The following is a 218288-nucleotide window of genomic DNA, read 5'->3' on the forward strand; positions in this document are numbered from 1 at the left end:
CCTGGGGTCGAATGCGGAGTGGGTGGGAGAGCGGGGACGTAGGGAGGGAAGACTGTGTAGCGCTGCGTAAAGCAACTGGTTATAGCGGGGAACAAGGGTGGGTCCTCTAGAGAGTTGGCGGGGTTCGGCGGGGGCTGTGGCCACTGCTGGGATGGCGTGGTCGTTTTGATCCCGTGCACTTCGCCGATATTGCTGAGGTACTCGGCCATTCTCTTAAGTGTGCTTCCCCAAGGCGAACGAAGCCAGGCATTAAAACTCAACATTAGTCCGTGACGCACACGTTGCCAAAGGGTCGGATTAGAAGGCGCTTTAATTCTGATCACGCTTTAGCTGATGTGCGGATGAACGCAGTTCTCGGTCGATTTACACAATAGCCAGAAGCGTTGTCTCCCTATTCAAAAAGGGAAAAGCAACGTGGCGCCCAGCCTTGAAGGGCTCCGGCTCTTACCTACCTCCCACCATGTGGCTCGCCAAGCCTCGGAGTTGGCCGAGCTCAGTAGCTGCCGTGAAGCACTGGCAACAACGTGCTCAATTAGGTCAACTGGTGGGAATTTATTCTGCAAAACTGTTTCTAGAACCTGCTTTATTAAATAGAATCTGAAATTGGGGCGTAAATGGGTAGGGGAAAGAGAGGGGATTATATGAAATCATCTCTGTGAAACTCTTGAATATTGTGAAGCGCTATAGCATTTAAAGAATGGTCATTCAACAAAAAATGGTAAAAATTAAATATCTGAAATTGAGTGGAAATTAAGGATTCAGAGTGATGATTACTCGTGATTTAGAGTCATGAATCTAATTTCAGTGATCAAGTAAAATGAAAAAGTTATCGAGTAGTAGTCAAACAGTTTGACCCCAGGTGGCAAAATTGTGGTAACAAAGTTGTGACTTTTACTTAGAAATATGGGAGAAAAAAACCCAACCTGACATAAAAATCAGCACTGTTACCAGACAAAGGATTTTTCCTTATCATCTTTGCTGCTACGCTACGTCGCTTCAGTCGTGTCCGACCCTGTGTGACCCCAGAGACGGCAGCCCACCAGGCTCCCCCGTCCCTGGGATTCTCCAGGCAAGAACACTGGAGTGGGTTGCCATTTCCTTCTCCAATGCATGAAAGTGAAAAGTGAAAGTGAAGTCGCTCAATCGTGTCCGACTCTTAGCGACCCCTCCGTCCATGGGATTTTCCAGGCAAGAGTACTGGAGTGGGTTGCCATTGCCTTCTCCCCTTATCATCCTTAGAGAAAGACTTATTCAACTACAAGTGAAATAAGACAATGTTGTAAGCATGAAAAACTTAATGAAGAAGATGTAGTTTGAGTGTGTACTCTAAATTCCCTGCTGGGTAGTTAGTACTTGTCTTACAAGAACATGAATTTGTTCACATTTCTATGTCAAATCTGTTGAAAGAAACTTTTGTGCAGAAGGTGATACATACAGCTACTCTTGCCATGTTTTTAAAAGCATCCAACTCAGACTGGGGATTGGGACAAAAGATAATGACTTGCTCATTTTATTATAATAATAATTCAAAGAATGTGGTGGTTATACTTGGAATAAAGATAAAAGAGGTATTTATGTGTTTTACAAGCTATTCAATTATTTGATGGTTGCTTATTGAAATGAAGACTTAGTCTACTAAACCACCTCAAACACTAATTGTGGTATAAACATAATTTGGCTTGTAATTGCTTATAATTAGTTGCTTTTCCATTACTATTATGCTTTTTCCCAATGTAATTTTAAGTGAATATAAAAGTGCCAAGAATCTTGGCAAGGTAAGGCCTTGTTAATTTGATACAGAATAATTTAAATGCTGTCTACCAACTGAACTGATCTTTTGTAAAATATCTTTCTTAAGCATCATTACTGTCATGAAGCTCAAAGTCTCTTGTACTAATTACCAAGTTAGTCAGTTAATCTAACTATTTCACTGAACTTAATATGTCCAAAACACATCTGTCATTCTTTTATCATCAGCCCTGTTTCTATCATTGAAGATCTTTCCCACTTCACCAGTCTAAAAACAAAAAATTCTTAACATTTTTTTGCTTTGCACATGAAGGATTGCCTAAAGAACTTAAAGTGAGTCCCATCCCCCAGACCTTCTTAAGGCACCTCAAATTGTGCTCCTTATCCCTCATTCTCTTTAGTAATCCTTCTATTGAAATCTTATTGAAATTTAAAAAAAATCCTTACTTGATCCCACTTCTGCCTTCAGCTAACACCCAATTTTTCTGCCCTCCTTCACAGCAAAACTCCCTAAAAGACATGTCTATACTTTCCGTCTCTAACCTCATCTTTTCTTCAAACCCTTGAAATGGATATTTCTCAAAGCCCACATCTTGTCAAAGCTAGTGGCTCAAATAATGGTGTCAGTCCTCATTTAACTCGTTCAGTAGCTTGTGATACAACTAACTATACCCTCCTTCTTGAAACAATTCTCTCGACTTTTGTGACACATCTCTTCTTTGGTTTTCCTTTGACACATGTAGATCCTATCCAACACTCCAACGCCCTTGGCTTCCTCTCTGCTACTTCTCCATGTGCACTTTCTTCCTGAGTGACCTGCATGGCTTTGTGACATCCATACACAGCTGCTGCTGCTGCTGCTGCTGCTGCTGCTGCTGCTGCGTCGCTTCAGTCGTGTCCGACTCTGTGCGACCCCATAGCCGGCAGCCCACCAGGCTCCACCGTCCCTGGGATTCTCCAGGCGAGAACACTGGAGTGGGTTGCCATTTCCTTCTCCAATGCATGAAAGTGAAAAGTGAAAGTGAAGTCGCTCAGTTGTGTCCGACTCTCAGCGACCTCATGGACTACAGCCTACCAGGCTCCTCCATCCATGGGATTTTCCAGGCAAGAGTACTGGAGTGGGGTGCCATTGCCTTCTCCATCCATATACTAATGACTTTCAAATCTGTATCTCCAGCCCAATCATCTCGTTTGAATTCCAGATCTTTGGGACACTTGCCTACCTGACGTTTCTGTTTGAATGTCTAATAAGTATCTTGAAGCTAATGTGGCTAAGAGAGCCATTCCTTTTCATGCAAAACTTGCCTGCTCTTCACAAAAAGAAAAATAAAATACCCAGCTGTCCTCCATTCAAGCTTTCTGGCTGACCTCTCTGCTCTGCTCTTGTTTGTGTATGGTCCATCCTTCTAGCAGCAACTATCTCATTAAATAGCAATTGCTCAAGCCCAAAGTTACCCTTGATCCCACTCTTTCCTGCTTTCCTACCAATCCAATCTATCATTAGCCTTGTTGATGATATTCCTAAAACATTTCAAGTGTTTCTTTTCTATCTTTACTACTACCTGAGTTGAGAACACTGAAATTCATTCCCCTGGACTACTGCAGTCGTTTTCTAAACAATCTCTCTGCTTACACTTTGGTCCTCTCAGATGATTTACCACTGAGCAGCAAGAGTGATTTTTTAAAGTCCAATTATGACACTTCTCTTATTTTAATATTATAAAATTCTCCAATGGTTTCCCATAACACTTAAAATAAAAATGCCCTACCTTAGCCTTGAAACTTCTATATGATCTGGTCCCAGACTAATTCTCCAAGCTCATCTCTACCATTCATTCTCTGTTCCCAGCCATACCAACTGTATGCCAATAAAAAAATTTTTTTTAATAAAAATATAAAATTTGCATTTTCTGAGGATAAATATTTATAGAAATTCAGTTATTTTGCTTATTGCTTATGGAAAGGTTTTAAGTAGTATGTATGGGAAGTATGTTCTTTTGAATATTTAATTTATAAATTCTTAAGAGAAAATTAGCCCTATTCTCCCCTCCCCCCAGGTCTAAGGGTTAATAATCAGAAAGCAGAATCAAGTTTATATCCCAGAGTTTGGAGGCTTCTAGTCAGTAGAAACGCAGTAGCTCAAGTGAAAGAACTCACCTACAGACATTTGAGGCTCATTTCAATTAAAAATAAACACAACTTGGTCTTCCTATGGTGAGATCCACAAGACCAGAAATCAATAGCTTACCATCTGTTTTGTGGTGCTTCACACTTAAATACTAATAGCCAACTATCAGTCATTTGAAGAAAGCCTTCAATGTTTGAAAAGAGACCAAAGTAAATATTAATAGGAAAAAAAGGAAAACAAAAAGGAAAATAATTATAGGAAGTAGAAACAAACTTCTAAGAAAAAAAGACCATAATTATACTCCATAGGGATGAGAGAAGATAGTTTATCCATAAAAACCAAACCAAACAAAAACGGAATACTAAATAAAGAAACATTCAAAGATGTTTGTTTGAAACAAAACAACAAAAATAAAAGAAAACAGTGTTTGGAAATTAAAAACAGGATAGCTGACAGTGTTTAAAAAAAAGAAAAAAAGGTGGGGGATAAATTTAATGTAGTCTCTGAGAAAGTAGGAAAAGCCAGAGTTGAAAGATAGGAGAAAAAAGATAGAACATTAGTTGACAAATACAAGAGTCCCCAAACTCAAATAATAAGAGTTCTAGAAAGAAAGAAGAGGGAGGAGGTGATTATCAAAGAAATAATAATAAAAATTTCAGAACAGAAGGACATTGATTGAAAGGACTCCCCTATTACCTCATACAATAAAAAAAAAAAAAAAAAATCCAGACCAAGATACATAATTGTGAAATTTCAGAATACTTTGGATAAAGATTTTAAAAGTTTCCAAGACCAAAAAAAGGGTCAAAATCAGAAGATAAAGAATCAGAGAGCACTGGACTTTTAAATAGTAACATTGGAAGCTTAAAGACAGGGGAGCAACATCTTTAAACTTTTCAGGAAAATGTATTTTTACCTGAGAACTCTATACCTAGTCTCAAGCAGTACCTAGACTGGCTTTTTTTCATTTTTCTTTTTTGTCAATTTATTCTTTTGTTGAGGTATAACTAACATATAACATTATATTAGTTTCGGGTGTACAATACAATGATTTTATACTTATATGCATTGTAAATAAGTCTAGTTATCATTCGCTACCATCAATAGTTACAAATAATTTCTTTTCTTTTATGATGAGGACTTTTAAGATTGACTCTTTAGCAACTTTCAAATATGTAATACAGTATTACTTTATTAATTATAGTTGCCATGCTGTACATAATTAGTGCCTTAGTTTCTTGATAGACACTGTGCTAAACTGAATGCAAAGCACTAGTAAAAGCAAATTGTTACTACAACTTATTATAACCTATTAAAAGTTAATTAACAAAAGCAAGTGATCCTTATAAACTATTAAAAATCTGAAGCCAAATGTGATTGTTCTGTTTTCATCACAGATAGAATGGTATTATAGTTAGGGTGTGTGTGCATTCTAAGTCTCTTCAGTCATGTCTGACTCTTTGTGACGCTATGGACTATATAGCCTGTCAGGCTCCTCTGTCTATGGAACTCTCCAGGCAAGAATACTGGAATGGGTTGCCATGCCCTCCTTCAGGGGATTTTTGCCACCCAGGGATTGAACTGGTATCTCTTATATAACTTTCCTGCATTGGCCAGTGGGTTCTTTTTACCACTAGCGCCACCTGGGCAATGGAACCAAAATATTAAAGAATTAAGTTCTGTTCATGGCTTTTTCTCTTGTACTCTTCTTGTTTGAGAAAGACAATTAAAGGAATAATTGGATCAATAAACTATCAGTATTGATATGTTGGGCTTCCCTGGTGGCTCAGTTGGTAGAGAATCCACCTGCAATGTAGGAGACCTGGGTTCAATCCCTGGGTTAGGAAGATCTCCTGGAAAAGGGTATGGCAACCCACCCAGTATTCTTGCCTGGAGAATCCCCATGGACAGAGGAGCCAGGCGGGCTACAGTCCATGGGGTCACAAAGAGTTAGACACAACTGAGCAATTAAGTACACGTTGATGTGTTCTCTCTCTTAGGATGTCTTTGTTTGGAGCTTTAGAACAAAAGCTATTCTGGCACCTGGAAACAGGTTTTAGTTGGTTACCCAAAGCTTCCTCTCATCCTGGACACTAGAAAATTCCTTGGGAAACAAGTAGCCTTAGTATACCCACCTCCCATTTTTAATAGACTAAGCTATAGTTGCCATATACCAGAATCCTACCTTGTTTTGGAATAAGGAGAACATGCTGATATGATTAGACTCTTCTGTCTTCCATAGCCTGAACTTCCAACTTGAAAGAAACAAAAAAACAACTGAGAAAGTCCAACTTCCAACATATCCTGTATCTGGGAACTTGAGATAGTAATTGTTTCATTCTTACCCACATGCCCTCCTGGGAGAGTCAGCCCCACCCACAGTCCATGGTAGGGGCAGCCCTATGGGCATTAGACCTTGTCTCCTAAGCCACAGCTGATTGGAACAGAGGAGAACACCAGGTTTTTTTGTGTGTGTGTGATCAGTTGAATCTAGAGACCTAGATACTGAGTTTCTCCATGGAGGGTGTAGAGCATAAAGTGAGGTGGAGTCGGGACAGGCAGTCATTTTTATGCCTTATGCATGCAAATAAAGAGAGAAAACTGGTCTTCAGAAATACCCCATAACCTAGATGTACCAAAGGAAGCAAAGATCATACAGCCTTAGAGAAAGAAAACAGTGGTCTGTCAGATATGACCATTTCTATATTTATGTTTGGGATCCATGAGATTTCCCTCTGGATTTCTAACTTAGTGCTTTTTACATGAATTAATTTAATATAGCTTCTTTTTGCTTATAACCAAAGAATCTTTGACTCGACAGTTGTTAAATATGCATTTTTGGAACCCCACTCTTTTTCATTTTCATACCTCTTGTAACCCATGTTAAGTTGGTTGTGGGCATGGAAATATCAGAGAGGAGAAGACATTTCCTTTGCAATGTCCCATAGAAGAGATGCCTGGATCCTTCTAGTCACAGGGATTCAGAGCTTTTCAGCAGTTCTGGTAGATGCTAGAAGAAACCATATGACCAGCCACCTGACTAATAACTTACATAATTGGATACCGTTTATCAATTTATAATTATGTCAAACTATAATTTGGGAGTAAATATTGTTATAAAGTTATTAAATGTGTTATGGTTTGTTATTATTTCAGTACTGTTTTGGAAAATAAATCTATTAAATCTTAGTTGCAGGTTCTTAACCATCAGTTTTTCTGTAGATTTAATACATACAGTTACAGGTTTTATTTTTTTTTTTTTAATGTTTTAAGTATTTATTTGACTGTGGTTGGTCTTAGTTGCCACATGTGGGAGCTAGGATCTAGTTCCCTGACAAGGGATTGAACCCAGGCCCCCACACTGGGAGCTCAGAATCTTAGACACTGAACCACCAGGGAAGTCCCCAGTTACAGTTATTTAAGTATACATGCACATTTTTAGAAGTTCTTCACTTACTTCCTTGGTCTCAGGATTCTTAAAATTCTGTTGAAAAATAAGGAATTTTGCAAAAAACAAATTGAATGTGATTAAACTATCAACCTTGTTAGATTTTATCTGCTAGAGAGAGCAGATTCTTAAACTATAGTAGGGGGATTTCCCTGGACTTCCCTAGTGGCTAAGATTCCACTCCCAATGCAGGGGGCCCAAGGTTCCATCCCTGGTCAGGGGACTAGATCCCACATATTGATACTAAGAGTTCACATGCTGCATTCTGTGTATAGTGAATGTAGTAGTGAATGTAGTAGTGAACCCATGCAGTTCAAAATCACGTTGTTCAGGGATCAACTGTATATACTTTGTGTGTATGTGCTCAGTCGCTCAGTTGTGTCCAACTCTTTGTGACCAGGTGCCTTGGTCCATAGAATTTTCCAGACAAGAATACTGGAGTGGGTTGCCATTTCCTCCTCCAGGGCATCTTTCCGACACAGGGATCAAACCTGTGGCTTCTGCGTCTCCTGCATTGGCAGGCGGATTCTTTACCACTGAGCCACCTGGGAAGCCCAAGTATATACTTTCCTCACTCAGAATTATGATTAATTAATAATTAACACTCAAGGAGTATTTACTTTATCGACTCAGATTTACACTTACGTCTAAGGAGTTATATAGAAAGGAGTCATTCCTTTCCCTTTTGCACTCATTTATTTTCCTTTTCGTGTACCTTAGTGACTTACATGAAAGTGAATTGTAACTCATTTAAATTCTAGTCTCCAGTGTGAAATAGTTTATTGCTTAATTCAACAAGGCTCTAACCGGGAGTGTGAGAAGGGGAGTGTCAGCATTTCCCAACAGCAAGGTCTTTAGCAATTAAGGCGTGGTACTAAAGAGCCCCATTCCAGTAAAACATGTTCCTGCTCTGCATCTTCTACTATGCAGTAAACAAATACGTTTATTCTAATCCTTAAATAAAGGGAAAAACTAGAAAAAAAAAAAAAAAAAAACCACTATCCAAAACCAAAAGTCATCTATAGCCTCAGAAATTTCCTGGACATAAACTATCAGTCACTGGATTTTCCTTCATCCCTGCCAAGTTCCACAGCCTCTGAGCAGGTTTCCCAACAGGAGATGAGAGAGGAGGGGCAGGCAAATGTTGCTAAGTAACACACAGGGTACAGTTGTGCAGTGGGCCTATCAGATGACACAATCTTGAGCTTTGTGCTGGTTCACAATCATTCCACGAAGTAATACAAGAGCTGCAGTATTATGTAGATACAGAGAGGCAAGATAGATCATTCTTAACCCCAATAGTTACTTCTGAAAGATCACGTAATTTAAGAAAGATATGGTTACTTACACCTATGAATTTTTTTTGTTAGTCTTATTTTTCCCTGGAACATTTTCAGGGGTAGGTATCATCTTTTCGTATTTGTGAATTAACAAATTAGTTCAATCACTTATTCATTCAACAACTATTCATCCAGTACCTATTAAAGCATTGTTACAACTTAAGTATTAAAATTGAGACTCACTGATATCATGAATTTTCTTTAGAAGTTGGTTATAAAAATGAAAAAGAAAAAAAAAGAGGGAAAAAGCATAAAGATCAAAATCAGCAATTCCTTAAAATATTTATTATTGTTGTATTTTATTTTTAAGCTTAGAATGTATGCTTTTATTTGATATGCTATGGGTTACAAAAACAGGTTTTTCCCAATTATTATGGAACTCCAAACATGAATAGCTACATAATACACATTGGAAAAGACATTGTTATAGAAGCATTTACCAGAATTCCCTTTTAAACAAGGCACTGTTTTGTAATCCAATTTATACACATTTTAAAAAGCATAGTATTGTCTAAAGTGACCTGTGCCTGTTATTTACTTATACATATTTATCCCCTATTCTATACCTAGGATAAGTTTACTTTTTTGGGGGGGGAACAAATTTATTATGCCTAAAATATATACACAATGCTAATATTTATTGAACATCTAATTTATACAAGCTGGAGTGATGTTAATTACGCATGCTTTGTCTCCTTTACGTTTTAAGAAGTAGATACTGTCATCATCTCCACTTTACAGATAGTAAAACTAAGGTTAAGTAAATTGTGTAAAGTCATAAAGCTTGAGTTACCAGAAGCAGACCTGGGCAGTCTGTCTCTAGAACCCTCCCTATTAATCACTATACTATACAAATCCCCATTAGCTTCATTGTATTTACTGATCAAAATTTCATATGGTACATTGAGATGTTTCTAAGACTTAAGAGTGTTGACTAAAAAAAAAAAAATTAAAAAAAAAAAGAGTGTTGACTAGAGAACTCTATCTTCCCTCCATTCTTTCCCTCTGGTAATCAGAAGTTCGTTTTGAGTCTATGAGTCTGTTTCTGTTTCGTACACAAGTTTATTTGTGTAATTTCAGATTCTGCATACAAGAAATGTCATACAGTAATTGTCCTTCTCTGACTTACTTCACTTAGCATAACACTGATTCACTGAGTCTTGACTGGGCCCAGGAATCTCATTGCTAACCATCTCTTAGGTAAGTCTTACTATTTGGGGTAGGAAATCTCTCTGCTATGTCTGTTTTCATACATTCTCTTTGTCTTTGGCATTCTGAAGTTTCATCATGATATGACTAAGTATGGATTTTGGCTAGGCACAAGTTCTTTTTATTCTACTTAAAACTGATTGAGATTCTTGGACATGTGGATTAATGTCTGTGGTAGGCAGAATAATGAACCCTCAAAGATGTCCATGTCATAATCTTCAAAACCTGTGACTCTTAGGTTACTTGACATAGAGAGATTAAGGTTGCAAATGAAAATAAGATTGCTAATCAGATGACTTTAGAGAGAGTATCTTGGATTATCCAGGTGGGCCCAATTTAATCACAAAGGTCCTTCATCATGGAAAAGGAAGGCAGAAAAGGAAGGGTCAGATATGAGAAAAACTTGACCTGCTGTTGCTACTTCTGAAGACGGAGGAAGAGGGCTGGGAACCAAGGAATACAGGCAGCCTCTAGCAGCCGCAGGGCTTCCCAGGTGGCTCAGTGATAAAGAATCCACCTGCCAATGCAGGATCCTCAGGAGATGTGGGTTTCATCCCTGGCTTGAGGGAATCCCCTGGAGAAGGGCATGGCAACCCACTCCAGTATTCCTGCCTGGAGAATCCCATGGACAGAGGAGCCTGACAGGCTACAGCCCATAATGTCACAAAGAGTTGGACACAGCTGACCAACTGAGCACGCACACACACAGAAGCTGCAAAAGTCAAGAAAACAGATGCCCTCCTGGAGACTCCAGAAAGGAACACAGACCTGCCAATATCTTGCTTTTAGCCCAGTGAGATGCGAACTGGACTTCTCACCTACAGAATTTTAAGATAATAAATTTGTGTAGTTTTAAGCCATTATGGTATGCTAATTTGTTATTAAATACATTGTGGTTCAGTTCAGTTCAGTTGCTCAGTCGTGTCCGACTCTTTGCGACCCCATGAACCACAGTTGCCAGGCCTCCCTGTCCATCACCAACTCCCGGAGTACACCCAAACCCATATCCATTGAGTCGGTGATGCCATCCAACCATCTCATCCTCTGTCGTCTCCTTCTCCTCCTGCCCTCAATCTTTCCCAGCATCAGGGTCTTTTCCAATGACTCAGCTCTTTGCATCAGGTGGCCAAAGTATTGGGGTTTCAGCTTCAACATCAGTCCTTCCAATGAACAGCCAGGACTGATCTCCTTTAGGATGGACTGGTAGGATCTCCTTGCAGTCCAAGGGACTCTCAAGAGTCTTCTCCAACACCACAGTTCAAAAGCATCAATTCTTTGGGGCTCAGCTTTCTTTATAGTCCAACTCTCACATCCATACATGACCACTGGAACAACCATAGCCTTGACTAGATGGACCTTTGTTGACAAAGTAATGTCTTTGCTTTTTAATATGCTGTCTAGGTTGGTCATAACTTTCCTTCCAAGGAATAAGCGTCTTTTAATTTCATGGCTGCAATCACCATCTAGAGTGATTTTGGAGCCCCCCAAAATAAAGTCAGCCACTGTTTCCCCATCTATTTCCCATGAAGTGATGGGACCGGATGCCATGATCTTCGTTTTCTGAATGTTGAGCTTTAAGCCAACTTATTCACTCTCCTCTTTTCACTTCCATTAGGAGGCTCTTTAGTTCTTCTTTACTTTCTGCCATAAGGGTGGTGTCATCTGCATATCTCAGGTTATTGATCTTCTTTCACCACTTCTGGAAAAATTTCAGCCATTATCACTTTTAATATTGCTTCTTCATTGTTTCTTTTCTTTTGGAACTCTAATTCAACGTATATCAACCTTTTAATTCATTTTTCGTGGCTCATAATTTTGCTTTTGGATCTGCTCTCTTTTATATTCTTTAGATCTATTTTCATGTACTAATTCTCTTTCCAGTTACATTTCTAATGATGTTTAACCTGATCATTAAAATTTTCATTCAACAATAACATATTTCCTTTTTAAAAGTCTTATTTGGTTCCTTTGCAAACTTCATTGGTCATTTTTTTAACATTTTCTTGTTTCTTATTCAAATTTTCAACCTTACTTTTTAAATTTCTTTAAAGATAATAAACACACTTATTTTATATTCTGTAACAATCTAATATCTGAAGCTTTTCTATAAGAAAGTATTAGTCACTCAGTTGTGTCCGACTTTGTGACCACATGGGCTGTAGCTTGTCAGACTCCTCTGTCCATGGAATTCTCCAGGCAAGAATACTGGACTGGGTAGCCTTTCCCTTCTCCAGAGGATCTTCCTAAACCAGGGACTGAACCCCTTGCATTGCAGGCAGATTCTTTACTATCTGAGCCACCAGGGGAGCCTTCCTTAAATTGCTTCTAATTCATGGTACCTTGTTTTCTAGTGTGTTTTATACATTGACTTAAAGCTCGTGGTTCCTGTGGGAACTGTTTGAGGCTGGAGTTGAAGGATGTTCTCCAGAGAGGGACATCCTTTTGCTTATACTAGCTGCCTGAGAGTAGTACCAACTTAGGACAACTCTAATATAAATTTTCAGCATACAGTGTTTGGGACCACTTAGACATTAAGATGGAGAAGGCAATGGCACCCCACTCCAGTACTCTTGCCTGGGAAATCCCATGGATGGAGGAGCCTGGTGGGCTACACAGTCCATAGGGTTGCTAAGAGTTGGACATGACAGAGCGACTTCACTTTCACTTTTCACTTTCATGCATTGGAGAAGGAAATGGCAACCCACTCCAGTGTTTTTGCCTGGAGAATCCCAGGGACGGGGGAGCCTGGTGGGCTGCTGTCTATGGGGTCACACAGAGTCGAACACAACTGAAGCGACTGAGCAGCAGCAGCAGCAGACATTAAGAACTGTTAAAGGGTTGAGATTTTACCCTGCTATAGTTAGCCTGCCATAATTGAACGACTTTTAGAAGACATGTGACCCTTGGTTCAGAGACTAAGGACAGGTTATTACTCAAAGCAATAACAGTAGCCAGAGTGTCAGCATTTGTGTTGGTTCCTCACATCCCAATCCCCACAGGGCACACAATGTGGGTTAGGTGACATCTATACATGCAGTAAGTTGCATTATAGAAAAGGAACACTGAACTTATAGGACATGGATATTTTATAATGGGCAGAAAACATGCCTGCCTTTTTTTCACAGAGGTAGACATGGCTATCTTCCAAGGTTGTAAGTAAATCTGTCTCCAGAGGGAGATATTATCATTATCCTCCAAAACTATAAAAACTGTTGAAAAGATAGTCTGGAACAAAGACAGTTCCAGAAACTTAAGACAGTCATGAAGAATTCTCTCTTAAGAGGAGGTAGTTTTAATTGGGCCATGAATCTCTGCTTGTGTTTGCAAATTATTAGTATAACTTTTCCTTCCCTTCTATCCAGAGCCAAGGTCAAGACTGGTAAGGTGTCCAAGTTTGTGTGTGTGTATATATATGTATGTATTTGTGAGAATCTCCTATTAGATACCCTACCTTGACGAGGATTTTGGATTTGTCTCCTGTCCCTACATCCTTCGTGACCATCAGAACTCTAGTTCAAGTTCATCAGAATTTAGAAGATACTCCCCCATAAAATCTCCCTTATGCGTTTACCTCTCCAAATCCCTGCTTTCACTTGGCATTTGGCCTTTCTTAACTCTTTGCTAGTTCAGTAATGTATTTGAACAGATGTTTCTTATGTTCTATCCAGTTTTGTGTGTGTGTGTGTGAGAGAGAGAGGGTTATTCTGTGTCTCTAATCTCCCATACTGCCAGGATGGCTAAAATGGAGGGAAGATAATAATGACTGAAGTTCAGAGTATCATGAGTCATCTGTATGAGTGCTGGATTCATCCAGAAAGCTGGCAGGCTTAGACAAGAATATACTTAACCAACATGATTAGGAAATTGGGTTTTTCAGTTAACTAGATTTTTCCACTAGTTATCTGAAGAACTGTCTGCTCTGAGAGTAATATCACCCACAAAGGCTGGTATACACAGGAAGCAAAGCTTCAGTTTTCTCTGAGTTGTATGTAGTCACTGCACGCAGGTGAGAAACAGGAGGGAAAGGGGCAGGGCACAACCTTTAAAAAATAACATTGCTGTTGAAGATAAGACATAAACTGGTTAGAACTGATTAGACCCAAGATGGTGGAAGATTTGACTTCCAGTAGACCTTGAGCTTCATTATATGCTCATTGCAATACAGAAGCATGCTCAATCACACACCCTCAGGTGTCAAGACAGTTCCGAGGCTGACCATAAAAGAACAAAAAGTGGACGGTGGTCCAATACCTGGAAATCTCTATCCCTTCTTCAAAATAGATGGAATAATCCTCCCATTCCTTAGCCTTTGAAATTACTCCGCCCATATAAAGTAACCACCCTGTATTTGGGGGCCTCACTTTCTGAGATGGCCCACGCTCTGTCTATGGAGTGTGTATCTCCTTAAATAAATCTGCTTTAACACTTAGTTCTCAGAGCAGAGCCCCCTTGCCTGCCCACTTATATCCCTCACAAGTGTCCTATATTAACACAACTACTTCTTGCCTATCACTTTGTTTCTCACTGAATTCCTTCTGCACTGAGACATAAAGAACCTAAGCTTCAGCAAGTCCAGACACCAGGTAAGTGATTTTAATTAAAAGACAGTGGGTTCCAGATGCAGACATAGAGAACAAACTTGTGGACCCAGTGGGAGAAGCAGAGGGTGGGACAAATGGAGAGAATAGCATTGAAACATAGACATTACCATATGGTAAAATAGATAGCTAGTGGGAAGCTGCTGTATAATACACGGAGCTCAACACAGTGGTCTATGACAACCTAGAGGGGTGGGATGGAGTGGAGAGTGGGAGGGAGGGCCACGAGGGAGGGGAGATATGTAGACTTATTGCTGATTCATGTTGTATGGCAGAAACCAACACAACATTGTAAACCAATTATCCTCCAATTAAAAAATAAATTAAAAGAATAAAAAAAAAAAAGACAGTGGGTTTGAGTCCCAGACTGTGGATTCAAGTTTCAGTCTGAGTTTTGGCTGGGTTTGAATCCCATCTGCGGCGCGATTGGGTTTGAGTCTCAGTGTGAAACTAGGTGTGTGGTTTCAGCTGTAGTCACTAATTATTTTGTTGGCAATTTTAGAGATGCTGCATGTATTCAATTTCATACTTTTGACATAGTAACTATTTAGTCACCTTTGACCTAGTAACTACTAGGTCACTGCAGGTGTTCAGACACTCTGAAAATTTGCTCCTCAGAGTGGCCCAGGATTAGCAGCATTGGCATCAAGACCACCTGCAGTGCAGATAGAAATGTAAATCTTAGTCCCCTGCCCAGCCCTACAAGAATCAAAATCTTCACTTTAGTCAGATCTTCAGATGGTTCATTTGTGCATTAATGTTTGAAAAGTACTGCCCTAGAAAAATACTTTAAAGGTATAGTTGCTTATGACTCTATCAGTAATAAAATTTGGAGGTGGTTATAATAGGATGGAGAAGGCATGGTTAAAACTGCAAGGAGATCAAACCAGTCCATTCTAAAGGAAACCAACCCGGAATATTCATTAGAAGGACTGATGTTGAAGCTGAAGCTCTAATACTTTGGCCACCTAATACGAAGAGCTGACTCACTAGAAAAGACCCTGATGCTGGGGAAGATTGAGGGCAGGAGGAGAAGGGGACACCAGAGGATGAGATGGTTGGATGGAATCACTGACTCAGGGGACATGAGTTTGAGCAAACTCCAGGAGATAGTGAAGAACGGAGGATCCTGGCATGCTGCAGTCCATGGGGTCGCAAAGAGTCAGACATGACTTAGTGACTGAACAACAAGAAAAGAATCAGAATCTAGGAATTCCCTGTGGTCCAGTGGTTAGGACTCTGAGCTTTCACTACTGAGGGTGCAAGCTGAATCCCTGGTTGGGGAAGAAAACCATGCTGTATAGCCAAAAAAAAAAAAAAAAACAAATCAGAATCTGAGGTCCACTTCTAAGTAACAGTGTAACAGTCAGTGAATCACTTAACATATCTAAATGTGGGATCAAAAAAAAAAAAAAGTGCCTATGACAGGGCCTTCCTGCTGGCTCAGTGGTAGAGTCCACCTGCCAATGTAGGAGATATTAGAAAACTTAATTTAGACAATCAGAGGAATACTTTATGTATCAGCTACAGGCAGGGATACTAAAACTTCAGTCAGAATTCTTCTAATTTCTATAGAAGGAAGAAATATTTTCTGGAAGAAAATATTCTTTTGTATCTACTAAGAGGGACCAACTCTTCATCAGGTTATATATATTATTAACTTTCTTTTCTCATGAGGTTCATTCTCAGTAAAATAAAGGTATATATATATATATTTAAAACCTCTGAACTTAAGCCAGTTGATGTCATGTTTTACTACAATTTTAAAATGAAAATATTAACAAATTAAAAAAAATAAAATTAAAACATTAGCATAGAATTCTTATGAATTTACTAACAGTTTGAAATAAAAGTTTGAAATAAAAATGCATGATCAAAAATGTTTGAGAGATACTCTATATAAAAAAATTATGGCAAATTACCCACAGTCTATATACTATTGTGAGTTTTGCTTGTTTGATGTTTACTCCACAGTATGAATGGACATCCCTTCCTATTAATATGTTTCCTTATTGGCTCAGACAGTAAAGAATCTGCCTGCAATGTGGCAGACCTAGGTTCGATCCCTGGGTTGGGAAGATCCCCTGGAGGAGGGCATGGCAACCCACTCCAGTATTCTTGCCTGGAGAATCCCATGGACAGAAGAGGTGCAGTCCATGGGTCACAAAGAGTCAGACACGACTGAGCGACTATGCACACGGCACAGTGGCTCAGATGGTAAAGAACCTGCCTGCAGTACAGGAGACTAGGTTTGATCCCTGGGTCAGGAAGATACCCTGGAGAAAGGAATGGCAACCCACTTCAGTTCTAGCCTGGAGAATTCCATGGACAGAGGAACCTGGTGATACAAACTAGATTTATACCATTTAAAAAAAATATTTCATTTTAATTTTTTTGGTCATGTCCCAAGACATGTGGGATCTTAGTTACCCAACAAGGAATCAAACCTGTGCCCCTGAACTGGAAGCACTGAGTTTGAACTGCCAGAGAAATCCCATAAACCATTCTTGTAAACAGCTATGACATAATCCACTGAAAGGATGTGCTATTATTTATTTAACCATATTTTAACTCTTTCTAATTTTTATCATAAAAACCATGGTCATGTACATCTTTGTACATATGACTTTGCACACCTGCCTGATTATTTTCTTTTTGTCCACTTAAGTTAGTGCTTTATTTTTTCATTCTCCATAGAATACTAACACTGTGATTTTCTAACACTGAATAGTCTGATATGTACCATTACAGCAAAACTTCCACATTCTGAAAGATTAGGATAAATAGATCATCAAGGATATAACTAGTGCATTTACTAAAACATATCATAATGATAAAAACAAATGATCACACAATAATCTTCACATTGACATAAAATTGATATTGTCCCTGTTGAATAAATTTTGCATTTCATCTTTATTATGTTCTAATACTCTTACTGATTTATCTTAGTTTCAACTAATAAAGAATTAATATTTCAAACTGTTAAGACTGATCAGTGTCATTGCCTACATATATTGATCACCTGCCAAAGACACTAGCTTGCCTGATTACTTCTTTTCAAAACTGAAGTAAAGTCGACTTACAATATTGTCTTAGTTTCAGGTGTACAACACAGTGATTTAGTCTTATATATACATATATTTTTTTCAGATTATTTTCCATTATAGGTTATTATAAGATACTAAATACAGTTCCCTGTGCTACACACAAAATCTTTGTTGCTTGATTACTTTTTTGAAAGTTCTCATAAGTAGAATTGTTAAGTCAAAAGAGAAATATATTTAAAATTTGAGGGGTTCTGGGGGTCCAGTGGTTAAGAATCTGCCTGCTAATGCAGGGGACACAGGTTTGACCCCTGGGCCCAGAGGATCCGCCCACATGCCACGGAGCAGCTAAGCCTGTGTGCCACAGCTACCGAGCCTGCACTCTAGAGCCCATGCTCCAAAACTACAGAAGCCACTGCAGTGGGAAGCCTGCACGTGCAACGAAGAGTAGCTCCTACTCGCCACAACTAAAGAAAGCCTGTGTGTAGAATGAAGACCCAGCACGGCCGAAAAATAAAAAAATAAATACATTTTAAAATGCATATTGCCAGAATGCTTCTGAGAAAGTAATTTTGTTGTTTAGTCACTAAGTCATGTCTGACTCTTTGCAAATGGACAACGTGGACTGCAGCACACCAGGTTCACCTGGCCTTCACTATCTCCCGGAGTTTGCTCAAGCTCACGTCCATTGAGCCTGTGATGCTATCTATCCACCTCATCCTCTGTCACCCCCTTCTCCTCCTGCCCTCAATCTTTCCCAACATCAGGGTCTTTTCCAATAAGCCAGCTCTTTGCATCAGGTAGCCAAATTGTTGGAGCTTCAGCATTAGTCCATCCAGTGAATATGCAGGGTTGATTTCCTTTAGGATTGACTGGTTTGATCTTCTTGCAGTCCAAGGGACTCTCAAGAATCTTCTCCAACACCACACTTCAAAAGCATCAATTCTTTGGTGCTCAGCATTCTTTGTGGTCCAATTCACATATCCATACATGACTACTGGAAAAACCATAGCTTTGACTATAAATGGATGTTTGTCGGCAAAGTGACATCTCTGCTTTTTAATACACTGTCTAGGTTTGACAAAGTTTTTCTTCCAAGGAGCAAATGCCTTTTAATTTCATGGTTTCAATCACTGTCCTCAGTGATTTTGGAGAAAAGTATAACATTGCTCAATTTCCCTTTCTTTAGTGAAAATCAAGCAGCAATATTTGCCAATCATGAGAGGTGAAAAGTGATTCAGGAATTATTTAAGGCTGTGCTCTCAAAAGAAAGGGGGTGAGGTAAAAAGGATGAGTAGGAAAAAAGTTGTCAACCTGATCCCAAGGGGAGCACTGGAATATGGCTTGCCCCACAAGGGGACTGATTTTTTGTACTACACTATCTGCTGGTCATTAGTGGTGAGCCGCCTCTGGGCATATACTGTCTTGGATTAAATAGTTCCTTTTGTCAAGGGTCATTCTTTAGACTCTAGGGAAAGGAGAGCTGTGAACTTTTAGCTGCCAACACTCACAGAAGCTCCAGAATGGGTATACCCTCCTGAAGGGAATATTGGTGGCTGTAGTTGAGTTGTATCCCTTCAAGTTCATGTCTACCAGAACCTCAGAATGTGACCTTATTTGATGAATAGCTCTTTGTAGGATGTAATTAGTTATAAGGTAGATGAGGCTCAGGATACACCACCTCAACATATGGCACTTAGCGTATTTTCACCTGAAGGAGTTTAAGAAAACCGCCGAAGTAGGAAGGTCATTGTGAACAATCCACCACTCCCAAAGCAGGCCAGAAAACTTTCTTGTGAAAGGTGCCTTCCCTATATCTAGAGGAAGGGAGCATTCTTATCTCTTGAAGACAAAGGAATGCTGAGAAGAATGTGAAAAAACAAGCCTTGCTAGTTTGTTCCCCATTTTACTATACTTACCCTATACACATCAAGTTATCATTCAGTCCAGTTCAGTCGCTCAGTCGTGTCCGACTCTTTGCGACCCCATGAATCGCAGCACGCCAGGCCTCCCTGTCCATCACAATTCCTGGAGTTCACTCAGACTCACGTCCATCGAGTCGGTGATGCCATCCAGCCATCTCATCCTCTGTCGTCCCCTTCTCCTCCTGCCCCCAATCCCTCCCAGCATCAGAGTCTTTTCCAATAAGTCAACACTTCGCATGAGGTGGCCAAAGTACTGGAGTTTCAGCTTTAGCATCAGTCCTTCCAATGAACACCCAGGATTGATCTCCTTTAGGATGGACTGGTTGGATCTCCTTGCAGTCCAAGGGACTCTCAAGAGTCTTCTCCAATACCACAGTTCAAAAGCATCAATTCTTTGGGGCTCAGCTTTCTTCACAGTCCAACTCTCGCATCCATACACGACTACATAGCCTTGACTAGATGGACTTTTGTTGGCAAAGTAATGTCTCTGCTTTTCAATATGCTATCTAGGTTGGTCATAACTTTCCTTCCAAGGAGTAAGCGTCTTTTAATTTCATGGCTGCAATTATCATCTGCAGTGATTTTGGAGCCCAAAAAAATAAAGTCTGACACTGTTTCCACTGTTTCCCCATCTATTTCCCATGAACTGATGGGACCAGATGCCATGATCTTAGTTTTCTGCATGTTGAGCTTTAAGCCAATTTGTTCACTCTCCTCTTTCACTTTCATCAAGAGACTTTTTAGTTCCTCTTCACTTTCTGCCATAAGGGTGGTATCATCTGCATATCTGAGGTTATTGATATTTCTCCCAGTAATCTTGATTCCAGCTTGTGCTTCTTCCAGCCCAGCGTTTCTCATGATGTACTCTGCATAGAAGTTAAATAAGCAGGGTGACAATATACAGCCTTGACGTACTCCTTTTCCTATTTGGAACCAGTCTGTTGTTCCATGTCCAGTTCGAACTGTTGCTTCCTGACCTGCATATAGGTTTCTCAAGAGGCAGGTCAAGTGGTCTGGTATTCCCATCTCTTTCAGAATTTTCCACAGTTTATTGTGATCCACACAGTCAAAGGCTTTGGCATAGTCAATAAAGCAGAAATTAAAAAAAAAAAAAAGCAGAAATAGATGCTTTTCTGGAACTCTCTTGCTTTTTCCATGATCCAGCGGATGTTGGCAATTTGATCTCTGGTTCCTCTGCCTTTTCTAAAACCAGCTTGAATATCAGGAAGTTCACGGTTCACATATTGCTGAAACCTGGCTTGGAGAATTTTGAGCATTACTTTACTAGCGTGTCATGAAATTAAAAGACGCTTACTCCTTGGAAGGAAAGTTATGACCAACCTAGATAGCATATTCAAAAGCAGAGACATTACTTTGCCAACAAAGGTTCGTCTAGTCAAGGCTATGGTTTTTCCTGTGGTCATGTATGGATGTGAGAGCTGGACTGTGAAGAAGGCTGAGCGCCGAAGAATTGATGCTTTTGAACTGTGGTGTTGGGAAGACTCTTGAGAGTCCCTTGGACTGCAAGGAGATCCAACCAGTCCATTCTGAAGGAGATCAGCCCTGGGATTTCTTTGGAAGGAATGATGCTAAAGTTGAAACTCCAGTACTTTGGCCACCTCATGCGAAGAGTTGACTCACTGGAAAAGACTCTGATGCTGGGAGGGATTGGGGGCAAGAGGAGAAGGGGACGACAGAGGATGAGATGGCTGGATGGCATCACTGACTCGATGGACGTGAGTCTGAGTGAACTCCGGGAGTTGGTGATGGACAGGGAGGCCTGGCGTGCTGCGATTCATGGGGTCGCAAAGAGTCGGACACGACTGAGCAACTGATCTGATCTGATCTTACTAGCGTGTGAGATGAGTGCAATTGTGCAGTAGTTTGAGCATTCTTTGGCATTGCCTTTCTTTGGGATTGGAATGAAAACTGACCTAACCCAACTCTAAGCCTATAATCATAAGGGATTCCTAAATCAAATTAGTTCTAGTGGTTTTCCTTACTTTCTTCAATTTAAGTCTGAATTTGGCAATAAGGAGTTCATGATCTGAGCCACAGTCAGCTCCTGGTCTTGTTTTTGCTGACTGTATAGAGCTTCTTCATGTTTGGCTGCAAAGAATATCAATCTGATTTCAGTGTTGACCATCTGGTGATGTCCATGTGTAGAGTCTTCTCTCGTGTTGTTGGAAAAGGGTGTTTGCTCTGACCCATGCGTTCTCTTGGCAAAACTCTATTAGCCTTTGCCCTGCTTCATTCCGTATTCCAATGCCAAATTTGCCTGTTACCCCAGGTGTTTCTTGACTTCCTACTTTTGCATTCCAGTCCCCTATAATGAAAAGGACATCTTTTTTGGGTGTTAGTTCTAAAAGGTCTTGTAGGTCTTCATAGAACTGTTCAACTTCAGCTTCTTGAGTGTTACTGGTTGGGGCATAGGCGTGGATCACCGTGATATTGAATAGTTTGCCTTGGAAACGAACAGAGATCATTCTGTCATTTTTGAGATTGCATCTAAGTACTGCATTTCAGACTCTTGTTGACCATGATGGCTACTCCATTTCTTCTAAGGGATTCCTGCCCACAGTAGTAGATATAATGGTCATCTGAGTTAAATTCACCCATTCCAGTCCATTTCAGTTCGCTGATTCCTAGAATGTCTACGTTCACTCTTGCCATCTCCTGTTTGACCACTTCCAATTTGCCTTGATTCATGGACCTGACATTCCAGGTTCCTATGAAGTATTGCTCTTTGCAGCATTGGACCTTGCTTCTATCACCAGTCACATCCACAACTGAGTATTGTTTTTGCTTTGGCTCCATCCCTTCATTCTTTCTGGTGTTATTTCTCCACTGATCTCTAGTAGCATATTGGGCACCTACTGACCTGGGGAGTTCCTCTTTCAGTATCCTGTCATTTTGCCTTTTCATACTGTTCATGGGGTTCTCAAGCCAAAAATAATGAAGTGGTTTGCCATTCCCTTCCCCAGTGGACCACATTCTGTCAGACCTCTCCACCATGACCCGCCCATCTTGGGTGGCCCCACATGGCATGGCTTAGTTTCATTGAGTTAGACAAGGCTGTGGTCTGTGTGATCAGATTGACTAGTTTTCTGTGATTATGGTTTCAGTGTGTCTGCCCTCTGATGCCCTCTCGCAACACCTACCATCTTACTTGGAAGTGCAGCCACTGCTTTTTTTGTCATGCCTCAAGGCATTCAGGATCTTAGTTCCTCTACCAGCGATTGACCCCATGCTCCCTGCAGTGGCAGCGAGGAGTCCTAACCACTGGACTGCCAGGGAAGTCCCAAAATATTTCTAAAAGACTATTCTGACAGATATAATAGAGGAAGCTGGAATCTTCATCTAAAAGGCTAGAGAGATGCAGGTGGTCTGCCATAAACCTCTGAGAAGTTCTGGGGCTGCTGGAATTGGCATACAAGGGAGTGCACCAACAGACTTAAGAACCGGGATGTTAGTTGGAGAATTGCATATAGGTCTGCTGACCCTCCCTTATTAGCGCCTTTCCTCCTACAGGCAAAATTGTCAAATCAAGGGCATCAGACATTTAGCCAAAAACAGAAGTGCTCTATTCTGAGAGGAGGGAAATGCTAAGCCTCCTAACATAAGTAGTAGCTCTGCAGAGGAAGATAAAGAGACAACTGATAAGAGGCATTAAGAGTCAGTCTGCAGGAGACTTCCCTGGTGGCTCAGTGGTAAAGAATCTATCTGCCAATGCAGAAGACACAGGTTCGATCCCTGGTCCTGGAAGATCCCACATGCCCTGGGGCAACTAAGCCTGTGCTCTACAACTACTGAAGTCTCTGCATCCTAAAGCCTGCACTCCACAGCAAGAGAAGCCGCAACAATGAGAACCCGGCACACTGCAACTAGAGAAAAGCCCACTCCACAACGTGCACCCAGCACAGCCAAAATTAAATAAAGTTAAAACAAAACAAAACAAAACAAAAAAGAATCAGTCTGCAAGGCAATGAGAGTCTAAAGTCAAAGGGTGGAAAAAACAGGGAAGTGACATGATAGCACTGGAGAAGAGGAAGGAAAATACCAGAGAGATTAAGAGAGAAAAATGAATGGAAAATACCCTCATAAAAGATCGTATCTTCAAGATTACAGAACAGGGACTTCCCTGCTAGTCCAGTGGCTAAGACTCTGCCATGCAAGGGGCCAGAGTTTGACCTCTGGTCAGGCAACAAGATCTCATGGGTCACAAACGTGAGTTCACATGCTTCAGCAAAGATGTGCTGCAACCCCGTGTGCCGCAGTTAAGACCCAGTGCAGCCAAAAAATAACCCAAGAAAGATTACAGATCACATGCTAGACATTTCTATGGAGAAAACAGGACACTTAAAAAAGGTTAGGTAAAACAGTCTTAAAACACATCTGAACCACTGAATGTTAGACAATAGGTAATACCTTCATGGTTCTGAGGAAAATTAATTTTTAACTTGGAATTGTATACCTAGACCAAAACTAAAAAATATCAAATGTAAGAATGTGGAAAGCAACCAGTCTAATCCTGGTTCATTGAGAAACTCATAGCCCATTTGGGAAGAAAGACACGTAAACGTGATACACATAAGATAAGCAAAGTGTAGAGAGGTCTCACAGGATGTCATCATTATGAATGCTGCTGCTGCTGCTAAGTCGCTTCAGTCATGTCCGACTCTGTGCAACCCCATAGACTCCCACCAGGCTCCTCTGTCCCTGGGATTCTCTAGGCAAGAATACTGAAGGGGGTTGCCATTTCCTTCTCCAATGAATGAAAGTGAAAAGTGAAAGTGAAGTCGTTCAGTCAGGTCTGACTCTTCATGACCCCATGGACTATAGCCTACCAGGCCCCTCCATCCATGGGATTCTCCAGGCAAGAGTACTGGAGTGGGTTGCCATGTCCTTCTCCACATTATGAATGAGGGGCACCCAAACTTGTCTCAAGGTAGGAGAAGACTTCTTGAAAGAGATGATCCTGAGCTGAGCCTTAAACCATGAGGAAACAACTCAGTGAATCTCTTCAACAAATTTCCCTGACTTAGATAAGACTGTGTTAAGAGAAATTTTATTCATATTCAAATTTGACTTTCACATAGCTTAGAATCTGGTCATGACTAAGCGCATAAGTATTAAAAAAAAGTCATGACTTTGCTTACTATTCCCATCACATATTCACAGAACCTGATACACAAGATCTGCAGCTCAGTTGTCCTCATGACTAATCCATTGTAAGTCGGGCATACCCACATTTTGACTTGAACAAACTGTTGAAACCATCACTTTTTTCTTTCATTGAAGTTCTCTACCTATGTCAAATGAACTAAATTTGTAATGTTTAGATAAAACTTTTCAAAGTCCTTACTGGCATGTGATTAGGCCTTACTAATTTCTGGGTGGTTATCATTTATTTTTTTGTTTGTTTGTTGGAAACTTAGGGCAGGCTCCTTTCTGGTGTAAGGGAATAATTAATACTATAGAGGGGCTAAGAAGTTTAAAGAATGACTGGCAAAGTCATATTTGTGGACTTTTTCTTTTTTTGTATGTTTTCCTGAAAACACAGTAAGCCAAAGAAACGAATAAGGTTCCAATGTAGTCTTTCATGTATTCCTTCCTACTTGGAATTCATTTTTAATTCTCTTTTTTTAAATTTTTAATTTTCTGAATAAAAAAGTCCCCTCAGCAATCAAAATGAATTAAGCATCCACGGTGAGACTGATTAACCTATTTTTTAATTTTTTTGTAGCATATTGTAGTTATCATATATTTGAGGACACCTGATATTTTTCTGTACATGAACTACCAAAACAAAGACAATGAAAAAGATTTTGTAATCTGTCTGCAGAAAATTCTAATCTTTAAGGATCAAATTTATTCACCATGATGTTTTAGTTATTAGAATAGAGAGATTCAGCTAAAAGATAAAGAGGGAGTGTTTTAGTAACATTCTTGTAGTTAGATTCCCCTTTATGAAAAGAAAAAATGTAAATTAAAAGCCCTAGTCTGGGGATGGGAGAAGGCAATGGCACCCCATTCCAGTACTCTTGCCTGGAAAATCCCATGGACGGAGGAGCCTGGTAGGCTGCAGTCCATGGGGTTGCTATGAGTCGGACACGACTGAAGCGACTTAGCAGCAGCAGCAGCAGCAGTCTGGGGATACCAAAAAGTCCCTCCCACGCCCACTGATTGCGATGTAGTCAAGGACCATTTTCTTCTCCTTTTCAGGATGGGGGTTTCCCTCATAGCTCAATCCGTAAAGAGTTTGCCTGCAATGCAGGAGACCCGGGTTCGATTCCTGTGTTGGGAAGATCCCCTGGAGAAGGAAATGGCAACCCACTCCAATATTCTTGCCTGGAGAATCCCATGAACAGCGAAGCCTGGCAGGCTACAGTCTATGGGGTTGCAAGAGTAGGACGGATGGAGAGACAGACAAAGACAGGGTCAAAACTCAGGCTGTGTCCTGGGTTAAATAGTGTCTCCTCCAAACTTCATGGCCACCTGGAAGCTGAGTGTGATCTTATTTTGGAAATAAGGTCTTTATAGATGTATCCAAGTTATGATGCAGTCATACTGTATTAAGGTTTGGGCCATAATCCAATGACTGATGTCCTTTTAAGAGGGGAATCTGGACACAGACACAAATGAATGAAGAGCGTGATAAGAAAGAGGCAGAGATTGGAGTTATCCTGCCACAAGCCAAGGATTGTCAAGGATTACTGCCAACCACCAGAAATGAAGACAAGAGGCATGGAGCAGATTTTCCCTCTGGGTCTCTGAAAGGTACCAACCTTATATACACCTTGATTTTAGACTTCTGGCCTCTAGAGTTACAAGAGAATAAATTCTTTTCTTTTTAAGCCACTCAGTTTACCGTAATTTGTTAGAAGAGTGCCAGGAAACTGACATAGGCATGAACCTCTTCCTCCACTGGATCAGCACCAGATGGGCATCCCTCTCTTGATCTGGCCTACATCCTCATTCCAGTAGGTAGAGAGGTCTGATTCCTAATCCCATTGCCTCCAATTCCTCTTCTTCAGCTTCCCTGGCACTAACTTTGTACTCAAGAGTCTAGAATCTGTTTCCCCACTAGCCTTTAAACTTGAAGCTTTATTCCCAGACTTTAAAATCAATGTTTAAGTAAACTAAATATGCCTTCCAGAAGAGTAACAGGTATTTACATAGCAGCTAATACTCTGAAACTTGACTGACTAGAGAACTGCTGCTGGTTGCGTGGAAACAGCAAAGGCAAGGAAAGCCTCTTACATATACTGAGAAAATGAACATCTCAGTGGCAGTGGCAACTATAAATTCTGTGTATTTCATAAGTCCTATGGCTCAGATGGCTTCCCTGGTGGCTCAGATGGTAAAGAATCCACCTGCAATGCAGGAGACCTGGATTTGAACCCTGGGCTGGGAAGATCCTCTGGAGAAGGAAATGGCAACCCACTCCAGTATTCCTGCCTGGAGAATCCCATGGACAGAGGAACCTGGTGGGCTACAGTCCATGGGGTTACAAAGAGTTGGACACGACTAACAACTTTCACTTTCATAAGCCCTGTGACTCTTCTATGCACTGAGAAGGGGGACCTAGTGACTGATATCAATCAAATATGAAGGAAACGAAAACAGACATGGTAACTTTAACATATAAAAGTAGAGTCAATGACAAAGAGGATGAATGTCTCAACGGGATAATTTAATCTTGATTTCGCTCAGTTGTGTCTGACTGTTTGTGACCCCATGGACTATACAGTCCATGGAATTCTCCAGGCCAGAATACTGGAGTGGGTAGCTGTTTCCTTCTCCAGGGGATCTTCCCAACCCAGGGATTGAATCCAGGTCTCCTGCATTGCAGGTAGATTCTTTACCAGCTGAGCTACCAGGAAAGCCCAATGTACACTAACAATACTTGGCAGTGCAGTCTATCCTCTATTGTCTTAGAGACCTGGGATTAAATTGTATCACTGACGGACCATACAAATTATCCTCCTGGAGCCTCAGTATTGTTATCTGTAAAATGGAGATAATGCATAACTTCCTCACAGAGTACTTGTTAAGGATTACATTAGCTAGCTTATATAAAATACCTGCTGCTGCTGCTGCTGCTAAGTTGCTTTAGTCGTGTCCAACTCTGTGCAACCCCATAGACGGCAGCCCACCAGGCTCCCCCGTCCCTGGGATTCTCCAGGCAAGAACACTGGAGTGGGTTGCCATTTCCTTCTCCAATGCATGAAAGTGAAAAGTGAAAGTGAAGTCGCTCAGTCGTGTCTGACTCTTAGCGACCCCAAGGACTTCAGCCTACCAGGCTGCTCTGTCCATGGGATTTTTCAGGCAAGAGTACTGGAGTGGGGTGCCATTGCCTTCTCCGATATAAAATACCTAGGATTCAGTAAACATTAGCTCTCATTCTCACTCTACTTACTTGCCAAAGATTGTCATTTTTTTCCTCAAGCCACCTGCCCTTACTCCCACTGATTCTTTTGTCCTCTGCACTTGATCGTGCTTCCCACATCATATAGAAATGAAAAGTACAGATCTTCCTCAGTTTACGATGGGATTATGTCCCATAAAAACCCATCGTTAAATTGAAAATAAAATGAATTTAATACACCTATCCCACTGAACATTAGAGCTCAGCCTGGCCTACCTTAAATGTGCTCAGAATATTCACATTAGGCTACAGTTGGGTGAAATCATTGAATGCAAACCCTATTTTAATAGTGTTGAATATCACCTGTAATTAATTGAATATTATACTGAAAGTGAAAAACAGGATGGCTGTAAGTGTATTGGTTTCACCTTTTTTTCCTCCACTAGCTCGTCTCCTTCAATATATGAGAAGTTCCTTCCTCTTATTAAAAACAAACTAACAACAAAACAAAACTCTGAACTTTTCTTGACTATGGTAGCTACAATCCTAGCTTTCTCTTACCTTTTTTAGCCAAGTTCCTAAATTTTTCATTTAAATTTTATTTACCTTTTGGAAAAACATTACATGAATCAAAATTCCAAAAGGTATGCAGTACAAATTCTCCCTCCTGTCTCTGATTCTCAAGCAGTTTTTCTCCCCTGATCGGTTTCTTGTGGTCCTTTTAGAGATAAGTCTTGCCTATATAAGCAAGTATATATATATATATATTTTTCTTTGTTTAAAAATGTTATCATATTAGGGACAATCTTCTAATTCTTGCTTTTTTTCCATTTAAAAATATATATTAGAGGTCTTTCCATTTAATTACCTAAACAACTGCCTCATGGTTTAGGTCTTCTGAAAAGCACATGATGCCAAGATACAATTAGACCTGTAAGAGACTTATTGGAGGAAATGCCTATGTGAGTGAGAAAGGAGGGAGCTGAAGGAGCTGTCAGGTCCCGATGATCTGCTCTTGTGAAGGAGAGCGGGAAGGAAGGAGGGTTGGGTAGGCAATGACTCAGACTGCAACACAGTTCTAAGAAAGTTTCAGATAGGCTTAAATCTGAGGAGTTTTTAAGCTAGAGTCACTTTCAGAGGAACCTGGCATCTTGCACGAATGGACCTGTCTCAGTATCCTGCTATGTTCAGTCATAGGCTAGGAGCAATTGTTGGGCACTGTGAGCTTACTGCAAATGCAGTGGTAGATTCAAAGCTTAGCAGGTGGGGCCTTCCTGCAAGGAAGAAATCAGAGAGGCACATTCATAGCTTTTACAATACTTTTAGGGCCTTATAATAATCCATTGGTGCATGTACTATAATTTATCCATTCTTCTTCTAATGAACATTTTTGTTGTTTCCCAGTCCTTTCCTTGGAGAAGGCAATGGCAACCCACTCCAGTACTCTTGCCTGGAAAATCCCATGGATGGAGGAGCCTGGTAGGCTACAGTCCAAAGGTCTCGAAGAGCCAGACACGACTGAGTGACTTCTTTCATTTTTCACTTTCATGCATTGGAGAAGGAAATGGCAACCCACTCCAGTGTTCTTGCCTGGAGAATCCCAGGGACAGGGGAGCCTGGTGGGCTGCCATCTATGCGGTTGCACAGAATTGGACACGACTGAAGCGACTTAGCAGCTTAGCAGCAGCAGTCCTTTCCTAGTAGAAACAATGCTCAATGAATAACCTTAAGGTATATCATCTTGCACACATAGGGAATTCCACAAATTGGGCTCTTGGGGAAATACACGTTGAGATGGAGATTAACATGAGATCAGTTAATTACAGAATGTTGATGAGATCAATACTTCTGGAAGGAAAAGGAAGAAAGCTGGATGGGGGAGACTGACAAATTGGTCTAGGATGCATGCTCAGTGACGGCCTGAGTCAACCCAACTTGGCTTAAGAGTCTTCAATGGCTTTCGACTGCCTATAGAATGAGGAAATCTAAAGTGTCCACTTACTATATATAACTCTTCATAATCTGAACTTTTGTTTATCTCTCCAGTCATTTCTTAACCAACCCCTTTTCCTGCCTTAATTAATCTGTAATGTTCAAGCTAGTTGCATTGAATATATTAGGTTCTCTCATGATACATGCACATGCCATTTTGCGAGAAAAAATTCTCTGTTCTTTACTTCTCCACTTGTTCTCCACATAAGATTCTTCAAATTTTGGCGAAAAAGCTACCTCCTTCATGACGCCTACCCTAACCCCTCCGGAAGTCCTCCTATTCTATTGCTCTTTGTAGCCACACAGTTTGTTTTTAATTTGCTTGCATGTTTATTACTTCAATACGTTTTAATCCCTAATGAAAAAGACCAGTTTTCAATCTGGTATCTCCAGCACTTATGCCGGGAAACAACAGAAACTCAGATACTTCATGATTTACATCAAGATCTGAGGAAGTTTCCCAGGAAACTTTGTAATAAATAAACGGTCCTCTTTCCTCCTCCCTCCAGGTTTCCAGGTTTCCTCCAAAACCTAGCAGGCAGGTCACTATTAACTTTCCTTGCCACTTCAGGTGGAATTGGCTATTTCCTCCTCTGCTGCTGCGGCTGCTAAGTCGCTTCAGTTGTGTCCGACCCTGTGTGACCCCATAGACGGCAGCACACCAGGCTCCCTCATCCCTGGGATTCTCTAGGCAAGAATACTGGAGTGGGTTGCCATTCCTTCTCCAATGCATGAAAGTGAAAAGTGAAAGTGAAGTCGCTCAGTACCAGGCCCCTCAGTCCATGGGATTTTCCAGGCAAGAGTACTGGAGTGGGGTGCCATTGCCTTCTCCTCTATGTAAGTCCTATTCTAGCACTAACCCAGGTTTAAGATTGTATCACAAGCATCTGATACATTTTATGCACGAGACTTTCTTGAACATTCTAGGAAAACGTCACTATTATGCAAAAATCACACAAAACCAAAAACCCCTCAACAGTCCAATCCAAATGATTGTTTTCAAACGCTTCATCCCGCAGATACTTTTATTGTCCTTAGACAGATGGCCAAAACCTTGGCTACATATGCTATGAAGAGACCATGATTAGAATGCTAAGAAAACGAAGACTTGCTGCTGGGGCGCGAAAGTTCTCTAGCTGATGACTAGGAGGAAACCGCTGAATGTTCAGCTTTTGAAATACGGTTTTTGCATAGCAAAGAAAAAAGATTAACCTATCAGGAAGAACCGAGCACATCCAATTACCAATCAAGAGCCGGAAAGAAGCCAAAGCCAGGGGATACCCACGTATCAACGAGAACGTCATTCTCTCTTCTTCGCCAATGAGCAGTCGGATGGGGCGGGGCAAGAGGCGGGCCAATGGCCATAAAAAACAAACAACAGTCTTCAGTACAACTACCCTAACCCCAGTCCTTGCCTAGCAAACCTCTGGAGCAAACTCCTGGGCAAGGCGCTTGTTAAATACTTTCCACTCTCCTTCTCGCCCGGGGACAGTTTTAATAGAATACTTTCCTTACATCAGAACAAGGGCCTTCTTTCCACCAGCTCCCACAGATTCGCAGAAACCACACTTCAACTTTGCGCTTTCTACCTTCTCAGGAACTGGCAGTCCAGCGCTACCTGAGGTGGGGGGCGACCTTAGTGCGCAGGCGTACATGCCTCCTGGAGGCGGGGCTATAGCGACCCATGTCAGCATGGGAGTTGTATTTCTTTCGGCCGCAAAACTCAATTATCTCGGAGGCAAAAGGAACTACATTTCCCGGGAGTCTCCGTGACTGCGGGGCGGGCGGGCTGATTCGTTAATGAGCTCGAGGAAGCCGCGGAGCGGCCCACCAGGTTCCAAAACAAGGAAATGAAGGGGGGAGGCGGGACTGGGGGTGCCTGCGGGAGCTGCCGCCGCCGCCGCCGCCGCCGCGGAGGAGGAGGAGGCGGAGGAGGTGGCTGCAGCGGCCGCCGAGAAGTCCCTTGCTGAAGGCAAATCGCAGGGCGGCGGGCGGCGCGCGCGCGCGCGCGCCCGAGAGGTGGCTGTTGGAGAAGTGGAGCGGCGGTCGCGGGGGGAGGAGGAGGAGGAGGAGGGACTGAGCGGCGGCGGCCCCCGCGTCCCGGTGCCTCTATGGGGAAAGCAGACAATGGATTATGATTTCAAGGCGAAGCTGGCGGCGGAGCGGGAGCGGGTGGAGGATTTGTTTGAGTACGAAGGGTGCAAAGTGGGACGCGGCACCTACGGGCACGTCTACAAGGCGAGGCGAAAAGATGGGTAAGAGCAGGGGCGGGGGGAGAAGGCTTGCTCGGGTCCTCGCCCAGCCCGCGACCTCGCGGGATGGGTGGGTCGAAGCCCAGTCGGGCCGTGCCCGGGCTGGGGGCGAGGCGGAGGTGGTCTCGGGGCTGCGTCCCGGGGCAGACTCTCAGGGACGCGGGTTCTGCCAGACCCCAGCGTCGCGCCCGTCGAACTCCCGCGGCGCAGCGTGGTTGGGGGGCGTAGGTCTGGTCCCGAAGGGCGCTCTTCGCGTGCCAGGAGCTGGCGGCGGGAGTCGAGTTGGGACCTCGGTTGGAGGTGGAGTTTGGGGCGGGGGGGATGTCTGGTCTCCAGGGGAGACGCGGAGGGCTGGGAGAGCTCCGCCGAGGAGTTGCCGCTCCGGCCCTGGGCTGCTGGTGACGGTCGTGGTGGAACTTCCAATCGGCTGAGCGCCTCCCGGGGGCGGCGGTTTGAAACCTCGCGGAGGAGTCTGTCGGGCCGCCCAGAGCGCCTGGGTCCTCGCCAGCCTCATCAGTGTGAGCCGTTGGGCACCTTGGCCCTGGGGGCTAGCCAGCCCGCTGGTCCCTCGGCGCGGTCCCTTCTGTCCCTGTCGTGTGCCTGGCGGCCACTTCTTCACGCCGCTTCGCCCGGCTGCGAGTTCTCTTTCTCCCATTCTCAATTTCCAGTTCCGCGCCTTCCCCTCGAATGTAGGACCTTCTGAGAGAGGAACCGCGTTTTACTGGCAGAACTTCCGAGTTGGTTCTTGTACCTCATTTCGCCGCACCTTGGGTATTCTTACGTACTCCACTGCATCCTCTGCCAGAAGACTGCGTGCTGAGGTTTATCGGGCACCTAGATTATCCAGAACGGAATTCGAGTGACACAGTGCTGGGCCTGAATCTTTGTTTTCGTGGCCTGAGATAATTTTAGGGACCCCTTAGTAAGCTCTTACTGATTGTTCTCTTAGGAGAAGAGCTGGACGTTGTATTGAAAAACGCCTGTCCTTAGTCCTGGAGGGCACGAGGCTCGTGCTCCATGACAGGTGGAACCAGTTCCCTGCCTGAGAAGCGTGGGTTAAGTCAGTCATCACCTGAGAGCCCATCCTGGCAGGAATTCCCCTTCCCCAGAGTTAGGGAGCCCAGGAACATCTGCCTATCCCGCTTAAACTTTAAAGACGGTCAAACTATGTGGAAGAGAGTTTTTAGGATCGTAGCGAAACATTTCTGAATGAACTGATTATCAACCATAACGACGATGGAAAGATCTGAAGTCCTACTTATCGTTCTGCGCACGCTTTTGTAATTGACATGGCTGATCGATGGACTCAAGGATCAAAGTAGTAGTAGTATGTGGGTGTGGGTGTGCGCGCTTGCTTACTTGCTGATTTCATACGGGGAAGGAGCAAGCACAGCTTTATAAACTTTTATCATGAAGGATGGTGAAAACTACAAGGTACTTTGCAAGCGTAAAGGATTGTTATTATTGCAAATAACTTTTTTCTCTTGTTATAGCTGAATGGGCCCCAGAGTATTTAGTTGTTTGTAAACTTTTCTCATAATTCCTTTAGTTAATTGCCAGGTGTCCTTGAATTAATATCTTGGAGTGCGAAATACTATAATTGTATTTTGTTTTTTGGAATATTTATGCTGCTTGTTATACTGGTGTTCCTGTGGGAGTCTTAGCAGATATATTTGGGGAAAGAACATCTAGCTTTTCTGTTTGGACGATAGTGTTACAAGACAAATCAGAGGTGGTGTTTTTCATATTCCTCATGCTAACTTCTAATATATTTGAACTGGAATTTTTAAAATGTATTTTAATTTTGTTGTTAAAAAAGATTAAAAAAATTTTTAAGCAGGCAACTTTTGAAAAAAGTTAAAATTCTGCTTCTGAATTGTATTTGAATAGCACAGGCTACAACACCGAATAGATTATTTAATTCCTGCTTCTATTCTTTTTGAATATTTTCCCCTCTAATAAAATTTTTGATTTGAATACACTTCCTTCTTGAGTGATATTTGATTAGAATTAATAAAGCCTCTTTGGTAGAGTAAGATCAGTTGGTGTGTCTTCAAAGTATTATACTTAAAACTGTTAGGATCTGAAAGCATTAGTTTAAATAAAAATTACATGTAAGAAAAATCAATATAAAGACTTTTTTCTTAGACAAAGAGTCTAGTTGAAATTTGAGGCTTTATAGTGAACACCCACATCTCTTGTGGCTTGGTAGCAAGATTAGTTCTGTGTTCACTGATACCAGCTGATTTGAAAGAACAGAAAGTTTTTAGTGATGACTCTAAACTGATACAGATTTGCATCCTAAAGCATTTTACACTCTGATCATGGTAAATTACAGTGTAGCTCTTTCCAGAACTTATTTTGGTTAACTCAGAAGTATAATGCTATTTTAGGGAGCAAGAGAGAAATCACATGAGTACCTTAAAGAGGAACTATTCTGGTGTATATAATGTAGCATATAGGCAAAAAATTGTTCAGGTCTCTAGAAGAAACACTAGAAGAAGTAACATTCATTAGAAAAGCTTCTGGTTATAGTTCAATAGTAGAGTTTACAAAACCATAGAATGTTATTTCCTTTGAAACATGACTTTAACTTAGGCCCTGTTAATTATGCTACATAAATTTTTAACAGAATGGAGATGCAAGATTTACAACTGGGTTTTTCACGTTTAATAAAAATGAGATTTGTTTCATCTTTTTGTTCTGAAGGAAGGGGATTTTTTTTGACTCTTCGACTCAACTTTTTTTTTTTTAATCAGTCATAAAAGTTATTCTTGAAGAGAAACTAGACTATTTCTAGACTTTATGAGCAAGAATTTGTAGTACAGTTTTTTTTTCAACATTAAGAAAAACTCATAACAGTATGGTTACAAATCTCAAGACCACATTTATCACATTTGAAACACTTCTTGTTTTCTTTGATAAAGGAATATTGTTAAAAATGTTCTTTTGTAAGAGATTCAGGCAAATACAGTTCCATACTAGCGTTATGTCTGAAAACTGTTATACCCAACAATAATACCATTCAACTTTGCAGACATTCATTTAGCTCTTTGAAACCACTCCAATAAAAGAATGCTCCTTTTTGGGGATATTTTGAAATACAGTAATTGAAAGTGAAATGGCTGACAGAGCCATCTTACAGAGTTTCAGTTTTGCCTAAGGGTTTCAGATGAGAAGTAGTTGGTAACTACATGTCTTAATGTCTGTCATGAAATCCTTCACAATAAATGTAATCAGTCCATGTAGATACATTTAGGTAAATGATAGGTACAATAGTGTCTGCCTATTTTTGATGGGTTTTTCACATTAGTTTGTAGTTAATATAGGGGATAGTATTTGCGTTTTTGGAGACCTCCCAAAGATTTAAGATACGTTATTAACGATCATAATATTTTAGAACTTTCAAAGGTTTTAGGTAATCTAGTCTAATTTCTTTTTACAAATGAGAAAACCAAAGTTTTAAGAGATTGTCATGCCCATAGTTTTGGCAAAGACAAGCCTATATTCTGGTTTCTTGAATCTGAGTTCCTGCATTTTCTAATATGTTTTCCCTCCTAATACCTTGGGAGAAAAAGTGAAGAAGACCATATTGCTTCCAGTTTTGACTATCTTTTTGTGTAAACTTTCCATGCAAAAGATAGTACATCTATATTGAAAAAATATGGACAAGGGAAAGTGTCCCATATGAGGGGCATTTTAAAAAAGTAGACGTTCAGGCCAGTAGATGCTGCCTCATGTAGTTGCTTCTCTTCATCTGGTTTCTCTTCATCTTCACTATCATCGGCTTTGACCATCATCTCTGATTTGCACGATAGCCGAACTGGTCTCTGCCATTAGTCTTTTCTCACTGTAGTCCTAGATCCAAGTTGCTGCCAGTGTTACTTTCCTACGAGATAAAATCAATCATGTCGTATCTCTTCTTGGAAAACTGTACATTCTCTGTGGCTCATCTGGTTCCATCAGATCTTAATTCCCTAGTTTGGCATGTAAAAACCGTTTGCATTTGGATCCTAAAGTCTTTAGTCTTTACAGCCTTTATGCCTGCCACCACCTCCCTCCTCTTTCAGTGTGTTCAAGCCATATGCTTCTGTAGCATTCAACTGCTCATATTTTTCTAGGATTTGCTAAGTCCTTTTCATGTCTCATTTTGTTTTTTCTATACTCAAGCCAAAATGGTGTTGCTCTGTGATTTCTCTCTTCTCTTTCCCCCTCACACAAACCTGGGAAACTCCTGCTCACAGTTCAATACCCAATTCAAATAGCTTTTCTTTAGAAGTCTTCCTTAGTCACCCAGTGTACTCATCTGTGTTTCTGCCCCTCTTGTTCTTGTATGTATAATATCACTGTGATATTAATCTGTTCTGTAAACTATTAGGTACAAATGGGTCATTGTCATCCTCCTGTCCCCACCTTGCATAGGGTAGAGCATGTAAGAACGCTCAAAAATTGCATTAAAATTTAAAAAATGCCCTAAATTGGAAAAAATATATATTTTTTTCTTTTCAGGTAAACATACTTAACCTATGTTTTCAGTATTTGTTTTGAAAGCCTGAAATATAGTGATATTACATGAGATAAGCAGTTCAATGTAAATATTTCTATAGCATTAACTAGGTCCAGTGTAATTTTTTTCTCAAAGAAATTATATACTGTTTTTCAAGATAGTCCAAACATTTCTTTTAATAGATTGATAAGTAATGTGGGTAATTTTTGAATTATTGAACATTTTTCCCCCTCTTAGGCCACCTCTTCTAAAATTGCTAACTGTAGGAATCTGTCTTCTGTGCTTTTACTATCGGTTTTATAGAGAAGCTTAGAAAATGTCAGCATTCAGACATTTTAGGAAATTTTTTGATATGGATTCATGTTAAAAAATTAAGTACCTTTAGCACTTAGCAAATAAGGTGACCACGAGCTTGTTTAATTGGTTCTTCATTTGTGTACTTCAGGCCTTCAAAACTTTGTTTTTGAGGCCCAGAGGGAATACTCTTTTCAATGAAATTTGATTGTCCAGAGCAGTGGTTGACAAACTTTTCCTCTAAAGAGGCAGAAACTAAATATTTAGGTTTTGTGGACCAGACCATCTATGTCAAAATTACTTGAATCTAACATTGTAGTGCCAAAGTATCCACAGACAATGTATAAATGAACACAAATTAAAATGTCTGTGTTCCAGTAGGAAAAAAACCAGGTAGTGGGCTGTATTTGGCCCACAGGCTATAATTTGGCACCCCTTAGTCTAGAACAGTGATGTCCAATAGGATTTTCTGCAGTGATGAAAATGCATCTGTGCTGTCCAGTAAGGCAGCCGCTAGCCACACGTGGCTCAAGAAAGGTGGTTAGTGTGACCAAGAGACTGGCCAGTAGCAATGATACTGGACTTAGCAGGAAAAAAACTTGAGTTTTTTTTTTTTTTTTTTGAGCAGGTGGCTTAGCAACAGTTCTTAAATCCATGAAGTGACCTTTCTATGAAAATGAGTGACAGTGTGAACAAATGAAATCAGAAGGTTTGGGTCTTTTCTTTCAAGATAGTAGAAGAAAATTTGAGGCTGAAATAATTTGATAAAGCAAACAAGTACTTGAACTGAAAAGCTTTCAATTTATGAGTGGAATCAAGGATAGTTGATTACTTTTAAAAAAAGTGTTTCATTAAAAAAAGTGTATGTATTTAGTAGTAAATGCACACGCATAAAAAAGATTATACAATCTGGTTGCCACCCTTTATATTTTACCAAATCGCTGTAATTTGTGTACGTTCGATGAGTTTGTTCCAAGCCAAAAAAAATAACGTTTGCACGATGTATTGAAAGTTTTCCTTTTCCCTTTCTCAAGGCAGCCATTCTTGGTTTTCCTTTTTAGAGAAATTTTCTTGGGAGTATGTGTGTTTAATAAGTTGTAGTGTGCTTTAAGTGGGATTTCCAGGTGGTTCAGTGGATATCAGTATGGATGAATTAAGAATTTTTAGTTTTGTATACTGTATTTTGAACTGGATATGCTGGATCAAAAATTAATATGTGATGTTAAATTATATTTGTTTTTTTCAGAATTCTCAAGTAGTGTAGTGAAAGTTGGACGTCAATATAGAAAGCTTGAAGGGAATATATTACAATTTGGAATTTTCTTGGTGGTAAATGTCTAAGAGTATTTGACTAATGTGTTTTTAAAGATCCACTTATTTCTTTACTTGTGATACTGTGAGTATATAGTTTTGTGCAGCGTTGGATTCCAAAATAAAGGTACACAGTCTTTGCTTTTTTCAAAGAGCATTATAACATTTTGAATTACCAACGTGAGTATTTCTTTAAAAACAGGTAGTTTTTAAGGTCTAGAACCATAAAGAGGTAGCTGAGAGAACTATTTAAAGATTTTTGTCCATTTATAAATAGCAGATAGTCCAACACTTCCTGTAATAGCCATTTTGAGCATGCATTGTGCAGGATAAAAGAGAGTCTCCAGAGAGAGGACAGGATGTAATTCAAGATACAAGTGTGGAGCAGTAGTTTTTTATTGAGGGTTTAGTTCTTATACAGAAGTGGGTAATGGATCAAAGAGAAATAAAAACCTGTAAAGTTCTCAAACAATTTATGTCTCTATAAAATATCTTTAATTTCTAATAGAATAAGTCTTTCTAAGGGAAAAATATACCCTCCTTTATAGAAGTTTGAAACTTATGTATTTTCAATTTAAAGAGATTATTTCAGTGAGACTTTGGTAACTGATCAGTTACTAATATGAATATGATTAGGATATGGATTTAATTACCATGTAGGCCAGCTAATTTTGTTGTGTTCTGTGACCATAGACCAAAGTCCTGTCATGGCAAACTATTTTACAGCTATTTATAGATATTTACATTTGAACAGAAAGGTAAGTCTGTGGCTGCTGGAAAAATGAGGTAAAACTTTCCTCATAGAGGGGTTAGTTGTATCTTTCTGTAGAAAAGTAATTTTTTGTTATGATTGTTAAATAAATTCACTTGGTAAAAAACCTAAGCAGTTTGAGGCACCAACTGTGTTGCTTTTTACAAAAGTTAGTTTCCTTTTTCCGCTTTCCCTTTTACAATTATATTTGCATATTAAGAGTCTTAGACACTGAGCGAGTCCTATTGTTTTGGATTATAGTGCAAATTAAAAAAATCTTTTTGACTTTCTTTTCTTCTGCATATATGTAATTTGAGCTTGTGTAACTTAGAAAACCAGAGTTCTATTAAGTTATTAATATTAAGTTCTATTAAGTAATTTCTCAGCAGTCTTTTCATATTTATAGTATGTTTTTATCAAAGTAGAAATATTTTTTTTGTGCTATTAAAATTTATCAAGTAATAATTGCAGACGAGTGAAAAACAACTCCCAACAATTTATTGCTATGTAAAATGAAGACTAAAAGCCTCCTTCTTACTGTCTACTCCCAGCCCCCTTGACTTCTCAGAGATAACCTGTATTAACTGTTTCTGTTTTAAGTTTTGCTGATGCTTCCCATTATAACTCTAAGAAACGTATGTATAATTCTGTCTTGATTTATCCATTTTAGGCAGTGTCTGTTGACTTTCCTAGAAAAGCTGGGCAATTTTGTGAGATTTCACTATCTCATCTTTTCTCTTTTTCCATCTCAAGCTTCAAATTTATTACCTTTGTTGTTTAAAGATTTTTGTGAGTTCTTTTATGACTTTGAAGTGTAAACTTAGATGTCTTTAATTTTTTAGTTTGTCAACTTACATGTTATCTGTGATCTTCCTGATATGAATGTTAAGGAAGGTAACAAAATTTTTTCCTGCTCTTTTCCTCAGAGTCCTGGATTTTTAAAGTATAATTTTTATAACTATAAGTTATGAAGTTTTTAAGTTTTATAATTTTTATAACTTCCTAGTTGATCCACTGCTTTTTGTCAATAGGTTGATTTTTTAAAAGTGAACTCTGGAAACCACTCAACAGCTTTAAAATATTATGATTATGGAATTTATTGCTGAATTAATTAGCATACTGAGACCCATAGGGAGGGAAATGTGGACTTGTGTACCAAATAAGTGCTGCTTGCAACAATCTTCCAAGTATCAATGCCCAGTGGATCTTCTTCTTTTGCCCTTTCTTCAAGTCTTTTGGGTTGTACTCAGCTAGCAGTTTTTCTTTATATCCTGTGGTTGGTTTTTCCTGGATTGTCTTTTGTTGTTGTTGGTTAGCTGAAGATATCTTTTTAATTAGCTTTTTCATATAGGATGTGCAGATTTTTGAGTTCTTGCATATCAGATAATGTTTTTTTGTCCTCATACTTTATTGATTGTTGGGCTGAATATAGAATTCTATATTAAGAAAATTTCTTTTTCTTAGAACCCCAAACTAAGCTTCATGGCTTTTGGCATTTCTTGTTGCTCATGGGAAGTTTCTATATTAGAAACTTGGTTTTCTCCTCTCTCAGCGGTTTTCACTTATCCATGAAGTCTAAAGTTTCACCAGAGTCTGTCTAGAATGTGTAGATCTTTTTTTTCCTTTCCATTTATCTAGCTTTGTTTCTTGTGTCTTTTACAGATTATTTTTTGAATAGATGATCTATGAACATAGTTGAACTTCAGAAGTTAAAAAGTGGTATACGGTGGCTTTAGTTTCATCTTGCTACCTTCACTCCTTCATTGCCATTTTCCAATCCTGCTAGTTTCTTAAGGATCTTTTAAGTGGGCCTTTCTTTTCTTAGGTTTAGGGCAATTTTTATTTCCTGTTATTTAGTTCTTCTCCTTCTGTTTCCACTTTTGTTCTGTTCTTCAGATATGTTTATTAAGAAATATTGACCTTTTATGCTCTATCTTCCCTGTCTCTTAAATTCATTCTCAAAATTTTCAACTCCTTCTCTCTATAAGACATTTGAGAAGATTTATTTTATTTAATCTTCTACATTACCAATTTGGTCCTCAGTTGGGGTTGCTATTCTTTTGTAAAAATTTTTATTTATTTATTTTTTGGCTGCACTGGGTCTTCATTGCTGCGTGGGCTTTCTCTAGTTGTGGTGAGTGGCGGCTACTTTCTAGGTGCACTGCTCGAGCTTCTCGTTGTGGTGGTTTCTGTTGTGGAGCTCAGGCTCCGTGTGCGAGGGCTCAGTAGGGATCTCTGAAAGGCGAAAGGGACCAGTAGAAAGGTCAGTTAGCAAAGACTGACACTTTTTTTGGCCTCGCCACATGGCTTGTGAAATCTTAGTTCCCTGACCAGGGATTAAACCTGGGTCCTCAACAGAGAAAGCATGGAGTCCTAACCACTGAACAGCCAAATAATTCCCAAGAGGACCACTTTGAAGTCATGTGGTAGTAATTTCTCAATAACATTCATCTCTGCATGTGTTCATCCACCAATCTGTTCTCTATCCAAGTTTCCATCTGTCCAGTCTTCATCTACCTATCTTTTAGCCATCTGTCCATTATCTCTTTTCACCTGTTTTCTACTTTTCTGGCTTTCCATTCATTTATCCATCCTTTACTGTTTATTGTTTGATTCCTTTCTATGAGCCAAGTATAATGCCATAGGTAATGAGGATACAAGAGTAAATGACATGTAATCTCTGCTACAAAGACTGAAACTGGATATATTCACAGTAATTTACTAATAGTTGATTGTTGGAATGAAATTTGGGTTGAGAGGAAGACATTTGAAAAGAGATGTGAGAGATGAGGGTTCAGTCCCTGGGTCGGGAAGATTCCCTGTTGGAGGGCATGGCAACCCACCCCAGTATTCTTGCCTGGAGAATCCCATGGACAGAGTAGCCTGGCAAGCTACAGTCAGTGGGGTCACAAGGAGTTGGACACGACTAAAGCAACTTAGCACACTGGGGAGAGAGCAAATTAGCCATGATGGCATGGTCAGGCTCTCTTGCCCCACTGCCTCTTGCTCTTGCCCCACGTTTTGTAAATGACTGTGTAACAGCTGAGATCCTTTACAGCACTGTGCATGCGTGTCTTGAGGTACTTGCTTGGTCACAGGCTACTTTGTGCTGTATACATACATGAGCTCCACCTAGAAAGCGGCGGCATTACTGCTGTGTCACAGCTGTGTCTGTTGGGTCAGCCACGAGAGGAGAGAATATAGCGTGTCTAGTGCTATGGCTGCTGTGTCAGCCAGGAGAGAGGTTGTGTCGTGTTAGGTTATGCTACGGTTGCTGCATCTGCCAGAAGAGAAAAACTTGTCTGCGGTTCCTACAGCTCGTCGAGTCTTCTTCCAGCCTCTTAGTTCGAGCCTTGCCTACCCTGGGTTCAGCAAACAGTGTGCACAGTGAGACACAGCAAGGCAGTTGGTGTCATGAACAGGATGAAGAGCGATACACATACATACTCTTAGATTATTTGAAAAATATCTATGTATGTTTATTTTACTATGTATATACTATCTATTCTAAAGAATAAAACATTTAAGAAATAGAGTGTATATAACTTTTATTATTGGAAAAAGGCAAGTATCTTTTAAAAACAAAGCAGGTTTTATTTTCTTATAAAAGTCAACATGTTAACAGAAACCCCGTATGTGTTCATTAAAGAACAGTTGAGGGGGGATACATTAGAAGTTTGGTATTAATATATACACGCTGCTGCTGCTGTCGCTTCAGTCATGTTCGACTCTGTGCAACCCCATAGATGGCAGCCCACCAGGCTCCCCCGTCCCTGGGATTCTCCAGGCAAGAACACTGGAGTGGGTCGCCATTTCCTTCTCCAGTGCATGAAAGTGAAAAGTGAAAGTGAAGTCGCTCAGTCGTGTCCGACTCTTTACGACCCCATGGACTGTAGCCTACCAGGCTCCTCCGTTCATGGGATTTTCCAGGCAAGAGTACTGGAGTGGGGTGCCATTGCCTTCTCCGAATATATACAGGCTACTATATATATAAAATAGATAACTGACAGATATCTACTGTATAGAACAGGGAATCATATTGAGAAACTGATAATAATCTATAATGGAAAGGAATCCAAAAAATAAAAAATATAAATCACTTTGCTGTTCACCTGAAACATTGTAAATTAACTATATTTTCATTTATTTGTTTATTTTTGGCTGCACTGGGTTTTTGACGCTGTGTGAGCTTTTCTCTAGTTGCAACACACTGGGACTGCTCTCGAGTTGTGGTGCATGGGCTTCTCTTGCTGCAGAACTCAGGCTCTAGATGCATGGGTTAGTAGTTGTGGCTCACAGGCTCTAGAGCACAGGCTTGGTAGTTACAGTATGGGCTTAGCTGCCCCATGGCATGTGGAATCTTCCCCAACCAGGTGTACAGGTAATGTAGATATACAGCCAAGTGATTCAGTAATACATATGTGCTTAGTCAGTCAGTCGTGTCCAACTCTTTGCAATACCATGGACTGTAGCCCGCCAGGCTCCTCTGTCCATGGGATTTTTCAGGCAAGAATACTGGAGTGGGTTGCCATGTCCTCCTCCTGGGGATCTTCCCTAGCCAGGGATTGAACCTGCATTTTCTGTGTCTCCTGCATTGCAGATGGATCCTTTACCCACTAGGCCATTAGCAGAGCCCCTCATTTATACATATATTCATTTTTAAGATTATTTTCTCATATAGATTATCACAGGATATTGGGTGAAGTTCCTTGTACTGTACAGTAGGTCCTTGTTGGTATTTGTCTTGTATATAGTAGTATGTTGGAGAGGGAAATGGCAACCCACTCACTCCAGTATTCTTGCCTGGAGAATCCCATGGACAGAAGTGCCTGGCGGGCTCCAGTCCATGGGGTTGCAAAGAGTCAGACATGACTGAAGCAACTTAGCATGCATGCATGCATAGTAGTGTGTATGTGTTCATCCCAAGCTCCTGATTTATCTGTCCCTCCCTATCACGTTTCCCCTTGGTAACCGTAGGTTTGTTTTCAATATCTATAAGTCTTCTTCTGTTTAGTAAATAAGTTCATTTACATTTTTTAAAAATTAGATTCTACATTTGAGTGGTATATATATTTGTCTTTCTCTGTCTGACTTCACTTAGTATGATAATTTCTAGGTCCATCCATGTTGCTTCAAGTGGCATTATTTCATTGTTTTTTATAGCTGAATAATATTACGTTGTATGTGTTACACCATATTTTCTTTATCCATTTGTCAGCCAGTGGAAACTTGGGTTGTTTCCATGACTTGGTTGTTGTAAAGAACACTGCAGTGAGCATGGCGGTACAGGATATTTCTTTGAGATAGTGATTTTGTTTCCTTTGGAGATATACCTAGAAGTGGGATTGTTGGATAATCTGGTAGTTCTGTTTTTAATTTTTAAAAAATTTATTCATTTTTGGCTGTGCTGGGTCTTTGTTGTCTAGTTCTGGCTAGCAGGGGTTACTCTCTAGTTGTGGTGCACGGGCTGCTCATTGTGGTGGCTTCTCTTGTTGCAGAGCACGGGCCCCAGGCCGTGTGGGCTTCAGTAGTTGTGGGTGCCAGGCTCTGGAGCACAGGCTTAATAGCTGTGGCCCATGGGCTTAGTTGCTCCAGGGCATGTAGGGCATCTTCCTGGATCAGGGATTGAACCCTTGTCTCCTGTATTGGCAGGCAGGTTCTTGACCACTGAGCCACCAGGGAAACCCTGTTTTTAATTTTTGGAGAAACCTTCATACTGAAATTGTTAGGTAGGTATCTCTTTGGACCTGGCGGTGCCATGAACAAATTACTAAAATACCTAGAGCACTATGAATGAAGTTGGGATCCTCTGGCTTAAGGTATGATTAATGTTTATACATATTATCCAGTTTCCTTCAAAGACTTGATTTTGGGTGGATATCTGTGTTAGTCTGTCATGTGGCTATTTAATGCTTTAGTTAGCGCTTTCTAATTATTGAACATTTAAGTTCTTTCCAGTATTTTGATAATATAAATAATAGTAATAGATGTTTCCATATATAAATCTTAGTCCATGTATCTGATTCTTTTTTTTTTTTTTAAATAGAGTCAAAAGGCGTAAGTTGTTTTAAGGCTCTTAATACATTTATCTCTTTTTTTAATAGGGAAAGAGAACAAATACGTTGAGATGTTCCAAGGACCCTCTGAAAATCTCAAAGTTAGTTGGAGGTCAAAAATGCTTCATTTAGAATTCAGTTTCAGGGAATTTGTCGAAATATCAAAGGTTTTAAACACTTGACTAAAAATGATTCAGATCATTATGAAAATTATCCATTTAACGCAAGTGACAATTAAGGATTTTCAAAGGCAAATATAGAAGACCGCATAGTTCTGAGCAAAACTTTAATATCAAGAAGAATTAGGTTTGCTAATTAATCAAAGACATGTGATAAAGATAGTATGAGACAGAGGAAATTATCTTGATAAAACACAAAATTGTTACTTTCTAGACAGATTACTTAGAAAGGAAAAACCTTCATAGTAGTTTATCAAGAGTGACCCTTAGTACAATAAAACTTTGCCTTTTTAGCAAATGAAAGAAGATTAAGTTTTCGTTTTATGTAAGTAGAGTATTGGTATTAAAACTTATTTTCAAAACTCTTAGAATTACAGTTCAGTTTTTAGCCAGTTTGATCACACAAGATTCCTGGTCTCCCTCCCTGTCTCCCTCCTCACTTCCCTCTCTCTCTCTTCAACTTCTCTGTCCATAGTTTGTCCCTTATTTTCCTCTTTCCCGTACTGAAATAGCCATCTTTACTTTAGGACATTACCTTCTTCCCTCTTAACAAAAATACATCTCCATTACTCACGTGTTTTCTTTTTGAAAACACACATCCTACTTGCCTTGCATACAGAGATATTTCTCTTATTTCTAGTCATTTTGAATTATTTATATTTTTAATTCTTAAAAATTAAGGTTTTTTAATTCTTAAAAATCTGATTTCTAGTTAAAATTAAGTAAATAGTTGTGAACTTTTACTGGCAAATTTGTGAATACATTTCATAATTTCTTAAGCATATTTCTCATATCAGTGTGGCACAAAATATGTTTAATAGAAGACCCAAATATTTTTAGTTCCTTTGTGAAAGGATGTGTTCAGCAATTAATGTTTTAGTATTTTATTTTCTTTGGGAATGATCTAGATAGTCAATAAATAGCCATCATTTAACTTATCTCAATATAACTTTAAGGTTTCAAGTAACCAAAAAAATTTTGAAAAGTATTTTTAAGTACACATACCATAAAAAAAAAGTATTTTTAAGTACACATACCATAAAGCACAATTATTGTTGGAAAGTTTACTTATAAAGCTTATCTTAGATCTGTTTTATGTCTCTTGTTCTTAACAATTATGTTTAGATTACTCATGAGACTTGCGTAAGACATTAATAGCTAACCATTATCTTAAGTTGATAGATTCTTGTTGATTCTGTAACAGAGATAGCATGAACTTGACTTTTGTTAAATCTTGGTAGAGTAGATTTTATATTTCATGTTGATAACTCTAAGATCTTGCCTATATGAATTAAACCAACAAACACACTGGCTTTAAAAAATTTATTTATTTATTTATTTTTGGCTGTGCAGGGTCTTTGCTGCTGCTCAGGCTTTTCTCTAGTTGTGGAGAGAGGAAGCTACTCTCTAGTTATACGGGCTTTTCATTGCGGTGACTTCTCTTGTTGTGGAACACAGGCTCTAGGGTGCGTGGGCTCCCGGCCTCTGGAGCACAGGCTCATTATTGCCGCGCAGGGGCTTAGTAGCTCCCAGGCATGTAGGGTCTTCCTGGATCAGGGAGCCAACCCGTGTCTCCTGCATTGGCAGGTGGGTTCTTTACTACTGAGCCAGGGAAGCCCTGGACTGGCTTTTATTTACTAAAGATTTATCCTGGATCACATGAACTTGTGAAAAAAAAATGAGTTTTTGTATTTCTGACAGTATACTTGTTTTATATAGCACTTGTTTGTTTTTAAGCCAGCTAAATCTTTTCACAGATAAATTTTAGCAATATCATCTGAAGATAAGAAAATACCCCACACATAGACATTCATAAACATTTAGACTGCAAACAGACCTTACAGTTTCTGTTCCAGCATTTTAGCTGTGAGATAGGTATGATAATGCAAAAATAGAAATTAGTAAAAGAACGGTTGGGTCCATGTTTTGTTTCTGGTAGATGGAATGAATTCAGGGTACCTACTCAGAAGCTTACACTTTTTACTAACATGGACACAGTTTTTCATTCGCCTGGTTTTCAGATAGCCTTTCATTCCTCTTTTTTTCTTTACTTTTGGTAAGAACTACCTCTTTGAAGTTTCGTTTCAAAGACAGGACCTTCAGTTTCTAGAGAAAACCAGGTAGAACATCTGTATCTCAAAAGCGCAGAGAAAGAATGAAAGTTCCTCCTAAATGGACTTTTGGTTCCTAAGGGGAATTTTAATAATAAACTACAAGCTTCCTGATGAAGGTGAAAGAAGAGAGTGAAAAAGCTGGCTTAAAGCTCAACATTCAAAAAACTAAGATGGCATCTGGTCCCTTCACTTTATGGCAAATGGATGGGGAAAGAATGGAAACAGTGACAGATTTTATTTTCTTGGGCTCCAAAATCACCGCGGATTGTGCCTGAAGCCTTGCAATTAAAAGATGCTTGCTCCTTGGAAAAAAAGCAATGACAAACCTAGACAGCATGTTAAAAAGCAGAGACATCACTTTGCTGATAAAGGTCTGTCTAGTCAAAGCAATGGTTTTTCCAGTAGTTGTGTATGGATATGAGAGTTGGACCATAAAGAAGGCTGAGCACTGAAGAATTAATGCTTTTGAACTGTGGTGTTGGGGAAGACTCTTGAGAATCTCTTGGACAGCAAGATCAAACCAGTCAATCCTAAAGGAAATCAACCTGAATATTCATTGGAAAGACAGATGTTGAAGTTGAAGCTCTTAATACTTTGGCCACCTTATGCGAAGAGCCGACTCATTTGAAAAACCTCTGATATTGGGAAAGATTGAAGGCAGGAGGAGAAGGGATGACAGAGAATGAGATGGTTGGATGGCATCACTGAGTCAATAGACATGAGTTTGAGCAAACTTCAGGAGATAGTGAAGGACAGGGAAGCCTGACATGTTGCAGTCCATGGGGTTGCAAAGAGTCAGACACTATTGAGTGATTGAACAGCAAAAGTCTTTTTAGATGAATAGGGGAGGTTTGGAGATTTGAAAAAAGATAGACTTTGAATTTCTTCTTGAGCTGCATTTTCTGTTCTTATAAAGACTCAATTTATAAGATGAGGACAGTTACTTTTTAATTCCTTGAAGAGTTAAAGAGAGAAAGAGAAGTTGCTCAGTCATGTCCGACTCTTTGCAACCCCATGGACTGTAGCCCACCAGGCTTCTCCAACCGTGGAATTTTCTAGGCAAAAGTACTGGAGTGGGTTTCCATTTCCTTCTCCAGGGGATCTTCCCGACCCAGGGATCAAACCCCGGTCTCCCGCATTGCGGGCAGATGCTTGAAGAGTTAAATTGCAACCAAAATGACTTCAAAGACCTGATCTATCCATCCGTGTGGCTTTTCAATTTGCTTCCTTTTGTCAGAGAGAAGATCTTCAACTGAGATAGCAATCAGAAGATTCCTGTGTTCTAGATCTAAGCCTGTTTGTCTTTGGAATATTTCCTACCTCTCTGGGTCCATAGTTGCGTTTCATATCAGCTTAGGGGAGAAGGCCTAAAGTAAAGTTTCTGTCAGGCTTTGAGTATCAGCTTACAGTTGGGCCAACTTCTGACCAGAGAGCTACTTAAAAAAAAAGTCCTTTCAAATGTCTTACCTGGTTTCAGTCGAGACAAACAGTAAATATTCCTGGCAGTGTTGGATAACCCCTTAGACTCGAGGCATCTCCAAAGATGGTGCAAAATACACTATCTTCTCAAGACCCTGAGTCACTCCCAAAGGTAGCCAGAAGAACGAACGAAAGACTTATACAATCCTCAGGACCCAGAAAGACATACAAGAAGGCAATAACTGTCTCTAGGAGAGGAAAGATTAATAACCAATGGGTCTGGATTTGGAAAGGAAAGGATGACATTAAATTTTACCTTTCTCAACTGGGCACTAGAAACATGTTCAGGAGAGGTGATTCTGGCAAGAATTCTCATCCTTTGCCAGCTTCTGACAATTTCCCCAGGATCACATCTGTAGGCTTCAGAGTGGATGTTAAAGTAAAGAGTGCATCTTTGATGTCTACCTGGATTTGGCAAGGTTTTTCATTAATTTTAGTTTCCCACTGGCTGTTTAAGGGAAATAACCAGAAAATCCCTCAGAGTCTTGTCAACCCTGAGAGAGGCCTAGCTGGGGGCCCTCCTTGAGGGTAAATATGGGGGTGTTTGTAAGGCCATTTATTGGGAGATTTTTGTTTATGGTCTTGTAGTCTCTTCATAGTGGAAAGATGATTCAGACAGAGGATGAATTAGTTGAATGAGTGCTCAAGTAAAGTAGGGTAGAGTGGGGTAGTAGGAGTCATGTCAGTCTTGGGGTGGTGGTTCAGTTGCTGAGTCGTGTCCCACTCTTTGTGACAGTCAGTCTTGTAGTCTTTTGTTTTAGGTGCCTCTTGTGTCTCTAATTTTTCATTAGCATTTTACAGAGAATCTTTTAATGAAGCTATTTAGAATCTTGAAGCTTTTTTGAGGCTTCTGCACGCATCCTGTTCTGTTTGCTTGCTTTGCAAGTTCTTGCTTCCAGGTGCACCTTTTAAATGGATGATCTTGTTTAGTTGGAATATCCTCCTCAATGGCCATTGTAATTCTAGGTTGTCTTTGTAAGATTTTGCCATTTTCCTAGATATCAACAGCTTCCAGGACCACAGTTCGTAGAATTAAAATAAGCAATTGTGTCAGAAGGTGGTGTCCTCAGTCCTTTGAACCTTGAGGATTCCATTTAGCTATGCTTTAGGTCTGTAGGAGCCAAATTAATACCTGACAGGAATGTGCTGCTGGGTTGGGGGTGTGTGATTGATGTTTTAAAGTGTATCTTGTTGCACAGTAATTTTCTTGAGATTGGTGGGTGAGCTGGTGTTAATCTAAGCTCTTCCATGACCAACTTATTCCAGCATGAGTCTCTTAGAGTTTGGTGGTGAGTACTGTGACAGCTTTTAAGTATCTGTCTTGTACTCATCAATGTTGTCACTTTGGCTTCTGAGGTTCCCAGTCACAGTGTATATGTTATTCCTTGACCTCATGTGCATAGTAACAGAAACTAACAGTAGCCAAGGAAATGGAACTGTGGACACCAGCAGTAACCAAAGAGATGGCATTGTGGACTTGTCAAGGGAAGGCCTTATGTGTTCCTAAGTGGAACCATTGGTAGTTGCTAATGTAGAATTTTGAAGTGAACTAGTAAATCCCAACAAATGGGCACTGTGCACTAACCAAGAGCTGGAAAGTCACATTCCAAGTGGAACTGTTTGGAAGCTCAAACTGACCCCCTCAGCTTGGACTCAAAGGATTCACAAGTACCAATGCCTTTGTTTCTCATCCCCAGAGTCGGTAAAAATCTCCTTTGGATCCCATCATTGCCACCAAAGTGTTTAAAAGCAAAATTCAACTGAATATATTTTAAAGATCTTACTGGATTTATTCAGTGATTCAAGAATTGAGCAGCATTCAGTCTTAACAGAAAGGTGTGCCAAGGGGCTATACAAAATGAAAGAGCTCTAAGTGGAAGGGACCAGGAACAAGGAAGTTATAGTAGACCAAAAGCGGATTGGTTATGGAAAGTGGAATGGTTATGGCAAGGTCACATTCCTTTAGGAGATGGCAGAGATCTTTAAGGCAGATTATCTAACTAGTGCTGATCGAGTGATTCTTGATTGGTTTAGCATTCCATTTCTGAAGGAGACCAAAACTGTAAGTCTCAGTTTATTACCATGGGACTTAGCAAAAATGACTCCATTTGGGGCCTGTTGTCTTGTTTTCTACAAAGCTTAGTAATCACCAAAGGGCTTAGTGATAAATATGGTTAATGAATCATCATTGTCTCTCACACTGTGTAAAGACTTTCCATAATTAACCAAATTTTGTAGATCTTCAAGTTCATATAAATATAAAAGTTTAAAATTAAGGTGGATAAAGATGTGTTTTTAAATAAAGTTATATTGCATCATGGGAGTCCTTATCTTTTTGTACAAATGATAGGAAAATGTAACAGAAATTTGGTGCTTTTAGCACCAAAGAATAGAAGTTAGACATGTTAAATTTTACGTGTGACCCTTGCTCCATGCCAGCTGACTAAGCTTTTCAGACTAGTTTATTGAGGTTGCAAATTCACTGCCTTTATCAGAAGGATATTTTCCAGTCACAAAGGCCCTTAAATAAAGTCCTTTGGGGCTCAAATGATTTTTTTAAAAAGTCTGTTCCTTCTTAAAGAACTATGTGAATTTTCCTTTCTCACTGAGGGATTTTTACTTCAGATTCTCAATAAAGATACATATAAATGAAAAGCACAACTATAGTATAAGGAAAACTTGAAATTGGAAACCCATATTTCAAATTTGGGCTAATACTCTCTAGCTATGGTATTTTGGTTAAATAATATATCTGAACCTCAGTTTCTTTACCTGTAAAATGTATATGATGATAAATTACTCTCATATGGTCTCTATGAGGAGTAATTAAATCATAATGTATAAAAGTCCTTAGCAAAGTGGTTTATTTTTTTCTCCAAAAATATAAGGGGGTTTCCGTGATAAATTTCCCTGCAGCTTAAATTAGCAATAAAAAGGGTAGGTATTGAGTAAAAATTACAATCACCTGGTGGTTTTGAAAATGAGGATTGACCTTATTAGGTTCAGTAGGAAGATAGAATTTTTTTCTCCACCTACAATTAGTTGTTGTAAGAAACTTTATTAGAAAGAAAAAATGCATTCCGTGATGGGCTATTTTACTTTAAGCCTTCAAACTAAAGAAAATAGATTAAAGAGGAGAGTCTTAAGTTTTTTAATTAAAAATTTCTTCTTATAAGTAAAACATGTTTAAGAAAAATTAAAAAAAAATAAGTACACACATATTTTTAGCTATGAGATAATGGATGTATTAACAACCTTATTGTGATAATCAGCAGTATGTATACATAAACTGTCACATTGTACACCTTAAATTTATATAATTTTCAAAGCTGGAAAAAATAACCAAAAAGGATTAAAATAGATGAACACTATGAATGGTGTAGGATATATTTTTATACATATTTTTGTGGGCAAATATATGCTTATATTTTCTCAAGAATGTGATCATGTTCTACATGACTTTTGGTATCTTGTGTTTTCTATTTAACATTGTATAATGGATATGGTCTCAATTCATTAAATACATTTTTTTCAGCTGTGGTTAAACTGTTTCCATGTACAAGCCTTCGATCAATTAAGTATCAATTATATGTAGTTATGCAGTTATTCTTGAGGATATGGGTTAAAAGTCTGCTTTCTGACTTTTCTGCAGAAAGTCACTGTTCTGTTTTTTATTTTTCTTTTTTATTCTATGTTTTTAATGACTAAGTTTCACTGTATACAGGTGCCATTATTTGTTTAACCAGTTTACTTTGTTGATTGATGCTTAGGTTGTAACTTTTTATTATTCCAAGTAGCACTGTGATCAATAGACACTTAGTTAAAACTTTTTCTGAGAAAGGGAACTTTCTCAAGGGAAAACTATAAAATGAAAAGATGAGCATACATAAATCAAGCTGTGCTTAACAATATTTGACTTTAAAGTGGAGGTCCTGATTAGGAAACTTCAAAGTTAACTGGTGTTTCCTAGTACTCCCCAGTATTCCTATATTGATCTGCATAAAGTTGGGGTTTTAAGAACTATACAATTTAATTAAAAATTTAAGTATCTCTTTTTAGATGTGCTTATAGGTAGCAATCAAAAACATAACATAAGCTTTTAGAACTTCATGGAATCTTATATCTTGATCAAATTACTTGCTTTAAAAGAACAGAAATTTTAAAATACTTCCCTTAAGATTCCATAGTATGTTTCAGTTTCTAATATATTAGTATCCTTGTCTAATTCCTACCTAAACACTCTTATCTGTAACAAGATGTCTAATATAAAGGTAATGAGAACTGTTTGCCTATGGGACATCCATGATGATTAATGAAGAGACTGATAAAGGCAAATTAATTATTGTCAGTTGTCAGGATGTACTTTTCTGTAAATTTCTAAGGTATTGATTGATAAGTTACTGTATTTTTCATCATTGAAATATTTATTTAGATCCATTGTAGTGCAGAGGTTTTTATTTTTTGACAGTTCACTGGTTTTAGTATATTCATAGAGTTGTGTTGTCGTTACCAGTATCTAATTTTAGAACATTTTATCATCCCCAAAAGAAGCCCTTTACTCATTAGCAGTAGTCTCTATTTCCCCATTCTTCTTGCTCCTGGAAGTGAAGTGAAGTCGCTCAGTCGTGTCCGACTCTTTGCGACCCCATGGACTGTAGCCTACCAGGCTTCTCCATCCATGGGATTTTCCAGGCAAGGGTACTGGAGTGGGTTGCCATGCTCCTGGAAAGCACTAATCTACTTTCTATCTCTAAGGATTTATCTAATCTGGACATTTCATACAAATGAAATCATACTATATGTATACTATCTACTATATAGTATGATTTCATATAAATAAATCATGCTATATTTATTTCTAACTTGTTTCACTTAGCAGAATGTATGAGTACCTCACTCTTGTAAGTGGCTGAAGAATATTCTATTGCATGGACATACCATATTTTGTTTATGCATTCATCACTTTGGTTGGTTCCACTTTTTGGCTATTGTGAATAATGCTGCTATGAACATTTATGTGGAAGTTTTTGTTAGACCATGTTTTAAGTTGTTGGCTATATACATGTGAGTGGAATTGCTAGGTTGTATGTTAGCTCTATATTTAACCCTTTTGAGGAACTCTTGATACCAACTGTTTTGCAAAGCAGCTGCACCAATTTACATTTCCAAATGCAATGTGTGAGGGTTCCAATTTCTTTGTTAGAATTTGTTTTTTTTTTTTTTTTTCTTATAGCCATCCTGCCTTGCCTGTGTGGTTAGTCATGTCTGACTCTTTGCAACCCTGTGGACTGTAGCCCACCAGGCACCTCTATCCATGGGGATTCTCCAGGCAAGAATACTGGAGCGGGTTGCCATTTCCTTTTCCAGGGTATCTTCCCAACCCAGGGATCGAACCCATGTCTCCTGTGTTTCCCGTGTTGCAGGTGGATTCTTTATCTGCTGAGCCATTGGGAAGCCCCTTTAACCATCCTAGTGGGTATAAAATGATATCACATTATAGTTTTGTTTGTGTTTCCCAAATAACTAATGATACTGAGCATCTTTTCATGTGTTTTTTGGGCCATTTGTGTATAGTCTTTGGAGAAATGTCTGTTCAAATCCTTTTCCCTTTTAAAAAATTGGGTTGTCTTTTTAGTCTTTGTAGTTGTTGAGTTGTAAGAGTTTTCTGGATACTAGACCCTTGTCTGATTTATGATTTGCAAATATTTTCTCTCGTTTTGTGGATTGGTTTTTCACTTTCTTGATGATGCCCTTTGAAGCATAGAAGGCTTTAGTTTTGACAATGTCCAATTTGTCCTTTTTGTTGTTGCTTATACTAGAAAACTGCTGCTTGATCTTAGATTGTGAAGATTTAATTCTTTGTTTTCTTCCAAGAGTTTTGTAGTGTTAGGTCTTTTTTTATCTGATAGTGTTTTTTCTTTTTTTAAAGAAATTTTTTTTAAAGTAAAAGGATATGTGACAAAGTTTCCAGCCTTTAAGGATTTATAATATATTTGGCTAAATTAAAAATATATGGTGAAAAAAGATAACTGGCAATATCATTCATTCATTTATTTGACACTTACTGGATAACCCTATGTAGGAATTAGGAGTGTAAGGATAAAAGACATAGATCCTTTTCTTATAATCTAGTGAGAGAATGAAAGAGATTACAGTACAGGGCTATAAATTCTGTTTTCCAGGTATACACAGGATGCTGAGAGGGTGACCAGGAAAGACAATGAATTGACCTAGGAGTGTACAGGTGATTTGGAAAGCTTTCAAGAACAAGGAAAGCTATGATAGCTGAGTTTTGAGGGATGAAGAGTGAGCCAGAGTAGTGATTTTTAGTAGAACGAGTGGTAAATATATAGTGTAGAGGTGAAAGGAATAATAAACTCAGAGATCTAGAGATTTTGGGCAAGATAAATTCTAATTGTGTATTAAAAAAATTTTTTTTTAATACCTAGGGCAGAACCAGGAAGGTTTAGGGTCTGAAAACTCTGTAGAAATGGGGGTAGTGATGTTTCCTTATGAGTTGTGAGAAATAAAGGAGATAATGCTTTTGTACTATAAATAATATATGTGTTAATCCAATTACCATTAATTTTCTAGCATGAGTTTTTGATGATTGTTGGCTCTTTAGTATCTTTATTTCTAGGATGTCATGAAGTCCTTAACAAGTTGTTCCAAACTCCTTAATTAAATACACAGTGCATGTTATAAAGAAATGGTTGTGCATGATTTAAATGAGGAAATAGTAATTATGGAGATGTGAAAAGCAAGTATTTAAAATTGACTATGGTTTTTAAAAATAGTAATATAAGTTACGCAGTTAGGAAAAGTAATTAGGTAATAAGGAAATAAGGAGAAAGTAAGAAATATTCAAAACCCCACCACTTTAATATTAAGAAATTAGAGATGATTGCTTAATATTTTGGTTCATTTCCCTCCTGACATCTTTTCATCCATTTGTGGTCTGTACACAGACACACACACTCACTTAAAAATTTACAGAAGTGTGATCATCCTATATATGTGGTTTTAATCTGTTCTTTTTTAAAACCTAAATGCTATGTGTGGTTATATCTTTCTGTGTTAGTAATATAGATTTATATAATCACTTTGAATGACTTTATGGTATCCCATTGTTTGTATTTTACTGTTATTGATAAACATTTAGGTTGTTTCTAGTTGTTTTTTTTTATGATAGTAAATAATGCTTAGCATATTTGCCCACTTGTCTATCTCTTTAGCATAAATTCTTAGAAGCAGAATTGTTGGATTACAGCATATGCTCATTTTGAATTTAGGAGCATATTGCCACACCTTTCTCCAAGTAGGCTGACTTTACTTACACATCTATGAGAAGGACACAGTGCTGCTTCTTTCTCCTTACTCTTGCTCACGTTAGCTTTTTTCTGTTTATCTAGTTGACAGGCAGATGATATTCTGCTTTTATTTAATTATTCAGTTCAGTTCAGTCGCTCAGTCGTGTCTGACTCTTTGCGACCCCCTGAATCACAGCATGCCAGGCCTCCCTGTCCATCACCAACTCCCGGAGTTCACTCAGACTCACGTCCATCGAGTCAGTGATGCCATCCAGCCATCTCATCCTCTGTCATCCCCTTCTCCTCCTGCCCCCAATCCCTCCCAGCATCAGAGTCTTTTCCAATGAGTCAACTCTTCGCATGAGGTGGCCAAAGTACTGGACTTTCAGCTTTAGCATCATTCCTTCCAAAGAAATCCCGGGGCTGATCTCCTTCAGAATGGACTGGTTGGATCTCCTTGCAGTCCAAGGGACTTTCAAGAGTCTTCTCCAACACCACAGTTCAAAAGCATCAATTCTTCGGCACTCAGCCTTCTTTACAGTCCAACTCTCACATCCATACGTGACCACAGGAAAAACCATAGCCTTGACTAGACGGACCTTTGTTGGCAAAGTAATGTCTCTGCTTTTGAATATGCTATCTAGGTTGGTCATAACTTTCCTTCCAAGGAGTAAGCGTCTTTTAATTTCATGGCTGCATCTGCATGTGATTAATTTCACCATCTGCAGTGATTTTGGAGCCCCCAAAAATAAAGTCTGACACTGTTTCCACTGTTTCCCCATTTATTTCCCATGAAGTAATGGGACCAGATGCCATGATCTTCGTTTTCTGAATGTTTAGCTTTAAGCCAACTTTTTCACTCTCCTCTTTCACTTTCATCAAGAGGCTTTTGAGTTCCTCTTCACTTTCTGCCATAAGGGTGGTGTCATCTGTATATCTGAGGTTATTGATATTTCTCCCGGCAATCTTGATTCCAGCTTGTGCTTCTTCCAGCCCAGCGTTTCTCATGATGTACTCTGCGTAGAAGTTAAATAAGCAGGGTGACAATATACAGCCTTGACGTACTCCTTTTCCTATTTGGAACCAGTCTGTTGTTCCATGTCCAATTCTAACTGTTGCTTACTGACCTGCATACAGATTTCTCAAGAGGCAGGTCAGGTGGTCTGGTATTCCCATCTCTTTATTATTTTATAGCCAGAGAGATTGAATGTCTTCATTTGTGTATTGGTTCTGTGTATTCATCTTTGGAGTATTTTGTCCTTTTTTCCAACAGGCAGAATTGTATGGTGATTCCGATTGAGCTTTGAAGTTTTATCTGAATTCATAATCCCTGTTATACCATTTATTAGCTGCGTGACTTGGGCAAATTAACTCTGTGTCTTAGTTTCCTCACATGTAAAATGGGGAGTATAGTAGTCCTTAGCTCCTAGGATTGTTGTGGGGATTGCATGACAGGTGAAGTGCTTGCATCATTGTCTGACAGGTAAGCACTTCTACTAATCTTTGCATACTTGGGTATTTCTATAGGATAGGTATAGAGTAGGAGTGTTTAAAAGTAGATATCACCAAATTGCTGTCCTAAAAAGTAGTTTGTTCTGTACCCCAAACAGCGTAATAGTGTTTTTAGAATCATATCAGTATTATGATTGTATCCAAGCTCTCTGTTTCAATGATCTGTTTCTGTATTCATCTGTATTCTAGAGAAATCAAAAGATTTTTGTATAAAAGTGTATGTTTTTCTACCTTTTTATTGAAAAATTTCAAACATACAGAAAAGCTTGAAGACTTGATTCTGTGATCACCTGTATATCCACTGTCTACATCAGGACTTAGCAATTTTTTTTCCATAAAGGGTCAGATATTTGCTGTACTTCTGTAAAGGGCCAGTAAATATTTTAGGCTTTGGAGGTCACATAGTCTCTGTTACAGCTATTTGACTGTGTAGCTGTAGAGAAAAAGCAGCTGTAGACAACAGGTGAATGAGTGGGCATGGCAGTGTTCTAGTAGGTTTATTTACAAAAACAGGCTCAGCTGGATTTGGCTTGGGCTGTGGTTTGCCATCCTCAAGTCCAGATTAAATCGTTAACAGGTTGCTGTATTTGCTTTGTCTGTAAATATGTTGGTACATACTTAAATATTTTTTCTGAACCACTTGAAAGTAAGTTGCAGTCATCATGCACTATACGCTTTAGTATTTTAACATGCATCTCTTAAACGCATTCTTCTGCATAGCCATAATTCCATTATTATAGCTAAGAACCTGTTCTTTTTAATAAAACTTATATAGTGTAACACAAAAAGTATGAAAATCCTTAGATTTGCTCCTTAGCTACTGCAACCTGTTAAGCTTTTTTTGTCCTCACCCCTCTTTCCCTAACTTTTCTTCATTTATTTCTCTAGGTAGAAATGTGTATTGGGTAATGCTGTTTGCTGGTTTCATTTGACCCAATTACACAATCAAATGAAAGGAATGTCTTCTTTTTTTTTTCTTTCATGTGTTTGGTTTATATTTTTAAAAATCTGGGTTTTGTGTCTGTTTTATGCAGTTTGAAAGAGAATTATATGTAATTTATAATTAGAAGAAGAGATCTCATTAAGTTACATACAGTCTCTGTAATTTCCATATGGTTGTTTGTACTTGTTTACATAATATAAGAAACTGAAGGAAGGTAAATCCAATTATGTGCTTTGAAAAAGTGGCCAACTTTTGAATTTTCATGCTAAAAGAAGGAGGGAAATAATATAAATACTTGTACTATTTTCCAGTTTAACTTTATTATGCCTTTACTTGATAAAGATTTATAACACTTGAGATATACCTGTTCCACTCTCCAAGAAGTTGTGCTGAAGATTTATCCAGGGTACTTGACCTGTTTTTCTCTACTCTTCAATCCCCCTACCCAAATTTAGCACGCTGCATCGTGCCTCTTCCCATGTCATCTCTTAGACTATGGATGCAAAGTGCCGTCTTATTTATCCTTTTAAAAACAGCAATTTCTTTCTGGTTAGAAGGAAAGAATTTAGTGTGTTGGTACAACTGTGGGACTGTAGGCTACCGTTAGAAATTATGTGGTGCACGATGAGGTAGATAAACCTGTTTTTTCTTTAATGACATAACTGTTAGTGGGCGCTTCCTGATGGGAGGGACTGGCTGTGGGGAAAACTGGGTCTTGCTCTGTGGGCAAGGCCATGCTCAGTAATTTAAATTTAAAGATTTAAATTGAATTAAATCTTTAATCCAATTTCTGCTGATGGGTGGTGCTGTGTTCCCTCCCTGAGGCCAAATGGTAGGGATAATGGCAACCTCCTCCAAAAGGACTTATGCCAGTCAGTGTCCCTGTCCCCACAGCAGGCCACTGTTGACTCATGCCTCTGCCAGAGACTCCCAAACACTCATAGGAAAGTCTGGCTCACTCTCTTGTGGGGTCACTGCTCCTTTCTCCTGGGTCCTGGTGTGTACAAAATTTTGTTTGTGCCATTACTTCACCAAAAAAGTCTGTGTAGTCAAAGCAGTGGTTTTTCTAGTAGTCATGTATGAATGTGAGAGTTGGACAGTACAGAAGGCTGAGCACCAAAGAATTGATGACTTTGAATTTTAGCACTGAAGAAGACTCTTGAGAGTCCCTTGGACAGCAAGGAGATCAAACCAGTCAATCCTAAAGGAAATCAACCCTGAAAATTCATTGGAAGGATTGATGCTGAAGCTGAAAGTCCGATACTTTGGCCACCTGATGGGAAGAGCCAACTCACTGGAAAAGACCCTGGTGCTTTGAAAGATAGAAGGCAGGAGGACAAGGGGACGACAGAGGATGAGATGGTTGGATGGCATCACCGACTCAATGGACATGAATTTGAGCAAGCTCCAGGAGATGGTGAAGGACAGGGAAGCCTGGTGTGCTGCGGTCCACGGGGTCGCAAAGAGTCAGACATGACTGAGCGACTTAACAACAAAATTAGTGAGAGGCAGTTTGATTATTAGGAACAGACTCAAGATTATTGTTATATTTCTGTATTCCAAATGGAGGATGCTTCCTCTGTGTATAAAATTAGGATATTAAGGAACATAACAGTAAGTAATTCAGGATGGCTAAAGTATTCAGTATGTACTAGGGATGGAGGTTAGAAATATGTCAGAGAAAGGCAGAGCAGGGTTAGCCTGTGCCTGGCTCAAGAATGTGGCCTTTAACGTGATGTTAAAGTGGGATTTTGGATTCCAAATGGAATAGACTTTAATAGTTCCCCCAAATGGAAATAATAAAATTTTTTTCTGATTGTAAAAGGGCACTTGCTTGTTATAAAATGCAAACAACACAGAAATGTAGGCATTCACTAGAGATAACCACTGCTGACAGTTGGGTGTGTAGCCTTGTTGAATGGAATTTCATGATTAGTTTTGTAGCAATGTGGATGGTGGAGAGAACAGGAGAGGGGGGAGAGTGAAACAGGAGGCTATTAGAGAGTTCCAGGTGAATGAAACACGAGGCGGACCTGCTTCTTAGAGGCGGCAGTGAGGGTGGAAGGAGGGTAAAGCTGCATTTGCAGCATTGGTTGGGCCTGGAGATGGCCGTACTCAGTGGGCTCGGTCAGACAGAGAAAGGCAAGTACCACATGATACCGCTTATATGCCGAATCTAAAAAAAAAAAAAAAGAACAAATAGACTCATAGGTTTAGAAAACAAACTTAAGGTTAGCAAGGGGAGAAATGGGAATGGGGAGGGATAAATTAGGTGTTTGGGACTGACATGTACAAACTACGATATTTAAAAGAGATAACCAACAAGGACCTACTATCATGGATAACTCTGCTCAGTATTCTGTAATAACCTAAATGGGAAAAGAATTTGAAAAAGAATAGATATATGTATATGTAAAAGTGAGTCACTTTGCTGTACGCCTGACACTGACACAACACTGTAACTCAATGATAGTCCAGTATAAAATCAACATTTTTTAAAACGGGACAAAGCTAGGAGGAAGATAAAAAAATATTTAGGGGAGAGGTGGGATTCAGTGATCAGTTGGATGTGTGGGGGTGGGGAGTCTTCACACCTCCAGAATGGCCAGAAAGGTAGCTGAGTAGATTGCCAGAATTTGGGTCCAAATTGTGGGGTCATTGAGGTGGTATGGAGAAGGCAATGGCACCCCACTCCAGTACTCTTGCCTGGAGAATCCCATGGACGGAGGAGCTTGGTAGGCTGCAGTCCATGGAGTTGCTAAGAGTTGGACATGACTGAGCGACTTCACTTTCACTTTTCACTTTCATGCATTGGAGAAGGAAATGGCAACCCACTGCAGTGTTCTTGCCTGGAGAATCCCAGGGACGGGGGAGCCTTAGTCACACAGAGTTGCACGCGATTGAAGTGACTGAGCAGCAGTAGCAGCAGCAGCTGGGGTGGTATAAAAGGAAAAATAGCAGTTTTTCCATCTGCATAATTCCAGAGTGAAAAGTGTATCTTTTGTTCTTATTTTCTTCTTGTAGTTACAAGTTTGTTTAGAAAGGGAGTGTAAAAGTAAGAATTCTGTTTTGACAAATAAGAGCTATTATATCATATCCTTTTCTCCTAATTGTGTTTTTCCCTTAAATTATTAATAGTTGAAGATAGGAGTTTCCTTTAAGAACTTGCTTCTGTTTTGGTGTACAACTGTAGCATTAGCTTTTATATTTCACAGATTCCTGTTGGAATCTTTCAATTTTAATTCTGAGGAATTGGGATCAGAGTGCGGTGAGAGAGGCTTTTGGGCAAGTTGTTGGCAGGGGTTCTTTGACCCTGAATTAAGGATATTTTGGGTCTCTGAGTAGGATCTGACTTTCACCAGGTTTTGCTGTGTGTCTGGCTGTTGGGAACAGGGCTATAGAATTCAGTGGGAAACCTCTTCTATGTTGTATAACAGTATGCATAGCGAGGCACTATTAGCATGGACTCGAAAGCTGAGCACTGAAGAATTGATGCTTTTGAACTGTGGTTGTTGGAGAAGACTCTTGAGAGTCCCTTGGACTGCAAGGAAATCCAACCAGTCCATCCTAAAGGAGATCAGTCCTGGCTGTTCTTTGGAAGGACTGATGTTGAGGCTGAAACTCCAATACTTTGGCCACCTGATGCGAAGAGCTGACTCATTGGAGAAGACCTTGATGCTGGGAAAGATTGAGGGTAGGAGGAGAAGGGGATGACAGAGGATGAGATGGTTGGATCGCATCATTGATTCAATGGACATGGGTTTGGGTTGACTCCGGGAGTTGGTGATGGACAGGGAGGCCTGGCATGCTGCTGTTCATGGGGTCGCAGAGAGTCGGACACGACTGAGTGACTGAACTGAACTGAACTTGAGTTCTGGGAGCCAGTGAAGGATCTTCAGTATCCAGGTAATGAAAAGATGATTGGTGGCTTAATGTCTGGGGGCTACTGAACTAAGGCATTTGCCTTTGGTCCTGGGTGAGAAAGGCATGGGTTGCTGATGCCAACCTCTTTTGTTTTCAGATAGGATTAAACATGAACTTTCATATAGATAAAATTTTCTGAATTTTTAAGTATTCCCATAGGAGGAAATTTAATACTCTTTTGATTATTTATCTTTGCATTAAACCATCCTCCTTGTCAGGAGCCTTTATCTAACTGAAATGCCTTGTGTCACCATTTTGGGGGCACTTCTTGTTTAGTTTTATGTTATGTCCTTTCATGAACCTCTTAAAAAGAATTGCCTGAATACACACACTGTCATAATAATACATCTCTCTTGAGGTTTGAGAAGATCTGGGTATGGATTGTCAAATCCTAAGATCACAGCATTACATTAATTTTTTCCCTAGAGTTATTTTCTTGTTTAGACTCTGTTATTCAATATGTTTACTAACCTTTTAATGGATGTAGTTACTCATCTAAGGTATTACTCTAAATATTATGTGGTGAGAAATAGGCAGGGTCACTGATTGGGATTGTTGAACATACATAGAATTTAGGAGAGACACTGTCCCCTGCAGTGTATTCTCTTACTTAATACTGGAGGGAATGAGAGAAGATTGTAATGAGAAAGATTTATTCTGGAATTTTGCTGTTAGTTTTTATTTATGCTTTAAAGCTTATTTCAGAAAGTTTGAATTTTGATTCTGTCAGTCATGCTCTTACATCCTCATCTCTTAAAAACTGGCTTCCTTGTAACTCAGCTAAACTGTTGTAAATAGTGATGAAGCATATGGAGGCTAAGTTAATTGGTGAGTTATTTATCGATAATTCTCTCTTGGCCACTATATTTTATGTTTATATCTAAAAATTTAAGAGCTAATATGTAATGAATATCAGTTGTTAGAAGCAGATATTTCTGAGGTCAGAGCCTAGCTATTTAACAAATTATGTACTTCTTAGCCTTTAAAATGAGGTTAAGAACTATCTCATAGAAACTTTATGAGGCTTGAAAGAATTAAATATAAGGAACCTGATACAGGGCTGTCTGTGCTGTGCTGTGCTCAGTTGCTCAGTTGTGTCTGACTCTTTGTGACCCCATGGACTGTAGCCTGCTAGGCTCCTCTGTCCATGAGGATTCTCCAGGCAAGAATACCAGAGTGGGTTGCCATGCCCTTCTCCAGGACAGGGCTGTCCAGTGGGCACTAAAATTAAATCTCTCCTTTTCTTAATTTTCATTTTTCCTTAAAAATCTAAATGCCATCTCTTCTAAGGTTTCTCATATCATGTCTTCTAATGTATTCTTTGATATCAGAATTTTTGTGATTGGAAATGGAGGCAAGAGTGTGCCTTTAAGTGTTTGAGAACATGAAATTTTTGAAGTGTTTAAGAATGGCCGTCTCTCTGAACTTCACTGACTCACCCAACAGTTACTGAATTTGCATTCTAGACTCTGTGCTAAGGGTTATGGAAAGCCAAAGAATTACTGATGGTCTTTGTCCTTAGGGACTTTCACTTTAGTGACAAAAGCAGATAAGAAAACTAAAATTACCTTATAATTGGAAAGGACAGTAGTACCTATATAAGAAAAGTTCAGTTCAGTTGCTCAGTCGCGTCCAACTCTTTGCAACCCCATGGATTGCAGCATGCCATGCCTCCCTGTCCATCACCAACTCCCAGAGTTTACTCAAACTCATGTCCAATGAGTTGGTGATGCCATCCAGCCATCTCATCCTCTGTCATCCCCTTCTCCTCCCGCCTTCAATCTTTCCCAGCATCAGGGTCTTTTCAAATGAGTCAGTTCTTTGTATCAGGTGGCCAAAGTATTGGAGTTTCAGCTTCAGCATCAATCCTTCCAATGAACACCCAGGACTGATCTCCTTTAGGATGGACTGGTTGGATCTCCTTGCAGTCCAAGGGACTCTCAAGAGTCTTCTCCAACACCACAGTTCAAAAGCATCAATTCTTCGGCACTCAGCATTCTTTGTAGTCCAACTCTCACATCCATACATGAAAAGTAGTCAGCAGTAAAAGTAGGAAGAGTGTCTATTCATATTTGTTGCACAAATGTGTTGTCTGTACCTATGTATGTGATGGGTGCAGTAAGAAAGCTTTTTGTAGGAGCTGAGGCTTGAGGGATGGATAAAGGTTTAGGAGAAGGGTATTACAAGCAGCTTGTGCAAAGGCTACAAGTGGTTCAGTTTGTTTCTTTTTTTTTTTTTTCAGTGTAGGCAAAAGTTTTAGTATACCTTTCATAGTAAATGATACAATATACTTAGGAACCTTTGGGATTTTGACAATTTAGATGACACAGTTAATAAAGTTAATCTAATGGCATGGATAGTGTACTATATCCTAAGTGCAGAATACATATTTTCTCTTTCTTTTTATCATATCACCAGGGGCTTCCCTGGTGGGTCAGTGGTAAAGTCCACCTACCAATGCAGGAGAATCAGTTTCCATTCCTGAGTTGGGAAGATCCCCTGGAGAAGGAAATGGCAACCCACTCCTGTATTATTGCCTGGAAAGTTCCATGGACAGAGGGGCCTAGCGAGCTGCTGTCCATGGGGTTACAAAATAGTCAGACTTGACTTAGTGACTGAAGAACAACAATGTATAGGTACGAAATTCTTTTTTCTTATGATGAGAACTTTTAAGATCTATTCCCTTAGCAACTTACAGATATACAATACAGTATTATTAATGATTGTCACCATCCTACATGTGGTTCTTTATGGCTGGAGCTTAAGGCTAAGGTAAGGCTTCAGAAATAAGTAGAGGCCGAAGAAGTTATGAAAGGGCCCATGTGGAAAGATAAAGATTTTGACAGTTATGATTTGCATGTTAGAAAGATCAGTGATCAGTCCCCTTTAAGTAGCTTTCCTGGAAGTCCCATCCAGTGACTTCCACTTCTAGCTCACTTACCAGTCCTAGCAGTGAGGAAGGCTAGGATGTATAGACCCTTGCTTGGGTACATGCTGCCTAGAATAAAACCAGGATCTGTTACTAAGGAACAGGAAGGGAGAATAGGTATATGGTAGGCAGCCATGTATATGGTATATGTACCAGGTATATGGTACGTGTGCAACAAAAAGGATTGAGAACAGAAGTAGGGAGACCAATTTAATATAATACCTAAGTAGTAGTACATGTATAATGTCTTACAAAAGAGATTTGACTGACATTCTTAAAATATGAGAGTGTAATCTTTAAGCTCTTCTGCTGGGAAATCTAGAGGATTTAAACCGTTATTTTGTTATAAGAACTCTTAGGTTCTTGGAGCAAAAAATTATGCTTTAATTATTTTAACCTTTTAGTTAAAAAGTTTCTTTTTCCAATTAAACATTAGTAAAATTAAGTTGTTGCTTAGTCACTAAATTCTGTCTGACTCTTTTGAGACCCCATGGACAGTAGCCTGCCAGGCTTCTCTGTCCCTGGGATTTTCCAGGCAAGAATACTGGAGTGGGTTGCCATTTCCTTCTTCAGGGGATCTTCCCAGACCAGGGATCGAACCCGCATCTCTTGAATTGGTAGGCAGATTCTTTACCAATAAGCCACCAACGAGTACTAAGGAGATTAACATTGGTAAGCACGGCCTTGATAGAAATCACTTTAAATATATATATATATATATATATATATATATATAGTATACTTTTTTTAACCATATAGCAATCATACATTAAAAAGGGATTTACATTAGTTTTTCTGGAAGATGAAATAACACATAATTTTTTTATACATATCTTTTTGGATGTTATACAATTAGCACCTATTACTGTTTTAAAGAATTGTGATGACATACGTGTATATAAAATAAAATTTACCATTTTAATCTTTTTAAGTATACAGTGATGTTGAATGCATTATTTGTGCCACCATCACTTCCATCTATCCACAGAATTCTTTTCATCTTGTAAAACTGAAACCCTATACCAAAGAATAACTCCCCAATTTTCCCCTTTACCCAACCCATAGCAAACACTCTCCCACTTACCTGCATTGGCAGGTGGATTCTTTACTGCTGAGCTACCTGGGAAGCCCCTACTTTATATTTGTATGAATTGGACTACCCCAGGTGCCTCTATCGGAGAAGGCAATGGCACCCCACTCCAGTACTCTTGCCTGGAAAATCCCATGGACAGAGGAGCCTGGTAGGCTGCAGTCCATGGGGTCGTGAAGAGTCGGACACGACTGAGTGACTTTACTTTCACTTTTCACTTTCATGCATTGGAGAAGGAAATGGCAACCCACTCCAGTATTCTTGCCTGGAGAATCCCAGGGACGGGGAATCCTGGTGGGCTGCCCTCTATGGGGTCGCACAGAGTCGGACACTACTGAAGCGACTTAGCAGCAGCAGCAGCAGCAGCAGCAGGTACCTCTATAAGATGGATCATGCACTATTTGTTCTTTGGGGACTTCCTTATTTTATCTAGCATAATGTCCTCAAGATTATTCTATGTTGTAGTAATGTGCAGGCTTTTCTTTTTCAAGAAAAGCTCCACTGAGTGTGTATGTGTGTGCGTGCGTGTGTGTTCGTGTATGTATGTGTATGTGTATATATCTTGTTTATCCATTTATCTGTCAGTGAAGAGTTGAATGGCTTCCACCTTTTGGCTATTGTGAATTCTGTTATGAACATGAGTGTACAGATATTTCTTTGAGAATCCTCACTTTTAAAACTTTTTGCTATATACCCAAAAATGGCATTTCTGAATAATTATTCTATTTTTAATTTTTTGAAGCATTGCCATACTGTTTTCTATAGCAACTGCACCATTTTACATTCTTACCAACCATACACAGGGGTTCCAGTTTCTTCACATCCTTGCCAACACTTGTTTTAGTCCTTGAATTTTTTTTTTTTTATAGTATTAATAGCTGTCCTAATGGGTATGGGTTAGTATCCATTTTATTGAATTTTTTTTGAAGGTTTAAAAATATGAAAGTGTGAGTTTAGTGTAATCACATGGCAGTAAGTCTTAATAAATGGAAATGGAATCACTCAATTTTGCTACTCTAATAAAAATATTGTTTGAATGTTATTTGGATATATGTTCTTCAGTCTTTTTCAGGCCTTTAAATTTTTTTTGAATTTTTTTTTTTGGTTTTATGTTGTAAGCATTTCTCATTTTTTAAACATGTTTTGTACAACCATCATTTGAATTTTAATTTTCCAAGGAAATGTTGCAAATGCAACGTGATTGAATACTTAAGAACATTTTGTAATTGTTTTTTATATATAGCTAAGTGCTTGGTTTGTGTGATTTTAATTTCATAGAAGACTGGATGATATAGCGACTAAAAGTGTAGTCTAGAAGTAGGCAGTCTGGGTTTGAATTGCACGTCTGCCACTTCAGGCTGTGTACATTTAGGCAAGTTTCTTAAGCTCCCTGTGTCTCAATTTCTTCATCTGTTAAGTGAGGATAATAACAGAACTTATCTCAAAGTTGTGAAGACCAAATGAGTTAGTACTTGTAGATCTTTAGGACAGTGACTAGCTCATCATACATCCTGTATAAGCCTTTTCTGCATAATTGTTTTATTAGGTGAGATCGTATCTCTTTGACTTTTAAAAAATATATGCGATATATAAGAAGTTACTGTGTCTTGGGTCTTTAGTTTAAAATGTCACAAGCACTGACTTAGAGGAGGGTGTAGTCTATTAAGGTTGTTTTGGGAGTTAAGAGAAGGTACATCTGAGGCAGATAGTGCTGGGCAAATTGCTGAATTAGTAACATGATATAAGCATCTTTTGGGAACTGTGACCTTCTGGCAGGCATTTAGCCTTGTCAACTACTTTAGGCTCTTTTGACCAGCTCAGCCCTTTTGCTTTGCATCTTTGGGTTTCCTTGCCCACACAGCTCCCCAGATTTCTTGGCTTGGCACTTTATGTTTCCTCTGTTGCTGTTTAGTTGCTAAGTCGTGTCTGACTCTTTCCCGACCCCATGCACCGTAGCCTGCCAGGTTCCTCTGTCCGTGGGATTTCCCAGGCAAGAACACTGGAGTGGGTTGCCCTTTCTTTTTCCAGATAGTCCCTCTGTTTCTTAGTTAGCAACTTTTGTTGTTAATTTATGTCAAATGCACGATATAAAATTTTTGCAAAATGTAACATTCTGTGATTGTAATACCACATTTCATTTCATTCTCAGTAGCAGTCTGAGAGAGTAAAGTCAGTACAGGTTGGAGAGGTAAAGTCCTCATTGAACAACTCTCGTTATATTGAGAGATTAAGTGACCTGTCTGATGTCACAAAGCAGTTAAGTGATTTAGCTGGAACTTGAATTCAAGCCACCCGACCTTAAGGCAGTGTTTCTTTCTTTACATATTATCATGTTTTAAAAGAATACTTTTCTTTTTTTCCTAATTATTTGATAATATTTTAAATAATTTTTCTATATTACATAAAGATAACATCCCTCCCTCTTTTAAATTTAATAGCTAGTAAAATTTATCTGACTCCTTTTCTCATATACCAGCTGCATTTTGTAAGCCCAGTATCAGTAAAGAATGAGACGAAATCTGAGATCTATGTATTTTACCGATTAAGTTCTTAATCTTTTACATGAATGTTTTCTGAAAAGAGTTTCATGTTTCGTGCTTATATTTATTTTATACTATTCGAACAAGGTAGATTTCCCCCATACTGCCTAGCATATGTAGTATCTGGCTCATTTCAACATTGCTGTCAGACTTAAATTAAATCTTGGCATTAGAGTATCTTTACAGTCTACTTTTCCCCTTCCCTCTCTGCAGATCTGTTTTTAATTATTTTTCTTCTATATTCCGAACAGTCTCTGGTTCTAAGAATGTACCTTGAGCTGTCGAGTCTAGCATAGTTCATTATGTGAAGTATATTTTTCTACTTAATTTCTTATATATTCCTTATATTGGCTCTCTCACGTGATTTTAAAAATTTGTTGTTAGGATTTTTGATAGTGTAAATCACCTGTATTGGTGAGAATTATAATTAGTTAACTTTTGAATTACAATTTCATCTTTTAGAATTATAATTAGTTAACTTTTGTTTTTTTTTCCCACATAATTAGTCATGTAATGTATACTAAACTCTGAATGATATCAATATATTATTGATTTATTCATTGTCAAATCCCAAATCTGGTTTCCTTGGCAGACATATAAACTTGTGATAGGCATTTGGCATTTTGTGTTTTGGGCAGTGTGACTTTAAATCTACATAAACTTCTCTGCCTTTTGCCTCTGCTGTGTTCATAGATTCCAGGAGGGCTTCGTGTATGGACCTCAAGCGTTGGAGGTAGCAGACTTTTCAGCAGAAGGTAAAGCAGAGTGTTGCCTTCTGGTGTCATTGTGTGTGTGTGCTGGGATGGGCATGGGACAGGTTCCAGAGCTTTGCACAAATGTCATCACAAAATAATTTATAATGGTGCTTTTCACAAAATGTAAAACCAAGCTAATACTTGGAAATTTTATTCAGTATTACTAAAATACATAAAAAGTAGAAAAGTTTGAATAGAACTCCAGACAAAGTTTCAGTCTCTCTGCTGTTAACTGAAGAGGAAGAATGTATAGTGCATGCTATCTAACTTTCTCAGACTTAGTTTTACTATGAGTTCTTCCTGGGAAGGTATCCAAATCATTATTCATATGCTGTATTCTTCCTTGCTGCTCCTTTTACTGAAAGATTGCTTCACAGTAAATAGGCAGCCTCGTTGGTGACTCATGACTGGAGGACAGACATTTTTACTCTAGGTCCCATGTGCCAAAAATCTTTGTTTCTAACACGCTAATTAGCTCTCTTCAGAACTTGTTAATATGCTCTTCTCTCAAGTTAGTTCTTGTTTCAGTAGAGAAACAAACACATCCCACTCATTTGTAAAATATGTTTTTATGGAGACCTTCTTAATGTGTTATTTTTAAGAAAATAATATGACATAACTTTCCTGGGTAATGCTTCTTTGATTTTTTAAAAAAATACAAATATTTTGCCATTTAGGTGCCAGATATTATAGATATTACTTTCTTTGAATTTATGAAACCATTTATGAATTTTATTCAGATGATACTTAAGTGCAGGTTTTTTTTTTTTTTAAAGACCTATAGCAGCTAATAATGTTGCATTCTTAAACTTAATAAGTTTTTAGATATATTCCTAATGGAATTAGAGGAATGGTTTTCTTATGTCTTCCTGAAATTATATTTGTATTGCTATCAAGTGGCTGCATCTTATACTTTTTTTTTTTTTTGCATTTTATACTGTATATTAAGGACATACACCTTATGTGATATAGGGTATTTCTTAAATAGCTACTCTGTGCCCTCCACAGAGTCTTTCCATGTTATAGTCAACTTAGTTTCACTATTTCATTTTTTTCCTATTCAGAGATACTGCTTTCCTTAGCTAGAAGAGTTTCAGGCTGTTTATTGAGGTTAGCTGCAATTTTACCACTGAAGCCCTTTCTCCTTTCTTTGGTTCTCTTCACTGGCCATTTGGAGGATATTTTGTATTTACCAACAATAGATTGGAAGTAATTTCTTGAAGGCCCTTTCATACTTCATTTTTAGGCTAGTCCGCTGTTTTCACTGCTGTTGAATTATGCAGCCTTCTATTTGTTTAGCTAATCTTTCTCTGGTGTATTTTGTTATCAGTTGAGTATCTCAATAGATTTTCTAGTGACTAACATAGAAAATGTAAAGTAAACTGCTCATATCAAGGCACAGAAAGACTCTTCCCCAGGTCCTCATCTCTACAACTTCTGTGAGAAGGATGTGATGAAATGGTTACAAACAGTAGTTTCTCAAAGATAATTTATTTTTTAGAGCTGTTTTAGGTTTACAGAAAGATTAAGTGGAAAGTAAAGAGAGTTCCCATATGCCCCTTTACCACCTCAACCTCATTCTCCCCACCCCCCATCTCCCTGTGACTAACATCTTGCTGTAGTGGTATGTTTGCTGCAATTGAACCGGTAGTGTTACATTATTATTAACTAAATCCACAGTTTTACCTTAAAGTTCACTCTTTGTGTTGTATATTTTATGGGTCTGACAAATATATAACATGTATCAACCATTACAGTATCACGTGGAATAATTTTACTGCTCTAAACATACGCTGTGTTATAGGAGAAAGGGGCACAAGAGGATGGTCATGTCACAAGTCTTGGGCAAGTCCCTGGAATGGGCAGCCTAGTGAGAGTCCTTGGCTTTGTGCAGGAAAGAATTCAAGCCATAGTAAAGTGAACACAAGTTTATTTAGATACATATTCCATAGGCACAATGTGAATGTCTCGGAAAGCAAGAGTGGCCCCTCACTGTGGGCAGTTTATTTCTGTGGGAAAAAGTGGGAAGAATATTCTAACTATCTTGGATAAGGGTTGGGGATTTCTGGGAATCAGCCACTACCTACGTTTTGACCTTTTATGGTCAGTGTCTGAACCGTCATGGTGCCTGTGGGTGTATAGCAAGGCTGTATAGTGAGGCGACAGGTAGACTGGAAGTAGAATCTTCCTCCGTCTTGGGGCTAGTTGGTTCTAACCAATACTTGTCATATCCCTGTACGGCTGTGTCATTCTTTTAATGGTTGTGCCCTGCCCCCTTCTGTCCTCTCTCACTTGTGGTCCATCCATTCATCCCTGCCTTCCTTCCTTTGAGCCCCCAGCAAGCACAGATATTTTTTTGTCTATATAGTTTCCTCTTTTCAGAATATCATAGTTGTATAATGTAGTTTGTAGTCTTTTCAGTTTTGCTTCTTTCACTTAGTGGTAAGCATTTAAGCTTCTTCTCTATGCCTTTCCATGGTTTGATAGCTCATTTCTTCTTAGTGCTGAATAACGCTGCATTATCTGGGTATACCACAGTTAATCTATCCATTCACATACTGAAACACATGGTTGCTTCCAAGTTTTGGCAATTATGAATAAAGCTGCTATAAACGTTCATGTGCAGATTTTTATGGGGACACAAGTTTTCAATTCATTTTGGTGAATGCCATGGAGTGCAATTGCTTTATCATATGAAAAAAGTATGTTTACTTTTGTAAGAAACTGTCTCCATTATTACCATATCAACTTGAGTTTGTCAATGTCCACAAAAAAAACTGGTTGGAATTTCGATTGGGACTATGTTGAATCTATAGATCAAATTGAGAAGAATTGACATCTTGACAATTTTAGGCCTTCTTTGCTATATACATGGAATATCTCTCAGATCTTTTTTGATTTCCTTTTTCAGTTTTATCGTTTTCCTTGTATAGACCCTGTACATGTTTTGTTAGTCATAACTAGGTAATTCATTTTTGGACCTGCTGTTGTAAATGTTAAATTGTGTTTTTAATTTCTAGTTCCAACTTTTCATTGCTGGTGTATAAGAAAGTATTGGCTTTTGCATATTAACCTTCATCCTGCAGCCTTGCTATAATTGTTTATTTGTTCCAGGGGTTTGCTTGTTGTTCTTGGAATTTTCTCCAAAGACAGTTATACAAATACACTTTTATTTCTTGCTTAATATCTGTAATTTTACTTTCCTTCCACATTTTATTGCATTGGCTAGGACTTCCAGTATGATTTTGAATAGGAATGGTGAGAGCAGATATTCTTGTCTTGTTCCTGATCTAATTGGGGAAGTCATCAGTTTTTCTTCATGAGCTATGATAACCACAATAGATTATCCTAATCAGGAGTATAGAAGATGTAAAGTATTGCTTATATCAGGCCACAGGAGGATTCATTCTCCCTCCCCACACTCCCTTTCCCTCACCTAAACATCTTTGAGAAAAATAGGATTAAATTGATGGTTATAAAAATATTTTAAATGAGGGAATTAAGGCAGTTTTAAGGGGAAGACAGAGGATGAGATGGCTGGATGGCATCACTGACTTGATGGAAGTGAGTCTCAGTGAACTCCAGGAGTTGGTGATGGACAGGGAGGCCTGGCGTGCTGCGATTCATGGGGTCGCAGAGTCGGACACGACTGAGCGACTGATCTTATCTGATCTGATGAATATTACTTAGTTCCTTTACTCTCTTGTGAACTTCTATAGGTTTCAACTTCTATGAAATTGTGAATTTCAGTATATTATTGCAACCCTTGTAGTGTCCAGTATGCACTACAATTGGCATAACTATTTGTTGAATGAAAAACTTAATTTTTAGACTCTTAACTGTAAACCTCTATCTTATTAGAAAAGGCAGAAAACCGATAGCATTAGATCTCTAATATATTCAGTCAATCAGATACTTGACAGTTGCAAGGTATCGTGATGGCTACAAAAGATACAAATAATAATGATACCTCCTCTCAGAAAACTTATTACCCATTTAGGAAAGGTTAATTTCAAATTTCATGTTTCATTTTTGCTGATATGCATTTCTCAGAAGCTCTTATTTCTATATTTCTTTTAAGCATTCCAACTGAAATATCTGTTTGTGGACTTCTTGGGTAGAAGAAGTGGGTAGTGGACACTGTGCTAGATATTTTACATATATGATCTCATTTATCTTGAAAATTGTGCAGTGTTATTATTTTCAATTAACAGGTGTAAAAACTGGTAATATGAGACTATGCGTAATTTCTTTGTTGTCTGATTTAATATATTAGGTGTATAATTCCATACCTTAAGCTCTTTAAATCACATACTGTGAAAAAGTAACTTTACAGAGTGGTATATGATGAATGTCGGGTGTATAGTATAGAAATGTGCTTGGTGAACACAGAGAAGAAAGCTTTGACCTCAGAATAGAACTAGTTCATAAAATTTCTGGAAAGCTTGACCTTGTCTGATGGATCGAAGACTAAGGCAAAGAGAGATCAGGAAGATCAGCCAATGTAGAAAAGACTGAGGGCCAAAAAGAACAAGTATTTTGTGATTTGACAGTGTAATATAAAAATGTAAAAATTTCTACTGTTGTAGTAAAAGAAATAGAACAAATTTTGTCTATTATCTTAAACAAGAACTACTCCATTTTTCTCTTAAAGTAATTTCCACTGAGTTTGCTTATTGTTTGTTGAAGACGAGAGAATAGATCACAGAACCACTGTGTAAATCTCATGTCATCAGTTGCCAAGGACGTCTTTGTCTGCTGAGTTCCAGTGATCAGTACAGCAAGTGCGGAGGGATTAAAAGCATGGAGGAACAATGGAAGATCAAAGGAATCCAAAATAAAGGACTTTCCTAAAGTCAAGTGTATTTTATTTAGTCTTTTCCCATATCTCAGTGGTTAAGTACCCCAGAAATTGCCTTTAACATGCTAAAATTTGTGGAGTTGCAATGGTGTCCTTGCTTTCAGTGAAGTTAGTGTATTTTTGGGAAGACCAGAGTATGGTTAACATAATTAGAAACCACTCAGCCATGGGCTTCCCTGGTGGCTCAGTTGGTAAAGAATCTGCCTACGATGCTGGAGACCACCTGCAATGAAGGAGACCTAGGTTCAGTCCTTGGATAGGGAAGATCCCCTGGAGAAGGAAATGGTGACTCACTCCAGTAATCTTGCCTGGAAAATCCCATGGACAGAGGAAACTGGAAGGCTACAGTCCATGGAGTCACAAGAGTTGGACATGACATAGCAACTGCACCATCACCACCAGTCGTGTTAAGCACCATATAATGTAGACTGTTAATACTGTGGGGTCTTTCTCCTTAAATAATGTTCTTCAGGGTTCTCGTCTCTTTGCTATTCTCATAATTTTAATTTCTATCTATTTTCACACTCTGTCCTAGCCCATGTCTTCCTTCTAAGCAGTAGATTTATCCAAATGCCTTTTGGACATCTTCATTTAGACAGGACCACAGTCCACTCAGCTTCAACTTACAAAAGCTTTTGTCTGTTCTTTTTGACTCAGTGTATGGCACCCAGTTGACCAAGTGAAAAACTGACCCTCATTCTTACTTTACTTCCTCATTTCTAACCACATGTTCTGTTGATCAGTTCAGTTCAATTGCTCAGTCATGTCAGACCCTTTGCAACCCCATGTACTGTAGCATACCAGGCCTCTCTGTCCATCACCAGCTCCCACAGCTTGCTCAAACTCATGTTCATCGATTGGTGATGCCATCCAACCATCTCTGTCGTCCCCTTCTCCTGCCTTCAGTCTTTCCCAGCATCAGGATCTTTTCAAATGATGCAGTTCTTTGCGTCAGGTGGCCAAAGCATCAGTCCTTCCAATGAAAACTTAGGACTGACTTCCTTTAAAATGGATTGGTTTGATCTCCTTGCAGACCAAGGGACTCAAGAGTCTTCTCCAACACCACAGTTCAAAAACATCAGTTCTTTGGCGCTCAGCTTTCTTTATGGTCCAACTTTCATATCCAAATATGACTACCAGAAAAACCATAGCTTTGACTAGACAGAGCTTTGTTGGCAAAGTAATGTTTCTGCTTTTTAATATGCTGTCTAGGTTAGTCACAGCTTTTCTTCCAAGGAGCAAGCATCTTTTAATTTCATGGCTGCAGTCACCATCAGTGATTTTGGAACCCAAGAAAATAAAGTCTGTCACTATTTCCATTGTTTCCCCATCTATTTGCCATGAAGTGATGGGACCAGATGCCATGATCTTCCTTTTTTGAATGTTGAGTTTTTGCCAGCTTTTTCACTCTCCTCTTTGACTTTCATCACGAGGCTCTTTAAGTTCCTCTCTGCTTTCTGCCATAATGGTGGTGTCATCTGCATATCTGAGGTTATTGATATTGTTCACAGCAATCTTGATTCCAATTTGTGTTTCATCCAGCCCGGCATTTCACATGACGTACTCCGCATATAAGTTAAATAAGCAGGGTGACAATATACAGCCTTGATATACTTCTTTTCATATTTGGAAGCAGTCTTTTGTTCCATGTTCAGTTCTAACTGTTGCTTCTTGATCTGCATACAGATTTCTCAGGAGGCAGGTCAGGTGGTCTGGTATTCCCATCTCTTTAAGAATTTTTCATAGTTTGTTGTGATCCACACAGTCAAAGGCTTTGACATAGTCAATAAAGGAAAAATAGATGTTTTTCTGGAATTCTCTTGCTTTTTCTGTGATCCAGTGATGTTGGCAATTTGATCTCTGGTTCCTCTGCCTGTTGATACTGTTTCCTTATCATCTTTCAGATCCATCTACTTTTGTTTCCTCTGCCACCATCCTAATTTTGACTGTAGTCATCTCTTAAATTACTGCAGAGGTCTTCTGTTTATTTAATTAATTTTTATTGGAGTATAGTTGCTTTGCAGTGTTGTGTTTCTGCTGTGCAGCAAAGTGAATTAGCTATATCGCTCTCCCATTTTTGGATTTCCTACCCTTTTATGTCACCATAGCAGAGACCTTTTAATGTTATTCTCCCTGTTCTCTCCTCACCTCCTACCTATTCACAAAAGCACAGTTTGCTTAAAATCCTTTTCTTCTTGGGATGCAGTCCAGTTTCCTTAATGTGGCTTACCTGTTCTGTTTGAACTGGCCCTGCTTGGTTTTCCTTCAGCTTTATCTTGCTTTCCCCTTTCTAAACCAGCTTTACTAAAGTTCACATGCATTGTTCTCTTTTGCCTCTGAGCCTTGACACATTTTGTTCCTTTTCTCCAGTAGGGGAGAGAGAAGACATGAAGCTGTAGTGACCAGAAGCACTGACTCAGGTGAATCTTGGATCTGCTCCTTAACTAGCTGTGTCATCTAGAATGATCTAACCTCTCTGCTTTCAGTGTCCTCATTTGTAACAATGGAGAGAGTATAGTACTAGCTCCTTGGCTTGTTAATGAGGATTAAAAGAGTTAATGTAGTTGAGGTTCTAAGAATTGATGCCTACCTCATACTGAGTACTATAGAAATATAGCTATTTTTTATAATTCTTACTATAAATGTGTTGGGATAGTAGACAGCATAACTTTTTATATTTTAAAGATGATTTAATGACAAATATGCTTTTTTCCCCTTCATAAATTACAAGTTGATTGGCTCATTATTATTGGTATTTTTGTTCTTGGCTGGGCAACAGCTTCCTTTTTCTAACCTCTTGTTTTTCAGTTTTTTAGGTTTTTAGTGACTAGAATTTGATCTTAGGTTGACTTTCCTGTGAAATGGATCATCTGACATGGATCATTAGGTCTACCTGAATTTTTATACAAACTAATCCAGGTCAACCTATATGGAAACTAAAAGAAAATTAATTCTTAATAACTAATAGCTGACTTTTTACTTCATGGTATATGTCATGTTGATTTAAGTTTCAAGTAAAATCCTTTAAAGGAAATCACTTTTTCCATATTTCAGATTGTGGATTATAATGGTTCAAATGGTTTGAATTCTAGCAAAGATACTATGTTAGGAATAGACTCTCTGAAAGGAAGAACTCTGTTTTTCTCAGTATTCATAATTCTGCTTACACTGAATACTTCCCAGAATACTTCTGACACCAGAAATGTACAGGTTTTTTTTCCCATACTGACCAGTTCTCAGACACCAGCTGGGAATCCTACAATTTAACTCAGTTTCGACACTAATTGCTCAGAGTTGATACAGAGCCAAGATTAAGGGCTTAGTCCCACTAGACTGCCCCTCTTCAGATGCCGGTGGCAACTGATGGGTCCCCAAGTTGCCCACAACCTCTCACTCAGCTACCAACTAGAGGTTCCCACGACTCTCTCCTCAGGTTCAGTCATGTACTAGCATGGCTCATAGAACTCAGGAAAACAGTTTACTTACTGGGTTACTTGTTTATTACAAAGGATATATTAAAGGATACAAATGAACAGCCAGATGAAGAATATATAGGGTTAGGTCTATGTCTGGAAGTGTCCCAAGCACAGGAGCTTATATTCCTGTGGAATTTTGGGATGTGGCAACCGCCCGCCCCTCCCCAGCAAGTGGATGGGTTCTTATTCACTAACCCAGAAGCTCTCTGAACTCTGTACTTTGGGGATTTTTATGGAGGCTTCATTATGTAGACATGATAGATTAAATTACTGACCATTGGTGGATAATTAAATCCCCAGGTCCCATTTGGGTTGGGGCAGCAGTAGGGGACACTGAAAGTTCTAATCACCTGGTTTGTTCCCCTTGCAGCCGGTCCCCATCCAGGGGCTATCTAGGGACTTTCTGAAAATCACCTTTATAACATAAACTCAGATGTGGTTGAAAGGGGTTTGTTATAAATAACTGAAGAGCTTCTTTGATTTTTATCCTTCTGGAGATACTCCATGAGTAAAAAAACAAATAATATAATAAAAGATGCTCCTATGCTCTAATTGCTTAGGAAATTACAAGTATTTTAGGAGCTGTGATCCAGGAGCCCTGGAGGAAGACCCCACAATATGTTTCTTACTCTATTACAATATCACATTCTCTATTATCATGGTACTTAAAATCAGCCAGGAGAAACATGCAAAAACTTAAATCTTATCAAAAGAGGATTCCTCAGTGGTCTAGATTTGGCTGAACTTGTAGTAATACGGTGAAAAATGTGTATGTATTTAAATTTTAAATGTTGATTTTGATATCTTGCTAGTTTCTCTTTTGAATATTTGTTTTTCATTGATACTTACAATTTGATATAACTTTGTGAAGACTGACATCTAAAAGTGTAACTAAAGAAGCTGGTTGATGATCTAGTTCTTTCTGTTCTGATGGTGCTAGACTAGAGAATGACAAAATATTGATACTTTTCTTCTCTCCTAGGAGATTGTTGCTTTCTGGTGAAATTTTAAATATGCATACGTTTCCAATAGATACCGGTGTTTGATTCTTACTGTCATTTGAATTTTATTCCCCAGAATATATATTTTTTTATCTTTAGGATATACATTTTTAAAAGAAGATTTTCCAGATTTTCTGTTATGCTGAAAATATTTTTTAAGTTGATCAAGGCTAATAAACAAGTTTATTTCAGTGCAACAAATGTTTAGTTTCTGCTATTTGTGAGGTACTTTGTTAGCTCCTAAAAAATATACAAAATGAGTAAGATATTTCTTCTCCATCTCCAAAACAGGGAGGAGACTATGAGTCAATTTTAGGTAAGTGTAATAACAAAATAGAGTTTGTACAGTTTTTTTGTTTTCCTTTGAGAGAATTTTGAACAGAATCTTTGCTCTACTAATCATGCTCTTTCGAAACATCAGCAACTGTTGATATGACCACCTCCTTTCCGTTCTTTCCAGTTTGACTTCCCTTCTGCATTTGATGCTTTTGCCACTTACTTTTTGATACTGTTCTTTGCCTTCTATATACAATTTACTCTTTTTCTTTTACTTCTCTAACTACTGTTTATTAGTTGCTTCCCTCCTCGGTTTTGTTTTTTTTTTTTTTAATTAAGAAAAATTTTGTACATAAATAAATAAGGGAATAATTACATTATTTGAAAATTCTTTAGGTTTAGTCAGAATTTGCAATAACCCCATGAGTGCAGTGAGTCCGGTTTAATTATGCCATACAGCAGTCTGTGCCTAGATTCTTCGGTTTTACCATTTATGGTTTTATAAAAGCTATCCATATGGGTCCACTTGGTTTGGATTCATAGACAAATTGGTCTCCAGCCAGATACTCCATCTTGTTATGTATCACACCTCTCCATAGAGCTGAAATGCTCCCTTAAAGAGAAACTTTAAAAAACCCCACAAACTCCAGTTTAGATTTGGCAGTCACTGTACTGTGGTGTTTGAGTATTTTTGACTTAGCAATAAATAGTGTTTAAAAAAAAAAAGATTTTATAAAATCAGAGATGTTCAAAGTTCAAACTCTAGAACAATAATACCCATATAAGCTCCATCTAGGTTTAGCTGTTATCATTTTTGTATGTTTTTTTCTCTTTTTATATATGTAAATTATTTTTTGTTATCATAGAACCATATGAAATTAAGTTGCCACTGTCATGACATGGTACTCCAAAATACTTCTATATCTCCTAAGAGTAAAGATATTCTCCTGCATAACCATGATGCCATTGTCCTGTGTTTAAAACAAGTAATTAAAAAAGAAAATTTACCACGGTAAAATAATATATAATATCTAGTCTATGTTTAAAATTTCCCAGGTGTCCTGAAAATACATTCTTGTAGCTATTTTTAATGTGAATCACAATCTAGCCAAGGTTTTCATGCATAATTGCTTGTTACATGTCTTGAGTAGACTGATTCTCTGCCTTTTTTTTTGAGTCCTTTTTGGTTTGTTTTTATTTTTTAGAAGGCAGACCAATTTTCTGGTAGTGTCTTACATCTAGATTTGCCTGTTATCAAGGACCCTGATGTTTCCTACAACCTGTTGAAGAGTGGCATTCAGTAGAGACGGGCCTTTGAACCCCTGTGGCTTTGCTACTGTGAATAGGTTATGAGTCCCATTATTAATCATCTTAAGTTCTTTGGCCACTGGTGAAATTTGGGTCAGCGAAAGCCCATGCGTCCTTTCGCCTCCACCCATGAGCATTGTCAGTTTACTCTGGTAAACAATATACATGTTAACATTAGGTAGGTGCCAGGCTGAAGGTGAAGTTCCAGTACTTTGGCCACCTGATGTGAAGAGCAGACTAATTGGAAAAGACCTTGATGCTGGGAGAGATTGAAGGCAAAAGGAGGATGAAATGGTTGAATGGCATCACCAACTCAATGGACATGAGTTTGAGCAATCTCCGGGAGATGGTAAAGGACAGGGAAGCCTGGTGTGCTGCAGTCCATAGGGAGGCAAAGAGTTGGACATGACTGAGCAACTGAGCAACAACAACAGGATGTGAAGAGCCCAGGCCATCACCTTTCAGCTCTTTTCTTCTGTATTCTTTCTCTTTGTGGCCACGTTTACTCTTCTGATTTTAACAGTTGCCTGTGTAATGAAGTTTTCTAGATTGCACTTTATTTCCTTTTGTTCATCTTCTCCTGGCTATCCAGTAGTCACCCTAAAATTTACACTCCAAAATGAATTTATTCTTTACTTGCTAACTGGCTCATTGTCAGTACTGTGCTCTGTGTGAGTCAGTGGGAGTAGAAGGTATAGTGTAACTAGCCTTGCTTTCATTGAGACAACACACCGACTGGAAACCTCAGTCTTCAGCTGTTTCTCTGCTTAGCACTCTCGTTTACACGTACACATATGTGCATATGTATTTATTCATCAAATACTTCTTTAAGTACAATGTTTCTATATATATTTGGCCACAGTAGATAAGACTATATCTGGATGGCCTCTTGAATGGATTCCTTCCATTCTTACCATATTTATTCTAATTTTGGTCTTCATCAATCCTTCCTAGAACTTTTACAATGTTCTCTCTACCTCTGGCTTAAACCCTGTGATTCATTCTACATTCTGTCTTATTGAGAATACTTGCTTGATCATGTTTCTTCTTTTTTTTTTTTTTGATCATATGTTTCTCTTGCTTGAAAACCTCTGATGGCTTCCCATATTATACAGGAAAAATGCTATCTTTTTAGCATATCATACAAGACTATGCTAATTCCATCTTCTTTGCTCTTTTTATGTATTTCTTCATCTTTTGGGTTCTAGCTATACCTGTCTTCTGCTGATTTCTTGAGTATAATGTGGATTTTACTCTTCAAACTTTGTTCATACATTTCTGGTGTCCATAAGGCTCTGACCCCTCTTCTTTGTTTAATGAAATCCTGCTTATGTTTCAAGGTCAGCTTGGAGTGTTCCCTTTGAAAATTATTTACCTAATGTCCCTGTATCTACTCCCTGCACCAAACCAAACCCTTAACATTCTTTTCTGATGTACTTTGCACATTTGTCTGTTATAGTGCTTATCAGATTGTATGCCTTGCTTTTGTGTTTCTCAGTGTAAAGGTTCACAAGGGAAAGAATCATCTTGTTTTTTCTTCTGTTCTTAGAGCACAAAGCCTGGCACATAGCACATGCTTGGTAAAGCATTTCTGAAAGGAAAGTCTGACATTCCATGTTACTTTACTTTCTGTAGCAGGTGAGTCTAATTTGAGATCATGAGTTCTCAAAGGAAGGTGATAGTTTATATAAAGTAATTGGTTTACACTAAATATCTGCTAATGATTGAGTTTAATTCAGTTGCTCAGTCGTGTCCAACTTTTCGTGACCCCATGAACCACAGCACGCCAGGCCTTCCCGTCCATCACCAGCTCCCAGAGTTTACCTGAACTCATGTCCATTGAGTCGGTGATGTCATCCAACCGTCTCATCCTCTGTCGTCCCCTTCTCCTCCTGCCCTCAATATCTCCCAGCATTAGGGTCTTTTCAAATGAGTCAGCTCTTTGCATCAGGTGGCCAAAGTATTGCAGTTTCAGCTTCAACATCAGTTCTTCCAATGAACACCCAGGACTGATCTCCTTTAGAATGGACTGGTTGGATCTCCTTGCAGTCCAGGGACTCTCGAGTCTTCTCCAACACCACAGTTCAAAAGCATCAATTCTTTGGTGCTCAGCTTTCTTCACAGTCCAACTCTCACATCCATACGTGACTACTGGGAAAATCATAACCTTGACTAGACGGACCTTTGGGACAAAGTAATGTCTCTGCTTTTTAATATGCTGTCTAGGTTGGTCATAACTTTCCTTCCAAGGAGTAAGCGTCTTTTAATTTCATGGCTGCAGTCACCATCTGCAGTGATTTTGGAGCCCAAAAAAATGAAGTCAGCCACTGTTTCCACTGTTCCCCATCTATTTGCCATGAAGTGATTGGACCGGATGCCATGATCTTAGTTTTCTGAATGTTGAGCTTTAAGTCAACTTTTTCACTCTTCCTCTTTCACTTTCATCAAGAGGCTCTTTAGTTCTTCTTCACTTTCTGCTATAAGGGTGGTATCATCTGCATATCTGAGGTTATTGATATTTTTCCCAGCAGTCTTGATTCCAGCTTGTGCTTCATCCAGCCCAACATTTCTCATGATGTACTCTGTATATAAGTTAAATAAGCAGGGTGATAATATACAGCCTTGATGTACTCCTTTCCCAATTTGGAACCAGTCTGTTGTTCATGTCCAGTTCTAACTGTTGCCTCCTGACCTGCATACAGGTTTCTCAGGAGGCAGGTCAGGTGGTCTGGTATTCCCATCTCTTTCAGAATTTTCCACAGTTTGTTGTGATCCACACTGTCAAAGGCTTTAGCATAGTCAGTAGAGCAGAAGTAGATGTTTTTCTGGAACTCTTGCTTTTTCGATGATCTAATGGATGTTGGCAATTTGATCTCTGGTTCCTCTACGCTTTCTAAATCCAGCTTGAACATCTGGAAGTTCACAGTTCACGTAATGTTGAAGCCTGGCTTGGAGAATTTTGAGTGTTACTTTGCTAGCATGTAAGATGAGTGCAATTGTGCGGTAGTTTGAGCATTCTTTGGCATTGCCTTTCTTTGGAATTGGAATGAAAACTGACCTTTTCCAGTCCTATGGCCACTGCTGAGTTTTCCAAATTTGCCTGCATATTGAGTGCAGCACTTTCAGAGCATCATCTTTTAAACTTAACACTTAAATATTTGTTTATTTTTGTCTCCGCTGGGTCTTCATTGCCGGGTGTGGCTTTCTCTAGTTCTGGTGAGTGGGGGCTACTCTCTAGTTGTGGTGCGTTGGCTTCTCATTGTGGTGGTTTCTCTTGTTGCAGAGCATGGACTCTGGGGCACTCAGGCTAAATAGTTGTGGTGCATGGGCTTAGTCTACCTCATAATGTGTGGAATCTTCCTGGACCAGGAATTGACCCATGTCCCCTGCATTGGCAGGTGGATTCTTAACCACCGGACCACCAAAGAAGCCCCTATTTTTGATACCTGAACCCAAAAGCATTACTGCAGATATGTTTGTTTTAATTAAAATCACTTCTGAGCAGTAAGAATTTGCCATAAATAGGAGTTTCTGAAATTTTATTATTTTAGAGCTTTTAAAATAGTAAATGTTTATCTGAATTAGAATTCTGAATGAAACAAATAGTATAAAATGAACATTGTTTAGAGAAAGAGAAGTATATTAATTAATAAATCAGTTTTAAGAAAAGAGATTAAATAAAAGTGGTCTTTCTAAAGAATGGAGGTTAAAAAATAGTCAGATTTCCATGTTGCAAGGAAATACTGGACTTGAATAAGGGAGACTTTAACTGTACTTTGGTGATGTTTAGAGAATGAGTAGGTGAAATATATGACAGATGACACATAAAGAAGGTGCTGGTGTTATTTGACATTATTTGTTAATAAGGGGAATACAAAATAATAACAATACCCTGTGGTGGTGGTGGTGGTGGTTTATTTGCTAAGTCTGGTCTGATTCTTTGCAACCCCATGGACTGCAGCACTCCAGGCTCCTCTGCCCTCCACTATCTCCTGGAGTTCACTGAACTTCATGTCCATTGAGTTGGTTAACCCTGTACAAGACTTTTAATATTTTAGAATTATTTTTGAAGGAATATTGTAATTTAAATTAAAAATCCTGCTAATTAACAATGCTATGGTGTTGAATTTTATGGCAAGTCAAATGATATGACGTCTGGGCTTTGTTTCAAAATAATCAAGAAAAGTGGAGGTAGTAGGAATAAGACTGGCCATGTGTTGATAATTGTTGTAGCTATATGATAGAGTATCACTATCGTTTATTTTGTAAAGGGTTTCCAAATAAGGACTCAATACTGAGTGAATATAGAGTGATATTGAGTAATTCAGAATTACCAGTGTAAAACTAAATGATACTTCTTTAGTTTTGTTTTCCAAGTTTTTATTCCATATTGTTTTGTTCTTCTTTTTCTATGAGATATGGAAGCCTCTTAAATTGCTAAGCCAAATCATCACATATTGAGGGAAAGAGATATAACATTGATTTATGGCAGCATTCTTCTTGAATAAAACAATTATTGACAAGCCCACAGCTAACATCATACTCAGTGGTGAAAAGCTGAAAGCACTCTAAGATCAGGAATAAGATGAGAATGCCCACTCTCACCATGTTTATTCAGCATAGTTTTGGAAGTCCTAGCCATAGCAATCAGAGTAGAAAAAGAAATAAAAGGAATCCAAATTGGAATGGAAGAAGTAAAACTGCAGATGACATGATAGTCTCTGCAGTTTTACTGCAGATAGTCTAGAGACAAGATGTCTCTAGAAAACTACTAGAGCTCATCAATGAGTTCAGTAAAGTTGCTAGATTCAAAATAAGTACCCAGAAATCTTTTGCATTTCTATACACTATCATCAAAATACTAGAAAGATGAATTAAGGAAACAGTTCCATTTACCGTCGCAACAAAAAGAATAAATACCTAGGAATAAACCTACCTAAGGGGGCAAAAGATCTGTACTCCAAAATCTGTCAGACACACAAAAAAGATGATGCACGTGGAAAGATAAACCATGTTCTTGGATGGGAAGAATCGGTATTGTTAAAATCACCATACTGCCCAATGCAGTCTACTGATTGTATGCCATCCCTATCAAATTACCAATAACATTTTTCACAGAACTGGAACAAAAAATCTAAAAGTTTGTGCAGAAACACAAAAGACCTTGAATAGCCAAAACAGTCTTGAGAAAGAGTACTGTATTTCTGGTGATTTCATTAATTTGAATTATGTTCTTAAAGTTTGGCAAAGAAAAAGGATGAATTCATAGAATTGTTTGTTTTCTTAAGGGATGTGAGACAGAAGTTCAGAAATTGTTCTTTCTTCTTCCTGTTCTCTTTTTCTCCTTTCCTCATTCCCATGTTGCCTCAGTTTCTTTTTGAGGTGCCAAAAAAATTATCTATGTGCTGCTTCCTCCAATCCAGTATCACATCTGTGGGCTCAAGCCCTTTAAATCTGAAACTCCCTCAGTAAATTTTTTTTTTTTTTTAACTGAGGTATATTGACAAGCAATACTGGTTCCAGGTGTAAAACACTGTAATGATTCAATATTTGTATATATTGTGAAATGATCACCACAATAAGCCTGTTAACATCTTTAGAGCATCTCCCTTTTGGACTTCTCAGATATTTTATTTTTGATTAGAGTTTTTCTTTCTAGCTAAAAGAAAGATTTACAAGCTGAAGAATCTTCAGAGATGTGACCCGAGTCTCCTTAATGGTATCATCCCCTGCATCAACCAAGCTCAGAAACCCAGACTTATCCTGGATTCAGACTTCTTAATTTTCATTATTTGTTCATTTGGTCCTGCCAATTCCTCTTCTAAAATGACTATCACAAGTATTCCTTCTTTTTGCCAGTCATACTGTTGCCATTCTGTTTTGGAGAATGTTGTGCTTGGAAAGTTTCATCTGAGATCTGCTTCTGGCTGCTAGCCTAGCTTCTTCATTTTCATGAGGAGGTTTTAACAGGATTGTCGTAAGCCCCTTTTGGAAGCTAACATTCTGTTATGCTGATCCAGGGTCTTTCCTTGTCACACTTTCATTGCAGTAATCTCCTAGTTGTTTTCCATACCTCTAATCTCAGTCCTTTCTAATAAGATTAATCTTTGTACATAACTTTGCTTGCCATTAGGATAAAATCTTATATTTACTGGTCTCTATTCATGTTATCATTTTTCTGCTTAGTTGTTATTGGCACAATTAGACAAAATGGAAGTTTCACCCATCTTCATAGTCTTTCTCTCCTTCACCTACATAATCAAATTAGTTACTAAATTCTGTCACCCCTAATGTTATTCAGTTGCCAAGTCATGTCCGACTTCTTGTGACCCCATGAACTGCAGCACGCCAAGCTTTTCTGTCCTTCACTGTCTCCAGAGTTTGTTGAAGTTCATGTCCATTGAGTTGGTGATTCTATCTAACTAACTCATCCTCTGCCACCCTTTTCTCCTTTTGCCTTCAGTTTTTCCCAGCATCAGGGTCTTTTTCAGTGAGTTGGCTCTTCACATCAGGTGGTCAAAGTATTGGAGCTTCAGCAGCAGTGTTTCCAATTCATATTAAGGGTTGATTTCCTTTAGGATTGATTAGTTTGATCTTGCTGTCCAGGGGACTACTCAGGAGTCTTCCTCAGCACCACAGTTGGAAAGCATCAATTCTTTGATGCTCAGCCTTCATTATGGTCCAACTCTCACATCTGTACATGACTACTGGAAAAACCATAGCCTTGACAATACGGACCTTTTGTTGGCAAAGTGCTGTCTCTGCTATTTAATATGCTGTCTAGGTTTGTCATAGCTTTTCTTCCAAGGAGTAAGCATTTTTTAATTTCATGGCTGCAGTCAGTCCATAGTGATTTTGGAGCCTAAGAAAATAAAATCTGTCACTTGCCACTTTTCCCCCTTCTGTTTGCCATGAAGTGATAGGACTGGATGCCATAATCTTAGTTTTTTGAATGTTGAGTTTTATGTCAGCTTTTCCACTCTCTTCTTTCACCTTCATCAAGAGGCTCTTCAGTTCCTTTTCCCTTTCTGCGATTGGAGTGGTATCATCTGCATCTGAGGTTGTTGATATTTCTCCTGGAAATCTTGATAGTGATTTATCCAACCCAACATTTCACATGATGTACTCTGCATATAAGTTAAATAAGCAAGGTGGCTATATACAGTCTTAACATACTCCTTTCACAATTTGGAACCAGTCCGTTGTTCCATGTCCCGTTCTAACTGTTGCTTCTTGGCTTGTGTACAGATTTCTCAGGAGGCAGGTAAGGCTGTCTGGTATTCCCATCTGTTTAAGAATTTTCCACATTTTCTTGTGATCCATACAATCAAAGGCTTTAGCGTAGTCAATAAAGTGGAAGTAGATGTTTTTCTGGAATTTCCTTGCTTTCTCTGTGACCCAACAAATATTGGCAGTTTGATCTGGTTCTTCTGCTTTTTCTAAACCCAGCTTGTACATCTGGAAGTTCTCGGTTCATGTACTGCTGAAGCCTGTCTTGAAAGATTTTGAGAATAACTTTGTTAGCATGTGAAATGAGTTCAATTGTATGGTAGTTTGAATGTTCTTTGGCATTGCCTTTCTTTGGGATTGAAATGAAAACTGACCTTTTCCTGTCCTGTGGCCACTGCTGAGTTTTCCAAATTTGCTGGCATATTGAGTGCAGCACTTTCACAGCATCATCTTTTACAAATTGAAATAGCTCACCTGGAATTCTACTATGTCCACTAGCTTTGTTTGTTTTAATGCTTCCTAAAGCCCACTTGACTTTACACTCCAGGATGTCTGGTTCTAGGTGAGTGGCCATACTATCGTGATCAACTGATTCATTAAGACTTTTTTGGTATAGTTCTGTGTATTCTTCCCACCTCTTCTTAATCTCTTCTGCTTCTGTTAGGTCATTGTTGTTTCTGTCCTTTATTGTGCCGATCCTTGCATGAAATGTACCCTTGATCTCCAGTTTTCTTGAAGAGATTTCTGGTCTTTCTCGTTGTATTGTTTTCCTCTATGTCTTTGTCTGTGTTCACTTAAGAAGGCTTTTCGTGATATTCTGTGGAACTCTGCATTCAGTTGGGTATACATGCATGCATGCTAAGTAGCTTCAGTAGCGTCCAACTCTGTGCGACTCTATGGACTGTAACCTGCAAGGCTCCTCTGTCCATAGGATTCTCCAGGCAAGAATACTGAAATGGATTGCCACGCCTTCCTCCAGGGGATCTTCTTGACCCAGGGATCAAACCTGCATCTCTTAAGTCTCCTTCATTGACAGGTGGGTTCTTTACCACTAGCGCCACCTGGGAAGCCCTTAGTTGGATGTATCTTTCCCTTTTTCCCCTTGCCTTTTGCTTCTTTTCTTTCCTCAACTATTTGTTAAGTCTTGTCAGAGAACTACTTTGCCTTCTTGCATTTCTTTTGCTTTGAGACGGTTTTGGTCCCCACTTTCTGTACAGTGTAATGAATCTCTGTCCATAGTTCTTCAGTCACTCTGTCTACTAGATCTAATTCCTTGAATCAAATCCTCACTTCCACTGTATAATCATTTAGGTCATACCTGAATGGCCTAGTGGTTTTCCCTACTTTCTTCAATTTAAGTCTGAATTTCGCAATAAGGAACTGATGGTCTGAGCCACAGTCAGCTCCAGGTCTTGTTTTTGCTGACTGTATAGAGAGCTTCTTCATGTTCGGCTGCAAATAATGTAATTAACCTGTTTTCAGTATTGGCCATCTTGTGATATCTACATGTAGACTTGTCTCTTGTGTTTTTGGAAGAGAGTGTTTGCTCTGACCAGTATGTTCTCTTTACAAAACTCTGTTAGCCTTCGCCCTGCTTCATTTTGTACTCCAAGGCCAAACTTGCCTGTTACTCCAGGTGTATCTTGACTTCCTGCTTTTGCATTCCAGTCCCCAATGATGAAAAGAACATCATTTTTGGTGTTAGTTCTAGAAGGTCTTGTAGGTCTTCATGGAACCAGTCAACTTCAGCTTCTTTGGCATTAGTATTTGGAGCATAGATTTAGATTACTATTGAATGGTTACTGTTGAATAGATTACTGATGTTGAATGGTTTGCGTTGGAAACAAACCAAAATCATTCTGTCATTTTTGAGGCTGTACCCAGTACTCCATTTCAGAGTCTTTTGTTGACTATGAGGGCTACTCCATTTCTTTCTAAAGGATTCTTCCCCACAGTAGTAGATATAATGGTCATCTGAATTAAATTTGCCCATTCCTGTGCATCTTAGTTCACTGATTCCTAAGATGTTGATGTTCACTCTTGCCATCTCTTGTTTGATCAAGTTCAATTTACCTTGATTCATGGACCTAACATTCCGGGTTCCTATGCGATATTGTTCTTTACAACCTTGGACTTTCACCATGAGACACATCCATGACTGAGCATTGTTTCTGCTTTGGCTGAGCCTCTTCATTCCTTCTGGATCTTTTAGGTATTGCCCTCTGCCCTTCCTCAGTAGCATATTAGACCCCTTCTGGCCTTTTTGCTCCTCACTGTTTACATAAGAAGTACACGTTATTTTGTGGCACTTCCTTGGTTCCTTCCCTCTTCTTTTCCAACCTAATCTCGTCTCTTGCCCTTTGTCATAGTGCCCTCAGCTTCCAGCTATACTGAATACCAGCTCTTTCCTGAATATGCCTCTGTTAGTTTTTTCATGCCCTACTTCTGCCTGAAATTCTCTGACCCTCCCATCGTCCCTTCTCTTTCCAGGAAACTCTTCCCTCAAAGGCATTACTCTGTAGTTATCTTCCTTAAATACCAGTGGCATTTTCTCTGTGCTCATAGTGCATATATATTGGGCACAGAGGCAGTCGTATCAGAGTTATCTGTTTATGTTTCCTACTCACTCAAAATCTCTTTCCAGGTGGGTTGTGAACTCTGATATCTAGGGTAGCTAGTCTCTAATTTTGTTCATCCTCAGAATTTGGCACAGTGTTGGAATGTAAAATATTGACTCTGCGTTTGTTTGTTGCTTGATGTAAAATAAAATAGTAAGGACCTTCTGTTTTCCTTTGAAGCAAAAAGAATTTTAACCCTGTAGTTTGAAGACTGAAAAATTTCCCATGACTTTGCTTGCGCCTGAATTCCCTCATCTTTTCTTTTTTTTTAAAAATTTATTTTAATTGAAGCTAATTAAAATATTGTGGGTTTTGCCTCCCTCATCTTTTCTTAAAAGAGTCTTCTAAATTATTTGTTTGTCATACATTCTTGGGACCAAAGATGGCCCAGGCTGAGCTGGACAGCTGGTAGTATTATTGATAGGAGCCAGAAAGCCCTGGACATGTCTAATTATAACAAGTGAGGTTTGGCCAGATCTTAACTGCACTCATGCATACAGGCTGTTGAATGATTCTTCAGCTTGCTAAAAGTGACTGGTTGCTGGATACCAAGTTTGAGCATTTCTGAAAAATATAAGACTATGTTTTTCATTAAACTGGTTCCTAATATTTCAGTCAAAAGATGAACCTGCTCTTGAGGCTTGAGAAGTTCTTCCCTGAATTGCATTTAAAATTTCCCATTGAGCCTAGTTTTCTAACTGGGATAAAGCTTTCATTTTAAGGCTGCCATTTCTACAATTTGCACAAGTATGTGCTTCTTATTTTTTTCTACTATCTATAGAATTGCTTGCATCAAGAGTTTTCCAGAACATAGTGTCTCAGATGGAAAATGTAATAGAATCCCAGTCTCTGCCAAATTAATTTTTCTATTTTGTTGTTATATAATGTTCCCATTGAACAACTTTGTGTGTGTGTGTATGTGTGTGTGTGATGAATGCTGAGAAGGAAGCTGGCATGCTTTTGATACAAATTGCAGATGTATAGGAGAAATGTCTTAAAACATTTTTTTTTAATTTATTCTTTTTGGCTCTGTTGCATGGCATGTGGGATCTTAGTTCCCTGATCAGGGATCAAACTTACACCCCCTGAAGTGGAAGCTCAGATTCTTAACCACTGGACAACCAGGGAAGTCTCAGGAGAAATGTCTTTAAAGCATTCTGTATTAAATAAAACCAGGTTTATACTATATATTTACTTTTAATTCACCTGGATTTACTTAGTAAACTCCTTTAATTATTTTCAATGTGCAGTTGCTCTAACTGTAGTATCTAATATACGCTAAAATTTAGCAAGCAGTTTCCCTGAAGGCTTTGGAATTACTTTGTCTGTCTTTATTATAGTAAATAATAACTTCTTTTATTTTAGAAATAAAATAGTTTTAAGAAAGAATTAAGCTGCCTCTAAAAACTAGGTCATCATAGCCATGGAGGCCAGGTTCACCTGAGTTTCAGCCTTTTCAGGTAAAAGAGTAAATTATACCTTTATGATACTTCATATTATCTGTGCCTGAAACATATGAGCTGTGTGGTATGAATTTTCACATGAATCCTGGAGAGGGGCTCTCACATGGGATGGGAGCGATGAAGCTTCTGTGTCCCTTGTGCTAGTCATCAAAATACTTGTGGGCATTGTGGGAAAGGACAGATCTTCAGTGTTCATAACTAAGGTATTGGCATCTGACCACAGATTGGCATTGACATAGTGCAGTGATGAAAGTGAGTCCATATGCCCTCTGGGTTTCTGCCAGTTCTTCATATGGTGAACCTCAGAGGTGCCACATCATCATTTTATCATCTGCAGTTAACATAGAAGAGAACTGGTAATCATGTATGCATCTTCCTTCATTCTCAACACAAAAGCTGCAGATAAGCCTCAAGTCTGCAGATCTTTGAGTATTTTATTAATTCAGCAGATGGAAGTTATATTTAAACTTATTAAGTGAAATAATTACTGGGTTTGTTCATAGATCCTATCCATATAATTCAGAGCAAGAGGTCTATGTTTCAATCTATTCTGCTCAAGCTTTCAAATTCCTTTGACAGCCTGGATGTGAAATTCAAAAGTCATTAATGTGATGTGTTAATTTTGCACTTTTTGACTTACTGCAAAAATCTTATAGTTTCCATAGCAACAATAACCTATCCAGATTGTGTAATATTCTTTACAGTATTAAAAATAAAACTATGCAATTACATGAGCTTCTGGAGCACTTCATTTAGGGAACTGAGGATTGGAATATTTCTTTAAAAAGAAAAGTATAATTTCATGTGCAGATTTTGTCAGAAATAGTTTTTAACTTTAGGAATTTATTTAATTAAATACTTAGTAGTAGATACCTGATGGTAAATTTAATTACTGATTGTGTGACATTTGCATTGTAAGCATTGTGTTAAGCATCGCAGACACAAAACGCTTTCACAGGCATACCCACACGTATTTTCAAGGTAGGGGGGATATTTGGCTTTAATTACATTCAGTCACCTGCTGCTGGTGTTGATACTTCTTAGTGGCTTGTCGGGGGTCTGAAAAACGTTTAGTTTTATGTTTGGAGGAAACAGGATAGAAGAAAAGGAAAATGGGATCACCTATCTTTGACGTTGCTCTTTAAAACATGTCTGAAACATGCCTAAGATATTACTTTGAAAATACTAAAGATTATTTTAATAGTCAACTGTTTTCAAAGCGTCAAATTACTTTTTTTTCTTTTCCTCTCTAATTTAAGAGACAATATGATACTAGTACTAAGGCTGGTTAACATAACTTTCCACATCTTAACACAACTGTTTTTCTTTTTATGTATCACCTTCAGTGGTCTTCAAGCCTGGTAGCTCAGTCGGTAAAGAGTCTGCCTGCAATGCGGGAGACCTGGGTTCAGTCCCTGGATTGGGAAGATCCCCTGGAGAAGGAAATAGCAACCCACTCCAGTATTCTTGCCTGGAGAATTCCATGGACAGAGGAGCCTGATGGGCTACAGTCCATGGGGTCACAAAGAGTCTGACATGACTGACTGACTAACACTTTCACTTTTCACCTTCAATATATTCACACACACTCGTATATCTGAGTGTGTGTATTTTTTTAATACAGTATAATTTATATATTTTCTCAGCAGTGTATGATAAACATTTTCATGTTTCTAATGATTTTCGTGATTATCATTTTAGTAATTGCAGAGCAGTCTGTTGACATGTAGTACAAATTCTGTTTATCAAAATGCTGCTTGTTTCCTGAATGGCATATATTGGAAGAAAAATGTATATAATATTCAGACTGTTGGAAAAAGTAACCGTAACTCAATTATTTGCCCAAAACACAGATGATTGTGAAAATCTTTAAAATGCACATGAAATGATGTTTTAAAATGCATATTATGAATACACTCTTAAACTGCTTTATCTGCTAGTAAACAGAGTGGGGAAAATGAGCAATAGGTAAGTAAGACGTTGAGGCACTACTGAGGTACTATCATTTGACGAAATCTTTATGATATGATGATACAGTGTTGAAGCTCTAATATAATCAAAAGGCAAAACTCGGAGGGCATGGGTTATACTCCTCTTGTCAGAATAACCAGTGATAGGACTCACATTTGTTACATTCAGCTGGGGCCTTGCTTTGGCTGGTCCTGTTGTTGGTACTCTGAAGATACCTCATTGCACTGGACACTCACTGATACTATTTTTATGGATGGTATCCCCATTATTGAGCCACTGTCTTCCCTTGGTTAAGCACCCTGGTAACTACTGACACCAGAGTCTCCCAGAATTCCTAATCCTACCTCCATTATTTGGAAAATTCACTGTAACTACCAAGTTTTTCCTAGGGATCTTGAGAATGAGGTGTTGGTGGCTAGTTTTGAAGTCTTTCCAAGGCTTTTGGTTGAGGTCTTAGGGCTTTTGAATGTTGCCTATCCTTGGTGAAAACTAGTGTGCCTCAGTGGGTCAACAAGGCTTCCCTGGTGGCTCAGATGGTAAGGAATATGCCTGGATTGCAGGAGACCTGGGTTTGATACCTGGGTCGGGAAGATCCTCTGGAGGAGAAAAGAGCAATCAAGTATTCTTGTGTGTAGAATTCCATGGACAGAGGAGCCTGATGGGCTACAGTCCATGGGGTTGCAAAGAGTCAGACACGACTGAATGACACACACACACACACACACACACACACACACACACACAGTGGGTCAACATTCTTCTATAACTCCTCCATTTATTACATGGGTCTTATACTGTGAAATTATTTTGAATAAATATAGAAGTTTACATCTGTCATTTATTTTTAAATTAATGTTTATAACAATGCTTTCATAGACTCCAGATAATTAAGACAGTAGAATTATCTTACAATATGCTTGAGTTTATATTTATGCTTGTTTACTTTTTGAAACTCGTGTTGTGTTTAGTATCCTGTTCATTTCAATTTTGTAGTTTGTGTTTTGGCTCTATCTAATGTTTTCATTGTGACATGAATTTCTTTTGATATTTTACATTTTATAATTGAAATGTTATCAGAAATAATAAGCAATGCATGCATAGTGAGTGTTTACATATCACTGAGGCTGGTGCATTTCATTTTTCTTATAGTTAAAATTTTGAATCTGAAAATATATAGAAATAAATAATATTTTTTGTTCCTATGCAGAAAAGATGAAAAAGAATATGCATTGAAGCAAATTGAAGGCACAGGAATATCTATGTCGGCTTGTAGAGAGATTGCAGTAAGTGGACATAAATGTTATTTATTTTGTTATTTATATTCGGTGATATTAATATAAATGTTTCATTAATATATACAATGCATGGTTATTTCAAAGATATTAGTTTAAGAAAATTTTCTATGAGGAAGGTTGCATAAACTTTTTAATTACTTAAAAGTAGTCTTTGAACATTCTCTTAATTATATTTAGGATTTATAATCTTAAGAATACAGAACTGAATGATTTTTTGAATTTATTTAATTTATAATTGAGTATAACTGTTAAATTAGTAAGTAATGTCTGTCTTTCCTGTAATTTTAGGACTGATACATGTCTTTATAGAGAAGGGGGTGATACTGTTAGATAGTGTGCATATTAAACATTTTCTGAAGAGTTCATGTTTTAGTGTTACATTTTGCTAGTTGCTAAAAAAAATGACTATCATAATAATAGGATAATTGCTTAAAGATCATTCTTTTTTTTTTATCTTTATATGACACACCTGTACATTTAAGAAATGATTGTCCATAAGAACACCTAACATTTCTTGAGTATTTACCAGGTACTATGCTTACTAAGTGCTTTTAAGTATTAATTTAATTTTCCTAACAATCATATGAAATAAATACTTTTAGTATTTCCATTTTACAAATCAGTAAGCAGAGGCAAAATCCTAATTATGGCTTAGAAGTCTTAATATTATATTACCTTATTTTAGTTCTTCAGTTTCTTATTTTAGTGCTTTAGTTTCTTATTGGGCCTTTATCATGATATCACCAATCTATTAGGAATTTCTGTCTCTAAATTATTAAACATATTGTCCGTATTCATTAGGCATTTCTGTCTCAAATTTGGTAACTATCTCATGTTTTACTCACAGCTCCTTATTTGTAGTTCACTCACATTGAAGCACTCCATCATCACTAATGAGAAAATGAATAGTGCAAAGAGCACACGAGGTGGGATTTCTGTAGACCTGAGTGTCTGTTTGCCTTTGTGGTTTAAACTAGCTGTGAGTCTCAGTTTCCTTATATTGAAATAAGGGAACTATAAGATCCCTTCTACTCATAAATTCTTTGATTTCAGAATGGGAGCTTCTCACTAGGCTGTGTACACTTTGGGGGTAGGGACCTTGTCTTTTTGTCCCTAGTTTCTTGCATAGTACCTGGCACATAGCAGGTGCCCCATAAATGCTTGTTGAATAAATTAATGAATAAACAACAAAGTTCTATATAATCCTTAGTTTGCTTTAGAATATAAATTTATTGTTTAAAGTGTTCATTTTGTCATTTTTCCATTAATTATAAATTGGTAATGCCCTACCAGAGTGAGCATTTGATAACTGATTTTTAACTTGCTAAAATTCATAGAGTATTATTTCAACCAATGTGAATATCACTGGTTTGCAATTTTGCTAGAGTTCCATAATTTAATACAGCATTAAGTCAATGTCCATGAATTAATTGGGTAAATAGCTGAATTTAAGGTATTGATTATTAGGAAATGAAAATCTAATTCTAGATATCTTCTGAGAAATCCATGGATTCCCTTTTCTCAGCATCCCCACTAACATTTGTTACATCTTGTCTTTATGGTGGTAGTTATTTTGACAGATGTGAGGTGATATCTCACTGTGGTTTTGATTGTATTTCCTTGACGATTAATGACATTGTGCACTTGATGTATCTGCTGGCCATCTGTGCATCTTCTTCTTTGGAAGAAGTCCTTGTTCAGTTCCTTTACCCATTTTTGAATTGAATGATGATATTGATGCTTTTTGCTGTTAAGTTGAGTACATTCCTGATATGTTTTGGATACTAACCACTTATCAGATAAACAGTTTGCAAATAGCTTCTCATACTTTGTACTTCTCATACTTTCCTTTTTATTTTGTTCATTGTTTCTTGTTGTGCAGAAGCTGACAAAACGTAACTCTGAAACTCATTTACAGTCTTCATATTTTTATTGAGGGTTTGCTTAGTAGAATTTTAGAAAGTATGCAGTTTCTGAATTGAATAATTTTTTATATTACCTGGATGACTTAGCCCCAACATGATAGGGATTTCGACATGAGTTTAACATGTATGTTGCTGCATAGTGGCTAAGTGCATACATCTTTGTACATTATAAGCTCACAAACATAGCTTTGTAATTATTGCTTAATGCAGTTGTCTTTTAAATCACATAGAAGAAAAATAGTTAAAATATACTTAATGCTATTTCTTCTATTTACTTATGTTGTTACCGTTGCCAGTGATCTTTATTTTATGTATAGATATAAGGTACTTAAAAGTCCTTTCATTTTAACCAAAAGTCTCCATTTAGTATTTTTTTTGTAGCGCAGATCTTCTAGGAGTGAATTTTCTGTTTTTGTATTTAGGAATATCTTAATTTCTTCTCTTTTTCTTTTTATCACTTGTTTCTCCTTTGTTTTTTGCAGAATAGTTTTGCCACATATAGAGTTCTTGAATGACAGTCTTTCTTTTTTCACTTTGACTATGTTATCTCACTGCCTTTTGGCCACCATGGTTTCTGATGAAAAGTCAGCTGTTAATTCATGAGAATCTCTTGTATGTGAGGAGTTATTTTCTTGGTACTCTCAAGATTTTCTTTTTGTGTTTGTCTTTTGACAATTGGACTATGATATGTGTAGATGTGAAATCTAATTGGAGTTTGTTGTTTCTTGGGTGTAGAGAGTAATGTTTTTCATCAAATTTGGGAAATTTCTAGCCATTATTTCTTCAGATATTCTTCCAGCCCTCTCTCCTCTCTGTTTGAGACTGCCATTATGTGTATGTTTTCAGTCTTGATGGTGTCCCAAAGGGCACTGACGCACTGATGATTTTTGCTAATTCTTTTTCTGTTTGTTGCTTAGACAGGATACTTTTAATTGCCTGTCTTCATTTGCTGATTATATCTTTTGCCAGCTCAATATGCTCCTAAGCCTCTCTCCAGTGAAATATTCATTTTAGTTATTTTACTTTTCAATTCCAAAATTGCTATATGGTTCTTTTTTCTTTGAATAGACTTTATTTTTTAGAGTAGTTTTACGTTTACAGCAAGACTGAGTAGAAGTTCTAGAGATTTCCTATACACTCCCTACCATCACACATGCATAGCCTAACTCATTATCAACCTCTTCCACCAGAGTAGTATGTTTGTTATAATTGATGAACCTGTGTTGATACCCAAAGACAATAGTTTACATTAGGGTTCACTCTTGGTGTTGTATATTTTATGGGTTTGGACAAACGTCTAATGACATGTATCCACCATTATGATATCATGCAGAATAGTTCCCCTGCCCTCAAAATCCTCAGTGTTCTATTGATTCATCCTAGACCATCCACCTCCTCAGGTAATCACAGATCTTTTTACTGTTTACATAATTTTGCCTTTTCCAGAATGTCATATAGTTGAAACCCTATAGTATGTAGCCTTTTGAGATTGGCTTCTTTCACTTAGTAATAGGCATTTAGGATTCATCCGTATCTATCATGACTTAATAGCTCATGTCTTTTTAGGACTGAATAGTATTCCATCATCTGGATGTATTACAGTTTGTTTACACATTGATTTACCAAAGTACATCTTGGTTGCTTCAAAGATTTGGCAGTTATGAGTACAGCTGCTGTAAACCCTGTGTGTTGGCTTTTGTGCGGACATAACTTTTCAATTCCTTTGGGTAAATATCAAGGAGCAGAATTTCTGGACTGCCTGGTAATAGTGTGTTTGCCTATCTTCCTAAGTGACTAGACTCAGCAGTGGGTGAGAGTTTCTTTTGCTCCACAACCTTGCCAGATTTGTTGCTGTTAATGTTCTGGATTTAGTGTTCTAATAGGTTTGTACTGATATCTCATTGTTATTTAATAAAACTGTGCTTTAGCCATTAAGTCATGCTTGTATGGCTTTAAGAGCTATGCGATTAGAGTCTTTCAGATAGTTCCTGGACATACCCACAGCTTTGCATATGGACATGGCTACAGTCTTTACTACCTAGTTCCATTTATAAAAAATTCTAGAAAGTGCGCACTAATCTGTAGTGGTGGACAGTTGATCAGTGGCTGTGTGCGGGTAGGAAAGAAACAGGGGTGTATTATAAAGGAGCATGAGGAGCCTCTTGGAGGTGATGTAAATCTTCATTATTGTGATTGTCATGATGGTTTCATGGGTTTATATCCATAATAAAACTTGAAGATGGTATACAGTTATACCTCAGTAAATTTGGGGGAAAATCAATAAAGGTGTATGAGATTATTAGTGGGTCAAGGGTCAGTTAAAGAGGAATTTATAAGATTTTGTGGATCACAAGACAGCTGGAGGGATTGGCCTTGAATAGGAAATGGAACAGATAGTTTATCCTCTGAAACTACAGAGGCAGAAGAAAGGATAATGTCAACATTAGTCAGTTTACTAGGGAGATGATGAAGTAGGTGCATTCTTGTGTGCCTCTCTTTGTGTGTGTGGATCTTAAATGATGAGTGTTTTTAATTATTGATGAAGGCTCTGTGAAAATTTGCTGATCAAAGATAAGATTGTAGAAGTGTTATAGTCTACCTAAAGTAGGAGACCAGTCATGTCACTAGTCTGGCATGACTGTGTTGTTTTCTTTATTATAGGCCCAGTATAAGAAGGGAGAATTGGAGTTTTTCTGGTTGATGAGGTGGAAGGACGGACAATGTAAAGTGGTTGAGAGTCAGAGAGGTTAGGAGGGACTGATAGGTTGGGGAGAATGTAGACAACACCATAAATTAAAAAGCAGATAAAACTTGTTCTTTGCCTTTTCCTTCTATGTCCCATAATATTACGCCTCCTGGAATTTTCTAGTTTATATACAGGCACTTAGATAAGAGGCGTTTGATTTGGAGAAGATTAGTAACATTTCATTCATTACTCTAAAATGATGGGACTGTGATTACAGACACCTTCTGAGAGCAGAGTTGGATGATGAGTAAAGAAGTCAGAATTTGTAACCATGGAATGAACTTGAAGAATGTGTACAGAATGGGAGGATGTTTAAGAACTAGAATGAGGGACTTCCCTAGTGGTACAGTGAATAGGAATCCACTTGCCGATGCAGGGGACAGGGGTTCAATCCCTGGTCCCAGAAGATTCCACATGCCTCAGAGCAGCTAAGCCTGTGCGCCACGATTACTGAGCCCTCATTCTAGGGCCTGCGAGCCACAACTAAGGAAGCTCACGCTCTATAGAGCCTGTGCCCTGCAACAAGAGATGTCATTGCGATGGAAGCCCCACACATTGCAACGAAGAGGAGCCCCCACTCACCGCAACTAAAGAAAGCCCACACATAGCAACAAAGACCCAGTACAGCCCAAAATAAAAGAAATAAATTAAAAAAGAAACTGTCATTACTATAAATAAACTAGAATGCATTGCTACCTCAAGTCTCACTAATAAAAGTCATTTCACATTTTAATTTCATTTGAATCTTATTGACCAGAGGTGAATTATAATAACATATCTTTGTACAGTGCTTTACAGTTAACAATATACCATAACAAGGAATAATTCTGGGTGATGAACATACTAGGAGCATGTAAACATGAACCTTTTTAGTCTGAGATTACAGGGGAGTTCTAATTTGATGTTTTTTACCTTTGTGGCCTGTGTAATCATAAGATTGCTAGGCTGGAAATGTGGTAAACAGCATTAATTCTGATCCCATTTGTTTCCTGATTATACAATTCAAATATGTTTATTATAAAACTCTCAATGTGGAAAAAGCATGTTAAGAGCATCTGTTACACTAACACTTAGAAATAATCACTATTATTAATATTTTGTGTATGGTCTTCTAGACTCTTTCCTTTATTAAAAAACTAAAGATTTTTTCCTGTAAGAGTGGAGAGTCCATTATTTTTTATAAAATGTAATTTCATCCATGGTAATACAAAGCTAAATTTTTAACTATCAAAATAATAATCATGCTAGTTCTGTGGGATATAAGAAAGATTATAAGATCTAACTCCTGAGTACTTTTCAAAAGATTGACACGGTCCCAAAGAAAGTGAAGATAGACTGAAAGGAAAATTAGTCAAAGGGAATAGGGTGGAGGGCATAGATTGAAGAAGGAAGAGAGAGAAAACCTCACTTCACATCAGAGTGCTGTCTTCCTCAGTTTTGGCTTGAGAAGCCACCGCCTCAGACCCCTCTGCCCAGCTTAGCCCAGCGTGTGTCCACCAGCATCCCAGCGTGGATGCTCCCATGGTGACACGTGGCCTCAGCTGCCATGGACTGTCACTTGCAGTCTTTCTCATAGCACAGAGCAGGCAAGGTAGAATGGCAGTTAAAAGATTATTTGCTACGTTTTTTTTTTTTTCCCTCTCTTGCCACCATGGTGGTTTAGCAGGCTGCTATGTAAACATCAGTGGAATTCTTGGAACTTTCCCTTGTCTTCAAGGAATAAGCCCCCCCCCCTTTTTTTTTTTTAATTTATGAAGGGGAAATGATAAAATATATGTTTGCTGTAGATACCTTGAGAACTATAAACTGTCTATAAGCATGGCTCTAATTCTTACTAATACTTTTCTAAATGTTTTTTTTTTTTTAATTTTTGGCTGTGCTGGGTCTTTGTTGCTGCGTGGGCTTTTCTCTGTAGTCCCAGTGAGTGGGGGCTACTGTCCAGCTGTGTTCCGTGAGCTTTTCATAGTAGTGATTTCTCTTGCTGCTGAGCTCGGGCTCTAGGGCACGAAGGCTTCAGTAGCTGTGGCTCAAGGGCTCTAGAGCACAGACTCAATAGTTGTGGCCGGGCACGTGGGATCTTCCTGGATTAGAGATCGAAGTTGTGTCTCATGCATTGGCAAGTGGATTCCTTACCACCAAATCAGCAGGGAAGCCCCTTACTAATACATTTATTTTTATCAACCTTAAAATTATTTTGTTAAATTTCATAAATTGAGAACTGCCTGTTTATTCTCATTTAGATTATTTAATTATATCTCAGTTGCTTTTATGTTGCACTGAATGCAAATTTTGCTTTTAACATGTGTTCAATTTTATTAGAGTGTATAGATTTGTGGAAATACACCTGTGATTCAGGTAATTTACCCTTTCTATGTCTGGGACAAAATCAAAGTATTTTTGTGAAAAATATTAAAGGTAGAAAAAGTTTTCTTTTTTCAGTAGGCTTTAAACATGATCTTTAATAATTATTTTCATAAAAAGTTTGCATGATTTTGGAGACTGGAACTAAATCATATATGAAATCATCTTTGAGCAAAAATCTGCTCTTTGGTATAATCCTTGTGTTTGCCTTAGAAACAAACAGAAGTTTACTCTTGGGATTGAAGATTCAGGATATATATATATTTTTCTTCTTTAAAATGTGTCTGTGTTTTTTCCCCTTTTCATTGGATAGTAATAGTTACTACTTTTCTCATTAATATATTTAGTTTCTTTGGCATTTAGATATATATATTCTTACTGACTCATAATGAAAAGTGAAATCTTGTATGAGTTGGGGAATGATTTGGGATTACTATAGGATGAACCTGGGAGATGCATATAGAGTCAGCACATAGGGAGGGACCAGCATAGGATGGAAAAGAAATCTTTTTAAAAGCTAGAAAGGGACAAGGGGCAAGTAAAAGGAGTTAACCAGCAGACAGATTCTCTAGTCCTCTGGTGTATCTATCTATCTTGCTATAGATGTTAAGTTTTGAGTCTCTTGAAAGTTATTATTGGACTTCGCTGAAGGTCCAGAAATTAAAACTCTGTGTTCCCAATGCTGGGGGTATGGGTTTGATCCTTGGTTGAGGAAGATCCTTGCATGCTGTGTGGCATGGCAAAAAAAAAAAAAAAAGAAAGAAAGAAAATGATTTGTGTGAGTGCATGCATGCCCCTTTTGGAGTATATTTCAGGTTGCTTTGTTTCCTCTGAGAAGACTAAGTGACCAATCTTTGTATTCTCAGAAGCAGATTTAAATACTGTGCCATATGTAGGTATCTAGGGTTTTGTTTAAAGATGGCAAAAGTGAGAAGGAACCCTGAGAAGAGGTAATACTGTTTTTGCTCACCAGTTTCTCATGTGTGTGTATTTGCATGTGTGTGTGTGTTACTGTGAAGGAAGATGGATTGATGTGGTAACACTAGTCACAGAAGTAACTCAAAGCTCTCCACTTCTCTCTTTCCCAACTCGAGGGGAATAGACTAGTTGGTTAAAGTAGTACCTTTAGGCACCTATGGTTGCTGTGACTCCTTTCTCTCTGCCAAGAACTGGTAGGTTATCGTCAAAGAGTTGACTGTGTCAGTAAATCCCTCCCTACTTAAGAAAATCAGTTATTTCAGTTCTCTTAAAAATATGAAAATGATCAATTTCATATTCCTGCTCTGATTAGATTAGATTTAATTGACTATTAATTCCCTATTTTTAGTGTTGTTTCTCTTTGTCTTGAATAATTTTGAAGCAAAAGTATGCTGATGATATAATGCAGAGTAAAGAACTGAAAATAAATCTGACAGTATTCAAAGGGCTTAGCTCAGAACCTGAAAAATATTAATAAATGCACAGTAAATGTTGCTTTATTATATTATTCGTAATAACTTTATCCTATTTAAACTGTAATAAAAATATAATTTTTAGTTAAAATTGTTTTCACCAGTCAAAGTAAATTACTTTTAGCATCTATGAAATGTATATTTCATTTTTAAGGTGTATTATTATAAAAAATAAAGTATATTATTATAGAAGGTACTGAATTATACAATTTAACGTAAATTTGTTAATTCTAGATTCAAAATAAAGGATTGATATGGGAAAATAAAGTACTTATTTTAAAAATGTGCCTTAGGCTTCAGGTTGTAAAGTGGGAGAGAATATGGACTTGAATATCAGATAGACTTGATGATGTATCTGAACTTCACCCTTTTTCCTCCATATCTTGGGCAAGTTGCTCCTAGATGAAGCCGTTTTCAGGGGGAATGAGGCTGTATCAGTTTTGCTTTGAGGGCTGGCAGTGCCAAGGAAGCAGGCCATGTGGCAAGCCACAGATTGCCCCGACTCTCAGAATCCCTGCGCGTCTTCACTTGCTAATGTCCCAGGCCATTCTCAGCTTCACCCTCTAACCAGAATCTCATCTCATGGAATGTTTGACAAAGCACACCTTTCCATATATGTTCAGGAGTCGTATCATTTTTTAGGAGGGAGGAGTTGCCTGTGAAAGGTGAGTCTGACCCTTGCATATATATTAGTGGTATATGCTGCATCTAAGCTCTTGGATTAAAATATGGCTAATTTCTACTTTTATTTCTAGTTCACCTTTCATATTCCTTACTCTGATTTATCTGGATTTGGAATTCAGTATCATTCTCAATCTGTGCAATTTCTCTTTTTCTTTTTTGGCCTAATTATTACTCCTATAAACCAACTTCAACATACCTGATTTTTGTGAACCTTAGTTTATTCACATCTAAAATTGACTTAATAGTTCCTAATTTCACAGAATTGTAGTAAGGATGTATGTAAGCCTCTTGACTCATAATCAGTTCCCAGTGAAAGCTTAGTTTTCTTCCTTTCTCTTAAGTTGAATTCGTTAGTGTCATAAAAAAGTAAATTGTGGGCCTCCTTAGCTTAGATCAGTAATAATAAATAAGAGGCCAGGAAATGTGTTTTAAAAATTTAGTGACTTTGCCCTGGTCTTTGAATGTTAAGTTACATTTAAAATGTACTATAGCAGCAGATACAGTTGTTCCTCCACCTCAAATATATCAGTCAGTTAACAGATACTGATCAGTGCTTGTAACACATAGTGTTGCTTGCTGAGAGAATAGTATTTTCAGTAAGGTGGCAGTCTTTTAAAGTCAGTTATTTGGAATGTGAAATACTTTTTTCCCTTAGGAAACATTGATATGAATGATGCCTAGCTTAACTATCTACCCCACCAAAACTGGCCTCCCCCACCATTTTTGGCCTGTGGGTAACCATGGTACTCTAGTGTCATAGTACTTGAGGACTGCTAATAACATTGTCTCTATGGAGAAACACATTCAGAATTAGAAGCATACACCTTGCCTTGCCATAATTTTTAAAATGAGAATAGGCTCTTCAGATCCAGGTCACTAGGGAGATAAGTTGTGTCACAAGATAGGTAGGTGGTTTTATGGCAACCAGAGTTGGAACGGAAATTGTGTTATCCAAGCAGTGGGAATTGGGAGCTAGGTCTCTACCTGGGGGAGAAAGAGTTGGGTTATAGTTAGGGCAGGCTGGCAGACCTGGGAGGCAGCTGGTTGAGTTTCAGGTAGAAACCAGGAAAACAAGGAATGGAGACACTTGGCCACTCAGTAGCCGTCTGGAGTCAGTGGAGCGAGCTAGTGGATAGGGTAATCTAAAGTGATACGGATCATGAACACGGAAAGCTGTAATTAGGATTTTGGTATTATAGCAAAGGATTTAGCATATTTGGGGAAAGAAGTTTAGTTCCTTCAAGTATCAGTGGATTTATCATAATGAAATAATCTCACATATTACTCTTCTCTTACTTTGGCCTCACATGACCTCTGGTGACACAAACTGTTCACATTTTTAGTATAGATCTTTGACTTAATAAACAAAACCCAATCAGAACAGTGCACAGTCAAGATAAAGTAGAACTTCAACAGATTACAAACAAGAGAATAGTCTGCATTTTTAAAGGATGAAGATTATAGTTTAAAAATAAATAATTGTATTTTATTAACAATGGGCAGTTGTATATTATTATAACAGGACTGAGATAAGATGATAAAATATAGATATTGGTTTACAAGTTTACTAGTATACTCAGCAGCTTGGTGATTTCAAAGTTTGAATGGGCTATTTGTCTAATTGTCTAAAGAATGTTCTCATTAATTGGCAAATTCTTCAGTTTGTAGATTTTAGTGTTGTTAGATAACATAGCATTCAGATAATTGAAGGAAATAAGTATTTAAAACAAAATGACTGTCAAAGGATTCTTTTGTTGTCATTGTTTTAAAATTTATTTATTTTTAATTGGAAGATAATTGCTTTACAATACTGTGTTGGTTTCTGCCATACATCAGCATGAAGCAGCCATAGTTATACATATGTCCCCTTCCTCTTGAACCTCCCTCCCACCTCCTACCCCATCTCACCCCTGTAGGTTGTCAGAGCACTGGGTAGAGTTCCTTAAATCATATTGCAAATTCCCACTGGCTGGCTGTTCTACACATGGTAATGTATATGTTTTCAGTGCCCCGGTGTCAATTCGTCCCACCCTCTCCTCCTGCCACCCCCACCCCCACCCCACTGTGTCCACAAATCTGTTCTGTATGTCTGTGTCTCTTGCTGCACTGCAAATAGGTTCATCAGTACCATTTTTCTAGAGATAATGCTCAGTATTCTTGACAGCAAAATAATATCAGAAAAGAAAGATATTTGAAAATCTTATTTTCAGAGTAGTAAGTAAGTGAGGTTTAGGTATAAACTGGATTTTCTTTTTTTTTTTTATTTATTGACATATAGTTCATTTATAGGTACAGGCTGTTTTGTCACCTTTTTTCTCTATAAATACTAATTTTTTTTTTAAAAGTGCTTTTTCTTTTTTCCCTGAATTGCCTGCCTGTCTTTTGTTTTCCTTTCAACTTGCTACCTGTTTGATTAGTAAGTTTAACTTTATTAATGGTCTTTGGATGTTCCTGACATGGTTTTCAATTTAATCCTCCTCAGAAAGAATTTTTAAAGTCAGAGTGTTTTAATCCAATAGAAAAATAGGCTAAAGAGTTAAACAGGAACTTAAAAAAATTTGAAACATTAATAGCCAATACATAAAAAAAGATGCTCAGTTATACTAATGATCAGAAAAAAAAAATAAAACCACAATAAGATATATTTTTTGCTCTCCAAATCAGTAACGGTAACTGGCAATGATGTAGAATATTGGGGAACTGGCATATAGTGTTAGTGGAATTGTAAATTATTATATTGCAACCCTGAGGAGAACAAGTTATTTACCTAAAAAAATTAGTATACCTTGTTACTCAGTAATTTCACTCCTAGACATCTATGCTATAGCACTGTTTCTCAGCCCCAGTGGACCCAGTCCCCTGTTTTATAATAATTAATCTCCAGTCCCCTTTACCATCCTGAACTGAAATTCATAGATGATGTTCATAATTTAAAAAATCATTATAATGCCTTACTTTATTATAACAGAAAATAATTTATAATGAAATCATTTATTTAAATATGTCAGAATCACACATTTTTATTATATCTAAATGCTAATCAAGTCATAGATGCATGCCACTGTTGGCCATGTAACTGAATTGATGCTCAGTGTGTGGTTTGGGTAGTGATGCATTACTATTTTGTGTGTGTCTTTCTCTAAGTCTATACTGTGGTACATGTGAATTGATGAACTTGTGGCTTCACAATTCAATAGGAGATCCTGAAGAGAGATTTCAGGTGTTTCCCAGATTCTTACCTTGAATTCAAAACATTGAAGCTTATTATTTTGCTAAGTAATATTTTTATCCTATCATTTTATTTTTCATTTTATTTCTTTTTCTTCTGTTGCTTAGCCTATTTGTTGTTTTCTTATTTTTTTCTTTATGTCTTATGTAAATATTTTCGTTTTTCCTACTATTTGCCAAAAGTAGGCCTGTCCCTTGACTGTAACTGTTTGTGACTCCACGAAGAATGTCTGTACTTGTTTTATCTGTTTTTCTTCTTATTTGGGACTGTCTTACTATCTATTCAGTTATGCATGGTATGTAGGTTAATACTCAGATGGTATGTAGGTTCATATGTAGGATTTCCCCTGAAGCATAAGGAAATTTTTTATTATATAAATAATAGCTGAACTGACTTATTAATTAATAATTTGAAATGCTTTCATTTTCCTGTAAAACAAAAGTTAACAATTCAGTGGGCTTTATGGAGTTGAGATTATCCTTGTTGTGGGTTTTTTTTTGATTCATGCCTGTTGTTTTAGTCTCTAAGTCATGTCCAACTCTTGTGACTCCATGGACTGTAGCCAGCCAGGCTTCTCTCTCTATGGGATTTCCCAGACAAGAATATTGGAATGGGTTGTCATTTACTTCTCCAGGGGATCTTTCTGACCCAGGGATTGAACCTGCGTCTCCTGCATTGGGGCAGTTTCTTTACTGCTAAACCACCTGGGAAGCCCTCGTTGTTTGTATATTAGCATTTTAAAAATAGTGTAGATTGTCTTTGCCTTTATAAAATTAAGGTCAGGGATAATATCTGATATGTTCACTTTTGAGTCCTTGGGTTCTATCTAATACTGTGCTTAGAACAAAGTGGGCCCTTAATATATTACTTAATAAATGAAATAGTTTATTTGAATTAGTTATTTTAACAATATTAACAATGGTTAATCTTGTTGTTGACTCCTAATGAAGTCAGAAATAGAGGCATAGTTACCCATAGCAAGGCTCACCTTATACTAGTAAGGAGCCTTGCTCCACATCAATGGAAGCCCGTTTCCCTAGCTATTTAGTTCCAAGACAACTACCTCTCTATTTCTGGGACCTAGTTAGTAACCCTGCTATGTGGGTTAACTCAGTGGGTGCATATCTCCAAATTAAAAGAAACTCTGAAGAATTTGTTTGCCATTATTCTTTATCTTAACGTTCAGTTCAGTTCAGTTGTGTCCAACTCTTTGTGACCCCATGAATTGCAGCACGCCAGGCCTCCCTGTCCATCACCAACTCCCGGAGTTTACCCAAACTCATGTCCATCGATTTGGTGATGCCATCCAGCCATCTCATCCTCTGTCGTCCCCTTCTCCTCCTGCCCCCAATCCCTCCCAGCATCATTTTTCCAATGAGTCAACTCTTCGCATGAGGTGGCCAAAGTACTGGAGTTTCAGCTTTAGCATCATTCCTTCCAAGGAACATCCAGGGCTGATCTCCTTTAGAATGGACTGGTTGGATCTCCTTGCAGTCCAAGGGACTCTCAAGAGTCTTCTCCAACACCACAGTTCAAAAGCATCAATTTTTCGGTTCTCAGCTTTCTTCACAGTCCAACTCTCACATCCATACATGACCACTGGAAAAACCATAGCCTTGACTAGACGGACCTTTGTTGGCAAAGTAATGTCTCTGCTTTTCAATATGCTATCTAGGTTGGTCATAACTTTCCTTCCAAGGAGTAAGCATCTTTTAATTTCACGGCTGCAGTCACCATCTGCAGTGATTTTGGAGCCCCCCATAATAAAGTCTGACACTGTTTCCACTGTTTCCCCATCTATTTTCCATGAAGTGATGGGATCAGATGCCATCTTCGTTTCTGAATGTTGAGCTTTAAGCCAACTTTTTCACTCTCCTCTTTCACTTTCATCAAGAGGCTTTTTAGTTCCTCTTCACTTTCTGCCATATGGGTGGTATCATCTGCATGTCTGAGGTTATTGATATTTCTCCCGGCAGTCTTGATTCCAGCTTGTGCTTCTTCCAGCCCAGTGTTTCTCATGATGTACTCTGCATAGAAGTTAAATAAGCAGGGTGACAATATACAGCCTTGATGTACTCCTTTTCCTATTTGGAACCAGTCTGTTGTTCCATGTCCAGTTCTCAATGTTGCTTCCTGACCTGCATATAGGTTTCTCAAGAGGCAGGTCATGTGGTCCGGTATATCTTAGTGTAAAAGTATCTTAGCAGGTATACTAAGCAGATAGATATCTGCTTAGTTTGAGTAGACATTTAAAATTATCAACAAATATATATTTAGTCCCATAGGTAATGGTTTGAGGGAGGCAAATTCAGTGATGGTAATAAGAAGGATGAGTTTGACAGATTGAAGTTCCTGTCCTAGCTCTTAATACTTAGTGGCCCTGTGATCTTGGATAAATTACTAATCTCTCTTCATCTGTAAAAACAGGGATAATAATATTATTTACTTAACAGGGATTTGGAAGATCAAATGAGCTAATGGATGGAAAGATTTAACATAGTGTCCAGTATATATGCTGTGTGCTAGGCTCTGTAAGTCTGTTGGGGAAGATAGTTAATAAGCAAATCTTTAAATAAACACATATTTGCACAATTTGACAAGAGCTAAGGAAAAGCACGTGGTGGAATAACTGGAGTATATTAGTTGATCCCCCAAGGAAGCGATGCTCATGCAGGGTTTGAAGGATGAGTAAGCACTGACTAGGCAGAGAAGAGGGAGCTTGTGTACAAGCATGAGGCAGCATGGCACTTTTGAGGGTACAGAGGATGCCAGGGTGCCTGGAATGACAGGTGAGGGTGAAAGTGACCTAAGAGAGAAAGATTCCTTAACAGCACCAGCACTTGCAGCTGTGTAGGCTATGTGGAAGATTTGGGACATGAGCAAATTTGTTTATTTTTAAATTACTGCTCTCATCTGGTGTCAACAGATGAGAGTGGAGAAGAGGAAGAAGATGTAGGGAGGATAGTTAGAAAATTATCACAGAAGTCCAGTCTATGGGAGGTAGAAAGAAGTGGAAAAATTTGAGATACTTCTGAGGTCAATTGATGTGGGCCGTGAGGAAGAGAGAGATGGCTTAGAGTTTCTAGATTTCTCTGGCTCTAATAGCTAGTTTAGTAGATGGTGATGGCTTTTTTTGAGAGGGGAATCCTGGAAGAGAACTAAGTTGCAGAGGGGAAGGAGGGATTTTTCTTTTTAAGATGTTGAGTTTGAGATGCCTAGAGGAGGAGGAGGGAGAGGAGACAAGGACAATCTGGATGGTGAAGATGATTGTACAACAGATTGTAAAAATAATATGGTTCTTTCCCTCACTGAGTTTGTGTGTTGGTCAGGGAGCTAAGTCACATTTTCAAGTGTAATTAGTACTATGATGATGTGAATGAATACATTCTGAAAGAATAGTACAGTAAGTGGAGTGAGGCCACTTAGGACAGGCATTCTCAAAGTTTCATAGATTAAAAACAAAAAAACCCAGTTAAGTGGGCTTTAAAGGATGAGTAGTGAGGAGGGGAGAGGAAAGCATTACAACAGTAAATGGGGAAAAGGTCAGTGGAAAGAAGGGAATAACAAGGGTCTGGGTGGTCAGTTAACTATTAACAGTTCAGTATTTGTCACAGCTCAAAGAATTTTTGGTACCTAAGTTTGATATCCCTCATGAGGAATTTTCTTAAATAGCATAATTCTATCTTGTATGGTTCTGCCTTTCCTATTTATTGGATAGTTCATACTATTTAAAGTCTGTATTATTAATATATTGTTGACTTACATGCTTTTTAATGCTGTTTAGATGTGCTGTAGTTATCTTTCCAGCCCTACATTTTAAGTGGGAAAATATGAGAGTACATTGTAGACTTGTATGAAATTATGCAGATGCAAATTGTTATTGTTATGAACTCTTCCATATATTCCATTTGTCACTCTCCAGAACCTAGAAGTAAATATTTTCTGTAGCAAAAGGACCACAATCAGTGGACTTTTCTCTCCTAAATCTTTGTCTAACTTTGGGGTCTGAAGAGCCTATTCTTTTCAGGCAAGGTTCATTTTGAAAGTATTTAGTACTCTTTCTTTCCCACTTAAGTATGGTTTATTTGCTATAAACAAAAATATAGTTGTCTATTACTACAGGTAAACTTAAGCCACTAGTTTAAAGTATTTTTCTAAATTACCCAATGAAGGGAAAAAATTACCCATTAAGGGAAAATTTTAAAAATTTAAAAAAAATTTAAAAAATTCTAAATTACCCATTAAGGGAAAAAATTAGGTATCTCTAATTAGGTATGGAACATCTTAGGCTCTTCCTCTTTTAATTAATTCGCCCTGCCCCATTTTCTTCTGGCCTGAGCTTAGAGAACATCCGTCCTTTGATTCTGAGGGCTTTGCCGGATTATGAGTGGGGATGGTCCTTTAGTAGTTGTACCTCATGTCAGGATCCCTTTCTTTAACTGTTGAGAGAAGGACCTCATAGCATCTGTTTATTCTTCCTCAAAACAGCTGGAATTAATTTGGCTTTGTTAATACTCTCCTGTTAGCTCTTAAAGTGTCTCCTAATACTTTCCCTCTAAAGTACAGAATGGAAAAAGTTTGCGAAGCTCTGTTGCAGCATGATTATAATAGTTGTATTGCAAAATACTAGGATGATCTTTTCCTCTTTTCTTTTACCTCATTGTTCTTTGAAGCTACTGGTGTTTTAAAATGATATTAAAATATTGTTGTCATAGCAACACCCTACCAATTTCTTATGGCAACTACTATATCTTTTACAAATGGGGTTGAAAAAAACAAAAGCTTTCTGAAAGAGTTTATTTATAAAATCAAGCCAACAGAATGTAACTTTATTTTTTTTAAAGTATTTTTAAGCAGACTGTAACAAAGAATTTTACATATTGATGTAAAGTGAGCTTTCCAGTGAGCTTTTTAGTTATGTAAAAGTTCACTTTTGAATTTGTCTTAAATCTATTTTTCCCCTCATATTAGACTTGAGCAGTTTAAATTAAAACAATGAAATCCTGCTAAATTTCAGTTAAATAATTCCTAAAGTTCTACTTAAATGTAATGCTTGTATCCAGAAGTTTATAGGCTGCTTATGAGACTGTTAGAGCAGCCCATAATACCCTTATGGTGATGTTCTAACCTCTTAAGCTGCACTGTGGATTTTGTTCCGGATCTGTTCTTCTGATTTATTTATTAATTTGGTCTATCAATTTTGTAAAGTAAATGTCAAGATATTTTAAATCTTTTTACATTTAAATTATATTACCCATTTTAAGCTGCTTCTTACTATCACTTATTATTGATCTTTAGTAATACTCAGTTTCATCTCAGCATTTAATTCATTATTTTTTCAAGAGGATTTGGGAGAGACATATTTATAATTAAACTTGTTTTTCTCTAGTTACTTTAGTTTTCTCCCTCATAGTTTGGTTTAGTTTCTATTAACTCAGACTTTTTGGCTTTTTCTAGATTCCAAGAGCACAAACTAATTCCATGTGTTCTAGTTCGGCTGCCATTCTTTTTCGTTTCCATTCTTGATGGGATTTTTGAAAGCTATGAATCCATAAGAAATCCTTTGAAGCTATCATAGATTGTATTTTATGGAAATTTTACTTAATGTACTTTAATCACTGGTTCATTCAATAAATTCCAGATGGTAGAGCTACAACAGTGAAAAAAACATACAATAATAATTCTGTCCTACTGTAGCTTACTTGGTGGATGGATATCAGCCTGAGACTTAACTCTTTCGAAGGCTTTTGTCAAGACCCTTTGCATTTGCTTACCTGACGCTACTCATCTCTGTATTCACAATGCCATTTTCAAAGACTCTACTGGTGGATACCATCTTTATCTCTGTATAATTTGGAATTCTAGGTGATTGTGTATATGTCATTTCCAGCTAGATGCTTGTATATTAATACTCCCTGATTTTGCACTATAGTTTCATATTTAATTCAGGCATGTAAACCAAAAATTTTTCTTGTCTAGCTATGGATCTTCTTTAATCTATTTGAAAGGAGTTTTTTATATAATCAGTTCAGTTCACTTCAGTCACTCAGTTGTGTCCGACTCTTTGCAACCCAAGCCTTCCTGTCCATCACCAACTCCTGGAGTTTATTCACACTCATGTCCATCAAGTTGGTGATGCCATCCAACCATCTTATCCTCTGTCATCCCCTTCTCCTCCCACCTTCAATCTTTCCCAGCATCAGGGTCTTTTCAAATGAGTGAGCTCTTCACATCAGGTGGCCAAAGTATTGGAGTTTCAGCTTCAACATCAGTCCTTCTAATCAGTCCAGTCCAATATTCAGGACTGATTTCCTTTAGGATTGACTGGTTTGATCTCCTTACAGTCCAAGGGACTCTCAAGAGTCTTCTCTAACACCATAGTTCAAAAGCATCCATTCTTTGGTGCTCAGCTTTCTTTATGGTCTCACTCTCCCATCCATACATGACTACTAGAAAAACCATAGCTTCGACCTTTGTTGGCAAAGTAATGTCTCTGCTTTTTAATATGCTGTCCAGGTTGGTCATGGCTTTTTTTCCAAGGAGGAAGTGTCTTTTAATTTCATGCCTCCAGTTACCATCTGCAGTGATTTTGTAGCCCAAGAAAATAAAGTCTGTCACTGTTTACATTGTTTCCCCATCTATTTTCCATGAAGTGATCGGACCAGATGCCATGATCTTCCTTTTTTGAATGTTGAATTTTAAGCCAACTTCTTCACTCTCCTCTTTCACTTTCATCAAGAGGCTCTTTAGTTCCTCTTTGCTTTCTGCCATAAGGGCGGTGTCATCAGCATATCTGAGGTTACTGATATTTTTCCCAGCCATCTTGATTCCAGCTGCGCTTCATCCAGCCCAGTGTTTCTCATGATGTACTCTGCATAGAAGTTAAATAAGCAGGGTGACAGTATGCAGTCTTGATGTACTCCTTTCCCAATTTGGAACCAGTCTGTTGTTCCATGTCTGGTTCTAACTGCTGCTTCTTGACCTGCATACAGATTTCTCAGGAAGCAGGTAAGATGGTCTGATATTCCTATCTCTTTAAGAATTTTCCACAGTATGTTGTGATCCACACAGTCAAAGGCTTTGGCATAATCAATAAAGCAGAAGTAGATGTTTTTCTGGAATTCTCTTAATTTTTCTCAAATCCAGCTGATGTTGGCAATTTGATCTCTGGTTCCTCTGCTTTTTCTAAATCCAGCTTGAACATCTGGGAGGTCTTGGTTCACGTACTCTTGAAGTCTAACTTGGAGAATTTTGAGCATTACTTTGCTAGCATGTGAGATGAGTACGATTGTGTGGTAGTTTGAACATTCTTTGGCATTGCCTTTCTTTGGGATTGGAATGAAAACTGACTTCGCAAGGATTTTTATTATTTCCTTTTAAATCTGGTTTGTTTAGAATGTTAGTGTATTTTCTTAGCTTTCGCAGTAAATGACTGCCATCGATTGTAGACTATATATAAAAGACTTAGTAGGATTTATCAAGTTTTGTTAGTCATTCTAAATAATGCGAAGATAATACTCAGCAGGGGAAAATATCACAATTTATATGAGCAGTTTATCTAGGATATGGGCCATGATTTTGTTGTTATAATTTCTGTGGGACTTATTTAAGAGTTGAAGTATAGGGAATTTCCTGGAGGCCCAGTAGTTAGGACTTAGTGCTTTCGCTGCCATGGGCCTGAGTTTCTTTCCTGGTTGGGGAACTAAGATCCTGCAAGCTGTGCAGTGTGGCCAAAAAAAAAAAGTATATTTAAAAAATAATATTAAAGATCTTTAATGTCAGTTGTGAAAATCAGGAGTTGCTGTTAATAGTATGATTTATGGGAACCCTCCTACACTGTTCGTAGGAATGTAAGTTGGTGTGGCCACTGTGGAAAACAGTATGGAGTTTTCCTCAGAAAACTAAAATTAGAACTACCATATGAGTCAGCAGTCTTACTCCTAGGCATGTAGTTGTGCATGTATGCTAAATTGCTTCATTCTTGATTGACTCTTTTGAGACCCTATGGACTGTAGCCTGCCAGACTTTCTGTCCATTGGATTCTCCAGGCAAGAGTACCGGAGTGGGTTGTCATGCCCTTTCCAGGGGATCTTCCCAACCCAAGAATCAAACCTCTTATGTCTCCTGTATTGCAGGTGGATTCTTTACTGCTGAGCTACCAGGGAAGCTTGCTTCTAGGCATATATCCAGATAAAACTTTAATCCAAAATGATACATGTACTCCTACGTTCATAGCAGCATTATTCACAATATCCAAGACATGGAAACAACATAAATGCCCATCAATAAATGAATGGATAAAGAAGTGGTACATATATACAGTGGAATTCTACTCAGTCATAAAGAATAAAATAATGCCATTTGTAGCAACATGGATACAATTAGAGATTATCATATTAAATGAAGTAAGTCAGAAAGAAAAAGACAAATACCATGTGGTATCATTTATATGTGAAATCTAAAATATGACACAAATGAACCTATCTCCAAAACACAAACCATACCACGGAATAGAGAACAGACTTGTGGGTGCCAGGGGGAGGGGACTGGGGCAGGGATGGGTTGCGAGTTGGATGTTAGCAGGTGTAAGCTATATAATATATATTAATAGGATGGATAAACACAGAGAACTCTATTTGGCATTCTATGATAAACTGAAAGTGAAAGTGTTAGTCGCTCAGTCGTGTTCTACTAGGAATGAGATTTAATTTCCCCATCTGAGATAGCTGTTCCAGTTAGAGTTGCAACCGAACACCTAGTCCAAAATGTAGAGGCATAAAAAACCTTTTTTATTATTTATGGATTCTGTTGAGTTGGGGACTCCAAAAGGGCACAGCAGGGATGGTTTTTCCAGCTGTATGATGGTTGGGGTTTCAGTTGGGAAGACTTGAAGGTTGGGATCAACTGCTGGGGCTGGAATAATTTGAATAAGCACTTGATAATTTGAAGGCTTGTTCACCACCATGTCTGGTGCTTGGGCGGGGAGAACTTGAACAAGCTGGGACTGTTGACCGCAGTGCCTACCTGTGGCCTTGCTTCTGCATGGCATGGTGGCCTCAGAAAGCTGGGCATTGTTACTTTCACTCACTGCGTTGGTGGTTCCAGCTGAGGCACTTACACACCTGAGTGTGTCACCTCTTGCTGGGAGAGTTCTGCAGTTTTAGAAGACCATGTGGTACCAGAGTTACTGTTGTGGCCGTCTTGGAAAACAACATTCTGCCACAACAGTCAGGCCCAATACTTGCCAGTTTTTTTCTTTGTTTGTTTCAGATCCATATTTTATGGCTTGAGAGATAAGAAATCAGGAATTCTTTGCTCATATCCCTGAATAGAGTTTAAGACTTTAGGAGTTTGTGAACTGAATGTTGAAAACAATTTTTTTTAAAGGTTTTTAAAAAAATGTTTTTCTATTACTTTGAAAATTGCCTTTTTAAAGTCTTTCTTCCCCTTAAAGTCAAAACTGCATAGGTATTTTTTCCCCCTTCCCTTACTTTAAACAAGTAAATGGATCATTAGTGTATCCCTTTAAATTGTGTGTAGTTTTCATTGTTGCTGTATGTATAGGAGACTATATTGAACGGTTTCCCATTGATAAGAATCAATGAAAATGTACCATGTCTTATTTATGCAGAGTCAAGTTTAGATGGAAAAAATACTATATTAAAAAAGGAAAGGAGAAAAGAGAAACCAAAAAAGAAAGTTGGACAAAACTTGCGTGTTTTTTTGTCTTAACTATAAAAGGTTGAGGGTGCAGGCATACAGAACTGTGCTTTTGCTTGTCTGACAAAGTTCTTGGTAACAGAAGCTGGAAGCCTACAAAGCTCAAGAGGCCCCTAAACCTGCCCAGATAGAAAACTTACTGGATAGTGTGAATTGTTTTGACAAGAAGGTGGCTTAATTTGAAAAGGCTGGAACCTTACCTCAACTTGGAATTTCCCCAACTCACAAGCCTTATCTTACAAAATCTTGTAAGCTAAAGTAGCAGTAAGATTGGAGAGGCCTAGGTGAAGCTCTCTGAACTCTGGATGGTTCGTGACCAGGAGCGGAACAATGAGGACCTCTTCTAGAATCATGAACATTTTTTCCTCATAGTCTTTCAAACAAGGCTTTAAAAGAGTCAGCAGTTACTCTATTTTCTTTCAGCATGTAGCCGAATGAATGCTGATGATACTTAGTGAAGCTAGTTTCTCTTTTTTGTCCTTTAAGAGTGTGCTGATGCCATCAAGAATTCTTGTTTTGTGAGCTCGTTTTGAATACTGGAAAGACCATTGAGAGATAAATTGGTGAAAAGTGGCTTGCCGTCAAAGCTGCTGGAGTACCTGGTCCCACATCTGGTTTTGCTGTTTTGGTGAAGGAAGAAGCTCCCATAGTTCTCTATGAATCATTGCTTTTACATTAGCACTAGAGATTCTGCCAAGTATTCTGAAAGAAGTCTTGTCCAGTGTCTTGAAAGTCACAATTTATCCCAGTCAGGGCCTTGAATCACTGCCTTGTCAAGAGCTTCTTTTGAGAAATAGGAGTGGAATATAAGGTTGTTTTCTATTGCAGAGAAGTTCATTGATTCTCCAAAGAACAAGTCTCAAAGCACTGGGGAATTCAGATTCCATTTGCTGCTACACAGCTTTATGAATCAGGATTTTCAGAACACTTGTAATCTATCAGATTGTTAAAACCACTGGCCTGTTAAAAACCATTCTGCTTACTATTCTAGCTCTTTATTCCTAAGAAATAGCAACAGCCTTCTAATTGAAATGCATTTGTGTGGAATTATTATTTTTAAAAATTATTTTTTATTGAGTTGTAGTTGATGTACAATATTATATAAATTTCAGATGTACAATACAGTGATTCACAAATTTTAAAGTGGAAATATTTTTAGTTCTCCTAAATTTAGTATCTTTTTCTTGTCTAAGCATCCTTTTTGGATTGGGAAAATTTAATCTGTTTACATTAATTTGCTTGTTTGTATATTTAGATTTATTTCTGTCTTATTCTCATGTTTTCTAGTCTCATGCATTGATTTCCCCATCCCCCGTTCTGACTTCTAAAGTATAGATTGAGTTTTCCTTGTTTCCTTTTTTTCTAAACTTCTGATTTGGAAATAACTTATATCCTTTCTGGGCTTCCCTGGTGGCACAGATGGTAAAGAATCTGCCTGCAATGTGGGAGACCCAGGTTTGATCCCTGGGTTGGGAAGATCCCCTGGAGAAGGGAATGAATGGCAACCCACTCCAATATTCTTGCCTGGAGAATCCCATGGACAGAGGAGCCTGGTGGGCTACAGTCCATGGGGTTGCAAAGAGTAGGACATGACTGAGTGACTGCAGTTACACTTTGTATCCTTTCTAATTAGTAATTATAATTACTCTTGCATTTTTACGTACACAGTTGACTTAAATTTTCAAGTTTTCCCAGCTTCCTCCAAGTATAAGGATGTTAAAACTCTTTAACTCAGTTTTCTCTCTCCTATTATTTCTGTTATTTTCTTCTACCTTCTTTTTATTTAACCACTGCACCACCACCTCCTACTCCTGCCCTGTATATTTTTAGTTTCTTTACAATCGGTTTATTTCAGTTCATTTCAGTTCAGTCACTCAGTCGTGTCCGACTCTTTGCAACCCCATGAACTGCAGCATGCCAGGCCTCCCTGTCCATCACCAACTCCCAGAGTTCACCCAAACTCATGTCCATTGAGTAGGTGATGCCATCCAGTCATCTCATCCTCTGTCGTCCCCTTCTCCTCCTGCCCCCAATCCCTCCCAGTATCAGAGTCTTTCCCAATAAGTCAGCTCTTTGCATCAGGTGGCCAAAGTACTGGAGTTTCAGCTTTAGCATCAGTCCTTCCAATGAACACCTGGGACTGATCTCCTTTAGGATGGACTGGTTGAATCTCCTTGCAGTCCAAGGGACTCTCAAGAATCTTTTCCAACATCACAGTTCAAAAGCATCAATTCTTCGGCGCTCAGCTTTCTTCACAGTCCAACTCTCACATCCATACATGACCGCTGGAAAAACTATACCTTGACTATACGGACCTTTGTTGGCAAAGTAATGTCTCTGCTCTTTAATATGTTATCTAGGTTTATTTAGATTTACTTAAATAATTCTTTTTTGGTGCACACTCCTTATTGAGGTATATTTTTAGTGTTTTTTCATCAAGGTCTTGTTTAGTGACTTTTTTTTTTAGTCTTCAACTGAAAATGTCTATTTTGCCCTCACTTTTGAAATAGAATTTAGCTGGATATATAATAAGAAGTTAATTTTTTCAGCACTTTGAAGGTTTCTCCATGGTCCTTTGGCTGATGTGATGTTTGCTGTCACTGTAACATCTTGCCTTTCTGGATAATCTGTTTTCTCTCTGATTTTGAGGTTTTCTCTTTGCCTTTGATGTTTTTTACGTACTGCATAACTCAAGGCCCAGGACAAGCAGCAGACTTCTTACTGCTTTGCCAGGCCAGTGGAGGAAGCTTTTCTAGTCCCCTTTTCACCACTTCTCACTGTCATTCTCTCTGGGCTGTGTCGGGGAGGCTCATTCCAGTGCCTCAGACTTACGCACCTAGATAGCATCTTCTGTTTTTGAGGGGGAATTTAGAACCCCAGTTCCTAGGGCCATATCCCGGTCTCAAATCCCCATGGGCTTTTCGTATGAGCTTATTCTTTTGTCTCTGATTCAGTTTCTCTCTTCAATCCTGGCACCTGGTAATTTCCCTTTTTGTCTCTTCACATTCACCATTTAAAATGTGTTCAACAGGAGGAATCAAAAAAATGTGAGTCTTGAAAACAAGTTATTTTCTAATGGAACTGAAGACTTTTGAAATGAGATTTATTTCTCCATCTCAGATTTCCAGAGTGCTATTGTAAATGTTAGTTGAAGTGTATAATATGAACAGAGCTCTAAGTTCTTATTGATTGATTGTCTGCTTTATTCCACCAGAGGATTTAAAAGGCTGTTTTGAGAAATACATAGGCTTTGTGGAATGCTACACTTGAGCTCCAGTTCCCTGTTTAACATGAGTGAGTCTATCAAAGCCTGCAGCTATCCTAGGCCTATCTGATTAAATATTCTAGAAAGATTATTTAATACTCTTTAAATGTGTCTTTCTGTAGGAAGACTCTTTGCCATGATCTGAGATAGTGGTTCTCACAGTGTGGTTCCTGAATCCTCAGCACCAGGCTTACCTGGGATCACATAGTAAACACTGTTCCCAAGCCATTTATTAGATATTCTTCTTTAAAAAAAATTTTTTGAAGTATAGTTGCTTTACAGTGTTGTGTTATTTTCTGCTGTACATCAAAGTGAATCAGCCATAATTTATACATGTATGCCTTCTTTTTGGATTTCTTTTACGTTGAGGTTACCACAGAACATTGAATAGAGTGCCTGTGCAATACAGTAGGTTCTTATTAGTTATCTGTTTTATACATGGTGGATATAGGTCAATCCCAGTTTCCTGATTCATCCCACCTCTTCTTCCCTTCCTTGGTGTCCATGTTTATTCTCTATATCTGTGTCTCTATTTCTGCTCTGCAAATAGATTGATCTGTATCATTTTGTATTAGTGTATGATATTTGTTCTTCTCTTTCTGATTTGCTTCACCCTGTATGATAGTCTCTAGGTCCATCCACATCTCTGCAAATTTCATTCTTTTTTATGGCTGAGTAATATTCCATTGTATAAGTGTGCCACATCTTCTTTATACATTCCTCTGTTGATGAACATTAAACTTGCTTCCACGTCCTGGCCATTGTAAATAGTGCTGCAGTAAACACTGAAATGCATGTGTCTTTTTCAGTTATGTTTTTTTCTGGGTATATGCCCAGGATTGGAATTGCTGGATCATATGGTAGTTCTATGTTTAGTTTTTTAAGGAACCTCCACACTGCTTTCCATAGTGGCTGCACTGATCCACATTCCCAACAACAGTGCAGGAGGGTTCCCTTTTCTCCATACCCTCTCCAGCATTTATTGTTTGCACATTTTTGATGATGGCCTAGGTATTCTTCTTTGTCATGATTTTCAAATTAAAGTTTGATAAAATGCTTGAAGTCATAGGTGGTTCAGTGATGGGTACTTTTTATAAATAAATGAAGTATGAGTTTTATGACTTGATTTATTTATTTTTTATATCCAGAGAGAGTGCTTTTAATTCTACTGTATAATATCATGGTAAATACTCTAATAAAAATGATAAACATGTTGGTAAATTTGTAATTACAAATTTGCTTGAGTATTACTTATATTTAAAAAATCCTTAAAAGTGTTAGATATGGAATTAAGGAAACATTTTACTTTCTGTAGATTAATTACCTTGTATACATTTTTCATTATCTGCCTATCCCAAGCTCAGAAGAGAAGTTACAATATTACTTATGTAACTCCACTTGATGGTCTCCATGGATTAAAAACACAATTAGCATTGTTATACTTCCTTCCATAGAGAAAATGTATGCTTTCTTAGTAAATGTAATATGCTTTTGTTCATGAAGAATGTGACCAAGTAGTGCCAACTATGTTAGGATGCTAAAATAAAAGTATTTACAATCCAAAAACACCTTAAAATTACTCTTACGAAAGAAAGATATTCCATTGTTTTTGGTCGATTACTTAATCATATAAAAATGCTGTTAGAAACAAACAACATAACATTTCAAGATTCAGAGATTTGATGATGGTTTAAATAAAGTTTTTGCCAAGGAACTGAATACACAAAATGAATGACAGCAGCGTTGTAAAGATAAGTTAGATACCGTGAAGTCAAAGCTGCTGTGAGATCCCGTTTCATATCCACTGGTATAGCAGCAACAATAATAATAAAATGGAAAGTAATAACTGTTGATGAGGACATGGAGGATGGAACCCTCGTACATTGCTGGTGGGAATGTAAAATAGTTTAGATGCTGTTGAAAATATATTGATGGTTATTCCAAAAGTTAAACGTAGAATTAAGATACAATCCCAAAGTTCCATTCCTATATATATACCCAAGAGAACTGAAAACAAATGTTCAAAGAAAAACTTGTACGCAGATGTTTATAGTTGCATTATTCATAATAGCCAAAATATGGAAACAACTCACATGTCTAACAGCTGATGACTGGATAAACAAAATGTGGTATCTTCATATAGTGAGTATTATTCACCTATAAGAAGGCATGATGTACTGATACTTGCTGCAATATGAATGAACCTCAGTAACATTAAGTGAAAGAAGCCAGACACAGAGAGCCACATATTATATGAAATGTCCAGAATAGGCAAATCCATAGAGTCAGAAAGCAGATTAATGGTTACCAGGGGCTGGGAGGAGGGAAGAATGGGGAGTAATTGTGTAATGAGTATGGAATTTGTTTTGGGAGGATGAAAATATTCTGGAATTAGATGGTGGTGATGGTTGCACAGTACTTTGAATGTACTTGAAGTCACTGAATTGTATACTTTATAATGATCAAGTATGTGTTATATAAATTTTAGCACAGTAAAAAAAAAAGTATATTCAGTATGATTATAATGATTATAATCCCTTTCTTGGTAAAGTATTACCAAAGTAGAAATTTTAAAATTAAAAGAAACTTTATTTCAACATTGTTATTTTGTGCTTATGAAATTTACAAAACATTATGTTTGGTGAAAATATTTATGAAGTCAAATTAACCTTCTTTTAGAGCTATCACTTAAAGATATGCCTGTCTTGGGCCTTATTCACAGGAGTTTTGTGAGGTACAAAGAACCTTAGAATGGCTGTCTTATGTGGGGTATTGTGCCTCGTCCATGGATTTTTTTACTAGCCAGCTCTCTTTTCAGGGATGAACAGTGTCTCGTGACCTTCTGTCCTTTACTTGCTAAAAGTTACTATACATCTGCTTGGTTTCCTAATGTTCTGAGCTTCATGCGTGCCTTTCTGACATGAAACTGTATTCTTGATTAGCACTGACCTAGCTCCCTTGTTTCCTGCCACTGTGGATAAACGTCTTATTTATCTTGCTTCCCCATGGTCCTGTTCACTTACACAGATCCATTTGTTTCATCATCTATGCTTCCTCTGCCTTACCAAGAAAACCTGGGTAGCAAGGACCCTAAAGTCAGGAATAAGAAAGAGGGGAGAATGAAAGCTAATAAATCAAAGGCCCTGTCTTCTTTATGAAATCTGTTAGAAATTGTCTGTAGATGATAGCATTGTGGTTCCACATAGACCTTTGATTTCAAAAGAGCCAATGTTACTTAATATTTATTGTATGGCTTATCTAGTAAATTTTTTAAAAAATTTAATTAATTATTTATGGCTGTGCTGTGTCTTTGTTGCTCTGTGGGCTTTTCTCTAGTTGCGGAGCGGAGGCTTCTCATTGTAGTGGCTTCTCTTATTTTGGAGCACGGGCGTGCCGCGCTTCAGTGGTTGTGGCTCCTGGCCTCTAGGGCACAGACTCAATAGTTGTGGGATGGGGGCTTAGCTACTCTGCGGGTATGGGATCTTCCTGGATCAGGAATTGAACCCGTGTTTCCTGCACTGAAAGACTGATTCTTCACTACTGAGCCACCAGGAAAGCCCTTATCTAGTAAATTTATGTTTCTACTCAACATAGAACATGTGGTTGTCTGGAGAGTAGTATTTCTCTCCCAAATTATGTTCCACTGAATAGTGATACCCGCAGATAACATGGGAAGCTCTGCTTTAGACGGGAGGAACCGTGCTCAAATATCTTAGCAAAGGTTGCTGGAGGCCCATAGCATACCTCAGTATGGTAAGGGCTAGAGATGTAAGCTAGAGACATTACTTTGCCAACAAAGATCCATCTAGTCAAGGCTGTGGTTTTTCCAGTGGTCATGTATGGATGTGAGTTGGACTGTGAAGAAAGCTGAGTGCCGAAGAATTGATGCTTTTGAAATGTGGTGTTGGAGAAGACTCTTGAGAGTCCAATGGACAGCAGGGAGATCCAACCAGTCCATTCTAAAGGAGATCAGTCCTGGGTGTTCATTGGAAGGACTAATGCTAAAGCAGAAACTCCAATACTATGACCACCACATGCGAAGAGTTGACTCATTGGAAAAAACTCGGATGCTGGGAGGGATTGGGGGCAGGAGGAGAAGGGGACAACAGAGGATGAGATGACTGGATGGCATCACCAACTTGATGGACATGAGTTTGAGTAAACTCCGGGAGTTGGTGATGGACAGGGAGGCCTGGTGTGCTGCGGTTCATGGGGTCGCAAAGAGTCGGACACGACTGAGTGACTGAACTGAATATAGCTATCAGTGTCTTACATTAAGAGCGTCAGTTGGGGAGACACTGTCTCAGGGCATTGCAAATCTGTACAACTGTAGTTTTTTGTTTTTTTTTTTAAAAGCTACTCTTATCACCTGGTACCAAAAACTACCCGTGGATCATATGATCTGTTGAATAAACTTCAGTTCAGTTGCTTGGTTGTGTCCGAATCTTTGCGACCCCATGGATAGCAGCCTGCCAGGCTTCCCTGTCCATCACCAACTCCCAGAGTCCACCCAAACTCATGTCCATCAAGTCGGTGATGCCATCCAACCATCTCATCCTCTGTTGTCCCCTTCTCCTCCTGCCTTCAATGTTTCCTAGCATCAGGGTCTTTTCAAATGAGTCAGCTCTTTGCATCAGGTGGCCAAAGTATTGGAGCTTCAGCTTCAGCAATCAGTCCATCCAATGAATATTCAGGACTGATTTCCTTTAGGATGGACTGGTTTGATCTCCTTGCAGTCCAGGGAACTCTCAAGAGTCTTCTCCAACACCACAGTTCAAAAGCATCCGTTCTTCAGTGCTCAGCCTTTATGGTCCAACTCACATCCATACATGACTACTGGAAAAACCACAGCTTTGACTAGACAGATATTGATTGGTAAAGTAAGTCTCTGCTTTTTAATGTGCTATCTAGGTTGGTTGTAGCTTTTCTCCCAAGGAGCAAGCATCTTTTAATTTCATGTCTTCAGTCAACATCTGTAGTGATTTTGGAGCCCCTAAAAATAAAGTCTGTCACTGTTTCCCCATCTATTTGCCATGAAGTGATGGAACCAGAGGCTATGATCTTAGTTTTTTGAATGTTGAGTTTTAAGACAGCTTTTTCACTCTCCTCTTTCACTTTCATCAAGAGGCTTTTTAGTTCCTCTTCACTTTCTGCCATAAGGATGGTGTCATCTGCATGTTGATATTTCTCCCAGCAATCTTGATTCCAGCTTGTGCTTCATCCAGCCCCGCATTTTGCATGATGTACTCTGCATATAAGTTAAATAAGCAGGGTGACAATATACAGCCTTGATGTACTCCTTTCCCAATTTGGAACCAGTCTGTTGTTCCATGTCTGGTTCTAACTGTTGCTTCTTGACTTGCATACAGATTTCTCAGGCGGCAGATAAGGTGGTCTGGTATTCCTATCTCTTTAAAAATTTTCCACAGTTGGTTGTAATCCACACAATAACATAGTCAAAAGCTTTGGCGTAGTCAGTAGAGCAGAAGTAGATGTTTTTCTGGAACTCTCTTGCTTTTTCAGTGATCCAGCGGATGTTGGCAATTTGATCTTTGGTTCCTCTACCTTTTCTAAATCCAGCTTGAACATCTGGAAGTACTCGGTTCACATACTGTTGAAGCCTGGCTTGAACAATTTTGAGCATTACTTTGCTAGCGTGTGAGATGAGTGCAGTTGTGCAGTAATTTGAACATTCGTTGGCATTGCCTTTCTTTGGGATTAGAATGAAAACTCACCTTTTCCTTGGTGTTGGTCTTGATCATTGCCTCCTGTACAATGTCACGAACCTCTGTCCATAGTTCTTCAGGCACTCTATCTATCAGATCTGATTCCTTGAATTTATTTGTCACTTCCACTGTATAAATGTAAGAGATTTGATTTAGGTCATACCTGAATGGTATAGTGGTTTTCCCTACTTCCTTCAGTTTAAGTCTGAATTTGGCAATAAGGTAGGAGTGCATGATCTGAACCACAGCCATCTCACTGTCTTGTTTTTGCTGACTGTACAGAGCTTCTCCATCTTCAGCTGCAAAGAATATCGTCAGTCTGATTTAAGTATTGACCATCTAGTGATGTCCATGTGTAGTGTTGTCTCTTGTGTTGTTGAAAGAGGGTGTTTGCTATGACCGGTGCGTCCTCTTGGCAAAAGCCTTTGCCCTGCTTCATTTTGTACTCCAAGGCCAAACTTTAATAAACTTACTGTACATATATTTAGTTAGCCTATAAATTCTCCATTAAGATATATCTTGTTTTTTTTTTTTTATTATTTTACTTAAAAGCACCAGGTGGTTGTCTTTCAGTGATTTTCTTGCTCCTTCTTACTTAATCATACTGAAATATTTTTTTGAGAGAGTGGATAAAGCACTAGGACTTTCCCAGTTTTAATTGGTAAGTAAATTTGCTTACTTACCTCTGTTAAAGCTGTAGTACATAAAAGTCTATTTGTGAAAGCTGTAGATCATAAAAGTCTATTTATTGAACTGGGTATAAAATGTAAGACTTGTGTAATTCAAATGCTCTTTGAAATCCAAATCATGTTTTCATTTACTTAGCATTTTTGTCAAGACAAGCCCTTCTTTTAAAAAGCAATTAGCCTTGTGTGCAGAAGGTATAATTAATAAATAGGCATATTTCATTACTTCGTTAATCCTTCCCTATAGCACATAGCTGGCATTCAGTGTTTATCTATTAGCATATAAATATGTAGACACTAATATTACATAATATATCCCTAAGACACCTATAATAGGTATCATTTTTTTCTCTTTTCTTTAAGTTTAATTGGTGTAGGATTTTAGCTTTAAAACGCTTCAGCTTTTTCATATACTTGAATTTCTTTTCTCTGTAAAATGCCTTGCATTTCTTACATTGTCTTTCTTGCTTTTGAGAACTTCACAGGTTATAGTGGCCACCTCTAGCAGTCATAAATTATTTTTAAACTCTTATTATAGACAGGATAAGATTAGATCAGATGCCCTTTTTTTTTTTTTTTTTCCTTTTGTTTTTTGGATGCAGTACTTAAGTCTAGTGGGAAGTGAAGTCTGCAGCATTGTGGACTAAATTCCTCTTGTGTGTTTTAGGGGTGTATTATATTTCTATTTAGACCTGCTCTATCTTTTGACTGGTGACTCAGGGCACTATTAGAGTTGTTTCTATGTGGTTGGCTCCTCATCCCATATACAAGTCAGCTGGGTCTAGCAGTCATAGAACATGGTGGTTCAAAAGCTTCTTCCACATGAGCTAAAATGACTCCCAGGTGAGCTATTGAAGAGCCAGAATGGATCATCCTTCACAAGACAGTTTTGGCACTGAGATGAAGCATAAAGTGAAGGCTTATATAACAAAGCTGTTTTTGTTTGAGTTGGCTTGAAGACTAATCTTGTTTGTTTAGAAATTAAAGTCCTTGTATTGTTTTTGCTTTCTCTAGTCACAAGCAAGCTTTCTTCTTAGGTGGTGTCTAGTATGTACTTTGCATTGTTAAATATGATCTACTAGTTGTATGTCATGGGCTTTCCAGGTGGCTCAGTGGTAAAGAATCAGCCTGTCAAGCAGGAGATGCAGAAGATGCTGGTTCAATCCCTGGGTCGGAAAGATCCCCTGGAGAAGGAAATGGCAACCCACTCCAGTATTTTTGCCTGGGAAATCCCATGGTCAGAGGAGCCTGGTGGCCTTAGGACAGTCCATGGGATCACAAAGAGTTGGACAAAACTTAGCAACTAAACTATCAATTTCATATTGCAAGGTAGTGATTCACCTTTTATACTCTTACCAGTTTTCTGTTGAAAGAATCCAAATGGTAGAATTCAGAACAGTTTATTTTACCCTTGGAAAATTAAAAAAGGGCCTCATTCCAAAGGATCATCATACTGAAGAGCTTTGGTACAAAACAGTAAAACCAAGAGCAGTTAGGGCGCACATCACCTTCCAGTTGTCAGCCAGGAACATGCTGGTCAAGGTTGGTCAGACAGCCTGCCCCTCCATATAAACCTAGTAACATGTTCAGGCTGGGAGATAGGGCTAGAGAAAAGAATAGGAACAGTGATGTCAGTAGGTAAATCTCAATCTACTAGCCTAGGGGAAGCTGCAGAAGGAGGGAGCTGACGCTCAAGACCCATCCATGTGCCGCAACTGTAGGATCAGTGCAGAAGTCACCGTGGAGGGTGGTCCTCAAGAGTAAGTGGGTGTAGAGGGGCTTTCTACCCCAACCAGCTTCACGTTAAGAGGTAGAACAATGATCTTCATGATCTAGAACATTCTAGACCAGCACTGTCAAGTGGAACTCTTCGCAGTAAGGGAAATGTTAAATATCTGTGCTGTCCAATATGGTAGCCACTAGTTGTAGGACTTTTGAGCACTTGAACTGTAGTTAGGAACTGAATAAGTACTAAAAGCCTTAAAAAGAGCTTTTCTCTTTTGGTTCTTTTTATCTTACGGAGTTAATTAGACAAGTGTACAAAACTATTTATCATAGCATTGTTTATAATATTAAAAAGCTTGTATTGGAGTAACACAAATGTACAATTTAAAGCAGTCTATTTGATAACCAGATAGTGGACAACTGTGTAGCTGTTAATAATGCTGATATAGATAGACATTTATTGACAGAAAAGTTGTTTCTAATATGTTAGGTGGAAAAAAGTTGGTTACAAAACTGTGGTTAGTGTGTTCCTATATTTTGGTGTACATATTAGCAAATATTATGTGTATGTGTTACCTGCACGTGTACATGGATAGGATCTGGAACCTAGGCATCAAAAGGTGTATCTTAATACTTGTTCTGCCATCTATTACCTTTGTGACTGTGTGTAAGTTGCCTGACCTCTGAGCCTCCTTAGGGTTTTTATATATAATATTTACCTAGCTGCGCCAGGTCTTAGTTGTGGCATGTGGGATCTTTGATCTTCCTTGTGGCGTGTGGACTCTTCGCTGTGGCCCGTGAATTCACTCCTGTGACACGTGGGATGTAATTCCCTGACCAGGGATTGAACCTGGGCCCCCTGCCTTGGGAGTGTGGAGTCTTAGCCACTGGACCACCAGGGAAATCCCAAGCCTCCTTCATTTTTCTACTGTGAAAGAGAGGGAGAAACAGTACCTGTCTCATTGAATTCTCTTAAAGATTAAATGAAATAATGTGGCTGAATTACTTAGCTTAGTTCCTGTATAATTCTGTGATAAGGTCATAATAAATGGCAGCTTTTTCATGGTCATACTGATTGCTATTATTATCTCATGTGTGTGTGCACAGGAGAAAGTTTAGGAGGTACATATCACAGTATTACCAAGTTGTCTTTGGTGGGATTACAGGTGATTTGTATTTTCTTCTTTGTGATTTTCTGTGTCTTCTGATTCAAATCTTGAAATTGAGCGTATATTAATTACCTTTACAATTTAAAAGTGTTTCAAACTTTCTGTGTCATTAACGTAAGACATACCAGTTAAGCAAAAATGACTTATGGAAAAACCAAAAGAGTTCCAGAAAAACATCTATTTCTGCTTTATTGACTATGCCAAAGCCTTTGACTGTGTGGATCACAATAAACTGTGGAAAATTCTGAAAGAGATGGGAATACCAGACCACCTGACCTGCCTCTTGAGAAACCTATATGCAGGTCAGGAAGCAACAGTTAGAACTGGACATGGAACAACAGACTGGTTCCAAATAGGAAAAGGAGTACATCAAGGCTGTATATTGTCACCCTGCTTATTTAACTTCTATGCAGAGTACATCATGAGAAACACTGGACTGGAAGAAGCACAAACTGGAATCAAGATTACCAGGAGAAATATCCATAACCTCAGATATGCAGATGACACCATCCTTATGGCAGAAAGTGAAGAGGAACTAAAAAGCCTCTTGATGAAAGTGAAAGAGGAGAGTGAAAAAGTTGGCTTAAAGCTCAACATTCAGAAAACGAAGATCATGGCATCTGGTCCCATCACTTCATAGGAAATAGATGGGGAAACAGTGGCTGACTTTATTTTGGGGGGCTCCAAAACCACTGCAGATGGTGATTGCAGCCGTGAAATTAAAAGATGCTTACTCCTTGGAAGGAAAGTTATGACCAACCTAGATAGCATATTCAAAAGCAGAGACATTACTTTGCCAACAAAGGTCCGTCTAATCAAGGTATGGTTTTTCCAGTAGTCATGTATGGATGTGAGAGTTGGACTGTGAAGAAGGCTGAGCGCCGAAGAATTGATGCTTTTGAACTGTGGTGTTGGAGAAGACTCTTGAGAGTCCCTTGGACTGCAAGGAGATCCAACCAGTCCATTCTAAAAGAGATCAGCCCTGGGATTTCTTTGGAAGGAATGATGCTAAAGCTGAAACTCCAGTACTTTGGCCTCCTCATGTGAAGAGTTAACTCATTGGAAAAGACTCTGATGCTGGGAGGGATTGGGGGCAGGAGGAGAAGGGGACGACAGAGGATGAGATGGCTGGATGGCATCACCGACTTGATGGATGTGAGTTTGAGTGAACTCCGGGAGTTGGTGATGGACAGGGAGGCCTGGCGTATAGCAATTCATGGGGTCGCAAAGAGTCGGACACAACTGAGCGACTGAACTGAACTGATGTGACTGAAATAGATTTCGTCACTCTTTTTAGAACTGTAACAACCATTTTTGTGGCTATAGAAAATCTGTAAAATTATGGCCGATGGAAATATAGTAATATAGTTGAAACACATTCCTGCACGTAGAATTATAGTTTTAATCACATTTAAATCTGGGAAGAAACATAGTATACACTGAGTTACGTTTTAACCTGCCTCCTTCATAATCAAAGCAAAAAATGTACATTTATTTCTATTTGGAAATATTTCTGTTTTGTAATTGCTTATTTCTAGGGCCCAAATTCAGTAGCTCTAATGGTGGATTGTTGGCAAAGCAATAGATATCTAGTTAGGGTGTTGCTTTGGTGGATAGTCTTGAATTTTGTATTTATAAAATTTTTGACAAGTAGTCTTTTATACTTCACTTTGCTTAGAGTTCACGTTACATGTCAAGTTCTGTCCTAGGCTCTGGGGAATAAGATGAATGAAAAAGGAGGATTCCTGCCTAGAACAGTGTCTGATCAGATTCTGTAAAACAGTGCGATGGGATAAGTGGTATGATAGAGAGATAAGTAAGAATAGTAAGGTATGTCAAAAACCAAAGTCTGCATACTCAGTAAAACAAAGCAGAAAGAAGAGTTTATTGTGAGGCTTCAACTTGTAAACTGGGAAACTCAAGGCTATGGGAGCAATGAGTTCTGAGTTGCTCGTAGACTAAGGAATTTTTATGGGATAAATGTGGAAGTTTTTGGCTTTTTCAGTTGATTCGTTGCCTGGTGGTTTTCTTTTTTGACTTTGGATGGTTGGCTGAGTCATGTGAACAAGAAAGTCCAGGAATGGCATGAAAGACTTGGCACTTGGGAATTGGCTGGTGTCCTCCATTGATTTCTGATAGGAGCTATAAATTCCTGTAAGTCGGGTTGCCTTTTTACTTACAGTGGATCAACTTGGGTTGATCAACTTCACTTTATCTCTGTATAAGAGACTCTGTTTTGTTTTGGTTCTATAGGTACTAATGAAGAGTGCTCAGCTGTATGTTGAGAGAGGGTGGGTGGTGGGCAGAGAAAGATAAAAAGGGGCTATCAGGAAAAGGCTTCAGAAAGGACAATATGCTTGAGCTATTAATAAATCTTGAAGCTGAGTATATGAGCATTTGCAGATTGGTGGATTACTTTCTGGAGTGAAGGTATGAGGCAGCGTGGTGCATCAGGTAGCCTAGGGGTGGTTTGGTGTGGCCTGAGGTAGAATGCAAGCGAGAGGCCAGCCAGTGAGAAAGCAGGAGAATCAGGGCTGTCCAGGAGCGTCAGTGCTGATATTTTCAGGAATATTTTTAGGATAAGAGAAACTGCTGACAAAGTAGCATTATTTTCTTTGATCAGATCTTTTTAAAAAAGTACTCACATTTAACAGATTGTGTAGATTTAGAACTGAGGAGTTCTGAACCATGGGAGTTCATGTGAGATCACGTTTTTTGTTTTTTTTATGTGAGTGGATCTTACCATATCACTACATTGACAACTGAAACTATGTTAGGAGTTCCTGACTTGAGAATACCCTTCCTGAAGGATCTTTCAGCTCCTTCTTCTTCTTTCCCTATTGTCTTAGTTCTTCCCCCTCCTCACCACCTCAGCCTTACCAACCAATGACTTTCACAAGGTCTTGTTGCCACTGTTACAGGGACACCTTTAAAGAATTTGTGGGTTTACAAGTTAAGGAAGGGAAAGAAGTTGGAAAAAGATATCGGGGTTTAATAGTTGATTTTGCCATACTGACTTGCTCTTAAGGAGGCCATTCTGTTCTGTATCATAATCCTATGTTGCTTGATTTGGTTTTTTCCTACTCTTTTTAAAATATCAAATCTTCAACCAATTAGATATTCATTTGGGCTAATGTTAGCAAAAATTCTAGAAAGGGTCGTAAGTGAACATCTGAGCATTCCTTCCCTATGAATTTTTCTGTCTCCATATTTAAAAAATATTGAAGTCTTACCTATTGTAACAGAGCAAAACATATAAAACCACCTCTCTGAGCCATTTGTGCCCCTCTATTCATAGCCAAGTGGTTTCTCCTCACCAGTGACTATCAAGGGCAGCCTGGCTTTTATTGTTATCTGGCGTTGTTTCTACCTTTCACCTTGGTTCAAAAAGTACGGATTGCCCACCACATGATTGGCCTTGTTCTTCTCCTTGCAGTAAATAACATAAGGCAAGCATGATATCTGTCCTCATGGAATTTATAGTTTCAGTGGAGAAAACTGTTCCTTTTAAGCTTCCTGAATACCTCTGATAGAAGTTGACAAATCAATAGACATTTCTCTCAACAGTTGAAATCATGATCTGTTTTCCCTTCTGAGAGAAAGGAAATTCTTTTTGGGTTTTACAACTGTACATATTCTTTCCTGGGAGAAGGCAGCTTCTACTTCTTGAGCACATATTTCGAGTTTTTGTGTGATCCTCTTTCTCTTAAATATCTCTTTTGCAGTTCCTTAAATTTTTTTTTTTTCTTTTTTTCTCCCCTCAGAATAGCTCTCTGCTAATCAACCTTCTCATCTTCTGATGAAAACATTTCCTAGCAGTTTCATCTCTATGCTGAAAAGCTGGCAAGGGTAGTGGAGGATGGGGGGTGGATAAAAGGGAGAAAAAGGTAATGGAAGGTAAGTAGTAAATTGAAGTTAGTAAAATTAAAAAGCAAGCTTTCTGTGGATGCTCTGGCTGCACAAAATATCTGATGTGGTTGCCATGTTAGTGAAAACAGTCTTTTTTTAAAATTTAATTTTTATTTTATATTGAAGTAAAGTTGATTTACAATTTGTGTTAGTTTCAAGTGTATAGCAAAGTGGTTCAGTTATACATATATGTGTATCCATTCTTTTTCAGATTCTTTTCCCATTTAGGTTATTACAGAATATTGAGTAGAGTTCCCTGTGCTATACAGTAGGTTCTTATTGACTATTTTGTTTATAGTAGTGTGTGTGTTGGAGAAGGCGATGGCACCCCACTCCAGTACTCTTGCCTGGAAAATCCCATGGACGGAGGAGCTGGTAGGCTGCAGTCCATGGGGTCGCGAGGAGTCAGACACGACTGAGCGACTTCCCTTTCACTTTTCACTTTCATGCATTGGAGAAGGAAATGGCAACCCACTCCAGTGTTCTTGCCTGGAGAATCCCAGGGACGGGGGAGCCTGGTGGGCTTCCGTCTATGGGGTCGCACAGAGTTGGACACGACTGAAGTGACGCAGCAGCAGCAGCAGTGTGTGTGTGTTAATCCCAAACTCCTAATTTATCTTCCCCCGTACCTTTCCCCTTTAGTAGCCATAAGTGAAAACACAGTCTTTTGATTTCATTCCCCTGCAGTCCTGTAATTTTACTTAATTTAGGTACTGGACTATGTTCTGAGTCCTAGCTAGTCATTTTGTAGTTATCTGCCCTTATCAAACAGGCGATTGGGCAATAAATTGCAACCAGAACAAACACATCCTTCGACACCAAAAAACACACAAAATACATGCCCTCATGATTATTGTACATGCTGTACTTGTATCTCAGCTATTTGATCTTTTGTCATCATTGTAAAATTCTGAGATAGCCTAGCATTTTTAAAAGTCTGTTATTTAACTTTGTATCTACTTTTGTGAAATGTCTATTCAAATTCTGTACCCACTGTTGAAGGGTTTTTCTTTTTTTCTTAATGATTTTTCATAAGCTCTTTAAATCAAGCAAATTAGTCCCCTGATGGCTTACAATTTGGTGATATTTTCCAAGTTTGTTGTTAGCCTTTGTTTAGAATATGTTTTCTGTACAAGATAGTTTTGTAGTCAGATTAATCCACCTTTTCCCTGTGGATTTTATTTAAAAGGAGCTTTCCCTAAAGTGGATGTTTAAGTTTACTGAAGACTGGAATCAGAATTTATGTTGGAGAAGAACATTTCAAAGAGGACAGTCTAGTAATTTTGACATTTTATATGTTCATTGTAAGGAGCCTTGAGTAGACATTAAATTTCAAAGCTCCAAAATCATTCCAAGAAAGCTTACTTTAAGATTAATTTGTCCTTTTTGCATATGTGCTCTGCTAAACACAAAATTATGGAAAATGATAATATTGTGAACTATTTTAACTATTATAGTGATTTCTAGTTTTTTCCTAATCATTGTTTAACATATTTTCATAAAAACCACATATGTCAGTCACATTGTGGCTCTTTTAAAAAATTAAAGTTACACTCAAAAGAAATAGAATTTATTGATTAAATCAAATAGACCTTTAATATAAAAGAAATAATTTATTTCATTGTGGAAACTCATCCCCCTCAGTGTTTTCTCATAATACACATAAAGATTTCTTAGCAGAGTAGGAAGGAAATAGTCTCTCCATTTAATGGAAACAATGTAGGGGACATTTCCTGAGTTATATTTTGCTCAGATCATTTAGTAGCTTTCCTTATTACTGTTGTGAAAATTCCTGTAAGATCTTCAGGAACTATAAATGGTTAATTTATTTGAGCCTTGACTTTACTGCTTTTATCTTCTCTAGAAGCACAGTGATATGAAATATGTTGAATTATTGGTACTGGTAATTTAGCCATTAATACTTAATCAAACCCATACCTATAAATTGTGTTAGTACATTTTCTTGAAAGATCTGGGGTAGGTTGTCTGACAATTGATAATGCCTGTCATTGTGAGAAGTGGAATATCTAACATGTGTTATTAGATAAGTTCCTTCAGAAAGAAAAAGTCCTTCCTTCTCCCTATACATCCTCAGTCAGCACCTTCTAGGACCTGGGGGTGGGAGGGAAGAGATGAATGCCAGGGCTACTTGGTTGCCTGGTTTTACTAAAGAAAGTGGAAACTGTACATTTTTAGAAATATAAGTTATGAAAATATGAGTTAGAGGTAATACCAGGTAACTTGAGAGTATACCGACCTAAACATAAGGTTTATCTACGATAAAACTTGATAAAACTACTACTACTTTATTTTGCTGAATTAATTAATTACCAATTTCAAGTTATTTTTTAGGCTTATGAAATTTCTTGAACATTCTTACCTAATTTTGTTTGAAAGTTTCTTGTTGATAAAAAAAATAATGGCATTTTTGAAAACAGTATTCTCTCAATGTGGAATAAATGTCATGTAACCATTGTGTTGGAAATCACTTCTTGTACTATTGTTTTCATTTTCTTATTCAACAGAACTTGTTGAGTGCCTACTTTGTGCCCAGGTCCTGTGTTGTAAGTGGCTTTATAAATATTCATCTGAAAAGAAGAAGAGCTCTGTTATAGATCATAGAAGTCTGCCATGGCAGATTTAGAATATAGAGGGATTTCATTTGACACTTGCTCCTAGAAGATGAATAGTAGAGGAGTTCTTCGATTCAGTGTATTCATGGCCTGATGAGAATGTCTGTTAGTACACTCTTCTTGCTGGTTGAATCTCTGTCATTCTCCGTTCTCTCTTTCCAACAAGCATACTTCATTAGGAGTACCTTCTCTGATTTTCCAGACTAGGTCATGTCTGCGTATATGCCTATTCTGTATTTTTCTTAATAGCCTCATCGTGATTATAGTTTTAAAATTTGATTAATCTCTTAATCTGCTTGTCTCTGTTAAGCCATTAAGAGAGGCTTAACAGAGGCTCCCTGTGCCTGAAATTTGCTGGGCACTTAAATATTTATTAATGAACTGTGACTTTTAAGTCATTGCTACCTGCTGGGTATCTTCCAACATGTTTTTGCTTCATCTCCACGCCCCAGGGCAAGGTTTTACGGGAGATGATAGGTAATGGGCAGAATTCTGTGCAGTGGAGACCTTGGGAATCCGATCGAGATTGTATAGGGAGTATTCCGAAGGTGAAGGCCGCAGTGTATGTCAGTTATGACACCCACTTTACTAGGGCAAAGTTCACTGTTCCTAACCTGGGTCTTATCTACCTGCCTCATCTTTGGTTAAAATCTTTACAATCTAGTTTTATCTTGAATCTCAGGTTCTCCCCCTGTCAATAAATTATTTATAAGAAAAATAGATTTAGCCTTTGGCATGCATGCGTGCATGCTAAGTCGCATCAGTTCTGTCCGACTCTTTGCAACCCTGTGGACCGCAGCCCACCCAGTTCCTCAATCCATGGGATTCTCTAGGCAAGAATACTGGAGTGGGTTGACATTTCCTACTCCAGCCTTTGCTGTAGATAGTCTTAAATATTTTATTTCCAGGTTTAACCTTTGGAGCCATTCAAGATTTTAGGATGGGAGAGTTAACATTATTAGACTTCTTATTTTAGTAAGATATTTTGATTTCAATGCATGGGATGTAGTAGGTGATATGCATGTCAGTGCATGAGGAGATAGTTGACAGGTCCTCACTCAGTTAATTCAGCCAGCATTTGTTGAATACCTACCCTGTGTCTGGCTTGTTGACAGGGGAAATGTAGAGATGGAAGATAGTTCCTACATACTAGAACCATACCAGTTTGATCAAACCAGTCAATCGTAAAGGAAATCAACCCTGAATATTCACTGGAAGTACTAATGCTGAAGCTCCACTACTTTGGCCACCTGATGCAAAGAGCTGACCCATTTGAAAAGACCCTGATGCTGGGAAAGATAGAAGGCAGAAGGAGAAGGGGACAACAGAGGACGAGATGGTTGGATGGCATCACCAACTCAATGGACATGAGTTTGATCAAGTTCCGGGAGATGGTGATGGACAGGGAAGCCTGGCGTGCTGCAGTCCATGGGGTTGCAAAGATTCAGACACAACTGAGCAACTGAACAACAGCAAAGAACCATGTAGTCTATTGAGGCAGGGCTCAATAATTAAGCTATGTCCTAATTTAATTAATGTCGTGTTCAAAGAAATACAGTATGGAAGGAACACAGGAGAGGTAACCACTGAAACTAGGAGTTTCAGGGGAGGCTTTTTAGAGGCAGTGATAAACCAGTCCTTTCTAAAATGCAAGTAGGGGTTAATCAGGCAAAGAGGATAGGAAAAATCTGTCCAGGCAGAGACAAGAGCACATGTGTAAATACCAGTTAAGGGTTTATTTAGATTATCAAGGTGAGAATTCCTGAGTGATATTTAAAAGATGTCATATACAGCACTTGAACACTGATTGGTTTTAAGGTTTTGCTTGCCTTGGTGACTGGGACATACTGATATAATTCTGAGAACAGCGGACCCACCAAGAGGTAGAGATGAGTGACTGATACTCAGTTTTGGATCTGTGGTTTTTGAGGCACAGTGGGATTTCCATATGGATTTATGAATGCACAGTTGGAAACTAGTGTGAGTTTAAGGGTGAGATGAAGGGTAAAGATTGAGATTTGGGATTCTCCATAGGAGTCGTGGCTAAACCTCAGGTACATGGGTAAGATATCAAAAGAGACTGCAGAATAGAAGAGAAGAAAAAGAAGAGGACTAGAGACAGAGGAGAATAAGAAAATTCTTTTTTCCTTTTTAAGGCAGGATCTAAATAAGGAGTTTTAAGTTAGTTTATTTTTTCTCATTATATTTCAAGGAGAAAAAAAGAATAAATGAGGAAATACACATTTGTTCACATTTATTGAAACCCTAAGACATTAAAAATATGCCTAAAGTCAAAGATAAATTTAGTTTTGATCATTGTGAAGGTAGGGAACATTTTCGGCAAGGATCATTGAAGCAAGAAAAGATTTTCAGATAATCCCTCAGTGAAACGGAATGCTTCTGAGAATTCCAGATAATTGAGATTTTACTTTATTAGCTCTTTATTTTGAATTGCATCTGTTTTTTCAAATATTTTAAGTTCATATATTCAGAATGCTATTGATTTATAAGAAGTGTATTCCATTTTCTCATGGAATACATTGCATAAAAGGTTAAACACTCACACTTTTAAAAGAACATATATGTAATCATAGTCACAGAATGTAAACTTCTTATTCATAAGAAGTTATACAGCTTATACAGCTCTCACTTGGTTTCAGGTCTCTTTCTCAGACCAAGTACTTAAAGTCGGAGAAAAGGAAACTAGATTGTTGCAAAGTGTAAAGTGAAATGACCTTATAACTATACTGTATAGAATCTACTGGAGTCTCAGGCACTTTGGGAAGGAGATGCGATGGCAGGGGGTGGTATAATGGCATTCCCCGTCGCAGCATCTCTCTTGCAAACAAGTATCTCTGACTGCCTGAAGTGCTTAGCCTTTCTCACGTACAGTAATAACAACTATTGCTTATCATGAACTTGTTGCATGCCATGCATGGTACATGTATCATCTCATTCAGTCCTCATAACATCCTTGCCAGGAGTGGTTGGTGTAAGAATAACAACTGTAATTTGCCAAATATTTAATATTTTCCAAGCATTGTGTTTGGATAAGCCAATGGCAACCCACTCCAGTACTCTTGCCTGGAAAATCCCATGGATGGAGGAGCCTGGTGGGCTGCAGTCCATGGGGACGCTAAGGGTCGGACATGACTGAGTGACTTCACTTTCACTTTTCACTTTCACGCATTGGAGAAGGAAATGGCAACCCACTCCAGTGTTCCTGCCTGGGGAATCCCAGGGACGGGGGAGCCTGGTGGGCTGCTGTCTATGGGGTCGCACAGAGTTGGACATGACTGAAGTGACTTAGCAGCAGCAGCAGCAGCAGCAGCAGCAAGCATTGTGTTATTTAATGTACATTCGTTTAATCCTTACAGAAACTATATGTTTGTCAGTAGATATTTTTATTCCTCCATGAGGCTCAGAGGGGTTGAGCAACTTGCTTTATGTCATACAGCTATGGTCAGGGCTCAAACTCAGGTCTCTGAATTCTAAAATCTGTACTCTTTGCATTATACCTGCTATCTCACTATTAACTTTCGTTGGGTGGTGATGGGGAACACCGACCTCCTAGAACCTTATGACAAGTACCTAAGCAGTGTCAATAGAATAAAAGAAAGCAAACAATTTAGGGCCACCTTGAACCAGGGCTGGTGTACTGTTTTCTAGACCCCTCTTCAGAGTGTGAGTGCCACCTGCTGGAAGGTTGTAATGTTTCTGTGTGCTTGTGGAGTCCTGAGAAGGTTGCCACAGGTGTGAAAGTGTCAGGTTTCAAAATGCTAATTCTTAAATTTCAGTTCAGGAATGCTAGGGCATTTTGAAGTTAGGTGAATCTCCTGTTTGCCATAAAGTTTGTTTCCTCTTTTATCTTCTTTTTTTTTTTTTTTGCAGAGAGGGAAGGGTTACACACTTTAAAAAAAGATACACTCAATGAATGCTTTCTAAAATAAAGTTTTCTAAAAATAAAGATCAATGGTCAAATGAATCATACTGTTACTTATAACAGATCAAATAAGAATAAAAAATTGGAGTTACTTTGAGATAAGTGAGTTATTGAAGTTTATAAGAGGACCCTTTCCATTTAGATACCCTGAAAAAGGAATCTGGAAGCCCTGGGGGCATCAGAGACTTAGAGAAAAGAAAGTACAGATGAAAGAGGAAGAAAGATGTATGGATAAAAATACAAATGGATTCTGTAATTGTTAGTCTAGCACAAGGCTCCCCAAATGGAGTCAGAATTCTAAATAGTGCTTTAGAGAAAAAAGTTTAGGATTATAGCTTTAGATTGTTTAGGACAGTGAAAAGTAGACACTTTTTATAGTCACTTAGATGCCCGCATGGAAGGGGGACCAGATAAAGTCTTGGCATGCCCCCTGCACGTTCTTCATTAAGGCTCCTTTGGGATCATGTTAGTGCTCTGTAAGTGTCTGGCACAGGAGATGTTATGACTTACTGTGGCACTTTCACAGGAAAATCATGCTATACTAAACTGCTGTTTGTGTGATTAAGGCATATTTATAGTTGTATGAGGTCATGTTGAACAAATATCTGTGTGACAAGAGATTAAAGTTCATTGGTAAAATCTGATATTGCCAAGAATTTGGGGAAGTACAAGTACAAGCATCTCCTTTCTTCTATCCCTTCTCAGATCAACTGTATAAGAAGCTTAGCTTGCATGATAGTATCTTATCTTAGCAGGTAGAATTCTGCAGAGAAGGAGCTGTTGGTGTGTGTGTGTATGCATGTGTGTAAAACATAAAGGTAATGCTCATTATAGAAAACTTGTAAAGTAGAAAAATAGGAAGAAAGAAAAAAATCACACATTATTCACTATCCAGAGATAATTATATTAATGTTGTGGTATATTTCCTCTTTTATAAATGTATTTTATATTTTGCATATTTTATTTTTTTTAATAGAAAAGCATACAAATTTTATTTGATGTTAAGCTTTGTGTGACACAGGGGCCTTCCTAGAAGTGAAAATGCCAAGAAATGGGTAGGCCTGAGACCTGATATGCCATTTTTAACAAAGAGCAATTAATTGTAGGGACGTGACAAGACAAAGGAAAGGGTTTAAGACTTTGAGGGGCTGCCCAGTGTGGGAAGGTGAATATGTAGGGGAAACCAATGGAAGATAAGGGCTGTCTTAGCATAGTTTGTCTGTGCTGGTCCAGGGCAGTGCCGACTTTCTGTCTTTGTCATGGTCGTAAAACTCCCCTGGGAGAGGGGATTTATGGCAGTCCTCAGTTCTTATTGTCTACTTTTAGTCAGATAAGGGAACCTCCAGGACGGCTTCTTTCTTCATCTCTTGAACCACACATGCCTTCACTGCAGACTCACTCTTATGCCAGAGTGTCACATTTTGGGCTGGTATGTTCTAATCCCCTTCACCTTCCCCCCGAATAAAAGATGAAATTTAGATCTGATGAAGGCGAAGAAATGGGAAATTTTGTTCCAGCTTGCCTGGTTGGGGGTGGAGGGGGGACACACTGTTTCCCTTTCTTAAATTTTTTTTTTTAAATGGAAGTATATTTGACCTACAACACTATCTTTGTTCCAGGTGCACACCGTGGTAATTTGATATTTCTGTATGTTGCAAAATGATCACGCCATAGCCTTTTTATATCACATCACAGTATTATAGCATAAGTCCTTTTTCATGTATTTTAAAACTCTTGACATATATATTTGAGACTGTGATATATGGATATACCATAATTTACTTATCAGTTTTTTTAGTATTGGCCATTTGTGTTGTTTACTGTTTTTGTTTATTTGTTCCTTCAGTAGATAGAGAATGCATTTGTGTGGCATTTGTAGCATATTTATTTTTTGCTAGCCTTGGAAGTAATCACTGATTTGATCAAGCTGTTTCAATTCCTCAAGTGTCTTCCTTTGTTTCCTGTTCTTTGTATCATTTTCTTCAGGATTTTGTAGCATTTATTGCATTCACAGCCCTTTTAAGGAATACCCTCATAGTACCCCTTTGCTTTTCCAATTCTATACCAGGTTAAATATCTCACCCTGAGCCATTAAGAGCTATGTTTCTGTTCTTTACATCAAGCCAGCACCCTTATACTTTTGCTAAGAGTGGGTGCTAGTTGAGAGAACAATTCCTTTTTAAGCCTAAAGTAAATGTAGCTTGTGGAAAGTTTGAGTCCCTAGAAGAACTATGTTAGACATAGTCTAGTCAACTTATTAAAAAGACAAAATCATTCAAAATGCCTTTGGAAAAGATAGCAACGTTTTATAATATTCAAAGCTACTTACTGCTTGATTTTTGTAAGAATCAGGTACATTCAGTAGATTTAATTCTTTCAACAAATATTTATTGAGTACTTACTGTGTGCTCATGACCATATTAAGCCCTAGGAATATAAAACCAGCAGAAACTTTGCCTTCTTGGAGCTTGTATGTTAATGGAGAGAGACACACAATAAATAATATAAAATAAATAAACAATACCTAGGTCCCCTACTCCTTAAATGAAGCCTTGTGAACAGATGTATTTTCAATAGTTTTTTTTTTTTAATTTTAGAAAGATAATATTGTGTGTGTGTGTGTATGTGTATATATAATATATTACCTAATACCAGGGGGAATTCTGATGCACCAATCAAATCTAGTAGTTTCTCTTTCATATTAAAAGAATGAGCATTTGCACTCAGTTGGATAAATAAAGACTATAGCAGCTTCATGTTATTGCTAATGAGATACTTCTGTGAAATGAATATTAAAGAATAGTTTTCAAAGCAGATAAAATTATGACTGTGATATAAAATGAGCACATTTTAAAGATTTTATGTAACTTACTAAATGAAGGAACCTAGTAGAATTATAACCTGTTCAAAGAAGAATCTGTGGGCTTCCCAGGTAGTGCTGGTGGGAAAGAACGTGCCTGCTAATGCAGGAGACATAAGAGATGTGGGTTCAATCCTTGGGCTTGGAAGATCCCCTGGAGGAGGAACTAGCAACCCACTCCAGTATTCTTGCCTGGAGAATCCCATGGAGAGGAGCCTGGCAGGTTATAGTCCATAGGATCACAAAGCCTCAGACATAACTGAAGTGACTGAGCATACAAAGAAGAGTCTATAGGATAGATAAATTTGTAGATCAGGAATATTAAAATGATGTCCAATTTAAGGTAACTTTAGCATCTTCCACAATGGGAGAGTGAATGTAGATAAGCAAGAATTATTCTGTGTTATCATCAGTTATCTATAATGTACAGAGTTGTACAATAGCTTCCATAGCATCAGAATCAGATAACCTGAAAGAATGTGCCTTTCTTTTTCTCCATTGAAGTGTAAAAATTTTTTTCCTACCTGAGTTACTAGAAAACTTTTGGTTTTCTAAGCTCTCTAGAATTATACCTAAGGGATATAGAGCTATATGCTATGTTCAGTAGTGATAATACTTTGCATAAAAATAAAGAAGCAGAGGGGTGGTTATAATTTTAAATAGAAGGACCAGAAAAGACCTGAGGAGGATTGAGAACTTTTACCTGAGTAACTGGAATGATGGAGTTGCTATTAACTGAGGCTGGGGAAGAGCAGTTGGGGTAGAGGGCAGGAGAGGTGAAGATGACAACCTCAGTGTGACTTTCAGATGTTCAAGTAGAGATGTTGAGGCATTTTAGATATATATACATAGCTGGACTTCAGGGAATATGCGTTGACTAGAAATAAACATTTGGGAGTTAATGTGTATGGGTGACATTTAAAACTTCCAAACTGGATGAGATCACTTAGAAAAGCTCCTTCTACATGCCATACCTTGTGCTAGTTCCTGTAGAGATAAATTTAAAATTGTCTTTGCCCTCAAGGAGCTTATGGTCTACCAGGGGAGGCAGATGTAAAGTTAAAACAGTATGAAAGTATATCAATACAACTATACATTAAGTACACATAATTCGGTAAAGTCATATCTGAGTCATCCTAAACTCCATCACCCTCAGAGTCGCTTGTTCAGTGGCCCAGCCATCAGACATACACAGAAGAAAGTCACAGCGTGGTACCTTTTATATCAGCTGGCTTCTCCCCTAACCCACTGCACCCAGCATGTTTCTAGTGATACTGGAGAACCTCACTGTAGAACTGTAGAACCTCACTGTAGAACCTCTCCTCACTGGAGAAATGTGACAGTTCTGCATGGCCTGTAAGCCTCCTCATTATTTGGCCTTTGCCTTATTGCTTGCTTTAATTCCTCAGTTCTGTCCCTAGTGACAGAGATGATCAGTTTTGTATTTTTTTTTTTTATTGCTGTATGATTGATGTACAATATTATATAGGTTACCAGTGTACAGTATAGTGATTCACAATTTTAAAAGGTTATACTCCATTTATAGTCATTATAAAATTTTGGCTGCATCCTCCGTGTTGTACAGTACATCCTTGTAGCTTATTTTGCACCTAATAATTTGTGCCTCTTAATCCCGTATCCCTATATTGACCGCCCCCTCCATTGGCTACCACTAGTTATTCTCTTTACCTGTGAGTCTGCTTCTGTTTGTTATGTTCACTAGTTTGTTGTATTTTTTAGCTTCCATGTGTAAGTGATGCATACAGTATTTGTCTTTCTCTGACTTATTTCACTTAGCATAATGCCCTCCAAGTCCATCCATGTTGCTGCAAGTGGCAAAATTTCCTTCCTTTTTTATGCTTGTAGTCTGTATTTTGAAACACCATTCTGATTGTAGAGTGAAAAATGAATGCGGAAAGGGAATAAAACAAACATAGTTTGCTATTTCTTACTCTTTGCTTGCCTTCACATTGATATTTAGTGATTTATAAAGACCTGTAGGGTTGGAATTCTCTGGTGGTACAGTGTTTAGGACTGCACGCTTTCATTGCAGTGCTTATGGGTTCAATCCCCAGTCAGGGAACTAAGATCCCAAATATCATGTCACATGCCCCCTGCCAAAAAAAAAAAAAAAAAGACTGGAAGGGTAGAAAAAGTGTAATAGGTATGCAGAAATTGCAAGTGTATATTGCTATACAGTGCAATTTTGGGGATTAGGGGAAATTTTCTAGTAAATGCATGGTGTTGCAAACTTTACCCTCTTCCCTCCTGTATTTCATAGAAAAGGTAACCTGAATGGCAATTGCTGAAAAAAAAAATCAAATATAAAATTACTATAGGATCCAGCAATTCTACTTTTTGAGTATATTTAAAAAATTGAAAGCAAGGACTCAAATAGATGTTTGTATATCAGTCTTCAAGGCAGTGTTATTCATAATAACCAAAGGTGAAATCAACCCAAATGTCCATAGGGTGATGGGAGGGATGCATGAATAAGCAAAGGTGGTATATGCATACAATGAAATATTATTAATATGTACCCTTAAAAAGAAAGGGAATTCTTTCCTACATAGATACATCCATACAACATGGATGAATCTTGAAGACACGTGAAATGAAGGAAGCCAGACACAAAAGAACAAATACTGAACAATTGCATTTATATGAAGTACTTGGCATCGTCCGATTTCTAGAGACAGAAAGCAGAACCGGAGGAGATGGGAATGGGAGATACTGTGTCATGGGACAGAGTTCCAGCCTTTTCTTCTCTAGAAAAGGCTCTAGAGAAGGGATAGAGTGGCGGTTCTGGAACACAGTGTACTTAATGCCACTGAGCTACACACTTAAAAATAGTTAGAATGGTAAATTTTATGTATATTTTACCACGAAAAAGTGACCTGGAAATACCTTGGCGTTGTAAGAAAGAACCAGAAAGGTTTCTATAAACTAATACTGTGCTGAATAATGAAAGATTTATAAGAAAGTAAAACATAAGTGCTATCTTTTGTGTAAATATTCATACTTGCTTTCATTTGCATAAATAGTTGGAAGACTCACCAAGCAACTAAAAAAAGTTCCTTCTAGGAGGGAGGCCAGCCTGTGGTCCCTTGAGGAAGGAGTGGTGATGAGGCATTTCAATGTTTCCTTTAACGTACATTTGATTTTTGAACTGTGTAGATGTATTACCTATTCGAAATAATGTTTAAACATGGAACTTAAGGTGGATTCACTGTAGAGAGATCAGTAATTTGTAGTCACAAAAAACCCTAATTTTTTAGAGGTGTTGATTAAATACTGCTACATGTGACATACCCTCCCCCAGACAGATGGAGTCCAGGGTTCAGGGGTCTGTGCCAGTGTTTGGTGTTTTGGGAGCTTGGTTTAGGTACAGAAGTGTTTTACCTTCCTTTCCCCTGCGGGCAGGAAAGAGGACATACTCTGGGTAGACATTTAATAAAGTCAAACTCTCTAATTTAATATTTTTCTCTGCCTCGTTGATCTGTTTGTATGTCTGTCTTCCCTTCTGCATTGTGGGAACAGATGACAAGGACTTTAGCTGAACTGGAAAAAGCATGGACTTTGGAATCAGGCAGAACTATTTAAATCCAAAGCTCTTCTCTTTCTAATGTTTGACTTTGGTCAAGTTATTTTTTTACACTGAACCCGAGCTTCTGTGTGCATCATAGGGTTGTTGGAAGGATTAAGTGAGAGGAAAAAACAGGTACATGCAATCACCTTGCGCATAGAAATTATTCAGTAGGAGCTTTGTCCCCTCTTCCTTTGTGTATTTTCCACCGAGCTTTACATTTAAAAGGCATTTGAAGTGTTTAACAAATTGAGTGTGTTTATACCTATTAAGTCTGAACCCTGGTTAAGGACGGTGTGAGGCGGGCATATTTAGAAGACTTCCACCTTGAACAGCTAATGTTATTGTTGATAAACATTTTATCAAGCAACTGCCTGTTATGGGCCAAGAATGAAGTTTTCACTTGCTGATATGGTCTGTCTTTCCTTCTTATTATCAGAGTCCAGCTTGAAGCTTTCTGCTTTGTGAAAGGCCTAGTCGTTTCTCTGTTTATAGGACCTCTTTTTCATACCAGTTTTATCAGTGGGTTTGAGACTCATTCTTTTACGCTCAGTACTCTTCTGTAAAACCTGTCTCATGTTCTCGGCATGGGTAAGTTAGTTAGGGATTGTTAAATATCTTTCTGCCTTTTGTCAAATTGAGCACATACTATGCTGGAGTGGATATAAACAGTATTCCTGCTTCCCTAGCAGCCTTTCCTCTAGTTTAAAAAAAAAAAATTACACACATGCCAAAATACACTTCATTATTTAGCAATATGGTATTACTTTTGTTTACTATTTTACATCTTACCATGTAAAAGGATCCCGTTTTCCAAACATACATATTACAGAGAAAGGATTGGAAAGAGATGTACCAAGATGTGGACAGAGTTTATCTCTAGGTTATGGTATTTGGGTGATGGTGTTGCTTTTTTTTTTTTTTTAACGCTAGTTATCTGGATTGTCTAAATTTTCAAAAATTTCACTTTGAAGTTATGGGAAGTACATTATTCTCTGCTAACAGAATACTGACCCTTCTCTTCCTCTTGCCTTCAGCTTTTGCGAGAATTGAAGCACCCTAATGTGATCGCCCTGCAGAAGGTGTTCCTTTCTCACAGTGACAGGAAGGTGTGGCTGCTGTTTGATTATGCAGAACATGATTTATGGGTAAGTCTAAACTCACTTTATTTTTAGGATAATAATTTTATATAGGTATGAAGAATAAATGTATGTGCTCCATACTGCTAATGTACAGAAAGGAAAACTTGCTCTGTTGACCATAGTTTCAAAATAAATATGCTAAAGGTAAATTTTGATTTAAAAGAATTAGAGCAATAAACATTAACATCCTGTTTTATAGTATTTGTCACATTCAGAAATTTCACTTCAAAAAATGTTCCTGAGTGGGAGATTGTAGTTTTAGGTAATGAATGGCAGTTTCCTAATATGTTCCAGGGAAATTACTTTCTTTTGCACTGTACACATATTTAACTGTTCATATTTAACAGCAATGTGCTTGTGAATAGTTTTCCTCTCTAAGTGAAGGTCCTCTCTTGCAGCATTTTGCCATTTAAAATTCACCCCACCAAATAAATATGTACAGGTCTGCAAATATTAGGGTTTTTTTTAAAACAATATATAAAAGAAGCCAAAAATTCTAATTTCACATGTTTAAAATTAGGAATCAAATCATTTAAACATTTTATCCCAGGACCTCCCAAAAGTAAAAAACAAATTCAAACTTGGCGGTAAGTTCAAACTTCGGATAATTAAATTTTGATTCAATAGAATGTGGTTTGTCATTTTTATAGATCATAACTCTTTTCAAGAATAACTTTAACAGACTAATAGGTCTTGAAAGAAATTTCCTTATAGCAGATATTGACAAGAACCTCTTCTGTCACGGATATCTAGTACCCATGTTGGCATGTTTTGGGCAAATGTTGGATGGAGATGGAGGTGGATGTGGGAGTGCAGGGGGCAGATGGAATTTCTTCCCCTTCCACAATATAACATGTGTACATAAAAATTTGGATATGATGATTCAGTTTATATTTATTTCAATGCAATTGAATTCCCCATTTTTCTCTTCCTGCTTGTGTCTAGTGATTTGCTATTTACTATTGACTACTAAGACTATATCCTAATTTCATTATGTAAGGTGGAACTTTCCAATAATTCTGATATACATGCAGTCAGTAATGTTCCCCAAATGCACTAAGTACTAACTTTATTTTATAGAACAGTAAAGATTTACAGAGTTTTTTTCCCTTTTCTGTCAGTAGAGAATACAATTAATGCTATTTTAAGGCAGGTTTTAAATTATAAACCCTTTTTACTTCTTGGTTTTACTTAATGCAAATCTTAATGGTTTCAGTAAATCATCACAACAACCACATTAATAATCTCACATTCACCCTCAATATAGATTCTGTTTTGGTTTGAGCTTATTATTTATTTTTCTTTGTGTTATTATTGGCCCTTAATACGTAATCTTAAAATGTACTTATTGCAGCCTTTATTGTGTTTTGTTGACATAGGCAAAGACTATGTTACTCTAATATATATTTTCTAATTTTTAGCATATTATTAAGTTTCACCGTGCATCAAAAGCAAATAAAAAGCCCATGCAGTTGCCAAGATCTATGGTTAAATCATTACTTTACCAGATTCTCGATGGGATCCATTACCTCCATGCAAATTGGGTGCTTCACAGAGATCTGGTAAGTATGTTTCTTTTAAATTGATCAATGTTTTCTTCTCTCCTTATAAAAATAACTTTTCTTCTTGGTACAGTTATGATGAACATTAATTATAGAAAAATTTGAAAATGCACATAAGCAAAAAGAAGGAAATAAAAATCACCCATAAGCCTATGATCAAAAGATTACCATTATTAACTTTTAGTGTATGTTCTTTCCTTGCATTGACACACAACTGTAAAATGTCAATGTGGTTTTTAACAAATGAGCTGCATAATCTTCATGAGATGGCTGTATGTAAAACAAATACCTTTTAATCCATTTGTTTTTCATAATTTTGCTTACTGTTAGTAAAAATGTTAATAATTAAAGACCGAGTTCGTATTGTTTTCAAAACTAAACTGAAATAATGACATTGCATCCAGTAAGTAGAATTAAGTAAATGAATAAATCTAACAGGGGAAATATACTTATTAGGCGTATTAACCACAATTCAAATATTTGATTTTACTTTTTTACTCAGCACACACATAACAAAAATTTATTAATATCAAATTATATGTTACACATCTTTTCATTGTTATCTAAATTTAGTTTATGTTGATGAAATTCTTTTGTTTGTTCTTAAGAAATATGGGTGCTGAATAGCTGTAATACCCATGAGTTTCTAATTGGAAGTTTTATTTTGCTTAGGCTTTTGGAGATTCTAGGGATATAGTAGGGATAAATCTAAGTCGACTCAGTTCTTATAATTGAGAGGAAGTATTTATTATAGAAAGGAATGGTACCTTGTCAGTTAGACCTAGTCTTCTGACTTGAGCATCTCGTGATATGGCATTTAAGTTAAATTGGGGCCAAATGGCAGCACAGAGCTGCATTTACCATTTCAACAGAAGCATTTCACCTCATAATTTTAAACTGAGGTTCTCATTGCGTTCCACGTATCTGCTTTACTATTACCTGTGAATCAGCATGTATGAAAATAATTCTTGGGTACATGAAGTTCTAAGTCAAACCCTCCTTCATAAATGGTTTTAGATTTTAATTTGCTACTTAATATAGCCTATGTGAGTTATATTTTTGAGGTCATATTCATGTTTGAATCATTTATCAGAATCCTTTGCTGAAGATTAATCTCAACTCTTTTTTCATAAAATTGTATATTTCTTCTAAATAGGATGTGGTGTTAGTGTGTTAGTCGCTCAGTCCTGTCCAGCTCTTGGCAGCCCCATGAACTGTAGCTTTAATGAAGATTAATCTCAACTCTTTTTTCATAAAATTTTATATTTTTTCTAAATAGGATAGTTCAACACATTTTATTTGTGATGGCACTACCTGCATATCCAGTAGTACTAAAACCTGATATTGCCAGGATTCAGTTTTCACCCACCCAAACTTGCTGCTGCTTTAATGTCCTCTATCCTGGTGACTCAGATGATAAAGAATCTGCCCACAATGCAGGAGATCCGGGTTCGATCCCTGCATTGGGAAGATCCCCTGGAGAAGGAAAGGCTACGCGGTCCATTCTTCTTGCCTGGAGAGTTTCATAGACCGAGGAGCCTAGTGGGCTACAGTCCATGGGGTTGCAGAGTCAGACACACTGAGCGACTAATACTTACAGACATCCTGGTGATGGCACAACCCTCCTTCTAGCCTAGAAACTTCTTTTACCACTTGCAGGCCCTTGTACTCCACATCTGGAACGTGTCTGGTCCTGCCAGTCTCCCCACTGAAATCTCTCTTCCATTCCTCTGTTTCCATTCCTAGTGCCTCATTCCTAGTTCAGGCCTTTACTATCCTTTTCTCGTAGGATGGTGCTAGCCTCTTGTCTCCTTGTCAACCATCCTTTTCCCTTCCAGTCCACTGTAGACCTTTAGAATAATTACTCAGTCCCTGCTCAGGAACTTTGAAACAGTTCCTCACTGCTTAGAGACTAAAGCTCTCATTCCTTTTTTGGCTTCTGAGGTCTTGTCAGGTATACCTATAGCTGCCTTTAAAATTTTTCTCCGATATCCCTATAATCTCTTACATGCAGTATACGGTTGAACTACTGATTATTCTTTAGATCCTCCTGAGATTTCCTGCCTCAGTGGCATTTATTTCTCTTGTCTTAAAACACTTTACCCTGTCTCTACATATTCAGATATTACCTGTTCTTCAGAACTTGCACAAATGTTAAACTTATCCTCATATCCATCCCTACTTGAAAATAATCTGTCCTCCTTGTTGGTTACTGTTATACTTCATCTTTGCTCCTCTTCTGGCATTTGTCTGTTAGCACTATAGTAATTTATATAGATGTCTAGAAGATGTTCTAGGCCATAAAGTTATTGAGAGAGTGGGGTCAGTGGTTCATTTTGGTATACTACTGCTCCGGTATACAGTAGATACTGAGTGAAAATTTCCTTCGGAGAAGGCAATGGCACCCCACTCCAGTACTCTTGCCTGGAAAATCCCATGGACAGAGGAGCCTGGTAGGCTGCAGTCCATGGGGTCGCTAAGAGTCGGATGTGACTGAGCAACTTCACTTTCACTTTTCACTTTCATGCATTGGAGAAGAAAATGGCAACCCACTCCAGTATTCTTGCCTGGAGAATCCCAGGGACAGAGGAGCCTAGTGGGCTGCCATCTATGGGGTTGCACAGAGTCGGACATGACTGAAGTGACTTAGCAGCAGCACCAAATATTTCCTTAATGAATGAGTATCAGTAAGAATATTGATTATTACAGCATGTTTTTTTATTTCCTTGTATTAATATGTGCAAAGCATGGACTGGTGAGGACAGTACAAACATAACTATATCAAGACCTTCTTAGGAATTTAGTTTGAGAGAAGAAATATAACATGTACGCAAACAATTATACTACAAGACAGATGAGAGAGATTGTGATCATGGCAATGTGAGAAGTACAGACTAAATGCTACTCAAGGTTAAAAGAGGTTCTGAATGGGGGAATAAGGGAAAGCTTCAGAGGGTGCCATTTAGAATTTAAAGAGAGATTTGGGAGACGAGGGTAACCTGATGGAGTGTTGGATGTGACATTTCTGCGGGGAGAAAGCACTTGAATTATCTCAGAAAGAATGTGTATTTCTGTCAGGTTCAGAAATGGATAAGCTGAATTAGGGTAGTATGAAGTCAGGCTAGGAAGATAGGAGTTGGAGCCTGATTGAGGAAGCCCCTAAATATCAGGCTAGGGAGTTCGTTTGTTTTTAAGTACTGAAAGTTTGTAAGCAACAGAATTAAGGGTTTTTTTCCTGATTAAATTATTATTCCCTATTAAAGAAGCCACCACTGATTATTATTACCTCTTACATAGCATGGACTAGATACACACACACACACATACATATATATACATACATATACACTCAATATATATATTATATATATTAGTGAATTATAGTTGATTTGCAGTGTTAATTTCTGCTGTACAACAAAGTGATTCAGCTACACATACACTTTTTTTTAGTATTCTTTTCCTTTATGGTTTATCATAGGATATTGAATATGTTCCCTGTGCTGTAGGACCTTATTGTTTATCCGTTTTATGTAGAATAGCTTTCATCTGCTAACCCCAGCCTCCCATTCCATCCTTCCCCCAACCCTCTTCCCCTTGGCAACCACAAGTCTGTTCTGTATGTCTGTGAAACTGCTTTCGTTTCATAGTTAGGTTCATTTGTTTCATATTTTAGATTCTACATACAAGGGATATAATGCCGTGTTTGTCTTTCTCTTTCTGACTTAATTTCACTTAGTATGATAGCCTCTAGTGGCATCCATGTTGCTGCAGATGGCATTGGGGTTTCCTTTTTTATGGCTGAGTGGTGTTCCATTGTATATATGTGCCACATCTTATCTATCTCTTCTTCTTGTCAGTGGGCTTTTAGGTTGTTTCCATGTCTTGGCTGTTGTGAACAGTGCTGCTGTGAACATACGTGTGCATATATCTTTTTGAATTACAGTTTTGTCTGGATATATATCCAGGAATATATCCAGACAAAACTGTAATTTCCAGGAGTTGGATTGCTGGGTCATATGATAACACTATTTTCAGTTTTTAAGGAATCTCCATACTGTTTTCCATAGTAACTGCACCAACTCACATTCCCACCAACAGTGTAGGAGGATTCCCTTTTCTCTGCATCCTCTTCAGCATTTGTTATTTGTAGGCTTTTTAATGATGGCCATTCTGACTGGTATGAGATGGTACCTCACTGTAGTTTTGATTTGCATTTCTCTAATAATTAGAGATGTGAAGCCTCTTTTCATGTGCCATTGTGCCATTATTGGCTGTCTGTATTAGCATGGACACAGTATTGAATTCGTGTTCTGAATGTGGTTCTGACCTAGTATAATATTTGTTTATATTTTACCTGTACAGTCCCCTAGTGCCTCTCCTCCTTAAATAAGTAACTCTAACAAGATTTGAAGCTTTAAACCAGTAAGAATAGAGTCTTTGGTAGCCTCCTTAGTTCTTTCACTGATCATAAGGCCTGCTATCTGGACCATATTGTTGTACTGTCATGGTTTTGCCAAAAAATTTTCTGGAATAGATTTAAAACCATATGTTTACTTTATAGATACATTCTGCAGTAGATATAGAAATATGAATATGGTTAAAAGGGATATGATGGAGACTTTTGAAAAACTGTTTTTTGTATGAGCTTAAGAGTAGAGTTGCAGTTTTAGTCAATGAGTAGGTTTTTTAAATGCTTCATTTCCTACTACTGTAGGAAATTTGGGTTTATACTGTTAGTCACAACTGTTTCAGAGTGTGTACCATCTCTAAATTTTAATTTTGTGTGAGAAATGTAGGAAATTCATATAATTAAAAGTGTTAGAGTAAATATAAAACTGCAGTGTAAAGGTATATCTCAACAAATTAAAAAAGTAAATAAAAACCAGTGTTTTGGACTTCACACATAGAAGTACATCAATGGGGTTGATGTTTTTCATTGTGATTGAGTGCATATCTGGAAAAATAATTATGTCATTTGGGTCCTAGAATGTAATACAGAAATAGAGAATTTAAATAAAGTCATCAAAAGTGTTACTTACATTGAGAAATTGTTTTAAAAGGAAAGGAGAAAAGGAGCTAAATGTATTCAACTTAGCAAAGAGACAGTAAAATAGAGACATAAGTCTATAAATATTTGGAAGTTGTAAACACCAAGGGAGGAAAGATGTATTTTAATTTTACAACAGGATATTGCCAAGAGTAAGAAGATGAACTATAGGATGACTCATTTTTATGACATTATTATTCTGGTAGCCTGGAAGAATGCCAGGATATAGTTTATCTTTTTATCAAAATTATGAACTTCTTGAGAGCAAGAATCAGATCTCACTAATTTTTGTATTCCTAGTGTTGGCGTAATGTTTGTACTCATAAGTTACTTGAATTTTAGCAAAGCATCTGGCAATTGCACATTATTCTTTAGCAAAGGTAGAGAAATGTGGGCTAAATGGTAGTATTGTTAAGTGGATTTATGGCTCCTTTGTTACAGAATCTTGCTACTGGATCAGCGGCATAAACTGAACTATAAGTTAAACTTTTTTTTTTCCCTTCATATCTCTGTGCTTAGCAGATGATAAATGCTAGGTCTTTATTAAATGAAGGATTTGAATGAATGCTCTAGGGTTCTAACCCTAGCTCTGTCTTTTAAAAAATATGGCAGTTCCATTGCAAAATTCTAACTTGAGTTTTATATGGTAATTATTCTTCACAATAGTGGGCTAGTAGTGGGTCATTTGAAGTTCACAGGCACAAATAGCTAGTATATGGTATGCAAACATGGTACGTGCAAGTTTTTGTGAGATCCAGTTGGAGAAAATAATTTTACATCCTGTAATCTTTGGAGTTTTATTATTAACTAACCATCTACGGAACAGTTTTGGATTGGTATAAAGTTACTTCCGTTTCAGACCTAGAAAGTGAAAGTATTACTCGCTCAGTCATGTCCGACTCTTTGTGACCCCGTGGACTGAAGCCCACCAGGCTCCTCTGTCAGTTAAATTCTCCAGGGAAGAATACTGGAGTGGGTCGCCATTCCCTTCTCCAGGGGATCTTCCTGACCCAGGGATCAAACCTGGGTCTCCTGCATTGTAGGCAGCTTCTTTATCATCTTGAACTACCAGTAGGCTCGGTTATAGCCCTGAAGACATTTATTCTATTAGAGTCACAGTTTTCTTAAGTTAATCGTGAAAGTGACAGCTCATTATTTTTGCTGTATTCTGTTCATTACAAGTCACTAGGCATAGCCCATGTTTGTCCTCCCTGGTGGCTTGGTAGTAGAGAACCCACCTGCCAATGCAGGAGACACGGGTTCAATCCCTAGGTTGGAAAGATTCCTTGGAGGAGGAAATGACTACCTACTCTGGTATTCTTACCTGGGAAATCCCATGGACAGAGGAGCCTGACGGGCTACAGTCTATGGGGTTGCAAAAGAGCTGGACATGACTTGGCAGCTGAGGACACAGGCACAGCCATATTCAACAGGAACAGCTACATAAGAGTGTGTGTACCGGGGGTGGGGATGATTGGAAACTATGTCTGAAGCTGCCTACCGTAGGTCTGAGAGGCTTTTAAATGATGTTTGGATCCTGTTATTGTCCTTTTTATTTAGTTAAAATACAGTAAAGAAAATGCAAAAAGTCCCCTCCTTTCATATACAGCCTCTTCCATGTATAAAAGCTACTTGCGTAGTAAGAATTTCAGGATAGTTCTAGTTCTAAAGAGTAGTGAAACATTATAAAGTACCAATTATTCCTTCCCTCTTCCATTCTTCAGTGATTTACTTGCAGAATTTGGTATACATTCCTTACTTTTGCCCTCCTCGCCTCTCCCATCACTCTTTCCCCACCCTGCTATTAGATCACAAGTTTAATCCACGTAAACCTAGAGGGTGTGTGTAACTGAGATCCAGGATTTTTCACTTTGAACATACTGAGAGGTTCTTTCTTTGTTATGCAGTCTGAGGCATATTCTTTTTTTTTTTTTTTTAATTTTTTTTAATTAATTTTATTTTATTTTTAAACTTTACATAATTGTATTAGTTTTGCCAAATATCAAAATGAATCCACCACAGGTATACATGTGTTCCCCATCCTGAACCCTCCTCCCTCCTCCCTCCCCATACCATCCCTCTGGGTCGTCCCAGTGCACCAGCCCCAAGCATCCAGTATCGTGCATTGAACCTGGACTGGCATCTCGTTTCATACATGATATTTTACACGTTTCAATGCAAAAATATGGAACGCTTCACGAATTTGCGTGTCATCCTTGCGCAGGGGCCATACTAATCTTCTCTGTATCCTTCCAATTTTAGTATATGTGCTGCTGAAGCGAGCACCTGAGGCATATTCTTATCACTAATATTAGTACCTATTATTATGTTTGTTTTTCTTTTTCACTCATTTATGTAAAGCAATAGCAAAAATGCAAGGAAAAACTTAAATGATGACAAAAACATTGTTTTCCAAGGTTGCTCATGCTGTTGAGTTCTACCAACTAGCTGACAAGCAGTAAAAGGACAGCGTGAAATATAGTCCTTTAGCCAAAAAGAGCATTTGAAGACTCTTTAGGAACATTATTACAGGAAAGTGCTATATATGAAATCAAAGATGTCTTTCTGTTTTCTACTCAACTGGAAAAAAAAGTGCTGTGCTGTTCTTCTTTGTGAAAGTTTGATTAAAATATTAAATGCTTGGTTGTTGGAGAACTGTCTAGAAAATCTCTCTGTGCCTCACAGCTTCTCTTTGTATCTTGTGTGACAAGGAGATGCATCAAAGTCTTTAATTTTGCCTATGCTAAACAGGGCCCGATAAGGGAAATGTTTATACTCCACAGAAACCCTTAAAATCTTACTGTAGCCATCATTTCAGCATTTTGTAGGCATTTTGATAATGTTTTAGAGTTTTAGCTTTGGTCTTATGGTATGGGAGCTTTGAGATCCTAGATTTAAAAAAAAAATTATTTCTAAGATGGTTAATCTTGCTCCTCAAGCCTTAGTTTATTCATTTGTGAAATGGCAGTGATAGGTGCTTTACATGGCTGTTGAGTCTGTAGTGTTAGCTCTAGAGTTCCTGAATTCCTGATTTTCTGAAGAAGCTTCTTCCGTACATTCTTCTGAATATCATCAGCAATCCAGTATTGCCCTTGCTTTTAACTGCTTTCTTCTCTGGAATTCCTTTAGCCTGATGCTCTTCCTAGTCCCTTCTGGTTTACAGAGTAGAGCCCTACTATAAATATGTGAAACATGCTTCTTGGTATTTAAAAAAAAAGGTAGGCCATGTTTCATCTGGTTTATATTTAAATATTGCTAATATTTTTTGCCAAGTCTTGTATTTAAGAATACAAGAAACTTGCTTAAATGAGATCAAAGTTAGTGTTTCACATAACTTTTCATTCAAACAATTCCATGTTAATCAAATGACTATTATTTTTCATTTGATTTATTAAGAATTGTGACAGAAAGTAGTATTTATTTTAATATGATTTAATCACCCTAATATCTTTCAGAATGCAGAGCTAACAATGAAAAAAGTTAAATGTGGCCTGTTTATTCTAACCTGTAATTTTAGGTGATTCTGGATAGTCACAGATCTTGTCACACTGAAGATTCACACTAGGGCTTTTGTGGGTGACCTTTGATTCCTTAGAGCTAGTCCTCCACGGTCAGTGGCTCAGCTGCTCCTGACGGCAGTCTGAAGGCCTTTGACTGTGGTGACGCCATCTGTGTGCGGTGACTCCTGTCCTGCTCCCTCTGTACAGCCCTTGTGAAGATAGGTAAGGGAATGTTTCTTACAATACTCTGGATCCTGCCACACATATTTCACAAATGTAAGAAGAGATTATTGAAGTGCTTTCTAGATGTGGGGCTGCAATTCATTTTGGCATGTCAGTTTTTCCATCATCCACACCCATAGCCTAGTCACTGGAGTTTCCAGCAGAGTACATCTGTCGGTTTGAGTGAGAGCGTAATGCTCTACCATCTGTTGCACAGGCAGGTGATACATACTAAGAATCACACTTCTTAGAAGGTCAGCTTCAAAGGGGACATGGTTTGACTCTCAGTGGCCCCTAAGGCCTCTTGAGCTTCAGCTCAGGGTCAAGATTCTTTTGATGATCACTGAGTTCAGTATAGTTTTATTGCCTACACTCACAAACACATGAAATAGAAGGTTATTTGCCAAGTTAACTTCATAGTCCCTAAAAGGGTATATAGTCAAGATATCTTCCACAGTGACGGCCATGGCAGAAACTGGTGAGGAACCAGGGCATACAGAAGGAGCCGCAGTACTTTGAGTCCTATGTTTAAAACTGAAGAATTAATTCAGGCATACTGTTTTATTAATTTTATTGAAGTAAAATTTGTATACAATAAAATGCACCCATTTTAATTACAAATTGATGAATTAGGACAAATATATATACTGCCACAGGCATTCTTTTTTTTATTATTTTTTTATTGAAGTATAATTGGCTTGCAACACTCCATTGGTTCTAGGTACACAACATAATGATTTGATATTTCTATACATCACAAAATGATCACAATAAGTCAATAGCAAATTTAGGGCAGTTTTCAAAGACCGAAGTCACCATACAAAGTTATTATAAAATGTTGACTGTATTCCCCATGATTTACTTTCATTCCCATGACTTATTTGTTTTGTGACTGGAAGTTTGTGCCTCTTAATCTCCCTCACCTATTTCACTCATCCCCTCCCACCCCTCCCCTCTGGAAGCCACCCATTTGTTCTCTGTGTCTCGGAGTTTGTTTCTGTTTTGTTATGTTTGTTCATTTGTTTTGCTTTTCATATTCCATATATAAATGAAATCATTTTGTATTTGTCTTTGATTTACTTCACTTAGCATAATACCTTCCAGGTTAACTGATATTGTTGGAAATGCAAGATTTTATTCTTTTTTGTGACTTGAGTAATATTCCATGGTTTGTGCGTGTGTACACCACATCTTCTTTATCCGTGTATCAGTGGACACTTAGGTTGCTTCTATATCTTGGCTATTATAAATAATGCTGCACTGAACATAGGGGTGCTGATATCTTTCTGAATTACTGTTTTGTTTTTTTCTGAAAAAATACCTAGGAATGGAACTGCTGGATTGTATGCTATGCTAAGTCACTTCAGTCGTGTCCGACTCTGTGCGACCCTAGAGATGGCAGCCCACCAGGCTCCCCCGTCCCTGGGATTCTCCAGGCAAGAACACTGGAGTGGGTTGCCATTTCCTTCTCCAGTGCATGAAAGTGAAAAGTAGAAGTGAAATCACTCAGTCATATCCAACTCTTAGCGACCCATGGACTGCAGCCTACCAGGTTCCTCTGTCCATGGGATTTTCCAGGCAAGAGTACTGGAGTGGGTTGCCATTGCCTTCTCTGGCTGGATTGTAAGAGATGTAGGTTCAATCCCTGTGTCCAGAAGATCCCCTGGAAGAGTGCATGGCAACCCACTCCAGTATTCTTGCCTGGAGAATCCCCTGGACAGAGGAACCTGACAGGCTGCAATCCACAGAGTTGCAAGGAATTGGACACAACTGAAGTGACTTAGCACACACGCATGCAGATACCAAAGAAGGGCCTGATCATTTAGCTGTGAAAGATTTAAAGACCCAATAGTGGGTGGGAACAACAGGGGTTAGCAAATGACATTTACCTCTTAAGTCAGTGGCAAATTCAGGGTAGCTCTCAAAGACCAAAGTAAACTAAAGGTTTTAGTTTAATACAACACAATAAACATTATTAAGAGCTATTTGCACCTGATATTATGGATTGAACAGATACAGATGCTCTCATTAGGTAGGTCACTTCCAAGCCTTCAGATCTTGACTTTGGTCAAGACTAGACTCTTGAGAGGCAACTGAGACTATGCTTCCAAATAAAATTAAACTCAGTGCATTAGTTTCCTATTACTGCTGTAACAAATTGCCACAAATTTAGTGGCTTAAGACACACAAAGTTTCTTAGAGTTAAGAAATCCAAAATGGATCTCACTGAACTAATAATCAAGGTGTTGGCAAGGCTTTGTTTCTTTGTGGAGACCCTAGGGAAGAATCTGCTTTCTTGCCTTTCCTGTCTTCTTGAGATCACCTGCATTCTTTGATCTTGGTTTACTGCCTTTTAGCTTTGAAACCAGCAATGGCTGGTCGAGTCCTTTTCATTGCTTCACTCTGATGCTGATTCTCCCCTGCTTTCCACATTTAAGGATTATTGTGATTCCATTGGGCTCACCTGAGCAACCTTATTCTATTTGCTACCTTAATTCCCTTTTGCCATGTGATATAACATAGTTACAGGCTTCTGGAATTAAGACGTGGACATCTTTGGGGGTGAGGGCAGGCCACCATTCTGCCCACTGCAGGCAATATCACAGCTCATTTGGGGTGTTTCATCTAGAGCAAGGGTTCAACAGCTGCTGTCAGAACTGCCCCATGCAAAGGGCATCTTCACCTTCTGATCTGTGAGGAAGAGCGAAGAACAAGGATCATTAATTTATTCATTCTTGCTACCTACCATGCAACTCTCACAAGTATTTGTTTTGGTCCTTGTGTTGTAGATGTGGGGAATACAGTGGTGTGCAAAATGAACAAGAAAGGTTCCTAAACTTGATTTTAGACTAGGAGGGAAATAGACATTAAACAGTCACATGACTAAATATATGATAATTTGAAAAAAACCTGTGGTAAGTTCAATAAAGGAAAAGATCAAAGTGCTTTGAGAGGATTTAAGGTGTGAACTGACCTAATCCAGGAGGTCAGAAAGTCTTCTTTGAAACTGGTGTTTGAGCTGAGCTGGAAAGGATGAGGTAGGAGTTGAGTGGTTGTGTGGCATGTGCAAAAGCCCCTGCCCACCACTGACATTCTATTTGAGCAGCACTGTAGGATGATTCAGGGCTTCCCTGGGGGCTCAGATGGTAAAGAATCCACCTGCAGTGCAGAAGACCTGGCTTTGATTCTTGAGTTGGGAAGATCCCCTGGAGAAGGGAATGGCAACCCACTCCAGTACTCTTACCTGGAGAATTCCCTGGTCTGAGAAGCCTGGCGGTCCATGAGTTTCGAAAGAGTCGGACACAACTGAGTGACTGACACACACACACACACATACAGGATGATTCCGATCCCTTGTTGGGAATGGCAGTATCTTCATCAAGAGGGGATCTTACATTTAAGGACTGATGGTTCATTTCACTAGGAGATTACTTATGATGGTTATTTTGTGTGATTATATTTTTACCTAAGTACCATCAGAGTAGAAGTCTTTTCTTGGTGAGCACTGCAAGCCAATTAAGTATTGTTCATTTGCCACGTGTGCTTTTGTTCTCATAAGCTTGGCCTAGAGCGCACCACTGAGAGACTTGGGTTCTAATCCTGGGTCTGCCACTGTGTGGACAGTGAACTTAGTTGAGGTTGGAGGTTTTGTTTGTTTGTTTGTTTTCTTTGCATTTCTTCATGAGTAAACTGAGAGGGCTCAGCTTCTTAATTTCTACCTCTGACATTCTTAATTTCTCAAGGTAATAAGACTGAATTCTTTGATTTGAATATGAATGTCACAAATGTAAAAAGAAAACTACTTTCTACCAGTGTTGCTTCTCTGCAGATGGATTGTAGTAGTTAATAAATAGGATAGCATCTGAATGTCTTTGTGGCTTTATTTCCTGGCCTTGCTGTCAATGTGGAATATGTCTTGATTATACACTGTTGGTGACCTTGAAGTTACTTAGGTAAATAGCCTTCTGGATACATGTGTTTGTCTTGCATTAAGCTTTTTATAAAGGCTGCTTTTTATTGGTTCTTGTTAGAGAAAAGAAAACCTTATCTCTGCTGTTCAGGCCTGTGACCACTCCTAAAAGGCAAAGACAAAGAAGTGCATTGTTCACTGTCTTGCAGTGCTGGGTTGGCAGCTGTTTACCATGAATACCAAGGTTTAATTAACAAGGATGCCCGTTAGCTCTAGACCATTTTAAAGTAAAATGAAATTAATCATAGCATTTAATATTATAGACTGCTCCCATTTTAAGACAGCCTGCATCTTGTTATAAATACATAGTTTCTAACTGGGAAGGAATTTTTGCTTAGAAGTGGCACTTTAAATTGTGGTTAGGTTCTCTTGAATACAAAGGCCTATTTAACCCACAATACACTGAAAGTATGACACTTACAGAATTATGGAACCTAATGCCATTTTCCTGGATTTCTGTGGGAGAAGTACCGGTTTTTAGATTTAGAGTATTTGCTTTATAAACACATTTCATCCTTCTAAGGTGTTCCAGACAGTAGGCTGGGCACTGAGACTACAGGCACAGATGAAATACAGTCCCTTTCCTAATGAATGCATGGGGGTAGGGGGAGATACACATAAATGGATAATCATAAAGGAAATTTCTTTTAAAAAAGAAATTATAAGGTATATTCAGGGATCAGCTATGTACAAGATGCTGAGAGCACAGAAGAATACATAACCAGGGGCTCTCCTGGAGGACTCACACTAAGCTGAATCTGAAACGATGAGGAGAAATTTATAAGAATGAACTGGGAGGCCGTGGGTAGGGAGAGCATTCCAGGCAGAGGGGACAGCATGAATAAGGGCATGGGGTAAGAAACTGTTAGTCACTCAGTCGTGTCTGACTCTTTGTGACCCCATGGACTGGGGCCCGCCAAGCTTCTCCATCCATGGGATTTTCCAGGTAAGAAGACTGGAGTGGGTTGCCATTTCCTTCTCCAGGGGTAAGAAACTGGGAGCACTTTAATATTACTGGTGCAAAACAAGAAGTAGTGAAAGAGGAGGAAGGAGAGAGAAGTGGGCACCAGATTACAGTAGACTTAAAAATTTTTTTTTTTTAGGCTGTGCTGGGTTTTCATTGCTGCACGGGCTTTTCTCTAACTTGGGGAGAGAAACTACTTTCTAGTTGCCATCTGCAGTCTTCTCATCGCAGTGGCGTCTTTTGTTGTGGAGCATGGGCCCTAGGGGGCTACATAGGTAGCGTTAGTGGTCAAGAGCCCACCTGCCAGGAAGGGGTCAGGAAGATCCCCTGGAGGAGGGCATGGCAACCCACTCCAGTATTCTTGCCTGGAGAATCCCATGGACAGAGGAGCATGGCGGGCTACAGTTCATGGAGTCACAAAGAGTCAGACACAACTGAAGCAACTCAGCACGCACGCATGCACGCCCAGGTTCTAGATGCTGGGGCTTCAGTAGTTGTGGTTCCTGGGCTCTAGAGCACAGCCCCAGTGGTTATGGTGCACAGGCTTAGTTGCTCTGGGGCATGTGGAGTCTTCTCAGATCAGGGATTGAACCTGTGTCTCCTGTTTTAGCAGACAGGTTCTTTACCACCGATAGAGGAGAGAAGTAAGTGCATGAAGGACAGATGTGGTGGTTTAGTCATTAACTCGTGTCTGACTCTTTGCTACCCCATGGACTGAAGGCCACTCTGACCATGGGATTTCCCAGGCAAGAATACTGGAGTGGGTTGCCATTTCCTTCTCTAGGGGATCTTCCCAACCCAGGGATCGAATCTAGGTCTCCTGTATTGCAGGCAGATTGGGGATGCTAATAATAGATCATGTGTGTGTGCTCAGTCCTGTCCAGCTCTTTGCGACCCCACTGGACTGTAGCCTACCAGGTTCCTCTGTCCATGGGATTTTCCAGACAAGAATACTGGAGCAGGTTGTCATTTGCTTCCCAAGGGGATCTTCCTGACCCAGGGATCTAACCTACATCTCCTGCGTTGCAGGTGGATTCTTTACCACTGAGCCACCAGGGAAGCCCAGAGAGGAGGAGATAGTAGATAAATCTTTAGGAGGTAAGATAATCAAACCTGAGGACTGATTAGATTTGAGGAATAAAGGACAGGTGCTCAGACTTCTGTTTTTGTTGACCGAGTGACTGAGAAGGGGATACCATCAGAGAGGTAGGGAAAATTCAGTTTGAACATGTTGAATCTGAGATGGTTGTGGAGATGACCAGCATACAGCTGACATATCTCTAGATATATAGGGACTCAGAGGAACAGATTTTGGAATCATTGGCCATGAGTGATTATTGAAACCCTGGAATAAAGTAAAATTAGGACTTAAAAAGTGTGTTCAGAAGTGAGCTTGGCATATTTCAGGGTAAGTGTTAATTCTAGTTTCTTACAGTTTCCTTTAAAATGTAGAACTTGCCTATCAAAGGACCATGATTACTGACCATTGGCAATTTTCACTCATTCATTTATTTGTTCATTCATCCAGCAAATCAACAGATACATAAAGTGATGACAGAAATATCTTCCCTGCTTTTTAGGAGGTTGCAGTCACAATAATCAGATACTCTATATTTTTAAAACAATTACTATCAAGTTATTTTAAAGGGTAAATGTATGATAAGACTGATGCTACTAGCAATTGAGTGTTGTATTTCAGAAAAAAAGCATTTTTTTGCCCTGTTTGTTGCAACACAGAATCTTGTTTGTTCAAGGTGAACAATGGAGAACAGTGTAAACAAAGGAACATAAACTGAGGATTTTCTCCTGGGAACGTACTTCTGTATCAGATGTGACGAGAGTCGCGCCACTTCTGTATTTAAAGAAAAGAATAGTTGTAGCCACTAATATTAGGCTAGCACTGTTCATTGTTCAGAAACTAGTCTGATTGATATCTGATTGGTTTTTCCTGTCATTCAGGATTGTAGACAATTGTGTTTGTGTTTTTCTGTCTTCTTTATTGGTACTGATGAGAGTCATCTTGTGGGTTTCTTATTTTTGTTCCAAATGTCCTGGGGTAGGGAATGTAAAGCAAATTAATAGGATAAATTGTATATTGTTAGGCTGTTCTATTCATGATGTGCCAATTAACTGAAATAAACTTAACCCTGTGAAAAACAATTGATTCTATAAAAGGAAAAAACCTAAGATACACGTAAAACATCATGAATGTACATTCAACAATTAACTAAATTCTTGTAAAATGCAGATATTTCAAGAAAAATTTCTGAGTAATCATATGGTTTATCTCATTATTTCCCTGACTTTTGCCTCTTAAATACAATTTAACTAAAATGAACCCTGCAGCCTTGATTTGTCTATCCAATTTTATTGCTGATAAGTTAAATACGAGGTTTCCAACTCCTGCCATTTTTACTGTTTCTATGGTAACTAAAGTGTGCAAACCCAGCAGTATCACTTTCTTTCACAGCTGGCATTTTGTGTTCACAGTAAGAAGAGGGGTTTTAGTACAGCATCGTCTGTGTTAATTGGAATGTAACTAGGTCAGGACCGTTTTGGTATCCTCTTTCCATTCTTTCAGGTTTATGTGTGGGGGTGTGTGCATGAGCTGCAGTTTCCTTTGTTTTTTTTTTAATAGCATATACCTTCAGTTAATTAATCACTGTCAAAGTTAGTCTTTTGAAAATTCAGCATAATATCTGTAAACACACCTGAGTGTGGAATCTTAAGGGTTAGATGGAGTTGTTCCGAGACGTGCCCCCAGCCCTGTATTTGAGTAATTCTCCTAAAAAAAAAAAACCAGGGAAATTGATGTGAAAATGCTTTGAAAAGTTAAAAGCATCTTATTTTTGTTTTCTTTTCCATTATGATTTATGACAGGATATTGAAGATAGTTCCCTAGGTTAAATGCATTTTCATGGGTGATCACATTATTTTGTTGTTATTTTCAAACATCAAATATCTTATGACCTTAACAATTATTTACCTATTCTGAAGGGGATAGTTAATCCCAGTTAAGAGGTGTGCATTTCAAAATGATTCCCTCTGCGATTCCAGATTTTAACTTGACTACAGGAACCCTTCTCTGTGGATACTGCCCAAACTCTGGGTTTCTTTCTCAGCCTGTACAAAAGAGCTGACAGTCACTGCTCTCCCAAACCATGTCACCACTTCTGCCCTCATCTCAGGCTCTATCTACATGGAGATCCCACACTCACAGCTTCCTTGGGCTTCCAACAGACGTGTCAAAATCATTCTCTACTGACTTCAGAACTCGCTAGATCCTTGTCTCTCTCTCCTTATCCTCATTCCACTGTGCTGCTCCTGTTCGTATTCCCTGTTTCCGTATAGCACAACTACAGAACTTCTAACCAGAGTTAGCTAACAGTGATCAAGACTGGCTTCCTGGTTTTCTCCCATTCAGCAGCTCATAATCTACTTTCATTTCGTCTTTTTTTTTTTTTTTTGACTGCACTGCAGGGCATGTGGTGTGGGGTCTTAGTTCTCTCATGAGGAATTGAACCCATGTCCCCTGCAGTGCCTAGTCTTAACCACTGGATTGCCATTTTCATTTCTTATGTGAAACAATTTTTGTTCCTTTGTTACATACTTTGTATTTTTATCTTTCCTCTTTATTTTTTTTTTTAAAGGATTTAAGCTCAAATTTTAGGAACTGCAAATAATGTAACAAATGGTACATAAATACTTGATACTTTTACAATTTTAAAAACTGTTATATCCCAGAGATTGCCATTCTCACTAAGGCCTTGAAAAATGTACTCTAAATCTCCCTTTACTGGGCATTCCACACTTTCACTACTGAGGGCCCAGATTCAATCCCTGGTTAGGGAACTAAGGTCCTGCATGCCACAGAGCATGGCAAAAAAAAAAAAAACACCAAACCTAAATTTGCCTTTGCCTGTTTCCCGCTTATTTGGGTCTCATTTACTGCAGCTACCTTCTGTAAATGCACAGAAATTATTTTTTCTAAGTCACCAATGACCTTCTGATTGTCTCTAAGTTGCCTCTTCTCAGCTTGCATTCTGCTGTTCCTGAAGACCATCTTTTCCTTTTTAAGCTCTTAGCTTCTAGAAGCCTATGCTACCTTTGTTTTCTTACCTTGGATGCTCCTTCACTAGTTCTTTTATTGGCTCTTGTTCTTCTACCCTTTATTCCTCTCAGCATTATTTTTTTTTCTTATTAAAAATACTGCTTCTCTAATTACAAACAATACCAAAACATACAAAGTCAAACATTATGGAAATATATAATATAGTAGAAAATAACAATCTCTCCAAACCCTGCCATCAGAGATTGAACAGGACACACATATATCAGTTCAGTTCAGGTGCTCAGTTGCGTCTGACTCTTTGCAACCCCATGGACTGCAGCATGCCAGGCTTCCCTGTCCATCACCAACTCCCAGAGTTTACTCATACTCATGTCCATTGAGTCGGTGATGCCAGCCAACTATCACATCCTCTGTCGTCCCCTTCTCCTCCTGCCTTCGATCTTTCCCAGAATCAGGGTCTTTTCAAATGAGTCAGTTCGTCGAATCGAGTGGCCAAAGTATTGGAGTTTCAGCTTCAGCATCAGTCCTTCCAATGAATGTTCAGGGTTGATTTCCTTTAGGATGGACTGGTTGGATTTCCTTGCAGTCTAAGAGATTCTCAAAAGTCTTCTCCAGCAGCACAGTTCAAAAGCATCAATTCTTCAGCACTCAGCTTTCTTCACAGTCCAACTCTCACATCCATACATGACCACTGGAAAAACCATAGTCTTGACTAGACGGACCTTTGTTAGCAAAGTAATGTCTCTGCTTTTGAATATGCTATCTAGGTTGGTCATAACTTTCCTTCCAAGGAGTAAGTGTCTTCTAATTTCATGGCTGCAATCACCATCTGCAGTGATTTTGGTGCCCAGAAAAATAAAGTGTGACACTGTTTCCACTGTTTCTCTATCTATTTCCCATGAAATGATGGGACCAGATGCCATGATCTTCGTTTTCTGAGTGTTGAGCTTTAAGCCAACTTTTTCACTCTCCGCTTTCACTTTCATCAAGAGGCTTTTTAGTTCCTCTTCACTTTCTGCCATAGGGTGGTGTCATCTGCATATCTGAGGTTATTGATATTTCTCCCAGCAATCTTGATTCCAGCTTGTACTTCTTCCAGCCCAGCGTTTCTCATGATGTACTCTGCATAGAAGTTAAATAAGCAGGGTGACAATATACAGCCTTGATATACTCCTTTTCCTTTTTGGAACCCGTCTGTTGTTCCATGTCCAGTTCGAACTGTTGCTCCCTGACCTGCATACAGGTTTCTCAGGAGGCAGGTCAGGGGGTCTGGTATACCCGTCTCTTTCAGAATTATCCACAGTTTATTGTGATCACACAGTCAAAGGCTTTGGCATAATAAAGCAGAAGTAGATGTTTTTCTGGAACTCTCTTGCTTTTTCTATGATCCAGTGGATGTTGGCAATTTGATCTCTGGTTCCTCTGCCTTTTCTAAAACCAGCTTGAACATCTGGAAGCTCACGGCTCACATACTGTTGAAGCCTGGCTTGGAGAATTTTGAGCATTACTCTATTAGTGTTTGAGATGAGTGAGATTGTGTGGTGGTTTGAGCCTTTTTTTTTTGGCATTGCCTTTCTTTGGGATTGGAATGAAAACTGACCAGTCCTGTGGCCATGAGTTTTCCAAATTTGCTGGCATGTTGAGTGCAGCACTTTCACAGCATCATCTTTCAGGATTTGGAATAGCTCCACTGGAATTCCATCACCTCCACTAGCTTTGTTCGTAGTGATGCTTCTAAGGCCCACTTGACTTTGCGTTCTGGGATGTCTGGCTCTAGGTTAGTGATCACACCATCGAGATTATCTGGGTCATGAAGATCTTTTTTGTATAGTTCTTCTGTGTATTCTTGCTACCTCTTCTTAATAGCTTCTGCTTCTGTTAGATCCATACCATTTCTGTCCTTTATTGTGCCCATCTCTGCATGAAATGTTCCCTTGGTATCTCTAATTTTCTTGAAGAGCTCTCTGTTGTTTTCCTCTATTTCTTTGTACTGATCTCTGAGGAATGCTTTCTTATCTCTCCTTGCTATTCTTTGGAACTCTGCATTTCAGATGGGTACATCTTTCCTTTTCTCCTTTGCTTTTTGCTTCTCTTCTTTTCACAGCTATTTGTAAGGCCTCCTCAGACAGCCATTTTGCTTTTTTGCATTTCTTTTTCTTGGGGATGGTCTTGATCCCTGTCTCCTGTACAATGTCACAAACCTCCATCCATAGTTCTTCAGGCACTCTGTCTATCAGATCTAATCCCTGGAATCTATTTCTTACTTCCACTGTATAATTTTAAGGGATTTGATTTAGGTCATACTTGGTCTAGTGGTTTTCCCTACTTTCTTCAGTTCAGTTCAGTTGTTCAGTCATGTCTGACTCTTTACAGCCCCATAGACTGCAGCATGCCAGGCCTCTCTGTCCATCGCCAACTCCTGGAGTTTACTCAGACTCATGTCCATTGAGTCGGTGATGCCATCCACCATCTCATCCTCTGTTGTCCCTCTCCTCCCACCTTCAATCCTTCCCAGCATTAGGGTCTTTTCAAATGATTCAACTCTTCACATCATATGGCCAAAGTATTGGAGTTAGTTTCAGCATCAGTCCTTCAAATGAATATTTAGGACTGATTTCCTTTAGGATGGACTGGTTGTATCTCCTTGCAGTCCAAATGACTCTTTAAGAGTCCTCCAACACCACAGTTCAAAAGCATCAATTCTTTGGCACTCAGCTTGCTTTATAGTCTGACTCTCACATCCATACATGACTATTGGAAAAACCACAGTTTTGACTATTTAAGTCTGAATTTAGCAATAAGGAGTTCATGATCTGAGCCACAGTCAGCTCCAAATCTTGTTTTTGCTGACTATAGAGCTTCTCCATCTTTGGCTGCAAAGAATGTAATCAGTCTGATTTCGGTATTGACCATCTGGTGATGTCCATGTGAGGAGTCTTCTCTTATGTTGTTGGAAGAGAGTGTTTGCTATGACCCGTTCTCTTGGCAAAACTCTTATTAGCCTTTGCCCTGCTTCATTCTGTATTCCAAGGCCAAATTTGCCTGTTACTCCAGATGTTTCTTGACTTCCTACTTTTGCATTCCAGTCCCCTAGGACATCTTTTTTTGGTGTTCTAGAAGGTCTTGTAGGTCTTAATAGAACTGTTCAACTTCAGCTTCTTCTGCGTTACTGGTCGGGGCATAGACTTGGATTACTGTGATATCGAATGGTTTGCCTTGGAAATGAACAGAGATCATTCTGTCGTTTTCGAGACTGCAGCCAAGTACTTTGCTTTGGACTCTTGTTGACTATGATGGCTACTTCATTTCTTCTAAGGGATTCTTGCCCACAGTAGTAGATATAATGGGCATCTGAGTTAAATTCATCCATTCCAGTTTTTAGTTCGCTGATTCCTAAAATGTCGACATCACTCTTGCCATCTCCTGTTTGACCAGTTCCAATTTGCCTTGATTCATGGACCTAACATTCCAGGTTCCTATGCAATATTGCTCTTTACACACACACATAATAAATCATGCAATTTGTAAAAATTATGGATAAGACAGAAAGATAACAAAATGATGCTTATTCTAGTTATGTAAAACCTAGTCTTTCCACATCCCCACATTGTGATGGGAAGCTCCCTCTAACCTTTGCCTTACCCCTTCTCTGCTGCTCTTCTCACATGGACTCCAACCACATTGACCCTTTTGCTTTTTCTCCAGTTAGCCAGCCTGCCAGCTCACCAGTGTTTTTCCTGACTGCTCCAAACAACCATGACCTTGGCCTACTGGTAATCTTACTGCAGCCCTCATAACTTTCAGAGCACAGGCCAGACGTGGTCAAGAACCTATCCAGTTCTGGTACCGAAATGACTTGTTCCAAAGCAGAACCATTGGAAAGAGCAGGCCAGCCCTCCCTCGGGCTTCCTTCTGTTTAGAATCATCAGTGCCGTATCACTCTATTCTGCCCAGTACCCACTGTCCTCCCTGGTGTGTCTGCAGTTCACCTGTCTTCAGGCATTGAACTGCTCTTCCCTTATTACTGCACTTCTGTCAGGTCTTATCCCAAATATGACCTTCTCATGGAAGTATTGTCTAAGTAATTTAAAAGAATGCTTGCTAAGTCACTTCAGTCGTGTCCGACTCTGCGTGACCCCATAGACAGCAGCCCACCAGGCTCTCCCATCCCTGGGATTCTCCCCATCCCTGGTGTTCTCCACCCCAGAACACTGGAGTGGGTTGCCATTTCCTTCTCCAATGCATGAAAGTGAAAAGTGAAAGTGAAGTCGCTCAGTCGTGTCCGACCCTCAGCGACCCCATGGACTGCAGCTTTCCAGGCTCCTCCATCCATGGGATTTTCCAGGCAAGAGTACTGGAGTGGGGTGCCATTGCCTTCTCCGAAAGAATGCTTAAGTAATGTTAAAAATAACACCCTTCTAACCCACTGTCATCAGTACCTTATCCCTATTCCTTTACTTTTTGTCTGTATTATCTTAGTGTGTGATAAACACAAAAAGAATATTCGACAGATTTGTATGTATCTTATTACATGGTGAAACAGTCGAGAGCCTATCACTTAACCCAGTAACTGGAACATTACCAATAGCTTGTTTCTGTTTTATCTTTTCCCCCTTATCCTGTCCCGCTTCCTCCCAAGAAGTAACAAAACATCCTGAATTTTGAACCTATCATACACCCCTTCAAAAGTAATAGGTTTATCACATTTGTATATATGCCTAGACAGTACATTTTTAAGCTATTTTTTAGCTTTGCTTGGTTTTAAGTTTTATGAAAATGGCATCCTGCTATATATAGTCTTCTGAAATGTGCTTTTTTCCCTTCAACATAGTGCTTCCAAGATCTGAACATTTTTTACCTTTATTTGTAATTCAGTGATTTTCACTGCTATTTTTAAAATTCATTGTGTGACTCTATCACATTTAATTTCTCCATTTTCCTATTAGCTAGAAATTTGGGTTGTGTCCAGATTTTTTTTTTCTTTTTTGAGGATTACAAAATGCACTATGGATATTCTTTAGTGTATCTAAAAAGGGAATTACTCAGTTGAAGGGTATGCAATTGTTCAGTTTTGCAAGATGATGCCAAATTGTTTTCCAAAGAAGTTGTACCAGTTTATTCTCCCACCAGCAGTATACTGGAATTTCCCCTGACCTATTTCCTACTCAACTGTTCTTAATTGTTAACCAGTCTGCTAGGTATAATAAAATGGTGTCTCAATAGGATTTTCATTTGCATTTCCCCCATTATTGATACAGTGTGGCATCTTTTCATATGCTTAGTGGTTAAACTGTTTTCTTCTTTTTTAAAATTCCTGTGCAGACATGTTGTCCATTTTTCCCTTATGTTGTTTTTCATCTTGATTTGTAGAAGTTCTTTATTCTGGATACTAAACCTTTGTGGCTGATCCATGTTGCAAATAGTTCTGCCTGTTTGTCTTTTTATTTTCCTGATCTTTGGTGATTGGAAGTTGCTTTAATTGCCAAGTTTATCAGTCCTTCCTTTTATGGTTATTCTTTGTATCTTGTTTAAGATATTCTTCCCTACTTTAGGGTCAGAAAGATATACTCCAGGTTTTTATTTCCTTCAGTTTTAAAGTTTTGTTTTTCACATTTAATTCCTTAATCCTCCTGAAATTACTATATATATGGTATGAGGTGAGGATTTGTTTTACTTACTTTTTCCCCATTTGGATAACTTGCTATGCCAGCACTGTTTATTGATTAATTCTTCCATTCGCCACTGATCTGAGGTTCTTATTCTCTCAGTTCTCCATTCTCTCCCATTGATCAGTCTTATCTATCTCTGTACCAGTCCCATAATGTTTTAATTACGATAGCTTTAAAATAAATCATGAGCCAGATTCTTCTCTTCATCCCCTCCTTCTAATACCTTGTGAATCTCTTGGCTATTCTTAGCTGTTTGCTCTTCCACATACATTTTAAAATCAGGCTTTCAAGTCCCGCAAGGAAACTCTGATGGAATTTTGATGGAAATTGTATTGAATATATAGATAAGTATGGGGAGAATTGATGTCTTTACTATATTGAGTCTTCTTATGTATAAACATGAGCTCTTAATTTATTTAGAACTTCTTAATGTCATTTAAGATAAGGTTTCAAGGTGTTCTATATAAAAATCGTATAAATCATTTGATATATTTATTCCTAGGCATCTTACAGGTTTTTGTTTTGTTTTTGCTATAGAAATGCTGCTTTTGAAAAACTGTATCTCCTACCTTTTTTTTCATGACATATAGAAGTACAGTTGACTTGTTCATACTGTTCAAGTAGCCATATCTCCTGTTAAACTTTTTTACTATTGCTAATAATTTGTCTGTAAATACTTTGGGCTTTCTATGTAGATAATTACATGACCTGAAAATAACAGTAGTTTTGTTTCTGCCTTTCTAATGCGTATGTCTTTAACTATTGTTTTATAGTACTGGACTTATGTTGATTTCAAAAAAAGCTGAAAGTAAAAGGCTATTAAAAGATATAGCACACAAACTGCTAAAAGAATCAACTACAGTAGTGTTATATAAAATAGCTTTTAAGACAAGAGCATTATTAAGAGTGGGCTTCCCTGGCAGCTCAGTTGGTAAAGAATCTGCCTGCAATGTGGGAGACCCAGGTTTGATCCCTGGGTTGGGAAGATCCTCTGGAGAAGGGAATGGCAACCCACTCTAGTATTCTTGCTGGAGAATTCCATGGACAGAAGTCAGCCATAAAACTAGATGCAGAAATCTCTTGTATTCTCCTTATTATTTTTCCACGGTACTCATCAATACTGATGTACTGTATATTTGTTATTATCCTTTCTTCCCCACTGGAATATAAGCTCATGAGGTTAAGGATTTTGCCTGGTTTTGTGTAGTATAATATCTCTAGGATCTAAATTACTGCTAGATGCTCAGTCGGTATTTGTTGAACGAATGACTATGGAGGGTAGAGAAAGTGGTGCAAAAAAAGCAATGCCAAATCTTGAGCTTTTACCTTGAAATGCTCTTATATGTTCCCCCATGACTGTTGTCACAAGTTAACTTTTCCCCAGTTGTAGTCCACTTCCGACTGGCTTCTGTCTTTACTTCGTGGTCCATCTGTCTTTTCCAGTTCATCCTTCATAATACTACCAGAATTTTTTTTTTCCTAAATATTGATCTGATTATCTCAGTGTCTTGTCTCGGCTCAGCCTATAGAATAAATTGTAGTTTCTCTAATGTGACATTTATTTCTTCACTGAGCTTTCTATGCTCTAGTCACATCATACCACTTATAGGCTCTTCAGCATGCTATGTCTGTGGGTTTTCTTTGTGACTGTGCTCTTAACTTTTGGGTTCTCTGAGCCTGAAAGTCATTCTTTTGTTTATGCTTATCAAAATCTTAGTCATTCTTAAATTCATCTAAAGTCATTTCCTTCCTAAAGACTACCCTGATATTCACTGAGAAGAATCATCTAATCCCAGCAATTTCTTTTGCTGTTTTGGTACTTTCTGTAATCTGCCCTGTACTCTAAAAAGTTATCTCTCTTTCCCTACTAGCTATTAAGCTCTTTGAAGATAATGCTTCATGTTTTATTTTTCTTTGTTTCCCGAAAGTCTGCAATATAGTGTTTTATACATAATGGAGCTTTGATAAATAGTTGTCAGACTTATTTTGAAGGTTTGGTTTTTGTCTTATGCTGTTTTTCTCTTTCTGCTAACTAATCATGTCTCATGTCTTCAATTATCACACTCCAGTGACAATAAACTTCAAATCTGAATCTTCCTATTTCCACTGTCCTGACTAGTGCGACCAGGCCTCTGACACAACTCCATGTGTCATCTTCTCTTTCTTGTTCCCCCTCCCAAATCAGTACCTCTCATAAATTTCCTATCACAAAGACACCATTCTTCCAGTCACATGACCTCAAAACCTTGGTGAAATCTTTATCACCCTTTGTCTTCTGCCTTCAACTAGTCAGTAAGTCCTGTTAATTTCTCCTTTAAAATGATCCTCAGCTCCATAACTCTGTCTTCATTTCCGCTGAGCAGTCCTTGGGTGGAGCCCTTATGACCCATACCCAGTTCTGACACCTCCCCCTTTCCTGTGCTTCCTTGGTGGCTCAGCTGGTAAAGAATCCGTCTGCAATGCAGGAGACCCTGGTTCAGTCCCTGGGTTGGGAAGATCCCCTGGAGAAGGAAAAGGCTACCCACTCCAGGACTCTGGCCTGGAGAATCCCATGGGCTGTATAGTCCATAGGGTCACAAAGAGTCGGACATGACTAAGCGACTTTCACTCATACTTCGTGTAATCTCGCCACCTGTAATATAAAGATCAGATTACTTCACCTGGCGTTTAAGACAATGCAGGGTCTAGGTTCATTCTGCTGCCTACGACATTTGTCCTCTGCTTTCTCTCGTCAGACTTCTTACTTTCTCCCAAGCTTATATCATTACCTTTCATGTGCTCTACTGTGCTAGCTCCTGCTCATTTTTCAGGATCTGGACAATGGACATCACCCCTGCCCCCCACCTTTAGTAAACATTTCCCTTAACAATGGAAACTAATCATTTCCTCCCTGTTCATTTTTATTTTTAGTGCTTATTGTTTTCATTGAGACTTCCAACAGATTGGAAGAGATCTTAAAAGTAATCTAGTTTAACCTCTAACCCAAGACCTCAGTCTTCTTTATAATTCATAATTAGCATTAGCTTCTAGTATTACACAAAGCTTCTGATATTTCTATTTATATAGTGAACATCTGGAAGTTAGGAATTTGGTTTCATGTGCTTTTATTTTTCCCTTTAGTTCTTAGTATGGTTCACTGTCCTGGAAGATACTAAAAATATATTCATTGATTGGATAAATGAATCATAAATTTTCTCTTCAGAGAATTTACAGAGGACGCTTACTTGCCCAAAAGCCTCTCTGCCTTCAACTAGTCACAAAATCCTGTTAATTTCTCCTTTAAAATGTTACTCAAATGTCTACAAATAAGAATGACTTTTAAAAAAGTCTTAAAAGATGGCGGATACATTTTCAGCCTACCCTTTTCTTTATATGGCTCTGTATTAGCCTTGACTTTTATTTTCTTTCTTCTTGAGATTATACTTGGAATTTCACTTTTGCATGAACTATAAGGTATGTGAATTTTAATGGAGTCTGTTGAATGTTGACCATGTTTTCCTACAGTAGTTTAGAACTATTTAGCAAGAAATATTCCACTTGACTCATTTAAATGAAGGTAATTATCTATTGTGGCTGGGAATTTATATAAAAATTTTCAACCACAAAAGCCCTTTGTTGTGGGCAGTAATAGAACAGCTTATAATTTGTAAAGGTTTAAAAATTATTACTAGTCATTACTTCTGAGGGGTAAATAGAAATGATAGCTTTAATTCCTTTGTGATTATTTGTATGATACAATTTTGAAAATAAGATGTTTCTACAGCAAGGATGTTTTTGGAAAGTTAGTGCTAACTTCAAGTATGTCAAATGCTTAATGTAGAGGGTACTTGCTATTCAATTATAGTTTTGATGAAAATCCAAAAGTGACATTTTCATATTATAAGAACTTTTTTCCACTTTAGAGCATGTCAAAAGAATATAGTAATTTGAATGCTCTATTTTTATTTCTAGAAACCAGCAAATATCCTAGTAATGGGAGAAGGTCCTGAGAGGGGGAGAGTCAAAATAGGTAGGTAATTATTTCTAAAATACCTTATTAAGAAACTACAGTGACTGCAAAGATGGTTTCCCTTTTTAATACTCTTATTTAAGGAATTTTAAAATTAATTCCTCATAATATTCATAGACAAGATGTTGGGAAATGTAGGTAGTTTATAAAATCCCTCAGATTTATTCCCAAAATAAGGTTCTATAATTCTAAGCTGAGGCAAGCAAAAATTCATTCCCATCCAATACTCCAAGCATGTGTTTCTGCTACTATTACTGTAATGCTACTATTACAGTCACTCTAAACATAATCCCGTGAATCTTACTTTTGTCTCAGCTTTACCAAATGTTGTTTCCCGGAGTCCATCCTTCCCACCCTGACCCTGATTTATACACACGGATCCTCCCAGACACCTCCCTGCCCTCCCCTCTCCCTGCTGCATGTCTTGTGCCAGGTACCAACATATCTTTTCCAAATGAATATATATGTGTATAGACTCTCACTTGCCAGTCTTAGATTAAGGCACTGGCAGAAGTCTTGTTTCTGTACTAAAAATTTCTCTGCAACCTTGAAAGTTCTAAAAGAAACTGGTATCATTTATACTTGTGACATATTTGGGGAGAAAATAAGCTGAGAAATGCTTTATTCTAAATTTTTTTATAATAGAACTTACATTTTATTCAGTGTTCAGTGCTTTTAAGAAAGATTTTAGAGTAAATTTTATCAAGCTGCTTTCTTTGCTATTAGAATTTATCGTGCTAGAAATGATCCAGAATTGTGCTAGCTTTGCCTGCTGCAAATTCATTCTGTCCTGCCCCAACCAAGCACGCCCTGCTGCCTGGTCTTCTGCTTCTTCCGTTAATTCACTAGCCCAATTCCTGAAGAAGCTGTTCTAAACCAACTTTTCTTTCTTTAACCTCTACTCTGAGTTTGAGATTGAATCATAAAAAAATTCTGTTGATGTTAAGAACCGAGTGTCTGCTTTCTTTCCCTCTCATCCCCTTTCTACCCTTCCTCACTGGTTTCTGTTTCACCCTCACACTTTTATCGAGTACCAAGTTTTTGCTGGTCACTCGGGAAGTAAAGGATGGTCCTCCTGTGGGGGACACTAAAATGGACACTTCGGTATGCCATCTCATTTGTTTTACACAGCCACCCTCTGGTAGGTACTGCAGATAAGTAAAGCTGGATTTACAGAGGGGGCAGCTTACTCGGCCTTTCAAAGGAAGGACTTGAATTCCAAGTCTGGGGTCTCTTTCACAAAACATTGCTGCCTAGTGATAGCAAAGCTATCTGGTATGACCTGACTGACCACCTTTTGTCAGCACAGCTCTGCCTTTGAAGCAGCCTCAGAAGCAGTCTGTTTCTCCTCAGTCCTATCCCGTGCCCTTCTAGCTTCTAAATACCTTCCTGCTATACTTTAGTCCTTCTAATTACAGTTTTTCTGTTCTTTCCTTCTCAAGTTTCTCCTCTTCACCTTTAAACACTCATAATCCAATTTTAACATAAATTTTCTCATATCCATTTTGTTTTCTTTACCATTTGTTCAATTTTTTCCCCTTGTTCCTCTACTTCTAAAATCATTTACATATTAGTTTCACGTACCCTAATCTGTTATTATGTTATTTTTTTTTTTTTCCTGACATCAATTCTGTTCCTCTATTGAAACTGCTGTCTACAAGGCTACCTCTGGTCTTTATCTTACCACGTCAGTAGCCTGTGTTTAGTCTCCGTTTTCCTTTTTACTGCCTTGTCATTTGTTCTTCTAGCTAGTCTGGTGGTGTGAGTGTCTTTATTTTGGTCTCTGTGACATCACATAATTCTGTTTTTCTATTACTTTTGCTGTGACTTCTGCATTTTATTCATTCTTATCTCTTATTCCTACTAACCTTCTGTTTCAAGACACCCTAGGCACTGGCTCGAGACATGGCCTTCCTCTACAGTTACTTCTTTAGGTAATTGATAAGTTATGGCCTTAAAATTTTGGGTTTTATGAAAATGATTTTAAGATCTGGATCTCAAATTCTGTTCTCTCACTCTAACTCTCTATTTGGATGTCTTGGTGGCAACCTATATTCCATGAATTCCAAACCAAATTCATCATCCTCATCTTATACTCTCCAATGCTGTCATCATATTTATCCCAGTCTTCTCCTTAGTCTCCCAAGTAGCTCTGCTACTCAACATGAATTCTGCATTCTAGCCAGGCCAGTTAGTTGCCTTATTGTTAAGAATTTAGGATTATAATTCTACCCAAGATTAGAGAGAAAGTCAGGGTTAAAAGTAAACAACAATTAGTATTAAAGGTCTGGTGGACAGTTACAGTTAACCTAGTTGATTAAATTGATTTTCTATTTTGTTTTACTAGCACCTTATTTTTGCAAACAGTAATGCTTTGACATCTATGCTTAGCACTTTAATATAGCTCTCTTTTGATTGAAAGAAAAAGCATAGTTGACTGAAAACACATCGTGCCCTCCCTGTACCAGAGGCTTCTGCTCCCAGCACCGGGACCCGCGGGCCTTTCCTAAAATGCTCGTTGCCTTCTTTACTGTCACAGTGGTTCCTCCTTCAGAAGCCAGCTCGCATTCCACTTTCCATATAGTCCACTTCTGCAAATGTTTATCAGACATTGTTCCAGATAAAACCATGGAGACACAATCTCTTGCTGCAATAAGACTCTTTGAGTCTAATAGAAACCAGTAGCAACTTTCCTTTTAGTCTTACAGTACTTACCCTTTTTATCTACTCTATGAATGAAAAGTCATCTCACCTTTATGTAAGCTCCTTGAATGTAGACGTTGCCTTCTGCTGCTTTTCTGTCAATACTAATCAGCACCCACACCACAATTTTACTACCTCTGTTGAACTGAATAATTTAACTCATATCCAACTTTAGGAAAATAGGTGTTAGTAACATTTAGGCTAGTTACATTTAGTCTAAATTACTAATCATTTGAAAAATGGTTTGAAACTCCTTTGAAGTTCATACAATAGATGGGAATTATTTTAAAGAGTATTGTTTCTCTGGGCTTGGTTTCATTTTTCAGTGAATTGATGTGGCTTACATAAAGCTAAGAAGGTAGAGTATAAGGGGAGAAATATTGGCTTTAGCCTTTACTTAAAAATAGGAGCTTTTCAATGGAGGGAAGAGTATTCCATCATATTACTTTGCCATCAACAACAGTCAACATCTATTCAATATATAAAGCAGTGCTTTGAGGTAGGTGTAATATTGGTAGACTGGTTTTGACTATTTTTGTTTGCTATAGGGAATTTTGGTTTAAAAAGTGTAGGCATCAGCACAGGCATCCTTGGATAGCTTTATTTTTTAAGACCTATGTTCTCCAAAGCATTCTCAGAAAGTTCTGTAAATTAGTCAAACTCTAAAGAAATAAAATCACTGTAAATTAAAAGTTTAATGCATATCATAGCCTATTGGTTCTAGATTAAATGATACTCTATAGTTGCAACTTTAATGTACTACTTGTGCACTGTATGATACATGAGGGACCATTATACAATCAGAATATACTGTATGTATCACCTACTTCAAATTATAGAGGCTTATATTTGTGATTTTTTTTACCTTTGTGATGTGCAATTATCGTATGTATAATTTGTTGTATATCAGATCCATGGTTAAGAACATAGCTGCTAAATTATAACATGGTCTTTGCTTGAGTAGTGGCATTTTTACTTCCTATCCCTGTGACTTTGGGCAAGTCATGGAACTGCTTTGGGCCTTAGATTCTTCATCACAGAAGTGGGGGTAGGGGGAGAATACTTATTAAACCAGCATTCTTATAAGGATTAAATGAAGCGATAAATGATGTATATGAAAATCATTTGTAAGCTCTGAAATGCTTTATAGATATATATTCTTTAGGAAATCTTAAGAAAATTAGATAGTAACCAGTACATTATTATATCAATAGTAATAATCTTTTTACTACTTTTGTAGACCTCTAATATTTAAGTTAGTTAGCTTTGATATAGAGCTTTGTTAAATGCTGAGTTGTAACAAATTCTTTTATGTATTCTATATATGTTCTTGAACACATGTATGTGATGTTCTGGTAACTATACAACAGCTGGCTCTCTGGGGGAAAAAAAGTCACCCCAGTTTATAGCATGCACTGTTTTTTGTGATGTAAATACTCCCACCATAGCCAATTTCAAGCCACAAACATGACATTACTGAACACTGTGTTGGGAAGATACTTAAAACGGCTCTCCTGAGTCCATAAAAGCCAACTCCAGCACAGGTTGAACTAAGATAGACTCAAGATTTTAGATATATAGGCATACAGAAGTCATAATCATGAAAACTTTTAGACTTTATTTTAAAAACATACATAAATATTATTCTGTCTCTGAAAGCCAGGAATCTGGAACCAGACCTGGATTTTTATTCTGACTCTCTACTTACTAATTCTGTGAGTTTGGACAAGGCAGAGTATCTCTAAACCCTCAGTCTCTTCATCAGTCAAATAGGCACAATAACAGTATCTCCCTCAGAAGGGGAGACCTGGTGCTGGTACAGACCACGGGTTGGAAAGGATTGCTTTGTAAGGTTAGTGGCTATTGTCATCATGGTTATAATAGCGTGCCACACTGAGTTCTTATTAATTGATTTTATTTTTTAGCTGACATGGGCTTTGCCAGATTATTCAATTCTCCTCTAAAGCCACTAGCAGACTTGGATCCTGTAGTTGTGACTTTCTGGTATCGGGCTCCAGAACTTTTGCTTGGTGCAAGGCATTATACAAAGGCCATTGGTAAGTTAGTGGGAAATGGTTTACTTGTAATTGGTAAGTATTATATCATTATTGTATGATACTGCATTTATGATAAATACTAAATGGCATAATAAAGCTGCTTTGTAAAAGCCACTTTGTATGGCTTTGTAAAAGTCCTGTTGTCATCTATATGCCCAGATTTTATATTCTTGTAGCTCTGGATTTTCAGCTGTTTAGGAGAATATGATTCTTTTTTTTTTTTAAAAGAAAGCATTTTCTTTTTTTAATTATTTATTTTTAATTGGAGGGTAATTGCTTTACAATGTTGTGTTGGTTTCTGCTGTGCAACAGTGTGAATCAGCCATCAGTATACATGTATCTCCTCCCTCTTGGGCCTAAAAGAAAGCATTTGCTTTCAGAGAATACAAGTGTCTGATCTTGTTATGTTGCCTAGAAATGATAAAATGCAGATTTTGTTTTGCACCTACCTACTATTGATCAGAAGAACTGGAGAGAGGTTTAGAATTTTCTTCACAAAAAGAAAAACAGAAAAACTGAAGTAGTGTAGTTACTGGAGGGAGCCCCTGCTATTTGGGAAAAAGTTAATCAGTCAGTCCTTTCCTAAGCAAGAAACAATATGACTAATCCTTTTCTCTTGCCATTATAGTTATCAGAATGGCAGTTTCTCCATTAAGGTAGGAAATAGAACCTGGGTAGACTAGCTGTGCTCAGCATCTTGCCATCTCACCAAGCGTAAACGCTGAACAAGAAAACCTGTTAAAAACACAATCTGTAGGATTTAAAGTCTGCTTCAGAACAGAGGCGTCAGAGATTTCGCTGCCTGGCCCTGTAGTGTCCTCACAGGGCCCAGCTGCCAACTGAGGGAGTCGGAAAGAGAGAGCTGCCCTCAAACCTAGGTACTGCTTTAAAAGAGGTGAAGAGAGAAGACAGGGAGGGAGGAAGTGGGGCCATGAATGTGAAGGCCTAGTTCTGTAAGGTACCTACATTTTGCTCACTGTGTTTCTTTAAAGTTTCCATTTCTTGAATTCTGTTTACTTGTATTAGACTAATTTTGACTGCATTTAGCTCCTTTGGTCAAGTTCTATTTGATAAAGACACTTAAATTATAAAATTATTAAAAATAGACAAGCACAATCCTTTCTCTGTTAAGCTTATGAAAAATCTGAAAAGAACTATCAAAGAGTTATCAAGGAAGTTCTCACATTTGAAGAGATCAGACTCATAATTAACCTCTTCATGGGTAGAAACGGAAACAAAAATTAAAATATGGTAATGTCCTCATTCATCAGGAGGTCTGATTTCTACAAAACTTAGATACCCAGGACACATTTATACTTCCTTTGTCTAGGGATTGAGACACTAGCACAGTGTGGAATATTGTTAATTCTTCATAAGTACTACTGAAGGATTTTGTTAAATTAGTGAAAAAGGCTATGAGTGGCCACAGCACCATAAGGAAAACCATATGTGTTTGATAGTAGAGGCATGTGAGACTGACCTCAGACCCATCCCCTGGCAGCTGAACCTGTAGTAATAAGACCCCTGACCAGAGGCTGTCACCGTTACAAGCCAAGGGCAGTGGCAGCTGTCTGTGAAGGTGGGAGAACTTTTTTTGATACGAAAAGTAAATGGAAGGGATAGAGCAGGGGTCCCCAACCTCTGGGCCGTGGACTGGTACCTCCTGTCAGATCAGCGGTAGCATTAGATTAGAAATAAAGTAAGCCAGAAAGAAAAACACCAATACAGTATAATAACACATATATATGGAATTTAGAAAGATGGTAACGATAACCCTGTATGCGAGACAGCAAAAGAGACACAGATGTATAGAACAGTCTTTTGGACACTGTGGGAGAGGGTGAGGGTGGGATGATTTGGGAGAATGGCATTGAAACATGTATATTATCATATGTGAAACAAATCGCCAGTCCAGGTTCGATGCATGATACAGGCTGCTCGGAGCTGGTGCACTGGGATGACCCAGAGGGATGGGATGGGGAGGGAGGAGGGAGGGGGGTTCAGGATGGGGAACATGTATATACCCATGGTGCATTCATGTCAATGTATGGCAAAACCAATACAATATTGTAATTAGCCTCCAATTAAAATAAATTTATATTTAAAAAAGAAAGTGCATAATAAATGTAATGCGCTTGGATTATCCCATCTCTGGTCCATGGAAAAATCGTCTTCCACAAAACTGGTCCCTGGTGCCAAAAAGGTTGGGGACCACTGGGAGAGAGCAGTTCTTAAAATAAGCCTGACTCTGTTTCCATTCCAGTGGGTGCACTGAGGGGCTTTATTTTTGAGACATTTACCATTATGGTTGCTTCTTCTGGTATTAGTTCTCTCTCTTGAGAACAATAAAATCTAGACAATCTCAGAAGGTACCAGAGGCTAGGAAGGGGCCAAAAGTTAAGACAGAGAAAAGGGGAGTGCTAGCTGGGAGCAACAGTTGGTGCTTTAGAACAGGACTGGTGGTGAGATAATGCCGGGCACAGGGTGGGAGTACAGGATGTGATAACAGCAGAACCTCCCGTGCGCTGGGTTCTTACCTAGCACTGTGCAGTCTGTGTCAGAAGGGAGACTCCAGGAAGAAAAGGAAGACTCAGCCAGAAACCTTGTTAAACAAAATGACGCCCCACCAAAGAATGTCTCACTTTCAGAGATTGCTAGCAAACCCACAGCCTGTGTCTAACATGTCCCTCTGGTGATTCTGCTGTGTGTGGTCCCCACACTTTGAGAAGTATAGTTCTATGAATATTTTCTGATTAACTGCTCTACTGTTGTAATAAAAAATAGATGTGAGTTTTGGAAATAAAGGTAATTGGGTATGAACTGGAAACCAACTATATTTCTAATTTCCTCAGGGTAAGGAGAACTGAAATTGAATTTTAACCAGCTTGTGACTTACTAGCTCAGTAAAAATGAGACTTAGCAATTAAAGATAAAAACCTAATCACTGATTTCTAATTTTAGTCATCCCAATTATTTATTCTGGATAGAAGTGAGGAAAAAAGTTAAGATAGAAAAATAATAATCCCCACATTAGTTAGCTTATGTATTCATAGCAGACATAAATATACAATTACTCATTCTTAGAATTCTGTGTACCTGGTTCATATCAGAAATGAGTATTATTTCTATTCAGAGCATATAAAAGAGAGTTTTTTGGCATCAGTGAAAATTTATGAAATGAGATTTAGCCCAGGAGGTGAGTGGTGGTGGTTGTGGTATGTGTGAGACACACACACACACGGGGAGTGGGGCAGGGGGAGGCAGGGAGGAGAAGGGAGAGGAAGAGAGAGAAAAGTACAAGTCATTGATAAAGGAAAGAGCTGAGAAATGGGTATAGATGGTGCTGGAGCCAGGTGATCATTTAAAATTAGATGCTAATATGAGGCAAGACACCCTAGAATTTAATACTGCCCGCTACATTGAGGTTCCTCCTCTTAGCGGTTCTTCAGGAAATCTAGATACAGGCCCCTGTCCTTGATTAGAAGGCAAACCAGGAACTGTGTGGCCAGCAACATACAGTAGTTGTCTCCATTGACTGCATAGTAGAGGCAGCTTCAGGAAGACTTGGGACAGTCAGAGGCTGCCATATCAGGGCCAAGGGGACAGCCAACATGACATGGCAGAGAAAAAAATGACAAAGTAGACACTGAACAGTATTATTATTCTCCTCTTTAGTGATGGATCTTCATAATGAGGATGATTAAGTTATATTTTATAGCCTCTTAAGATGGCAGGTAATAACGTAATAAAAATGGTTATTGAAAGGATATATTCCCATTATCCGGAAGGCTAACTTGTGTGGAAGGAGACCATCCCTGAATGGAGTCAGATACATGAGACATTACTATATATGTAATAGTAGAATGTAGAATAGTAGAATGGGATTGCTATGTTTAGAAGACTTCTAAACACTGTACTTTTCTATGCTATCCCATAGTCTCTGTGTTATTAACTTTAAAAATACTTACTAAGTGGCATTAAGTGGGAAAGTATGAATATACATCTCACAAAAATTAATTCACATGTACATTTGGCAAAGCATTATAAATATTACAGTCTTAGAATCTAGATTAAAACTATAGTTTTTCAATGTGTAAAATCCAAGTAGAATCATCTTTACCTGGTTATTTGAAGTAGTTAATAAAACTCTGAAAGATGCCTCAGTGTATCTTGGCATGGTGGAGTTGGGGCAGCATCTAAGTGAGTATGTTCAGATTACTTCTCTTTACTGGTGTTATGTAGTACTTGTATATACTTGTATTTATCAGCTTCTAGAAATGGCAGCCCACTCCAGTATTCTTGCCTAGAGAATCCTGTGGACAGAGGAGCCTGGTGGGCTGCCGTCTATGGAGTCACACAGAATCGGACATGACTGAAGTGACTTAGCACGCATGCACGTATTGGAGAAGGAAATGGCAACCCACTCCAGTATTCTTGCCTGGAGAATCCCAGGGATGGAGGAGCCTGGTGGGCTGCCATCTGTGAGGTCGTACAGAGTCAGACACGACTGAAGCGACTTAGCAGCAGCAGCAGATCTTACCACTTCTTGAAAAAACTGTAGGTGGTATCTTTCAGACAAAAGTTGAGTTTTTCCAAATTATTTTGTGTAATCTGTACCATCTAGACCGACAACTCAAAAATTCTAGTCGTTATGTATTTGATTGCTTTAAAGAAACATATCACCATACCTGATCATATTATTTTATTCTATCACATCTTGAGTGTTATGCCTTGTATTAGATTATCAGTTGAATGCTTCAGCAATTAAATTATTAATAGTGGTTAGAAAGGCTTTTGCCTAAAGGTAAAGAAAACTTATTGCTTGCTAAATTGAGTTCCCCAAGTTTATCTTGATCAGGAAATTTACAAGTAAATGTTTTTTATTTGACTTTCAGTCTGTTATGTGATGGTATAGCTGTGCTGTGTTCAGTCGCTCAGTCGTGTCCAACTCTTTGCGACCCCATGGACTGTAGCTCTTCAAGCTCCTCTATCCATGGGGATTCTGCAGGCAAGAATACTGGAATGGGTTGCCATGCCCTCCTCCAGGAGATCTTTCCAACCCAGGGATCACACCCAGGTCTCCCACATTGCAGGCAGATTCTTTACTGTCTGAGCCACCAGGGAAGCCCAATGATATAGCTATTTCATATCATATATGTTTTCTTAATATACTTACTGTATTCACTGAAAAGTTTTAAAATTTATTTGGGGGATTCTTTTCTTTTTAAAAGCTATACTTAATATGCAGTTTTATATTAAGATATATGACATATATAATTTTTATATGTTGCAAAATAATCATCACTGTAAGTCCAGTTACCATCTGTCACCATTGTAAAGTTATTACAATACCATTGACTTTATTCCCTTTGTGTACATTTTATCCCTGTAACATCCTTGGAAGTTTGTACCTCTTAAGCTCTTTTACCTATTTCATCCATCTGCCTACCTTGAAAAATATTTTTATATGTAGGTTGTGATTATACCAAGAAATTATAACCAAAGAAATATAATAAATATGTACAAAAAGTTGTTTTTCTTCCTTCATAGATATATGGGCAATAGGTTGCATATTTGCTGAACTGTTGACTTCAGAACCTATTTTTCACTGTCGTCAGGAAGATATAAAAACAAGCAATCCTTTTCATCATGATCAACTAGACCGAATATTTAGTGTCATGGGATTTCCTGCAGGTAATTTTTTTTTTTTTCTTCAAAATAATACTTGAGTCATATTTCAAAAACATTCTTTTTGAAAAGGATATTTTAAGTATTTTTATGTATATTTTTAAGCTAAAATAACTAGATTTTTGATAAGTGACATTATTTCCTATAACAACATTCAATATTTTATTTTGCCTAAGATAAAGACTGGGAAGATATTAGAAAGATGCCAGAATACCCAACACTTCAGAAAGACTTTAGAAGAACAACGTAAGTAATACCATATTACATACAAGTAACATCCAGTGGGAATGTTTAAACTAATCCTTTTAAAAACCAGATAGATTATTGTTTAAACCAGAAACTTAGATGTTAGTATATTAATTATGTTTATGGATTTAAAGAAGATATTTCAAATGCTGTTAATGTATATGCCAGGCTCAGGCATATATTTATTTAAAAACTTTTAATAATTTAAGGGTCAGTAGACAGTTTAAAAGTCTCTTCCGTTTAGCTTGGAAAGGGGCTCAGTTCAAGGCCTTAATGGTAGTTTTGTCTTTATCTGTGTCATGAGTTGTGTCTGAAATGCTGGGCTAGGCAACCAGCAAGGGTGGCAGGAGGAAGAACACATGGCTAGGATCTGAGTAAAACGAACTGGTGGAATGTCTATGCTGAGTGGAAATGAGAGGAGTTTGTTATAAATATGTGCACCTAGAGGAAAAGGTGGAAGAGAGTCTCGTTTGGGAAACGTAACAGAACAATTTCAGGACAGGAATGGCTTGTAGGAATAGAAGCAGACATGATAAAGCAGCAGCGAATGGCACTTGATCATTTGGGGCCTCTCTTTCACACAGTCCTAGGTAGGGGTCCTTGCCTCCACGCAGCTCCTAAAGAGAGTGCTGACATTGCTCAGGTGTCTGAACTGGGCTCTCTTCTCACCCTAGACATTTCCCTAGACAGTCTCTGTGATTTTGATGGCTACAGCGTACCAGTTATGCTGGTGGCTCCCAATTTATACATTCTACTCTGACTTCCTTTCCAAGTTTCAGACCCATGTATCTAACTGCTTTTTGGAATCCCAAATTGAGTGTCCCATAAATACTTCAAAATACATGTCCCAAACTGAGCTCATCATCCATCCTCCTAAACTTTTCCTCCCACTATATTCCTTATCTTAGGAAATGGCTCCATGATTTACCTAATTGTTCAAGCCAAAGACCTTAAAGATGTCCCTGATCCTTCTCCTCTCTCATTGTCTTCCATTTTATCCCCTAGTGTCCAAATGATTAGCAAATCTAGTAAATTCTTTGTTTCAATATCCTTCAGATCTCTGTATTTCTCTCCATCTACCCTGCCACTATTATAGACCAGACTACCACCCTCTCTCTCACCTGGGATCCTGCACTAGCCTCATAAGTGGTATTTCTACCTTCAGTTTTCATTCTGACTCACTGCCTGTTCTGCAGTCATTGCCAAAAGCACATCTGAGCTTGTCAGTCTTCACGTTGCTTTCAGTTTTTAAATATGGCTTACAAAAGCCTGGGCATCACCAAATTTATCTCCTAAACCTCTGTCCACTTTGTACTCTGTGGGCTGCACATCATAAATTTCTTTAAGATCCTCAAAACCCCTGAGCTTTCTTGGACCCCTGGATTTTTACACATGCTGTTCCCTCAGGATATATTGATACCATCCTCCCACCCATTTCATCAGATAACTCCTATTTATCCTTTCTATCCCGATGCAGTCTCCCCTTGCCCTTCTAGTCAGGTGCTCCCCCTCTGCACTCCTGTGGCATATCCTGAGCTGCTTCTCTCAGCACACATCACTTTGCTCGACAGTTGGCTTTTGAACAGTTATCTGCCTTTCCCTCTAGAATATGGATCGTGCCCATTGTAGGCACCGTTAGAGGCATCTCCAGGGCCTGGTATATGGTGCATGTTCATTAGTTACTTGTCAAATGGGTATTAAATGAAAGTGGTTCAAGTAATTGAAGATAAGCTGGTAATATAAAAGAGAAAATTAATTAAGACACAACGTTTTATCTTAGTATTTAAAGGCCAAAGGAAGAGTTTTACATAAAATGATAGTATTTACAATAACCAGAAATAACAGGAGAGAAATTTAGAAAGATAAATGACATTTAGTTAAAAATTAACAGAAAAAGATAAGAGCCCATACTTTCTAAGCAAACAATTTTATCCACATAAAAGCTGCCTACTAATACATAACACAAAAAGGAATTTATTAATTAGCTAAATATAATGCAGTTTACATACAAGTCACTAAAGTATAATAAAAAATTCCAGATAATATTATTTCAAATGACATTAAAAAATAAACAAATAACTTGTTTTCATTATATCAGATAAAAAGAACCAAAAAAATTACTCTTGATGTGAATTGTGAAGGGTAACAATAGAATTTTTTCTGTAATCTTTCCAAAGTGTCAGCTCTTGTTAGCTCATTAGAAGGCAAGGTGAGAACAGAATTAAAAGGAAATAAGTTGACTTTAAAAATTGAATGTTTGAATAAACATGCTGATAAAATGCTTTATAATGTATATAGAGAGTTTGAAAATTGTTCAGCTCCTAAACTGTAGTAAATCTAGAAGAGGATAATACAGAAAATGACAATTTATCTTATTTGTAATATTAGGAAAAATAAGAAACCACAACGGGAATCAAGCAATAGGATTTTTCAACTTCAAGACCTTTTATATTATGATAGGAACAACTTTAGGATCAGGAGTTAACTCAAGAAATCAGTTGATTCAACATAAAGATCAAAGCTATGTTGACGGACTCCATTTTAAGTTAATATACATGGCAAAGATTTTCTTAAAAATACCTGGTGTTGGCAAGGGCATAATAAAATGGGCATCCTTACTTATTAGCTATTGGGGAGAATGAATGCTTCTCAGACATTAAGGTATCCACAGATCACCTGGAGACCTTGTTAAAGATTCTGATTCAGAATCTGGAATAGGGCCTGAGTACCTGCATTCCTAGTGCAGGCTTTCTGCTGCCCATGCTGCTGGTCTGAGGGCCAGGTTCATGTAGCAAGTTCTAAAACACACAAAAATGGCTTTGGCATGTACTTACCCTTTGACCTAATAATTCTAAGACTTTATCCTGAAAAAGCGCCAAAGCAGCCACACATAGCTAAGATGAGGCACCTCAAGGCTTTCATAGAGATTAACTAACTGCCCAAGATCACACAACTGGTAAATGACTGAGTCAGGGTCTGGGAGGGGCCTCTGATTCTCACCTGCCATGCAGCCCTGTCCCACTGAATGTGTACCAGATTTACCTACAAGGATCTGTACTTTCTAGCTGTTGTGAAACAAGCGTCATTAGTAACAGTAGAAAATGTTCAACCAGTACAAATAATAAGCTTAAAGAGCGTTTGGCAAGAGAAAACGCTTATAAAACAAAAGTAAGAAAAGGACAACTTATGTATACTATGATTCCAATTTTATAAAAATAGAAATACTTCTTTGTGTGTATATATATGTATGCACAGAAAAAATGCCAAAGGAAAATTATCAAATCTTGATGCTAGAGTTTTTTAAATTGCTTCATAGCTTGATTATGAGTGTTTTCAATTTTTTCTTTTATACTTTTTTATATTCTCTAAATTTTCTACCATAAACATATATTACCTATTTCTTGAACTTTTAAATTTGAAATATTTCATATGTAGGAAAGAATATACATGATGAAAACATGTAGTCTATTTAGAATAATAAAATGAATACCCATTTACTCACCCCTCAGCCTGAGCAGTTGATATCCTGATATAGAATATGTACATAGGAAGGAATTGCTGGATCATAGGATAGTCACATTTTCAGCTCTAATGGTTAATGCATTATTATTTTCCAAAGTAATTCTAACAGTGTAAACTCCTACATGCAGTGTGTAACAATTCTTATTTCTTTTTTTACACATTTACCAACATTTGGTTTTGTGTTCCTTTTTAATCAGGAAAAAAACCCCAAAAACAATGGCTTAAATGAATACATACCTCATAGGAAAACCAACCTTGGAACCTTCCATTAAAAGATGTCAATTGTGTGAATGTCCTCAATAGTGTGTGGATGTCATGTCTTTGCAGGTACGCCAACAGCAGCCTCATAAAGTACATGGAGAAACACAAGGTCAAGCCTGACAGCAAAGTATTCCTTTTGGTAGGTGCATCTCTCCAGAGTGGGAAGGTGATCCTTAGCATAGCTCTCACCCCACCCCACTTACCGTGAAATTGTCCCAGCTCTTCCTCCTCTTCAGGAAAAAAAGAAACTGGTGGATGTTGGGGCAAAATTAAATCTTTTTCCTTTGAGACATCACCCTTGACTTTTAGCCTTGTTTCCAGTGGTTTACCAGTAAGGGAAAAAAAAATTCTAAAACGGCTTTACTGCTAATCATTTCTGTCAGTTTCACATAAATGTGTGTGGTGTATGAATAAGCTAGCACTTGATGTTAATTCTGTTAGACATTAACACCGTCAGAACATTGACCTGGAAGCAAACTCATGTGCTGTCAATTTCTTATGTGTTGCTCTAGCTTCAGAAGCTCCTCACGATGGATCCAACGAAGAGGATTACCTCCGAGCAGGCTCTGCAGGATCCCTATTTTCAGGAGGACCCCTTGCCGACATTAGAGTATGTGTCCTTCCTTTTCTGTGCACTTTGCTCCAGGTTGAGGGTGTGCGGTGGCAGCTAAAGGCAAGGGAAGCACTTGTTACTCGAGCCTTTTATTTCCTTTGTTAATACCACCTCAGGGAAAAACTAGTCGAGAGGTCCTGTATTTTGAAACAGGCAAAGCTGTAAAGAGGTGTGAATGAAAACAAGTTTACGGAATGGTCATTAATCAGTTTTACAGACAAAAACTAAAGCTGAGAACAGATGGGACTTTTATTATAGATCGGTCAGCCAGAACAGTTTACACCAAACCAGTAGGGAACTGAGCTTTTAAAATTCTGTGTCTCTGCTGCATTATTATACCCTCCATTTCCCCATCCTTATTATACACACAGATATAGATTGTGCTTGGACTTACTGATATTAGAGGTACAGCTTTTCTTGAGAAAAAAATTACTTTCATTGTTGAAGCAAATACACAGTCAGCTCTTTTTAGTGCTGATGAAGTGTGTGTGGAGAAATTTCTGCATTACATACGTCAACTAGCTAAACGCAGTTTTAAGATTTGTTATTAAAAGTGGCAGTTTTACCAGTGTAAAACTTAGATGACAAATTGTTCTTTTCTTATTGCTTAAATTGTGTTGAGAGGCATACCAGCCACAGATGAAGAATAGGAAATAAGAAAAAAAAAAAGTGGAATTTTAAATGCACAAGGTCAATCATATTATAGATTTTAGGTCATGACATGTATTTTTTTTTTTTCCTTCAATGATTTGTAGTGTGTTTGCTGGCTGCCAGATTCCATACCCCAAACGAGAATTCCTTAATGAAGATGAACCTGAAGAAAAAGGTGACAAGGTATAAACTGCACTTAGGGAAGGATAAATGTAGTCATTCGTATATATTTAACTGCATTTTATTTAATTGTGTATTTACTTTATTGTACTCTGCAGTTTGAAATATGCATTCACAGATAAATGAACTTCCTGATTTGTTTTACAGTCTATTTTATTCCCCGATTCTTGATTCTTGCTTTTGTTTGTTCAGTGTCATTGCCATCATTTTATGCAGGCTGCTTTTAAAGCATCACTCTGTGCTTTGCTTTGATTGTACTGACTCCTCCCCACACAGCCCTTCTTTTTCCAAATTGACTGACAAGACTGTTAGAGCTGTTTTAAGGAGTTGCTCTTTCCTCTGGGCCTGCGTCTTCAGTGGGATGTCTGTCCCTGACAGGAAGGATTACTGTGCAATCTAAATGAACTTCAGAGAACGAGTCCTCTTTGGGGCTCTGTACTCACCTGTGGGGGTGCTGTAGTCCCTGGCTGCTCCATTCTCCAGGCATGCCAGTCACTTTGGTGTCCCACATAGGTTTCTCCCCAGGTTGGCTGACAGTCTCATATGCATATCCTACAATGACAGGCGTGATTTCGTTCCATACCAAGCTTGCCATTTTTTTCTCTTTTCATAAGAACCAGCAACAGCAGCAGAACCAACATCAGCAGCCCACAGCCCCTCCACAGCAGGCAGCTGCCCCCCCGCAGGCACCCCCACAGCAGCAGAACAGCACCCAGACCAACGGGACTGCGGGAGGTGCAGGGGCCGGGCCGGCCGGAGCAGGGCTGCAGCATAGCCAGGACTCCAGCCTTAACCAGGTGCCTCCCAACAAGAAACCGCGGCTGGGGCCTTCAGGCACAAACTCGGGCGGGCCTGTTATGCCCTCAGATTATCAGGTACTCCCCTCAATGCTGTACTTTTTCATGTTGACATACCATCAGAAAACAGAATGCAACTGAGCAAATTTTAAAGGTTCATTGGCTGCATTCAGTGATTCATGTATCAGGTAGCAGCTCATATAGCATATAGAAAAAGGCTCTGAAGAGCTGTACAAGATGAAAGACTTCTGGACTTCTATAAGTAGAAGGAGGTGGGACCGGATGTTACTTTAGCAGAGAGCTGATCATGTCAGGCCAGGGCACCTTCCTCTGGGGACCACAGGAGTCTACCAGGTAGATTACTTCTCAAGTGCTGAGCAGAGATTGCAGACCGACTGGGGAAGAGTACATTCCTGGGAGGGGCTGAAACTGCAATTAGGTTAGGTATTAAGTCTCAGTTTGGTTACATGGGCTTAACACAAATGACTCCATTTTGAGTCTGTCGTCTCTTTTTTTAGCAATACATTTTATGAAATGTTAAGTATACATATGGGCTTTCCAGGTAGCTCAGTGGTAAAGAATCCGCTTGCCAAGCAAGAGATGCAGGTACCATCCTTGGGTCGTGAAGATTCTCCTAGAGAAGGAAATGACAGCCTACTCCAGTATTCTTGCTGGGAAAATCCCATGAACAGAGGAGTCTGGTGGGCTGCAGTCCATGGGGGTCACCAAGAGTCAGACACGACTGAGTGACTAGAGAACAACAATACTTAAAATAGATCCTTTTAGAAATAAGCAGTACTTAACTCTAAAGTTTGATTTTACAGTTCTAATCTTTCTAGGGCATTATATGAAAATGAAGATTTTTGTCATTTCATGTAATTGCAAGATATTTTGTTTCTTGTTTATCTTACAACCCTGAGGAGGGAAGGTGAGGTAGGCAGCTCCTCCTCAACATTTCTCATTTTACCCTTCCATCTGTCTGTCGGGTTTGGGTCAGAAAAAGACCCCTAGATAAGCAGTTGAAAGGGAGAGGAATGGTGCCTTACAGTGAACAAAGCAAGCAGCACACTTCAGAAGGATTTGCCATCACTGGGAGGAAATAATCAGTACATAGCCACATGACAGAGAGAGAGGGACCAAGACTTGTCAGGAATAACTGTTAAATCTCACAAGAAATAATTTTGAGACAAGAAAATACATTTGTTGAGATTCAAACGAAAACTACAATTGTATTACCATTCAAGAAATTAAAGGAAGAAACCCTAAGGATTGATGTTTGGAGAGACAGGTAAAAATACAGGTGAAAACCGTAGGGAATCTTGGGGGAAAAAAAAAGTTTTCAAGGTAGTAACAAACTTAAGATCTAAGAAGGGAAACAAAAAACTTTAAAAAAAGGTTTAGAACCACAGTCCCTCAGGGAACTGGTGGAGAAGGAGCATGTAGGAGAGAGATAATAGAAAACAAAACCACAGGCAACGAAGACATAAACTCACTGATTAGGAACTGGAAACCAGAGAAACGCTAACAAGAAAGACATAATAAATAGCTGTTTAAACTGGCTTTACATTTTGAATATCTCAACACAACTACTTTGAAAACTTCTCTTGGAAGATTCCCTGTAAGCAGCAGAGTATATAAAAGCACTTCCACTGGTTCCAATTAAACTAATCAAGGCATCAGTTTGGTCTGCAAAGCAGCTTGCTATTTGGGTAGTAGTCATGAACGTATGGAGAAGGCAATGGCACCCCACTCCAGTACTCTTGCCTGGAAGATCCCAGGGACAGAGGACCCTGGTGGGCTGCAGTCCATGGGGTCGCTAAGAGTCGGACAAGACTGAGCGACTTCACTTTGACTTTTCACTTTCATGCATTGGAGAAGGAAATGGCAACCCACTCCAGTGTTCTTGCCTGCAGAGTCCCAGGGACGGGGGAGCCTGGTGGGCTGCCATCTATGGGGTCGCACAGAGTCGGACACGACTGAAGCGACTTAGCAGCAGCAGCAGTAGCAGTAGCAGCACGAACGTATTTGAATTTTACTATAAAGTCAGCTTTACCCTAACATTAGTTTATTCCTATTGTATTATATGAGCAACAAACCTTTATTATGTACTAGTGCATCTTGGTGTCTCTGATTATGTTATATTAGACTGATTATAGTCAGTCATGGACAGATTACTTAACTGTATTTACTCCTTTCAAATCTAGGAGTTCTTCAAATGTTTTTCTTTGTCCATACTGAGCTGTCTACTTAAAAATAAACCAGCATATCTATGACATGGATAGCTTTCTCAGCTATTTAGTTGGAAAGATTAGCATGAAGGGTGAGGGTGAGAGACCTCTTTGCAGCTCTCATAGTATCAGCACTGCTGCTGCTGCTGCTAAGTCGCTTCAGTCATGTCTGACTCTGTGCAACCCCACAGATGGCAGCCCACCAGGCTCCTCTGTCCCTGGGATTCTCCAGGCAAGAATACTGGAGTGGGTTGCCATTTCCTTCTCCAATGCATGCATACATGCTAAGTCACTTCATTTGTGTCTGACTCTTTCCGACGCTATGGACAGCAACCCACCAGGCTCCTCTATCCACGGGATTCTCTAGGCAAGAATACTGGAGTGGGTTGCCATTTCCTTCTCCCACATTTGTTCTTTATCCAATATGGAGGAGATATTGTGCAGAGTCTAATCTGCTAAAGTAAAAGCAGTCACAGGCAGCCTAACAACTGTAGGCCTTGTGAATGGAAAGAACATTTTTTTTTTTCCATAATAAACTTACAATAAATGTTGTTAAGATTTGTCAAGGCTTCTTACAATAATACGACTAAGAGTTGTGTAACAAAGGAAGGAATTAAGTGGCATTATTTTTAACCAAAACTATCTTATTGCCCTGTTTTCTTGGACCAGATGTTGCAAGTCCAGTTTGGCTGCCTCTCGTGCACTGAGTGGGGCAGCCTTGCTGATTTGTCCTTCATTAAACCCGCCAATGCCACCTCAAGGTCATTTACATTTTAAACTCCCAAGTAATAGCTTTATTGGGCTTCCCTGGTGGTTCAGACGGTAAAGAATCTGCCTGCAATGCAGGAGACCTGGGTTTGATCCCTTGGTTGGGAAGATCTCCTGGAAGAGGGCATGGCGACCCACTCCAGTATTCTTGCTTGGGAAATCCTACAGGCAGAGGAGCCTGGCGGGCTACAGTCCGTGGGGTCGCAAAGAGTCAGATACGACTGAGCGACTAACACTTTCACAATAGCTTTATTACATAGGATCTTGTCATGCTTTGCTCACAGGAAGAACCAGTCTTCTGGGCAGAGCCAAAGACACAGCTGCAGTTAACCAAGCACTGCTTATAGTTAACCAACCACTATATTCTATTTCTATAGATGAATTTTTCTTTTACGTATTTTTTCATATTTGCCCTTGATACCATGAAGATGAATGTTTCATTTAAGGTAATAAAAATACACTTAATTGAAATACATTTGTCGTAGCCTTCTCGAGGAAATTTTCACATACAATTTTTTTTTTTTTTTAATTCTAAATGTTATCTGAAGTTGATTTTTAAAAAAGCACCTATTTGCTGCTACCTTGTCTTGCTTTGTCAGGTAGGTGGTGCTGCTGAGGCTACTCTAGCCTCTACCTGAGGAAACTCTTTTCTAAAAACGATTTCTTAGTCACAGCTTTGTTATTTATAATGAGAAAATTAACAGCACATCAGTATACATTATGAACACCACCGGATCAAAATGCCAAATTGATTCTTCCTGTTTGCAAATCTCAGTTATGCAAAGAATCTCTAACCAGAATTAGTCAGCATCAATTTCCCCTCTACCTCTCATTGCCCGTGTAGCTTATCTTCCAAAGACATCCAGCCAGCTTTTGTGCATGCCAGAACAGTGGTAGCAGGCTATGAGGTGAAATCAGCAAAACATACTGACACACGGAATTAGCTGTCAGCTACCATGGGTCAGAACCCACAGCCCTCTGTGTCCTATTGCGATGAACATCTTGAGCTGCTCTCGTACCCCATAGGTCATCCCCTTTTCCTGTTTCCTCTCCTAGCACTCCAGCTCGCGCCTGAATTACCAAAGCAGCGTCCAGGGATCCTCTCAGTCCCAGAGCACACTAGGCTACTCCTCCTCGTCTCAGCAGAGCGCACAGTACCACCCATCTCACCAGGCCCACCGCTACTGACCGGCCGCAGCCCAGAGCACAGACTCCAGCAATATGATGTCTGCATTGAAGAGAACCAAAAATGCAAGCTCTGATGCCGCCAGCCACTTAGGAGGAGAACTATTTACAGAGCATTTTGCAAGACTGACTGATGTCTCTTCTTTAGTGACTTAAAGAAGATTTTTGTGAAGTTTCCCCAACAGCCTTTCCCTGCATGTGTTCCATTGTGACTTCTCTGATAAAGCGTCTGATCTAATCCCAGCACTTAACTTCTGTAACCTTCAGCATCTTTGGGAAGGATTTCCTGGTGCACCTTTCTCATGCTGTAGCAATCGCTATGATTTATCTTTTCAAAGCTCTTTTATTAGGATTTTAATGTTTTGGAAACAAGACTCCAGTGGTGTATAGTTTTATACTTCATGAACTGACCTAGCAACACAGGTAAATATGCACCTTTTAAAGCACTACGTGGTTTTCACAGAATCTAACTCTTTTGTTCATGGAAATCTTAAACAGGAACTGTTACTGTCCCAAAGTACCTTACTATTACATTTTTATTTATCTAGTTTCAGGGAAGGTCTAGTAAAAAGACAAGTGGTGGGACAGTGGGAACCTGCAACCAAAAACAGCCTAGATCTTTGCAGTTACTATGCTTTATGCTATGAAGAACTAAAACGTGGTAATTTTTATATAATCCTTCATATGGAACTTAGTTCCCAGAATCATCTTATTCTGAATAGTATTCAGTAATTAAGAATGATAATTTTAAACTTCATGTAGCTTAAGTCTACTTTAAAAAGGGTTTCAAGAGCTTTGATGAAATACAGTCCTCTGGTGACCCACACCAGAAAACTGAAGAGAGTATTAACTGCACTTGGATTTCTTTAAGAGTAATGCTGATCAAAGGATGTATTGCTTCCCTTTGAAGGAAAAGCTTTTCTTGTGTATTGTACATATAGTTGGCTTCTCTAAAGAACTGTTGGTTTCTTCACATCTGGGTCAGCTTGAGTAACTTTCTTACATAATCAAGGGTACTCAAATAGAAGCCTGCAAATTAATCTGCTTTTAAAACAAAAAGCAGTGTTCTCCATTCGTATTTGTGTTAGACATAGAGTGACTATTTTTAAAGCATGTTAAAAGTTTAGGTTTTGTTCATGTTTCAAGTATGTATGATGTATGCATAATTTTGCTGTTATTACTGAAACTTAATTCTATCAAGAATCTTTTCATTGCACTGAATGCTTGCTTTTGCCCCTAGGAGAAAACTTAACAATTGTGCCTAAACTATGGGCAGATAGTATACGACTATATTATCTAAGTACATATTTACATTTCTATGATCTATGAATTAGAGGCTGAGTTTGCTCTTAGCCAGTGAGTTCTTTCTTAGCCAGCATAAGGAAGCTCCCCAGAGTCCCACAGAAATGTAAAGACTTGAGCTTCCATCGTAACGTAAGGGGCAAGAAATTTGTGTTCTTCTAAATGCTACTAGCAGCACCAGCCTTGTTTTAATGTTTTCTTGAGCTAGAAGAAATAGCTGATCGTTGTTATATGCAAGTTATATGCATTTTTTTACTCTTCCTTGTGAACTTATCTACCTGGTTATCTACTCTGGGTCCATACACAAGTAAAATAAGATTTTAGACAGAAGCCAGTATACATTTTGCACTATTGATGTGATACTGTAGCCAGCAAGGACCTTCCTGATCTCAGCATAATAATGCTTATTAATAACAAAGACTGTGTAGGGATGCTGATGAACACTGAAGATGAAACAGTTGACATGCTCCACTGGAAGGTATTTGATTGTCTCCATGGTGATTTACTGCTTCCGCTGTTAAAAATGAGAAATTAGTAGCCCTCTGCATAATGTAGCTACCTGTGTGAAGTTCTGTCCTGGGCCCTGAAGCCTCAGTGGCATCAGATCCTCACAGTACCCTCCCCCTGTGCCCAGCATCATGCTGGGGGAGATAGGAAGGGCAAGACATACTTCCTGTCCTTGAAGAGCTCATGACTGAGTCCATGACAGGAAGCGTTCCTGGGATGACAGGCTTATAAATGAAACCATCTTAGAACATGAGGTCTCTTCGTCTACTTCTAAACCCTCTTGAAGAGAGTTATCCCAAATTTTGCCCTATAATAAACAAGTATCATAGAGAGGTTTCTTTGTTTATCTACCTTCAAGAAAGCCAACAATTAAGTATCACCACAGGCATTAATATATATTTGAAATGTTTACAGCAGCCTTTCAACAACAATTGGGTGGCCCTTGTAGGCAGAACATACTCAACTAAGTTGAGTTTGTAGGAAATTACAGTGAAAAGATAAGCTCTGTTCCTGCCCTTGAGCGGGGCATACATTTAATAAAAGACAAACCCAAATATGCACATGAATCAAAATATCATGCCCTTTAATACACTTTGATATAAGTCATTGTGATACGTGCTTATGTGATCACAGGACTACCCTGCTTTCTTTGCATGTAGTGAATTTTAGTGGCAGAACTGATACAGAAACTGGTGGGGACTTTATCAGTTGTTCCCAGTGTTCTTCACACAGGGTCTAGCCAGACATGCCCATTACACACGTGACTCTTTCTGGTCACTGCACCGGTACTGGCGCTTTCCTCCTGTGGTCTTGCCTCAGAGTTGGTGATGCCCACTGGTGCCCATTACCCTTTGAAATAATTTTGGTTCACAATTGCCTTTTCCTTGTAAAGGAGAACAAAGCCTTTAACATGGGCATGGGCCCTAAAACTGTGGGCCCTTGAAGGAAACCTGTGAAGATTTTTGAGGTTAAAATTTACTTTGGTGTTCCCCAAATAACCACATTCCTCTTCAAAAATTTATTACGATCGGTGTCCCCTGAGAACACAGGGTGAACATCCAAACCAGGGGAAGTTACTGAAAGGAGGGGAGGAATCAAAGCAAAGGTTTTCTGCATTTCATATTACAAATCAGTTTTTGAGTTAGCTTTTTGTTAAGGTGTGTATTTAGGAAAAAGTATTCTTGAGTTTCAGGACAGCTGAGCTCACAGGTAAGGCAGCCTGGCGGCAGGACGGACACTATGAGGCTGAAACAATCCTTAAGATGAAGCAGATCATGCAGGAACATACAAAAGCCAAGGACATGTATATTTTTATATCTGTGTGGTTTTAAAACTTTAGTACTTAGAATTTTGGCCTTCTGCACTACTCTTTTGCTCTTGTAAACACAATTTACATTTAAGAATGGAAAGGGATGACATTTACTTACGTGTTCACTGCCTCATTCCTGAAGAAGCAACTGCTAGTTGTATGCCTCTATAATGATGCTCTTTTCTCTGCTGAAGAGAAGAAATAGTTGGACAATAAGACTTGCAGCTTAATCTGCTTGGAATGCTTGTGTGTGACAAACTGTCAATGAAGGAACAGTCTACGAGAATTACAAATGCTAACCTCTGTAATGGTATCTTTCTGGGGAATGGAGAAAGGCAGTGAAATGGCAGACTAAAGGAAGCTTGAAGGACTCAAGTATAAATAATATTTTATATAAAACATAGCTGTTTAGGTTTCCTTAATCTTCAAGAATAGTCACAAATATCATAAGGCAAAGTTCATTGTTTTAGGGTTTTTTTAAAATGTGTTGTACCTAAGGCCATACTTACTCTTCTATGCTATCACTGCGAAGGAGTGATATGTATGTATTATATGAAAAAAAATCCTTAATGCACTGTTATCTCCTAAATATTTAGTAAATTAATACTATTTAATTTTTTTAAAAATTTGTCTGTGTAGACACTAAAAGTATTACACAAAATCTGGACTGAAGATGTCCTTTTTAACAACAATTTAAAGTACTTTTTATATATGTTATGTAGTATATCCTTTCTAAACTGCCTAGTTTGTATTTCCCATAATTCCTCTATGTGAAGTGTACCTGTTCTTGTCTCTTTTCAGCCATTTTTCTGCACGCATCCCTGTTTGTACGACTTTAGACATGACTGTGTATGCTTTGCCACGCCCTGTGAGGTGTGCATTGAAAGCCGGCTGCCCCCAGCGGGGCCTGCTCCCCGGGTGCAGGACAAGCTTGCAGCTTTGGAGCCAAGTGTTTCTCGCTTTTGAGTTTTCCTGACATCCTTCTTGAAATGACTGTTAGAAATGAATTACATTGCATTTATTTTATATTCTTGGTTGTAATAAAATTTAATTGACTTTGTGTCACTGTGGATTTTTTAAGTGTAGGAAAAACTCTTGTTACAACAAGTTTTAGTGTTAAAATCTGATGTGTGTGCCTCAAAGCTTTTCAGATTACACTTGTCCTGCAGAGATGCAGAGTCTCCCTGTGAGCTGCAGTATGTTATCTTATTTAGGATGCTTATGATGTCACAAAACCAAAGAGGCAAGGCTTGCAAATACCTCAGAAGCAAAATTACAGTTTTTTAAACATCTCTAGGGGAGATACCCTTTTTTTAAAAAAAAAATGAAATTTAGAAAGGTGTTTTAGAAAAAGCAAATAGCGTTTTGTGGGAAGATGGCCCTGGAAGTTTCTTTTCTGAGGACATTATGTTGTGCCTGGCTGCCCCCTCCTACAGTTTACCTGATGAATCGTCTGTGGTTATTCCAATGGTTAAAGGCATCGTGGAGTGAACTGAAGAATGTTGAAGTGACATAAGCATTCAACATAAAACGTGAACTCTGGGACTTCCTTGGTGGTCTGGTGGATAAGATTCCATGCTCCCAATGTAGGGGGCCTGGGCTTGACCCCTAGTTGGAGAACAAAGATCCCACACGCCACAACTAAGCCTGTGAACCACGACAAAGATCCAGTGCAGTCGAAATAATAAATTTAAAAAATCACTCTATTTAAAATAGATATTGCTTCACCACTTGACACAGACTCTATATTTAACACTGTGACACACACAGGGTAGAGCTTCTCTTGGGGAACAGTTGTTGACCACAGCTGCCTTTCTAACCAGCCACCTGGGTAAGAGAAAGTGGATGACTGTGCAAACCCCTTATCACTCCTGGGAAAATAGCTCGAAGGTATCGGGCTATCTCCCTAGCCAACTGTAAGTTCTTTGTGGACAAGGTCTGGGTTTTATTCTTTCACTCCCAGCACCTGGCATGATGCCCAACACAGCAGATAATATGGTGAGTCCTTAGCATCAGCTTTGTTCATTGACATACGATTCCTTGATACGCCATATTTGTGTATGAACAGGGAGATGAACCTATATATTTTTGTTCTGTGAATAAGGAAAAGGCATTTCTTTTTTATTTATCTGTTGTTGAGGTATAGTTGAAGTACAATATTATATAAGTTTCAGGTGTACCACACACAGTGAATCATAATTTTTAAAGGTTATACTCCATTTATAGTTATTATAGTGACTTATTTCCTGTGTTATACAGTATATCCTTGTAGCTTATTTTATACAGAGTAGTTTATATCTCTTAATCCCCTACTCCTATCATGCCCTTCCCCCGTCTCTCTCCTTTCTCCACTGTTAACCACTAGTTCTCTGTATCTGTGAGTCAGTTTCTTTTTTTTTAACATTCACTAGTGTGTTGTATTTTTTAGAGTCCACATATAAGTGATACAGTTTCTCTGTCTGACCTATCTCATTAAGCATTGTTGTTCAGTTGCTAAATCATGTCCTACTGTTTGCCAGCCCATAGACTGCAGCGTGACAGACTTCCCTCTTCTTCACTATCTCCCAGAGTTTGCTCAAAATCACGTCCATTGAACTGGGGATGCCATCCAATCGTCTCATCTTCTGTTGTCGCCTTCTCCTTTTGCCTTCAGTCACTAAGCATAATGTCCTCCAAGTCTATCCATGTTGCAAATGGCAAAATCTCATTCTTTCTTATGGTTGAGTACTATCCCATTATATATAAAATACAGAAGGGGATATATATTATATGTATATACATCTCATACCATCTTTATTCCTCTGTTGAAGGACACTTACATTGCTTCCATATCTCAGCAATTTTAAGTAATGCTGCTCTGAACATTGGGGTGCATATATCTTTTTGAATTAGCATTTTCATTTTATCTGGAAAGATAGGAGTAGAACTGCTGGATCATATGGTATTTCTATTTGTTAGTTTTTTGAGGAAACGCTATACTTTTTTCACAGTGGCTGCACCAATTTCCATTCCCACCGACAGTGTACAGGGTTCCCTTGGGGCATTATTTTCTTAAAATAGGTTCATATCTTATATTTTTGGTTCCAAAGTCATAATATCACTCTAGAGGAACAAATAGTTCAAACAGCATTTGAGTAAAAGATTAAGCCAAGTTAGCTGTCTTCTTTAGAAGCCATCTTTCCTTTGGTTCTTCAAGAGGAGGGCATCTATATTAAAACCTCACATAGCATTTATCTAGCAGGTAGTAGAAAGCCAGCTTGGACAAGCAACACACAAAACAGGAACATTTGTTCATTTGATCTAAATGAGAGAACAGAACAGAGGGGAAAGAAATGAAAATACTGGCCTAAAACATTAATATATATTTAGCACAATCCTTCTGACTTTTCACTTTCTGCTCTTCAGGCTTACAGAATTTTTTTCACACAAAGAAGCTATTAAGGACTGGATGTTTGTGTCCTCCCCTGATTTTTATGTTGAAGACCTTATCCCCAGTGTGGCAGTATTGGAGATGGCGTGTTTGTGGACGTAACCAAGGTTCAGTGAGGTCACACAGGTGGGCCCTGATCCAATAACATTGGTGTCCCAGTAAGAAGAGGCACTAGGGCGCATGCACAGGCTCTCCCTTCTGTCGCCCTGCTCCCTCCTCCCTCCTTTTTCTCCTCCCTCTTTTTCTTCCCTCCTTTCTCTCTCTCCCCCACAACCCATCTTCCCACCATGTGAGGACACAGCAAGAAGGCAATCATCTGCAAGCCAGGAAGGCAGTGTTTACTGAAAACTTGACTCTGCCAGACTGATCTTGGACTTCACAGCCTCCAGAACTCAGAAAATAAATTTCTGTGATTTAAGCCACCCAGTCTATGGTATTTTGTTACAGAAACCTGAGCAAACTAATACATACTTTGGACCAAGAAGTGGGCTGTGGCAGTAACAAACATCTAAAAATATAGAAGGGGCTTCGGAACTGGGTAGTAGGTAGAGGCTGGAAGATGTGTGTGCTAGAAACATAAAAGGTTAAGGGCAATTCTAGTGCGGGCTCAGAAGGAAAGAGAGCCGAGGGAAAGCTTCCGTCTTCTTAGAATAAAGAGTGTAAGTAATCAGGAACAGAATTCTGGTAGGAATATGAACATTAAAGACCATTCTGGTGAGTTCTCAGATGGAAATGAGAAACAGGAGAAAGGAAATTGGAAACTGAAGAAGCAGCAATCCTCGTTACAGAGTGGCAAAGAACTCGGCTGAACTGTGCTCCAGTGTTTTATGAAAAGTAGAATTTTCGAGCTATGAAATTGCTCTTAAAAGATCTCTCGTGTGGTGGTGGGGGAAATGGACACAGAGTATGGTAGAAGGAATACTGAGAAGGAAGAAGACACACTAAACATTTCCGACTTTTGCCTTCCTCGGGTCTTGTCCTCTGCATTCATTCTCTTGTATGCATTGGTTGGTCCTGGGAGTCCCTCTTTGAAAGATCTGGTCCTTCAAGAAAATGCTAACATGTAACAAGCTTTTCTTTTGGTTGTAAGATTAACCTAAATTAATTGAAACCTACAGACCTTAAATTATAAACAAGATGTTCAAGATGTGACTGAATTCAGCTGCAGGTGCCATATTTTAGTTGTATGACTAAATACCTATTGACATAACTCATAAGCAGCACGATGAAGACATCGTAACTATACAGTTCAAAGGACTCTGAGAACTTCCTAGGTGCAGCATGTGTGCTCAGCTGTGTCCGACTCTGCAACCCCATGGACTGTAGCCTGCCAGGCTCCTCTGTCCATGGAATTTTCCCAGTAATAATCTTGGGTGGGTTGCCATTTCCTACTCCAGGGGATCTTCCCAACCCAGGGATCAAGCCCTTGTCTCCTGCATTGGCAGACAGATTCTTAGCACTGAGCCACCTGGGAAGCCCATATATCCTTATAACAAAGCCCAAATCAAGAAGCAGGACACATTCATCACTCCAGAAAATTCCCTCATTCTCCTTTCTAGCTAATACCCCACACTCACAAAGGCAACCACTGTTCTGTTTTCTATCACCAAATATTAGTTTTGTCTTTTTAGAATTCCATTTAAATAGAATCATGCAGTTTGTACTCTTTTGTGTCTGGATTCTTTGGCACAACATCATGTTTTAAGATTTACCCATATTGGATATATCAGCTTGTTTCTTTTTATTTCTAAATAATATTCCATTGTATAACTATACCACTATTTAGTCATTTGTCTGTTGATGGACATTTGGGGTTCTTTCTGTTTGGAGCTACTGTGAATCATGCTACTATAAACTTTTGTATAAGTTTTGTTGAGAACATATATTTTCATTTATTTTGTAGAAAGAATAGTTAGAAATGGAATTGTTACATCATAAGATATATTTTCTCTTTAAAATAAATTGCCTAAGAGTTTTCTAATTTTATGTAATTTTCTACTCTGAGTAGTTCATGAGAATCCAGTTGCTTTGAAATTCAGTAACATTTAATATTGTCAATCTTCTTGTAAGTTGTACCAATGCTTTCTTATGTCAGTCTCCCAAATCAATAGAAATAAGAACAAACATTAACAACTGGGACCTAGTCAAACTTACAAGCTTTTACACAGCAAGGCAAACCATAAACAAAATGAAAACACAACCTACAGAATGGAGAAAATATTTGCAAATGATGAGACCAACAAGGGACTAACTTCCAAAATATACAAACAGCTCACAACTCAAAAATAAAAAACAAACAACCCTATTAAAAAATGGGTAGGAGACCTAAATAGACATTTCTCCAAAGAAGGCATACAGATGGTCAATAGGTGCACGAAAAGATGCTCAACATCACTAATTATTAGAGAAATGCAAAGCAAAACTACGAGGTGTCACCTCCCACCAGTGAGAATGGCCACCATCAAAAAGTCTGCAAATAATAAATGCTAGAGTGGACGTGGAGGAAAGGGAACCCTTCGACACTACTGGGAGGAATGTAAGCTGGTACAGCCACTACAGACAAAAGTATGGAGGTTCCTTAAAAAACTAAAAATAGAGCTACCATATGACCTAGCAATCCCACTCCTGGGCATATATCTGGAGAAAACGGTACCTCAGAAGGATACATGCACCCCAGTGTTCACTTTAGTACTATTTACAATAGCCAAGACATGAAGGCAACTTAAATGCCCATCAACAGAGAGATGGATACAGAAGATGTAGTGTGTGTGTGTGTATATATATATATATATAATGGAATATTATTAAACCATAAAAATAACCAAATAGTGCCATTTGCAGCAACACAGATGGACCTAGAGATTGTCATAATGAATGAAGTCAAAGACAGATATCATATGATACTGCTTATACATGGAAATCTAAAAATAAGGGTACAAATGAACTTATCTACAAAACAGAAAGAGAGTTTCCGAAAACAAAAGCAACCTTATGTTTCTAAGGGGTAAGCAGGGGAGGAATAAATTGGGAGGTTGGGATTGACATATACACAGTACTATATGTATATATAAAATAGATAACTAATAAGGACAGAGTGCATAGCACTGGGAACTCTACTCTGCAATGACTTATACAGGAAAAGAATCTAAAAAAGAGTGGATGTATGTGTAACGGATTCACTTTGCTGTACACCTGAAACTAATACAACATTGTAAATCAATTATATTCTAATAAAAATTCAAAAAGCAAAAACCATGCTCTCTTTTAAGGTATGATTAATATGATTTGTTTTACTCACGATACGCTTACATGAATCTTAACTAGTTTAAAAAACTGGGCTGAAGACCTAAATAGACATTTCTTCAAAGAAGACATACAGATGGCCAACAGGCATATGAAAAGATGCTCAACATCACTAATTATTAGAGAAATGCAAATAAGAGCTACAATGAGGTACCACATCAAGCCAGTCAGAATGGCCATTACTAAAAAGTTGACAAATAACAAAAGCTGGAGAGGACGTGGAAAAAAGGAAACTCTCTTACACTGTTGGTAGGATGTTAGTTGGTGTAACTACTAACAGTATGGCAGGTCCTCAGAAAATGAAAAACAGAATTAGCATATGATCCAGCAATCCCATTCTTGGGAATATATACAGACAAAACCGTAATTCAAAAAGATACATGCACCCTCCACCCACTATGTTCATAACAGCACTATTCACAATAGCCAAGGTATGGAAACAATCTAAATGTCATTGGACAGATGAATAGATAAAGAATATGTGGTATAAATACACAAGGAAGTATTACTCACCCATAAAAAAGAAATGCCATTTGCAGCAACATGGATACAACTAGAGATTATATGTAAGTAGAGATTCATACCAAATGAAGTTAAGTCAGAAAGACAAATACCATATGATATCACTTATATTTGGAATCTAAAATATGACAGAAACCATAATGGAAAAGAATATATAAAAATGAATGTATTATTATATGTGTAACTGTATCACTTTGCTGTACAGCAATAATTGACATTGTAAATAATCTATACTTCAATCAAAATATATTAAAAATATCATCAATCTTTTAAAAAATTTTAGCAATTCTAATACATATGTACTGGTATCTCAATATGGCTTTAATTTGCATTTCCAAGCTGACCAATGATGTTGAACCTTTTTTCAGGTGCTTATTAGTACATGAAAGATCATTAGTATCATCAGCCTTCTGTGTAGTGTCTAAGACGTCTTTCTACTTTTAAGGTGTTTTATGCATTCTTTACATATTCTGAATATAAGTCCTTTGTCATATACATGCATCACAAATATTTTTTAATTTTGATGAGGTCCAATTTTTCCATTTTTAGTATGTGTATATATATATCCTAAGAAACGCTTGACTACCCCAAGGTGTGAAAATAGTCACCTCTATTTCCTTCTAATAGATTTTAGTTTTAGCTTTTTTCTCTGAGCCACCTCCAAATAATTTTTGTGTAAGATGTGAGGTCAAGGATCTTTTTTCTTATACAAATATCTAGGAGTAGGGAGAAGCAATTGGAAGTAAATTAATACAGGACATCACGGTACCAGTGTGCTGACCATCGGTGAGGATGACAGACACAGAAGCAGCGGAGATTTGTAGTCACCCCAAGGGGTAGCTTCAAAAGCATTTGAAGGGGGTTCCCCTGGGGGCCTAGTGTTTAAGAATCCACCTTGCAATGCAGGGGACACTGGTTTGATCCCTGGTCCAGGAAGATCCCACATGCCTCAGGGCAACGAAGCTCATGGACCACAACTACCGAGCCAGCACTCTAGAGCCCTTGCACGGCAACTGCTGAGCCCATGTGCTGCAACTATTAGAGCCTGTGTGCCTAGTGTCCATGCTCCCCAACGAGAGAAGCCACTGCCATGAGAAGCCCACACACTGCAACTAGGGAGTAGCCCCCACTCGCCGCAACTAGAGGAAAGCCTGTGTGCAGCAACAGACTCACCACAGCCATAAATAAATACATCTTAAAAAAAAAGAAAGAAAAAAGTGTTTGGGGGAAGCCAATTCCCAACCTCAACATTGTTTAAGAGGGAATACCTTTCTAATGTCCAAGAGCAGAAAAGGGCTTCCCAAGTAGCCCACTGGTAAAGAATCCACCTGCCAATGCAGGAGGCTCAGGAGAGGCAGGTCCTGTCTCTAGGTCGGGAAGATCTCCTGGAAGAGGAAATGGCAACCCACTCCTGTATTTTTGCCTGGGAAATCCCATGGACAGGGGAGCCTGTGGGGCTACAGCCCATGGGGTCACAAAGAGATGGACATAACAGCACAAAATCCTTCCTAATGTCCAAGAACAGAAAAAGCTTGATTAACAAGGGTCCCCATGGGACTTTTTTGGTGGTCCAGTGGCTAAGACTCCATGCTCCCAATGCAGGGGGCCCCGGTTTGATCCCAGATCAGGGAACCAGATCCTTACATGCTGCAACTGAAGATCGAAGATCATGCATGCTGCAACTAAGACCCAGTGCGGCCAAATAAGTAAATAAAAAGACAACTGATATTCTAAAAACAAAACAAAACAAGGGTCCCCATGAGTTGATTCCATGATGTTTCCCATTATATTCTCATCTCATTGCAGAAAAGAACATAGACATTGAGCTGGTTAAATTTCACAAGACTAATGCCACTTGTGATCCCTAATAACTGAGTTCTAACATTCACCTCCACATCAGCCATATCAACAAGGTGCAACAGAAGGAACACGAATTTTGGAGACAGACTTAGGCTTGAAATCTGGCCCTTACTGCCTTTGCTGCAGTTCATGGGGTCACAAAGAGTTGGACATGACCTAGTGACTGAACAACAGCAACTGCCTTTGAACTGTGCAGCCTTGGATAAGTTACTGAAACTTATTTTGTTTTCTTATCTATTCTTGTTTTATTATCTATAAAATGCCAAAAATAGCATCTATCTCAGAGCTTAAGGATTAAATAAGAAATATGTGTTGTGCCCAGCAGATGCCTGGCCCATAGTAGACTCTCAATAAATGTGCATTCTACTGTTTTTCTCTTTCCTCTGCAATTTCTATGTGCTTGAATATGTGTTTCTAGTGTAAATAATATGTTTAATACCCTTTATTTCATTCATTTGATGGTCTATCTTAAGACAGAAGATGACATCTACAGATTTCCTTTTCTTGGGCTCTAAAATCACTGCGGATGATGACTGTAGCCATGAAATTGGAAGATGATTGCTTCTTGGCAGGAAAGCTATGACAAACCTAGACTGTGTTAAAAAGCAAAGAAATCACTTTGCTGGCAAAGGTCTATATAGTCAAGACTACGGTCTTTCAAAATTCAGACTTAATTGAAGAAAGTAGGGAAAACCATTAGGCCATTAAGCTACGACCTAAATCAAATCCCTTATGATTATACAGTGGAACTGACAAATAGATTCAAGGGATTAAACCCGATAGAGTGCCTGAAGAACTATGGATGGAAGTTCATGACACTGTTTGGGAGGCGGTGATCAAAAGCATCCCCAAGAAAAAGGAATTCAAAAAGGCAAAATGGCTGTCTGAAGAGGCTTTACAAACTGCTGAGAAAAGAAGAGAAGCAAAATGCAAGGAGAAAAGGGAAGATATACCCGTCAAAATGCAGAGTTCCAAAGAATATCAAAGAGAGATTAGAAAGTCTTCCTAAGTGAAAAATGCAAAGAAATAGAGGAAAACAAAGAATGGGAAAAACTAGAGATCTCTTCAAGAAAATTAGAGATTCCAAGGGAACATTTCATGCACAGATGGTGTGCACACAATAAAGGGCAGAAATGGTAAGGACCTGACAGAAGCAGAAGATATTAAGAAGAGGTGGCAAGAATACACAGAAGAACTGTACAAAAAAGATCTTAATAACCCAGATAATCACGACGGTGTGATCACTCACCTAGAGCCAGACATCGTGGAGTGTGAAGTCAAGTGGGCCTTAAGAAGCATCACTACAAACAAAGCTAGTGGAGGTGATGGAATTCCAGCTAAGCTATTTCAAATCATAAAAGGTGGTGCTGTGAAAGTGCTGCACTCGATATGCCAGCAAATTTGGAAAACTCAGCAGTGGCCACAGGACTGGAAAAGGTCAGTTTTCATTCCAGTCCCAAAGAAAGGCAACACTAAAGAATGTTCAAGCTACTGCACAATTGCACTCATTTCACATGTTAGCAAAGTAATGCTCAAAATTCTCCAAGTCAGGTTTGAACAGTATGTGAACTGAGAATTCCCAGATGTTCACACTGGATTTAGGAAAGGCAGAGCAGCAGAGATCAAATTTCCAACATCCATTGGATCAAAGAAAAATCAAGAGAGTTTCAGAAAAACATCTACTACTGCTTCAGTGACAACATTAAAGCCTTTGTATGGATCACAACAAACTGGAAAATTCTTAGAGAGATGGGAATACCAGACCACCTTACCTGCCTCCTGCAAAACCTGTATGCAGGTCAAGAAGCAACAGTTAGAACTGGACATGGAACAACAGACTGGTTCCAAATTGGGAAAGGAATACGTCAAGGCTGTATACTGTCACCCTGTTTATTTAACTTATATTCAGAGTACATCATGTGAAATGCTGGGCTGGAGGAAGCACAAGCTAGAATCAAGATTTTGGGGAGAAATATCAATGTCAGATATGCAGATGACACCACTTTTATGGCAGAAAGTGAAGGGGAACACTAAAGAGCCTCTTGATGAAAGTGAGAGAGGAGAGTGAAAAAGCTGGCTTAAAACTCAACATTCAGAAAACTAAGATCATGGCATCTGGTTTCATCACTTCATGGCAAATAGATGGGGAAACAATGGAAACAGTGACAGACTTTATTTTGGGGGGCTCCAAAATCACAGCAGATGGTGACTACAGCCACGAAATTAAAAGACACTTGCTCCTTGGAAGAATAGCTATGACCAACCTGGACAGCATATTAAAAAGCAGAGGCATTACTTTGCCAACAAAGGTCTGTTAAGGCAAAGCTGTGGTTTTTCCAGTAGTCATGTATGGATGTGAGAGTTGGACCATAAAGAAGGCTGAGCGCCAAAGAATTGATGCTTTTGAACTGTGGTACTGGAGAAGACTCTTGAGAGCCCTTTGGAAAGTAAGGAGGTCAAACCGGTCAATCCTAAAGGAAATCAATCCTGAATATTCATTAGAAGGACTAATGCTGAAGCTGAAGCTCCAAATCTTTGGCCACCTGATGCGAAGAGCTGACTCACTGGAAAAGACACTGATGCTAGGAAAGACTGAAGGCAGGAGGAGAAGTGGATGACAGAGGATGAGATGGTCACTGACTCTATGGACATGAATTTGAGCAAACTCTGGGAGATGGAGGACAGAGAAGCCTGGCATGCTGCAGTCCATGGGGTCGCAAAGAGTTGGACACGACTGAGCGAATGAACAACAGCATGGTCTTTCCAATAGTCGGGTACAGTTGTGAGAGCCAGGCAATGAAGAAGGCAGAGTGCCGAAGAATTTATGCTTTTGAATTGTAGTGCTGGAGAAGACTCTTGAGAGTCCCTTGGAAATCAACGAGGTCAAACCAGTCAATCTTAAAAGAAATCAACCCTGAATGCTCTTTAGAAGGACTGATGCTGAAGCTGAATCTTCAATACTTTGGCTACCTGATGTGAACAGCTGACTCATTGGAAAAGGCCCTGATGCAGGGAAAGACTGAAGGTAGAAGGAGAAGGGGGTTACAGAGGATGAGATGGTTGGATGGCATCACCAATTCAATGGACATGAACTTGGGCAAACTCCAGGAGATGGTGAGGGACAGGAAGGCTGGCATGCTGCAGTCCATGGGGTCGCAAAGAGTTGGACATGACTGAGCGACTGAACAACAACCACAACAATGACGACATCTTCATCTATATAGACTACTAGGTTAGTCACTTGCAGGTCAAGAAGGACACCACCCTTCATGCCAGGGAGCACTCTTACAAGCAGAAGGTTATGTAACAGGCATCCGGGTTCAGCTTCTTTAATGAAACTCTACTAAAAATGGACATCTTTTTTTTGGGGTGGGGGTGTTAGTTCTAAAAGGTCTTGTAGGTCTTCATAGAACCGTTCAACTTCAGCTTCTTCAGCATTACTGGTTGGGGCATAGACTGGGATTACTGTGATACTGAATGGTTTGCTTTGGAAATGAACAGAGATCATTCTGTTGTTTTTGAGATTGCATCCAAGTACTGCATTTCGGACTCTTTTGTTGACCATGATGGCCACTCCATTTATTCTGAGGGATTCCTGCCCGCAGTAGTAGATATAATGGTCATCTGAGTTAAATTCACCCATTCCAGTCCATTTCAGTTCACTGATTCCTAGAATGTCAACATTCACTCTTGCCATCTCTTGTTTGACGACTTCCAATTTGCCTTGATTCATGGACCTGACATTCCAGGTTCCTATGCAATATTGCTCTTTACAGCATCGGACCTTGCTTCTATCACCAGTCACATCCACAGCTGGGTATTCTTTTTGCCTTGGCTCCTTTTAGAACTAACACCCAAAAAAGATGTCCTTTTCATTATAGGGGACTGCAATGCAAAAGTAGGAAGTCAAGAAACACCTGGACTAACAGGCAAATTTGGCCTTGGAATACGGAATGAAGCAGGGCAAAGACTAATAGAGTTTTGCCAAGAAAATGCACTGGTCATAACAAACACCCTCTTCCAACAACACAAGAGAAGACTCTATACATGGACATCACCAGATGGTCAACACCAAAATCAGATTGATTATATTCTTTGCAGCCAAAGATGGAGAAGCTCTATACAGTCAGCAAAAACAAGACCAGGAGCTGACTGTGGCTCAGACCATGAACTCCTTATTGTCAAATTCAGACTGAAGTTGAAGAAAGTAGGGAAAACCACTAGACCATTCAGGTATGACCTAAATCAAATCCCTTATGATTATACAGTGGAAGTGAGAAATAGATTTAAGGGCCTAGATCTGATAGATAGAGTGCCTGATGAACTATGGAATAAGGTTCGTGACATTGTACAGGAGACAGGGATCAAGACCATCCCCATGGAAAAGAAATGCAAAAAAGCAAAATGGCTGTCTGGGGAGGCCTTACAAATAGCTGTGAAAAGAAGAGAAGCGAAAAGCAAAGGAGAAGGGGAAAGATATAAACATCCGAATGCAGAGTTCCAAAGAATAGCAAGAAGAGATAAGAAAGCCTTCCTCAGCGAACAATGCAAAGAAATAGAGGAAAACAACAGAATGGGAAAGACTGGGGATCTCTTCAAGAAAATCAGAGATACCAAAGGAACATTTCATGCAAAGATGGGCTCGATAAAGGACAGAAATGGTATGGACCTAATAGAAGCAGAAGATATTAAGAGATGGCAAGAATACACAGAAGAACTATACAAAAAGATCTTCACAACCCAGATAATCACGATGGTGTGATCACTGACCTAGAGCCAGACATCCTGGAATGTGAAGTCAAGTGGGCCTTAGAAAGCATCACTACGAACAAAGCTAGTGGAGGTGATGGAATTCCAGTTGAGCTATTCCAAATCCTGAAAGATGATGCTGTGAAAGTGCTGCACTCAACATACCAGCAAATTTGGAAAACTCAGCAGTGGCCACAGGACTGGAAAAGGTCAGTTTTCATTCCAATCCCAAAGAAAGGCAATGCCAAGAATGCTCAAACTACTGCATGATTGCACTCATCTCACACACTAGTAAAGTAATGCTTAAAATTCTCCAAGCCAGGCTTCAGCAATACATGAACCGTGAACTTCCTGATATTCAAGCTGGTTTTAGAAAAGGCAGAGGAACCAGAGATCAAATTACCAACATCTGCTGGATCATAGAAAAAGCAAGAGAGTTCCAGAAAAACATCTATTTCTGCTTTATTGACTATGCCAAAGTCTTTGACTGTGTGGATCACAATAAACTGTGGAAAATTCTGAAGGAGATGGGAATACCAGACCACTTGACCTGCTTCTTGAGAAATTTGTATGCAGGTCAGGAAGCAACAGTTAGAACTGGACATGGAACAACAGACTGGTTCCAAATAGGAAAAGGAGTTCATCAAGGCTATATATTGTCACCCTGTTTATTTAACTTCTATGCAGAGTACATCATGAGAAACGCTGGACTGGAAGAAACACAAGATGGAATCAAGATTGCCGGGAGAAATATCAATAACCTTAGATATGCAGATGATACCACCCTTATGGCAGAAAGTGAAGAGGAACTCAAAGCCTCTTGATGAAAGTGAAAGTGGAGAGTGAAAAAGTTGACTTAAAGCTCAACATTCAGTAAATGAAGATCATGGCATCTGGTCCCACCACTTCATGAGAAATAGATGGGGAAACAGTGGAAACAGTGTCAGACTTTATTTTTCTGGGCTCCAAAATCAGTGCAGATGGTGACTGCAGCCATGAAATTAAAAGATGCTTACTCCTTGGAAGGAAAGTTATGACCAACCTAGATAGCATATTCAAAAGCAGAGACATTACTTTGCCAACAAAGGTCCGTCTAGTCAAGGCTATGGTTTTTCCTGTGGTCATGTATGGATGTGAGAGTTGGACTGTGAAGAAGGCTAAGTGCCAAAGAATTGATGCTTTTGAACTGTGGTGTTGGAGAAGACTCTTGAGAGTCCCTTGGACTGCAAGGAGATCCAACCAGTCCATCCTAAAGGAGATCAGCCCTGGGATTTCTTTGGAAGGAATGATGTTAAAGCTGAAACTCCAGTACTTTGGCCACCCCATGCGAAGAGTTGACTCATTGGAAAAGACTCTGATGCTGGGAGGGATTGGGGGCAAGAGGAGAAGGGGACAACAGAGGATGAGATGGCTGGATGGCATCACTGACTCGATGGACGCAAGTCTCAGTGAACTCCTGGAGTTGGTGATGGACAGGGAGGCCTGGCATGCTACGATTCATGGGGTCGCAAAGAGTCGGACACGACTGAGTGACTGATCTGATCTGACTAAAAAATGAGGCACTACTTCACTATGTTTTGGTAGATTTACCTATCATCTCCTTTTTTCTACCTCAACAAGAAGTTCATTAAATTGTCTTTCATACCACTTATACCTATAGCTATACCAATGAGAGCAACTGTCATTTCTGGACAAACAATTGCAATATGAAGTAGAAACCATCTACCCAGTCTGGATCCAAAAAGTACATCATTCCTCCACTTCTCCAATGCAGTTCTTGTGAATTACTTTCAGCTCCTGAGTGATCCAGTTCCTGTGTACTTCCAGCTCCTGAGTCATCAGATCTCAAAAAGACATGGTCCAGAGATATGTAACACTCCTAACTATCAATACTCTTGTATCATTCACATGCGAAAGACTGCGGGAACAAAAAGAGCTCCTGAGTTTTGCCTTTTAGTCCCTGTATGCTGGGTTTGGAAGGTCTGGCCCACTAAAGGGTGAGGGGGAAAGAGATGAAGAAGAAGAGATGCTCTCTCTGTGATAGTACAAGGAGTTGTTCTGAGAAGAGCAGCCTGTAGTGGGTGAGCCTGGCTGTTCCAGCACCCCAGCCTGCTGGTCAGTGTTCTGGCAGAAAGGCCTGATGGAGTTGAAGTGGTTTGAGCCCAAACTCCTATCCAATAAAATAAAGTTCCCTTCCAAAAGGTCTTGCACTTAGGAGAAACTGCTAGAAGCATCATCCAAATTGAGCAAGGCATGAGCAACGAAGCCAAGGGAAGAACAGGTCCAAATGAAAACAGGGGAGGGAGCAGAAGAGGTGGGTCCAGAAAATCCTAAGTAATTTTCCCCCTAATCTATTCATAGAAACTAAAACATATCTCAAAATCTTTTCTAAAAACCCCCACTTTCTTGACGTACCAATGGTTTAAAAAGTTTCACATATTTTTCTATATAAGAAACAGATTTATATTTGCTTCTCTACTCACACAATGTATATAAAAGCTCTTTTGGTATGAACAAGGAGCTTAGCATTGACTGTAATATAATGTATGTGTATAATTACTTATTTGTAATTCATAGAAAGAAGACAATCCAAAAGAGAACCACAAGTTAAGCAGGGGTCCCTGCCAACTAAATTATGTTAACAGTTCTTTTATGATGGTTTGCAACATGTTCTTTGTTTCTAGTGAGGACTAGAAATAGGAAAATAACCTTTTAAGCAGAAATTCAAGGTGGGTCTCATGTAGCCTTAATAATATCTGGTGACTTTCTTCTGAAATTTCCCTATATCATTTATCTATCCTATTATTTTTAATGTTTGGTCTTGTATCTTGACACCAATTAGGTAGTGCACTTGTTAAAGCAATGACCATGCTTCTGATTTTGTTCACCTTTGAATCTCCCAGGGCCTTGTACATATAAAGAATGTCCAAGTATATTGTTAAGTGAGCAGGTTGGGCATATGGAACAACTTTCTAAGTTGAAAGTTCTAAAACTGGTTAGTGGCCTAAGTGAGGCCACCTATTCTTATTGTTGGACACTATTAACCCTGGTGGCTCCAACGGTAAAGTGTCTGCCTACTATGCAGGAGACTTGGGTTCAATCCCTGGGTTGGGAAGATCCCCTGGAGAAGGGAATGGCAACCCACTCCAGGATTCTTGCCTGGAGAATCCCATGGACAGAGGAGCCTGGTGGGCTACAGTCCATGGGGTCACAGAGTCGGACACGACTGAGTGACTTCACACACACACATTAACCATCATGTTGCCCTTGGGTGGCCTAATCCATGTGACTTGCGTAGTCTCTTTGCATTGTTCTTTTCCCTGTGTTCTGCAGGAACACAAAATAATAAAAAGGCTGGACATCTTATCTGGAACTCACCC

General features: G+C 38.5%; 1 protein-coding gene, 2 long non-coding RNA genes and 1 other non-coding gene across 6 annotated transcripts; 1 reads left to right on the top strand and 3 right to left on the bottom strand.

Annotated features, from left to right (window-relative positions):
- The first annotated feature begins 31652 nt into the window (after nucleotides 1-31652).
- CDK19 (cyclin dependent kinase 19) lies at nucleotides 31653-202104 on the top strand. Of its 2 annotated transcripts, XM_061427572.1 has the most exons (14): nucleotides 31977-32062; nucleotides 69692-69753; nucleotides 95165-95240; nucleotides 147908-148018; nucleotides 149434-149574; nucleotides 176970-177027; nucleotides 181656-181787; nucleotides 187338-187481; nucleotides 187652-187721; nucleotides 191571-191643; nucleotides 192017-192114; nucleotides 192873-192951; nucleotides 193563-193823; nucleotides 197798-202104. In XM_061427572.1, exons 3-14 carry the CDS (start codon nucleotides 95217-95219, stop codon nucleotides 197927-197929), a joined length of 1323 nt encoding a protein of 440 aa, XP_061283556.1. In that variant the 5' UTR covers nucleotides 31977-32062; nucleotides 69692-69753; nucleotides 95165-95216; the 3' UTR covers nucleotides 197930-202104. The 2 variants fall into 2 exon arrangements, with proteins under 2 accessions (XP_061283555.1, XP_061283556.1); XM_061427571.1 differs by lacking the exon at nucleotides 69692-69753 and having other exon boundaries at nucleotides 31653-32062.
- LOC133254536 (U6 spliceosomal RNA) lies at nucleotides 156801-156907 on the bottom strand. Its single transcript, XR_009738707.1, has one exon. It is a non-coding gene; the product is annotated as a U6 spliceosomal RNA (small nuclear RNA).
- Nucleotides 159180-167062, bottom strand: LOC133253842 (uncharacterized). Its single transcript, XR_009738472.1, has 2 exons — nucleotides 165989-167062; nucleotides 159180-161034 (listed from the first exon to the last, which is right to left on the bottom strand). It is a non-coding gene; the product is annotated as an uncharacterized LOC133253842 (long non-coding RNA).
- On the bottom strand, nucleotides 192080-201236 carry LOC133253841 (uncharacterized). Of its 2 annotated transcripts, none has more exons than XR_009738471.1 (3): nucleotides 201163-201236; nucleotides 193392-193500; nucleotides 192080-192171 (listed from the first exon to the last, which is right to left on the bottom strand). It is a non-coding gene; the product is annotated as an uncharacterized LOC133253841 (long non-coding RNA). The 2 variants fall into 2 exon arrangements; XR_009738470.1 differs by lacking the exon at nucleotides 192080-192171 and adding an exon at nucleotides 192343-192931.
- Nucleotides 202105-218288: the final 16184 nt, after the last annotated feature.

This window comes from Bos javanicus, chromosome 9, assembly GCF_032452875.1.
Source record: "Bos javanicus breed banteng chromosome 9, ARS-OSU_banteng_1.0, whole genome shotgun sequence".
Taxonomy (NCBI): Eukaryota; Metazoa; Chordata; class Mammalia; order Artiodactyla; family Bovidae; genus Bos; species Bos javanicus.

Excerpts from the sequence above, each read along its gene's own strand:
- CDK19 (XM_061427571.1), top strand. The coding sequence starts at position 31,935 with ATGGATTATGATTTCAAGGCGAAGCTGGCGGCGGAGCGGGAGCGGGTG. Across the intron at positions 187,722-191,570 it reads AAAGACTTTAGAAGAACAAC|GTACGCCAACAGCAGCCTCA; the intron begins GTAAGTAATACC and ends ATGTCTTTGCAG. Across the intron at positions 193,824-197,797 it reads TTATGCCCTCAGATTATCAG|CACTCCAGCTCGCGCCTGAA; the intron begins GTACTCCCCTCA and ends TTCCTCTCCTAG.